Source organism: Amphiprion ocellaris, chromosome 10 (genome assembly GCF_022539595.1).
Source record: "Amphiprion ocellaris isolate individual 3 ecotype Okinawa chromosome 10, ASM2253959v1, whole genome shotgun sequence".
Lineage (NCBI taxonomy): Eukaryota > Metazoa > Chordata > Actinopteri > Pomacentridae > Amphiprion > Amphiprion ocellaris.
The window spans coordinates 27,232,723-27,485,169 of NC_072775.1; the positions used below are offsets into that span (position 1 = coordinate 27,232,723).

Consider the following 252,447-nt stretch of genomic DNA (forward strand, 5'->3'; position numbering starts at 1 on the left):
ACATCATTTGCCTTCACATTTATCACATTTGGAATCATTCTGAAGAAGAAATTTGTTTGAAAACATGAAGTTCACGTCACTGTGGCTTTCATGATTTTTATGCGCTTAAAATGCTGTTCTTGAGCTGAAATGCACTATTTGGTAAAATATGTTGTTCCCGCAATTCCTTCCAAACAAACCAATTTAAACATCATTCGCCTTCATATTTATCACATTTCAAATCATTCTGAATAAGAAATTTGTTTGAAAACGTGACGTCCACGTCACTGCATCCTTTTTATGTGCTTAAAGTGCTGTTCTTGAGCTGAAATGCACAATTTGGTAAAATATGTTGTTCCCGCAATTTCTTTAAAACAAACCAACTTCAACATCCTTTGCCTTCATATTTATCAAATTTCAAGTCATTCTGAATCAGAAATTTGTTTGAAAACACGAAGTTCAAGTCACTGCAGCGTTCAAGTTTTTTATGCGCTTAAAATGCTGTTCCTGAGCAACAACATGATCAATATGTTAACTTTCAGCCCATCCTAAAATCACAAAATATAACATTTACTTTAAGTTAACTGTATTTGTGAATATAGAAAATAATTACTAACAACTAGTACTTTTTTGGGTGCTTTTATGCAGGAAAAAGGAAGTGGGATGCTGCTGTGGATCTGCTGCATTATCTGGAGAGGTCAGAGGAACAGTTCAGAAGACACCAAGACCTGACCACTGCTATGCTCCAGAACATCCAGACACCAAGACCTGACCACTGCCATGCTCCAGTACATCCAGAGGATGGATGAAAATTCAGACACCTTGGTTGGACTGATGGGACGTACGGTGTCAGTGCTGGAGCGACTGTCACGAAATAAACTGCACTGTCCACTACTTTTTTGTAAATTCTTTTATGTTTTAGTTATTTAACTTCACCTGTTTAGTATTTTTACTCTTTCACTTTGGGTGAATAAACAGAAATTTGTGATGAAAGATGCGTGTTTTGTCTACAGAGACTTTATCCAGTGTTCAGTGCACACTTCAGGTACACACATTTTGACAGATAATTAGTGGTCCTTTTGAACATATCACACCAAGCAAGATAGATAAACTGCACTACTGCAGCAGATATATTATCGAAATGTGCTTACATGACGTGTACACATACACTGCTCACAAATAGTTATTCAATTTTTGGGTGAAATTTATGGAAAATGTAAAAAATTCATGCTATGGTGATACCAAATCATGAAAGTAGGGCAGTTAAGTAGAAACACGCAACAGTGATTTCCTCATCTCAGACAATTTTTATTGAAACAAAAACTAACAACAGTGGTGGGTATACCACAATAAAAATGTCAGTGTCTCATGACAGTTTGGACAGAACAGCAGCCTTCAGCTGATATCCAGGACAATTGTGTCCCACCAGTGGCGTGATCATGGATATCTAGGCAACAGCTGACCTCTGCCTCGCAATTAGCCTTAAAACCTATAAATCTATAAAGATTCACATATATATTATTAGATATTAATTATCAATTTATTGCGTTTGTTTAACTGTTATGTAATGGATGAAAACATAGTCGAAGCTAAGTAACTAAGCTAACGCTAACATGTTCAGGGTTAAGTCAAAACATCTCTGACAATTACCTGCCTTCTCCGTTGCCTGTGACTGCGATGAAGGCAGATTGTTAATCACAGCAGAGCTAATCTGAAGAGCAGATCCACAGTAGCATCCTGCTTAGTTTTTCTTGCATAAAAGCACCCAAAAAGGTATTAGTTGTTAGTAATTACTTCTATATTCATAAACACAGTTAAAGTAAATGTTCTGTTTTGTGATTTTAGGATGGCCCGAAAGTTAACATATTGATCATGTTCATGTTTGCATAGTCTAAACAGATCTTACTTGATTTGGTCTGTTGAGAGGAGGACAGCATGGATGAGCTGCAGGATGGGACCGGTGAGCTGCAGAGTAGCGGTCCTGGTAACTGGACCTCATCCTCCAAGGCCGACAACTAAATAAATGAATAAGAAACATTGGTGATAGCATCTGTAATTTAAAACCATTTGTCCATACGATGTTAGAAAGTGTTACAAAAATACCTGCAATAATTTCCAACAGTGCTAAATGCCTTGCTTTGAGGCACAACTTAAAACCACCCAAAAAAAAAAAATGAGTATAAGAAATCAATGCTTTGAATTTCCACATCTGCAAAGCTGAAACCTCAAGAACAATCAGCATTTTACCTTGAAATGAATAAATAAAAAATAGCTGCACATTACCAGTACTCTTTACTTCATTGTGTAAAATTGATCAATTGAATTAGTTTTCGACTTGCATTAATGATAATGTTAGCAAACAGTTCATTGATTCTTCAAGAGAAAGTTCAATGATTACCATATAGTTCAGTAATATGATTAATGGATCGTTGTGTAACAACGTGGGAGGTTTTGAATACAGGTCTCATTAGGAAATACTGCTGCTCCTTTTCTCAGGTTTTATAACGAATTGTTTCATAGTTTGTTAGCTTAGCGGCGGCTAACTGGTTAGCAAACAACAGTTCAACGCCAACCTCTGATCACTGATGCTGTGTCCCTACCACATTAGCTGGTGTAGCGTTCATAATATTAATGTGGGACTACTGTAGCTGGTGTATTCATAGCGGGCTAACAGCAGGGTGTTGGAGAAATAAACTTACCAGGATCAGGATCGCTGGTCTGCATGGCAGACTCCTTATGCATCGCACTGCTTGAATGTCTTTGTATTTGAGGCTGACTTCAAAATAAAACTCAATAAAACTCTCGTACAGGTACCCAACAGGTACAGGTGTATGAGGTACCCTACATTGTCGTTTCGCCATATACCGACATGTCCCTTCCGGGGCTCGGTAGGAAAAAAGTCGGAATATATGGAATGAAACTCTGAATATATTGAATGAAAATCTGAATATATGGAATGAAAATCTGAATATATATTCCGACTTTCATTCAATATATTCAAACTTTCATTCCATATATTCAAACTTTCACTCCATATAGTCCGACTTTCATTCAATATATTCCGACTTTCATTCCATATATTCCGACTTTCATTCCATATATTCAAACTTTCATTCAATATATTCCGAGTTTCATTCAATATATTCAAACTTTCATTCCATATATTCAGACTTTCATTATATATATTCAGTTTCATTCCACATATTCAGAATTCTAGATTATATATATTATATATATAGATAGATTATATATATAGATAATTTCCTAAACGGCCATATATATATATATATATATATATATATATATATATATATATATATATATATTTAATATATATATAAATAAAACGCGTTAATTGCGATTAATTAAATTCACCAAAAATAACGCGTTAAATAAATAAATTTATGTATTTAATTGCACCTTTCTGAGTTCCCTAACTTCTGGCACACCAGTAACTCTAATGAACCGAAAGTCTGTTTGCCAGCACACTGGTGAACAGTGAAGGAAGACGAGATTGAGCCTGTTGCGCTGAAAGTTTTCATGTAAAAATCTTCCTGATGGCAGCTTGGATAAAGGGTGGTTGTGTGCAAATTATACAACAAAGAGTTTTCTGATCATTGCAGCACTTCAAGCTGACAGTGTCACCTTAGTGCAGTGTTTCTCAAATAGTGGGGCGCGCCCCCCTGGGGGGGCGCAGAGGCATGTCAGGGGGGGCGCGGGCGACTGGGAGGAAAAGGTCCTTCAACGCGGAACTAATTAGCTGAACTATTGTTTTAACGTCGGCCTGTTTTTCGCGGCGTACAACAATACTGAAATTGTGCTGGCCCATAGACTGTATATGCCATAGATATAAAAAAAATATATATATATTAATAATAATAATGATCTTCTATATATATCTATGGTGTATGCACTGGCCATTCAGACTCCGAAGTACAGACTCCTGAGAACGGGAGAACGCATCGTTAATGTGCAGTCGGAACACCAGCGTACTCGATCACGTCACATACTCGGCTCATCTCCTCCGATTATTTTTTACCAGCAATGTCAAACATACGGCCTGTGGGCCAAAACCGGCTCACCAGACGGTCCATTTCGGCCCGCGGGACGACTTTACAAATGATAAAAATCACAACAACATTAACTGTAAATTGTAAATTTGTAAAACTGTAAATTTAAAATAATTTCTAGAACTTGACAAATTGTTCTGATCATGAAGTAAAATACTAGATTGTTCAGTTCCAGATACCTGTGACTGAATGTTTTGTGTTTTTGTAGATAAACTGTTATCTGGCAGTTACAATGCATGTGTAAATGATGAACTGAGGCATAATAGGCTACTGTTGAAATTGAACTTGTTTTCCTTAAGAAATTTCAGATTCATAATATTTTGTAACAAGATAGTTCATTAAATGTGAACATTTTCAGAATGTACTTTTTTTTTAACTAAAACAAAGGGGAAAAGTTGGAGTTTTGGTTATTTATAGGTTATTATGCTGTGATTTTACTCTCGGGGCCCACTGGAGATCAGATTGAGGTTTATGTGGTCCCTGGACTAAAATGAGTTTGACACCCCTGATCTTTACTGTGAAAAACAACAAAATGGAATCAGATAAAATAGCACAGCCCTGCATATTCATGTTTTCACAGTTTTCATATATATATATATATATATATATATATATATATATATATATATATATATATATATACTATATATATACGCACGAAGTTATTGGGGGGGCACAAAGTCCTCTGAAGGGGGGCCGACAGAAAAAATTTGAGAATCACTGCCTTAGTGTAAAACATGTTGCTGTTAGCACCAGACCTAACGTTCAAAAATCACTTTTTTCTATATGTCCCATTTTAAAGTTTTTTTTTATAAATTGTAAATTATAAGCACGTATGTATCTATTCATTGATTCAACTGTCAACCACAATTTTATTTGCATTGAAAAACTTCACTTATAGTGTCAAATATTGCTATTTGACAAAAATGCAATTAATTGCCATTAATTAATTACAAAGCCTGTAATTAATTAGATTAATTTTTTAACTTTCTTTTTAGGACTCGAAAAATGCATTTTTGATGTCCTAAACATACACAAAAACACATGAAAATCGCCACACACATCAGGACCGGCAAAAAATTTGATAATTTATGGGAATGGCATGCGTGCGCACCAAAATGGCTCAACAGCGCCCCTTGGAGTATTAGGAAAATTCAGCCCCTGTACAGCGTTTGACCTAGAGCTATGAAATTCGTTACACATATGTAACTGGTCAAGACGCACAAAAAAGCCTCTTGCATCATTACCCATAATCCAACAGGAAGTCGGCCATTTTGAATTATGTGTCATATTTTGGACAATTTTTTGTCATTTTTGGACATTTTTCAAAATCTATAAACTCAAACAGCGTAACCTCAACAGAGCTGAAATTTGGTCAGGATGTACTCCAGTCATTCATGGGTGATCAAAAGTTATCAAAACGCTCTGCAAAAGTCTGAGGGAGCGTGGAAATGGCAACTCACAGAATGCGGCCATTTGGAAATATGATCCATATTTTGGACGATTTTGTCATTTGTGGACATTTTGAAAAATTATTAACTCAAACAGGCTAAACCCGAGAAAGCTCAAATTTTGTCAGGATGTACACCAGTCATGGGTGATCAAGAGTTATTAATAACTCTGATCACATCTATGCACCACTTGGTGGCCATTTTGGATTTCTCGCCATGAAACAGGAAGTGCTGTGTAAGTCGACTGTACATGGTCCAATCTGCCTGAAACTTTACTCACTGAGTTGCAGCGCCACCTGGTGGACATGCATGGGACAGTCGGGCTGCTCGGATGCGAGGACCTGACCAACGCTGCTTGCAGCTTTAATTTATCTTTTTGGCTGTCCTCCTCTCGTCTGTCCCTCACCTGTTTTCTGAACTCAGCTGCATAGTTTAGTGGCTGAAATGCAGAGACCAATTCATTGGCTGAGTAGCGTTACGTGGGATGGCTGAACTCGTACTTAATTGGTCTGTGTGTTTCCTGAGCTGATAAACTAAAGCCGTAAACACTGGAAAAGCTGCGCCGGTAAAATAGAAGGGACCCATCAAATTTAAAATATCCTAAATGCCTTGTTACAGGGATTTTGAGTCATTCTGTGCTGCAGATGCGTTAATTACGTTAAAATTTTTAATCTGATTAATGATGGTGCTGGATTAATCCATGTTAACGCGCTAATTTTGACAGCCCTAATATATATATATATATATATATATATATATATATATATATATATGTCAGAAAATTATTTCTGTAAGAAAAAGACTGTATTTTCGCTGTTCCATGTTCCATGTTAACGCGCTAATTTTGACAGCCCTAATATATATATATATATATATATATATAGTCAGAAAATTATTTCTGTAAGACAAAGACTGTATTTTCGCTGTTAGTTCGTACCACAAAATTTCCCAACTCGAAATCAAAACTCAGTGAGACTTTAAAGTATTTCTAATTGTTTACTTGAAGCAAGGAGTACAGGTTACACCTGCACTGAGGCAGTCTCAGTGTCTTCACGAGTACATATACTCTTGTATATGTACTCGTGAGGGAGATTTCTTAATCTCCCTCCTCAATGGTTCCCCCCCGTTACACTCGTTTCTCTCCTTTTGATCGCTGGGGAAGCGCAGTCTCGGTCATCTCCGCTTTCACTCCAAGGTCTTCTTTATCTCTGGAATGCTAGCTTAGCCGGATACATCTCAAACACTTCACTCTTTAATCAGCATAAAGGTCACAACAACAATTATCACAAAGTTCAACATATTCAAACTAAAGTAAAATTTCATGTTAATAAAGCATAAATGTATTAATATATATATATATAAACGTGTCTAAATATTTCCTAACTATATACATATATATATATATATATATATATATATATATATATATATACACACACATATAGGTATACATAAAACAGTTTTTTTCTTTTTCTTTTTTTCCTGTTTTTTACAAAATGCAATCCAGCATTAGCTATTCACAGATATAATAATCTACTTTATTTGGACAACAAATCATTGTAAATTCTCACTGGTTTTGATTAACATAAACTTTTAAGTAAACTTAAGTCAGGATATTTATCACTTTAAAGAATTCATTAATTATTTTTTTATAAATGATAAAATTCACAAAACCACAATAGAAATCCCAAATCATCATTTTATATAAAAAACAAAACAAAACAAACAAAAAAAATAAATAAACAGGGTGCAGTGTTTCCTCTAGGATTTTTTTCAGCAGCGGCGGCTCTCTACAGGGGAAGCCGTGGCGATATAAACAAATGACACTTGACTGCAGATTTTACTTGTACAACCTATATATTGAATGACCAGTTGAAAATGGCTTTTCAAAGGCGGAATGTAAAAAAAAAAAATTACAAAAATATTTGAACAAGCTCATCTGAAAACACAGTCAGCAGTTATTTATACATGGTGTGTAGATATTAGCTTAATGCTATCAATTAGTTTACTCACGTTAGCGACACTGAGTTGGCACCAGGCACCTGAGTTATCTTAAGCTTATAACTTTTCTCCGGTAAGTCGCTGCCCTATTTTCCAAGACTCTAACCTGCTGTCTGGTGACATGATGTCACTTTCAAGGACGACTGTTGCTGAGTTCTTAAAACTTAGATTCAGTGAAAAATTATCCTTAACATATTTTTTTTACTAGTAATGAGCTAGACCAATATTCTAAAGTGGCACTTTGCAGAAAAACAAAACATAACAAAACAACATCAAAACTAAAAAAAAAAAAACAAAAAAAAAACCCACTTCATCAGGCAATGTGATACCAGCAGTACACAGTGTCTCCGAGAAGTTTGTCAAGACAGTCCCTGACAGGAGACCAACCAGACTGGCAGTTGATGCAGTATATCACTGGATCTGATTGGATTTTCCAAGAATTCTGTGCAGTTCCGGGGACATGAAGTAAGGTTTGTTTGAACTACCATCATTCCTTTCCAAGTCATCACCTGCTTAGATCAATATATGGATGGGTGGATGGATTAAGGGTCAGCATAGGAGAAAAAGCAAGTATGGATAACAGACAATGGATAAATGAAAAATAGCATATGGAGGGATTGATGAATGGTAAATGAGTGAAAATACAGATACAGACATGGAGGGAGTAAAGGATGGTGTTTAAGGTTGAGACAAAAAGATTAGAAATTTCATCAGTGTTAAGATTAGCCACATGCAAAAGCACAAACATCACAGGATTAAAGACTTACTGAAACACAGCCTTTGTTTGACTAAAACATCCAAAGTATTAAAGAATGATCTATATCAGCATTGTTATTAACTATTTTAACTTACTAACAAATTGTTTCAAGTGGAGTATTGTTTTTATGAACGATGTGCAATGTTGGATATTAGTATCAGTTTATTTTGCATACAGCACATTCCACTCCACAAGCAATCTCAACATTACTATTTTATTTATGCTAAAAAGTCACTGGCACTGTTGTAAAAATAGTGATGATAAAGTTGTACTTACAAAAGCAGAGAAAGAGGGTGTCAACACACATGGCATAGATGCTGAAGAAACTATGAGCAATCAGGTAGGCACCTATCACCACTGTCTAATGTGAGAAACACAGGTTAGAAATTCTACAGCAGCAGTGAGGGGGCTGCTTTGTAAGCATATATAACAGAAGACAAGATAAGAAATTAGAAAAAATAATTCTGGGCTAACATGCTTCTACAGACATAGCCAAAATTACTGGTTCACTTTCAAACTGGAAAAAATATGTGTACAATTTTTCTCTGAAAACAGTTGATTGTAAATTATTTTTAAATTATACGACACGTGGAAATGGCACAGGCAAAAATTTGGGATCCTTAACTTTATATTGTGTATCACGTGTTTGAGACAATTACTGAAACTGATGAGTTTTTAAAGCTTTAAATAAGACTTAGATGCTTCAGTTTAACTCTTCTTCAACAAACTGTCCCAGTTCTCTCAAATTTGACTGGTGTGTTCCAGCGGCCAATTTCAGCTCTTAAATGTTCACTTGGATTAAGACCAGGATTTATAGTAGCCACCTTAGAATTGTTCATTGCTTTCTTCTCCACCATTCCTGGTGCTTTTAGAGATATGTTTTGGATCATTATACCGTTGAAGAAGGTATGACCTGCAGATGAGACAGTGTTCTCTAACAGAGGGCAATAAGTTTTTCTGCAACGGACCCAAAAGCTCTAATCTTGTTTATCCGCTCAAAGGACTTTCTCTCTGATACTTATCTCCATGCTATTTCACAACCTTGAGTCTGGCTTTTTTATATTGCTCTTATTGTTCACAAAGTGGTGTAAGTGCAACCAAATACTGTAATACCTTGATCTTGAAGGTCAATTTGTATCTGTTTTTCTCGATTCTTGTTCCACCACACAAGTAATCCTTCTGTTCATTCTAGGGTCAATGTTCTTTATGCAAACACATCCAGGGAAGTAGATGACAATCCACTGGATATTAAATATTCTAATAAAATTAGCAGCTGTGGTCACAGGAACATCAAGCTGCTTGGAGATGGTCTTGTAGTCTTTACTTGGACCATGCTTTGTAACAATTTTCTTCCTCATCTCCTCAGAATTCTCTTTTTGCTTACTCATGTTGATGCTCAGCATACAATGATATTAAACAGCTCAATTAAGCTTTTTTTCTCCTTTTCAAAAGACTGGGAGAACTTACAAGATTGAAAACGCCTATGATACAAATTTATGGACAACTGCCTGCTGACATCAATTATTTTATCCAAGCCCCTTGTAGCACAAGGTAGAATTCAACTCTTTTCAGTCCTATTTCTGTGTTATGCGAAGGTAAACCAAAGGCTTTACATGTTTGCATGACTAATGAGCTTTCAAATTCAACACTGCTCAAGAGCAACAAAATGTAATATGTTTCAGTTAGGTGTAAAGTTACCAACATTTTTGGCCATGTTGTAAAATCAAAACTCTGACCAGTATGGGGACCCAATAGTAGTTGAGACTGGGCACTTCCTCCTGGATAACTGGGATTTTATTTGTGAAAAAGAAGAATGCAACCACGCCTGAAACAAACACGCAGACACACACAAACCAAGTGAAACGCTGTCTTTATGTCTACATGTGGATTTGTACTCAGTGTTATAGTTTTCTGAAACCATTAATTCTATTCAAAAAATGACTGTGGGTAAAAAATACTATTGGAAATTGCAATGTGAAAGATAAGCATTACAGTGACTTGACCAATGTAAGATTTCAGCCTTGTATTATCACTTACCAACTCCTCCTGCTATCAGCACCTTGCCGAGAAACAGCAGAAAGTCTGTCAATCTGTCCAGAACTGCAACCCTAAAAAAAACAACAACAAACAAAAAACAAAACAAACATCAGATAGATGATCCTCACTATACAAACATAATCAAAACAATATTAAAGAAAAGAGTGAAAACTAGTTTTGGTAGACCAGCAGCTACGACACAGCCTGCCAGCTAAGTCCACAAGTAACTGATACAATGATTACACTTCTGCTGAGTTATTAACTCTGCAGAGAGAACAAAGAAGCAACAAATTTCCTCCAATCTGTAGCATCAAAAACCTCCAAAGAACAACCACAAATCTTCCAAGCCTGATCACCAGTGATCAGATCAACAGACCAAAGAACTCTTGGAACAATGGTAAATGGGAAAATACACCATCAGTCAAAAGTTTGGACACACCTTCTCATTTAATGTGATTTACGTCGACAAGTAGAGTGATGGAGTGCTGCGTCAGATGACCTGGCCTCCACACTCACCTGACTTAAACCCAATCCAGATGGTTTGGGATGAGATGGATTGAGGATTGAAGGCAAAAGGGCCAAGAAGTGCTCAGCACCTCTGGGAACTCCTGCAAGACTGTTGGAAAACCATTTCAGGAGCTCCTCATGAAGCTCATTGAGAGAATGCCAAGAGTGTGCAAAGCAGTATTCAGATCAAAGGGTGGATATTTTGAAGAATCTAAAATATAAAACATGTTTTGACTTATTTTGCACTTTTGTGTTTACTACAAAAGTGTCCTCATTCATAGTTTTGATGCCTTCGGTGAGAATCTACTGAAAATAAAGAAAAAACATTAAATGAGAAGGTGTGTACAAGCATTTGACTGGTAGTGTATATAAAATAAATCCCCTTCTCACACCCTCAGGGGTGGTGTTTTTTTTCCCTTCAGAAATATTACACCACGCTACTATGTGCTGGACTGTCTCAGGAGCATCTGTACACAGCCTGCAACTTGGGTCCTGCCTGGTGTGGTAGACCCCTGCCTCTATTGATCTTTGTGCTGAGGGCTTGTTCTTGCGTAGTCATGATCAGTACTTCTGTGCTGTCCTTCAATCCAGCCCTTTCTAGCCACCGGTAGAATTTCCTGATGTCAGCCACTTCCTCTGTTTGGCAGTAGTACATGTCATAAAGGGCCTTGTCTCGCCATGATGGTTGGGTCTCCTCTTCACTCAGCAGCTTGTCCTTGGGGGCCATCTTCCTCCTAGATCTAGATCATCTAGATCATTTTCCCAATTTACCTTCAGACTGTCAGTATCATTCCTGGTGGCAAGAGTTGCAACTCTATAAAAATGAGAGGCTCTGCGTTTTTTCAGGGGAAGCTTCATATAATTTGATATTTGATTGTCAACAAGACTATAAGGCACTGAACTAATACAACTTCGTATTTGTAAATATTTCCAGAAATTACTTCTATCCATCAAGCCGTATCGTTGGGATAGCTGGTCATAAGACAATAATACTCCATCCTCAAATAAATCACCAATAGTGTTTATGCCTTTTGAAGACCACTGTTCCCAATACAATATTTTTTTTCCAATACGAATATCAATATTATGCCACAATGGGGAATATTCTTGGATTGTATGTTTAAGCTTGAAAATTTTGTATGCCTTTGTCCACACATCTTTTGAATGTAAAATAATTGGGTTTTTGTTATCAGTATGCTTTTGGGACAGTACTTGTAAAGGCATGAACGGGAAACAAATTTCCTCTTCCACAGCTATCCAAGGTACCTGAGACTCATTCTTATGCCAGTGTTTGGCTTGTTTGGTCATTTCAAAAGCCAAATAATATAACCTTAAATTGAGAAGACCTAGCCCACCCTTTTCTTTATGAGCACAGAGTTTACTCATTTTGACCCGTGGTTTTTTCCCACTCCACAAGAAATGTTTTATAATATCATCAAATTGTCTGAATATACTACATGATACTGTGAGTGGTAGCATCATAGTGATATAATTAAATTGTGGGATAGTTACCATTTTTATTACATTAATCTTTCCCCACAAAGACAATTTTAGCTTATCCCATTTCTCAAGATTTGTTTTTGTCTTTGTAAGTAATGGATTGAAATTGAGCCTAATTATATCATTAATATCCTCGGACAATGTGATACCAAGGTATTTCATCCCCTTACGTACCCATCTAAACTTAAACTTTTCCACCATAAATGCAGAGCAAGTTCTAGAAAGAGGCATTGCCTCTGACTTACTCCAGTTAATGGAGTAACCAGAAAAGTTAGAAAAGGTCTGAATTATTTCCATTAAATTTGGCAACGATACCAGGGGATCCGACACTACTGCTAATACATCATCTGCATATAAAAGTAACTTGTGCTCACTTGCCCCACCCTTAACTCCTTTTATACCTGGATGCTTCCTAATAGAAATTGCAAGAACCTCTAAAAAAATTATGAATAGTAAAGGGCTCAAAGAACAACCCTGACGTGTCCCACGTGTCAGACTAAAAAAGGGGGAGACCATTCCATTGGTCATCACTGCAGCTCTAGGTTCTTTATATAGCATTTTTATCCATTTAATAAAATTTGTATTGAAGCCGAAATGAGACAGGGTGGAGAACAGAAACTGCCACTCCACCCTGTCAAAAGCTTTCTCTGCATCTAGAGAAAGAGCAGCAACTGGAACATCTTGTGTCTGACTGAGCCACATCAAATGCAAAAGAAGTCTGACATTGTCTGTTGAAGTTCTGTTCTTTATGAAACCCACTTGACTAGGATGAATGATGTTTGGTAAGACCAACTGAAGCCTTGTAGCTAAGATTTTGGTTAAAATTTTACAATCAAGATTAATCAGACTAATTGGTCTATAATTAGATGGATCTGTCACATCCTTCCCTGCCTTGGGGATCAAAGAGACCAGAGCTTCGTTAAAAGTAGGAGAAAATTGACCTTTATCGAACATTTCTTGAAATACTTTTTGCAATATCGGGGCTAATATGTCTATGAAAGTTTTGTAATACTCAACCGGAAGGCCATCGTAACCAGGTGACTTTCCGTTTGCCATTGTCGAAATTGCCTTTCTTATTTCTACCTCAGTTATTGCAAATTCTAATTTATCCGCATCGTGCTGTTGTAACTTTGGTACTTCAATATTACTCAGAAACTGATCTATTTCATCTTGGGATTTTGACACCGAAGATGTATAAAGCTTTTTATAATGTTGTTGGAAAATATTATTAATGTCTTTGGTCAGAAAGAACTGTTTGTCCCCTTGTTTGATAACAGGAATTATATTAGTATTTAATTTCTCCTTTAGTTGTCTAGCAAGTAATTTTCCTGATTTCTCCCCCGCCTCGTAAAAATTTGTTTTTAATCTGAAAAGTGCATGCTCAGCTTTTTTACTATATAATTCATTTAAGGTAAATTTAAGTTTGCAAAGTTCTTGAAATTTGTCATTACAGAAGTTTTGTAGCAAATCGTTTTCTTTCTTTTTAATTTCTTTTTCTAGATTTATAGTTTTTTCAATATTTTGCTTCTTCTTTTTTGTTGCTTGTGCTATAAATTTGCCCCTAATATAAGCCTTAGATGCTTCCCAAACTGTAGTTAATTCCTCAGTACTACCTATATTAATTTCAAAAAAAAGTTTTTAAGTCTTTCTTTACCATAGTTTTGAGTTGTGAGTCTGATAACAAAGATGTGTTTAACCTCCATCTTCCCCTTTTTTCCGATATTGAATTTATTTGAATAATTAATTCCACTGGAGCGTGGTCCGTCAGAGCTATTACATTGATACTGCAGCTAGCTACTCTATCCACCAGGGACGAGTGTATTAAGAAAAAGTCTATCCTAGAGTAAGTTTTATGGCGATGGGAAAAGAAAGTATAATCTCTAGTAGTTGGGTTGGTCAGTCTCCAAATATCAATTAATCCTATGTCCTTATTAAGCATTTGCAAGGCCTCCCTATCTTTCGTTGTTACTAGCGGTCGTAATAAGCTTCTGTCCAAAGCTGGGTCCAAGACCTCATTGAAGTCTCCAGCCATTATTATTTGACCGACAGTATTCCCAATTATCTTATTAACTTCATGAAAAAAATTACAATTGTTTTGGTTAGGAGCATAAATGTTGCATAACACAACAGGCGTTCCTTCTATGAGTGCTTCAATACAAATGATCCTACCCTCATTATCTTTAATTTCCCTTGATAAAATAAAATGTACATTTTTGTGAATAAGAATTAACACTCCATTACTTTTACTTGAAAAAGAACTGTGAAATATTTGACCAACCCACCCCACTTTGAATTTCTCTGCCTCTGTACCCTGCAGGTGAGTTTCCTGTATAAAAGTTATATCGACTTGTTTATTCTTTAAGTATGTTAATACCTTTCTCCTTTTAACAGGGCTACCACAACCATTTATATTCCATGACATAAATTTAACCAGTCTTCCTGACATTACTTAAGTTTTGAATATGATAAACAAGAAAAGGGTTCACAAGCCACATTTTGAAAATTAAAACCTGCCTAAAACCAGAATTCAGTAAAAAACATTTGTATTTGTTGCCACACATTACCATGTATCTTACAGTGTTCAACATTTTCCTGAAATATTCAACTTTTTTATCATAACAAAAAAAAGTGCAAAGAAACCTGCACCTAAACTTGAAACCAAAAATGTCCGACTGCCACAACACAGCCAGCTCTGAGCACCGCACGGTGCCCTCAACTAAAGAAACAAACAAGCAAAAAGAAAAATAAAATGTCACAATGGTCCGTGAGATTAACAGAGTTTCCTTGACGTCCGCGTTGCCCCCTTGCACACATTTTAGCATCATATAGTTCGCTCGTATATCACAAAAGTTTAGTTATCAGCTCACCTTAAAGCCACCAGTTCTACCTGTAGTGAGACCATTTCCCTAGGATTGATGATCCTCGATAAACTTCTCCGCCGCTGTAGCCGTATTGAAGCTCACACTTTTTCCTCCCCATTTGAAATGCAGCGTCGCAGGAAAGGCCAGGCTGTAGCGTACGTCGAGTTGCCGCAGTTTACGCTTCACCGGTGTAAAAGCTTTCCTCTTCTGAGCTAACTCCCTGGACATGTCGGGAAAGAAAGACAGGTGACATCCATCGCGTATACATCCTCGTTTTTCCTTCGCCATTTTGACCACCTTGTCCCTCGCCGACTGCCTCAGAAAACGAATCAACACCGGTCTCGGTGGTGGTCGGAATTTGGTGTTGGCCCAGGCTGCCTGTGTACTCGCTCAGTCACCATCTCTTCATCCAAATGTACATCAAGCCCCTCCGACAAAACTTTCTGTACATAATCCAAGAGAGTCCCATTTGTGCCAAGTGTCTCTTTCAGTCCCAGTAGTCGTACATTATAACGTCTACTTTGATTCTCCAGTACTTGAAGACGATTCCAAAGAGCGTCCATATCTTTTTCTTTGCTAGCCTTCTCGCTCCGCCATTGCTCCGATGCTTCTTCCAGGTGCATAATACGGGCTTCCGCCTCATCCATCCGTACTTGCATTGTTGTCACAGCGGTAGATAGTTCTGCCGTTGTTAGTTTAATGCTGGCTACATCTGTAGCAACATTTTGCAGAGTTTCGTTCATATGAGAAAGTTCATCAAATAGCCTGTCCAGTTTATCCGGTGGGGCTGTTGTTGCTATGTCCTCTTCATGCGACGGGTTTTTTCGAGTGGGCATGCGGCCTGGGTTTTTCGAAGTCATTTTTTCTCAGTTCTTTTCCTTTTGTCCAAAATTTTTTAAAGAAACTTCAGAGACAAACGTAGATGAGCAGTAACACGAATTCAAACGAGCGTTTACAGAAAAAATTTGACAAATAACTCGTGCGGGCTCAGCCCCTCTCTACTTTGCGTCCATCTTGGTCGCTGCACCCACGTGACGCTACATTCTTAAACATTAATTCTTATAACAATCCTCTAATATGACTCCTAACTGGAACTATGCTTTTATCTAAGAAGAGTAATAATCACCCAGACTATGTAATTTGGAGGGGGAGAGCAGACGGTGTGCGCAAACCGGCTGCTCACCTGAAGACCGACGAGCCACTGGGACCCAGCTCCAGGGGGAAGTGGAGGGGGTTCGGTCCAGATTTAGATGTGCTTGTATGCATTTTTGTTCTTTGGGTCAGCAAAAACTTTGTTATAATCCACTCTGGTGTTGTTCCTCTTGGAAACAGTAGAGTTCAGTAATGTTCCTTCAGTCAGCGTTATTTTTAGATCACAGTCTTTCGTAATCCTTAAACAGTGCAGAAAGAGCACTCCTTCAGTCCATAATTCCAGTAGAACAGTTATTCCTTTGCAGATCATGTTGAATCCCCCGTCTGAGTTACGTGGTAGAATCCCCTTTGCTCAGAGCATTTCTACCCTGGCTTGCAACGAGTGACCACCTCGCAACGACTCCCAACTCGTGTCTCGATCCAGTGCAATTTATACAACAACTGAACCTTTTGCATATGCAATGACTGCAATGACAGCACACTTAATTAACATACATGATGACAGCATTCATCGCCCTCCTCATTCGAGCACTGCTCCCATCCACCGACCTCGTGGCCTCTGCGTGCTCTGGAGGAACCAAAACCATCCACTCTGGACTGTCTCGCCAGCCCCCCCCCAACTCATCCTAAGACCCCTCCATGTTTGAGGAACTAAAACCACCTGTTTGGACTGTTTGGACCCTTCCACTCAGTCTCACTTCTCTATTAATGTATTTGTTCCATCCGCAGCTCAGAGCAGGCCTCCGGTCAGGAAACAGGTGTCAGACTCACAAAAATCCCTGACGTCTATTTCAAGCTTAATAACCTTTACCATGAACACTTGACTCCAGTTCACCTCAGCTCTTGACTTCTCACTTCATTACTAAGTTAAAAACCTCTTAGTTTAACAGTAATCAAAACTCTTTCTAAAGCATCTGTTTCATAGTAATCAAAACTCTTAAAAGCATTTCCATTTAATAAAGCATTAGTTCCTCATATTTGTCATATCTATCAAAAACATCAGTTTCCCTGGTAACCAAAAACATCACTTTTCACAGTGAGTTGCTGTTCTGACTTAGTTACTTCTTAAAGATTATAAAAATAGGTATTTGAGTTAGCTTTAACACATTTATTAGATTATAGCATGAATCAATTATAAATCACAGATTATAATATCACAATGTTCCCTTATTTAGCTGTTATTCTGTCAGTCTCACCCTTGTGGCTGATTCTGGGATCTCATATCTCCATGTTTCTCAACAACAAGCTTGTTAAAGGTAAAGGCTATAAGACCATCTCCAAGCAGCTTGATGTTCCAGTGACTACAGTTGCACATATTATTCAGAAATTTAAGATCCATGGGACTGTAGCCAACCTCCCTGGATGTGGCCACAGGAGGAAAATTGATGACAAATGGAAGAGACGGATAATATAAATGGTAACAAAAGAGCCCAGAACAACCTCTAAAGACATGAAAGGTGAACTCCAAAGTCAAGGTACATCAGTGTCAAATGGCACCATCTGTCGTTGTTTGAGCCAAAGTGGACTTCATGGGAGGCGACCAAGGAGGACACCATTGTTGAAAACAAATCATAAAAAAGCCAGAATGGAATTTGCCAAACTGCATGTTGACAAGCCACAAAGCTTCTGGGAGAGTGTCCTATGCACAGACGAGACAAAAGAACGTTTTGGCAAGGCACATCAGCTCTATGTTCACAGATGCAAAAATGAAGCATATCAAGAAAAGAACACTGTCCCTACTGTGAAACATGGAGGAGGCTCTGTTATGTTCTGGGGCTGCTTTGCTGCATCTGGCACAGGGTGTCTAGAATCTGTGCAGAGTACAATGAAATCTCATGACTGTCAAGGTATTCTAGAGAGAAATACCGTTTAAATTTTTTCTATATGCCTCATTTTTTCTATATGCCTCATTTTACTTTTTTTTAAAACAAATTTTAAATTCTAAACACATATATGTCTATTAACTGATTCAACTGTCAACCACAATTTTATTTGAATTGAAAAACTTCACTTATTGTGTCAAATATTGCTATTTGACAAAAATATTTGGCAATTAATTGTGATTAATTAATTACAAAGTCTGTAATTAATTAGATTAATTTTTAATTTTTAATCTTTATAGGTATATATCTATGTTTATATATATCTATCTGTATATATATATATATATATATATATATATATATATATATATATATATATATATATACTATATTGCCAAAAGTATTCGCTCACCTGCCTTGACTCGCATATGAATGTAAGTGACATCCCATTCCTAATCCATAGGGTTCAATATGACGTCGGTCCACCCTTTGCAGCTATAACAGCTTCAACTCTTCTGGGAAGGCTGTCCACAAGGTTTAGGAGTGTGCTTATGGGAATTTTTGACCATTCTTCCAGAAGCGCATTTGTGAGGTCACACACTGATGTTGGACGAGAAGGCCTGGCTCTCAGTCTCCCCTCTAATTCATCCCAAAGGTGTTCCATCAGGTTGAGGTCAGGACTCTGTGCAGGCCAGTCAAGTTCATCCACACCAGAATGTGTCATCCATCTTTATGGACCTTGCTTTGTGCACTGGTGCACAGTCATGTTGGAAGAGGAAGAGGCCAGCTCCAAACTGTTCCCACAAAATTGGGAGCATGGAATTGTCCAAAATGTCTTGGTATGCTGAAGCATTCAGAGTTCCTTTCACTGGAACTAAGGGGCCAAGCCCAGCTCCTGAAAAACAACCCCACACCATAATCCCCCCTCCACCAAACTTTACACTTGGCACAATGTAGTCCGACAAGTATCGTTCTCCTGGCAACCACCAAACCCAGACTCGTCCATCAGATTGCCAGATGGAGAAGCGCGATTCGTCACTCCAGAGAACGCATCTCCACTGCTCTAGAGTCCAGTGGCAGCGTGCTTTACACCACTGCATCCCACGCTTTGTATGGCTGCTCGGCCATGGAAATCCATTCCATGAAGCTCTCTGCTGAAGCACTGTTCTTGAGCTAATCTGAAGGCCACATGAAGTTTGAAGGTTTGTAGTGATTGACTCTGCAGAAAGTTGGCGACCTCTTCGCACTATGCACCTCAGCATCCGCTGACCCCGCTCCGTCAGTTCACGTGGCCTACCACTTCGTGGCTGAGTTGCTGTCGTTCCCACACACTTCCACTTTCTTACAATACAGCTGACAGTTGACTGTGGTATATTTAGGAGCGAAGAAATGTCATGACTGGATTTGTTGCACAGTTGGCATCCTATCCCAGTTCCACGCTGGAATTCACTGAGCTCCTGAGAGCGACTCATTCTTTCACAAACGTTTGTAAAACCAGTCTGCATGCCTAGGTGCTTGATTTTATACACCTGTGGCCATGGAAGTGATTGGAACACCTGATTGTGATTATTTGGATGGGTGAGTGAATACTTTTGGCAATGTAGTATATATATATATATATATATATATATATATATATATATATATATATATATATATATATATATATATATAGATAGATAGATAGATAGATATATAGAGATATATAGATAGATAGATAGATACATACATACATACATACATACTTACATATATAGATATCATCTATATATCTATATCCATCTATCCACCATTTTTTAGTTTTCTTCAATTTCTTGTTCATGCTTGTTCAAATATAATGATAACAATAAAAATAGGTCATAAGAGTTTAATTTAAGAGCCTTGGGAAGAATTGTATTTTTCAAATATACGCCAGTATGAACTGTGAATTTAAGCTAGTATGAACTCAGCATTGTGAAGGCAGTCATTAACAAAATACCACAAACTTGTGTGAGCCACACAGTCTTGCTCAATAGGTTTTCAAACAGCAATTTTGAATCGAACCACCTGCATCCTAGAATGGTACTTCAGAGAAAATGTAACCACTCAGTGATCTCTAACCAGACACATTACAGATAATGGCTCCACATTTAGTTGACGATTAAGTCTGTTTACAATAAAACTACAGTGTTTCAGTTGGAATTTGGCATTTTTCATTAGCAACTGAGCATAGTGATATACAGCATGTTTCAATGCTCCAAACATACAAAAAGATACTGCAAGTTGAATAATTGAGAGGTTCGATGAAAAGCCTGCCTGCAGTTTCTCGTGAATACGTGTTAAAAAACAACTTTCCTATAAATTAAGCTTTAAATCAAAAATCTGAAAGCACATTCGAGTTAGATTTTCACATTGTGAAAAAGAAAATTCTTGTGGCTACTGTACTTATGGAGACAATCTGAGCATTTTAGAGCAGTTTAGAATTTTCTTCTGATCTCCAAAAAACACTGCTCTCCACTCTAGCAACTCACATGAGAAATACATATGTTTACATTAAGAATCCAGTTATTATGCTGTAATTCTGGTATTGTCAGTTAGAGCTTGAGCTGCTGGGCATGATGATGTATAGCATGTTTCAATACGACATCTTGCTCTACAATCAAACTAATAAGCCCAAGCAATAATAACAAGTGTGCTTCAATGCACAATGAGCATGCTCACAAAAAAAACAACAACTGACAGTTAAAGCATTCAAACTGTTTAGCAAGGACCAGTGAACCACTAACTAGTCTGAAAAGCATGGACTTACCTCACTGCATTTCTCATCAGTAGGAAGAATGCTTCTCTGGCAGAGGTACAAAAGTTTTTGCCATAAATCGCAACCTAGTGGGGAAGAGACAAAAAACCCCCCAGCACTGTAAGAATATAAGGTTACTGCTGACATAAAGAGCAATAATAATATTTGTCAACAGTAGGCATTTAACCAACTCACTCACCATGATATAAGCATTACAGTTCATGTAGCGAAGGAATTTCTCTAAACACCAGAAACAGCATTTCAGACAGCACAAAAGGAACCTGGACAGGGTGTTATCAACACCTAAATGGACAAAGATCAACATGGTGATTATAGTACTAATGAAGTAACGAGAAATGTATGTGAGTGTGTGTGTGTGTGTGTGTGTGTGTGTGTGTGTGTGTGTGTGTGTGTGTGTGTGTGTGTGTGTGTGTGTGTGTGTGTGTGTGTGTGTGTGTGTGTGTGTGTGTGTGCACATTTTAATCTCTGTTCCAAGTATTCCAGTATGATCCTGAATAGCTGGGCAACTGAAAGAATTAGAGCTCCAAATGCCAAAGACCCTGTGTGATACCTGGAGAGAGAGAGAGAGGAAAAGCTCACCACATTGTTACTGCATTTAGTTTTGCTGTCGTTATGCATTAGCTATTCAATAATCTACTTTAATAAAAGATGAAACAGAACCAATATAGATGTTTGTACCACATTTAGCAAATAATGATCGTGAGGCTTAATAATTGGACTGTGTACTAACCTGATAGCCCTGTTAAATGATAAAAAGAGTGGACATGGTGGGATATCCTGAGGCTTCCTCTTGGCCCAGTAGTAGCTAGCAAACGTTCCAGCCAGAGTGCACTGCTCCAGGGCCAAGCTGAAGTTGACGAGCCAGAGGAAGACGAATAGGTTGGACAATTGTAACAGAAACAGGCAGCGGTGGTAGGATGTCTCCCCGCCATAAAAGGCAAATAAACACTTAGAACCCAGACACAATGCTGAGTTGGAGATGTTGGTTCTGTAGAAGGTCTGACAGAGACATGATGGAGATAAACAGAAGGTCATTTACAATGCAGTAGAATAGGTTTGTACAATATGAATTTCATTTATTTATTTTATATTGTGTGGTATGTTAATGTGAAGGGACATAAATTCTGTACTTTTTGTAAAGAATGTGAAAACGCGTACAGTATTTTCACAGGTACACAACAGTACACATCTGTTGTTCTGCTATGTGTGTGATATTGTATTAAAGTACCAAGTCTAAACTCAATTTATATACCACATCTTTATTTTGCAAGAACTGTGCAGAGATATAACTCCTAAAACAGAGTGCTATTCTTTGCCATCAGTGATTGCAGGTTAGATGGAATAACTGACACATTCTTATAAAAGCACATATGGAGATGTAAACCGTTTCATAAATGAAATGCTTTACTTATTTATTTATTTATTAAATTTTTCATTCCAGTTGACTTTGCAATAAATACCATGGTCAAATACAGGATATTGAATGAAAAACATATGTAGTTGGAAAACTGTTGCTCACTAGGATCTAACCTCACTGCCGACAAATCAATGGCCTAATTATAAACAGAGAAGTGCAGCTGGGAAAGCGCAGCAGCTGACTGCTGACAGGTTCAAAATCTTTTGGCTTCATGTACCTGTCCATTTGAAATCTGCTCAGCTGAGCCGGTGCTGTGATCCACTGGTTTCCATAGCTTTGATAGCTCCAATGTGATAATGTCATCCAATCTATATTTTTAAGTACAGAGCCTCTGTAGTATTTGTTTGACTGTGAGGATAAAATGTGAAAGGAAGCCCTTGCAGGTCATAGATGGAGCAGACAATGGAAAGGGCTGTCCATCTTGTAGATGCTCTGCTATTAAAAACTTTGAAGTACAATATCTTTTGATATTCCACTAGCACTCTTTCAAGAAGTACTTTCAAGCTGCTTCAACAGTTTGGCTCTGTGACTTGCAAAAACAGTTGAGTACTCCATGACTACTGCTCACCTGCTTGCTTAAAACAAAACCACCTTCAGGGACTGTGCCTCTGAGGTTTTTTGCCAGCTTGATTGCTTGACATACAGAAGCCACAGACTTGAGGTTATGCTTAATTGTGTTAAGTGTCAAATGTCAAGTTATGCTTAATTGTGTCAGGTGGACCCACCTGGAGCAGCCGGATATCAACGTTAGGATGCTCTTTGTGGATTTTAGCAGTGCCTTCAATATTGTAATCCCCCATAAACTGGTACATAAACTCACCAACCTTGGACTCTCCACCACACTATATTCATGGATTATGGACTTTCTGATCAACAGGCCTCAGAATGTCAGGATGGGGAACCTGACATCCAGCAACATAATCATGAACACAGGCACACCACAGGGGTATATTCTTAGTCCAGCACTCTTCACCCTCTTAACCATGGACTGTGCCCCACCCACTCCTCCAACACCCTGATAAAGTTTGCCAACGATACCACGGTGGTAGGCAACAGGGGCAACAACGAGACCTGGTACAGGCAGGAGGCCCAACATCTAGCAGGGTGACACCACCCTCCTTTTGCCACCACCCTCCTGGTGGATAAATATCTGGTACTCCCCACCAGGCTTTCAGAACTGAAGAAGCCTCTTGGATGAGAGGTGAAACATTTTCGACTCACACGAGGTTAGTCCAGTTGCCATAACTTATGCTTGCTTGAGACTTATCATGACCTGGATGACTGAGAACATCCACAGATTTATTCATACTCATTTTGGGGCGGACACCCTGCGGAGGGTGCGGGAGTATGAGAGACTGGCGAGGAAAGTGGCGGATTACAGGAACCACCTGCGGTTCAACCTGTGTTGCAGGCAAAAAAGGATCTTTCCCAAAAGCTTATGGCTCACCTCCACGGTGAAAGGCCACAAAGCAGAAAGCATCCTAAAGAGGGCACAGAACCAACTCCTCAATGAGAGAGTTAGACAGGTTCATTTTACGCTCGATGTCCTACGATCAAAAATTGATGCGTTGGAGGAAGGGCTGGAGGCAGTCCTTCCTGGGCATGTTTGGGAAGCCGTTTCCAAGCACACGGAGACAGCACAGATGGCGCAGCATGCTAAGGGCAAAGAAAGGCAAACACGGAAATTTCAGAACCTTGAGTCCGGGTTCTATAGTTCCAGGGGGGAACAAGAATGGGCCAAAATACAGAGCTCTGAAGGAAGGACTGGCGGCAGTCCTTCCCAGGCGGCCACACAGAGCAAAACAGCGGAACTGGACACCTATGACAAATGGGTTAAGAATTTGTCAGACAGAGAGCTCACTCCAGCCGAGCGGGGGGTCCTTGCCAAAGGACTGAACTTTGCAGTCACACCAGATGAGTTACCGGTGGTGGACTTGGTGACGGCCACAGAATCGGCCATTAGGAACAATAGGTTGTCAGAGACAGAGGCGGAACAGATCAGGCTTAAGGTGTCGGCAGCACTCTCCAGTGCCAAGTTACCCCCGTCCAACATCTCCGCACAGGAGAAACGGGCACTGATAACTCTGCAGAAGGATCCCAACATCACAATCCTACCTGCAGATAAGGGGAGATGTACTGTTATCCTTAACACAGCTGACTATCACTCAAAGGTCAGCAGCCTCCTATGTGACTCAGCAACTTATGAGACCCTAAAACGAGACCCCACCAACACCTACAAACTCAAAGTGGTTAACTGCCTGCAAAAACTGGAGAAAGGTCAGATCATCGACCGGGCCCTGTACTACAAACTCTATCCAGGCGATGCTATCCCTTGCATATACGGGCTGCCAAAAATTCACAAAGAGGGCGCCCCTCTGAGACCAATTGTAAGCAGCATCAACTCTGTGACATACAACATTGCTAAGTATCTTGCCACCATCCTTTCCCCATTGGTGGGGGACACCCCCCACCACATAAGGAACTCGATGGACTTTACAAACAAGGTCAGAAAAATCAGCTTAGACCCTGAGGAAACTATGGTTTCAAATGATGTGACTTCGCTTTTTACTTGCATTCCCACTGGAGATGCAATACAGACAGTAAAGAGAAAACTGTTGCTTGACAACTCTCTGTCTGAGAGGACCAACCTCTCCCCCGAACAGGTGTGTGACCTCCTTAACCTTTGCCTCAGCACCACTTATTTCCAGTACAACAACGGTTTCTACAGGCAAAAACACGGCTGTGCCATGGGATCCCCTGTATCCCCCATTGTAGCTAACCTGTACATGGAAGAAATGGAGATTGTGGCACTGAGAACATTCAGTGGCCACTCCCCGAGGCACTGGTTCAGATATGTGGATGACACATGGGTCACCATCAGAAAGGGTGAGGTCGAACCTTTCACAGAACACCTCAACTCGGTGGATAAAAACATCAAGTTCACAAGAGAGGATGTCCAAGACAACTGTCTGGCATTTCTAGATTGCGTGGTACGCATTGAAACCAATGGGGAACTCAACATTGGGGTCTACAGAAAACCCACTCACACAGACCAGTACCTCCTGTTTGATTCACACCACCCACTAGAACACAAGTTGGGGGTGATCCGTACCTTAAAGCACAGAGCACAGAACATCCCATCAGAAGCGGATGGAAAAAGAAGGGAACACAAACATATTCACTCTGCTCTTCAAACTTGTGGCTATCCAAACTGGGCTTTTATCAAAACAGCAAAAAAGCGCAGGGAGGATAAGAAAGACGAGGACCACAAAAAGAGAAACAACATTGTCATCCCCTATGTGGCAGGAATTTCAGAGAAACTCAGGAGGATCTTTAACACCCACCAGATCCCAGTACACTTCAAGCCCAGCAACACTCTGAGGCAAAAGCTGGTCCATCCCAAGGACAAAATTTCAAGGGAGAAACAGAGCAATGTGGTGTACGCAGTGCAGTGCAATGAGGAATGCTCTGACCTGTACATTGGAGAGACTAAGCAGCCATTACACAAGCGCATGGCACAACACAGGAGGGCCACGACCACAGGCCAGGACTCAGCAGTCCACCTCCACCTCAAGGAGAAGGGGCACTCCTTTGATGACCACAAGGTGCGCATTCTAGCCAGAGAGGACAGATGGTTTGAGAGAGGGGTAAAAGAAGCCATTCATGTCAAACTAGAACGGCCATCTTTGAACAGAGGAGGGGGCCTCAGACACCACTTGTCTCCCACTTACAACGCCGTTCTTAGAGCCTCCCAAGGAGGTGCAGCCATCTGTCCCACTTGCAGTCAGGTGACCCCCAACCACCCTCCTAGAGGGCTGGGAGGGGTAACGACCGCCCATCAAAGGCTAACGACTCACATTAACACCTAACGAGTCTGTTGGTTTCGGGTCTTTGTCCACTTGTTTTTGCCACCACCCTCCTGGTGGATAAATATCTGGTACTCCCCACCAGGCTTTCAGAACTGAAGAAGCCTCTTGGATGAGAGGTGAAACGTTTTCGACTCACACGAGGTTAGTCCAGTTGCCATAACTTATGCTTGATTGAGACTGATCATGACCTGGATGACTGAGAACATCCACAGGCATAAAATGAATGTTTCCATCTGATGACAATGACCACTCACAGCCCTCTTCAAGAAAACAGGACATAATTCTGATGATGGATGATGATGATAGGAGGAGATTGCTTCCCTTACTCTGATATCCTGACCTGTCTCACTCCTGACCACCCAGAACTTTCTATACAGGAATGAACTGAACGGTTTTAAATTTGAAAATTAAGGAAATCCAAACAGAGTGATGATCCCAATATCTGAACTCAGTCTATAATATCAGCTCATCAGGGCACTGGTCCTAACTGAAGAAAATCTCACATCTAAAGGGTTTGTGGAGGACACACACACACGAGACATAAACAACCCCATTATCTTTGTCACTGCCATACAAAACACAGAGAGACTCTTATCCTAAGCATATAGAATTTTAAAATGTTATTGTCCTTATTGTTCAGTGTATATGCTTGTGTTCAGTTATATTAGAAGGTTACTATAATGTATCCTGAAATTCCAGATTTGTATGCATGTTTACACTTTTTTGATTATCTCAAGAACCATGTGAGATAAACCTATTGTGTTTGATGTAATTTTAATCACATGTTCAGTGGTATTTCAGATTCGTAGTCATAGTAGATATTTAACCATCGGGTTTTATGTCTAAGTAATGAACTCAAATGAAGTCCTAAAGGTATTTGGCATTTGACCTCTCCTGAGCAGTGAAGCTCAACACCACCCCTTGGGAGGAACACATCCACGATTGGTCAGATGCTGATTTGAATATGGCTCCAAAGAACTTTCTGTATAAAAGAAAGTTAATGGAATGCAAGTATGGCATTTACACATTTTTGTTTCTAACTTAATTTGGGCTTTTGTGGATTTTTTGTTGTTTCACGATGGCTTTATAGGTTCTTATCTACAACTCAGTATACCTTTGTAACACAACTATGCAAAACACCATTCTGTCTCTGTGTTCTTGAACCAACTCATCCACCAGATCTTGACAAAGACACGTCTGGCTGCAGTTTTTTCCCTTGTACTGATGCCAGTATGCAAGTATCAGTTTCTCTCTGCTAAACAGTTGAATTTAGAAATTCATCCACACACTGTCTGTTGCTTGTGAAGTCATTGTTGTCTGTTTGTTTGCAGTATTAATTAATAAATGTTTATGTATCATTATTGTCCTGAGGACTTTGTATTTCTTTGTTTGGGAACTGGAGGTCAATAAAATTCGAGTTCACAACTTCTGATAATAAGACTGATCAATACAAGTAGATTTGATGATTTATTAATACTTAATCTGGAATATTTGCAATTCATTTCTGAATTTTATATTTGGTGGTGCCCCAGATAGTAAATGAGTACAAACTTCAATTTTAAATTGTTATTTAGAATTGAAACAGCATAGTTATGTAGTTATGCTACATCTACATGTGCATATCAAAGAATTCACTTCATCTTCTTAAATGTTTATACGGAAAAATATTTACCTAAATCCTTGAGGGTGTTCTCTTTTTTCTTGTCAACATAAAAGGTTTTTCTTTAGCCACTCTCTTGAAAATTTAACAATTATGCAGCAGTTGGCCAGGTGTGTGAAGGCAAGAAGGTTGGCAGCATTATTTTTTCTTTTAAGCTAAAACACTCCTTTCACATTCTTCGTGCATTTAACCATGCTGAGCGTGAGACTAAAATGCCTCGAAAGAGCATAATTTTCCCATTTGAATATTTACCAGACATGTTGTTTAGCAGACCCTTCAGAGCTTGATTGAAGTATTGACACAGGGTGAAATTTACAGTCCCTTTTACAGATTCAACTGTTTTACAGTTCTAAGATTATGTCTGTATCATTATGCTTTGAGAGATATTTATGAAGCACACCACCATCAAGGAAAGTTTCATGACATGGTCTAAAACTTTGTATTTAATGAACTGAAAACAAAAATAGGCCATGTGTCGATCAAACATACATATAACGTGCAGAAACATACCGTTTTTAGTTGCTATTGTGTAATTTTCTCAGAACAAATCCTCCACAGATCTTCCTCTACAGTTTGACTATAGCGTTTTGAGATGTAAAGCCTTACATAATTCTTAAGATCACATTTGACTTTGTCATGACATTAGACAGCACAATGATGACAAAATTAAACAGCAGTTAATGTACCTCAGGGTTGCACGTACTGTTGACATAAGGGCAGCTCACATCAGGAGACATCACTTTGTAGACGGCTTCACCTGAGGATGCTAGGTATCTGGTTTCACAGGACCTGTTAAAGACCCATCTAATGAGCTGGTTATAATGTCAGTGGGTTATTTCATCTCAAATCATCAGGGGCCTTCTGCTCCAAATTCTGATTATCTTGAAACTTTTTTTTTTAACTATTCATGTTTAAAATGATACCTGTGAAATTTTAGACACATGTACCAAGTACTTTCCAAGATATTTAGAAACATAATATTTTTTAATTTATATTGTATATTATGACATAAATTTGATGATTTGATGATTTGGTGTAATTATCCCGATGAAAAAAACTTTTGTATCACAATGTTGCTTTTCTCTGGAAGAGCTTTACAAATGCAATTAAAGCCAGACGTTTATATATACACTTGCCAAGTATACTTAAAGGTGCAGTAGGAAAAGGGGAAAAACAGCCGGAATTTGAAAATATAGTGGCCTCCTCTCCCCTCTGTGGTTTAAGCCCATTCCAGCAAACAAACACAGGCAAAAACACTCCAGCTAAAAGTTAACATTTGCTAATGGTTTCATGTCCCTGCATTCTCAAGTGAAAATTCTCCTTGTAAACCGTTTTACCACTAAATCTTACTCTCACTATCCTAACTCTGAAGACCCGTAAGTCAGCTGACGTCTCCCACCAGGGGATAGATTTTCTGAAGCCTACAATGGACACAGACGGAGTTTAGAAGTATAGTTTCCTCTCAGACTATTTGAATTACAATATGGTGAATGGTTATTAGGACATGTATTAGCTGCCCTTGCTTTCAACTCACTTCTAAACATTTCCTAATTTGTAATTCAAGTAAGCATTTCCCATCTTAGATCAGTTAGAATCACTATTGTATGAATGTAAAATGTCAATATAACAAGAGGGAGGATGCTTTAAAAGAGCTATTATTTCTTCCATCACACTGGGTAAGAAGTTTACATTTACTTAGTAATTAAAAGTATTGTCTTTAAAGTCATATTTTTCTTTAAAATCACTTTTGTGTATCAAAATTACCTATTTCGAAAACTTCTTTAGAGGAAATAATCCTTGCTTGTCATGAAATGTCATAGAGTAAATCTGCTTCCTTTAGAATTTGCATGTCTATCTTTTTCTATCTTCATCCACTCTTCCACTACTCACACGCTACTTGAGCACACCAGCTCCCTATGACTCTGCATAAACCCTGGAAAACTACTCTACGCTACACAGCAAGTTGGTAAAATGGTGTAATTCAGACATACAAGCTGACATTAAGTCCTGCAAGTCTGCATCCATGTATTTATGAGAGTGTCGTGGACATGCTTTTCAAAATCCCCAACTATGGCACAGACTATTCATTCTGTGAATGATATGTCCAGCATGTAGGAAATATCAAATGGATATGCAAACAGGGTCTTTAAATTGTTTAACTTGGGAAGATGTTTGGAGTACCCTTCCACAAGCTTCTCACAAGTTGGTACATTTTTGGCCTTGTCCTTTTGACAGAACTGGTGTCAGTGAGTCAGGTTTGTAGGTCTCTTTGGTTATACATGCTTCAGTTCTGCTACCAATCTTCAATTAGATAGAGGTCAGGTCTTTGCAATGACCATTCCGATATTTTGCTTTGTTGCCCTTAATGGTTGAGCAAGCCAATGTTATCCCAAAAAAGTCCTTGTGAAATTCTGTGAATATCTCCTCATAGTTTGCGGTCTTCTCCATGTGAGCGCAAAAAAAATCTGACATTTGTTTTCTTTCTATCATTTACAGAGCCAGGGCTGTGTACAAAGTGTCTCGCACACAACAGTATTCTGTCAAGCCAGCAGCAGGGGGTGTTCACACTCATGCACAGGCATAGACTGCAATTTTTTAAACACAACTTCCCCCTTAATGTCAGGGTTTCTGCCCAGCCCCCCTTTCTGTCTTCTTCCCTCTCTTTCTTTCCTTCTTTCTCCTCCTTGTTTCACCCTGTATCTCTGTCCTTTCTGCTCCTCTGTTGCTCATCCTCCCACCCTCCTCTCTCCTTCTCTCCCTCATTTCAACCTGCTTGTCTCCTCCTCGGCCTTGGTACCTCCTCCCTCTTGCTGCACTCCTGGCTACTGTGAATCAGGGCACATTGGATGCAACAGCAGTTGCATCCAATGTTTGAGGACGCAGCTGCGTCTTGTTACGGCGCCCATAAATCCTGGCTCTGCTCCCCAAGGACCATAAAACACACAATTTGACACATGATACATGCAAAGTACAACTAACATGGAAACTGATTATAGTTTACTGCTATGGTGTACGGCTCTGGCATTAAATCCATCCATCCATCCATTATCTATACACCGCTTAATCCTCACTAGGGTCGCGGGGGGGGGGCTGGAGCCTATCCCAGCTGACTCGGGCGAAGGCAGGGGATACCCTAGACAGGTCGCCAGTCTGTCGCAGGGCTACATATAGAGACAAACAATCACTCTCACATTCACACCTATGGGCAATTTACAATGATCAATTAACCTCAGCATATTTTTGGACTGTGGGAGGAAGCCGGAGTACCCGGAGAAAACCCACGCATGCACAAGGAGAACATGCAAACTCCATGCAGAAAGATCCCGGGAAAGCCGGGACGCGAACCAGGGATCTTCTCGCTGCAAGGCAAAAGTGCTAACCACTACGCCACTGTGCAGCCCTCTGGCATTAAATATGCTATATATATAGCTGCTGGTAAATTCAAAAATATGTAGATGAGCAAATCAAGTATAGTAAGGGCAATGCAGAGTAGATTGGTGGAAATGGGCAGCTGGAAGCAGTGGGCCTGAGGAAAGTCCACAGCAGCATCCCACAGATGGAGATTAGGCCAGTTGGTGGGAGAACAACCACAGATCTGAAGCATCCAGCTCTGGGACCAGGGACACTCTGAGAATGTTCTGCCTGTGTTGGTTCTCACCGGGTGCTCCAGCTTCCTCCTACAGTCCAAAGACTTGCTGAGGTTAAATGGTGATTACATTGTCCACAGATGTGAGTGCTTGTCTAGGGTGAACCCTGCCTTCACCCTAAGTCAGCTGAGATAAGCTCCAGCCCCCTAACCCCTTGCGACCTTACAGAGGATAAACTTGTGTATAGGTAATGGATGACTGTGTGCTAGCATGTCATTTGTTTGAGAATGTCTAATATTACATTTGTTTTGCTTCAGCAATGAGAAAGGTACACCTTCAATTGAAACTTCTAAAGTCCTTGGCACAATTTTCTAGAATTTTTCAGGCTGCTTAAAAGCACAGTCAGCAAAGTGGCTGTACACGTCTGACTCACCCAAGTGAAATAATCTGTTCATAACAATTGCTGGAAAAATCACATCAAAGTAGATGCTCAACAAAACTATAGTTTGCTTTCGACTTCAACAGTACATATTAAATCAGAATATCATCAAATTAATTAATCCCTTACTTTTGAAATACAAAGCAAGTGTAAAATTTAAGTGTAAGTTTTTTTTTCAACTCTTGCTATTATTGCTGTTGACCACTCTGAAGGATACATTGCTATAAACCCCCAGTAGGAGATACATATAGTCAACAAGATAAAGGTGATGACTGGAAAGAATAGTGTAGACATGATGTAACTGATGGCCCTGCAAGAAAGTAAAAACCATAAAGTCAGGAAAACAACAATTCTACATTTATATACTATATTTCTTCAAATAATCACATTTTGAAAGATATTCACACGTTAAATATCTTCAAGTTTTATGATATTCCTTCAGTCATGAGATTTCATACTTGCTAGCTTCTCTGAGCAAGGTGACAGCCATTAGGACTCTTCTTCTTAAGAAGATCAACATCAGGAAAATGGAAGCTTCAATCACTCCCAGAGTTACCACTGAAAAGGAAAGTTTTCATTATTTATATTTTACAGTCAAGCCTCACAAACATCTGAATTACTACAGATCCTTTAAAAAGTTATCAATCAAGAATGAAACAGAGATTTATGACAACTAGCTGAAATGGATGCAAATACTCAATATTTTACCAGAATTAAAAATGTGAATCCAAATGGAAGGTAATTTGCCCATCAAATGACAAATAAGGCTGTGATTCAGGTTTTAAGCAGGCTGCCCAACAGCTGTCGGACGACACAAAGTGCTTCATCAAGGTTTTGTTGGTTTCCATGTGCTTTGCATTAGTTTTATTTGAATGTTAACTAGACAGTCACATTACAATAAAAACACAGCTTTCCTGACAGATGCATTTGTCATGATGGAAGAAAACTGCCAAAACATCATTTGTGCAATTTTTGTATTTTGTGGGTACTTCTGAGCAGTCCTATCCAATATTTCATATAAAATTAAAATGTTTTGGAAGGTAGGATGTTAAGTTATGAAAATGTCATTTCTAGGGCTGGACTATCAGAACATTCGGTCATTGTAGTGGTATCCGAAAATTAAGTTTGAGATCTGAATACACAGATCACCCCCCCTCGCTGTAGCTGAAGCATTTGTAAACAGAAGACAAACTGCTGAAGACAAACATATCCATGCTAATCCTGTCAGACTCAAGACGATGAACACCCTGAGGAGCAGAATCATAGTGCCAAGCGAGAGATGGAGCAGTATTTGGCGGATTCTACTAGAGTCCAGTCTGGCCCACTTGGATGGTGGAAACAAAACTGTAACTGCTACCCTAAACTGGCATTAGCAGCCAAGGACTGCCTGTGCATTTCGGCCCCTTCCACCCCATCGGAGCGCATTTTCTTGAAGGCTGGCTACATTGTGAGCAAAACCAGGAGTTCACCCTTGCCTGAAAATGCAGAAATGCTCATCTTCCTGGCACATAACATGAAGGGATAGTAGGTAGGCTACTGAAATGTCCGTTCATGTAAATATATACCGCTTTTTTGCACTAGCTGTCATATATATATACACACACACACACACACACACACACATATATATTTATACACATACATATACACATATATATATACATATACACACACATATATATATATATATATATATATATATATATATACATACATATATATACACACACACACATACATACATACACATATATATATATACACGCATACACATGCACGCACGCACACACACACACAATATTGTTAATACAATTTAATTCATTAGGTAAATGTGTAATTGTCTCAATTGGTATTTAATTTGTAAATACACATGACAACTTTGCACACCCTTGGCATTCTCTCCGTCAGCTTCATTAGGTAGTCTCCTCAACAAGGGCTCAGAACTTCTGGGAAGTCCTTCAAGACTGTTGGAAAACCATTTCAGGAGACTACCTCATGAAGCTGATTGAGAGAATGCCATAAGTGTATAAAGCCCTCTTCAAAGCAAAAGGGGACTACTTTGAAGAATCTAAAATATAAAACATTCTGATTTGCTTAACACTTTTTTGTTCACAACATAATTCCATATGTGTTGCTTCATAGTTTTGATGTCTTTAGTATTAATCTACAATGTTGAAAATCATTAAATATAAATCATTGAATGAGAAGGTGTGCCCAAACTTTTGACTGGTATTTATTTAAGAATGCAGTGATTTTTAATGACAGTCACCCACTGATCTGAAAAAAAAAAAAAAACAGACTTACAAAATATGATCCATGTCTGTCTGAGCTGTAGATAGATCTGCAGGTCTGTCTGCAGGCCAACCTCTAAAATGGCAACTTCAGAGCCTTGTCTGTATCTGAGCTGGGACCAGACTGTGGAGCAGTACCACATACCTGCGCAGTCACATATTGAGAAATTAGAAAAATGCTGGTTAGAGATTTCAGAAACATGTCACTTTCATTAGTTGTTTGATTATTTCATGGCATAATTGAAGCATGGTTTGAAGAGTTGTTCTTTCTGGCCTCCCTCGGAAAAAAGATTTTTAATCTCAAGGGACTTCCTGGTAAAATAAAGGTTAAATAAATAAAATAAAAATAAATTCTTTTCAGATCTCAGATGTCACCTTCACATAATATTTGACAGCATAAGCTGTTGAAGCTTCTCCCTACATTAGAATCGCCATGTTCTATAAAAAAAAATCCTTTCTGAACAATATAAAGTCCTGAGTACCCACCATATGCCAAAAGCAGTAGAGCGGCCATGATGGTAGTCCACAACAGCAACCCAGCTGTAAACCTCAGTAGCAGGATGAAGACCAGACTAACAGCCAAAGATATCAGCAGACCACTGCCACAGTGTACAGAAAAGTACAGTTAAAAAAAGTACACAAATATCATGCTTTAACAAAAAACAAAAACAAAAAAAGGACAAGTAAGTTTTGCTGAAGTAAATTCTATGGGTGTATAAATGCTCAAACATGGCAGAATAATAACCTAGTCATAAAGTTAGTGAATCTGTTCAAAGTTTCTGAACATGGGTCACAGTTTTTCCTGCAATAGCCAGATAATGTATTAAAATTCTGTTTGTCTGGCATCATTGCTGCAATGAATTCATATTGACTTTAAATGCACAGTAAGCTAGTGGAAAAACAATGCGGCATGTTCCACAGTTTGACCTCACTGATATCAGCAGAACTCCTCATTTAATCAGTTTTCACCTTGTCCTGCAGTTGTGTGTATTACTTGTTTCATATTTATGTATTTGAATCAAGATTGGGTTGGAATTATTTTCTATCAATTTCCTAATCAAAATTACACAAATTTGTTTTGCTGCACTATAAACAAATACCACAGTTACTGTTTGCTGCTACTCCTACTCATACTAGTTTTGCTGCAGACAAGTGCTGATGAACATTTCTTGCAAAAATTGGGGTAATATAGACTGCCCGACCAAACAAAAAGTCGCATACTCTAATATTTTGTTGGACTGCCTTCAGCAGGCAATGACTATGGCACTCATTCGCTATGGCAGTGTTTTGATAAGCTTCTGGAATGTCACAGCATTTATTTCTGTCCAGATGTTACCATTCATTTTTTGTCAAGATCTTATAGTGATGATGGGAGAGTTGGACCGCTGCGCAGTCTTCTCCAGCACATCCCAAAGATTCTCAAATGGGCTGAGGTCTGGACTCTGTGGAAGCCGATCCATATGTGAAAATGATGTCTCAGGGTGCTTTCACACCTGTTAGTCCGCTAGAGTGGTTCGTTTGGACCCAAAAGTTGTTACAATGTTGCTATTTTCAACTGGTTCGGTTCGCATTCACACCAGTGTTTTCGCAGTTGAACCCACTCCAATTAATGTTATATCTCCCCCCAGTCGTTTGGCGGCGCTGTTTACAAAACAAGGCGTTTACGATGACGTAGGTGTACGCTGATTGGCGCAGCATGTGAAGAGGGAAAAATCCCGGAAGCTACGGAAGCTCCCGTAGACCAAAAAGTCTGCTGCACCATCAAGCCGGTCCGAATGGAGACAGGTTTGTGTTCTCACCAGGAGCGAACCGAACTGGAGTTCACATAGAAGCGGACCGAGACCACCTCCCGAAAGTGGTCTCGGTGCGGTTCGTTAGTCCGAACCAAAAAAATCTGGTATGCTTTCACATCAGCCCAAACAAACCGTACTTGCAGGTGTTGCGGACTAAAAGACGTAGGTGTGAAAACACCCTCATGCTCACTGACCCACTCGTTCATCATGAATGAATCCTGGCATTGTCATCTCGGAATATGCCCGTGCCATCAGGGAAGAAAAACTATTGATGGAAAGATCTAGTCATTCAGTATATTCAGTTAGTCAGCTGACCTCATTCTTTGGGAACATAATGTTGTTGAACCTGACCAACCCCAGATCATAACCCTAACCCCCACAGGCTGGTAGGCACGAGGCATGTGATGAGTGCATCACTTTATCTGCCTCTCTTCTTACTCTGATGCACCCATCACTTTGGAACAGGGTAAATCTGGACTCATCAGATCACATGACCGACCACATTTGTTCCTTGAAGGTGATGGTTCACCACTATCCTTTGAGGTTTTAATGATGCATTGGATGGTTCTTAAATGGATTTTAGTAGTTTCAGAAATCTCCTTAGTTGTTTTCTTTGCTTGATGCAGGCCAATAATTTGACCCTTTGGAGACAGATTAGCATCCTTTCCATGACCACAGGATTTGTCTTCTGACATGGTTGTTTAAGAAATGAGAAGTTCCTCACTGCATCAGCTAGGGTTAAATAAATTGTTGCCAGCTGAAACGTATTCATCACTGCAGTAATTATCCAATGGAAGGCTCTTACCTATTTGCTTAGTTAAATCCAGGTGGCGACTTTTTTTTTGTCCAGGCAGTGTATCTCTAACACAAAATTAGATGTTGCAGTTTTACACATATGCTAATCACCTATGTGTGTGTTGTCTGTGTAATTACATGAGTATCCATGCCCATGACTTGGCATAATCTTCCACTATGTTCATGACCACCTCCTTAGTGTCCACTAGTCCTGTTATACCCCTGAAAATTGGGAGAGAGATGTATTGGGACACGTACAAAGGCGGATATTCTACCACAAATTAAAAGACTCATGGACCCATCAGGATTACTTAATTAAAGACAAATATATTAAAGGTGCCACATCATAAGAATGTGTTTGTATTGAGTTTTGTCTGTTTGAAAAACTTACAGTAAAATGAAAGTTGTGATTAAATTAAGTCGCTACTACTGCAATTTCTCTAGCTCTCCCTCAACTACACATGGTCTGGGCTTTACATGCCAGAAATAATTTTATCCACGTTCTACATAGAAGCTGTAACCAATAGTCATCAAGTTAAATATTTGCATAATCCTTTCCCGTTGCTGCCCTCTTCTTCAGTGGAGAGCCATTCTGATTTTACCAGCTGCCGTATGTTCCCCCAGGTTTATTTTCTAGAGCTGCTTCTGCTAAAGCTAAAATATCTCAGCCAAAGTACACCAAATGTTGGCAGCAAGAACAAATTTCATGAGTTTTCATGCACTCCAAGGATTCATACACACAATAACCAGCAGTCACTTCAGAGCCACTCCCAAGCTGCACCTGTGAACAAATAATTGCCCCCCTGAACCTAATAACTGGCACTGCAACTAAATGTTTGAGATAGCTTGTGATCAGCCTTTTATATCACCATGGGGGAATGCTGGCCCACTCGTTTCTGCAGAATAGTTTTAATTTGGCCACATTATATGGTTTTTGATCATGAGGTGCAAGACTGGACTTTGAGTCGGTCACTCCAAAACCTTAATTTTGCTCTTTTTAAGCCATTCAGAGGTGGATTTGCTTGTGTGCTCTGGATCATTGTCATGCTGTGATGGCCCTGCCCAGTAAACTGTTGGGGCACATTGGTTGTCCATATGTTATGGATTGTTTCCTCAGGTGGCTAAACTGCTGGCAACACAGTAGGTGGTCTTCCTTGCTTGGTGCACTTTGGCCCAATACCTTCAGGCTACAAAAGGTCGAACCCCTTAGCTGTCTTTCATTGGTCATTTGGTTTGTGCTGCTACACCAGACAATATTATTATTAGTAGTAGTATTTCATAAAACAGAAACTTTAGCTGGAAATACCTGTGTCATCTCCCATTTTTATCATAGCCTTTTTGCTGGGTTATGACAGAAACCCATATAAACCCATTTGGGCTTGAGTTTTAGACACTGCTGGGAAGGCTCACCACTGTTCCATATTTTCTCTATTTGTGGATAATGGCTCTCACTGTGGTTTGCTGGAGTCCCAGAGCATTAGCAATGGCTTTTGTAACCCTTTTCAGACTGACAGATGTCAATTACTTTGTTTCGCATCTGTTGTTGAAATTCTGTAGAATGTGGATTATGTGCTGCTTTTTGAGACCCTTTAGCCTTCTTCACAATGTCAGACAGGTTCTATTTCAATGATATTTAGATTCAACAAGCTTGGCAGTAATCATACATGAATGTGGCTGGTGAAATTGAATCCAATTGCCAAATGAGTTTGAACATTTAGTCGATTGACAGCTAAATTACTTTTTTCAGCATTTACAGCATTTTTCCTTCAAAAAATGAAATCATCCTTTAAAAACAGCATTTTGTGTTTTCCTGTGTTATCTTTGTCTTACATTAAAATTTGTTTGATGATCTGAAACATTTTTGTGTGACAAATATGCAAAAATAGAAGATATCTGTAGGGGTGCAAACTTTTTCACAGCACTGTAAAGTGCAGTGAGTTTGTTACAGCTGTTAAGTAACCTTTGTCATAAAACAAAGACAGAAATTCCAAAAGTATGTAAGAGAAGAAATTCTGGTACTTAGCAGCATGCTGGAGTTCAGTAACACTGCGTGGCATTTCCAGAGCATCTTTAAACCTGGTTCTGTTCGCTACAGTCACAGTCCCATTCAAAGTGATGAAGTCTGGTAGACATCTCCGGAGAACTGACATACATGTGCATACATTGACAGATTCTTAGAATGTTCAATTTGAGGGCATTATAATTGAAAACAATGTCAAGGTAAGACTGAGGTAACATTTTAGGGGAATTAGATGCTTACATGGTCTACTTGGTACAATCATGGAGGGACAGTCCTCATCTCGCAGAACCTGAGATGCTGGCTGGAAGAAAAAGGAGAGAGAAGAGTTAGGTTAAAGTTTGACTTATATTGTTGCTTTGAATCTAACCAGAGCATAAGCCATACCCTTAAAATTGTTATAGGCACTGGTGTGTCTTTGCTGTTCTATAACTGCACAATCAAAACACTTGTTAGTGGTGAGGTTTCTGTTCTACTGTGTACTGAGTTTGTTCACATACTTCAAACAAGCATAGAGCGGATCATTTGGAAGTTGGAGCTAACAAAAGTTGAAGAATTACTTCTTTAACTGAAATACTGGAATGCAGAAAAGGGAGTGGACATCAAACCTGACATTCTTGCAAATATCAACAGGTGGAGGCCCTTAAATGGCACAGTTGGCCATTTGGGTGCACAAACTCTCCCCTTACATCATGCTCCTCATCGTCATTGTCAGTAGTGAATCCCAGTCACCCCTTGCCATCTTACACACAGGCTGCATTGTTTCAATGTCTTCCATCTGATTATATCTGTTGGGTGCCAATAGTGCACATTCTGTCACCCATACCTGTTTCAACTACACTAAGAAGAAGCCAAAAAAACTTGACATTAAGACCAACAGAGACATCAAAGGGCTTTTGAGTAGTATCCTGTTTCACTTTAGTTGTTGTTATAGCACATGCCATTATGTTTTCCAAAAAAAATCTACTTTGAGTTGGATTACTCTTTTTCCCGGCAGTGAATGGACAGTTGTAAGGTACTTCCTTGTTTAGATTTTTTTCCGTTGGATTGCTGGAAACCCTGGAGTGGGTTATTTAAGTTGACTGTTTGAACTGTATACAAAAGTTAGTTAAGAAAGCCCGGACTGGACTGTATTTCGTTTTATGGTTTCGTTTTGTGTTGATTATAGAAAGGTTTTGTTCCTTTTCCTATTTGTTGTGGTGGTATTTACCCTTGTGGTATTTTCACTGAATTCTATGTGATCTATAACCAGGTTTATGTGTTAACATTGAACCTTTGTGGGGTATAAACACTGTACATGTAATTTCTGCGGTCCCAATACCAAACTAATTTAAAAAATTTGCATTGTTTTCAAATTTTAACTTTAACCATTTTTCTATTCATGGTAATATTTCTGGAGATATTTAACACCCACACAACACACTTTTTGAGGATGACAATACAAAATTTCCACTTCTGAAAACATGAAATTCTCAAAATTTTACCAAATTATTTTACAAAGGTTAGTTTTGGCTCCCAATTAACAAACACGTAAACTCTAAACAAAATCTGAGATGGTGATACAATGTGCTATCTGAAAATATACAGTCTGATACTACTGTATATAACTTGTTGATAATGCAAGCACCAATATCTTGTATTCCACCAAGTAGCCATACGCCATTTCCTAATTTTCTCCATTTTACTAATCTGTGTACAGACTCAGTTGGTTCCATTGTCTTTGCAGTTTCCTGTATTGCAATCATTTCAATGAAATAAACTATTGCTTCAATAGTTATTAGCTTTAACTCAATCAGGATCTGTTCTGTTTCTATCACAATTGCTTGAAGTACACAAAGAAACCCTGCCACTAACTAGCATCTTTGGATGTAATTGCAGTATGACACAGAAACACCACAAATGATCACAATGTCATAGACCATTTTCATAGGCTTAGGGCATAATTTAAAGCTGCAGCTTTAAGGGCATGGGCAAGATCGAAGCTGAGGCCTTCTGGGAAGCTCATAGGTAACAGATTGCTAAATTACTGAGAGCCCTGAAGCAACTGAAGACAACAAAAAGAACCACTTATTTGCTATACCCAGTATTATATGCAATTTTATCATCAGCACTTTAATGGATTTTGAGTATATTTGTGAAAAATGGACAGTAATTCAATAGATTTTTCCTTTTCCATAGACATGTCATTAATTGCCAGAAGAGCTAAAGATGAAAGTATAAGACCACAGTGAGTAGTGATGAAGAAAAGCGCACATCCTGTTGCTATATGTGATTCTGATAATTGTCTAGAGACATCCCTTAGTGTCACTAATTGACTGTGTCATTTTTTGTTATTGATTACTTTCTGCCAGACATCTTGCTGTCTTACCTTGTGTTGTCGGCCAGACAACTTGACACCATAGCCTTTTGTTACCCTTTGTTCACTTACTTTTGTCATTGATTAGCACCAATTTGTTCATCAACCCCTGTTCACTTCAGTGTTTACATACTGTCCCCTCCCTATCCTTTGATCATCTGTATAAAATATTGTGTTCTGCCAGTGTACTGGGTCAGCTTACCTTCACAGACTCACACTTTGTTGGTAAGCCCACCAAATGCTGAAAGACTAATAAAACACCTCACTACAGCAAACTTTGGATGAAGACTATGAGTGAATTTCTTCAACAGAAGAAACCAAGGCTTAAGCTCCAGTAGGCAATTGGAAGGGGGATAATGGGGGGTTAAACCCCCTTTGTTAGCAAAATGACCAAAATCCAGACAAAATGCAGAAATTGTTATTAACCAAACATCCTCCTTCTCCATCCCACAGCCTAACTGCACTGTGGAATATCTAGTTACAGGTAAAAGTCTGCATTTAAAGCTTTAGTAAAGCAAAAATACAAAAGCATTAGCACACTTTAAGCAACAAAAGTAAAAGCAATCCTTATGCACAGTGGCTTTATCAGAATATATAATAATAAAATAGTGCAGAATTCGATATGTGCATATTATGTTATTGGTGCAGCTGGTAAAGTTGGGACTAATTTGAATTGCTTATACTGTTTTGTTATTTCATCTGTAATAATAATAATAATAATAATAATAATAATATCACATCTTATGTTGTCTTTTTTAGTAATCTGAATTTTTAAAGCAAATCAACACTCAGTTAATCAAATAAATGTAGTGAAGTTTAAATTACAGTATTTCCCTCTGACATGTACCTTAGTAGAAGTTTTAGGTAACAAAAATGTAATTACCTAAGTAACATAGAGGTAACTCAAAAGTGTACATAAGTACAGTACTTAAGCAAATGTTACTTAGCACTCAAGGCTAATCTTAACACTTAACAAGAAAAGTGGCTAAACAATGCAATAGGTTGAAGCCTGGTTAATCACGGCAGTTGCCAAGATGTATCTGAAGCTCCTGGAGTGAACAGAAGGGCAATGTTATTCTTGTTTCAGAAATTCTAGTGTCAGGGCATTTCAGGTACAAGAATGGAAATTTTGACAAGGGATCTAGTGATCTACCTGATCTACTATTGCAAATGCCTTCAATAGTTCACTGGAATTTCAATTTAAAGTTTCTGATAGGTCTGTGTGGGAGAGGTTTGACATGATCCAGGATGAATTTAAGAAACATAGCAAAGATGGGTAGAGAAGAATTAGATCAGTTAATGAGGGCAATAACAGAAAAGGAGATGGCAGCAGAAGAAATGAGAGGATTTTACAATAAGTGGGCCAGACCAAATGGGGACTGAGTAAGAATGGAGAGAAGGACAGCAACAATAGGAGATGTGACAAAAACACAATAAAATCGTTTTGATGCACAAAAGCCAAGCTAATAGAAAGCTGAGAAGGAAAGTGTTAAGAGTTGAGAAAACTAGAGATGAAGGGTGAGGAGTGAGGACAGCAAAGCAACAGAGGGGATGGTGGGAATAATGCATCTGCAGAGGGGCTGAAAGGGAGGCTGAGAGAGAGTATGGAGACATGGCAAGAGTTTGAGACCAAGCTCTTGCACAACGGCAAGGGAGAGATATGACTGGGAGGGAAGAAGGTTACAGGCTAAAAGCTGGAGGGTGGCGAAGGGGCCTGAAGGGGGATCACTATGCCGGAGTCACGAAGGCCTGTGCAGACCAGCAATGTGGGATTATAGAGGAGCTGTTTAACTGTAATCAGATGTTTGTCTAAACAGGGGGCTGTAGCCCACAGTCATTTACACAATGTCAGCTGTAGGCTGTCAGAGTGGCAAGAAAAAAAGATGGGAATTCCCGAACAATATCAGAATAGAATACAATAGAATATGTTTAATGTCATTGCAATTTGCAATCAAACCGGTTACTCTTTTAGTGCATAACAAATATCAATGAAATCAAATCAAATCAAATCAAATGCCTTTATTGTCATTGGACAGATGTAGAATGAAATTCTGAATGCCTCTCCTTCGTGAGATAAAACGATAACAACAGGTAAGACAAAATATATATATAAGAAAAATAATTAGATAAAATAACATAAATAAATAAATATTGCACAAACCCACCCAAAACGGCACCGCCCATGCTCGATGTACTGGATTAGGAGTTGTTGCACCGGTTTAGCTGCTTCATGGCACAGGGGTAAAAACTGTTTAATAGTCTTGAGGTGCGCGTCTTGATGGACCTGTAGCACCTTCCTGAGTGCAGCAGAGTAAACAGGTGGTTCCCTTCCCACCCTGGGGTGGGAAGAGTCCCAGGTTATGTTTGTGGCCCAACGCAGGCAAGCGGGTGTTGTGTGTTCATGAGTTTCTGTGCTGTTTTGATGACTGTGTGCAGTGCTTTCTTGTCTGCCTGAGTGCAGCCTGTGAACCACACCAGAATGTCATGGCTGAGGATGCTCTCCATGGAGCACCTGTAGAAGGTCAGCAGCAGCTGCTGCGACACATTTTCCCTCTTCAATGTTCTTAAAAAGTACAGCCGCTGCTGTGCCTTTTTCACAAGAGAGGTGGTATTCACTGTCCATGTGAGGTCCTGTGAGATGTGTGTGCCCAGGAATTTGAAGCTGCTCACTCTTTCCACCATGTCTCCATTGATGTAGAGAGGAGCAGGCTCCACTCTCTTCTTCCTGAAGTCCACAAGCAGTTCTTTTGTTTTGGTGGAGTTCAGTGCCAGGTTGTTGATAGAACACCATGCAGTCAGTCTTTGAACTTCGTCCCTGTAGACGGTCTTGTCATTGTTCTGGATCAACCCTACTACAGTTGTGTCGTCAGCGAACTTGATGATGGTGTTCGATGAGTGGGATGCTGTGCAGTCGTGAGTGTACACAGTAAAGAGTAAGAGCGCCCAACACACGTCCCTGTGGGGCTCCAGTGCTGAGCGTCGGGCTCGGGGAGTGATAGGACCCCATCCTAACTGACTGTCTGACTGTTGGCAGTCTATTAAAGAGTCCATAATCCATTTGCAAGTGGGCTGTTTGATGCCTTGGTCCAAGAGTTTAGACACCGGTCTGCTGGGGATGCTGGTGTCAAAGGCAGAGCTAAAATCAACAAACAGCATCCTCACATAGGAACCAGGGTGCTCCAGATGGGACAGTGCAGCGTGAAGAGCTGTGTTGATGGAGTCACCTGTTCACCTATTGGCTCTATATGCAAACTGATGCTGGTCTAGGGTCAAGGGGGAGAGATGACCGTATGTGGTTTTGTACTAACCTTTCAAAACACTTCATTACTGTGGAGGTAAGGGCAATGGGTCTGTAATCCTTTGGGCTGGTGATGGGTAATTTTTTGGGTATCGGAATAATGGTGGCAGATTTAAAGTGTTTGGGGACGGTGTATGATGACAGAGAGAGATTGAAGATGTTGCAGAATACCTCAGCCAGCTGGTCTGCACAGGTCTTAAGACTCTCCCTGGTATGCCGTCGGGTCAAGCAGCCTTCCTGGGGTTCATACCACGGAACACTCTCCTGACATCCTCCGTACTCACAGTAAGCAGCTGGTCATCAGCGGATGGTAGTGGGGGTGTTGGTCTGGCCTCTGCCTCAGTGATCTCAAAGCAGGTGAAGAAGAGATTGAGTTCCTCAAATAAATGTGAGGCGCTGCTGATACTGGGAGAAGGATCCTCCCTGCCCTTGTAGTTGGTGAGATGTTGGATGCCCTGCCAGACGTGGCGGGGGTCTCTCTCATCGAAGTGCCCCTTGATCTTCCTCCCGAAGGCTGCTTTAGCTGCTTTAATGCCTTTCTTGAGGTTGGATCTGGCAGCACTGTAGAGATCCTTGTTGCCAGATCTGAAAGCTATGTTGCAGTCTCTCAGCAGCAGCTTAACGTCATTGTTCATCCAAGGTTTGTTGTTCCGATAACATATGTAAATAAATAACATTCCCAATTTTTTTTCTATAAATGTGGTTTTTCCCGACTTACAGATGCTCGGTAATGGCGGTTTGTATAGTTGTTTCTTGAGACTTGCGATTAGACTGGACTGGCATCTCGCTTCAGCTTTCTGTGTCGCCTCCACCTTCGGCAATCGCAGGCACCGATAATCAACAGAAAGCCTGGTGATCTGGCTATGTATAGGGGCGGCTGTGGCTCAGGTGGTAGAGCGGGTCGTCCAATGATCGAAGGGTCGGCGGTTCGATTCCCGCTCTGTCCTAGTCATGTGCTGTTGTGTCCTTGGGCAAGACACTTTACCCACCTTGCCTCCAGTGCTGCTACTCACACTGGTGTATGAATGCGTGTGAATGTTGGTGGTGGTCGGAGGGGCCGTAGGCGCACATTGGCAGCCACGCTTCCGTCAGTCTGCCCCAGGGCAGCTGTGGCTACAAATGTAGTTTACCACCACCGAGTGAGAATGTGTGAGTGAATGAATAACGGATTCATTGTGAAGCGCTTTGAGTGCCTTGAAAAGCGCTATATAAATCTAATCCATTATTATTATTATTATGTCTTCTGGTATATTGTGCGAGTGCAGAAATTCGCTCGTAACAGGTGATTACACTGTAGACCTATAGTCAAAAGATTGTGGGATTTGACTGTCTAAAAATACAAAGCCAAATTCCTTCTATGTGAACATTGTCAATAATACTGTTCTGATTCTAGCTGGATTATTTATTTTCTCCACTGACCAACGTTCTCAACTAAAGCTGATGGATAGCCATGAAAGTGCTCCTATCATCCCTGTTAAAGCCGCAGTGCGATCAGAAGACCTCACAGCGGTAGACAGGTCGCAAGGAAGAGGAGATGGAAGAAAAATGTGCTGACAACCTAGTGTCAATTAAGGAGTGTGGCTCTCTGGATCTACTGATCATAACTGACATTGTGGTTAATGTAGCTTTCCTGGTTACCTTGTCAAATACATTGATTTTGTTTTACTGAAACCTGTTTGTAGCAGGAAGAATATGTCAGCCTAAATGAGTGCATTTACCGCAACTGATCACAACCACTTTGTAACAGACACTGTGACTGAGACAGAGACTCAGAATAGCTAACGATACAGTTACTCTGAATGTCATTGTCTTGGCTTTCAGCATCACGGCAAGGAACTTGCATGATATCATCTTTATATCATGTTCAGCTACATTTTGAGACTTTGTCAATTAAAATTTGAAACTAGATCCACTTAGATATGTTACACAATTGTAATACAATATTGTGTTACTTTTCTGTGTACTCCTTTTATTTAACCCCAGATTACCAAATTAGTAATTCTTGGTCAATGTGGTCATGTTTCAAAGTAATAAATGTACATCATGTGTTACTGTAGTGATACCTTGTTGGGGTTATTAAAACCCGGCTTACAGAACTGTCTGTAATATTCCCAGTAACTTTTGTTGAATTTGTGTTGGAGCTGCATCTCAGTGTAGGTTGCAAACTTGTCTGGGCACTGTGACACGCACATCTGGAAAAACATAAACACAGGCAATATGTTTGTTAATTACTTACATAAAGATATTTGCTGCTATTAGAGACATCTAGATCACACTGACACTTTATCAATGCCAAGCCAAATCACATTCAGCTACTAAATCAAGCTGCTAATAGTAATAAGTACTTTTTACTGGCGACAATTTTTTGAGCATTGAACAGTTTGTTACACTCTTTGTTTGAATAGATTGTGGTGCATTTATTACGTTTCAGTAAAAAAAAAAAACAACACTACTGTTCTGCAGTATTTGAAAGAAAGAGTAGATTAGTAATCTCTGTCCTAATATACACACGTGGACAAAATTGTTGGTACCCCTCGGTTAATGAAAGAAAAACCCACAATGGCCACAGAAATAATTTGAATCTGACAAAAGTGATAATAAATAAAAATTCTATGAAAATTAATCAATGAAAATCAGACAATGCTTTTGAACCGTGGTTCAACAGAATTATTTTAAAAAATAAACTCATGAAAGAGGCCTGGACAAAAATGATGGTACCCTTCACTTAATATTTTGTTGCACAACCTTTTGAGGCAATCACTGCAATCAAATGATTTCTGTAACTGTCAATGAGACTTCTGCACCTCTCAGCAGGTATTTTGGCCCACTCCTCATGAGCAGACTGCTCCAGTTGTTTCAGGTTTGAAGGGTGCCTTCTCCAGACGGCATGTTTCAGCTCCTTCCACAGATGTTCAATAGGATTTATATCAGTCTCATAAAGGCCACTTCAGAATAGTCCAATGTTTTCCTCTTAACCATTCTTGGGTGTTTTTAGCTGTGTGTCTTGGGTCATTACTCTGTTGCAAGACCCATGACCTGCGACTGAGCCCAAGCTTTCTGACACTGGGCAGCACATTTCTCTCTAGAATACCTTGATAGTCATGAGATTGCATTGTACCCTGCACAGATTCAAGACACCCTGTGTCAGATGCTGCAATGCAGCCCTAGAACATAACAGAGCCTCCTCCATGTTTCATAGTAGGGACAGTGTTCTTTTCTTGATATGCTTCATTTTTGTGCCTGTGAACATAGAGTGCCTTGCAAAAAAGTTCCAGTTTTGTCTCGTCTGTCCATAGGACATTCTCCCAGAAGCTTTGTGGCTTGTCAACATTGCAGTTTGGCAAATTCCAGTCTGGCTTTTTTATGATTTGTTTTCAACAATGGTGTCCTCCTTGGTCGTCTCCCATGAAGTCCATTTTGGCTCAAACAACGACGGATGGTGCCATCTGACACTGATGCACTAATGTACCTTGACCTTGGAGTTCACCTTTAATGTCTTTAGAGGTTGTTCTGGGCTCTTTTGTTACCATTCGTATTATCCATCTCTTCCATTTTGTCATCAATTTTCCTCCTGTGGCCACGTCCAGGGAGGTTGGCTACAGTCCCATGGATCTTAAATTTCTGAATAATATGTGCAACTGTAGTCACAGGAACATCAAGCTGCTTGGAGATGGTCTTATAGCCTTTATCTTTAACATGCTTGTATATAATTTTCTTTCTAATCTCCTGAGACAACTCTCTCCTTCGCTTCCTCTGGTCCATGTTTAGTGTGGTACATAAAATGTCACCAAACAGCACAGTGACTACTTGTAACCCTATAAATAGGCCGACTGACTGATTACAAGTTTGTAGACACCTGTTATGCTAATTAGAGGACACACCTTGATTGAAAATGTCCCTATGGTCACATTATTTTCAGTCACCATCATTTTTGTCGAGGCCTGTTTCATGAGTTTATTTTTTAAAATAATTCTGTTGAACCACGGTTCAAAAGCAATGTCTGATTTTCATTGGTTAATTTTCATAGATTTTTTATTCATTATTACTTTTGTCAGATTCAAATTATTTCTGTGACTATTGTGGGTTTTTCTTTCATTAACCGAGGGGTACCAACAATTTTGTCCATGTGTGTATATTAAAGAGAGTAATAGAATACCTGTGTTGTGGGACACTGTAGGTTGATGAGTACTGCCGGGTTGGTACATTTTAAGATGTTGAAATAAAACAAGATGGGTTTTCTCCTGAAAAAAAGTGCCAATGTTAATCTCAATTTATAATTTGAAACAAGTCAGGAATCATTTTGTGGTGAAATACTGTAATAATACATTTATCTATCCTGCAACAGCTCTTTTTAGGTTTGTGATTTCAAACATCTTTCAGAATCAATGCCCCAGAGCATATTGTTGGTATTCCCTAAATGTAAAATGTGAATACGGACAGCAATTGATTCGTGTGAACGGCACAGAGAGCAAAACAGTTTTCAACCATGAGTGGAACATAGAAATCATATTAAAAACAAGATGAATTTTAAATAATTTTCTCTGCTACTCTTAAATGTTTTGAGTCATTTTGAAAGTAGATCTTATTTTGATCAAACCAACAGAGCCATTATCATCAAGAAAAACAAAATAATTCACCAGTGAATTGTGAATCAAGTGAAGAAGCTAGGATTGAAGTTCACTGCTGCATTGGTTGCATAAATGAGGAAATGAAATGTCATGTCAGACAGCTTCTTGAGGTTCGGCAGGAGGCCACAGTGTTTGATGAGGACAACTTGCCAGCAAACAGGTTACCAGTGTAACTGATCTAGAGGTAAAGTGATCTCAGGGTTAACTCAGAGTTTTTGATACCTCCAGCAAACACCAAGACCTACTTACAGACAGTTTTGAGTATTAGCAACAAAATCTCAGCTTTTTAAAAATACTGAAGCAAAAGTGAAACATTGTCAATTTGAAATTTAATAGATCATTGCATTGAATTCACCAAGTATTTGGGCCCTTGTTATATACCTTATTGTTTTGTTAATTTCATTTTAAAAGTAAATGTAGAAATGTCGAAAGGTAATGGCAAAATGACAAGTATTTGTGAGTTTAAATCACAACTAAGCTAAATTCTAGTATTTACAAAAGTATTCAGTGTCTTTGCCACCCTAAATTGTGTGGTTCTGCATCTTGGTTGTCAAAATTATCCTTGAGATAGTCTACAACCTGACTGAAGTCCACCTGTGAGAAATTATATTAAAAGAAACACACCTGTCTATGTAAAGTCCTACAATTTTTATGTATGTTGGGTTTAAATTAAAAGATTAAAAATACTAGTGGAACTCCAAAAATTAGAACATTGTAAAAAATTTCTTGTTTTTCGGAAATTAATTTAAAAATGTAAACTTTCATATATTCTATATTCATTACACGTAAAATTAAATATTTCAAGGCTTTTTTTAATGATTGTGACGTATACCTCATTAAAAAATTGGACATAAATTATTACAATATCTCTTGAGATTAATCTAAAAAAAAACACAATACAGAACTGTTTAACCTGTGGAAAGTATATACACTCAATACTTGTTTGGGACTCCTTTACCACAAATTATTTATCAATACAGTGTGGCATTGAGGTGACTAACCTGTGGCACTGCTGAGGTGTTATTAAACCCCAGGTTGCTTTGGTGACTGCCTTCAGCTTGTCTGTTTTTTAGTCTGGTGTTTCTCAAATCCCATAATATCCCACATAGGGTTTTGTGGAGTTCAGGTCAGGTGTGCTAGCTGGACGATCAAGCATAGTAATATCATCATCAGCAAACCATTTGGTAGTAGTTTTGGCACTATGGGCAGCTGCAAAGTCCCGCTGGAAATGAAAATCAGCATCTCCATAAAGCTTGTCAGCATATTGAAGCATGAAGTGCTCTAAAATCTACTTCCAAATGGTTGCGTTGACTTTGGACTTTATAAAACACAGTGATCAACGACAGCAGATGACATGGCACCACATATCATCACAAACTGTTTGAACTTCCCACTGGACTTAAAACGCCTTGGATTCTGTGTCTCTCCACTCCGTCTCCAGACTCTAGGATGTTGATTTCCAAATGAAATGCATAATTTACTTTCATCTGAGAAAGGAGGACTTGAGAGCACTGAACAACAGTCCAGTTTTTTTCTCCTTAACCCAGGTAAGAGGCTTCTGATGCTGTTTCTGGTTCAGGAGAGTGTTGATTTTAGACATGTGACAGTTGTAGCCTCTTTCCAGAAGACATCTGTGCTTGGTGGCTCTTGATACACTGACACCAGCCTCAACCTACTCCTTCTGAAGTTCCCCAAAGTTCTGCTCTCAAGACTGCGGTCATCCCTCTTGATTGTACACCTTTTACTACCTCACTTTTCCCTTGAAGTCAACTTTCCATTAATATGCTACAACATTCTAAAAATTTTAATTTTATAAATTATTTTTTTGCATTGAGTGAAACATCTTTCACTTTATGTTTCTATCTCATGCTGTCTAATACATTCATCTAAATATACTATAATTTTGGTGTGGTCTTACGCCTAAATGTTATGACCTATAAATAATGCATGAATGCACACCTAACTGCAAGATAGAAATATAGGCAGTTCAATGTCATTTTGGAACAGAGCCTGTTTGTAGGAGAAGAGAGTACAATGTTCAGGCACCTTCTCAGCCCCTGATTGCTACAGTTTCTCCTCCTCCTTTTTCTCTCTCCCTCTGTCTGTGTCCATGTTCGACTGAGCTGCTGCCTAATCAGCAGCAAGTGGAAACGCCTGCAGAGGGGCTGCTCTCCTGCCACCAATCAGCACTCCTCCCCATAAAACTCTGGCTCAGAGAGACATTAGTGCCAGATCGTCATCTCTACTACATTCCTTGACCAGATCCCCAGCAGTGTCTCTAGATCGGGATTCTCCTGCATTTTCTTCATCTGCTCTGTCAAGACCTCCGGGCATGAACAAAGTCATCGGGTTTACGTGCTTGCCTTGACTTTGCAATACGCTACTAAATTCCAAATTCCACGCACACACTGTTTGCCACCACACAGACTCCTACCTGCCTCGTCCCAACCCCATTTTGCCAGTTAAATTCCCTAGCCTATACTTGTAGTATATTTTGTGTTTCATGTATAGCTCTTATGTACTTAGAATTTTTCATGCTCTGCCTCCTAGCTTCTCAATCTACAGTGTTATCCCAGTTTTGACTCCTGTACCCATTTTTTACCGAGTACACTCATTATTTTTCAATTTTTACTAATCCTCTGGTCTCATTGGTCTCGCAATTAGTGACAGTAGCATTTATGCTTGACTACCATGTACCCCCTCCACCATCAAATACCACATCAGAACATCCTGCTCAGTTCTCCCACACATGCATAATATGGTGGCTTTTTTTAAAAAAAGAGAAACCTAGAGTAATACAATCCCTCCAGCAAAGATGGGTTGTAAATCTTGCATTTAGACATGGCCCTTCTGTAGCTGGTCAGTCTATTAATTCAAATAACACAATAGAATTTTGTGTTGTGAACACCTGCATGCTGTTTCAAATGCTCTGGGACGCCACACGGACTTTTTTGTAGAGATCTGGTGTGTTGTGTATATGAACAATGACTTACGCATTGGAAGTTCCTTTCTGACCACAGAACTGGCCATAACTGTCTGTTGGATGAATCATTTTCCTGGGGTCCCCATGCAACCAGGCTGAGCAGACAGACAGGTAGGGAGGCAAATAAACAGAAAGCAAGTAGACTGCATCATATAAGCAATGTGAAGATGACAGGCAGTACATTTTCCATTTTGTGTGGTGAATGAATAATGACTTTTACTGGTTTCCAACCATACAATAATATTTGTGTGTGTGTGTGTGTGTGTGTGTGTGTGTGTGTGTGTGTGTACAGACTCACCCACTATCCCAAGGGCAACATATGAGAGGATGACAAGAGTGAAGATCAAACAATGTAAGATATCGGTGCAGCTTCTAAAGAGACAGATAAGAAACAGGTAACAGATGTTATAAAAATGTAAGCACTTGTCTTTTGGCTCCATGATTACTATTCTGTCTTGTTGCAAGTTGTTTATAGCATATTGTATGGATACAGATTAGGGCTGTACAAAGAACTTCTTGATCACATGAAATTGCACCTACTTTTCAATGAATGGAGGATCAACTGAATGGAGGATCAATTGAACCTTGTTATGTTAACATAAAATCATAACAACAGCCTCGAAGGGGAACAGCGTGCACATGCCCATATTCAAGTGATATCTGAAAACAGACCGGTATCATTGGTGATCCCAGTCTTCGCTCCTCACGGGCATCAGTGAGTCCTGTGATGAGATCGGGAACACCCCACAAGAGCTGCAGTTTTGGAGATGCTCTGACCCAGTCCTCTAACCATGACAATTTGGCCCTTGTCAAAATCCTTATGCTTTCCCATTTTTCTGCTTCTAACACATCAACTATGAGGGCAATATGTCCACTTGCTGCCTAATATATCCAGCCCAGTAACAGGTGCCATAATGAAGAGATAATCAATGTTACTCACTTAACCTGGCAGTGGTCTTAATGTTATGCATGATCAGTGTATATAAGCAGTAACAATCCAAAGTATGAACACACCTTCTTATTCAATGGTTTTCATTTATTATAATTATTTTCTGCATTGTAGATTAATACTGAAGATGTCAAAACTATGAAACAACACATATGGAATTATGTTGTAAACAAATCAATCAGTCAATCACAGTTTAGAGAATAGCTTAAAAACAATACAGTGACTTAAAACAGGAAAATTACACTTGCATATATATATATATATATATATATATATGTATGTGTGTCTATATATATATATATATATATATATATATATATATATATATACATACACACACACATATATACATATACATACATATATATATATATTATTGCTGCTCTGAGCTCTCGTAGGAAGGGGTCGCACTTTTCCTTGCTTTGTTTCTATCTCTGTTCTCCCCACTTCCCTCATGTCTTCTGCTTGCTGCACTTTTTTGTCTTTTTGTCTCATCTCGTCTGTTTGACTTGGAGCGATCGCTTGGCACTGGACTTTTGAAACACCGCACAGGCCTATAGGGAGCCTACCTGCCCGGATGGGAGTTTCGGAAGGGAATCATGTGCCTGGCACCCCTATCCGTTGAGGATGTGGCGCCCCTGGAACAATAACAAACTCCTCTGGAAGTTTCATGGCCAAGAGATAGCTCTCCTACACCCCCCCCCACTTTCCCAAGGACAGTTGTTGACTTTTGGACCAGGCCAACCGAGGACGTCTCCATAGCAACCTGCTGTGTTATTGCACTCCCACCCTCGCGAACTGAGACACTGGGGGTCTGAGATGGAAGTAGATGGGCTACACGCATACACACACATCAGACTCATTGAGGACTGAGCTAAACATTCGCACACATGCCCATATCCCTCCCCCCCCCCCCGCCTCCACAAGCTTCTCTCGCTATACACAGGGGTCAGGAATCTGTGCACTGCTGCACAGGAACCGACTAACAGTGCGGTGCTCCCCCCTCCACCACCCCACATCCTTATCCCAACTATCCTTGTGTTATGTCATGCTTTGCCTGTTGCGGGTTTTTTTTTTTTTTTTTTTTTTTTTTTTTAGGTTCCGTCTCAAATTGAATTTCCCAACATTGGAGGTTTCATTTGGTACAACAAGCCTTTTTTTTCATTTACCCTTTGCTATCCCTACCCAGATCCCAACATGTCTTTTTTCCTCAAGAAAGGTGCGCACAGCACTGCGCAGCAGCCGGAGCTGTCATTGGCATGGCAGCTCAAATGAAATTTCATTGTATATGAAAGTGTGCAATGACTAATAAAGGTTTGATTGATTGATAGACATATATATATATATATATATATATATATATATATATATATATATATATATATATATATATATATATATATAGTGGGGATCGAAAGTTTGGGCACCCCAGGTAAAAACTTGTATTAATGTGCATAAAGAAGCCAAGGAAAGATGGAAAAATCTCCAAAAGGCATCAAATTACAGATGAGACATTTTTATAACATGTCAAAAAAAAGTTAGATTTTATTTCCATCATTTACACTTTCAAAATAACAGAAAACACAATAATGGCGTCTGCAAAAGTTTGGGCACCCTGCAGAGTTAATACCTTGTACTGCCCCCTTTGGCAAGTATCACAGCTTGTAAACGCTTTTTGTAGCCAGCTAAGAGTCTTTCAATTCTTGTTTGAGGTATCTTCGCCCATTCTTCCTTACAAAAGTCTTCCAGTTCTTTGAGATTTCTGGGCTGTCTGTCACGCACTGCTCTTTTAAGGTCTATCCATAGATTTTCGATGATCAGGTCAGGAGATTGTGAAGGCCATGGCAAAACCTTCAGTTCACGCCTCTTGATGTAATCTACCGTAGATTTTGAGGTGTGTTTAGGATCATTATCCATTTGTAGAAGCCATCCTCTCTTTAACTTCAGCTTTTTCACAGATGGCATCAAGTTAGCATCCAAAATTTGCTGAAATTTTATTGAATCCATTTTTCCTTCTATTGTTCTATTCATTCCTGTGTAGAAAGTTCTATGTGTTAGGTATTGAGAGATTAGAAGGTCAGGATGCCAATCCTGCAGAGGTGTGGTTTTCCTTACAGTTGACACTTTATGACCCTTATCAGTTTCTAGTCGAGGTAGGAGGCATCCTGTTGTCTGCAAGAGTGCCATGAGCGGTCCTTTAGTAGTAAACATCCGATCAGCAGATGTTCCATTTGGAGGTGAATTTTGGGTTAGAGGTCTCCTGAAATGGGGTCTTACCAAATTTACTGCTTTGGGAGAGGATCTTTGGATCTTTGTGTGTTGCTCTGGAATGTTCTGCTCCTTAGTACGCTACACTAGACTGTACAAGCCCTGCACCTAAAGTTAATAGCTCAGCAATCTTTTGTAAGCACATACTGAACACATGTATTACAGTTTTTCTTAACTGATAAGACACCAAATTCCATTCACTGCACACAGCCATCAACTGACTGCACACATTTCTCAAAAACAGGACAGTGCTGCCCAAATTTTGGATACTATTCATGGTTTGCACACAGTTTCCAAAATTCTTGCACTCTTTTTGCAAAAGACTGAACATGTTTTTTGCTCATTTGAACACACTTTTTCACTCATAGCACACATTTTTCAAAAAGTGAACACTACGAAGAAGAATTGGGACACTGTTCCAACACTGCTGTCACAATTAAGACACAACAGGTCAAAACTGAAAACACTTTCACCAATGAACTGCACACTATAAAACCTGCTGGGAAGCAGAATTAGCTGTTCAGAATGCAATCTGTTGTTGAGGTCAGCAGATGGTAAAGATGGCGCATAAAGTAAATGGTTTCAGGTTTACTGTGGTTTACTTTACATGTATGTAAATGTTGTTTGTCACTTCAGTGACATGTCTATACTGGAACAATACAAGCAGTCAGAAATGTTCTGAGAATACTGTAAAAATCTTATGTATAATTCTGGTTCACAAGTGTCGGTAAAATTACAGAAAGTGTACATGACTGACTTTTTCTCTGTTTGGTGTGCGTTTGTTCCAGAGAGTTTTTCAGTTGGATTCTGATGATACACATGAATACATCTGGGACAACGTTAGTGTTCATAGAGGACTATTGATATGGGAATAGTTCGATATGAACCCTCAAGTTATTGTGGTTTTTCTGCCACCATATTCTCCTTCTCTGAATCCTATAGAAGAATTATTCTCTCCATGGAGGTGGAAGGTATATGAGCGGCAGCCATACTTTGGGAAAATCTATTGCAATCAGTGGTTTTGGCATGTGTTGATGTTTCTGTTGATGCATGTCAGGCTGGATCAGACACACTAGGTCTTTCTTTCCACGTTGCCTGGCCAGAGAAAACATAGCTTGTGATGTTGATGAGGTCCTGTGGCCTGAGCAAACTGAAAGAATTGATGCAGATGTGGTGTAAATATCTGCATACTGTACTGTGTGCAATACAGTGCTGTATTTTTTTTGTCTAACATTATTTTTATTTTATAATGTACAGTCAGGCACTGCAATGGCCCCATCTGAGTAATTTATAGGATGCATTTGTGTTTAAGTTGTAATTTTTGAGGACTGTATCATTTTTTTACACTTCATGTGAAAACACAGTGAGAGAAGAGTGTTTTATATTTAGCAGTGCAGTGTCCTACTTTTGCTTCGTGTATTAATTTTGAAAATAAAGTTCAGATTTTGAGAATAAAGTGCGATTTTGACACAGTGTGCAGTGCTTTGTGAACTGTGGTCAAATAAAAACTGTGCAGTGTGTTGGGAAATGTGTGCTATTTTTCAGGAACAGTGTCTTATCAATTGAGAAAAACTGTAAACACATGGATGAACTGAAACAAAAATTGATGACAATGTGATCAATGTGATCAGATTTTCTAGCAGTTCGGACGCCTGAAGAAAAAGATAAATACACAAATGAGATCAGTTATTTTGTTGGTCTGTAGTAGAACACAAAATACAGATGACAGAGAGCAGGAGCATACTTTTAATGAGATGGGACGTAGCTGAAAACAGACTGAACAACTGCAAACGTATTGATGGCAACCCAAAATTGATTTATTTTTCATTAATGAAAAGAGAACCAGGAAGAAGGGATTTTATAGTTGTTTGTTGTATTTTTTTTTAAAAATTATTTTTTCATGACAAACAAACAGAACATCATACAGACAGAATAATAGCCTTCACAGTATAATACAGTAAGGGCCAAGCCAAGGTTACAAGTATCCAAGATTGTCAATATAAAACGTTGATCCTCCAGGTCTTCCTTGAGTAAGCACCTTCCATGTATTTATGGGTTAAAGTTTGTTTGGCGTTTGCTTATTCCAAGACATATGGCCTTGCATTCTCATACAGTAAAAAAAAAAAAACTCATTAAACAGCTCAGTGACAATAAAAACTGTGATTACATTATATTCAGATGAGATTTCCATTTTTCCTGAACCAGATACCTTTCACATTTTTGAATTGCATGTTTCAGAGCAAAAGTCAGTCGTTCCATAACGTACATTTTCTGAATTTTTTCACATTCTGTGACTTCTGGGATATCTTTACTCAAGTGTTTGTTGTTATTGCTTTTTTTGTCCCTTGCTAGCAGTATTTGTAGTAAATATCTATCATGCTTTGTCAGTGAAGAAATCAAATTTCTGCGGTAAATTACATCAAAGTTGAAGTCTAATTCTCGGTGCATTATTGATCTAATCTGTCAATACATCTGTCTAGTACTGTGAAATGTTCGTGTATTTCCAAAATATGTGAAAATGGCCGGCAGATGTCTTTCCACAAAACCTCCAACATTGACCGTATTCAGGCTTGTCACTTTGGAATTGTTTGATTTTGGGGTGTTACGTCAGGCATGTGCAGGGGCCAGGGGCGGAGGGGGCTGAAGCACCTGCCCTTTTGCCCCTTCATGCCCAATGTGCCCTTTTGTCAAAATTGTTTTTTTAAATTTTATTCAATTTTGTTTTTTAATTTGTAAGTGAGTGTGTGTGTGTGCGTGTGTGTGTGTGTAGGTGTGTGTAGGTGTGTGTGTGTGTGTGTGTGTGTGTGTGTGTGTGTGTGTGTGTGTGTGTGTGTGTGTGTGTGTGTGTGTGTGAGACTAAAAAGTCTTTGAGGCCCAAAACAATAAATAAAACTAAAATAAAATGAATAATAATTCAGATCTACCCTTGGTCGGTCACATGATCCACGTAGACATCCCTCACTGCTCTGAGGTGTCCAGATGTGCCCTGTAGCTCAGCGCTAGTGTCGCTAGTCTGCAAACCGAAGACCCAAGGGAGGACTTCAACAACTGATGTTTCGGTGAGGAGGTTTTGCAGCGGTATTCGTTTGTGCACGGTGTATTTTTGCAAGATGACTGACAAAGTGAAGTGAGCATCCTGTGTGTGCGTCTGACGCTGCACACACCTCTCATAAGTTGTAGCCGCTAGTTAACAACACACAGCATGCTGAGAGGATAAAGTATGCCAGGCTTCTTTTTGTTTCTGTATGTTTCTTTTGTCATGGGCAAATTGTATCAGAGAGATGCATTATTTTACTGTCAGTGAGTTGCAGTGCATTTCCTGTGTTTCTAGAGGCAATGAGGCACAGGCTATGTTATTTCACTAAAACTATGTACATACATTTTCACATAATTTTGGACTATTGCAGTATAAATACAGTAACAACAATAATCAGAAGAATTTTAATTGTGATTTTCTCAACCTCTCATTTAAAGATAGTACTTGTTTATAACATTTGTATATATAGACAAATTAAATATAATATGCATAAATATAAAATATATAACTTTTATAACTTTGTTGTCTTGTCTTGTGCAAAGTGGATAGTCAAACTGAATAAAAGCATAAATACATTTAAATACATGATTTCTATATCATTTAATTTTTTTTTACTTTATTATTAGCACTATGAATAATAAAGGGCAGATTATGAATCAGTACAGCATATGTCTTGAAAAGGTATGAAATTTAAAAGCAAGGACTCCAGAAAGAGTAGCCACAGTTAAACAGTCCAGTGTCTAATGGTGATCTAAATTCAACTTTAAAATAATAATAATTTGTCACAAATACATTACAGCAATGTGAAATGTTGCTTTTTGCTAATCCCAGTCGGGGTCAGAGCGCAGGGTCAGCCATTACACAGTGCCCCTGGAGCAGGAAAAGTTAAGGGTGTTGCTCAAGAGCTCGACAGTGGCCACATCAAGGTTTGAACCACTGACCTTCTGATCAGTAGTCCTGAGACTTAACCATTGGGCCACTGCTTTTTAGTGCTCTTTTTAGTATCTACACTCTCAGATCAATACACTCCAGCGATATCAGCAGCAGTCTCCTCACCAACCCCCTCAACATAAGCTGTTCAATGGAAAATTTCCCCCCTCCCAGTAATGATTGTAGATGTATATTTGTATGGTTTAATTCCAAGTTTTTCCATTTTGCTTCATATTTTGAATCACACAGATCAGTGAGTACAATTGTGCAGCCCTATAGTAATCTTCCATGCATGGTAAAGCCATCCCTCCTTTATCTTTAGGCAGTTGTAGTGTCTAAATCAGATTCTGTCTCCCCAGATGAAAGTGGAGATCATTCTGTTCCAATCATTAAATTGTTTGAGAAGTACGCGAACTGGTAACAATTGGAAGAGAGAGCATTCCAGGTAGTACATTCATCTGTATAACGTCTATTTGGTCATACAGGTTAATTGGAAATAAGGACCAGTGATTTAAATCTTTAATGTCAGCTGAGAGTGGGTTATAACTATGTTCATATACGACGGATAGATCTCCAGGTATTTCTACTCCTAGGTATTTAATTACATTGTCCTTCCATTTAAATTTTCACATTCTATAAATATTTTCCTCCAGTTCATAGTTAACAGTAAGGGTTTGTGTTTGATGTAGGTTTAGTTTATACGATGAATACAGGCCAGATTGTTTGACTAAAGTTAGTAATTTAGGTAGACTCACACTGGGGGTTGTGAGTGTCAATAGAATGTTGTCTGCATCCAGTCAGATCTTGTGTTCCGTATCTCCAGGTAGAACGACTGATATATGTTTCTCGTCTTTAATTGCCTGAGCCAGTGGCTTGATAAAGACAGGCATGGCAATTTTCCGCCGTTCGGCGGAAATCCGCCGTTTTAATTTTCAAATTGATCATTTCTGTGAATCGTCCAAATCCGTTGAGAAAATTTTAGGGGGGAGTGAGGTATGTTTTTGTTACTCTTGCTCCCGGTTTTTGAGAAGCGCTCGGCGTTTCTCCCGCAGCGTAACAGACGAAGAGAACCAGTCTAGCTCCTGCTGCATTGTAAAAGGCCTTGCGATTGGTCGAAATTGGTTAGCTGCCAACGATTGGACCAATCAAATTGCTCGATGCATTCTTTTGTTACAATTCATGGCGGTATGTTCGTGTTGGAATTTTGAGCTATTGGGATCGTTTTTGGTGGAATCATGAGGTTTTTAATCGAAAGATCAAGAGTCATCGGTGCTAGAAATAGATAAAAGTGTCAAAAACAAGTTCCGATGGAATTGGCTTGAGAGAAAAGTCAGAGTCATTTAACAAAACACTGGGTATTTGACTCATGACTCAGGGCAAAATGAATCACTGATAGTGTTTAAAGAGTGTTCTGGAAATGTAAAGAAAACTGACACAGCTGACTCCATAGAGCAGGGGTCACTAACTGGCAGACCGCGGTCCGGATCCGGACCCAGATGCCGTCTTATATGGACCAGACCTGTAATGAGTAAATTGTAATGGGATTTTAAATTTGACCGGTCACTTCTGTTTTACCGGCACAGCTTTCCCAGTGTTTACGGCATTAGTTAGCAGCTCAGGAAACACACAGACCAATTACGTACGAGTTCAGCCATCCCATATGACGCTACTCAGCCAATGAAGTTTCTGCATTGCAGCTGCTAAACATCACAGCTCTGCATTCAGAAAACAGTTGAGAGGTGAGAGACAGACAAAAAAGGAAATGAATAAAGCGACACCGAGAGGGAAATAGTCCTGCACATGCTGACCATGTTTGGCTCAACATACAGCTGGAGGCACCTTTCTCAACTATGAACATAACAAACATGACAAAACTGAATATCGTTCCAGACTGACCAATGAGCTCCAAATGTGTTTGAGAATGACCCTGACACCATTCAGACCACAATACACAATTCAAAAAGTAGTGGCAGGGCAAACTGCAGCTCAGTTCTCCCATTAAGCAGCATGGGATATAAGGGGAGTAACAAGACAGGGAAAAAAAATGTAAAAGTGTACAATTGTTTACATTTTTTGAGATTTAGGTATTGTTAAAGATGTATATAAGCTGGTTTGGGTTGTTCAGTCATTATTTTTTCAAGTTCTGCACTTAATTTTAAGATGTACAGTTATATCAAAAGTCATTTGTTAGTAAATGTCAAAATGTTTTTGAACCGAACTGAATTTATTTGATTTGATGGTCAGTTATTGATTACATGCACAGGCTAATAAAACTTCTAGGTTACATCAACAAATATCGCACTAATTGAAGGCAGACTTTATGATGTTTGGACCTTTGCTTTAATACATTTTCTCTGTCTGGACCACTTTGAATTTTTGTTGAATACCCCTGCCATAGAGGAAACTGTGACATTAGAAGTGACTTTGTGACCAGTGTAGAACTCCAGTGTAAATAGTGTTAAAAGACCTGTAGAACTGTAAAAATTGTAGGACTAAATGCAGTGAGACATTGAAGAAAAAGTAAGTTAACTTTTCATTAAATTAACTTATTCATTACAATCTAGTCTTCTGTAATTCTATGCATGTTTTTCATTCTAAATCACCTCTATTTTAGTGAAAACCTCTCGGCTCAAGGGGGGGCTGCGCCCCCCTGGAACCCCCCCTGAAGATTGTATACCGAACATTTTCAGCTGAAATCAAAATTTGCTGTTGCCATGCCTGTAAAGAGAGCAAAGAGTGTAGGGCTAAGGGGACATCCTTGTCGACAACCTCTTTCCAGAGATACCATTTTTGATAAGCTCTCATTTATTTGAATTCTTGCTGTAGGAAAGTAGTATAGAGATTTTATACATCCAACTAATTGATCACTGAAACCAAATCGTTTTAAGTACTAAATATAGATATTCCCAGCGAACTGAGTCGAAGGCTTTTGCAGCATCTAGACTAATTATTACTTATTATTATTACTACATCATTTTTAATAATATGCTCAATTAGGTGGAGAGATCACCATACATTGTCCTGTGTTTGCCTGATTTTTACAAAATCTGTTTGTATTAATCGAGCCTGGGATTATATTTCCCAATCTTTGTGCCCAAATTGATGCAAATTATCTGTAGTCAACATTTAACACAGATATAGGTCTGTAAGAGCTGCATTCTGTCTTTTCCAGTTTTGGGAATTACTGAGGTAATTGCTTGTGTACAGGACACTCAGGTCTCCTCACCCTCCAGAACATAGAAACATTCCTTGAGTATTGGTATTACATTGTCTCTAAAGGTCTTATACTACTCTGCTGGAAAACCATCAGAACCAGGAATCTTGCTTGTTTTCAGTCCTGATATAGCTTATTTTATCTTTCTTTCAGTTATTACATGGGTTATCTTTTATTCTGTTCTGTTCCTATAGATGGCAGGTCCAATAATGCTAAAGAGTTGGATACCGTTGATAACTCGGCAGCTTGAGGTTGGGCGTACAAGTTCATATAGTACTTTTCAAAGGATTTCGGTAGGTCTTCCGATTGGTGATTCATTTTGTTAGTTTGTGGTTCTTTTACTTTATGTGTAAACCTTTCAGCTTGCTGTTTACGTATTCTCCATGCAACAAATTTTTTAGATGTGGGGCCATTCTCATAAAAATTTAGTTTAATCAGTTTGGCTATATAGTGTTACGTTCCAATCCCCACCACATATCAACGTGCCTGATGCTTCCGCCCTAGTCAAATGAAAGATCTTTTTAATAAGCCAAGTATCGTTTCCTGGTGGTCTGTAAACATTAAGTAGTGTAACTTCTTTGTGGTCTATTAGGCATTTACCAGTATAAAACACCCATCTTTGTCTGTAACCTGTGAGGAGAACCGAAAATTAACTTTGTTTGGTATCAATATTACTACTCCCCTTGCATTTCCTCTGTCATGGGAGGAGTAATATGAGTTTCTGAATTCCCTTTTCCGCAACTTTTCATGCTCTTTGAGTAACAAGTGTGTCTATTGCTAGAAAGTGATATCTTGCTTTTCTCTTTTCATTTTAACTATGACCATACTCCTCTTTGTGGCAATACGTAACCCATTCACATTGAGAGTGATGACTCTGTATTCTTGGAGGAGCATGTCAATAAGTAAGGAAAGAGTATGTATATAGGATTATTGAGAACCTCAGATGGCTTGAACAATGAAACTTTTATGAAACATGATAGAACATAACAAACACATATCTAACATAAGTGACTACCATTTTGAAGTATTAAAGGAAAAAAACTCACCAAAAATCTTACAGTGTTGCAGTTCAGTCCAGATGAATATTACAGTGTAATCGTATCAGCCATCTTATTAGACATGCAGGCATTGTTACTGCAGAAAACTTTCTCATTTTGTGTCCTTGGCACGGCAGAACTGTTTGAGCCTGTTCTGGATGTATTTCAAAACATGCTCTGTGGTTCTTACGTGGACCCGCTGCTTCCTATGCAGGTTGTCTCCGCTTTGTCGGGGGTGGATGATCAGTGGGAGCTTCAGGTCCAGACTCCAGTAAGCCCCTTTTCTTCATGTTGTCCTCTGCCTCTGGTGCATCATTGTAAATTACTGTGCTAGAGTCATAAAACACCCTCAGTTTAGCTGAGTAGAGCATCTGTAAATGGACCCCTTTTTCTTTAAGCATCTTTCTGTATAAAGAGTAGGCCTGTCTCTTTACCAGTAGTTCAGTCGGATAGTTCTGCTCAGAAACAGTCGTTTTCCCTTGTGATGTACCTCCTTCTTTTTCCGTGTTGAGCGAAGCACCAGCTCTTTAGTTTTATACTCCAAAAAAGTGAAGGATGATGGATCTCGGGCTTGAGCCTTGGGAGGGTTTTGTTGGTCGGGAGCAGTGACAGCGTTGTATACCAAACGAAGCGTCAGGGAGGGGCAAGTCTGATTTAATGAAGTTTTCCAGAAATGCTTTCATGTTGTCCCCTTCGGTTTGTGAATATAGATGTTGTGTCTTCATGAATGTGCTTCCAAGTCAGTTAGCCAGGCTTGAAATAGGTCTTGAACATCCAGTGAATGTGAAATCACCTCCCTGGCTTTGGTGCAAAACTCCTCCACTTCAACCATTCTCTGCTTGGTCTCCTCAATTCTATACATTATTTCCTTTAGGTCAGTTGCCATGGTGTTTATCTTCTGCTTTATATCAGTAAGGTCTTTCTTTATGTCCTTTTGTACCGCCTGTATCTCTGAGACAATGCTAGCTTGCATCATTTCTACAGCGTCGCGCTCCACTAAGTTGCTAGCGCTGTCGCTCATGTCCTCACTTTCATTCGGGTTTTTGTTCAATTTGTTTGGTGATTTTTCTTTAGTCTTCCTTCTATTTCCTCCTTTCATACTATGCAATAACTGTTCAGTCGTATAAACTTATGTTTATTTAGGGGAAAGTAAGAGCTGTGGGGAGCTCAAAAGTTATGCTACTACCTGTCTCTCCAACATGCTGGAAGTCTAATTTTATAGATTTTATTTATTTTCTTGGTTCACGCTGTTAAAAATTAGCTTGCTTAGTGTGGATAAAATATTTAGGACAGAAAACATAAACTAAAACACATCATTGCAAAGGAGAAAGTATGAAGTTACCTTCTGCAGACAGGACCACTGAAGGAAGGGTCAAACTTGTATGGTTCTCCTGGAAAAGACAAAACAAGCATAACCAAAATGTTTTAATGAAGTTCACCAAATCAAATTAACGGAACAGAAGACAAGAGTAAAGTAGTTAAAAGCGGCTGAGGTTTGAAGCAGATGGCTGGTCAAAGTCAACTGCACAGTCAAGAACAGATAATCTGAAGTTCAAATACTGTCTATAGGAAAAACTAAATATCTAAGGATCATTATCAGCAGCTAAGAGCAATTGAAAACTTGTGTCTTGAGACATTTCTTGAAACTATCAACGGAGGACGAACATTTAATTAAAAGTGTAAGATTGTAAGTAAAGCTTTGGGGCTTCTACCACAAAGACCCAATCTCCCTCACCCATCAGCCTCAAATGGAGAAAAAGCAGCTGGTCTGATGATCTCAGAGGCTTTAAGGTGGAGGAGGGGAAAAGAAGTTACGAAACAACAATAAAGAAATAATCTCACTTTGATACATAGAAAATAAAGAAACTAAGCAAAACCCAAGGCACACAGAGGATGATCAGTGTAAAAGCACTGCACTCCAGAGAGGTTAAGGTTCCAAGAGGCTAGCCTGGAATCACTGGACAGGGATCCACACCAGCCACCACATACATTCTAACATATCGCCCCTCAGCCCTCAAAACAGGCCACCGGGTCTGCCTAGTTCAGGTGGAGGTGGTGTGGTCATCCTTGCTGAAATGAGCAGACCTCTGGTAGTTACCTGTATGTAAATGTATTTATTTTAGGGTGTCTGGCTTAAAGTTGTACTTCAAAGTATTTTTCTGACAGTCTTTATAATAATGCAACAATATTTATATAGCTCTTTTCAAGACACTCAAATAATAAGAAATAATAAATTTGTCTTAATAGATTACTTGAACACGGTAAGAGAGGAAGTCTCTGGTGCTTTTTTGGAAGTGAATTGCAGATAGTGGTAGCGGCAATGAAGAAAGTCCCATCAACCCAGGTCCAGCACTTGGTCCAGTTATGATGACTGCTGATTTGTCACAGTTTAGTTTTAGGAAGTTGGTTTAGAGCCAGAACTTTTTCAATGTAATGTAGTTCGCAAAGTTTGCAGGAGTGGCAGTGGTAATTGTTTTGGTGGACCTAGAGCTGGATGTCTTTGGCCGAACACTGGAACTGGAGTCCATGGTGGTGGATTAAATGGTCAAGGAAAAGCAAGTAGAGGATAAAGAAAAGGCGGTGGGGGGGAATTATCCTTGGGGGGAAAGGGCAGCAGTTTATGCAGATGAACTGGTGTCTATCATAATAATGACTAGGGTTGTCACGATTTCAATTTTTTGAGCCACGATTATTGTGGAAGGAAATATTGCGATTTTACGATTATTCACGATTATCGACATTATGAAAGAAAAAAACCCAGTGTTTGTATTTAAATAAACTCTTTAATAATACTTAAACTTTTAAACATTTACTGTTCTTATAAAATAAAATAAATTGTTCCAACACGTCTTTGTAGTAAATAAAAGTGCAAATTGCATTACAAAACAGTCATTAACTTGAGGAACTTAAAGGCTTCTTTAGCTGCCATCATTAAAACAAAAGTTAGTGAGTAAATTCTAGTAAATTCTAGTGAAGTGCCTCTTTGAGACTTTTATGTATTATGGAATGTTGCAATTTAATGTATGGTTGATAACGTAGTGTTTACTTTGTAAATCAAACAAAACAAAAAGATATAAAAAGAATAAATTTAAAGATTCTAAAAACACTTCATTTTAAGCTTTAAATATCCTCCACAATTTTAGACAATATAACTACAGAAAAAAGGATAAATGGGAGTCTTATTTATTTTTACTAAAACGTTTATATAAACAATTCACCACTAATTTTACAACAATTAATCCAAACACCCGGATCATTTCCCAGGGAAAACTCTAGAGTCTGACAGGAGGTCCAGGCAGACAGACAGCCTCCCTGTCCTGGAGGTTACTGTCTCCTCCACTACCACTGTCAGCGGGCAGCGGGGCTTCCCGGACCACACTCCCTGCTGAGGGGACCGGGCCGACAGCATCTTCGGAGGAGGGCACGGGCTTCCGGAGCCAAAACAACCGGCGGGTCGGGAGCTCCGGTTCCCTCCTGCGCTCCCGTTCCCCGCCCGTCGCAGCCGGGCTGCTTTCCTGCGTCCGCAGGCGAGGGGAAGGCGGCGGGCCGCGGCGGGTGGGGAACGGGAGCGCAGGAGGGAACCGGAGCTCCCGACCCGCCGGTTGTTTTGGCTCCGGGAGGAAACTCGGGGCGCGGGGGGTCCTCGGGGCGGCCCGGCCGCCGGACCGCTGACTTCGGAACCGACAGTTACCGCGCGTGCGGCGAACAGTCCCATCTTGGCAACCTCATTGCGCACAGCGGCCACAATATTAGGGACACTTCGAGTAAAGAATCTGTCATAACTGATCATATAATTCTCTCTCTCTCTCTCTGTGTGTGTGTGTGTGCGCGCGCGCGCGCGCGCGGCGGGCGGAAACCCAGAAATTATATTTTGTTTATGTGCGACCCGGTACGGGCCGCAGACCGGTGGTTGGGGATCACTGCTGTAGTGTTGCCTACACACGTGCATTAGGCCTACGTCATCCCCCCCCCCCCCCCCTTATTTTTGAAACTTGTGGAAAAAGTTGTTAGAAGCGCTGCAGTGGTTGGCACTAACGCGGTGTTTGCTTTACTTTTTTATTGGGAAATGATGATTTTACCTTGACTTGGACATACAGCGATGGATGATTGTCACGAAGATGCTGTATCATGTTGGTTGTATTCGCGCCTTTAGCTGCAACTTTGCGACGACAGGCTTTGCACGTGGGGTGCCCATCCACGAAAACCTCACCTTTAGCATCTTTTGGATACCCAAAGTGATCCCATACTGCTGATTTGAGTCGCTTTTTGGGAGGATGCAAGTCCGGAGGAGCACCCCCGTCAGCCATCCTCAATTTAGCGGTGAGTGAATTCAGTGATGCCGATTAGACAGGAGCGCGCGCACAGGCCAAGGAGCCACTCTCTCTCCACTCTCCACTCAGCGCAGCTCACGCTTCTTGCATTGCACCTCTCGCGAGGCTTTTCTACGGATAATCGTGGTTGTGAAAAATGTGACGAATATCTATTTATAATCGTGGTTATTGTAAAACCGGTTAACCTTGACAACCCTAATAATGACTGTTCCAGAAGTGGGTGATAAAGTTCTAATGATTGATTGTGTGGAAAGCAGCACTAAGGTGAAGAGGATGAGAATGTTTAAGGTACTGGCATCAGAGGAGAGAGGCTGTTTTAGTATTGTGGTTTGAGCGGAATCCGGATTGGAAAACTGTATACAGGTTATTGGCAATGAGGTGAGCTTTGAGTTGTGAAGCAACAAAGTAAGCTTGTTAAAACATAGTCTGATTGCAACTGCATTGTTGTAGAAACATATCTATCAATATGCGGTGCAAATTAGTTTGATATAAGTCTAATAGAAGACAGGATAGCAAGCACACACACATGCACACAGGTTGGTTGCAAGCTGTCTTCACACTGTTATCAACAGAACTACTTGCAGCATCCTTGCAGAAATGTGCATGCCTAAGGTCAGCTGATGGCATTAGTGAACAGTAATGCTCAGCTAATCTTTATCCTACTGCTGACCTTAATAGCCAGTCTGCTCAGTGCACAGCACATCTATCTTGTGCTGTCATTTACAATTTCTATACTACTTATTAGTCATTCTGTGAGCTAAGACCAAAAAGCTGCACATCTTCAAGTGAAGAACAAAGATTGCATCATCCTCAATCACTGTTGTCTACAATAGAAATTACAGCAATCAAGACTAAAACAACTTTTACAAAAAGTTAGTTTTACATGTAAAATTTTCAACATGTACAGGAGACATGGGACTGTGTTTACACAGCCAGAGGGAAAAATTATCTTCCTGTCAAATGTCTTGCTTGTTTTCAGCATCTACACTTGGCCAAGACATTACTTTTTTCAAAGACCAAATTATACTTTTATATTTTTTCTTTCCAAATGAAATAGGACACATGTTGATTGCATCCACAAACACAAAACTAAAAAATCTGCTCCATGAGTGTCTTGGTTTAGTCAACTTGGAAGTGTTAGCTTGCTGCTAAGCTGATGTGTTGGGTATGTTAGTCTGTAATACCAGCCTCTTCATGTAACAAAAATGTTTATTTAGGTATGAAACAATAATGCCAGAACAAAAAACCCCAAAACAAAACAAAAAAATAAACCAACCAAACACAACAACAAACAAACTAAAAAGAGGACAAATACTCAGTTCTGTATAGAAATTAAATCTGGTAAAGACAACAATGAGAAACGTTGTATGAGCAAGAGAAAGGATCCACATACAGTTACAAGTATCACACACCAGACGCTAACCAAGATTCTTTATGGTTGCTGAAGTTTATTTTACGACTTTAAGTGGTTGATTTAACAAATTCAAATAGAGAATAAAATAAAAGCAAGTTATAAAATATAACCCAAGATTTGAAACCATATTACTGGTTTTGTTTTGGTTTAAATCAATTAATCAGCTATTCCGGATCATAATATCCTCCTCCTGGCCTTATTAAAGTACTAATTATAATCGTAGGCTATTGTACATAATATACTAACACCGTGTTGTGAACTGACATAAAATAATCCTGTCCTGTACTAGAAAAGCTGTTAATTTTGTGAACTGTCCACTCAAACGATCTCAAAACTCTTCCCGTATTTACCGTGTGCTCCAGGGGTTGTCTCGCTCTGAACACTCGCTGAGCTGCTTGGTGTGTAGCGGTGAGGCGCCATGCGCCCGGGCTGACGGTGGAAACAAAATGAGTTAAAAGACAGCTGCCTGTAGTTATTCATCAGCGCCTCTCCTTCTCTCCCTCCATGTTCTCTTCAGCGCTGTCAGAATCTAACTCACTGATTAATGGTGGCCATGCTAAACCTTAAATGAAAGTAAAATGATTTTACTGATGGGAGGAAATATAAAGAAATGGTTGATGCAATATTCCGAAAGTACAAAACACTACTGCTTTTAGTCCATTTACTATGTATCTTCACAATCAGCTCAGCTGAAGCTACACCATCGCTGCAGCACTGCCCTCTGCAGGTGAGACCAGTAATACAATGAGTATGTTCATCCTCTCTGGCAGGCGGCATATTGAACAGGAAATTCAATATGCTGCGATGTATGAGTACCACATTTTCCATATACAGTACAAGTAGGTGACTTATTCCCAAACCCTGAATATTTATTTGCCAATTCTGCCTTCACAAACTGTAGACATGGAGCAGATTTTAATTTAATCTCACAAAGAGTCATTATTTTTAAATGGAATGTTTTAATTGATTGAAATGTCTAAAAAAAATAAGACTTATTACCAAAATGTGTGACATTTACAATTACAATACATTTCCTCACTAAGGCTAATGTTATACTATGTGCAAAGTATGCGAGGGTCCGTGCACTTAAAATGTCATATTTTTCTTTTTCCTTTCAGTGCACGCTATAGAAGCCCTTACAGAGTACATAAAACTGCTTCATCCAATTATTATGCCTTAAGCATTGATGGTCTTGCTCATATACAGTAGCTAGCACAGTGATTGGTGCGCTTAACTGTTTACAAGGCTTTTCATATAATATGATATAGATCATACTGATTAGGGTATATGACCATAAGAAAGACAAAGGGAAGGTACAAATGTGGAATGTAGGTTAATTCATTTAATCTAAAGAATTTATTTCTTCAGTCATACTACTAATAAAAAGATTATTATATTAGTATATTAGTCCCTATAGGCCCCCATGTTAAAATGACAAATTTTAAAGCAGAAATAAAAATGTTTATGGCCTTTTTACAAAACAGTTTTGGTCTCTGTAACTAATATCACTTTTCATGACAATTGTGAGGGGAATTTTGAAATAACTCACACTTTTAAATCGTCTTAAGGCTAATAGTTATATATAATCAAGGGCTTGACCGATTTGAGTAATATATGGGTACCATCAGACTACAGTCCATTGATCAGAGGCATTTGCATGGCCTCCCTCAGTTCAACTCACAAGCTACACGTCGAGCTAAAGATGGTCTTACTTTTTGATTAAGGGTTTTTTATACCAAGAGCTTCCACAAGATGGCACTGGAAGTATAGACAGCAGTGATAACTATTGGATTGGTAGGAATACATATCTCTATTTTCCAAACTATCGTCTCCCCAAAGTTCAGTACAGTTTTAAACATAAATGGAAAAGTTTTAAGAGCAAAAACTACAAAGTTTTTAGTGTGGTGAAAAACAATTTATGACATTTAACTGAATGCAGTTTTTGTCAGTGTGATTAAGCTTAGTCAGTGCTAACTGCTGTCACGCTTTGCAGATTTTTCAAAAAATTAACACAGCATTGACAAATGTATAAAATAAACTGGTATACATGAAAATAAATTTTGGTAATGAGAGACATATTGACCTAGATTAACATAATTTTTGTTGCTTTTGACAGGTAATAATAATTCAGCTGGAAAAAGTCTGATGAAGACAAATGTTTTGCTTAAAAGTTAGCCAAAAAAAAAAAAAAAAAAAACAATCCTTAAGAGGGCAGTAGCAGCCTAGCTACAAGAAAATTCAGCTATGCTGAAAACTCTTGAACCTCCCTACTCCTCTTCTTCATCTGTTGTCGGATAGCAGGGATCACAGTATGGTTTACAGACCACTTGATAAGGAAAACCTCACCTCTAAAATATAACTTTATAATTTCATCACTGTGAATATGCAATGCTTAACAAATTCATCAGACTATCACCCAGTGTAAGATGTTTTCCTGTGCTGCCCTAAATTACAGTATTGCTGATTATCAAAAAAAATTTTTATGTTTCTATAGTATCTGCCAGTATGTGAAAGCTCTTTAATCAAAATTATATCTTTAATGTGAAAATTAAAATTATTGTTGTTATTCATGAATTTTCAAATTTTCTGGTTTACAATTTGTATAAATATATTTTTTGACTGGGATGCCAAATTACAGTTATTTGCTTGCATTCCTGAACAGAAAAAAAAATTGTTTCAGTGGTTGTATGTTATTCTTGATTCATTTCTGACTTCTCAGAGAATTCCAGTGTGCTGGCTCAAATTTGGGCATAAAAACATGAATTCAGTTTGAAATTCCTCACTCCTGTTCAAAATGGTGAAGGGTAGGGAACTCACTGAGAAAGACAGAAAGTCTCTAAATTAAAGCACTTCATGATGCTGGATGGTCTTTGAGACAAATAGGGCAAGACATAAAGCGTTCTCACAGTGTGGTCAAGTATGCCTTGGACTCGATTGGAGAGACTGGTACTTACAAAATGGGCCAAGAAGGAGGCCAAAAATGAACACTAACTGAAGCAGATGTCAAGCATGTCAAGATTTAAAGTACTAGTGACAGAAGGAAGACCACTGCTGATCTTCAGGCAGAGATTAATGCTTCTAGGTCAGAATCTGAAAAAGTCTCTAGAATGACCATAAGCAGACAACTGAAGGAACACGGCTTAAAGGAAAGAATAGCTGCTAAGAAGCCATTATTGAGGCCTGCAAACATTCAAAAACGCTTAAAATTTACCAGAGAGCACAAACACTGGACCTGTAGATAACCGGAGGAAGATACTCTGGATGGAGGAGTCCAAGTTTGAACTCTTCGGTCATATACCAAGAAAACAATGACCCTAAGCATACTTCAAAGCTGTGCAGAGACTGCTGGACCAAGAAAATGAAATCTGCAGTAATGGAACTGATGGACTGGCCAAGTCAAAGTCCAGACTTTAATCCTATTGAACAGATCTGGGATTTATTGAATTCAAAAATAGATGACACAAAAGTTTCATCCAAAGCAAGTCTCTGGAAACAGATAGAAACTATTTGGAACTCAATAACAACAGAGACTGTCGAAAAGTACATAAAAACAATGGCAGCAAGAATGCAAGCTGTTATCAGGGCCAAAGGAGTTCATACAAAATATTAAGATTTTTGGTTAATATATGTGAAAAAGGACTATTTAGTTGTTGTAGTTTGTAACTTGCCTAATCGATAACAGTACAGTTTTTAGTTTGAGACAAGCTTTTGACAGATTTCAAAAATATTTGTGCTTTCTCATTTTTATGACAGGTGGTCTAATAAATTTGTTAAGCACTGTACCTACTACAGAGACATATTACTAAAAATTTATTACTCTACCAAGGAACGTGGCGGAATTATGTGATGATTGGCGTATGTTTATCTGTTTAGCGGTGCACAACATGACTGAAAAACGGAATAACGGATTTGGATGAAATTTTCAGGGAAGGTCAGAAATGAAGCAAGGACCACCTCATTAGATTTTGGCAGTGATGTGGCTAATAGTCTGGATCCACAGATTTGTTAAGGGTTTACGGATCATTGTGAGATAGAGGCACGGTGTCACTCTGACTACAAGTGAACGCTACATCAGCTGCCTGCTGATGATCACATGATTGCGATCCTACTACAAATCCACTACTGCGGACTTACCGGAAATGATACAAGGAACACTTGATTAAATTGTGGGGGTGTTTCTGAGTACCATCAATTCCTGCCACCTGCTACATATGTAGGTCACGCGATTCGGTATCTGTACAAAACGTACACATGCATGACACATGCCTGTGCTCAGCGCAAGGTCATTTTGTTTGTGGGTACATCTATATTAAATGGCCACATTCTATGTGATTTCTGGTCCTCAGTAACAAATTTAAAAAATGCTGCATTTCTACAAAAATATGCTGCATTTCTGACAATGCCATAAGCACTCAGAGTACTGCGGTCTCTGAGTGCTTATATGATATTTGGTTGCTTTAGAGTTGTTGAAACATTTTGGATAAGCAACTTTGATTTTGGATCACCGACGTAACTGGTGGGGCTTGTGGGGAGTGGGGTGACGTCCTGTATAGGTCCAGTATCGGTGGTCTTGGCTAGTTCTCTCTTCCAGCTACACTAGTTGTAGAATAAATTTTATTTTAAAAAGAGCACTAAGCCAACATTGGCGGTTGTAGAGATGGTGAGACTGCACCTGGGTCGGGATGGGATGGTGATGGAGGAAATGGGGAAGGGTGGAACATTGTAAATAAGAGTAGACCAAAAAGGAAAAATCAGGAAAGAACAGGAGAGATGCCTCAAGATAGTGACATTGATATTGTCCAGACAAAATTAATGAGAGTAAGCCAACACTCAGAAGATAGTTATAGAGTCATGATAATAGCTAAGACAGGGTATGGATTTTCCTCTGTTAGTCCCCTGAAACTGACAAAAGCAATCAAAATGGCATAGGTGAGGTAATGTTTGCTGCAATTTTAGGAAATGTAATGATCTCTGTCATAACTCAGACAAGCAACTAAACAAAGCATTGAAAGCCAGAAACTTGCTGGGAACTGGGGTGGATGTGCTCAGGCCGCATTCAAATTCTGAAACAAAGGGAGTCTTACACAACGTACGAAATTATATTTCTGATCAAGAACTTTTGAGGTGTCTGAAAGGAAGAAATATTATCAGTAATAAGCATACTGTTATATAGTTTATTTTTTATGCTGCTATTCGGAGAGTACTAAACCGATTTTCATTGTTTTCTGTAACAGTGACAATAAAGATCTATTCTATTCTTCTGTTCTATTTTATTCATATAGGGAAAAGTGGAAACGGCAGAGAAGCTACTCCAGTTCTCATCACTTTTAGAGAAGAGGAATTGCCTAAATAGTTATGCTCAGACTTTTGTGCTATTCAGTGAAATGATACGAGAAACTGCTTTTAAGGTGATATTGCCAAAGGTATGGGCATATGATAGGTGTATTCAAGGAAAAGCGAAGGTGAAGACGGTGTGGCAAATTTCTTGATGGCAGTCAGTGCAATGATAGAATGAAATGTTGTAGCTGTGGAGGTGACCATCCAGCCTCTTTCAGACGATGTACCTTTTATGTCAAAGCTGAAATGGTAGAGCGAGTTTAAAGAGAGAACAAAATATCCTATGCTGAAGTGGTGAGAAGGCTGGAAGGGCCAAATGAGGCAAGGCAGGTACATTCTGATCATGATATTAGAGGACATCTAAGAATGTTTGCTAATCCCAGTAGTGATGATACAGTGGTGGTAAGTAAGAAGTTGCTCCTAGCATTTATGGTAGAAACAATGTGGAAAGTTAAGCTTGTTGCAAATAGAAAGTCTGATGCTGCTTGAGAAATTGCCATTGCTGCTGAGAATTTGCTTGGCTTTAAGGGGTAAAGGCCCAGGAGATTTGGGAATATACTTATTCTCAAGGAAGTGAAGATAGTAAGATAACTGAGAGACAAGAATTCTTAGGGATTGGTGAGGAATTAGAACTGATCAGCAGAGACGGAGATTATGATGATGATTAATAACCTCTACTTAATGTTTCACATTTTGCAGTGGAATGCCCAAAGTTTTATTGCCAACGAACATGAGTTTAAAAGAGTAACAGATGATTTACGAGTGAAACCAGAAATAATATGTCGAGGAAACATGTTTAAAACCAAGATTGGATTTTGTAATGCCAGGATACAAAGGTGAAAGATAAGATAGACATCAGCGGGAGGGGGATGTGTGACCTTCATTAGAAATGGAATTCAACACCGAAGAGTGAAAATTAAAACTGATTTAGAATGTGGTGTGATTGAAGTAGCCTATGGACTAACATGGGGAAAAAAAAACTATTATCTAGTATAATCTGTGTAATAATTTTGAAGAAAATGACTTGCAGGACATTATGGATAAGGTAACCGTTCCAGCAATTTGTGACTTTAATGCCCATAATGAACTGCGGGGGATTTGAAGGAGAGACCGAAATGGGAAAATTCTGGAAGAGTTTATAGATAAAAAAATAATCTGATAGTGTTAAATGATGGCAGACCAACATGATTCAAACTAGTAAGACTATTACACCTTCCATAGATATCACATTTACTTCAGCAGAATTGGCATCAATTATGCTTAATTGAGGAACAAGATAATATTAACATATGACTGAATTTTGAAATGGCTAATTGAGCAGAGTCTGAGAAAAGTGTGAATTTAGAATTTTCAAAAGTTGAAAGTGAGAATAGGGTGATTGAATGGAACAAATTTTTGTGAAATATAATATGGTCAGAATATCCCCAAGAAAAATATTCTACTAAGGAAAGTAATGGTTCCATGGTGGAATGAAAAATAAAACACTGCAGTTCAAATCAGAAATAAGGCATCTAAAAGGTTAAAAAAAAAAACACCCACTAGAAAGATATGCAATATCAGTACAAGAGGCTAAGAGCCAAAGCAAAACATATTATAAAGGAAGCAAAGAAAAGCAATTGGAGAGATTTCTGCAGTAAATTGGGACCAGAAACACCAATAAAAAAGATCTGGAACTTAGTTCATAGAATGACTGGGACATTTCAGCAGACTTCAATCCCTGCCCTCCACCTCAGTAGTGTTGAGAATTTTGATAATTCCGGTGTGATCAGTGTCTTTTTCTCTTTAGGGGAATTAAAAGCGGGCCATATGTCAGAGAAAAGATACTTCTCCAGGCAGAAACGGATTAGGCTATCAGCTGTTTAAGCATTGTGGAGATCTGGCATTAGAGGAATTACTTGCCTTGATCAACAATGTGTGGGAGTTCAGCTGCCTGCCTAAGGAGTGGAAGCATGCTGCATGAATCCCAATCCTTAAACCAGGAAAACATCCAAGTAGCCCTGGATCTTACAGACTTACAGCCTTGACTCCAGTGGTTTGTAAAATAATGTAACGTATGACAATTAGTGGATTAACTCAAATGCTGGGAAAAAACGGTTATTTTGTCCCTTATCAGAGTGGATTTAAACGGGGACAGTCTACAGTCCGTTCTTAGTCTTGAGATAGAGGATTAAAAAAAACCAAACAGCAAATAAGGAAGCAGTGGTGGCAGTCTTTCTTCACATTGAAAAGGCTTATGACATAATTTGTAGAGAGGGATTGTTAATTGCTCTGTATGAATATGATTATGATTAGAGGAAGAATGTTCAATTAGATTAAGGACTTTCTAAGTCGAAGATCAATTCAAGTGGCGGTTGGAAGTGAGTTATCTGAAGAGTTTGAAGTGGAGAATGGAACCTCCCAGGGGAGTGTCACACAAAAAAAAATCAAGAGAAGAGAAACAGGCTGACAGATGAAATTATTCCAGCTCATGCAAATTGGAAACACAAAAATTAACACTGACATTCAGAATATTGTTCAGCAGCAGGGAAGGCTACAGGTATCTCATTAGGACAAATGTTTCTGAGCCAGGTGTAGGTGAGGCTGGGTCTTTTCAGGACCTTACTTGCAACATCATGTGGAATAGGAGGGTTGTGTAAAAATAGTTACAATTAAGCCATTGCAAACAGAAATGTCAGTTGTTGCACTTTGTGTTGGAGTTCTGCACTTTACTCTTTATGATCATCATGACCTGGCACAATGCGAGCACTTGAAATTTTAACTCACAGTCTCAAAGTCGCAAATGCACCATTTTAGTCGCAGTCTGGAGCCCTGCTGTAGACACTGCAACAGCAGCAACAGCTGCAGTAGACAAACTGACACTTTTATTAGTAACAGGTTCACTTGCTTGTCTTTTTTCTTCCAATTGCACTGATGGATGGACAAGTGTAATATGCGTCTGTGCAGGTTTCTTGTAGAGCCTGCTAGATATGAGACTTTACCCTGCATACTCTACACTTTACCTTTGTATTATCAATGTAATTGAAATGCAGCCGAACTTTACTGGTCACTCATGTTCTCACCTTTCCAGCATGTTGTATCTAGCATTCTCTCTCTCTCAGAGAACACACCTTCAGGGACCTTCTACACTCCCGTAAACTGGCTCCAAGTTTATTGGCCCATGTGAGATTGACAAAGTGATTAATCCCAGTTGTTTCACACTCAAACTCCCTCTTGCTCTAAATGTACACCCTTTCCACGTGTCTCTCCTCAAGCCCATCTTCCACTATTCTTCTCAGCATTTCACTTTCTTACCCTTCAGGTCTCCCATGTGACTCCACACCATTCTCCAGCGATCCATCTCTGAGCCAGCAAGCCTTTAGCCTGCATTAATGAGTTTTGTAAAAATACGTCCCTAGATACATACATGTATAGACACATAAATATGTAGATACATAACAATTTAGACATTTCTGACATTGTTTTAACAGTATGCATGATTATGCAACAAAATTGAATCTTAGATGCAAGATGTATTTGTAATTTACAGAACTGCACGTGATATGGAAACATCATCTTTTACAAATGATATAAACGCATATGCATAAATTTACAAAGTAAAATGTATGAAATGTACCCAGGTACATACATTATAATCTTTCTAACTATTATAGAGTTAAATGTCACATGGTAGTAAATAGGGTTAAAAACTATTAGATTAGAATATAACTATATTTACATTGCAACTATCAATGAAAGTTCAGACAGCATTTTGGGTGCAAATTCAGGATGCTCATAACGCTGCACAACAAAGAGAACCATTCACACAGAGGCCAAATCCATCAGAACAGCAAATCTGGGTGACATGCAAAGCAGCATGCACTCAGAAACATTTTGCTTTTCTTCAGCATGCTCAACAGTTATCATGTGGCAACCCATTGATATATCAACGGATAAAGTCAGTAAATCAAATAGAACACAGACTTTGCTTATTCAGTGTGAAATCAACACAAAACACAGATGTAAAGAGGTAATTTCTAAATTACGTGAAGTAACCAGTTCCATGTGAATATTTCTTTAGAAATCCCCTTTATCCCCGTTATTCCAAAGTATGAGTTCTAGGCTCTGGCGCTTGTTATTTTGATGATTTTTATGAATTAGACTTAAACACTACAATATTAAAAACCTTTGGGGTAAGGAGTAACCAATAAATACAATCATTGGATACTATTAACTGATTATTATATTTATATTCTTATTGTTATTAATATCATTAATATTACTGTCATTATTATTATTATGAACAATACGCCAGGTCTTAGGAGGCTAAAATTGCCTGGCATACCATCAAAATCAAATCAAATCAAATGAAGCTTTATAGTCATCATATCAGATGAGAGTGTTTCTCCACGATCCAAAAACCAGGTCACCAGTTTAATTTTTAAATGAGACTGAAAGTGAAATGACTGAATTCACCCTCCACACTTCATTACCAAAATCTTTTTTCTAATTACTTAGTTTTTTTTTCTTTAAATAATTTGTCTTTTTTGTGCATAGCATAAATTAATAGATCTGTAATTTCATTATCCCATCTTGTGATTCAAAATTATAATTATAAGGAATCTTGAATAGGAAACTTATTTTTGAGCAACGTACACACAGTTGTAGTTACAATCAAAACAGCTTACACCTTAAAAATGGTGCAGTGATATCAATAAGCCTATCAACATGCATATTGATGCAATCTGCAGTTTGTTTTGTTGCCAGCTTTCAGGTAGCAGCTTGGTGCAGAAACCTTGGGTTGATTTAACAAATTGATAAGCAGCTTTGTGCAACTGCAGTTGTTGGGCCTTGTTATCACCTGGTGCAACAATGCTTGTCTCCAGCTGAACCCAACCAAGACCAAAGAAGTGATTGTGACATTCGCTAGCTAGCAAGCAGAGACAACTGGCAGAGGCCATCACTACCACCAATCAGGGGGGAGCCCATGGAGGTGGTAGTGGAGTAAAGATACTTGGGCACCATATTTGACAGCCTTCTGAGGTTTTCCTCCAACACAGAGGAGATCCTCAAGAAGTGTCACCGGAGACAGTATCTTCTTAGAAAGCTGAGTTCGATCGGGGTGAACAGAAAACTGCTGACTTTTTACCACTCCTTCATTGAGAGCGTGTTAACATTCTCATTCATCTCGTGGTTTAATTCAATTAATTGGCAGGAACCGCACGCGCTTACTCAGCATCACCAGAGTTTGCTCTGCCCTGCTAGAGACCTTTCTGTATATTGCAACCAGAAAATAACCCGCACTGCTCACAGGATCCTACATGACCAGTCACACGCACTACACTTAGTGTTTGAGTGGCTTCCATCAGGTCGTAGGTCAAGATGTCCACGTTGCAGAACACAAAGGAGGAAGGCCACCTTTGTCTCAACAGCAGTCCAGCTTCTGAATTCTGACCCCTCCCTGTCCAGATGTTGCACAAACCCCACTACTAAGTGTACATAGCACGTTAGAGTGAAGCACAGAGCACTTTACTGACATGGACAATCGCTGCAATTTTTAAAATGTCTAAATTTTAAATTATAAAACTTTGTGTCAGTTTTACTGTCTGATTTTCTGTTTTTACTTGACCTGTTCTTTGTTGAGGTTGCTCTTTGTGCCTTTTAATTGCCCCTCGGGGATAAATAAAGTTTTTGAATTGAATTGAATAGTAAAGGCAGACAACGAAAACATATCCTTGGTATGCTGAACTTGCTTTGTTATGGAGTCACAGGAGTGCCACAATAAAATATAAATCTGTTAAAAAAAAAAAAATAAGGAAATAAATGTGTAAATATAAAGAGGAATAAATAAAAGAATAAATAAAAAGGTAAATTTTGTCTTTGCTTTTCCCTTTTCTCTTTTTTTCCTTTTATTTATCCATTTTGTCATTGTCTTTTCCTTTTGTCATTGCTTTTTCCTTTTGTCATTGCCTTTTCCGTTTTGCCTTTGCTTTTACTTGATGGACTGAGCTGTCAATCAAATGGCTCTGGGCGGGGCTTTCTGTCCAGGGTGAGTAGTCAATACCTGATCACAGGATTCCTGCCTAACGCCAGCTTAGGCACGGCTAAAGTGAAGTGATGTCACTGTGACGCTTCGGCTGATTCTACCAGCAGACACGGAAAGGACTCTGATAGTTCAGTGAGTTAATGTTTATTTTCTTACTGGCACCGGTTTTAATGCACTTTATATACACCTGGAGACGTGAATCAGTCATTAAACAATGTTAACGACTAGAGAGTAGATTTACTGTTTTCTCCAGTTTAACTTCAGAGACTCAGCAGATATTCAGGACTACTGACAACACAGAACCTTAACCTTACTGTTTTTATCACTTTTAGGCTTTCTAAACATGGCATTAATGTGAACCAGTGCCTCAACTGACTGTTTTATTAACTAAATGTACCACATTACACTAACACAACACACTTCAGCTGTTTACATGAAACTCAACACAAACATCATTAGCTTAATGCTACATTAGCTTTGATCAGGCTACGACTTAGCAGCTAGCTCGGTTAGTATCGCTAATTCACATTAAAGCTAATATTTACTGGATGCTAACTCTCTTCTCTAGTCAACACACACACAAATAAACTCCATCGACATCTGGAGTGCATGGCACGCATTATATCTGACACTACAGGTGTATATAAAGTGCATTAAAACCGGCACCAATAACTTACTGAACTATCAGAGTCCTTTCAGTGTCTGCTGGTAGAATCAGCCGAAGCACCACGGTGACATCACTTCACTTTAGCTGTGCTAGGAGCTGGTGTCAGGCAGGAATCCTGTGATCAGGTATTGACTACTCACCCTGGACAGAAAGCCCCGCCCACAGCCATTTGATTGACAGCTCGGTCTGTCAAATAAAAGCAAAGGCAAAACGGAAAAGGCAATGACAAAAGGAAAAGGCAATGACAAAATGGAAAAATAAAAGGAAAAAAGAGAAAAGGGAAAAGCAAAGACAAAATTTAACTTTTTATTTATATATTTATTTATTCTTTTATTTATTCCTCTTTATATTTACACATTTATTTCCTTATTTTTTAACAGATTTATTGATTTATTCCTCTTTATATTTACACATTTATTTCCTTATTTTTTAACAGATTTATTTATTTATTTCTCTTTATATTTGCACATGTATTTCCTTATTTTTAGCAGATTTATATTTTATTGTGGCACTCCTGTGACTCCATACTTTGCAGTACATACCTCAGTTTTCTTAATGTCTGCAGTGCCAAAATCATTTTAATTTTTTATAGATCTTAAGAATGTGCAGCTTTTATAATAAGTTTACTATAATCCAGAAAAAAAGAGAAGGGTTTGTCCTTGAAAACAAAGGGAGTCGTCCCTCTCCTTAAAGTAGAAAAAACATATGTGTGGTTCAGTTCAATTCTTTTAAATCATCAGTTTCCACATAGTATTTTGAGACTAACTACTACCTGGTTTTGGAGCAATGGCAGTTGTGGCTTCAGTGAGCTTCTTTGGTTTATTGATGTTTAATATTTCTTACACACCACAAAGCATGAAGTTATTATTACAATAATTATTGCAAATATTCAAATTGAACTAGGGAATGTCAGGAATCATTAAAATGCAAGAGCACTGGCTGTCTGAAATTAAGCATCCTTCATGACCAGTAGTGTACATTTATTATACCATCATTAAAATCCGTAAGTGGTGCTACTATTGATTATTAAAACATATTTTTGTAATAAATTACAAATTATTATCAATAACATGTTTCACTCATGATAATGTAATTCAAAAACAAGGTCACCATGGATATAAATTCTTCAATTACAGCTTACACATGCAGACATTATACAGAGAGAAATTGAAGTATAAACCACTAAAATTAGGGATGTATTAAGGTGTTGAAACCCATTCTGCTCTGCTCTGTAAGTATCATACCACCATATTGAAATTAATATTAAGATTAACATCAAAATAAAAGCTGATGTGGATGGATTTAATACTTGTCCATTCCAGTCATCCTTCACTTCAGATTGTCCTCTCCGTCTCTTACTCCTGTTTCTTGGAGTGCCCCCTGAATGTGTCCATGAGGCTAAAGGCTCCCAGGTACTGGCCCAGCAGAATGCCTTGCTTCATGGGAAGGATGCTGTTAAGAGAAATAAAGCGAAGAGATCAGTTGCCAATAAGACTGCTCCTTGAGGATCTAGGGGCAGTTCATTGGGAGATGATAGTGGTCCACCTACTTCCAAAGGTCTGGAGCACGACCACTTCTGGGCAACCCTGCATTACTCAGCTCAACAAAGAATGTATCTAGTTGTTAATTTATCACTTTGCCACTACAGATGCATTGAAATCTAGGGTAGAGAAGGTATTTTTTGTAATCACTGAGCAAAAATTCCATAATAACCTTTCATAACTGAGTGTCCACAAAATAAAATTTCTACACAACTAAACTGTCTTCTCAATTATGTTTTGCGGGTAACATATTTTCCAGCAGTTTACATATGTTTCTAATCAACATACCTTTGACACATATGTTATGGCTTTACTGTGACCAAAAGTGAAAATGCAGGGCACCAAGATAGCTCAGTTGGCTGAGTGGGTGAACCATAAACAGGGGCTATAGTCCCAGACGCAGTGGTCATGGGTTTGCATGACCATTTACTGCATGTCATTTCCTCACTTTTCTACCCATGTTTCCTGTCTATCTCTCCACTGTCCTATATGATAAAGACAAAAAGGCCAACAAAATTACTTAAAATAAAAAAAGTGAAAATGCAGACTTTAGGGGCCTTTCACACAGGAAGCCTTTCCTAAGAAAATGTGTTTCTTACAAAACATGAATGTGAATGCAGAGAATGTAATTTTGTGGATACATGGTGGCCTTTCAACATATTGAAATTCCACTTGTCTGGGTGGAAACTAGCTGTCTGCATTTCATCTTGACTCCATTTTCAGGATTTAGAAAATCTGGCCTGCAACGTGATACTTCAGCAAGTCTCAGGACCTTTCACCCGGAACAAATGATATAGCAGTAGGACGTGCTGGTGGAATAGACAGAAAACTTTCCCTCTGGAAAGTGAGGTATAAATTCTGGGTAACGTCACAAATTACTGTCAACTTTTAACTTGATTAGCTTTGCACGTATAAAAGCGTGTGCCACTCTGAGAGGAGGGGCTTAGCTCAGACGGGGTAGAGAAAAGGTTTGCAGGAGGAGGGCTGTATTTTTTATTTTTTTTTAAATTCTGACTCATTTTGTAGCCTTTTCCAGATTTCTCTCTAGTGCAGAATACAGAAAAGAACAATAAACTTATTTAGGCATTGAGTAGTGGTAGTTTGGATGTCACCAAACAAACGTAAGACACCTGACACATGAACGTGAGTGACAACTTTAATCATAATCATTATCTGGAGGTCCAAATTGCTGGATTGAAAGGTTAAACCATCCAAGATTTTATTGGGATGAAGAGAATAATCCTGGGAAAACAAACAAGGTGTGAAAACTAAGTGATTTATCCATCAAAATGGAGGATGGTGTGTGTGGATCCTTTAATGTCAGATCACTCACATGTCGCTTAATGTCAGAAAATAACTGTGTTTTGGGAAACTGCATATGAAGTGTTACAATGAACACTAGGTGAGAAGTCACAGACAAAACTACACAGGCAGGAAGAAGCAACAAAATTAACTTTGGGAGAGCAGAAGAAAGACGGGGAACACAAAGGTAGCTGAAGAATCCAGGAAAAACACGTTGAGTCCAACAAAGAATAACATTGTCGTATTCAGCTGTGAATAAGTCCAAGAAGAACTGACATGGAAACACAGGCAGAGCAGAGAACAAGGAAACAAGCAAATACACAATGGAAGAGTAATTGGGAGCAAGTGAAGAAGAGCAAACAATCAAATGCAGGCAATAAAACAAAGCATGAAACACCAGTGATCTTTCAAAATAAAAAGTAAAACTGTAAAGAAAACCCAGGAAAATGACAACTAGATCATAGATCCCTATGAGCTGCAAGTACAGCTGGGCGATACAGCTGAAAATGGATTACAATCAGTTTTTTTTAAAAATATCAGTTGATATTAATATGGATTTTTTTTATCACCTATTTTTAATAAAGACCTGGAGAAAAAAAGGCTTAATTTGACTTTACTCACATTTTTTTTAATTGAACAACTTTAGCCTTGATGTCAAGGCACACGTAATAATTTCAATATTACACAGGAATGAAAAACACACACAAATAAATACATTTTCACTGAAATAAAAATAAATAAGGATAAAGGAATGATCTATACTTCTAGACATTCTGCTTCCATAGAGGTGTGGGACTTTATATTGCAGTAAAAATGAACTCACATCGAGGAAATATCTTACATGCCCAAAAAAGGGCCACAGACTGCTTAGGGTTTAGAGGGTAAACTGTAAAATGATTAAGTTATATACAAGTGATATAACATTACTGTATTATATTTTGTATTTAATGAATTTTGGGTCTCTATCCAGTGGCCAGTCCAGGCCACCCATGCAAAATCTTAACCCTGGCTTCATCCTGGTCGTCTTTTGTGTGTCTGGTTTTCTAGCTTTCTATATTTTATATGTATAAAGGTGACATCATTTATTTATTCTTAACTATGTTAATGTGGATTTTCTTTATATGTGTTTTTCATTGTTATGTTAACATTAAAATTATTCGTTCTATACTTTGATAAATAGGTTTGGCAGTTACTCTTAAATTAAAATGGTTTAATATAAAATATTACTTAGCTGACCTTTATTAAAAATACGTTATTAAAAAAGTTGCAATAATTATTGATATCGACTGTAACTAAACATTTTGTAGCAATCGACTTTTCATCTTTATTACTTAGCCCTACTGCAACTACTTCACAGAAAGACAGTTTTATCAGCAATATATGATTTAAGGATTTAGAAGTGTTAACAATAAACAACACAAAAATTGAAGATATGTTGGCCTTTGTATTAACTGAGAGACTGCTGTGCTGTGTTGACGCAGATGGCACAACATGAACAGCAAATTAGCAGAGCATCCTTTGTACACAGGTTGTGTTCCAAGCACAGCACAGTTGTAAGTCACCTGCATTTTTGGAGGCATTAGAGCCCAATACACAATCACTGTAATTACATGAGTAAAACAAAGGAAAACCGAATTAAAGTGAAAAAAATGCACCCTGTTAACCGGAAAAAGAAGAAAATCTTAAAACATGTTGTGAAGGCGTTGCATTTTAACATAAACCATGATATATATTTGGTGGCTGGTAAAAAGCAAATAAAAAGTGAAAATGAAGCTTTAGTCTAATGTAGCGGACACGGCTTGGTTTCTTTGGAATGCCAAGAGAAGAGGCCAAATCAGATAAGAAATCCTGTCTTTTTCGATGTTTATTTCGAACCCACATCAAACTGTCATCTTGGACGATGGACAGAACCAGAGTCCTCCCTGTCCCAGGAAAGGGACTCCATTAGTGTCACAAGGTGAATTATGGCAGGACAGCCGTGATTTGCCTCACAATTAGTGTTGCTTTCGTCAATGAAAATTATGACGAAATATCGTCGTCAACAGACCTTTATCAGTTGACGAAAACGAGATGAGACGAAATAATTTCGAAATAATTGATATGGGGGCGAAGTTAATGTTTTAATGAAATAATCAATTTTCTTGCATGGACCCACAGTGCCCCCCAGCGACGTCGGAGGCCACGACGATGTTAGGACGAATTTCATAATAACCATTGTATTATCTCCAATTAAGAGTGTAAAATGTGAAATTGGTATCATTCGTAACTGTACACATGAAATGTAACACATATCCTCACAATGACATATATTTTTAGTATCTAAAGCCCATTTGATATATTGTTTGAATGTATAAGGTAACTCATGTATTTGTTAAAATGTATAACCTCGATTGCTGCGTATGTTCTATTGATGGATCATGGTGAGAGACAGACAGATCGCGTTTGCGCACATAATATCATATATTTTAATTCGTTTTAATAAATGTAGTTTTCCCCTCCTTCTGAGAACAAAGAGGGAGTAATCACATTACCAAAAGTCGGGGAAAAGTTCCTTTCGCCGCCCAGGGCTATCTGACATGATAAAAGGCCAGACACCTTTCATCACTCTCTTACTCTCTTGCATTCTTAGTCGCTCTCTGAACTTTTTCATCCTCCTCCTGAACGCGCATCCTTACACTGCAGCTCTCCATTCTTTTAGACACGTGTCATTTTCTTTAATTTTTATTCTCTGAAATTCTACCTTGCCTCGGCGTTCTTTTCTTTAGCTCATTTTTGTCGCCTTTTTGTTTTGCGACATATTGTAGACACTGCTCAACTTCAATACAAGCCTGAGCTTACATGTTTTAATCTGTTTTGCTAATAAGAAATAATTGGAATCAAATTTTTCCTTTTTCTAAATTTCACCGCGGCTCGGCTCTCAAGTTTCACCATTCTTTTTATTAGGCGGCTCAGGTGTCGGCAGAGTCCCCCGACGGCGCTGAAAAAAAGCTCCGGCGGCAGGACTCGTTGCCTAGCGACCACACGACGCTGGAGACAGATCGCTCGAGCTTCGTGAGGACGTCATCAGCTTTCTACTACGTCCCAGCCAAACAGAGACTTCAAACAGCGCTGTAAACGTAGGAAACTTCTTTCTGTTCCTGATTTTCGGGTTGATGTCAGTAATAACTTGATAATTTAAATTTAGTCACCCTTTAGCTTAGCGATCGTAGTCCAAATTACCGGCTCAGTGTGTTAGATCGTCCGCTAACTATCCTCTTTCACCATAACCCTCCTCCTTAATATGTTGATCTAATTCACAGACACACGCATTCACGCACGCACGTACACACACACATTATATTTTTCACTGTAAATAGCTCACCTGTATTGTCTTAGTAGAATAGTTAATAAACATTTTCATTTAGACCAATTCACGGTTTCGTGCGTCTCTGTGTGTGGGAACTGAAACAAACTGAGGTGGTGCCCCTTTTGTTAACGAGTGCAAACGTAACTACTTTAGTGGTAACGCTACACTAATCAATGGTAACCCATGGGGTTGAACCCTGATCGTCTAGGTAAAAGTTCAGTTATTTTCAATTGTGTTTCACTCAAAATACAAATGCAGTTTAGTTGTATATAATTTTGTGGAGACAAGGTTGTTGCAGACACAGTGCACCAACAGTAACAACTATTACTGTATTCTAATTTGCTGGAGCAGCCCCTTTCAAAGAAGCAAAGATTCCATGGGGTGATGCTTTTGTTAGTGTCAACAATGAAAACGATTTTCACAAATAGTTTCTAATGGAACATCCCATTTGTGCCAATGTAAATAGGCTTTGTTAAAAATTGTTTGAGCCAAAATGATGTCTCATGCATCTCTTCCTAAACCACCGATGTTAGCAGTTTTTGGATGACTGACAATTCTCAAAACAATGAGGGTCTTTAAAGGGGGAGCAGAGACAAGGCTAGATAATACAACACATTATTAAAAACTTGAATACAATGGCTTTTATGTAAAATGAACAGAGGCAAGGCACTAACTCGGTTGTGTGAGCTGTGTTCCAGCTTTTCAACAAGTGATAATAGCACCATCCTCAGATAAATGGACCAGAGAAAGAAAAAGGAACAAGAAAAGGAGATGTCTCCCAAACATTCCCTTATGAAATGAAATTAAAGGACAAAATAAGTCAGCCGAAGCAGAAAGACCTTTAGCTATCGGAGGATCTATTTGTCAATCTTACTGCAAAGATATTACACATTTCCTTCATTTGGTCAAGTGATGGGAACCGTCTGTGATTCACAAACCCTCCTACTGGAGTGTGAAGTGTTGATTTCTATTATCAATGTGAGATTGTTAGGCAGTAACATGGATTCACTTGCAGCCCTGGTAAGGCATCAAAAGGGCTTCCATGAATGTAATGTTTACCTGATACACGGCTACAAGAAAACACTCCAGATCCCACCTTTTTCTGCTTTTAGACAGTTTGGGGACGGCCCTACCAGAGGAGACAGGCGTCAGGGCTCCCTCCTCAGTCCCTGTCTCAGCTCCCTCCTGATCACCTCTTCCTCCTCAACCATCCTCCACTCACTCTCTGCAGCAGCTGGCTGCAATAACCCATCATCACCGTCATCAGAACTGTGGGCAGCCGTGATGCAGCACACCTGTTCTTCATCTCCCTCCATAAAAGCCGGCTCCACACTCCACACCCTGCCAGATAGTTGCTTCAGCTCCAAGCTGTTAGTTTGGCCTCAGCACATCCTTTAATAAATACTGAGAGGCTCTCCTGACAACAGGAGTGAGGATTTCCAAAGCTGAGGCAGCTGAGGGACACTCTGACAAGACTTTAAAAACATCAGCAAAGTTTTCTGCAGGAGGTATTTCTGCAGAGTTACAAAGAGCAGGTCCATTTCCAGGTGGACCAAGGGCACTGTCTTTTGCCTCACTGGATTCAGAGGGTCTCTGAGTGGAGTACATTTGAGAGACATGTTCTGAATGCTGCTGCACTTCCCCAGGTGTAGAACTCTCTGCCAAAGCTGATTTGTTCACCTGCAAACTGTGAACTAATCCTTGTCTCCTGTTACCGCAGTCTCCGCTGGTCACGCTGCCCGGGCTCCCAGTCACTCCTGTCCGCCAAGAACCTCAGAACCTGCACTCACCTCTGGAGGAGGAGGTGTCTCCTCCCTGCCTGCCTCAGCCTGTCCCTGCTGCCCCAGCCTCTGGATCTCCAGGACTGCCACAACCACTCTCCGTTGCTCGCCCACCCCAGCGGAGAACAAACCTGGACCGCCGGTCTCCAGTAGCCTGTCTGCCCCCCCCTCCCAGCCCGTAGTGAGTTCCTTAGTTAGAGTTTTTCCTGGCTTTAGTTTCACTTTGATTTTGTCTTTAGTTTTAGTCATTCACTCCCCCTTAGTTCTTTTGATAGACATAATTTGTATCAAAAGAAAATTCATTTTTTGCCTGATCCAGCCGTGAGTCTGTGTGTGCTCTGCCTGGGTTCACCACTGCACCGTGACAATAGGACCCGTGGCCTGAACATCAACAGAGCCAATAAGCTTAACAATATCCTCAACAGGGGGGATTTATCCAATGCTTTTCAGACAATTCAGCCAGCCCTGCTGAGGAAGAAAATGACTGTCAGACAGGCTGATGCAACTCTGGTACCTTGGATCATGGTCTTAGACATGGTCTTACCAGATGTCCTCAGCATGTGTCTTTAGAACTGTCAGACACAGAGGTTGGCATCTGTTGTAGTAGAACCTAAATGTTCTTTAAACACTTGAAACTTCCAAAGACTTTGTAACAGAACTATTAAACAGGAAAACCTGAAACGTCTCTATTGTTGTAGTGAAGGCCAGCCATCTTTGATTAGATGAATTGATATTTCTGGATCAGAATTCACAGTAGACATAGGCAGGTGAGATCACGAGATGCTGTGAGATCGTGAGATTCAGTGAGAGTGACGAAATTCAACATGGCGGCTCCCAGCTGCTAGACGAGAACTAAACAAATCGCTCGACGTATTTATATTAAAAAAAAAAAAAAAAAAAAACCTAACTAAATAGCCTGCTCAAGATCGGACATGGTAGTGCTCACAGTGGAGGACCTTGAGAACTTTACTGATGACTACTTCGTCCGGTGCACCATAGAAGACGCCAACTCCACCAACCCGAACAAGAGGAAGAAACCAGACTCCTCGACAGACACACAAGACTTGGAGATCACGGATATCCAGGTAAGTGTTCTCGAGTCTATTAATAAAAAGCTCGATATCCTTTGTTTGCTTCACCAGGAGATAAAGGACCTGAAAGCAAGCCTGGAGTTCACCCACCAGCAGATAGAGGACAACACCGAACTCTGGTCCACGCTGACAGTTGTCACTTCAGAGGTGAGTACACTTAAAAAAGAAAACAAAACCCCGAGGGAGACCGTCCTGGACATCCAGTTGAGGAGCATGCAGGACAACCAGATCTTTTCTGGTATCCCTGAGTCCACACCGGATAACCCAGAGACCCTTGTTAAAAACTTTAGGGTGTCGGAGCTTAAAATCCCTGCGCAAACTGTTAAAAACATCACTTTCCACCGCGTCCACCGGCTCGGACCCCGAGGAGGAAACCGACACCGTCCTATCATTGCAAAGTTCGAGCACTTCCAGCAGAAAGTGCTGGTAAGAAGCAAAGGACGGGAGCTGAAAGGCACGTCGTTCGGGATGAATGACCAATTTCCCAGGGAAATCAACGAGAGGCGCAAAGTATTATACCCCATCATGAAAGAACACAAGCAGAAAGATAAACGGACTGCACTGGTTGTGGACAAACTGTACATAGATGGGCAGCTGTTTCGGGAACCCTCCATTACCCCCTGGCTCTTCTAATAAAAAAAAAAAAAAAAAAAAGACAAAAAAACTGGCTTAAACGCTTAATCTATCACTTAGTAATTTATGCTAGAAAATGTAATCAAAAAAAATAATCTTACAGGTGTAAATGTCTCACTCTCCTAATCTACACTCCCCACTGGAGAACCCCCTCCTCCTTCTACTTTTCTCTCTCTCCCTCTCTATATGTCTCCCTTTAGCCCTCTCCCCCTCTCACACACACACCCCCACACTCTCACTCACACTCCATGTACCCCCCACGTTTATTGTGCTTGTATGTTTTATAATGTGTTTGTTGACAGTTTTTCAGGCAACGATGTGCTATTATATAATGTAAACATAGATCCTGACCTGCTGTATACATCTCTCTCAACACTCACAGCTCACAGACGGCAACAGACAGCTCACAAGGACACACACAGGCGTTATATTACATTGCTACATACTCTGACAGAACATCTCTCTCTATGTTCAAGTTTAATATCGTAGCCTGGAATGTTCATGGCATACGCTCACCAACAAAAAGAGTTAAAATCATGGATTATGTCTCTAAATTAAAAACAGATATTTGGTTCTCCAAGAAATGCATTTAATACAATTGGAAGAAAAATCTCTACCAGATTTGAATTATAGTATCATCTTTTCATCTTGTTATAACAGCAGACAAAGAGGGGTCTCCATTCTAGTCCATAAGAGAGTACCATTCACTTTAAACAGTACAGTAACGGACTCAGAGGGCAGATGGATTATTATCCAGGCAACTATCTTTAATAAATTATATTCTATTGCAAACCTCTATGCTCCGAATAATGACGATCCAGCCTTCTTTCACACTGTTTTTTTTCTCACTTAGTAGACTTATCTGCTAACTCAACAACTATTATCAGTGGTGACTTCAACATAGTTTTAAACCCTTCAGTGGATCAATCCAATAGTCCAATACATGCAAAACAATCACGATCAGTTAAAGTCATACATGATTATATGAAAGCTTTTGGATTAGATGACGCCTGGAGACTCAAAAACCCTACAAAGTGGGACTATAAGTTTTTCTCTCTGGAGCACCAAACATTTTCAATAATTGACTTTTTCCTCTCAAATAACTCTATCGCACAGAAAGTTTTTAAAAATACTGGTTATATCAGTCCGCACATGAATACAGCTGCAATTAAATTATATTATTGAAACCACACAAAGATCCTACGCTTCCCTCTAGCTATCGACCTCTGTCTCTAATCAACACCGACATCAAAATTATCTCAAAAACTCTCGCCTCCAGGCTGGAGAAAATCATCCCGTCAATAATTCACTGCGATCAAACAGGATTCATAAATGGCCGACACTCCACCAACAATATCAGAAGACTTCTAAATCTAATCTGTTTGACGCAAAGCCACAACAAAGAAGCTATTGTTATGTCACTGGATGCAGAAAAAGCCTTTGACAAAGTTAACTGGTCCTTTCTTTTCGCAGTGCTCCACAAATTTGGCTTCGGAGAATCGTTTATCCAGTGGGTATCAGCTCTGTACACCTCACCCAAGGCTACAGTCACCACCAATGGGATCACTTCACACAGCTTCAGTCTGCAAAGGGGAACAAGACATGGATGCCCACTCTCTCCCTTATTGTTTGCGATCTTTATCGAACCATTAGCAACAGCTGTACGTCAGAACACTGATATCAAAGGTATCTGCGATCTGGAGTCTGAACACAAAATTAACTTATACGCAGATGACATTTTACTTCTACAAGAACCCAAAACTTCAGTAAAGGAAGTATTTAACCTCATCACAACCTTCTCGCGTCTTTCAGACTACTCCGTCAACCGGTCAAAATCAATTATATTACCTTTAACAGAAAACTCGTGGAATCCCGCAGTCCAAAACTCGCATTATTCTTTTCCTACTGGCAACATCAGATATCTGGGCATAAATATTTCCTCCAAACTCTCAGAACTAGTTCACCTGAACTTCACGCCACTTTTGGACAAAGTCTGTGATGATCTGAGACGTTGGAACAACCTCCCCATCTCCCTTTTGGGACAAATAGCTACAGTCAAAATGAAAATATTACCTAAAATCAACTATCTCTTCTCCATGATTCCATTTAAACCCACATCAAAGTGGTTCCAATCGTTAGACTCTGCTATTGGTAAATTCTACTCAAAGAATAAAAAGGCTAAAATCAGTTTGACTACCCTCGAGAAGAATAAACCCAAAGGGGGCCTGGAGGCTCCCAACTTCATGCATTATTATTTAGCCAACCAACTACAATATCTCACCAAATGGATACATCCACATGAAGAATACAACTCCTGGCTGGAACTAGAACATTTAGATTGTAACCAGATTAAAATCTCTGACCTTCCCTTTATCACTTCTGCCCTTAAACATCACTCCTGCTTCAAGAACCTTATGATCGCTTCCACCTTGTCTGCTTGGTGGAAAACACTGGAAATCACAGGCTCCCAATTAAAACCCAGTATACTCTGCCCAATCTGGCACAACCCTGATTTTACAAACAGCAAAATAGCTCTTTATTTCAGCACATGGGCAGAGAGAGGAGTCACCCACCTCCATCACCTTCTTGATGATAACATATTTAGGACATATATAAACTTATTCCAAACATTTGAAATAACAAATGGAAATTTTCTTCAGTCCCTACAGGTAAAGAAGACGATTACAAGTAGAATCCCATCGCTACAGACTACTTTACAGCCAACAGATTTACAGCCACCTGAATTTGTCAAATACATTGTGAAACTGTCTCCAAGAAATAAGAAGAATGTCTCAAAAATTTGTAGTTTACTTTCAAAGACAGACTCTATACACCTACCAACTCAAAAATGGGAAAAAGACGTATCCAAATCTTTTGACTCTGATTTTTGGACCCAGATCTTTGAAAACACATTTAAAATGACAAAAACACCAACTTACAATTGATCCAATTTAAGGTGCTTCACAGAACACATATAACGAAATATAAATTGTATAAAATTGTATAAAATGGGCAACCTCCTAAATTAATTAAATTCATCAATTAACTATCAGAGAATTACTGGACCAGCTCTCCATCTAACGTGTCCGGTTCCTGCAGCCCAGAGGGTCTAACCCAGATGGGATCTGAGGAACATTTAAGCTGGTTAACGAGAACATTTGCCTAGCTTCTAACTGCCTCCATCCGGACGCCTATCCTGCTACCTCTGATAACTAACTCAACTGAGTAGCCACTTTAGAATGGTCAAAGTAAATACCAGTCATGTCCGTTAACGGCAGCTTTTCTCTTAACGGATTTTGCACTTGGTAAGTTGCTAGGTTTAAATTTAGAGGTTAAGGAATGGATAACCCCAAGGATAAGTTTAAAAAAGGCCACCCACGGCCCTAACGACTAGGTAACCTGCTAGAACCTTTGTTTTGATGTAATGCACACATTAACCTGACTTTTTACAACCTGAGAAGATATATATAATTAACTCATCAACGTGATAGGAATAAATAGAATTTCCGGTCTGTTAACTTTAATTGCAGGATGAATATTTTATTATAATATTTCAGCAAGGGCGTAGCATAAGCTCTTAAATCATCAGACAATTAATCTAACATCAATATTATTCCAATTGCTTAACCTGACTCATAAGTGGAACTATGCTTTCATATAAGAGAATTAATAATCACCCAGACTACGTAATTTAGAGCTGGAGAGCAGTCGGTGTGGCCCCACTGGCTGCTCACCTGAGCCTCCAAGGCTCACCGGCCCCAGGGAGAAGTGGAGGGGGTTCGGTCCAGATTTAGACCTGCTTGTATCCATTTTTGTTGTTTGGGCCAGTAAAAACCTTGTTAATCCATTCTGGTGTTGTTCCTCATGGAAATAGTAGAGTTCAGTAATGTTCCTTCAGTCAGCGTTATTTTTAGATCACAGTCTTCGTAATCCTCAAACAGTGCAGAAAGAGCAGTCCTTTAATCCATAATCACAGAAGAACAGATATTCCTTTGCAGATCATGTTGAATCCCCCGTCCGAGCTACGTGGTAAAATCCCCTTTGCTCAGAGCATTTCTACCCTGGCTTGCAACGAGTGACCACCTCGCAACAACTCCCAACTTGCCTCTTGATCAGGTGTAATTTATACAACAACTGAACCTTTTGCATATGCAGTGACAGCACACTTAATTAACATACGCAATGATCTCATACTAAATTAACTTGAGCAATGACTTCATTCTCTCCGCATGTTTGAGGAACTAAAACCATCTATTCTAGACTGTCTCGCCAGCACCCCCCAACACATCCTAAGACCCCTCCATGTTTGAGGAACTCAAACTATCTATTTTGGACTGTTTAGGCTCTTCCACTCAGTCTCACTTCTCTATTAATGTACTTTTTCCATCTGCAACTCAAAACAGGCTCCTGATCAGGAAATGGAGAAGCAGATGTTAGACTCACAAAAATCCCTGAAGTCTATTTCGGGCTTAATAACCTTTACCGTGAACACTTGACCCCAGTTCACCTTAGCTCTTGATTTCTCACCTCATTACTAAGTTAAAAACCTCTTAGTTTAACCGTAATCAAAACTCTTTCTAAAACATCTGTTTCAGAGTAATCAAAACTCTTAAAAGCATTTCTATTTCATAACGCATCAGTTCCTCATATTTGTCAAATCAAAAACATCAGTTTCCCCTGGTAACCAAAAACAACACTTTTCACAGTGAGTTGCTGTTCTGACTTAGTTACTTCTTACAAAAAGATCATAAAAATAGCCATTTGAGTTAGCTTTAACACATTCATTGGGTTAAGGCATAACTTGATCATAAATCACAGGTTATAATATCACAATGTGTCATTGCCTCTCCCTCCTCTGTGCTTCACCCCGGACCAGCTGACGATCTCAGCAATTGGACACAGCTGCAGAAAGAGTGCAGCTGTGTCCAATCTCATCAGTGGCAGTTAAAGCCTGGCTCACCCCACCAGTCGCCGCTGGTTCATTGCCCCTGCTGGCTCCCTGCCAGCCACTCCGCCCAGGTCTGCTTCAGCTCCGGACTTCCTCCGCCTGCTCTGTCCTGCCTGGCTGCTGGCTGGAGCCCTGGAACTCTCCAGCGTGAGCCCGGTATGATTCTGGAGCTTCCCCCCTCTGTCCCTGTCTCGGCTCCCCGCCGCCTTTTCTCCGCTGCACGTCGGCAGCCCCAGCGCGCGCCGCCTCTGACTGTTGGTTTCTGAACCGGGACAGAGGCCAGTCAGAAACTGCTGAAAATCCCCCCAGTCAAGAGATAGGGCTAGAATCAGCAGACGCCGCCCCAGCACCGAGGGGTCCCCCTGCAGTGGCCGCCCCAGCACCGAGGGGTCCCACTGCAGTGGCCGCCCCAGCACCGAGGGGTCCCCCTGCAGTGGCCGCCCAGCACTGAGGGGTCCCCCTGCCCTGTCCCCAGTCCGGCCTCCAGAGGGGTCCCCAGCCCTGTCCCCAGTCCGGTTCCCAGTCCAGCCTCCAGGGGGGTCCCGCCACCGCCAGTTCCCAGTCCGGCGTCCAGGGGGGTCCCGCCACTGCCAGTTCCCAGTCCACCCTCCAGGGGGGTCCCGCCGCCGCCGGTTCCCAGTCTGGCCTCCAGAGGGGTCCCGCCGCCGCCGGTTCCCAGTCCGGCCTCCAGAGGGGTCCCGCCGCCGCCGGTTCCCAGTCCGGCCTCCAGAGGGGTCCCGCCCCCGCCGGTTCCCAGTCCGGTCTCCAGAGGGGTCCCCAGCCCGGTTCCCAGGCCGGTTCCCAGTCCGGCCTCCAGAGGTGTCCCGCCGCCGCCGGCCCTTATTTTTGCTGTTATTCTGCCAGAGTCTCACCCTTGTGGCTGATTCTGGGATCTCATACCTCCATGTTTCTTGACACAATGCACCCAAAACATGGCTGACACTTACTTCCACAGCTCTTTGGCTATGTACACCCGTCTATCAATTCTGGGTAACAATCACACAGAAACTCTCCAATATTTTGGACTGCGAAATTCCGCATTCCCCGAACGTTTGCCTAATTGGCGATCTAACGCAAACAGCCCTACCAGACATTCATATCCAACCCACACTCGCAGCTATCGCCATTGCCAAAAAAACTATTTTAGTTAACTGGAAAGACAAGAAAGCCATCAACATCCTCCATTGGCTGAACCTCCTCACAGAACGTATCTCACTTGAGAGAATATCTGCTACCAGAAAAAAACAATTGGACTCCTATAAAGAAAAATGGTCTCCATTTATTAAATCAATAAATATTAATCTATAGCCTCCACTTGTATGTGGGCGTATGCCACTCTCCTCATAAAATTGTGATACTTATTCTTCTGTCTGTGCGTATGGTCTGACTTTCCTCTGCTTTATTTCAGTTTATTAACCCTCTACCTTTTTAAGAAGGATGGCACCATAGACTTCAAGGCCATGTGCATGCACTGGTGGTGTCCTTTCCCTATTGCTCCTGGGGCTGCTCTCTGGCTCTGCGGGGCCTGCGTGGCTCGGGCCCCCTCTGCCTGGGGGTGGGTGTCTCTGGTGTCTCTCCCTTTGAGCCCTGGGTCTGCTGGGTGTGCCCTGGCTGGCCCTGGGGTTTTGGGGTGGGTCGGCCCTTCCGTCGCTCCCCTGTCCCTTCCCACTCCGCTTCCCTCTGATGCGAGTCAAGGCAGGTGAGCGAATACTTTTGGCAATATAGTGTATGTTCTCTGGAGTGAAGAAACACTTCTCTGTCTGGCAATCCAATAGATAAGTCTGGCTTTAGCGGTTGCCTTGACAACAATACTTGCCTGACTGCATTGTGACAAGTGTAAAGTTTGGTGGAGTATGGTATGGGGTTGTTTTTCAGGGGTTGGGCTTGGCCCCTTAGTTCCAGTGAAAAGAACTCTTAATGCTTCAGCATACCAAGACATTTTGGACAATTTCATGCTCCCATCAGTCCACCCTTTGCAGCTACAACAGCTTCAACTCTTCTGGGAAGGCTGTCCACAAGGTTTAGGAGTGTGTTTATGGGAATTTTTGACTATTCTTCCAGAAGCGCATTTGTGAGGACACACACTGATGTTGGACCAGAAGGTCTGGCTCTCAGCCTCCCTCTAATTCATCCCAAAGGTGTTCCATCAGGTTGAGGTCAGGACTCTGTGCAGGCCAGTCAAGTTCATCCACACCAGACTCTGTCATCCATGTCTTTATGGACCTTGCTTTGTGCACTGGTGCACAGTCATGTTGGAAGAGGAAGGGGGCAGCTCCAAACTGTTCCCACAAAGTTGGGAGCATGGAATTGTCCAAAATGTCTTGGTATGCTGAAGCATTCAGAGTTCCTTTCACTGGAACTAAGGGGCCCAGCTCCTGAAAAACAACCCCACACCATAATCCCCCCTCCACCAAACTTTACACTTGGCACATTGCAGTCCGACAAGTATGGTTCTCCTGGCAACTGCCAAACCCAGACTCGTCCATCAGATTGCCAGATGGAGAAGCGCGATTCGTCACTCCAGAGAACGCGTCTAACACTAACTGCTCTAGAGTCCAGTGGCGGCGTGCTTTACACCACTGCATCCGACGCTTTGCATTGCACTTGGTGATGTATGGCTTGGATGCAGCTGCTCAGCCATGGAAACCCATTCCATCAAGCTCTCTGCGCACTGTTCTTGAGCATTAGCTCAAGAACAGTGCGCAGAGAGCTCAAGAAGTTTGAGCTTGATGAAGGCCACATGAAGTTTGAAGGTCTGTAGTGATTGACTCTGCAGAAAGATGGCGACCTCTTCGCACTATGCGCCTCAGCATCCGCTGACCCCGCTCCGTCAGTTTACGTGGCCTACCACTTCGTGGCTGAGTTGCTGTCGTTCCCACACACTTCCACTTTCTTATAATACAGCTGACAGTTGACTGTGGAATATTTAGGAGCTAGGAAATGTCACGACTGGATTTGTTGCACAAGTGGCATCCTATCACAGTTCCATGCTTGAATTCACTGAGCTCCTGAGAACGACCCATTCTTTCACAAATGTTTGTAAAAGCAGTCTGCATGCCTAGGTGCTTGATTTTATACACCGGTGGCCATGGAAGTGATTGGAACACCTGATTCTGATTATTTGGATGGGTGAGCAAATACTTTTGGCAATATAGTGTATTTTCATTGCTCTAGAGTCCAGTGGTGGCTGCTTTACACCACTGCATCCCATGCTTTGTATTGCACTTGGTGATATAAGGCTTGGATGCAGCTGCTCAGCTATGGAAACCCATTCCATGAGGCTCCCTATGCACTGTTCTTGAGCTAATCTGTAGGCCACATGAAGCTTGGAGGTTTGTAGCTGTTGATTTTGCAGAAGGTTGGTGATTTGTGTGCACTGTGCACCTCAGCATCTGCTGACCCCACTGTGATTTTACATGGCCTACCACTTTGTGGCTTAGTTGCTTTTGTTCCCAATTGCTTCCACTTTGTCATAATACCACTAACAGTTGACTGTGGAGTATTTAGTATCGAGGAAATTTCACAAATGGAATTATTGCACAGGTGGCAACCTATCACGGCACCATGCTTGAATTCACTGAGCTCCTGAGAGCGACCCATTCTTTCACAAATGTTTGTAGAAGTAGTCTGCATGCCTAGGTGCTTGATTTTATACACCTGTGGCCATGGGAGTGATTGGAATACCTGAATTCAATTATTTGGATGGGTGTCCCAATACATTTGTATAATATATATATATATATATATATATATATATATATATATATATATATATATATATATATATATATATATATATATATATATATATATATATAGAGTGTATGCTATCTTTTGGTAAGTTATTATAAGATAAATTTATCACATTAAAATCTTTCTGAAGTGAATATACAGAGTAGTGAGAAAAATGCAGTCTTTAGAGGTTACAAAATTGAAAAGAGTAAGAGTAATACTATAGTATGTAGAGCTGCCATTTCCTCCAGTATTGGTAATACCTTTGAGAACATTTTTTGTAAAATAAATAATGAAGGAAATTTCACTTTCTTTATTTTCTATATCATCATTAAGGGCTTCATCACTGTGCCACATTGCACATATATGTCTAAGTGTTCACAGAGGTGCAGGACTTGATATTGCAGAAAAAAATAAGTTTGACAGAAGCAACAAAATAAATAAAACTGCCAGAAAACTACTTTGAGGTCAGTGTTTTGTTTAAAAAAAAATGAAATCAAGATTAAATAGAATGGACTTCCGGGAATGAGCCAGCCCAATATGGCAGCATAAACAATTAGCTCCCGATCAACACTCAATAAAATTCCCCAAATTCAAAGCTAAAACGCAAATAATGGATTCGAATTAGAGATGCAAAGGGGAGGGAGAACAAGAAGGACAAAAACTACTAAAAACCTGGCAGAACAACTCCAACTGACGAAGAAACACGGAGGGCCATGTCTGAAACAGACATGAGTGAGCAGGAACATGTGGAAGCTGAAGCTACAGATATGATACGAGCAGGTCTGAAAGACATTGTCAGGGAAATTCAAGACTTTAAAAGTGAGCTAAAAACGGAGTTGACTACATTCAAAGAAGAAATAAAAAAAGAAATGAAGGAAGAACTCGAGGACTTTATGAAAAATGTTAACCAAAAGCTCATGGCAACGGCACGCGAGCTAGCAAAACAAACAACCAGACTGGATGGAGCCGAACACAGAGTGGCCGACGTGGAAAGCTGGAACATGGAGGTAAAAGACACCCTACTTCAGGCGCTGAAACAACAGAGGATACTGCAGGAGAGACTGACAGACCAAGAGGGGAGAAACCGGCGGAACAATATCCACATCTTCGGCCTGAAAGAAGGGGTAGAGGGCAACTCTGCCCCACAATTTATTGAACAACTTCTGAAAACGGAGTTATCCTTACCAGCAGAAATAGACCTGCAAATACAGTGGGCCCATCGGGCTTTAATACAAAGACCGGACCCTGACAAACCCCCGAGATCATTGGTTGTGAACTTTTTACAGTACACAACAAAGGAGAAGATTCTGAAGGAAGCCTGGAAAAAGAAAATCGAATACCAAAATCGTCCGCTGTTTTTTGATCACGATTACGCCACGGAGATAATTCAGAAAAGGAAAGAATATGTCGGCATTAAAAGGGCACTTAAAGAGAAGGGAATCCACTTCCAGACACCCCTGGCGAAAATTCGAATCCACTGGGAAAGCGGTCCGCGGACCTACAGCAGTGCACAGGAGGCAGCAGAGGAACTGAACAGACGAGGACTACAGGTAGAGATACCGGGGAGAGGCGCAGTCCGGACCGGGATGGAAGAGCGGCTCCAGAGAGCGTTGCCATGGCAGCGGGGCCGACACACTGAGGACACCGCGGAATGGGCCAAACTAAGACTACAGGAATTTCAAAGGAGATAAAGGACATGCTAGGTATGTGAGTGCATTAAGATGAAAAGACAAGATTCTAAAAATGAACAATCTAGTCTAAGACTAATTGCACTCCTCAAAATTGCTCATATTTGATGGTCCTATTTGTGATGGACGATCGGCAGCTACATACGTAAGTTCTCTTAAGATGTTGATGTGTAAGAGTCATTGTCCAGACCTTACTACAGAGGGGCCCTATTTTACGGGACAGTCCCCTCAACCCACAACTGTGCTGTGGGAGGTGAACACCTGCTTTTGGAAGTCTAACAGTTCTTCAGGTGAAGTTATTTTGCTCAAGTTCCTAGAGCGGTTATTGGTTGTTATGTGTACAGTATGGTTTCAGGGGAAGTATGGCAGATCTGCTTGTAAACTGAGGGGATACAGTGAAAATACTTTAATGAAACTAAATGACTCAAAGTCAAGGACTTAGGCTGATGTCTTTGAATGTGAATGGTCTAGGTAATCCAATTAAAAGAGCCAAAATAATTACAAAATTGAAAAAAGAAAAGATGCATATTACATTTTTACAAGAAACACATTTAACAAAACAAGAACATGAGAAATTAAAGGGATTTGGTTACAAACATACGTACTATAGTTCATACAAGGGCAACCGCAAAAGAGGAGTAGCAATCTTGATTTCAAACTCTGTTAAATTTGAAAGATCTGAAAAATCTGAAAGAAATACAAGACAAAGATGGGAGATATGTCATAGTAAAGGGGAAAGTGGAAAATAATCCAGTGACACTAGTAAATATCTATGCCCTCCCTGATAGTAGTAAGCATTTTTTCAAGTCCCTATTTGATATCATGGCAATGGAAAGTGAGGGAATCTGTATATGTGGAGGGGATCTGAATGTAGTACTAAATCACAATCTGGATACAACAAGTAAAAAGAAGACTAAAAGCCATTTAACAAAACTACTCAATACTTTTTTTTGAAGATTTAGGAATGGTAGACATTTGGAGAAACTTGCACCCTCTCGAAAGAGATTATACACATTACTCAGTGCCGCATTCTGTCCACTCTAGGATAGACTACTTTTTCATGCAGAAAGGAGATTACTATAGAGTAACAGATTCTAAAATTGGAGTGGCAGATGTATCAGATCACAATGCAGTATATTTAACGATTCAAATCGATAGTAGAAAGAAGGACACAGTGTGGAGGTTAAACGTGGGGATACTGAATGATAAAACAACCGTTAATGACATTAAATCAGCAATTAAGAGATTTCTAGAAGAAAACGATAATGGAGAGGTCGATCCATCTATATTGTGGGACTCCTTGAAGGCTGTAATAAGAGGCAGGTTAACTGCAAGGACGGCATATTTGAAGAAAGTCAAAATGGAAACATATAATAAGTTGATCTTAGATTTGAAAGAATCAGAACAGATTTATAAAAATAATAAGGAACAGAAGATCTATGAACAAATACAGGATTTGAAGAGACATATGGATGAGATATTGGGTCAAGAGGTAGAGAAAAAAGCAAGATTCACAAAACAGACATACTATGAATTGGGCCCTAAATCCACTAGACTACTAGCTCGGAGGTTACGAAAACAGCAGGCTGACAATACAATTCATAAAATAAAAGACCCTATTACAAAAAAATTGATGACTGAACCAAAAGAAATAGAACATATCTTCAAGGAGTACTATAAAGAGTTATATACACAAACATCAATGGTGGACAGTAAATTAATGGGAGAATTTTTAAACACACTCGATCTACCTAGTATTGGAGAGAAACAAAATAAGACAGTTACAGCAAAAATATCACTAGAAGAGATAGGGAAGGCAATAGGCAGGTTAAAAACAAACAAGGCCCCAGGGAGTGATGGCTTTCCTATAGAGTGGTATAAAATATTTCATAATGAGCTAAGTCCACTCCTCTATAGGACCTTTAACTATATTATGAAAGAAGGAAAGACACCCCATCATGGAAAGAAGCAATTATAACACTAATCCCTAAAGAAAACAAAGATAAGGAAAATTGTAATAACTATAGACCCATATCAATTTTAAACGTGGACTATAAAATATACACTTCAGTTATCTGTAAACGATTTGAAAAGTTCATGCCAGATTTAATTGATGAAGATCAAACTGGATTTATATCAGGCCGACAAACAAGATAACATTAGAAGAACGTTACACATCATACATGAAATTCAAAAAGAAGGATATAACGCAGCTATGATAAGCCTAGATGCAGAAAAGGCATAGGGTATATTGGGAATTTTTATACCAAACATTGGAAAAATTTGACTTTACTGAAGATTCAATCAAATGTGTCAAGGCAATTTATCAACAACCTACTGCAAGGGTAAAGGTGAACGGTTCGTTATCTGAAAGATTTGCATTAGGGAGGGGAACAAGACAGGGATGTTGTCTTAGCCCAACATTGTTCGCCATTTATATAGAACCATTGGCACAAGCGATCCGTCAGGATATGAAATTAAAGGGTATAACTGTTGGAAGTAGGGAACACAAAATTGGCCTTTTTGCAGATGACGTGGTAATATATTTGACAGATGTAGAAGCGTCCTTCGTACGAATGATGGAAATTATAGAAAAATTCAATTACTATGCAGGATATAAACTAAATCTTTCAAAAGCTCAGATTCTCTCATTTAATCACATTCCCTCAGTAGAAATCAAGCATAAATATGGTGTCAGGTGGGACTTGAAACAAATGAGATACTTAGGGGTACATATAACATATATATATATCAAATCTGTATAAGGCCAACTACAACAATATCAATCAAACTATAAGAAAGGACATAGAAAGATGGTCCACATACCCAATGGATTTTAGTAGTAAGATAAGTGCAGTGAAAATGAACATCTTGCCAAGGCTGTTATATTTATTTCAATCCCTGCCAATAGAAATTCCACCAAAACAGTTTATAGAATGGGATAAATTAGTTTCTAGGTTTATTTGGGGAGGGAGGAAAGCCAGAATCAAATACACTACACTCCAATTGCCAAAGAATAGAGGTGGAATGGCACTGCCTAATTTTAAGGTATACTTTTACGCAGCTCAACTTCGACCACTTGTCAATTGGTGTGATGAAAATTATATAGCAAGATGGAAAGATGTTGAGACGTGTATCCCTGGCTATCACATCCAAACGCTCTTGGGAGAAAATACAATCCCTGGATATATCAGGAATTTGATTGATCCAATAACAATATTTACACTAGAAACATGGTTTGCTCTTACCAGACAACTTAAATTGAAAAAGGAACAAAAAATATTAAAATGGATAGCACTGGATAGTGAATTTGGGCCTGGATTACATGACTCAACATTTAAACAGTGGAAGAAAAATGGAATGACTGCATTTTGTACTGCTACAGAAAATGGAGAAATAAGAAGTTTTGAAGACTTAAAGAAAATATTTGCACTTAAGAACCAGGACCTGTTTAGATATTTCCAGTTGAGGGAATATTACAATAAAGAGATGAAGAGGGCTACATCAGAAGAAATTAATCCAGTGATGGAAGTGATGGTTAAAGCATACAACCAAAAAATATCAAGGGTCATATCAAGACTTTACCACAGTATAATGGAATGTCAGAATAAATCAACACTGTACATAAAACATAAGTGGGAAAAAGAGTTGAATGTCATAATCTCTGAAGAAGAATGGTACCACATGTGTGAAACTCAACAGACATCCACAAATTCACTTACATGGAGAGAATTTAATTGGAAGAATTTAACACATTTTTTTATTACGCCAAATTTAAAAAGCAAACAATTACTAAAACAGGAAACATGCTGGAGACAATGTGGTGAAATAAATGCTAACCATACACATATCTTCTGGTGTTGCCCCAAAATAGAGACATTTTGGGATGAAGTCAACTCTGTGATGAACAAGGTACTTGGATATACGATTATTAAGAAGTGCTCCACTCTATACCTGGGAAATATAGGTAAAGTTGTACTGAAGGAAGATAGCTATCTGGTTAAAATTCTTCTCACGGCTGGCAGGAAGGCCATAACAAGAAACTGGCTTGCTTCAGACCCACCTAGACATCAACAATGGTTAGATATAGTACAGGAAATATATGTGATGGAAAAAATGACATATTGTTTAAGAATTTAAAAAGATGATTTTGATCGAAAATGGAGTAAATGGAATAGGTTTGCAGGCAAGGACACCAGCATTTGAATGACATTTTTGTTTTATAATGGAATACTGTAAAGTCGACTGTAACTGCCCCCCATTGGTGATGAGCTGATCCCATACTTGTTTGTTTTGTTCATGTATATGTGTGAAAAGGAAATAAAAAACTAAAGTGAAAAAAAAAGATTAAATAGAATGATGGTGAGATCAAGTGGCTGTAAATGCTATATCACCAAAAGGTGTTTTCATTTTTTGAGATTTTTAAAACACTAAGCTGCTTTAACAAAGGTATAGAATGTAGAGATCTTGTAGAAAGCAAGAAACCAGAATGTTATTGTTGATAAAGAAACATATTTCTTGGAATCTGTGAATACAGGCAAATGCTGAACCTCTTATTCACACCGGTAATAGATGCAGCTGTTACATTTACAACCACTGGCACCAGTCAAAGTTCAATGTCAAATCGAGATATTGTTTCAAGTCCCATAAACTGTCCCCGATTGCCTCAATCACATTAGAATAACAGAACTGTTGTGATCTGCTCAGCACCCACTGTGTCAGTCAGCATTAGAGTCCTCTCTTTTACTTAAAACATCTCAATTTATGTATGAGATAATTTATCTTATACAGGGAGTTTCTGGTCTGTTACTATAATTTGTCCTGTCGGTATGTCGTCCATTTGATCTCGGTATGGTGCTTTTTATCTCCTGTTTTTGTCTCTTTTCTTAGTTTATTTCCTCTCGTTAAAGTCTATGTCCATGATAAAAGGTTGTATAAACAAATGAACTTGGACCTAAAATTGATAACAGCAGATAATCAGTAGACACACAAAATGTGCATAAAGATAATGATACGAACAAATGAAGGGCAGTTAGAGAGGAAAAATAAAGGGAAACACTCTTAAAAGTGAAAATTTTTAAAAGTCCACGCACTTGTCAGTGAATCACCACACACTGATCAAGCTATGAAAATGTCCAGAAAATTGCATCAATTTTCATTTAGTTTTTTATGAAAACTGCCTACACAGTTGTCTAATTGCGGTGCTTGCCTGTTTCAAAGCAGAATGTGGGATTTTTCAGTTTGCAGTGGGGTCACTCCATGCCACTTGACCCAGATTTCAGAACTTTTCCCAAGAGAAAGAGGCCTCCGATTGGCTCTGACGAGTTCTTAGTGAACACTTTTTGGAAGATGACTGCATTGCAGAGAAAGACATCGAGTCCAGCAAGCTAGTTGTTCACTAGACCAACAGTACTAAAAAGTCTGACGTTGTCCCACTGGTGCTCAACTTCACCGCCTATAATGCCTATCTACTGATCGTACAACATACTCTGAAAACAGCAGTACAGTGGCATAAATCTGTCTCAAGGAAATAGCACTAGAACACCCCAGTCAGGCAAGGGAGAGACAGGCAGGGAACAACCCACAGAAGTCAGCAGGTACTAAGACATTAACAATGTCCATACTTAAAAGAGCTGTATTCACTGACATCTGTCACAGACATGTAGCTGTTTGATACAGCAATCAAGTTTAACACAATGCCTGTCTGAATGTCTCTCACTAAACACGTTTCAGTCTGAACACCCATTGTCTGCTCCATGCACTGTTCCCACAGTCTCAAGATTTCCATTGTATATGTGCAGCATCAGAGTTATCTGATGAGAGCTTGGCTATACAATATCGCAGCCAAAAGGACTGTCTTAAATTAAAAAAATAAATAATCTATGAACATTCTAAATACCAGGTCATCAAAATATTGTAAACTCAAAGAACGGCCAGACTGGCAAAAATCCTAACATCAAGCAGTGAATTAAAACAACAAAAAAAACAGCTATAGTCATCAAGGACCAATATAAGGCACAATAATTTAGTTATTGAATAAAATCTAATTGTTTCAACTAAAAATGCTGACATTCTGTCCAGGAAACCAGTGGAGGCCTGACTTGTTCGTGTTCTTTTTAAATTATTTTTACCAACTCAGAATTGTCTCAAAAAATTAAGCATTATTGATTCCCTGTTGTAAGTCCAGCTGCTCACCTTGCACAGGTTTCCTTCATGACCAACATGTCTACTACTGGTGTGGTTTAAAATTGAACAAAAGATAAAATTAGACAAAGTGGAATGTGTGAATCAAATTTAAGAGCTAACAAAGATAAGATGGGGAGACCCAGCAGATCAACTGAAGTTATGAGTGCACTAAATAATCCTGTGGAAAGTGGCAACCCAGCAAAACTCTATGGAAGCCCGTGGGTGCCCATATTAGGCATGAGACAGGAAGTTCATGTCCTCTCTACGTCAACGCTCGTGAGTTGAAACTCAGGGCACACTGAGCTAAGCAGAAATAATGCCAACCTAGCAGAAATAAAAGAGAGGATGGGGTCCAACTTTGGATACGATTACTTCATGGGCATCCTAATTGGGTCTTGAGACAATGGGTTGTGGCTTTCCAGGGCGGAAGGGGTGTGTTTAGAAGGAATTTGCATAGATATAAAAGTTGACGCAATGCTTTGTTTCGGCAGTTAAAATCTCGAGATTTTGCTCATGTTTGTTCTTACAACCACTGTATTGAATAAACATTACTCACATCAGACTCTCAAGACTGCTTGAAGACTCTTTTTTGAAAACTTTTTGAAGACTTCAAGTTTGATCCAGAATTGATATTTGACTACATGTTGGACGAAGCTGTCTGATCATCACTGCCCTTAGGAGGCGGACTGAGTCACAACACTACACTAATAAATCAAATATATTAACCTGCAGTAGTAATGGGACTGTGCTGCCTGCAGCAATTTTTCAGTATTTCCAAATAGTCTAGCATTTGCCTTTTACAGGACACTGTCATGATCCCCGCTCCAGCCCCCGCCTTTCTCCCCCACTTTTCTTCCCTCTCATCCTCTCTCCCTTTCTCTGTGCCTCTCTGTCTCTCCTCTCTTTCTCTCACCCTCTCTCTCCCTCTCCTGTCAGACCTGTTCTCTCTGTTCCCCGCTGATTGCAAAGATTGGAGACAGCTGAACTGCTCTCAATCACACCTCTTGCAATAAAAGCCCAATTCATGCATTCACTCTCTGCCAGATCATAGACAGTCATTCTCTGGATTCCTGCTGGTCCCCGAGCCGCTGCTTCTTGACTGACCTGCATCGGCGAAACCCTTGCCATTCAGACCCTGACCTGCCTGCTATTGGTCCCGCTCCAGCATTTCTCTGGCCCTGCTACGGCAACACACTCGCCGGCCCTAACCTACCTTGCCTGACACCAGCTCTGCTCCGGCTCCCGGATTCCCTGAGCCTGCCTGCACTCGTTCAGTTTAGTTTTCCCTTTTTGTGAGTATCCCGTTTTCTCAGCCTAGTTCAGTTTATTTCTGCTGTAGTTTTTGTAGATGATCATTTTAGTTAGAGTTTTTGTAGGGTTTTGTAGATTGGCTTATATTTTTGTATTAGGTTTGGTTTATTTTTCCCCCAAGCTTGATTTTCCATTCTGTAAGTTTCCCGTTTAGTTTAGTCCTGCAACTTGCCTTTTTTTGAATGGACGTTGGTTTTGAAATAAAGTAATTTTTTGTATAATCTGGCTGTCTGCCCATTCTCTGTGTCTGTGCCTGGGTTCTTTTCAGGGTTAGTTTTAACAGCAGCTACTCACATATATCAATATTACCTAGACTACTAAATAGAACAAATAGAACAGAGACTTAACTATGATGCATTTTTTGCTGAGTATAACCAATTCAATCATGTTAATGTTTCAAAACACGCATTAGCAATGTCCACCTGACTTGCACTTTCGTGTAAGTCAGGTGGAGATTGCTTATGCAGTAAAGTGTGATGGAAATCTTCATTATATTATCAAATCTTTTGACAATAAAACAACAAAATAATAACTGTAAGAATAAAAACCAAACAGAAAGTGTTCAGGTACTGTATTAGGCTTTAAACCAATTGTCAGATTGTAAGTGCAAAGTCTGTCAACATCATTCTGGTACCTAAAAACAGCAGTTTTGTGTTTGCAGGTTAGGCAGGCATGCATGCAATTGATGGCCAGCAGTAAATTCTCAGAGGCTGGCATTAGTAAAGAGGCAGCAGGAGACAGGCAGCATTCACACCTGAAAGTATCAGCACCCAGACTGATGAATTTGAACAGAGTACAGAAAAGGGAGGCAGTAAGCAGTAAAGTTGCACAGGATCTTTGACAGATAACATACTTACCAACAAATATCCAAAAACCATTAATAATGTACACCTATGGAAGGTCCTTCTCCAGCTATCACACTATCTTAAGACGTAAACCTTAACAGGGAGGACTGTGAACAGTCTGAGGAAGAAAGCTTCATGGAAGAGAGATCGATGATGAGTTGTAGTTGAGTGATCAGGGAAGCATCAGTGATGACCAAAAGTTTTGTCCACATAATTGTTTGAAGCTGTTTGATGTGTGCTATTGGAATGGTTGTGGCAAATGTTTGTTGTGGCCACCAAGAGTCTCAAAATGTGGTTTGGGCTTAGGGCTAATATTGAATCTGTTGACGGCCATGATTACATGCTGCATTCAAAACCTTTAGTCAGAGGAACAATGGAAAGGAACGAAATGTCTCTCTCACTGCTGCTGAATTTGTCACAGGACATGAGTGTGCTTCATTAATAGAGGTGTGTGAGACCATTGGTCTGGAAGCCATCTCTAAAAGACAATGGTTTAACATACAGAAGACACACAGTCAGGTCCATGAGAATTTGAACATTGACACAATTTTTAGCATTTCGGCTCTGTACACCACAATGTATTTGAAATTAAACAATCAAAATGAGTTTTGAGTGCAGATTTTCATCTTTAATTTGAGGGTATTTACATCCAAATCAGGTGAACAGCATAGGAATTACAACACATGTATGTGCCCTCCAACATTTTAAGGGACCAAAAGTAATTGGAAAAACTAACATAATCATAAATCAAATTGTTACTTTTAAAACATGGTTACAAATCCTTTGCAGTCAATGACGGCCTGAAGTCTGGAACCCCTAGACATCACCAGACACTGGGTTTCATCCCTGTTGATGCTCTGCCAGGCCTCTACTGTTGCCATCTACAGTTCCTGCTTGTTCTTGGGGCATTTTCCCTTCAGTTTTGTCTTCAGCAAGTGAAATGCGTGCTTAGTTGGATTCAGTTCAGGTGACTGACAAGGGCATTGTAGAACATTCCACTTCTTTGCCTTTGGTTGCTTTCGCAGTATGCTTCGGGTCTGTGTCCATCTGCACCGTGAAGCACTCTCCAATGAGTTCTGAAGCATTTGGCTGAATATGAGCAGATAATGTTGCCTGAAACACTTAGGAATTCATCTTGCTGCTATTGTCAGCAGTCACATCTCTAGTAAATATAAGAGAACTGGTTCCATTGGCAGCCCAACATGCCCACGCCATTACCACCATCATGTTTCACTGACGAGGTGGTATGCTTTGGATCTTGAGCAGTTCCTTCCCTTCTCCATACTCTTCTCATCATTCTGGGAAGTTCACCTTTGTCTCATCTTTCCACAGGATGTTGTTCCAGAACTGCACAGGCTTTTTTAGATGTTTTTTTTGGCAAACTCTAATCTGGTCTTAATGTTTTTGAGGATCATTAGTGGTTTACACCTTGTGGTGAACCCACTGTATTCATTCTGGGGAAGTCTTCTCTTAATTGTTAACTTTGACACAGATACACCCACCTCCTTGAGAGTGTTCTTGATCTGGCCAATTGTTACAAACGGGGTTTTCTTGACCAGGGAAAGGATTCTTCTGTCATCCACCACACTTGTTTTTCGTGGTCTCTGGCGCTGGTAAGCTCACCGGTGGATTCTTTTTAGGAATGTACCAAACAGTTGATTTAGCCACACCGAATGTTTCTGCCATCTATTGGTTTTGTTTTGATTTTTGGCTTGCTTCACTAGTAGTGACAGCTCTTTGGATATCAGATTGAGAGTTGACTTCACTGGATTCCAAATGCAAATACCACACTTGAAATGAACTCTAGACCTTTCATCGGTTCCTTGTTAACAAAATAAGGGAATAACACACGTGGCCATGGAACAGCTGAGCAGCCAATTGTCCAATTGCCTTTGGTCCCTTAAAAAGGTGGAGAGTACATAAAAATGCATTGTAATTCCTACAAAGCACATCTTACTCGTTTCATTAAAAATCCATTGTGGTGCTGTGCAGAGCCTAAAACCTAAAAAAATTGTGTCAATGTCCAAATATTAGATAGGCCAAAAAAAAGCCACCTAACACAACCACAACAGGGTGGTGAAGCTAGACTCTTCCCGCACTTCCTGTAAGCACCAAGGTCTTGTCACACTTGAGCTTGTTTTATGGCACTTATCCATGTTATTTTCTCCTGACTAGATCCTTGATTTTGTTCCATCTACTCTCAGATGTACGTCGCATTAGATAAAAGTGTAAATGACAGTCGAATTGTAGACTGACAGCCCAGGTCACAGTGCTTCCTATGGGACAAACTCACTAATGGGCATCAACTCAAAACTAGGGGTTTCACAGGAAACTGTAAATGTGACAGAGGTAAAGAATGGTTATTGGCTTGAGGAGGACAGCTTAGAGAGGCGCCTTTTCAAGTCATAATAGTTTAATGTGATCATATCCGTTTTGGCAACCAACTGCCACCCATCAGTTCAAAAAGCCATGTTTCAATCAGAGAACCCAAGTGCAGGCACAGAAAATGGCAGACATGAGGGAAATAGGTAAAGTGGGTTTTATTACACAAACAAGAACTAAACCAATGCAGATAAGGAAAAACTGAGCTTAGGGGAAAACAAAACTAAACCAGCTATCTAACAATCTTAATTCAACATATTTTTTTCTAATCAACAAAAATGACAAAAAAAAAAAATCATTAAAGGGAAATTACAGACACAAGCGGGGGTAACAAGGGGAAGGACTGAACTGAGGCAAAGTGAGCTAATTAGGAATGAGAAGAAATTACTAAACCTGCTAAGTACGAAAATAAACTTAACAGGATGAGAACAACGGAAAACAATCTGAATACATTAAAGATATACTAACAAAACAGGTAATACTCACAAATGGGGAAACTAAATCTGACTTGGCAAACAGGGTAGGGGAGTCCAGAAACAGATGAAAACTGACTGAACTGATGGTAGACAAAGCTGGGAGAGGCAAGAATACAGGGAAAGAACTGAGTCCAAGTGTGGGGAACAGAAGAGAATCCAATGAAGGGATCTGAGTCTATGGTTCGGCGAGGAGTGACTGAATGAACTGAGTTTAAATAGCTGGAGGTGAGGTAGTGGGCAGGTGTCCTCAGTGAGCTGGTTACTGCAGCTGACACACTGCAGTAATCAGCAGGTGGCAGAGTGCAGGCAGGTGAAGCTGGGAGAGCAAGAGGGCGAGTGAACAGGGAGAGACAGATGACACAGGAAGGAGGAGGGACAAGGAGGGAGAAGGAAAGAGAGGGCTGGAGCAGGGATCTGCTGCAGTGCCACAATGAGGAGTTGTTTGAAAGGATCATAATGTTCACCAATCACCTTTGGTCCTATGTCACAACATGTGAGGGAAATGTGACAAAGTTAAAAGAAAAGTGGATGTCAATCTGGCACCACATTCCCAATGTGCACCTCTAGGTGTCTGGCGAGTTCATAACCACGTGTGAGCACCCTCCCTACGCTCCTGAAGAAGAGAATCAGCTACAAAGGTTCCTCCCTCACTATGTGGCCTTTCACCACCTGCAGAAGATAGCGCTTGACAAACAGCTCCTGAAGAAAATAGAGAAAACCACACTGGGCATTCATGCAAGACAGCTTTAGAGGCTATACAGACTGTACACAAAATATGCCACAAAGCAAGCAAATTTCGAAAGGAAAGTTTGGAGGCTCATCTACGTGTTGCTGCATTGGACCACAGCACTAGTGTGAATAAGGAGACAGCTAAAACAGGAACATGAGGAGCAGCACAAACACCACTACTCCACAGCTGCTCAGCAGTATGTGGCGAATCCAATGAAGGTAGAAAAGCACTACAATTTCAGGAAGGACATTGTGGCAGGAATGATCAAAAGATGTCAGTTGACATCATACGAGCAACACTACAGCAGCTACAAAGTGAGGCTGTCATCACTGGCCAAGGCCAAAGATGTGGCAAAACCAGCCAAAGATCTATCATTTGTCACTGAGGAGAAGCAGAACAGAAATCGCAATACATGACAGGTTCTGTAATAGGTTAAAGTTATTAATTAAATCATTCAATATTCATTTACATTCAAAGAATGAAAAAAGTATTCTGAGTTCATAGTTATATGGATTTCCATTATGTCAGAAATCCTGCAGAATGTTCTTTTGATATAATATATATTTTTTGCTTTGTGTGGGGTTTTTTTTGCAATTTGAAGTAGTTTTTTTTTCCCCAAGTTATTTTTTTGGCCTTTTTCAGCTTTATTTACATAGGCGCAGTGGGAGAGAGACAGGAAACAGGGGAGAAGAGTTGGGGGAAGACATGCAGCAAAGGGCAGCGAGCGGGAGTCGAACCCGGGCCGCTGCGTCGGTGACCAGCTCCTGTGTCGGGGACCAGCCCCTGTACATGGGTCGCCCACTTAGCGCGTTGAGCTATACGGGCGCCCTTTGAAATTGTTTTGAGATAAAAATCCTCCATTCTGTGTTTACCGTTACTCTACCTTATGTATGTATGTTACAGATTATATTATGTAGATAGTTCAGTCACTGAATCCACCTGGATTGAGTTTTTTTTTTGGAGCAGCATTGATGAATATAAATAATTTTTCAATTGTTGGTGAACATTCAAATATGTATTGACACAAAACTACTAAAAAGCATCTATATGCACACTTCATCACTTCATGAAATGTTACAAGAAATCTTATTTAATAGAAAATCCACAAAACACTTTATAATTCATCACAAATGCAAGCATACTCAAATTCTTGATATTCCAGGGAAGTGCTGACTACACAAGATGAAATTGGGATCCAGCTCCTCCTCCTCAAATGCCCCCTGGCGTCGTCTCCACCATCCACCGACTCCATGACTATTTCTGCCTTTGACGGCACCATTGCATGGTTTTCACATTGTAGCAGTTCAAATGCATATGCCTGTGGGTTTACAGTGGGTCTACACGGGTCTGTCAAACCTCGATGAGCTGTAGGACCAGCCTCTGAAAGCATTTTATAATGACCGGTGTGAGAGCTACCAGACGGTAGTCGTTCAGCCCGCTGATGACGGAGTTTTTTGACAGTGGAATAATAGTTGAAGACTTCAGGCCAGATGGGATGATAGATGTGGACAAGGACAGGCTAGCCTTAAGTGAATACCATAGTAAGCTGGTCTGCACATTTTGTTAATACTCTTCCTGCCATACCATTAAGGCCAGCAGCTTCACTGCGCTCAGCACACATCTCAACTCATGCCTCTGCACAGTGAAACTGAGCCTCCTTTAAGGTTAGTGAATGTGTGGTGTCTGTGCTTGCTGTTTTCATCCCAAAGCGGGCAAAGAAGCAGTTAAGCTCCTATGCAGATAGGGAGTCATGAGGTTGCTCGTCTTGTAGTTGGTGAGGTGCTGGATGCCCTGCCTCACCCGTCGGTGGTCGTTGTTCTTAAAGTAGTCATAAATCTTCCTCCTGTAGGCGGCTTTAGCATTCCTGACGCCCCTCTTCAAGCTGACTCTTGCAATGTTGTATAGAGCCCTGTTACCAGACCTGAAGGCAGTATTACAGTCCTTGAGGAGGGATTTGACTTCCTTTGTTATCCAGGACTTCTGACTGGGGTACACCCAGATGTGTTTGTTGACTGTGACATTGTCAACACAGTTCTGTATGTAGTAGAGCACAGTTGATGTATATTCCTCTAAGTCCTGATTCTCAAAGATGTCCCACTTTGTCCTTTCAAAACAGTCCTACAGGTGCCAGGAAGCTCTCTCAGGCTGTGTTTATTCAGTTCTTATGGTGGATTGAGCATTTTTCTGAGGAGGGTGTATGCTTGGGTTAATAGTATGGACAACTGATCCGACTGGCCTAAGTGTGGAAGAGGTGTTGATTTACAGCCTTTCTTCATATAGGAATAAGCTTTATTGAGTGTTTTTCCCCTCTAGTGGAACAACCGATGTGTTGTTAAAATTTAGGGAAGACTTTCTTAAATCTGGCAGTTCTCAGCCTAAATTTGCATGGTTAAAATCTGAGCTTTGATATGAACTGCCTCTGGATATGTGCTCTGGTGAGAGGTTATGGCACTGCGTAAGTATTCTAGGGCTATGTTAGTATTAGCATTCGGTGAAATGTAATCAGCTCTGACGATAACAGTAAACTCATGTGAAAGGTAAACAAGCCTGCTTGTACCTTTCAGGTACTCAAAACTATGAGAACAGTGGCCGTCTACGATTTTGGCATTAGTGCACCAGTTGTTTTGAATATAAATGCACAGCCCTTTTCCATTTATTTTACCATATCCATGTCTGTGTCCCAGGAAATGCTGTGTGTTTTATTTCTATGGCAAAACTGGAAATGAGTGGGTGTAGTCAAGTCTCTGTTGTATGCAGAATGCAACAGAGTATGAGTTGTGTTCATAGAGACTTGAAGTGGATCTGCTGTATGTGAGAAAGATGCTGGGTAGCAGTAATTTTTGTCCCTCTGTCCTTAGACTTGCAAGTGTGCCAGATCAGACCAGCATCCTCACTTCTGCTTTCTATGCCACCTCTGTCTTCGGTACCTGCTTGGGCCAATAACAATCCAAGGAGAGCCTAGTCACCTGGCCATGTCCTCTGGTGTATTATTTGAGTGGAGAAATTCACTCGTAATGACTTTATTACATTGTAGACCTGTGGATGTAGGTGGGATTCACATGGCTAAAATTAAAATTTGGCACTATAAAAGAGAGCACTGAGTCATCATCTGGCTGATTATTTTAGCTTTTGCTTAAGAATATGAAGGTGATCTTAATTCATTATTTTATTTACTTTGTATAAAGCACCAGTTCCTCAGGCAACAAAACACCCCAAGAGCACAATACCCCTACCATGCTTAAGGATAGGTATGGTGTTTTTGGCGTTAAAAGATTCAGGCTTTTCTCCTCCAAACATATTTCTGATCACTGTGAGCAAATAGGTCAATTTGTGTTTCATTCATCCACAGAACTTTTACACAGATGGCCTTTTATTTGTCCACATGATCAGCAGCAAACTTCAGTCGAGCCTTAAGGGGCTGCTTCTATTGAAAGAGCTTCCTTTTTTGCATGGCAGCCTCTTGGCCCATGGCAGCATAACACACTGTAATGTTCGTGGGTGAGTCTAATTAGTGGAGAGGAGTCACCCGCTGTTGTCAATTGTAATCACTCACAAGTTTAAGAGGTCAAGCCACTTAGAAAATTTGACTAAAACAGTTCTCGACATCACCAAAACTGATAATTCAAATTGTTGTATGTATATTTTAACCCTGCACATTTTGTCTTATTTCTTGACATATAATAAATATATGAAGGAACCAAAATGCACAACTGATAACCATGGATTTCAATAATTTCATCACTGAAACTAAAGTGTTATATGTGTCATTGGAAACTTTAGACCGCTATGATATGCACGGTTTTCACTAGTGTATGTGAACATATCCTGGGACTTTTTGGCTGAACTGGGCAGAACTGCAGGTTACATTAACACACTTTGTTTTTTCTTTTCTTCAGTAATTTATATGTGGTTACATTGGTCGCACAGTCACAACACAACAACAGTCCAAAAGACTAAGGGATAGAAGTGGTACACCCTAATTGGGGCCCAATGAGAACTGCTTTTTTAAAATTTTCTTAAATTTTTTTAAATGAACTGACATATTTCTGACTTACGACAAAAACACGAATCATATTGCAATTGAAAAACAAGGCATAATAATAGTAAAATGCATAAGTGCTCGACTCTTAACTTATACTTAAGGTAAGATTCAAGTAATGGACAAAACACCATGCAAAACTGCATCTTTAGTTTTGATAACAATCAAAACCTGTACAAGCACTGGAATGCACAGCCTACTCCACTTCGACTAACTGACAACTTTTATTTTGGACAAATTGGACAAGTCATTTTTTCCCCAAAATGTGAATGGTAATTCCAAAGACAGACGGTACTCAGGTAGGAAGTGATGAACTGTGCAATCAACGATTACTAATGGTATTTTTTTGGTGCACTCACTGTTATTTTTACCATCATATAAAAAAAAGAAAAAGACTTTGATCATGTTGATAAACTATAGAAACTTTCTTGACCCAGCAAAAATGCATTATAGGAATGTTGTGCTATTTCCCCACATCTCAGCAAGTACTTTGATGAGCACAATGACATTGTAAATGCATGGAAATTAAACTAAAATACGAGTTGAGACAGGTCAGAATGTTTTATTAAAGCACATTCAAAAATAGGGTTTTGCATATTGTCAGGGAAATTTCCTTCATAGGCAATATATTTTGTTACAGTATCTTGCATGTATAGTGTTCAATTTGATCATTCGCCAGATGTAAATACACTGCCAGGTGTGAGAGTGGAATGTGCTTGACTGCACATGTCTCTGCAATGCATTTTTGCTTTATCTGTACTTGTAGAATTTTCAGTTCTTGGAAATGTTCATCTTAGGTTACTCTATCTGGCATGGACAGCATCAAACAAGGAAAAGAGACTTGGGGTTGTAATCGGGATACTGTAAGGTGGCCAGTAGTCTGCTAACAAGCCAGCATCAGTTTGTTTCGATTACACATCAGATTGACATCCCAGTCCTAGCTGTATATGTTGTTACAGTAGAGTAGAACATTCTCACACACTCCCAGATCATCCTCAGGTTGAATATGTATTACTGTAATTTGAAGTGCAGACTGAGGTTAGTGTGACAGTCTACTTTGATTGTCAATCCCAGGTATGAACCAAGAAGAGGGGTCAGCTTCCATGGTAGAACACTGAAGAAGATGGAGGGACATTATGAGAGCAGAGAAAAAAATGAATCCAACATCAAACTGTCACTTTGTTTTTTCCAATCTGCAGGCAATGGATGTAATGGAATGTGTCTTCATTCCAAACCCCTTTGCACGTAACATATGGTCTAGATTGAGATTTCCATGGTTTATTCTGCCATGTTAGCCAAGTAAATACTGTCATACATCTATTTCTTTCTACAAACTTGTGCTCCACAGATGAAAAATGTAGATTGTGAACTCCAACTAAAAAGGTTTGGCAGATAAATAGTTTAGTTTGTCAGCTGCAGAATTCTAGCTAGATTGTTGTTGAAAGCTTAATATTGGGATATTTTATCAAAATCACTTTTTTCTTCATGTTTCATTTTAAAACTTATCAAAAACAAACTTCCAGTAGTAACCAATTGTGCAAAAAATAAATTCATTTTTCTGTTCCTCTTCGTGACAGAAAATCTTTTTTTTTTTCTATGCAGTCAGAAATGAACCCACAAAGAATAAAAAAGCAACAGGAGCTACTTGGGGTTCAGAGTTCATTAATAATGATTTCGTTGATTTTGTCTTGAAAGACTTTTTTGATGTCATGCTTGAGAATACACAGCTTAGTCTTTTCCTATTGACAGTAGACAGCAGTTGAGTGCCTTTACTGTAATAGTAAGAATTACAGCCATTTTAATTTGTTAATAATAAATGATAAAAAAATTTATGCATTTTCTTTTTTCTTTGCTGCACCAAAAACAATGAAGACACCTGATATTAGATGTTAGTTTTTCATTAAAATTAAAACCATATTTCTCATTCAAAATAGAAATTTTAATGGTAGGTTTTCGCCCCTTCTTTCTGGTATGACTAAAAATTCTTAATATATTACCTGGTTTTGCACTCAGAAGTGCACAGAGCTTGCCACACTGTGGATTAACAGCACATACAGTCAATATTAATGTAAAAATCACCTTTACCATATTTAAAATGGAAGAATTAGAGAGATGTTCCTAGAATTGGGAGAATGAATTACAGACAACTGTAGTGTGTACTTTAACATCACAAGTTCATCAAAACAACCCAAGTATAGGAGTAAGTGAGTAAGAGACTTTGAATGTCAAATATTTAAAAGCTAAGCTGAAAATCTGTAATGGAGAAATTACTGAGAATGTTCCACTTGGTTGATAAGTTAAAATGGGTAACTGGATCCACCAACCGATGAACGAAGCTTGACTTTAAAAGCTGTGTAAAAGTTCTTCAGAAATTGTGTCCCTTTTCAGCAATTGAAAGTATCAAATCCCCAGCATGTGCCTTTTAAAATTTCAGCTCAAAATACTGCAAAGGTGTTTTTTTTCCACAATGACTGTACAACCTCTGGTTTTAGACTTGTTGTAAACAATCTGTTTTAGTGTCTATAGCTTTAAATACAGCTGAGCTGTTGCTGCCCCCGCCCGCTTCAGGAAGAAGGCTCTCTCGGTATCAATGATTGACAGCAGGAGGGCCTTTGAACTGGTTGCACTGAAGCACAAGAGGTGACATATAAACACAGATACCCACCCAATCCTTGCTTATTGGTTAGAAATACCATCTGCAACAAAAACAACCTCATGTATTTGTCCATTTGTGTTACAAGCTTCTGTTTAACTGCCACAGAGGTACAGCCTGATGATTACTACAGCACTGAAGTACACCTTTGTGACTCACCTCGAATAAAATTGTATATCTTAAGCAGCAAATTGGTATTTATTTATGTAGGGACGCCTCTATGAGACCAGTTGTAATCAAGGGTAAAGCATAATTACACACCCTGGTGTAACAGGCAAAAAATCTGGACCCCTGAGGGCTGTACTACAGAGTCAGTTCAACATAGCCGGGCTTTCTTTGTGTAAGTTGGCTAGACTAAAGCCTAAAAAAACCTAAAAACTAAAGCCTTAGACATAAACGATCATCATGAAGGTGGTTATCAACTTTCTTTGTCAATTCAGGTTTTCTGCTTTAGACTCTGTGTGTTCACATAAAAGTGGGCGTTTAATGCGTCATGTGACTCTTTTTCTGCACAAACTGAACCAATCGTGTGCAGCTGCTTCAGTCCACAGGCTATTTTAATGGAGAACAATGAAGAATCTAAAAATGCATGATGGTAAAAAGCGCTGCAACTGGAAATGATACGAGACAGGAATGCTGCTAGAAAAACTGCTAAATGTGCATAATGCATATATCTTACCAATCAATCCAGTTGTTTATTTTGAACAGAGAGCTGCACAGCAAAGTTATTAACCTTTAAACTTCATGTATGTCAACATGATATTGTATTAAACTGCATCTAGGTCTGACGCTGTCCTGTAATGCAGGAAATCATTTTAATTTGTGGCCAAATCAAAATTAAATTAATGTTACTCATTCAATATTCTCTGCAATAAATACCAAAAGAATAATCAGTGCTTTAATCAGTGTTCTATCAGTTGCATTACCAGCATGTTAATGGACTTGGCAGCAGATCTAGATCAAACTTTACATATTTATACAATTTCTGTAGCACCAGCTAAATACATTTTGGGTTCCCATGGTGACACGATGCATACACTGTGGCCACGTTTACATGAAGTTTTTTAATTCGGAATTATTAATTCGAAATTTATTCATTCGGAATTAAAGTTTTGTGCTTCGCATTTACATGGAAATATCAATTCCGAATTAAGGTGTACATGAACCGCACGTTTATCCCCTTCCTTAATTCTGCTTTAACGCTTGGGCGCTGGAAAGGATTCTGATTGGACAGGGAGTGGACGTGACGTATCCCTGTTTACCGGAAGAAAACAAACTCCATTTGCTGCAGCATTTCTTTTCCCCAACAACATGGAGGAACAACTAATAAGCACGCTTTTCGCTTTGCTTTTTATTGTCGTTTTGAAACAGCAACTCGACAATGGCGTACTACTTCTGTTGCGTCACTTGAGAAGGAGAAGAGAGATAGAATACTGGAGAAGGGAGGCAGACAACCAAGCTGTGTACGTCGCTACGTCATCGCTACGTGACGAGCCAGGCGTGAGCAGAATGACCGGAATTAACTAAAGCGGAATTAACTGTATAAATGAATGGACCGTACACAGGAATTAGTTTATTCGGAATTAACATCGGAATAAACCAGGTAGTTTATTCAGAATTAAGTTTATTCGGAATTAACTATTTAATTCGGAATTAAGTGTTTACAAGGAGATTTTAAAGTGGAATTAACTTTAATTCCGAATTAAAGAGGAATTAAAGGTCTCATGTAAACGTGGCATGTGTAATACTGTAACTACACAGTTTCATTCAGCAGTTTTAGTAATATACCGCTGAAGGTGTTGGTAGATGCAATATTTTCCTTCAGCTGAAAATCTGTATTGTTCGTAATGATTCGTCTGGAAACGATTTCTTGAAAGGAAGACGATTCTTTCAGCTGATTTAAATCCGAAACTCTGAAGAAAAAAACATAATTCTGACCAAGTTAGCTTCACTGCATGAGTTGCCATGGAGATCTAACCAGATAAAAAGAGAGCCACCTGCATGATACTGAAAACTCAACATCAACATACCTCACTAACCCACGAGTCTCACTTCGTAGTACAGCCCTGAGGTCAATGGAAAATGTTTGGATGGGTCACTCTCTGCCTCATTTGCCACACAGGCCTTCATTTGTAAAGAGCTGAAGGATGACATCAACCTGGCATGCATGTTGCCAAAAGACTGTATTGGTTGTCATTGGGTCTAATGTTTCTTATGGATGGGTATAATGGTAAAGTAACATAATGATCACTTAAGATGCACTCATTATAGGAAGATTGTTACATGGCACTACTGCCCAATGTATGCAGACAGTTTTCAGAATTTTCAATTCATAAACTTTCATCATTACCGCCAGAAAACCAAGCATAGACATCAATACGGAAATGTGAAGGTCTTTTCCTGCACTTTCCTTTTATTTAATTGGCTTTTGTATTAATACAGTGACACTGTGGGTGCCCCTGTAGCTCAACTGGTGGAATAGGCGACCCGTGAACAGGAGCTATAGTCCCCGACTCAGTGGCCATGGTTCGAGTCTGACCCCTGGCCGTTTGCCACAGGTCCTTCCCCCCACTCTTCTCCCCATATTTCCTGTCTCTCTCTCCACTGTCCTCTACAAAAAAGGCCAAAAAAATCTGTGACACTGTGAGCACCACTGAATATCAAGCTAAAATTATTTTGGACATATCATTATTCTCATATCAGAATAGTAACTGGAAATTTTAGCAGGGAAATAAACAGTGGAGTACACACAATATTATTAATTGTATCCCACATTGGCCAATTTCAAAAAATCATTTACACACTCCTATGGATATTGTATATTCCAGGCTATGAGCAATGAAGATGATTTACAACCTCAAGTCTAAATGAATGGATGGATGGATGAATGAACATTTAGGCTACCTTATCTAATCTGGCTGATTTCTTACGATTAATTTTTCCTCAAGCTTTAGGATCATGTCCAGGACAAGAGTGTGGGAATATGTATGCAACAGCTACGAAGAGTGTAAAACAAATACTCTTATGTACTATCATATTACTATCTATCATGTACGTAGTGAAGCCTTTGTGAAGTGAGTAAACTTCATCCATTATCCATACAGACTTATCCTGCAGAGGGTCACATGAGTTGATGGGGCCTATCTCAACTGACATAAGGTAAAAGGAAGGCTCCACCATGGAAAACCTGCCAGTCCATCACATTGCTAACACAAAGAGAAAGAGACACACAACCATGCACTCTCATGGTCATGGTGAATTTGGAATCACCAGTTACTCTACATTGCATATTTTTGAACTGTGAGAGGAAGCCCAAATATCTACAGAAAACCCACAAAGGCACAGGGAGAACATTCAAATTCCACATAGAAAGGCCCCAGCTGACCAGCACATTTGAAAGCAGACAATGCAAATAAGGAATAAGGATGTTGCTGTCAAGAAGTTCCAAATAATAAAACATGGATACTTCTCACACATCCTCAACCTGGCAGCCCAGAAAACCTGTACAATCAATACAGGCCCAAAGCAGCCCCTCAAAAGTAAGTGTAACCAATTCAGTGTTCAACTCAATGTGAAATATGGTCAAAATCTCCACTTCTGTTCCTGAGGTCTGACATTGAACAATGTCCAGAAAAGTGTGTATTACAATCATTTAAATGTCACAGTTAAATTGGGTCAGTCTGTCTCAATGACAGAATTAAGGAAAGGTGTTGGTCTACTGCCTAGCTATTTGCTCAGTTGTTTGTTATTTGGGAACCAAAGCTACGTTCTGCAAATTTGATCAGTGAATTTGTCATGTCACTGTCAAAAAATTGTCTTCTCTGGGAAGCCGCTTTACAGGTTCAATATCTCCAGAAATATAAGTCCCAAGGCAATGAAATGAAAATTGTTTCCAAGCAGATCCAAAATGATTTGAAGACTCCAGCATAGATCAACTCATTAATTATGGAAAAAGCACTACATTTTCAAGTGAGAGTGGTATCGATGCTCCAGAAAGTTCTTCTAAGTTTATAAATATGGATGTATCATAATACACAAACTACAGTCATTGGTCAACATTTTACGAACTTTTACAGCATCCAGCATCAATAGAAATTGATGTATGGGATGAATATCAAGTCAACTTTTTAAAAATAGTACAGAGATGAGCCTGAAAAATTCTGGGACAAAGTTTTATGGACTGATGAGATGAAGATGAACCTTTACCAAAGTGAGCAAGACAATGACCCAAAACACACTGCCAAAACAACAAAAGAGTTCATTAGGAGCAAGAAATGAAAGGTTTTAGATTGGCCAAGTCAATTTCCAGATTTCAACCCTATAGAGCTATTTTACTAGCTAAGAAGAGACTGGAGGGAGTAACCTCCTCAAAACAAAAAAAAAAACAAAACAACTGAAAGAGGCTGCTGTGAAAGCCTGGAAAAGCATCACAAAAGAAGAATGCAAAAGTTTGGTGATGTCAGTGGGTTACAGGTTGGATGTAGTTATTGCAAGCAAAAGATCTGCAACTAAACATTAAGTCTTATTCACGTTAATTTATTTTAAGGCTGTCTATTCCAATACTTTGCTCACCTAAAAATTTTATGTTCTGTTACAAATAATGTTATCTTCTAAGTTGTGTATCAGATCCAGATGTAAACACCTGGAAATAAAAGCTGAAATGTTGATCTCTTGTCTCATATTTATCTTTTTATGTCAAACCTAAATGTTTTCAGTCTACAGCAAAAATAAAGGAATTGTGCTCACTGTTACAATATTTTTGGCGGAGAATGCAGTCAGAAGCTCAAAAGAGCGCAACACAAGCTAGAGGGAAGTTTAAAGCAGGCAAAGGTGGACTACAAAAAAAAAGTGGAGAGGGAGCTGGAGCACCGTAACAGCAGAGAGGTGTGGAGGGTCATCACTAGCATCAAAAATAAAGACCAACCAGACAACAGTAGGTGATGTGGACAAGGCCAGTGAGTTCAACCAGTTCTATAACAGATTTGTTCTAGTGGCTGACGGAAAATGAGGGGAGACATTTGATCTCCATATTCACCATTTCTCAGTCTAATTAAGCATCTATGGAACTGCAAGAAAAACAAGTTAGATCAATGGAAGGTCCTCCTCACAACTTTCAGGACAACTTTCACTGTTAACATCTTATTGCTCTATACCACAGGATACTTACAGAGGGTTTATGAAATCCAGGCCACAACAGCCGTTTTGATACCACAAAGCGAACCTGAACAATATTAGGCAGATGGTTTTAAGGTCATGGCTCAATGGTGTATGCACCCATACCACCATTGTAGTTTCAAGTCTACCTTAAAATAATACTGATAACAGTACTGACAAGTAGTACTGTGACTTGGAATCAATACACTAATATTTTTACTCATGCAGTTTTCTGACAATGTAGAGAGATTTGTCTATTATGATGATAATCTATATTTCACTATTTTTAATTATTTTATTTATTTGTTTTAATTTTTGGTATTACTTGTACTATGCACCACAAGAGTTATCTTTAATTTCGTTGTACATTGTGTGTGTATAATGAGAATTTGAAGCATTCAATAGAATTCTATTATATTCTATAGCATTCTATAAAATCTCATATAAAGTAAGCATGCATAGAATTATTACTGACCAAGCAAAGTATTTGGCCAAGTCTGCGAACATATCCTGTCCCACGTTTTAAATTAAATACCTATCAATCGGTAGTTGTCATACTTGTTGCTTGCCAATATAACGTAAAAGAAGAAAAAGGTAATTTACCAGTGTTCTTGTTCTCACTGTGTTTCTTTAAAGTTATTAGAATTTTATACCGTAACTAGACAATAGTAGTGAGCCTGAACTCCGTCCGACATGTTGGCAGCATGGTCGAATTTATCTATATTATGGTGTGTGGCCTAGAATCAATTTCTAATTTAAAAAAAAGACATTTGACTTCAAGGTCTGACACAGAATTTAGGAAAATAAAAGAGCAGAAGTAATGAACACATTTTTGATGTCAAATCATTGCACAGTATGAGGAAGAAAATTAAAAAAGACTGGTACTAACTTCTTTAGAGCAGCTATGAGGTACATGCTCTTCGGCAGCAGCAGGAAGACCTGGTCAGTGAGTACAGCATGGATGATCTTCTTGGCTACGTAGTCTGGATTCAGGATTGGAAGCAGTGTTGGCCACCTGATGAAGACCAAAAAAGGATTAAGAAAAAAATGTACTGCTAGCAACACTGAACACTAACAAGGTCTATTGCGTTTCCTTGTTCCCCTTCAAAGGTGACCTGTGGCTTGGTAGAGCTTTGTAATTGAAAAATAAATAAAATTTTAAATGTCTGCAATAATACAACAATAAATTCTTGTGAGTTATCTAAAATCTGTTGAATGTTAGGATAATTAATCATATACTAAACAAAAATGTTAACTTTTTGCCCAGAAAAGGAAAAATGCTTTTGATGAAGAGGTAGTCATAGAGTTTATAGTGATGAGCAAAACTGTGCAAAAGGGGAAGAGGTCTAAATACTATCTAAATCTGAATACATAATCATTGTACTTGGGCCCACTTATCAACACAGTCAGCAAACATGACTCAAGCATAGGTCAATCAGGCAATTAAAGTACCTTTAAGATCCTAGCACACCATACAAGTTGCATCAAATTGTACTGATTCTTGGATTCATAACTCACATTGCTGAACAGTGCCACGGTATGCACATAATATTAGTCATTCACACAAGACAATACACAAGTGATATATAATGCATAATTAAGCAATATCTAAGTGTCCAAATAACAAACAGTCCAGTTTATCTAATTTTTAAAAAGTGAGACTTGAAGGTTCACAACTCAATCTGAGGACGACTGGTCAAAACTAAGTATTTTTTTTTGTAGTTGACAGTGACTCTTCATGCAGCAGCTCACTTGTCTGAGGTGAAGAAAAGTACCTAGTGAGACCTGCTTTTCTGATCTGATGTGATCCCGATCGGTCCTTTCTCTATGTCAGGGATAGTAACCAATTAGGATAGTTACTACTGTTCCTCCATGCATAAATCAGGGATGAGAATGACAAATGGAAAAAAACTCGGAAAATGTCTGCCGAAGCCGCCCCCTCCGCTCCCAATGCGCGTTGCAAAGCGCGTTGGAATGCGCGTTGCAAAGCGCGTTGCAATGAGCGTTGCCGAAAGATGTCGGCGGCGGGATGGCCATCACGGCGGGCGGCCATCACAAGCCTCGGCTCGCGACGCGTCGGCCGGCCGGCCGCTTGCCCACCCCTGCCCCCCTACAATTTTCTCAACGGATTTACACGATTCACAAAAACTATACTTTCGGCGGAAAAAAACTCGTAATTCCGCGGATCCGCGGAAAATTCTCATCCCTGACAAATGCGTCTTACTTTGGAGATAGTTGTGGATTGTACCACTGTGTAGCAAATCAAGCAGAACGACAATTTATTGCTGGCTGCATTCCGGAGCAGAACAAAGAAAATCCAAAGACCCTTTCTCACAGCTGCAAATCTGGCAGGATACCAAAACTGTTAACCCAAAACTTTCATCCAAATGGAACATCTGCATCAGACAAGAGGTAAGGACTCAAGTCAAATGTTTACAATAAAATTACCATGTAAGGCCTTCTTCGAAACAATGAGACCTTTCAAAAGAACTGATTATGGTGACAGACTGTTCATTCCAAGGTAACCACATCTCTGCAGAAGAGGAGATTGCATTCTGTACTGTGACTGAACAGTTGTAAATCCGAGAATTAAGCAATTTCATCATCACCAGAGTGATGATCCCAACATCTTGACTCAATATGTGATACCGTGTCATCAGCACCAGTATCGAAGAACATCTCACATGTGAAGTGTTTGTCGAGTGCACACACACGAGACACAAACACCCTCCTCTCTATCACTGCCATACAAGACACAGAGACTTAATTGTAAGTATATACATCAATCTGGCATAACATTATGACAACCTGTCTAATATTGGTCCCCTTTATGCTGCTCTGACCCAGTGGGGAATGGACACAGGACCTCTGGAGATGTCCTGTGGCACCGGGATGGTGGCAGTGAATTCTGTGGTTCCTGTGGGTTGTAGGGTGGGACCTACCTAGACCAGGCTAATCCTGGCACATCCCACAGACGCTCAATAAGATTTGGATCTGGGAAGTGTGGGACCCCAGAGAAACACCTTAGCTCTGTCGTGTTCCCCAAACTACTCCTGAGCAGTTTTTGCAGTGCGTTGGGGTACATTGTCCTGCTGAGGGTGGCAACTGGCATCAAAGACTGATGTTGCCATAGGGGGGTGGAGAGTTGCTTGACCTGCAGTGTTTAGGTGGGTGGTACATGTCAAACATCCACATGAATGTCAGGACTCAAGGTTTCCCAGCAGAACACTGCATTATAACAAGTTGTTTGATGTTATTCACTTCACCTGTCAGTGGTCATAATGTTGTGGCTGATCGGTGTAAAATTCTAAAGTCTTAATTTCATTGTTGTTGAATGAATACGCTTGTATTCTTAGTTATACAGAAAGTAATCTAGTTGTGTCCAATGTCATTTCACAATTTATATTCATGTTTACACTTTTCTTATCTCAGGAACTGTACAAGATAAGCATCATGTTTGATCTGATTTTAATTACCAGTTTGTTAAATAGCTGCAAAATTTACACATACGGGATGATAACAACTAGATTAACATGTTTAGGAATTAATTCAGTGTAAGTTCTAAAGGTATCTGGCGTCTGACCTCTCATGGACAATGAAGCATAACACCATCCCTAAGGATGAACACATCCATGATTAGTTTGATGATAATTCAGATGAAACTTCAAAACATTCTGTTTTAAATAAAGGCACTGGGATGCAATTTTTGTTGTTAACTATTGGGGTTTTACTTTGAAGGGGGGGTTTACTTTTATAATGGCTTTCCTTTCTGTAACATTGCTTTTTTGGGAAACTGTCAGTACTGTTTTCTTAAATTGAGGTTTGTCTTTAAGTATTGGGTTACTTATGTTGACTATTTCAATGTCATATGAGTTTGGACACTTGGTATTTTTTACTTTGGCAACTATGCAAAAATGCAGCTCTTCCTCTGTGTTACTGAAACAACTCATCCAACAGATCTACATTACCACACCCTGCTGAGGCCCTTTCGCTTTCCTCCTTCTGGCATCGCATACTGATCATGCAGCCTTTTCCAAATGTCAGAGTTCACCACTTCAGATTGTAGACTGATTAACATAATTAGATTTGATAAATTTTATTACCATTCAATCTGAAATATTCTGGATAAAGGTCAATCAGATGACCTGAAAATATTTAAGCGGTGACATGACAAACAAATGCAATTCTAATTTTAAAGTGTAGTTAACACTATTAAATTATTATAAATATTAGTTTGTTTGTTATACTATGTTGTTTTTGTTTTTTTAGAATTGCCAACAAAATTTCGATGCAAAAATCAGTGACAATAAATATCCTTGAATCCTTGAATTATTAATTATTATACATTATTAGCTGTTTATTGCTCTAGGTGTGCATTAAATTAAAAATGGTCTGAAACAGCTGGAAACTAGAGAGTGACAGCTGACCTATCTGATGTGAAGACAAGTCGGCCTACACAGTGTGATTTGCTGTTGGATCCTGGACTGGACACATTCGCTCTCCATGCTCAAGGATAATTTATAATCTTGAGAATTTAATGAAATTTCCAACTCTGTTGTTCCATTTGAGCATATGGACGTAATATTCTCTTTTTGAGATGCACATATGGAAAATACTGCTGTCTGATGCTGTAGGTATTTTAGAAACTCAGAGGGAATAGTTCTAAACTTCAGAAAGCAACAAATTCCTGCTCTTGCAATTGTGTTGTGAAGGAAAGAAAATAAACTGGATTGCATTCATTAATGGCATCAATCACTTTAAACATGTTTGTTAAATGTTTTTGTTTTTTTTAATCACAGTAACTTTGTATTTTTCTGGGCATACTATTTTGTAGCCCAATAGATTTGCAATTGTAAAGCAAAAATAGTAAGGAAAGGTGTGTTGTGATTTGGGCATATCAGTTGTGTATTCAGCACTTTCTGTGGTATTTATGGACAAATACTGATGCTGAAAAACAGAAAAATTCTTCCTAGATCACTTCGCTCAACTCGAAGTACCCTCACTTGTGCATGTCCGGTATATGACGGTTCAATTCAGACTTGTACCATGTTGAACACAACACGGAAAGGTTATTACATCCAAGCTAGAAAGATTGTCAGTGTGATTTTTACAGAAACTGACCAGACTGCCCATTCAGACATGAAACCAGCATGTTATTGTCGTCAGATTAATGGATTGGGGTGCATGTCTGAAAGGGGCTTCATTATGAGATGGAGTTACAAGTATGTTTGCTGATTGAGTGTCACGGGTCCATAAAACAAACTTTCCCAACAGCATTAAAACTAAAGTCATGAAGTGTACTGGCAATGCTCTGCTCTGAGTAAAATTACATTTGAGAGGTGGCAGTAAATACTGACAAATTTTCGGGACTGGCTTTTTTTCTCTTGACTTTCATGTTTCATTTAATGTCAAACATGTAGGTCTAGCATACAACCAGGAATACTTTGTTGAAATTTTGTGGGGGGCACTATGGAGTCATTTTGCCACAGTCATGACCAAGACCCATAAAATATATAATTTTTCACGACTTCTGATGCCTTTGTCAAGTTTCAAGAGATTTTCAAGCACGGCTAGCCTATTTCTGTTTCTTGGTGAATATTCTGTTGCAATGGCAACAGTGTTCAATGAAAAATCAGATGTCTTTCTATTTAGCACAATCAACATCTGACAACTCAGCTAACCAAATTTTAGTAGGGTTTGGTTAATCTGCCATGAGCAGTTTTTAAAAGTACAGTGCCTTTAACTTTCTGCTGCATGCTAGGTGCACTATGACTGTAATCTAATAATGGTGTGTATAGCATGTCTTCAGAACAGGACTCTTGTCAAACAAATGAAATCTGGAAATCTGACAATGTAGCATTGACTCACAACCGTTTCTTTTTTCATGATGAAACATTAAAATTCACTGCCTTACAGTCAATAAAAAATCACAAGTTTCACAAAGGTGTTAAGGTATTTTCATCTAAATTTGAGGTTGATCTGTTTAAGCTGCTAGGCAGAGAAAACTACAGCACCTGTAACTACCTGCTGCCAGTAGGTGGTGCTATGACTCAATATTGAAAAGCAGATGTGTGGTGGAAGCTTTTATCAAGCATGAGAAATTTGGGGCAAATTGGACATGTGCATACAAGTTACAACAACTTCTGCAATTCTGATTACTTTGCATCGCAAAGGTCTTTAAATGACACTGACAAAATAGAAGTTGTTGTGAATAATTCTCTAGGAGGAGTTTGTTACAGAAAAAATGCTGCAAATGGCAAAAACTGCAGCAAAATGACAGTAAATCCAAATGTCTGACTAGCTGTGAGACATAAGGCTGTTCTGAAAGTTAGACAAGATATGTTTGTCTACAAAATGTCGTAGATGTCAAATAATGTCATAATTGCAATTCTGAAGCTTTGTAAGGGGGTACTACGGAGCCATATTATTAAAATCATAATTAAAGTAAACTGGTGTTTATTAGTTCTTTAAATTGCTAATGAAACCGAATTTGCAGTAAGCAGTAAATTTCAGTGGTTAAAACAATATATGGAAAGATGTCCACTGTACAATTTATTGGATTACTGAATCAATAATGTGGCTGACAATAAAGAGATTGGGTCTCTCCTGGCAGAAAAAAAAAAAACTTAGTGTACTAACTAAAATTGGAGAAATCTGGAGAAACTGCAAGTGTGATTGCAGCGCAGTTCGCACTTTGTACAGTTCTGCACATATACAGGATAAAGATTGTACTGAAACTGTGACTTGACTGATTTGGAAGAACCCGCACTACCAACTGAGCCACAGCCATCGCAAGATGCCTACTGTGTTTTATAATGTCATGAAATGCAACAAATGCCTCAACTGAGAAAATGACATAAGGTGGCAAGTCAAGAAAATAAAAACAGCATTCGACTACTCTTGAGAAAGTACAATATTAATGTTATGATTGCATAATACTGCCTACATTAGGTGACTTATGATTTATATATCTCACCTTAATCATACTCAACCTATGATCTAAAAAATTTTGATGTTAAAGATCACATTATACAGCAATGTATCATTTATCTATGGAAGCCGACTGGTCTACACTATTCAAAAAAATACACTTTAAATTTAAATAACAAGGAGAAAGATCAGTGAAGCAACTTAGGGTGTGTATGACGAGATTAATGATTAGGTTAAATATATGTGAATATATTATGATATTATTATATGTTATTCCTGTGGTGTGTGTAAGTTTGGAAGTGTAGGTTATTTGTGGCATTACATGGCACATAATGACAAGCAACATTTTAATCAATTTTAAGCAAGTCATTTTTTGGGATGTTTTGTGATCACTTAAAAGAAGCTCAGCAGAGCTGTACAGATGTGAGAAGTGAAAGTGACAGGCCGGATTTATGGTGACGGCATAAAGCATGTGTTCAGCTGGCTTCAGGGGCTGTTGGATGGATGATGGTAGGGTAGGGAAATAAAATGGACACAGGTCTCCAAACACCTTTAAAACTTGACCCCAGGACATCTGCCAGCATACCACAATGGTCCTACAACAGTGTACGTATTTATGGGTCAACGAAGAAAACAAAGATGTTGTCAGTCTGATGTCGACCAGTTCAACATTTTTTGTTGAATAGTTAGCAGTTAATAGTTACTCTTTGACGAATATTCAGTTCGTTCCGTATATTCGGATACCACCATAACGGCCGAATATTCGGATATATGGATATTCGGTTCCAGCCCTAAAGAATTATATTTCATTTTAGTAAATTATCACACAAAAACAGACTTTTCAGTAGTGAATGCATAACTAAATTTTGAATGTGTATAATTTATGGATATTTGTAAGTATTCCCAAGTATAAGATGCATGAAGTATCTCTTCCTCTGGCCTATTTTGAACAGCTGTCACCCAAATAGCCAAAATGTTAACTTTACCAGTATTAGTATATACTTAGTATACATATATTTAGCAACATTAACTGTAAAATAAGAAACCAAGGTATAACAGCATTAGATTTTTTTTAACTCTCATACTTTTCAGCTAGCATCTACACTACAACAGCATAGCACAAATACTGAAATCCAACTACTGGTTTTGGAGCGTCAAGATTTCCATTAACCCCATCTTTGTCTAACGTTTCTTTCCGAACCTCAACTTTGATATTCTGTTTTATTTTTTTAATTCCCCAAAATGTCCTTAACTTTTCAGTTGGCACCACTGGTAATTTTTTATAGGTAATTTTACCAACAGTATATGATTCCTGATTTTGGCCCTGGTCTATGTTCATGCTGCTTCATTGTCTGTAACTTTAAATACAGCTTTACTGCTGCTGTCCATGCTCCCTTCTAGAAGAAAATTCTCAGCGTATGTGACACCATGGAGCAAAACAGTTGACTACATGGCAACTGACAGATGCGAATGTGTGTGTGAAATCAGGAATTCACAGTACTTCAAACTTTCTCTTTGAATGATAATTTTACACGGAAATATTGCAGCATTCACAGTATAGATGTTGTTTTAACTTGTGTAAATGGTGAGTCTGGCAGACAATGCTGTAGTGATTGAATCAGTATATTAGAGGTACGGAGCAGCATTAGTATGCTTGTAGTCTAAGTGTGCTGTGTTTCTGTCAAAATGTCATCCGCGTTCAATTGTCTGGCAACTTTACAGAACTAATCTGGGTATAGTTCCTTTCTATTTGTCTTCTCTTTTAACAGGGAAACATGGAAGCTCTGCAATTTGTGATCCCCAAAGTACAATCTGAACTGGGCAAGAAATCCTTTAGGTTTTCGGCACCAAATGTTTGGAATAAATTACAATCTCAATTTCAAATTCAAGCCTTTGTCACATTGAATGAGTTTAAAGCTCTGGTGAAATCATTACAGTGTACCTCGTCTGTGTGCAAGTGTTATATGTGAACAAGTTTTAATGTTGTTCATTTTATCTGTTGTTTACTGTTTTTACTGTGACTATGCTGCTGTCCTTTTGGCCAGGTTTCCCTTGTAAACGAAACCTCTGATCTCAGTGGGACTAACCTGGTTAAATAAATGCTAAATTAAAAAAAAACAGAAACATAAAAATAAAAAAAAACTGAGCACAGTGGTTTTAGAAAATCAGCTATATTAGGTCACCAATTTCTTAGCTATTAGCAATAATGTCGGTGATGCCATTAACTGTAGTCTGGACAGCAGCAGACTAACAGATGTTAACAGTGGCTGAAACTGAAGTGGCACATTAAAACACATTAACTCACACCCAGTCCTTGTTTATTGGTTTCAAATCAATCTTGTTGTCCCTATAAACTCTCTAAATCAAACATGTCAAGCTCAAGGCCTACAGTCCAGATGCAATTATATCCAGCCTGCGAGATGATTTTATAATTATTGATAACCCTTTTATGGCCTCCATTCCGCTCATAGTACAAGTCCCATAATGCAGCGCAACAGCTTTCGCACCAATTAAGCCCTGTGAGCCCCAACCCCTGATCCCTTCTCCTCGAGTGACACAACAATTAGTTATCAGTGGATGAATACAGAAGGTCAGACAGTGACATTTACGCTAACCCCAAAAGAAATGGCCAAATGAAAAGGATTTTTTCGTTGCCTGTGACGAGGTGGGAGCTGGGACCAACTGAGAAAGTTGGTCGCACCAGAGAAAAAGCTAGTCTGGAGCCCTGCCGCAGACTAGCTGCTATGAGACAAAGCATCAGGACAAGTACAAAAACCTGGACATGCAGCAGAAACTACAGAACATAGAGGAATTGAAAAAGAGTCTGTTGTCACAACAGGCAATGTCCACAAAAGCAAAGTCCTAAAGTACAGCTACCGTAAAAGCCAGTTTTATAGTGGCAGAGGAGATTGCCAAATCAGCCTGGGTATTTACCGAGGGAAAGTTTTTGAAACGCTGCATGATTAACGTGTGCAACGTCCAAACCAAAAGCAAGAGTTTTTAAATGTCAGGTTGAGCAGAAATGCTGTTGCTGACCTAATGCGTGTTTTGAATTTCAGCCCCGTCTGTGATTGAGCTTGACACCCCTGACCGAGAACCCTAAATATTTCTTAAATTACTTTATTTATTACAATATTATTTATACATTTCAGTCTGATTTAAACTTGATTTATCTATATTTTACCACTTTAATTACCACTTTTATTTTGCTATTCTGAATTTTGACTACTGCCTCTGCTGTTTCCTTATTGCATTTATTTAAAAAAAAAAAATTCTAGGAATCTATAAACACAGGCCAAGTGATTGCTAAAGCCAAGAAGGGAAAACAATTATTTAAAAGACTACTGAAGAATGACAAAAAAAAAAAGAGCTGGAGACATCTATTTTTATTGAACAGTATGATTCCCTGGCATTGGTTAAATTTTTTTTTTTTTTTTTTTTTTTTTTACAAAAAATAGGAGGAAAACTGAATTTAGACATGAAAAAAATGATATGAAAAAAGATGGAGATAACTTAGGCAGTTTGTTTAATCGTCACAAGCTAAGCCGAGATAATAGCTAGTCATTTCAAGCTATCAGAGCAATCGAAAACATCATTGACTTGAAGTCAAGAATCATCACTACAGTTAATGGCATCGGTGACATTATTGCTAATAGCTAAGAAATTGGTGCCCTAATGCCTACAGGTCTCTACAGAAATATTGCTACATGTTACCTGGGTCTTCCTTACCAATATGGGTGCAGTGCCTATCGATTTTTGAGTAATGCCTAAGCTGAAAAAACACATTAAGCACTCCTCACTACCACTCTGAAAGAGAAATGATTGTCCTGAATATAAATGATTGTAGTCTCATATTGTGTAACTACACAACTGCATGTTCAGGTATTCTTTTCAAATGGATCAATAGATTAGAAATATGTAATCTTCTACATTGCATTTTCAGTCTTTTTACAGCTAGTCTTTCAGAGTTAGTAAGCCTTGAAAGTGTTGGTTAATGTGGTTTAAATTGCAGGACTTACCGAAGGCTCCTTGTAAGTTATATACTGGCCCAGAGGAAATATTTTCACAAGTGAGTGCAAGTTCATAACAAGCTGTGAGAGTAAATAATAATAATAATAATAATAATAATAATAATAATAATAATAATAATAATAATAATAATAATAATAACAACAATACTACTAATTATAAGATGGACGAGGATTGCTATTACTGTAATGACAATTATTAGAATTATGTGAGAATGTGCAGTTTTTATATTTTTTTTGGAAAAAAGACAAGAAAACGAAACATTATGATTTAAAGCTTTGATTTGGTTATATTTTCTGAGGGAATAGCATATCAAAGATGATAAGTTAAAGGACAGCAAAAAGATTAAAAGTCCGATGATTCTTTCTATACAATGTCTGCCTCTAAAAATTGTGTCATTTGGTTTTGTGTTTTGGTTTTTTGAAAAAGAAAAGACGCCTTCCAAACTCACAGGTAGGTCTTGGGGTTCAGGGGTTAACATTGCTGGAGGAAACATGGAAGAATATGTGCATGATCTTTTGGAAATCAACTAAATCCACTAAGTAGAGCAAATTCGGTTGGAAGGGTGTAATCATTTTTGGAATTTTTCAATTATTATTTTTAAAATATATGATTAGAAAAATTATTTAGATTATTCAACTTACTGGAGACAATGTGGCCCCATGAATCTGTTATCATATTAAGACAAAATAATTCATGTTTTTGGCAGAACTTATATAAATTATGAAAGGCTTCTGAGATTGAATCTTCAAGATTCAAAAAGTCCTGTAGCTTTAAACTAAAGCTCTTAGGATTACCATGACCTGGACAACTGAGAATCTACAGAGAGAAATTATTGACTGTGATCTTTGTCCTATCCATTGTTTTAATTGCAACATGGTCCCTACAATTCCTTATATGTATAATTGTTTGTCTATATGTTTATTTTGGTTTTGCATTTTTCTTTTTGTTATTTTAGTTTGTTTATATATTTGTAAAAATATTAGTCATGATGAGAAAGTTGTATGATGTAAAAATTGAAGAATTTTTGAAATGCTCGAATAAAAACTATCAAAAGAGCAACACATGCTGTTATGACATATTAAATGCAGTGCTCTTGAGCTTGTTGAAGTTGCACGTTATTTGCTTGTAATTTAAAGTGTCAGTTTCTGTCATGTAAGAAAGAAATGGAAAGGCAATGACCCAGCTGACAATAAGGTTCAAGACAGTGGTTATCCAAGCTCGTCAGTGTTAAGACTAATGAGGTCAGCTAACCCAAGGAGAGCAAAACTAAATTTAACATGCATCATGATACAATTTCCTGGATCTAAGGTTTCAATGTATATGTCTTCAAATGTCCATTCTCATTTCAGTCATTACCAGTTACCTAAATTAAATAAAAATACACACAGTTAAAGTTAAAGCAACCTACTTGGTTTGACATCCATCGAACATTCCAGTGTTGATAAAATAGGGGCACACAATGGTGGTCTTCACTCCATCTTTACCAGTTGCCAGCAGCTCCAGACCCACTGACTCTGCAAAACCTACAGCTGCAAACTTACTGGCACAATAATCTGCAGGGAGAGAAGTTGTAGATGTAAGAAAATGATTTGTGAACAGGAGATTGTTACGACCTCTGGTGGCCGTGTGGTTTGTGGTGGACTGTATGTGGGAAGATAGTTGCATAAAATTGAATCCAGACCCCATCTGACTGACATCAGATGATTGGCCATGCTCTCCAGCCTTCGTCCTTCTCCCCACCCACTGACTGGCTGATTGTTCCACAACCTGGTCAGGTCAGGGCAGCTGGGATTTAATGTGAAGTGTTCGTCCAGAGGGCTGTACTACGAAACCCTAAGTTTGACATAGCCAGGCTTTCTTTGTGTTAATCGGCTGGACAGTAACTTAACTCTCAGTCAGAGATAATGGGTATCACAAAGTTCGTTATCAACTTTCTTTGTTAACTCAGGTTTTCTGCCTCAAACTCACATAAAAATGGGCGATTAACTTGTCATGTGACTTTCCTTTTGCACAAACTGAAACAATTGTGTGCAGCTGCTTCAGTCAATAGGTTGTTTAGGTTATGATGGTTAAAAAGTACTACTACTGCAAATGATGCAAGACAAGAATCCTGGTATAAACAAGTGTAAATATGTTTATTTTACCAATCAATGCAGCTGCTTATTTCTAACTGACAGCTACATATTAAAGCTGTTAAATTTTGTCCTTATATTGTCATAAAGTGCATTTAGGTCTGACACAGTCCCATAATGCAGGATATCACTTAAATTTTTGGCCAAATAAAAGTGAAATTAATGTTACTGATTATATATTTTCTGTAATAACTGCCAGTAGGGCTGGACCCAAATATCCAAATATTTGGTCATGACGGTGGTACCCAAATATTTATTTTGAGATCTGAATATTCGGACTGCATGAAACATATTCCCTCAGCTGACAATCTGCATCCCTCATAAAGAACTGTCAGTAAACGATTTAGTTAAATTGATTTCAATCCAAAACTCTGAACATAGCCTGCTCCAGATCAAGTTAGCTCCACAGCATAACTTACCATGAAGAGCTCGCCAGGTTAAAAGAGAGCCACCTTCCTGATACTGAAAACTCTGTCTTTCGGCTCAACATACCTCCCGAAGTCACTAATCTCACTTAGTAGTACAGTGGTGGAAAAAAGTTTTCGGACAATCCATGCATTTGTGAAATACAGCATTAAGAATCACTCTTAGGTCTTCAAGTGCTATTTCTTTTAGTACAGTCACAGCCAAAATACTACACAAATCCTTAAAAAGCCATTAAAAACTTAAAATTGACTGGCTCCATAAAAACACATAAGAAATTTGGAGTATTGGGTCTCTTTGAAATCTGTAAAGAAGTCTAGCTCATGAATATATTTTTTTCCAAGAAACACTCACATCGGACATTACTGACAACAATTTGCCCGTTAATTTAATGGCTTAATCCAGACATACCCTAGGCTGTAACAGAGGGAGCCACAGTATGTGCAATATTTGTCATTCACACAACAATGGACAGTCCATCAAGTGATATGCGGGATGTGCTGGAACAGTCTCATCCACAGTGGCCCAGCCATACAACCCCCAAGACCCAAAGGATTTGGTGCCTGCTTCCTGGTATCAGAAACCAGTGGACACTCCAGGTGGTCCTGAGATCATGCCCCAATGTGTCAGAGTGGTTTTGACAGCATGAGAGGGACCTTCACAATAATGCAGTGGTTTTAATGTTGTAGCTGATCAGTGTATCCACACCCACAATAATGCTACTACTGCAAATATCCTGCGGTAAGACAGTGAAAAATCTTCACAGCAACAAAAGTTGATATCACAGAAAAACATTTTTGCCTTCAGTAAACAGACCTTTACAGTAGATAGTAAAATAAAAATATATCAACACTTGTGATGGAACTTCAATATCAGCCCCAATGTGACAACTGATTAAACCATAAATTGCATATGACTATGATTCTTTGTGTGACAGCTCCCTTGTCTGAAGTGAAGAAAAGTACAGTATCATCTGCTGTTAGATCCTGATTTATTATTGTCTCCATATGACAATAATAATGATTATTGAAGTTCCTGCTGTTGTGTCACATGAGTATCAGCATGCAACCCTCTCACTTTGCAGACACTTGTATGGATCCTGCTGCTGTGGGATGCTACAAGCTGGGGATTGACCAATAAGGCTTTTTTTTTTAGGGCTGATGATCAATAATTCATTGATTGGTAACTGAGATAGGTCAATAACCATATTTGGAAAAAATGCACATTAAAAGTTATTTATTTATTTATTTATTTATTTATTTATTTATTTATTTTTATATATTTTTTTTTTGTCTGCATTTTTTCTCATTGTTTAACTCCACAAAAGGGGAGTCAACATTATATGAGATTGATGCATATTTTAGTCTTGCAGCCAAATATTTTAATATTTAGTGCATGTGTGTGACCATCACCGGCCCTCCCTGAAAGCTAAGCAGATATTCTTTATTAGAATTCCCTATTATGAGCCAGGGAGGGCAGTGCTACACCTCAGTGATGTGTGGGGGAAACAAAGACTGGACAGGACGAACAGGACGAACAGGATGAACAGGGATAGAAAATAACAGGCATTGCTATTGCAATTAAAGATTGTAAGGTGGTGTGTTATGCCCAACTACTAACTGCCCATCAATAAAAAAAAAATAAATAAAAATTTGAAAAAAGAAAAGAAAACCAAACCAACACAAAAGAAAAAGAGATTCAATAATAAATGAACAAATGGTACTGAGCACCATAATTGTGGGTGTCTTGATAGTATAGAATAGAATAGAATAGGCCAGAAAAGGATACTAGTGCGAGAGAGAATGAGTTTAGGGTAGAGACTGGAGAAATTCTCAGCACATTCTGGCGGGACCCATCAATCGCTGAAATGGGACTCGGCAGTAGCTGGCAAGACCTGATCAAACATGCAAGTGTGAAGAACCCGGAAGCCCAGAACAGCAGTCACGGCAAGGCAGGGCCAAGTCAACAGGGCATCCCTCCCCCCGGGCCGTAGGAGCCACAGGGCGGCACCCCCAGAGAGCCACCGGGGCCACCGTGAACGACGCGAACCCGGAGAACAAGAGGGAGCAGCTACTGACACCCCCTGCGCGCCCAGACCGACCCAGGTGGCCCGGGGCACGAGGACCCACCCGCCACCCAAACCCCAACCCCGCCCACCCCAGTCCCCACCAAACCCCCCACCCCACCACCCGACCCGCCCACCCCCACCCCCCCTCACCCCCACCCCCACCCCCCCCACCCCCAAAATTCATTAATCCACATGGAGTATTATGATACAAGTAGGGTTGTCACGATTTCAATTTTTTGAGCCACGATTATTGTGGAAGGAAATATTGCGATTTTACGATTATTCACGATTATCGACATTATGAAAGAAAAAAACCCAGTGTTTGTATTTAAATAAACTCTTTAATAATACTTAAACTTTTAAACATTTACTGTTCTTATAAAATAAAATAAATTGTTCCAACACGTCTTTGTAGTAAATAAAAGTGCAAATTGCATTACAAAACAGTCATTAACTTGAGGAACTTAAAGGCTTCTTTAGCTGCCATCATTAAAACAAAAGTTAGTGAGTAAATTCTAGTAAGTTCTAGTGAAGTGCCTCTTTGAGACTTTTATGTATTATGGAATGTTGCAATTTAATGTATGGTTGATAACGTAGTGTTTACTTTGTAAATCAAACAAGACAAAAAGATATAAAAAGAATACATTTAAAGATTCTAAAAACACTTAATTTTAAGCTTTAAATATCCTCCACAATTTTAGACAATATAACTACAGAAAAAAGGATAAATGGGAGTCTTATTTATTTTTACTAAAACGTTTATATAAACAATTCACCATTAATTTTACAACAATTAATCCAAACACCCGGATCATTTCCCAGGGAAAACTCTAGAGTCTGACAGGAGGTCCAGGCAGACAGACAGCCTCCCTGTCCTGGAGGTTACGGTCTCCTCCACTACCACTGTCAGCGGGCAGCGGGGCTTCCCGGACCACGCTCCCTGCTGAGGGGACCGGGCCGACAGCATCTTCGGAGGAGGGCACGGGCTTCCGGAGCCAAAACAACCGGCGGGTCGGGAGCTCCGGTTCCCTCCTGCGCTCCCGTTCCCCGCCCGTCGCAGCCGGGCTGCTTTCCTGCGTCCGCAGGCGAGGGGAAGGCGGCGGGCCGCGACGGGCGGGGAACGGGAGCGCAGGAGGGAACCGGAGCTCCCGACCCGCCGGTTGTTTTGGCTCCGGGAGGAAACTCGGGGCGCGGGGGGTCCTCGGGGCGGCCCGGCCGCCGGACCGCTGACTTCGGAACCGACAGTTACCGCGCGTGCGGCGAACAGTCCCATCTTGGCAACCTCATTGCGCACAGCGGCCACAATATTAGGGACACTTCGAGTAAAGAATCTGTCATAACTGATCATATAATTCTCTCTCTCTCTCTCTCTCTCTCTCTGTGTGTGTGCGCGCGCGCGCGCGCGCGGCGGGCGGAAACCCAGAAATTATATTTTGTTTCTGTGCGACCCGGTACGGGCCGCAGACCGGTGGTTGGGGATCACTGCTGTAGTGTTGCCTACACACGTGCATTAGGCCTACGTCATCCCCCCACCCCCCCCACCCCCCCCCACCCCCTATTTTTGAAACTTGTGGAAAAAGTTGTTAGAAGCGCTGCAGTGGTTGGCACTAACGCGGTGTTTGCTTTACTTTTTTATTGGGAAATGATGATTTTACCTTGACTTGGACATACAGCGATGGATGATTGTCACGAAGATGCTGTATCATGTTGGTTGTATTCGCGCCTTTAGCTGCAACTTTGCGACGACAAGCTTTGCACGTGGGGTGCCCATCCACGAAAACCTCACCTTTAGCATCTTTTGGATACCCAAAGTGATCCCATACTGCTGATTTGAGTCGCTTTTTGGGAGGATGCAAGTCCGGAGGAGCACCCCCGTCAGCCATCCTCAATTTAGCGGTGAGTGAATTCAGTGATGCCGATTAGACAGGAGCGCGCGCACAGGCCAAGGAGCCACTCTCTCTCCACTCTCCACTCAGCGCAGCTCACGCTTCTTGCATTGCACCTCTCGCGAGGCTTTTCTACGGATAATCGTGGTTGTGAAAAATGTGACGAATATCTATTTATAATCGTGGTTATTGTAAAACCGGTTAACCTTGACAACCCTAGATACAAGTATGTAGTTTCTACTATGTAATGTTCTTGAATTACATGTGAAGATAAAGGTGTTTATCCTTTGCATTTTACTTTAGAATGTTACATGAATCATATGAATAGGGGAAGAAAACACACACCTGCCAATCCATTGACTGCTATGAGTCCAGCAGTGCTGGCAATGCTTACAAGATGGCCATGATTGTTGGCAATCATGGCAGGAAGGAAGGCCTTGTAGGTCTGAGAAAAGAGAGAAAAAAAAAAGTAAAGCATCAACAAAATGCAAAAACATAAGCAGGGAGACAGTATTTGTACAGTAAGTTAGTTCAAATACAACTTCTATCATTCTGAACAACAATTATTTGTCAAGCTTAATATGACATTTTCTAAATGTATTCAGTATTTCCCCTATATATACATGTACATAGTAAACAATCATGAAAGTTATATGAATCTGGAATGAAAGTATGTTCAGTTTGGTCTGGTTTCCCGGCACCAGAAACTGTTGCTGACTTACTGAACATGAGTAATATAACAGGGCTAAAAATGTTAATGTGTGTTCAAATTGTTTAGAGCGCACAAGGTAAATTTCAGATATTAGAAATAGTTGTGCATCCTTGTAACACTGTAAATCCATCTATTTTGTTTTGGTATCATAGATGATCTACATAGGTACTTCAGACACTGGACAAAAACAATATGTAGAAGGGTAGCAGAGTGAGCAGTTGCAATGACAAATCCTGTGCAACTTGTGGGGAAAAACTAATGCAACAGTTGTGTATGTAGATACAGATGAAGTGACATGGTCATTGACTGATATTGATAATCTAATAAAGTCTGTATTAGAATGAACATTCTCCAGCCCAGTGCTTTGGGTTCTGATGACTCCCAGTTTATGTTCCAGTGGATAGTAGGAATCAAACAACAGATATTGGTCTGTGTGTATAGGTTTCCTGTAAACTTCAATGTTGAAGTTTTCAACCTCCTCAACGTGCACAGTGCAGTCCAAAAAAGGCAGCTGGTCCTCTTTATATCTTCCCAAGTGAACCTGGTGTTGCTGTCCATCGAGCTGATATGCTCTGTGAAGGTTTCTACTTCTGGGCTTTGATTGTCACCCAGGTGTTGGTCCACATATCCGAACCAGTGGCTAGGAGTTGTTCAATAAATGAGCCCAGTTTAAACCTCAATGTAAAGATTGGCCACAGTGGGCGACAATGGAGAGCCCATGGCGCAGCCGAGCTTCTGTCTGGAAAAACCTTTATGTTTGAAGTAAGTGGTGGTCAGAAATCTAGCAGGGTGCATATGTGGTTGCTGACCCTGCAGGAAGTGGGGATCAAAATCTGACAATCGCATCTAAAGGATTTCACTTCATGAACAATGCTGCAAGGAACACTGAACTCACTTTAGGACAAAGAGACAATTATTCCATCATCCTGGATTTAACCAGTCTTTATATGTACACTCATGTAACAGAACTGCTGAATTTTTCAATGACCTCCTTATCATCAGTTTATATTTTGCTTTCTTAAAATCTTTTATTTTACTGTACTTGTTTATGTGTCAACTTAGAAATGAACAGGTCTAACGTCACATAAGTGCATTCAGTCTCGTTTTGATTGTCTGCCAGAAGCACAAATATATAAATAATGGGTCACAATATTATACTATTTTGAAATTATAGAAACCAAGGAAATATCTTAAAAGTGTAACTCTGTGAGGGACATCTGGACATCAGGCCTCCCCAGCGGAGGATGTGCCAGACTTCCTCCTGAGTTAATGACATAAAAAAGTCCTCTTTAAAAGACCATGCCTAAAAGCACCAGTCTGTGTCTCTTTTCGAAAAGTCCTTCCTAAGAGTCTGACCTAAGTACTTTCTAAATTCTTCAAGAGCAACTCAAAGACCCCACTCTGTCCATTGCTGTTTTAACCCACATCCTCAGGCCGACCGGATCATCTGTCAGCAGAAGCACCACTGCACCATCACATGTCTACAAGTAACTTTAAGCCACTGAAACTTGCTCAATTCTTTTTGCTGTTTACAGATGCTGGTTACTTCAAATGTTTTTTTGTTTTTTCTTGGCAAACTTTTATACAAGACATGTAGAGTAAATTTTGGACGACTTCTTTTACTAGTTCTCGACAAAACTGACACAAGATTAGTTCAAAAGAAATTAAAACTGCCAGTAACTTAGATTTTTTTTTTTTTTTTTTTTAAACATGGTTTTTAAACCCACAGGTGAGTTCTAGGGTTTAGAGGGGTTCCTCACTGCTGCATGGTCAAAGATGTGCATACAACAGGATGGCTTCTGGAAAGGAATGCTAAGGGAAACACTGTATTTAATAGTCAATTAGTATTGATAATCACGAAAAAAATTAATAATTCCAGTAGAGCACGCTAGTCTACATATTTGGGGAGTAGCCATTTGGTTAGTGACATTCAGTTCAGGGTTAGTCTTTCAGAATCAGAATCCGAAAAAAATTTATTTTTCCCCGAGGGGCAGTTAGGTTTGGACATGAATACACATATATAGACACAAATAAACAAAAGGTAATTTATGTCTATGTACTCACTCTTCAAATGAATAGTGTGAGTTCTTCCAATAATATTTGCTGTTCTATTTTTTTGGATATAATGACAAAAATGTTAACTTATGCATCTCTTTTGTTTTCTCTGTTCTTCTCACTGTACCAAAAATATAATGAATCATGACTCCAAAACCAAGGTACAAAAGTAAGCGTGAGCTTTGTGTAATGTTACACCCCTACTCCATAAACAAACTTTTTACAAAAAATAGAGGCATGATACATAGTGAGACAACTGGAAGGCTCATTGTCAGAAAAATGCACTGTCATCTAATGGCCTCTAAATTTGCATGATGCTGACACTTCTACATGTCTGTTGTCTGACTTACCCAGAAGTGAGCCATAGAGTTGACCTCCAAGGTCTTCTCCATAAGGGAATCGGGAGCATCCATGAACTTCTTTCCAGTCACAATGCCAGCGTTGTTTACCAGAATGTCGACGTCCCCTACTTCTCTCTTCACCTGCATGGAGCAAAGAAAAATGTCGGTCATGTATAATACCAGTCTGTAAAAGAAAAAGGGCAGATAATACTCAGAAAAAAAGATTTTTGCTCAAAATGTTATCAAGTAGAAGATACTCTTAATAAAGTTGCCATTCCTGGAATTGTTTGTTGACACTGGATAAGACATTTCCGTATCCCTGAGTCCTGAATCCCTTCCTAGATTAATCATACTGATCCTTAACAGTAGAAAGCATCTGGACTTTTCTTTTTTGCTAAAAGAGAATTTAACGTGAATCTCCTAGGATTACCATGACCTGAATGACTGAGAATCTACACAGACATATTCCTAGATTAAGTAGACTGATCTGCTCATGGTTGTTTGGAATAGTGAAGAACATGTCCACTGTATTAACATCAAGTGCAATTTCTTTAAAAAGATGAGAGATGAGTACAGTTTGAAATTCCTCACTCCTGTTCAAAATCAGGAAGCGTAGGGAACTCACTCAGAAAGACAAAGTCCGATATAAAGCTCTTCATGATGCTGGATGGTTTTAGAAACACAGCGCAAGGCATAAAGTGTTCTCACAATGTGGTCAAGTATGCCTTGAACTCGATTGCAGAGACTGATACTTACAAAATACTCCAAGGAAGAGGGTGAAAACGAAAGCTAATTGAAACAGATGTCATGCACCTCAAGATTTAAAGTACAAGAGACAGAAGGAAGACCACTGCTGATCTTTAGGCAGAGATTAATACTTCAAGATCAGAATCTGAGAAAGTGGACGGACGAGTCCAAGTTTGAACTCTTCGGTCAGCATCGTCATTTTTATGTCAGTAGAAAAGCTGGAGAATGTCTTGATGTTAGATGCACTGACCCACAGTGAAACACGATAGGGATTTCATGATGGTATGGGGTTCCATTTGTGGAAACGGTGTGGGCAAATTAGTTAAAATGGATGGCACCATGAACAAGAAGGTCTACCACAACATCTTGGTGCATCATGGAATCCCTTCTGGATTGAACCTGATTGGTTGTGGATTCATTTACCAAGAAGACAATGACCCCAAGCATACGTCAAAGCTGTGCAGAGACTGCTGGACTAAGAAAAAGGAATCTGGAGTACTGGAACTGATGGACTAGCAAAGTAAAAGTCCAGACTTTAATCCTATTGAACAGATCTGGGATTTATTGAATTCAAAAATAGATGGCTTAAAAGTTTCATCCAAAGTCTCTGGGAACAGCTGAAACTATTTGGAACTCAATAACAAAAGAGACTGTCAAAAGTACATAAAAACAATGGCAGCAAGAATTCAAGCTATTACCAAGGCCAAAAGAGGTTATACAAAATATTAAGATTTTTGGTTAATACATGTGAATAAGGACTATTTAGTTGATCCAGTTTGTTAGTTGTATAATAAATAACTCTACATTTTTTTTTTTACTTTGAAACAAGCTTTTGACAGATTTCTAAAATATTTGTGTTTTCTTGTTTTTAGGACAGGTGCTCTAATATGTTTGTTAAGCACTGTATATGTAGCATTAGACAGTGGTAGGATCCACGAGTTCTCCAGAGAGAGAGAAAAAGCTGCGAGCATTTACCCACAGAGCAACATAAGGAACTTAATTCAGTTTAACGATAAAATATGCCAGAACAGAGAAATGATCTATCAGGATATAACAGCAGGAAACACCGCATACTTTTGTTGACCTCAAACATGTGAGCTGTGACACAGGGTCAGTTTATCAGCTGCAGTTAAATATTTTTGTTACATCGCAGCCATTCAGTTTCACTGTTTATGAAATTAGAAATAAACTGGACAGTTAGTTTTTTGGACACTTTGATCAATTGTTATTAGTATAGTTTTAGTCTGTTACTGCATTATTATGCACTATTCATCACTTGGTATATTGTCTAGCCTCGCATGAACCACAAATATTAGGTGTGTATTGCGACTCTCTCTGCCACTGTTGGGGGTATGTGAATGCAGCTGCAAGGAAAAGTCACTTCAGCAATGTTTCATGTCCCACATCTGAAAGGGGCTTACTTCTGCTTTTCATGCTGTAACACGCATGCCAAGCACAGACCACAAAATGGAGACAATGCCATTTTAATCGCCAGAATAATCAACAGAATACTCGATTATTAAAATAATAGCCACAGCCCCAGTGAAGACAATACAGTATTAAAAAGAGAAATCCAACAAAACCAAAGTTTTCTTTAGAATTTCTTTGAGTAAACTCCTGTTTACAGCTTAGAAAACACCTGCAGAACCAGGCTCAGGGAGAGCAGTCATTATACCTGTTGTGGTGTTCCGAAGTCTCTACAAATACATTTTATATACTCAGTGTTATTGCAACTTATAGAAATGAATGCTAAAATTACCTTTTGAAAGCTGACAATGGATTACAATAAGCCAAGGTCAACAGGGGGAAGCTACTGATTTCAGCAAGCCAAGACTGACATGTGGTCAAAGAGCATAGTTGTGGGTTTGAGTGTGGTGTGCACCTAGTCTTTAAGCTTTTTCTCAGCAGCCTTACCTGGTCAGCCACTCTGTAAACCTCATTCTTGTCGCTGCAATCACACAGATAGTAGTGGACTCTGCTGGCTCCGCTTTGTTTGGCCAGTCTAGCTGTTTCCTTCATCCCCTCCTGGTTAATATCCCACAACACTAGCACTGTGCCAAGAGCTGCAAACTCCTGAGCCATGAGGCGACCGATCCCACTACCTGCTCCTGTGATTAGCACCACCTCCCCAGCTATGTTCTTCTTCTTCATTGGCACAAAGAGGTGCAAGAAAGCTTCCACATTGTACCAGATGGACAGAAGGATGACTTGGATCGTTTCCAGGAAGAAATTCATGATGGGTCTAGGACGAATGGAAAAAAAGAAATATTAACAACTCGGAGAGAAACTTAATGGAAAAATATTTTGTATATAGATTTGCATAATTTTTTCCTTTTCAGTAATTGTTTGAAAAGCAGCGAAGTAGTGTGAAATGATTTATAGATGGATTCTTCCACATTTTAGATGCAATATTTGTCCAAAAATGTGACAGTTTGTGTGCCAAAATCACAGTACATCTTTTTCATTTTTTATTCTTTAATTTCAAATGTTACGCTTTAAAATTAAATGCCCATAATAATAAAACCTTACTGTGATGAAAACAGACACTAACAGCTGAACAACAATTCTCCCCACGTATGTTGAATATCTGTAGCATCTGACAGCAACAGGATCCATACGTCATTCTCCAAAGAAATAGAGCTGCACACAGTTGTACACAGACTATGTCTTCATAATTTATTACATATATGTAGCATTAGACAGTGATAGGATCCATAAGTGTCTCCAGAGAGAGAGAAAGAACTACACTTACACACAGAGCAACATCAGGAACTTAATTAATTCAGTTTAACTATGACTTATGCCAAAACAGAGAAATGATCAATCAGAATGTAAGAGTAATGGAGCAGTGATGCGCACATCATTTCTGACAACCGAATGCTCCTGCACATGTAAGTAATCCACCCGCATGTACTGTAATTAATTTCTCCAATTTAGAGACCCCTCCCCAATCCCACATTACCATTATTTCTCATTGGGATATGCGTAAGCATGGTGATATAGTAACATTACACTGACACCCGAGTTACCATGGGTAACAGTTAACAACTGAACTTGTTGTGCTACACCCCTCCTACTGTCTTGAAAGCAGTCTTAGCCTACCTTAGTGGGCAATGGGCTGACCTGTGACAGTGTCCCAGTTGTCCTTCTTTTTTCTTTGGTTGTTGTTTATAATTTTCCATTTTTATTCTCTCAGATCTTTTTCTCCCTACTGGCATTTGACCTCAAAACCTACTGGCAGGTCTGAAAGCTATGTTATCTTTTAAAAGACATGACATAATGTAAAGGGTTCTCTATTATCAGATCCAGAAATTATAAAAACAAAAACAATTGTCAGATTTGAACTCTCTGATAATTCTTCTACTTTTCATTTCTGTAAACAAAATATTCAAAGATATTTCATGTTTTTTTTCTGTTTTATATGATTTAGGGCATTATACTGCTGCCATCCTATATTAAGTGATTACACAAAAGACTGTAGGTGTATTGTAGAGATTTCTTTTGTAATGAAGAGGCTAAAAGCTCAATTAGACTACATTTCCTGGAGAAAATGCCAGCAAAAGCTGGCACAGCTTGCTTGCAGCAGTTGAAGTATGCAACTACAGAAACTTTCCTGCAGTTCCAGTAACTTGCTCAAAACTGCAGCAGCAGACTTTTAGTTTTCAGTATCTTCGCAAATGTTGAAGCTGGACTTCAACAAGCCATTTACAAGCTAGGACAGCACTGTCAAACTTGAAGTTTAAAAAGCTCACCAGTGTTTCAAGCCCCTAATATGTGGGCACAGTAGTAGTGATTTGTATTGAGAAATTTTTGTTGTTGTACTATATTGCCTCCAAGGGGACATTGTATTGCCCTTACTATACTTCATATGCTCATATACACACTGTTTGTATCTTACTGCCAGCTATATATGTAGTATATTTAATGCTATAGCCTTACACTGTAACAGTAAACTTATGAATCAGTTTCAATCTTCCTGTGTATGTACTGTAGTGTTTGTATGTGTGGTAGGTTATAATAAAACAATGGACAGGTGATGCAGCTGTGCCGCACGCCATAATTATTTGACATTGCTTTAAACTGACAACTTCAAGGTGATATATCTCATTTTGTGAAATATCTGCTGCCCTCTCTCTTCGCATCTCCTAACTGCCTCCTTTGATCGAATCTCTGGTGGGAGGGGCTAAGACGCAAGGAGAGGAGTCGAGGAAAGGAATCAAATATGTGCAATTGCTGAAATGGGATAAGGGTTAGGGTCATGTCTCACCGCTTGGTGTAATTGTTACCAGTTTGAGATTTGCGAAGCACTGGCCACTCATTTTGAAGTACTGATGCTTTGACAGTTGTTGAGATATTCATCACTTTCAACATGAATCAAAAATTCCCATACACTGCCATATAACAAGAAAAATCCTTAAAAAAAACAAAAAAAAGGAAAATCATACAATCAACTGTTGTGCATATCTGCACTAAAACTCTTTGCTCAGTTTTGCTAAATAGGATTTACATTTTAGCTTTGGAATCATGTTTCTATCAACTAGCGTTTAGGAGGAGTAACAACTGAAAAACCTAAGAAATACGGAAAACAAGGTGATTGCTGAACTAATTACCCTCTTTTTTCCTAACTAATCTCCTGCAGAAAATGCAGTGAGAATACCACTGTCACTGTAGGTCTCACAGTGTGTGTGCAGCTGTTGAACCTGTCCTGCAGTGCATCTCTCAGTTAGAGGAGTGTCTACATCTGAAAATGCATAGGGGAAAAAAGCCTTTGACAGTAATGGTGTAGCTTAGTAGTGTTGTAGCTGGCTGCACTGTGGTGTTATTTTGACTGAATTTGATGTCATGTCAAGCATTTCATCATGGATCTCCTGTCTACCAAGTTTTAATTCTTAAGACTTTCCAGTTTTGTTTTGTTTTTTTTTTTTAAATATTGATTTTATCCATTCCTCATTGAAAACAGAATTATTTGTTAATTATAACAGACGAGGTGTTTACAAGAGGACACGGCCAAGACATACATGAAGACCTAAGCAATGTTTTAAGCCACTACTATGTGTGAGTAGTAGCGATTAGTAATGAGCATTTTTTGATCTTTTATACTGCAGAGTCTCCTAGTCCCTTAGTAGCTGGTTTAACTGCCATCTTCAGACTTAACTGGTCACAAGACAAGAAGCATATTTGGAGTTCCTTTACGATAAATAACTTAGGAGTCATTGACTGACAAAACCACTGACAATTCATTTTCTGCTAATCAACCAACAAGTGAACTAATAATTTCAGCAAGAGACATGAATGTAAAACGCATGACAGATGACTCATTCACTTAAAAATGTTTACAAACTCGAAATTCAAAAATTGTATCTTATCAATAATTTCATGCTGTGACTATTTTATGCAATAAAACCAATAAGTGTGTTGAAACTAAGAAAACTCCTATTTGGTCCACTACAACTTCAACGCCATAAACGGCATGAACAGCAGTAATACACCACGTCGTGGACACAGGGGTTCACGTTTCATACTCGTTTGTTCCTTGGGATTAACTGAGTAAATTCTTTCTGAAGTTTAGCTCCGCTTTAATACCATCAACCCCATGTTGCCAATGACATCCCGGTCATTCTTTTATGACCCAGATCACTATGTGATAAGCAGAACAGAAATAGTTTTTTGAGGAAGAAAGCGTTAAACTGGCAAAGACATACAGAATTCACACAGATAATATCTGTTTCTTAAAAATGCACTTCAGTTAACTTACCAAGGTACGACTTCTATACAGCTACCGATTGTGTTCCACAGTGATCCCGTTGTGTGTCCTTGTTGGCACCCAGTATATCAGCTTCCGGCGCGACCTTTACTCTCCACATAGGCTAAATCTACGACACTGGCAGTGTTCTTATCAAGCTGGAGCTGATAAAACCACAATGAAGTGTGTGGTGGCAGTGTCCGTGAGCCCCAAACGTACTATGGTGGATGGTATATCACGATGCACTTTTAACCGTTTCAGTAGCCTGCGGGGAGAAAAAAAGCACACCGCCTCTTCAAACTCAAGAGGAACCACTGCAGTCACGTGATAGGTAATCAACCATTCCCAACCTCGCGCGTCTGCTCTGCGGCGCGTGGCATTGTGGGACTTGGAGTTCATGTACTTTTTGTTCTTTTGTTAATTTATATATTTAGTCCTTGAGCCAGGACCCAAAATTTCAGGTATCGGTACCACTCGAGGTGACCAATTCTTTTTGGTATTTTTAACTTGCTGTATGTCTCTAGTTTGCATTTTGATATGATAGCCCTTGCAGATTCACAGCTTAATATATGTTATCACTCGTTTAATGGACATGCCCCACAATGAAATGCATGGGGCCTGAGCAAAAAGTCCTAACAACATGACAGGACAGAATTTGATAGGATTTTTCCTCATTACGAAAAAATAAGAAACGCCACACGCTACACATCATCATCTGTATAAATAACTTTACACCACAAAACAATATTATAACAAACTTGAGACTGAGAGAGATTTCGTTGCTATGGTAACAAGATATTCTATAAGCGGGACAGAACAATAGAACAGTGAAAGTTTGACAAACAGATTCAAAGTAAAATTCTATTGAAGATAAAAACCAAAGACTAACCATATCTTGTGATTTTTGTTAAGTGTGATACAGCGTACTATAATTTACACTTAAATGTAATTGTTTTGTATTGTTACACATACAAAATAGCTATTTAAATGGTGTCAAAACAGCCAAAATTGTGATGAAAAGTTCAAAATGTAACCCAATTATAACAGACTGCTACCAGAACTGATCATATGCCAAAAACACTATTACAAAGACTATTTCCATAATTAAGCTGAATTTTCAAATGCTTTTGCAGTTTCTATTCTAATTACATTTTTAATCAATTCTGTCCTGTTGCGCTGTGCAGGAGCTTTTTCCAAATTCAAAGGTAAGTTTCTGAAAACGGTACAGGGTCATAATGAGACAAAAACATAAAATACAGATAGGAGTAATTTCTTCCATGTACAGTATCATATAAAATGAAGGCATCATTCAAGTTCATTCAAAGTTAATCCTAGAAAAGGAAAGGATATTACCATAGTTAACTAATCTAATGGAGCTTAAGTAACCTTAATTAGAACTGTAAAAGACAACATAACTAGACATCTCAGCAGTTTCTTCAAAAGACCTGAAAATAAACTTTCACCTACCCACCAATAACTCTTTCTATAGGTAAAAACAAGGGAAGGTGAATACATAATTATCAAATATGCATGAAAAGATGCATTCATTTGGATCTGATGTTTAATTATTGTAATATATATATATATATATATATATATATATATATATATATATATATATATATATATATATATATATATATATATATATATATATTATATTTCTCACATAGTTTTATTTGATTGTTGACTTATATTAGATGTGATATTTGCTTACTGTAAGATTTAACCCTCTGAAACCCAAGCATTGATGATATTTAGATTTTTTTTCGCTTTTTAAACTATTTTTTAGCACGCATCTAATCAAGAAAACAATGAGACTTTTTCATTTTTGGGATTTTTCAGGATTTTGTGAAAACATTGCAAAATTGCAACAGTCTTAGTGTAGGCAAATATTAGCACTTTATTTTTAAGAAAGTCCACTGATGATTAGGCATTGATGATCAATAGTATCAAAATATATATCTTAAAATGAATTGTATTGATATGAAATTGTTGAATATGGCACAATAAAATGCAAATTAATTTAACAAGTCAAAACTGTAATAGCCATCCATGCTAGAATGCACTTCCACACAATAAAAGACTATAAGAAAATGATGTTATTACAACTTTCTTTTCCTTTTTTGAACTTGCAAAAGTGGGATTGTACTACATCAGTCCTCTAAAATTTGTTCATTCTGGACTTTGCTTGAACATCATAATGATTTCTGGTGTCTGAGGATTCTTAATTGGTGGATGTCATTCTCCTTAGTGACTCCTTATATGTGAAACTAAAGGCAGCAGTTTTTTGATCTGTGAAGCACAAACGAACATTACACTTGTTGCATGCAGTTGATGTACAGTACCTGTTAATATACTGTTAATCCTATACTAAATTAATCAGGTAAACATTTAACATAAACCCCATAACCTATATATATACAGTATGGACACTGTATATATATAATTCCAGTCAGGGCTTTGTGCTTTGTCAGTAACATTCACTTTGGTGTTCTGGAGGTAGATCTTCACCAAGAGCGACATATGTTTTACGTCGTTGTCATGTTGGAAGACAAAGCAATGACCCAGACCCAGTTTAGCAGCTGACTGGTGGAGGTTTTTCTCTCAAAATCTCACGTCCCTCTTGATGAGTCACTCACCCACATTGTTAAATGCACAGCGCATCTCTTTGACTGGAGCTGTCAGTCCTGTCTGATGAAGACTGTTTGACCCTCATAAGTGAACAGAGCCTGTTTCCTGGCAGTGGTGAGGATCCTGGACTTGTCTCTCCAGTTATGCAGCTTAATCAATGCTGCAACGAGAGTACTGACGGGAGTTAGCAAGAGAGATCATATTTCTCCTATGCTGGCTTCTCTTCATTGGCTTCCTGTGAAATCTAGAATAGGATTTCAAATTCTTCTCCTAACATACAAAGCTCTTAATGACCAATCTCCATTGTATCTTAAAGACCTTATAGTACCATATTATTTTAGATATTTTTAGATATTAATAATAAACTTTGATATTATCCTAGCAGAACTGTTTGTGCTCAGACTGCAGGCTTACTTGTAGTTCCCAGAATTTCTAAAAGTAGAATGGTAGGCAGAGCTTTCAGTTATCAGGTGCCTCTCCTGTGGAAACAGCTCCCAAATTGGGTTCGGGAGGTGGACACCCTCTCTATTTTTAAGACCACTATTTTTTGACAAAGCTTATAGTTAGGGCTAAGTTGGGTGACCCTGAGGGGGTCAGTTAGAGTCCACATGTATGGGGTACAACTGACTTCTTCTTCGACGTCCCTTTGTTATGACCCTAGTTATGCTGCTATAGGCCTAGGCTGCTGGGGTACTTCTCTCGATGCACTGAGCCGTTCTCTCATTACCTATGTATTTACTATATATACCATTATTGTATTGCATTCACCTTGTTTCCCCCCTGTATCCTTTCTCCGAGTGTCCCTGGTCACAGAGCTGGATGTTTCTGATCTGTGGTTGCTGTCCCACCACCTGGCTTAGTCTCCATCATGTCTACTGTGGGATGCTACTGTTGTCTTTCCTCCAGCCCACTGCTTCCAGCTGCCCGTTTCCACCAATCTACTCTGTATCGCCCTTACTATACTTGATATGCACATGTACACACTGTTTGCATCTTACTACCAGCTATATATGTAATGTATTTAATGCCAGAGCCTTGCACCATAACAGTAAACTTATGAATCGGTTGGCTTGTACTTTGTATTATCTATGTTACTCTTCTCATACATGTATGCCAATGTGTGTTATGTGTTTCCCTGTCCCCCCCTCTTCTCCCGTCCCTCTCCCTCCCCCTCCCCCTCCCTCACCTCTCTACCTCTTCTGTCCCTCTCAATCCAGCTGGCCAGCGGCAGATAGGTCCCCTCCAAATGAGCCGGGTTCTGCTCAAGGTTTCTTCCCATTAAAAGGGAGTTTGTTCTTGCGACTGTTGCCTTAGGGCTTGTTCTGGGAGATTAGGCATATGGGTTCTGTAAAACGTCTTGAGACAATTTGAATTGTAATTGGTGCTGTGTAAATAAAATTGAATTGAATTGAATTAATAATCACAACGCATGGCCAGTCAGGTCTTGGTACACCGAGGCTCCGGTGAGCTCGGTCAATCTTAATCTAAATGCCCTGCTTGGTCTCCAAGTTGAGTAGAGTTGGGAGCCAGCTCTCAAAAAACAGAAACTGGTTGTTGCACCTTTGGTTGTATATAAAGATATTGTCCCTGTGGCTCCGTTCCTGCATATCAGTACACTTCTCTGTCAGAATGCACACTTTTGCCTCCAGCTCGGCCAGCCTGGGTGCCACAGCTGACAATGCTATCCTTCGCTGCTGAGATATGGTGCTCTGCTTCTGTGATGCGCTCAGTGTTAGATTCCACTTCAGTAGCAATGTTGTTCAATGTAGTGGATAACTCCTCAAAATTCCTGTTCATCAGAGTTGATATCTTCTCAATAACAGCCGATAACACGTGGCACATGAAGCCAAGTTTCTTGGTTAGCTTCTTTGCTAGTTAGCATACTCTTCCTCGTATTTTGCTCCTCAGCCGGCTTATTAGTGGTAGATTTAGCTGTCTTGGAGTTGGGCATGCTGTCGGGATGTTATAAGGTAGATTTACGGTTTTCATTTTCGTAAAAGTAAGAAAAACTAAATTTGGCTGGGGAAAAGTGGGAGCTCAACAACAAACGTCCGCTCAGGGTGGCTGTACAGTGTTGCCAACTCCTCAGTAAGGAAAGTAGCTATTGGCTGTCCTAGAAGTCGCTACGAGTCGCTAAATGACATCATCCCCTAATTTGCATAATTTCCATTTGCATGTAGTTGTAATCAACGTTGTAGGAGACAGGAATAACATTGTGGGAGAGACAAAAAGTGAATATAAAACACCCAAAATATGTTTTTGTACTAGAGGCTAAATGCAGGGATTTATTTTAGTATGACAGTGAATAAACATTTTCATTTACATCCCGCTCTGTAAGCCAGGATGGGATCTGCAACGACTTTGCGCATACACGATTCATCTGCTGTCTGGCCGCGGAGTGATTTTGTGTGTGTGTGTGTGTGTGTGTGTGTGTGTGTGTGTGTGTGTGTGTGTGTGTGTGTGTGTGTGTGTGTGTGTGTGTGTGTGTGTGTGTGTGTGTGTGTGTGTATGTGTACAGACAGATAGACAAACAGACAGCCTCATCATGGACATAACATTGTTTTTTCGAAAAAAAAGCCAGGTTCAGCTAAGAGTGTAAGATCAAATGGTCTATCTATCAAGAGTAATGTCGTAAGTTGGATCAATGTATCAATGCTATCTCTTATTAGATATAAAACGCATTGTTTGGTTATTTGCCTTCAGGTTGACAGTACAAAGAGAGAGAGAGAACGTTATTCATTCGTATTCTTATTGGTATTTTTTCATATTTATGTAATTTTTCATCTAGTTGAATACAATCTATTTGTGTATGATTGTCAGTCCAAAGAGGGAGAGATGAAAAAGGGGAAGGAGAGAAGAGAGTGCAAGGTCAGGAAGAACCAGGTAAGAAAACAAACAGAGAATAGTGGCACGCAAAACAACAACTGTTAAGGTGACAAAGAAAAACATTCCATTCGCAGTATAATTATATATATATACATGTCATGGAAGTTTTGTGCTCTCCGCACATTAAATGCTTTCCAGAAGCACACTTAACAGATATCAGTGGATTTCATTCTAAACAGGACATCTTCATTACATTTTCCTAATTATCTATATGCTTTACTACTTGCTTAATTTCACTATACAAGGAGGAGAAGAACAGGGAGAGACTCTGGGAGATGAGAGAGAGCAGACCAAGGATATAGATGAAGAGACGCAGAGAGAGCAGCATACCAGCCACCAAGCCAAAGGATCTCAAGATATTTCTTTTGATTTAGGGGATAAGACTACTGGTCCTAAACTGTTAAAACTGTCCCACTACCCACTCACTCCATTTGGCACACAAAAAAGAGCCTTTCAAGAAAACTGGTTCAAAAGCTTTAAATGGTTAGAATATTCTTCTTGAAAATGCTGCTTTCTGCTTTGCTTGTCCGGTATTTGGTAAAAGTCTCAGATATGACGCATTAGTGAATGATGGAGTCAGTAACTGGCAAAAGGCATTGAGCAAGTTTCAAAAACATGAAATCACTCAGTCACAAAAGGACAGTGTAGTTTGCTGGAACAGCTACAAAGCAAGTCTGTCACAAGGCAATGTTTTAGAGCAGATAGAGGCGGTGAGTGTGACTGAAATTAGTGAAAGAAGGGAGTACCTGGAATGTATTGTGGTAGTGACCTGGGGCCTCATTTATAAAACATTGCGTAGGATCCACACTAAAAGTTTGACTACGCCGAAAATCTGAAATAGGCGTACGCCAAAAAATATTCTGATTTATAAAACTGTGCCTGCACAACTGCACGCAATTTCCCATTTATAACTCACACTCCAGCTGGAAGATTGCGCAGGTGGATCCACCTCACATCCCGCCCATGACACACCCACATTTTACCATGAATGGTCAATGCAAAGTAACTCATGAATGTATTTGCATATAAACAAGCTGCTGATCCACGGCATTTTACGCTCAGTCATGGCAGAAAAAAGAAAACGAAATGTTTCAGAGACCGAGATAGAGGTGCTTGTGGATGAGGTGGAGGCCAGGAAGAGTATCTTGTACCAAACATAGTCATAGTAGTGGCATCACTAACATGGTCATAGTAGTGGCATCACTAACAAAAGAAAATGCACTGAGTGGCAGCACGTTGTCACCTCTGTCAACAGTGTGAGTGCCACAGAGAGAACTGTGGCAGAGGTGAAAAAGAAGTGGTCTGATTTGAAGGTGGAGTCCAAGAAGAGAGTGACATGCCATCACCAAAGCATGTCTGCTACAGGTGGGGGTAGAGGCAAACCCGAGCCCACACCGCTGGACAGCAGGATAGCATCCATCCTCAGGACGGCCAGCGTGTGTGGAATCGTGTTAGAGAAGGAAGGAGACACCGATTTGGCAGAGCCCACAGAGGAGACCGGTAAAGTACAGTTTTATCTGTTTATTAAATGTATTAAATATTTAAATGGACTTGTAAAAAGGCAGTGGACTTATGCTTTTTGTCCTCCGTCACTCTAGAGTTGGAAACACTAGCTGACGAGGAGGTTCTGACCACAGCATGTCCTGTCAGCGTGGATGAAGCCTGGCTGTCCCCAGTACAAGTACATCCTGAGACCATGGCACACCTAGAAGTGGTCGGGTCCTGACAGACAGAGTCCTACAATCACAAAGGGACACCATCGGTGCCATAAATGAAGTGCGGGATGAGCTCCAGCAAATACGCAGTAATGAACAACATGTGTGAGGTCCTGTCTGACATTGCCGCCTCTATTAAAGATCTTGTTTAAAAAAAAATGAAACGTACTTTCGGTCTTATTGTAAACGCTGCATAACACCCCGGCTCTACAAGTCTAATATGTGATGACAATAAAGGTTTGAATTTCAATTCACCACCTCACCGTCTGGCACTGCCGTTCCTTTTGTCTCCAAAATGTCCGTAAGCAAGCATCAATGTTGGCGCACCGGTGCGCATATTCTCACACCAAGTTTATTTTTATAAATCACAACCTTTGCGTTGGAAGTGGCGTACGTAACTTTCTAGCCCTGTTTTGTGCGTAAGCAAGCTTTATAAATGAGGCCCCTGCTTCTTGGGGAAGCAGGAATATCATTTCGAGGTCATTATGAAACAGAAGAGTGCAACAATAAAGGGAATTTCTGAGAGTGCATAACACTGTTGGGAAAGTTTGATCCATTCTTGCAGAGGTATACACCCCCATCAAACACCACATACCTCCCTTGCAGCAGTCAGAATGAGATGATTCAATGTTGTTCACAAGAGGTAACTGAAACTATTGTTAATGATATGAGGGAATCTCAGATGTATGCCATTATGGCTGATGAGGCCAGAGATGGAAAGACAGAACAGTTGGCACTCTGTGTGAGGTATGTGTCTGTGGAAGGTGTAGTTAAAGAGAGGTTCCTAGCCCTGACAGAAATGCCACAGTTTGATGCTGCAACAATAACCACTGCTATTGAGAATCAGTTGCAAGAGAAGGGAATTGAGCAGTTGAAATGTGTGGCACAGACCTATGATGGAGCAGCTGTCATGAGCGGGGCAGTTGGGGGTATGCAAGCCCATTTTCAACAGCAGCACCCTGAGGCGATATATGTGCATTGCTACGCACATGAGTTGAATTTCATCCTATGTCACACATGCAGAGCTGTTTCTGAAGCCAACGAGCTCTTCAATATGCTTGAAAGTGCCCATTCCTTCTTAAGTGTTTCACTTGTGAACCATCATAAGTTTGTGGACACTCAGAAGAAATTAGGATTGGAGCAAAGTGAACTTGTGCAGCTGTCAAACACATGCTGTGCATGTCAGGTTTGTTCAGTGACTGCAGTGCTTGACAATTTCCCTGCAATCATTGAGTTCCTCACCACTATCAACACACCTTTGGCAGTGGGACTGAAAGCAAAATTCAGTAAATTCTCCTCAGTGTATTTGCTGATTGTTTTCAAGGATCTACTGTCTGTAACATGAGGTTTACACAGATACCTACAGAAGGAGACCATAGATATTGCCCAAGCACAGACATACAAAGATGCAGTGACTGACACTCTGAAGCAGAAATGCAGTGATACCACTGCTACAGATCTTCATGCAAGAGCAAAGGCTATATGTGAGGCAAACCAGATAGCAGTCTTGGAGCTGTCTTCTGGACAGAGGCGGAAGACAAAGCGAATGGATGGATTTGTTGTTGAGTCAGCTTGTGGGGCAGGTAGTGAAGTCTGTGGTTCTTCTGAGTCAGAAGAGCTCAAAAGGAAATTGTTTTTTCCTTGCCTGGACAGAATGATCTCTGAACTTCAGAAGCATTTTTCTGGTGTTAATCAGGACTTGCTTAACGGAATTCAGGCGTGCAGTCCAACCTCAAACCACTTCTTGTCTGAGCCTCATTTGTCAGCACTGGCACTGCATTACCATATTGAACTTAAGTCAGAGGAAGCGATGGTTACCAAAAACTATTTGAAGCGCAAGAGTGAGGCTTGTGCCATTCAAGATACAGTCTTCTGGATTATGAGATGTTCCCTTCACTGAAAGCTGTTATTCAGGTTGCCTTAACAATACCAGTTAGCAGCTGTAGCTGTGAGAGGTCTTTTAGTGCCTTGCGTCGGCTCCATACCTGGCTGAGGAGGATCATGGGTCAAAGCAGACTCCAGGTGGCTGTGATGTCAATTGAGAAAGAGATGCTTGAGAGAGTTGAACACCAAAAGTTAATCAACAGATTTGCCAACCTCAAGGTGAGGCGACATAGGTTAAAGTACAAGGAATAATCTGCAGTGTCCACACAAAGATCATTACATATATTGCATACATTGTACTATAGGCAGGGTTGCCTCTCTTTTCTAATTTTATTATTATTTTGTAGATTTCAAGCACTTTTCTTTTTTGAAGTGTATTTTTATTTATGTATTTGTATCATATAATACATACATTGAAAAAGTCAATTTCTGTGAATCTGTTTTACATGCTGTGCATCGCATTTCAAATAAAAGTCAAAAAATAAGTCCAAGGTCCATTTTTGGTGTTTTTGGTACTCAGTATAGGGGGCTGGTTTACTCCAGAAACATACATGCTGTTTATGTGTATGTTGAGCAGCTGTTGTATCTAAATGAGTTGTCTTTTCCCAGAAATTAGGGTTACGATATGTTTCTTTTATGATTCCAGTGCATTCCTCCTTTGCTGTGACTCAGCATTTAAATAACCTTTATCAGATTGGATGGTTTAGTCACAGACTTTTTCAAAAAGTGCTATGCTTTTCTTTCACATGTGGGAATGAAATTGCGTTAAAAGGTACAAAGCAATGAAATTTATCTTGCCTGGCTGGGCACCTCTGAGTGCTCAGCACCCCTAAACCTCTGATCCTAGAATCATGGTAAAGACACAGTGATGACAGAGTTGGAAGATAGCTTGAACAATAGCAGTGAGAAATCTGAAACTCGAGAACCGATTGCTGAAAAGACTGAGATACACACGTTGACAAAATTGTTGGTACCCCTCAGTTAATGAAAGAAAAACCCACAATGGACACAGAAATAATTTGAATCTGACAAAAGTAATAATAAATAAAAATTTTAGGAAAATTAACCAATGTAAATCAGACATTGCTTGAACAGTGGTTCAACAGAATTATTTTAAAAAATACACTCTTGAAACAGGCCTGGACAAAAATGATGGTACACTTAATATTTTGTTGCACAACCTTTTGAGGCAATCACCGCAGTCAAACTATTTCTGTAACTGTCAATGAGACTTCTGCACCTCTCAGCAGGTATTTTGGCCCACTCCTCATGAGCAGACTGCTCATGTTTCAGCTCCTTCCACAGATGTTCAATAGGATTTAGATCAGGGCTCATAGAAGGCCACTTCAGAATAGTCCAATGTTTTCCTCTTAGCCATTCTTGGGTGTTTTTAGCTGTGTGTTTTGGGTCAATTTCCTGTTGCAAGACCCATGACCTGCGACTGAGACCAAGCTTTCTGACACTGGGCAGCACATTTCTCTCTAGAATACCTTGCTAGTTGTGAGATTTCATTGTACCCTGCACAGATTCAAGACACCCTGTGCCAGATGCAGCAAAGCAGCCCCAGAACATAACAGAGCCTCCTCCATGTTTCACAGTAGGGACAGCGTTCTTTTTTTGATATGCTTCATTTTTGCATCTATGAACACAGAGCTGATGTGCCTTGCCAAAAAGTTCCAGTTTTGTCTGGTCTGTCCATAGGACATTCTCCCAGAAGCTTTATGGCTTGTCAGCATGCAGTTTGGCAAATTCCAGTCTGGCTTTTTTATGATTTGTTTTCATCAATGGTGTCCTCCTTGGTCATCTCCCATGATTGTCCACTTTGGCCCAAACAATGACGGATGGTGCAATCTGACACTGATGTACCTTGACCTTGAAGTTGACTTTTAATGTCTTTAGAGGTTTTTCTGGGCTCTTTTGTTACCATTCATACTAACCGTCTCTTCAATTTGTCATCAATTTTCCTCCTGCGGCCACATCCAGGGAGGTTGACTACAGTCCCATGGATCTTAAATTTCTGAATAATATGTGCAACTGCAGTCACAGGAACATCAAGCTGCTTGGAGATGGTCTTATAGCCTTTAACTTTAACATGCTTGTCAATAATTTTCTTTCTAATCTCCCGAGACAACGCTCTCCTTCACTTCCTCTGGTCCATATTTAGTGTGGTACACACCATGTCACCAAACAGCACAGGGACTACTTGTAACCCTATAAATTGGCTGACTGATTGATTGCAAGTTTGTAGACACCTGTGATGCTAATTAGAGGACACACCTTGATTGAGCATGTCCCTGTGGTCACATTATTTTCAGTCTTTTCTAGAGGTACCGTCATTTTTGTCCAGGCCTGTTTCATGAGTTTATTTTCTAAAATAATTCTGTTTAACCACGGTTCAAGCAATGTCTGATTTTCATTGGTTAATTTTCATAGACTTTCTTATTTATTATTACTTTTGTCAGATTCAAATTATTTCTGTGACCATTGTGGGTTTTTCTTTCATTAACTGAGGGGTACCAACAATTTTGTCCATGTGTGTAGATTCATCTGTGACAGTGCAGCTGACTATGTGGACAATGAATTTTTTTGACTTTGACTGGATACCAGAAGACATGACATTTTCACGCACTACAGAAGTGAGACACTAAGTGGAAGGCATATGGTTGTGACACTTCAGTGTTGCAAATTGCAGAACTGTGGGCCAGTAGGAATTTGTGATTCCAGCAGTTAACTCACTTTGTAAGATTGATTTGTCATATGCATTGTCCGTTTGTGGTGAAAGTTCCAACTACGGGCACATGGCCTTCAATTTTAGAGATGGTACCAGAACCGCAGACTCCCGAAAATTATGCATTTTATTGGCTACTGTATAATCAACAAGCAGCAAAAGACGGTTGGATGGGTGTATCAGTGCATTTTTTTTACTTGATCAGCATGAAGATGTCACAAGAGCAGTCCCTGATGCTATGGAAATGACATCTCTGAAGGCCAGAGCCTGTTTTTATTCAAATGTTACCCACGATGGGGCTGGTATGTTTATGGAAATATCAGAATGTGACAGCCACATGACACAGTTTGGAAGATATGATCAACAGGTTGCTAACGAGATGTATAAAGTGACCTTTCATGCACCACATCACCGACAGAGTAAAACATAAAGTATAAAGAAGCCAACTTCACCGGGAAATGTGACCATAAGAAATTTTAAAGATATCTGGTGGATTTGCGGTAATAAGGCATACATGTTTCTACCTTATAGGCGGACTGAAAGTTGTTACCTGGCAAAATTGACACTTCCCTATAATGTATTTTTTGTCCAGAAGGGACAGGGACCTCATGAGGTCCAATCTGATGAGATTCCTGAAAGTAGAAGAAAAAGAGAATTGGCACAGTTTCTTAATTTGGAGTCCCACCATTGGAGGATACGTTTAAGAGAGAAATGGGGTATAGGATTATTTCTATTTGGTTTGGTATAACATTCTTGGCTGATCATATGGATAATATTACCTACACCCTACAGGGTTTTGCAAATGAGATCATAAGAGATTTCGAATACTTGTCAAATGCTCTGAGGAGATACAGATTGATGTTGCTGAAACATGACATGGCACTGACACTGATGTCAGCGTCAGGCCTTGATTATATTTTAGCCACCTTGTTTGGCCAAAGAAACCTAACTGGATAGGCCTGTTACATTTTGACTCCTGACAGCTCTGACAACATACCTCGTGTCATAGATGCGTTGAAACTCTTTAGCTCTCAAGGAGCTGGATAGTCTGCTAATGCTTGATTACAAGAATAATTAAAACTGCAAGCAGTGTTGAATGGGTCCTTGCACACCCACGCACGTAGGGAAGTGGCGCACGTCGATGCGTGGCGTACATCAGGTTGTGACACAAAAGTGAAGGTGTTGAGACATAGCTGACCAACTTCAGAGATTTTTTTTACAAAGTTTGGTATGTGCGAAAATAGAGCATTTGTCAGACTTACAGTGTGCTTTATAAGGAGGTAATGTGACAGAGAAGAGTTCGAGAAATAGTAACTCTCAAACTGATGTTTAAAACGGAAGAGAAAATATACTGAAGCCAGTGTAAAGAGACTGAAACATATTGGGAGCCAATATTATAACACTAAAACATACTGGGAGTCAGTTTAAATAGGCTGAAACATATTGCTAGCCAATAGAAAGAGGACAAAACATACCAGGAAGCAGTTTGTCAAGGTTGAAACATACTGGGAAACAGTACAAAGTAAAACTGGAAGCCGGTATGAAGAGGATGAAAGAATAATGAACATGAATATGGGCAATTGACTAACAATAGTACACCAAAGTGGAAAACAAGTAATTTCCTCTCCAGCAGGTGGCGCTATCAGTGTGAGTGGATATTGGCATATGGATGTCATCAGGGCAGGACTGTGGTTAAACATGTAAAGTTTGTGGCAGATTGCAGCATGTACAGGGGATTTACACAGCACTCTTTCATGGTGAAGCATCAAAGTTCAGTCAGCCGCTATGGCCATGCTCTTTGACTGTTGTGTGCGATTTTGACAAAATCTCATCCTAATGCCGTGTTGTATATACTGTCCAAATCTGAGGTCTTTTAGAGTTACAACCTGTGAGGAATAAATCACTGAAAATGGAAAAAAAAAAAAAACAGGCAAAATCTGACATTTAATTCAAAATGGCAGACTTCCTGCTGAGTTTAGAGTATGGGTTTAAAGAGGCTTTTTAATTTATTCTAATGTGCTACATATGCATACCAAATTTCGTAGACATCGGTGAAAGTTGCTGTGGGGGCAGGCGGTAGTTGATGTTTCATGGTGAAGCATCAAAGTTCAGGTGGTCGCCATGGCCACGCCCTTTGACTGATGCAGATGATTGGGAGCAGTTGTCATCATTATGACCTGTTATATGAACTGGTCAAACTTGAGGTCTCTTGGAGTTATCCCTGTGAGTAGTTAACCACTGAAAATGGCAAAAAATTACCAAAAATCTCACAATTAATCCAAGATGGCGGACTTCCTTTTGGGTTTAGGTTTTGGGCCCCCTGGACTTTTTTGTTCACCCTGATGTACTACACATGCCCACCAAATATTGTGCATGTAGGTGAAACGGGCTGGGGGGAAATTTTTTAATAATGCTACAGGGGGTGCTATAGCACATGCAGTGCCGAGATGCATACAGTGTCCTTCCTTTATCTAACTGTGATGTGTGTGGTCATTTTGGTGAATTTCCAAGCATTTCTAATGTGTCAAAAAATATTTCCTGTTTCATGGCGAATAATCAAATTTCCAGGGGCCGCCATGGCCACACCTTTCTGCTTTTGAGGAACCTTTTGATAACTTTTGATCATGATGTTGTATTTTCTATACTGGCCAAATTTGAGGTCTCTAGGACTAACTCCCTAGGAGGAGTTCGCTGTCGAAAATGAAAAAAAATCGGCAAAAATTGTCCAATTAATTTAAAATGGCAGACTTCCTGTTGGGTTTAGGGTATGGCTCCAAGAGGCTTTTTTGTGCATCCTGACATGCTACATATGCCCCCCAAATTTTGTGGACATAGGTGAAACGTGCTGCGGGGGCTGTTTATTAAAGTTACTGAGGGAGTGGGAGGGGGTGGGAGGGGGTGGGAGGGGGTGGGCGGGCGGGGTAGTGGGGGGTTTGATGGGGGCAGGGGGGGGCGGGGTTGGGGGGTTTTGATGGTGGGTGGGTCCTAATGCACCGGGCCGCCTGGGTCGGTCTTGGCGCACTGGGGGTGTCGGTAGCTGCTCCCTCTCGTTCTCTGGGTCCACGTGGTTCACGGTGGCCCCGGTGGCTCTCTGGGGGTGCTGCCCTGTGGCTCCTGTGGCCTGGGGGGAAGGGGTGCCCTGTTGGCTTGGCCCTGCCTTGCTGTGATTGCTGTTCTGGGCTTCGGGGTCCTTCACACTTGCATGTTCGATCAGGTTTCGCCAGCTCCTGCCAGGTCCCATTGTCAACGAATGATGGGACCCGCCAGAATGTGCTGAGAATCTTTCCAGAGTCTCTACCCTAAACTCATTCTCTCTTTCACTAGTATCCTCTTCCGGCCTATTCTATTCTATACTGTCAAGACATCCACAATTATGGTGCTCAGTACCGTTTGTTTAATTATTTATTTATTGAATCTCTTTTTCTTTTGTGCTGTTTTTTTTGTTTTTTTGTTGTTGTTTTTTTGTGTTTTATTGATGGGCAGTTAGTAGTTGGGAATAACACACCACCTCACACTCTTTAATTGTAATAGTACCGCCTGTTAGTTTCTATCCCTGTTCGTCCTGTCCAGTCTTTGTTTCCCCTGCACATCACTGAGGTGTAGCACTGCCCTCCCTGGCTCATAATATGGAATTCTAATAAAGAATGTCTGCTTAGCTTTTTGCCAGTTCTGATGTGTGTGCAAATTTCGATGAGTTTTTGAGCACGTTTAGGCCCTCAAAAATGTAGTCGTTCCGGCACAAAAAAAAACCTCTAGCATTCCAATAGGGTCTTTGCACCGTTGGTGCTCGGACCATAATTAGGGTCAATGGGAACTTTATTGGTTCAGATTCTGGTGGCTGTCCTTCTACCACTGTGTGATGTTTTGTTTTTGTATATATATGTATTTTGTATATATATATATACAATTAGGTACCACATCCACTGGCTTGAGGGGGGGGCACCATCTAAAATCAGTGCAGATGTCCTTTGTTTTAGTAACATTGATCTGAATGAAAGCTTCTTCACACCATAATATAAAATCATCAAGAACCTGCCTATGTCCAACTTCATCATTACCAAGCAGGCTGGTGATTACCGAATCATCAGCATACTTGATGATGAATCTGTCATCATAGCAGTTGACACAATAATTTGTGTATTAAATACATATAAGAGAAAATAACACACCACCTTGAGGCAATTCTGAGTAGGCTGGACAGTGCTCCGTTGACCCTGACTTGTGATCAATTTGGAAGAATATAAAAAATCCGACCCACAAGACATGCATCAACACCAAAGACATTAACAAGCTCCTCTGCTAAAACGTGAGGCTATATTGTGTTGAAAGCTGATGAGAAATCAACAGATAGCAGCCTGACATGATTCCTACTACCTTCTAAGTGCTTAAATACATAGTTAAGTAAAGTAGCAGTAGCATCTTGGATGCCCCTCTTACCTCTATAAGCAAATTGAATAGGGGCTAGCAGGTACTCAGTTTTTGAGAGTAACTCATCTTTGACTAGTTTTTCAAGGAACCTAGAGGTTGGAGGGGAATGGATTTATACGCACCTTTCACATTGCCGTAACAGAGATCAAAGATTTTGTCACATCTTGTGGGGCATGTGATGTACTGATGAAAGTCTCTCAACGTGTGTCTTAGTGTGCAGTTGTCGCCCAGAATGATGTTAGGTGCATCCAGGGAGATGGACTGAAGTCTCTGGATGACCTGATGGATAAGCTCACAGGCATTTTTTTCACTGGCCTTTGGATGGATGTAAACAAGAGTCACAAATGTCTGGGGAAATTCTTGAGGCAGTCTCCTGGACAGTGACAGATTTACAAAAGCGCTGGTTGATGTACAGACAAATTCTCATCAAAATGCAGTCATACATAGAGAAAGAAAGAGAGAGAGAGAGAAGTGAGAGAAACTGCACACCCATCAATCAGCCAGTCAATCCGCTAATCCTATATGTATAATCACAATTTGTTTTCCAGTTCTGATAGACTTTATCAGAAGATTTTCTTTTCCCTTTTTGTTTTTCTTAAATTTTTATCAGTGCATGTATTAACAGAATGTCCTCGCTGGCCAATCCACTTCTCCTCAGACTCAGTAAAAGGCTATCAGATGTATAAACATCCTCTGTGAGGCTCATATGTGTTCTCAAATTTATAAACATCCCTCTGAAGAAGGGCTCATAGTTTTTCAACATTGCAGAGGCAAAAATGGCTCTCCTTGTGAATTACAAAATCTCCTATAACCAATCACAACCTGTATAAGCCTATTTAATAAGAACTCTATTATACACTGCCTGGCCAAAAAAAGGATTTAACTAAGCAAATAGGTAAGAGCCTTCCATTGGATAATTATTGCAGTGATGAACACGTTTCAGCTGGCAACAACTTATTTAACCCTAGCTGATGCAGTGAGGAGCTTCTCATTTCTTCAACAACCATATCCTGTGGTCATGGAAAGGATGTTAATCTGTCTCCGAAGAGTCAAATTGTTGGCCTGCATCAAGCAAAGAAAACAACTAAAGACATTTCTGAAACTAAAATCAGTTGAAGTCCAGATTTACCCTGTTCCAAAGTGACTGGCACATCAGGGTAAGAAGAGAGGCAGATGAAGTGACACACTCATCATGGCTAGTTCCTACAAGCCTGTGGGTTAGGGTTATAATCTTGGATTGATCAGGTTCAGCGACATTATATTCCCAAAGAATGAGATCAGCTGACTGCCTGAATATACTGAAAGACCAGGGGCCTCATTTATAAAACATTGCGTAGGATCCACACTAAAAGTTTGACTACGCCGAAAACCTGAAATAGGCGTACGCCAAAAAATATCCTGATTTATAAAACCGTGCGTACGCACAACTGCACGCAATTTCCCATTTATAAATCACACTCCAGCTGGAAGATTGCGTAGGTGGATCCACCTCACATCCCGCCCACGACACACCCACATTTTACCATGAATGGTCAATGCAAAGTAACTCACGAATGTATTTCCATATAAACAAGCTGCTGATCCACGGCATTTTACGCTCAGTCATGGCAGAAAAAAGAAAAAGAAAATTTTCGGAGACCGAGATGGAGGTGCTTGTGGATGAGATGGAGGCCAGGAAGAGTATCTTGTTTGGTGGTCATAGTAGTGGCATCACTAACAAAAGAAAAGGCACTGAGTGGCAGCACGTTGTCACCTCTGTCAACAGTGTGAGTGCCACAGAGAGAACTGTGGCAGAGGTGAAAAAGAAGTGGTCTGATTTGAAGGTGGAGACCAAGAAGAGAGTGACATGCTATCACCAAAGCGTGTCTGCTACAGGTGGAGGTAGAGGCAAACCCGAGCCCACACCGCTGGACAGCAGGATAGCATCCATGCTCGGGACGGCCAGCGGGTGTGGAATCATGTCAGAGAAGGAAGGAGACACCGATTTGGCAGAGCCCACAGAGGAGACCGGTAAAGTACAGTTTTATCTGTTTATTAAATGTATTAAATATTTAAATGGACTTGTAAAAAGGCAGTGAACTTATGCTTTTTGTCCTCAGTCACTCTAGAGTTGGAAACGCTGGCTGACGAGGAGGTTCTGACCACAGCGTGTCCTGTCAGCGTGGATGAAGCCTGGCTGTCCCCAGTACATCCCGAGACCATGGCACACCTAGAAGTGGTCGGATCCTGACAGACAGAGTCCTACAATCACAAAGGGACACCATCGGTGCCATAAATGAAATACGGGATGAGCTCCAGCAAATACAGTAATGAACAACGTGTGAGGTCCTGTCTGACATTGCCGCCTCTATTAAAGAGCTTGTTAAAAAAAAAAAAAAAGAAACGTACTTTCGGTCTTTTTGCAAACGCTGCATAACACCCCGGCTATACAAGTGTAATATGTGATGACAATAAAGGTTTGGGATAAATCTGGCTTCAATTCACCACCTCACCGTCTGGCACTGCCGTTCCCTCTGTCTCCAAAATGTCCGTAAGCAAGCATCAATTTTGGCGCAGCGGTGCGCAAATTCTCACGCCAAGTTTATTTTTATAAATCACAACCTTTGCGTTGGAAGTGGCGTACGTAACTTTCTAGCCCCGTTTTGTGCGTACGCAAGCTTTATAAATGAGGCCCCAGGTCTTCCATCAGTGGAGTTTTTCTTCCCTGACAACACGAGTATGTTCCAAGATGGCGATGCCAGGATTCATGGGGCTCACATTGTGAATGAGTGCTTCAGGGAGCATGAGACATATTTTCACACATGGATTGGCCTCCACAGTGTCCAGAACTCAGCCACACTGAGAAACTTTGGGGTGTGCTGGAGAAGACTTTGCACCACGGGCCAACTCTCCCATCATCAGTATAGGAGCTTGGTGAAAAATTTATGTATCTCTGGACAGAAATAAATGCTGTGACATTGCAGAAGCTTATCTAAACGATGCCACAGCGAATGAATGCCATACTCAAAGCTAAAGGCAGTCCAATAAAATATTAGAGTGTGTGACTTTTTTATTGGCCGGGTAGTGTATATATTAATTACACATAAACAAAAACATTCCACAGTTTTCTACACACAGCTAAACCACTACACAGCACACACACAGAGACAGGATGTCCAACAAACAAAAACCGCCAAGCAAACAAGCATCACCCCCCAAAAACCAACAACAGCACTTAATGCTAAATTTTAAAGTCGACTCACTCATAATTTTTCTCTATCATCATCAAAGCTTCTCACTTTGGCCAAACTTCTTCAAAAACAAATCGTCATTTAACAAATTACTTCACAATGCGTGCTCAATGCACACTATTTACTCCCAGACTCACTCAGCCCTCCCTATTTTCACTTTCCTCAAACTTAATGTTCTGTCTTTTCCTTTAGGCCTATGGTTTTTTTTTTATAATTATCTTCTCATATTTCACCTGTTCTTTTCTTTTTCTCTTGTCTTTATTTCGCTTTGCCAATTCAAATGGGCCCAGGGTTATTATTTACCCTTATATTCTACACAAATTCTACAACTTCTTACAGCCAACTTTCACATAGCGGTTAATTTACATGTCTTACCTTTAAGAAGATGTAGGCTCTGTCTTCATTATTCTTGCAAGGTTATTCAGCTCACTTGATCGTTACTCGTTCCACTATTCTACACTTTTTTTTAACTTCAACTTCTTTTTCTCTTTTTACTTCAACTTCTTTTTCTTTTTTTACTTCGACTTTAATTTCTCTTATTTCTTTTCTCTATGATACTCCCCCATCTTTTTTTGCATCCTTGACAATACAATAAACCCAATTTAGAAGGAATATCACTCCAAACCTCAACACATCATAGCATGTCCATACAAATAATTCTGCACAGTGCAGCCCATCAGCAAAAACACAACACCCTCAACGAACAAACCAGCGCTCCAATTTTGTGAGAAAACACTCACCTGACGAGTCAATGTGATGCGGGAGTAGGTGCACTGAAGTTGTCGGCGACTACAGGAAGCTACAACTGATCTTGTTTGTGAAGCAAAAAAATCTTGTTTCTTAGACATTGATGATGTGCAGATGATGAAGGAAATTTCACTGACCCTGGCTTGTTTGTATAATAATAGGTTTGTTACAAAGAAGACCAGCATCGATCAGGCATCATGGTCTGCCCGGGAGGGATGCTACTCCAAAAATGAATCTCTATCAGACTCACAGTTCAAAACTCACTTATATAGGTTTGTGTATGTAAACTTCTCTTAACATATTTCTATCTGTAACGGGTTCCCACTTATCCATACAAGGTGTGCAAGTTCCATCAAGTCCCAGACACAGGGGCCTCTCCTACATAAACATTTCCAGAACTTGCATAATCATCCCAAAACTATTGTGTAAGTAACATACACATATCTCATATCAGATACTACAACTACTAGAGAGTTTAATGAAACAAACTGCATAATTTATTATATTGTGAATAAAACCTCTGATGCTTTTCGCAGTGCTTTGATCATTGAATCAACATAAGTGTCTATAAATCGATATGCTAAAATGATTGTTTTCTTTTGCTGTAAATAAATATATTTATTTTAAATTTAAATTATCACGTTATAGTATATATAAAAGTGATTGGTTAAAAACTATGACCTTGCAGTGTGCTACTGAAGAATTTTAATTTATATACAGCACGCATAAAGACACACATTTCTAATACAGCCAAAGAAAAATTGTGATAGACAGGACGTGTAAGGAACCAAAGTGACAGGCATCCGCAGTCACAAGTGGATTTAGAAGAAAGGGTTTTATGTATCCAGAAAGGAAAACACATGCAGCAAAATAACCAACAAAAACTCTTGGCCTATCGAAAGGACAGCAATTACAGAATTAAAGATAGGCTATAATAACCTAACCTGTATTGAAAAGAAGTAATCAGACTTAAGAAAACATAAACTCTCCTAACAAACCAAGCACAAATGGGTTTCATCATTTTTGAGATGAAAAAAAAGTTTTTCAGAGCCACAAAGCTAAAACATGCTGCACTCTTGTCCTTTCCATGTAGAGAACTTTTGAGTTGTCTTCCTGGATAAAATGAGTTTTTGATGAATTGCTAATAATTATAAACTCTCTGAGCACTGACTGTCCACAAAATTCCAGATAGGGAAGGATCTGAGTTGATAAATATGTTGATATCCTCATCAGCTTCTGTTATCACAGTGATTCTTAATTAAGCTTTGCAGGCAGCAGGGAGAACTTTGAAAGTGGTTTGGCCCTGGATGTACCTTTCAGGTTGCATATGCACAGCACTAACCATCTGATTTGTTGACTACTTTTATCATAACAAAATGCTACATGGGAACATCAATCATAGACAGACAGTAAACATACGTGCATGTCTCAGTAGATACAAAATGATATATTAATATTGGGTGTCATGTTAGGTCAGTTGTAAAAGTTTGGGGGAAATTCTAATAAGTGCATTAACTATACATGAATTTACATGAAATAGCTGTATTTATCTAACTTTTTAAAAATCAAAGTAGTAGTTTTGTGGAAAGCACAAAAGTGTTAAATTTTGTCATATTATTTGCTGTATTGATAAACAAACAGCAAATGCTTACATATTTTAATGTCTAAAGGCCTTGTGATTAGATTGTCTGTCACTTCTAAACCTCGACTTTGCACACACACACACACACGCACACACACACACACACACAGACACACACACACACACAAAGTCAAAGATGATAAATTTAATGAAATCATACTCTCAACAAACACACCTCGATCAACAGATTGTTTTAATAAATAACATCATCATGGAAACCAATAAGACCAAAAATGATTTGTGTATATCTGAACAACAAACGCTTATATATATATATATATATATATATATATATATATATATATATATATATATATATATATATTTTATCATTACAGGACTAGCTGAACCAATGAAATAGACAGCAGCACATTATACAAAGGCAGATGATGCAATGTAACTAGCATAGGGATTGGGAAGTTGACTGAAACACCAACAAGTTTTGACTACAAGGTGACCGGCTGATAAAAGGGTGCTGACGAGATCGAGGGATCTAAAGATCGTAACTGAGGCATCCTAGTCCATGAATCCTCCATATCTCTTCTGTAGCTCACTGCCATTCTCCCAGGCACGTTTCAACACTCCTCCATTCTTTGTGCTGTCTACCAGCCACTCAGGCCTACCCACACGCCTCATAAACCCGCCATAGCGCTTCTTGAGCCCACGGCCTAACACAGCCTCCAGCAGGTCACCTGGTGCCACACTCCCTTCAGACCGACGCATGAAGCCCCCATACCTTTTCACTATCTCACCTCCCTGACCATCCCCTTCACTGCTATGCTTGGTTGCTGCATTAAGGATCTTTAGGATCTCTAGATCAATGTTTTCTTGCTCATCCTGGACTCCAGGATCCACTAGTGCCCCATCTGGAGAGGAGGAGCGGCGAGACATGAAACCACCATAGCGTTTCATGAAGCCACCATACTTCTTGGCCATCTGGTGTTCCGTTGATGTTTTGTCCTCATAATCAGTTGCAATGGTGCCCACTGCCTCCTGTTCCTGCTGTTCATGGGGGTCAGCGTCCAGAGGAATGACGTTTTCCTCTTCCAATAGAAAGTCCTGGCACAGGCGCAGCTTCTGGCTATCCAACCCACCCTTGCACTCAAGAGAGCATGTCTGGAAAAATCAAAATTTATATGATAATTTTCATCAACAATGTGCATTTTATCCAGTTAGTTATTGTAGTTTTATCAGGTCACCGAACCCTTTCATTTTCATTTCAAAAGGAGCTGGACATCTGACACTGAAAATCCCTTTGGTGAGTGAAATCATGTCATTCAGTTTAAATGTATGTATGTATGTATGTATGTATGTATGTATGTATGTATGTATGTATGTATGTATGTATGTATGTATGTATGTATGTATGTATGTATGTATTTATGTATTTATTTATCCCTGAAGATTCACCATAGTTTTAGCAATCCACACTCAAATCTCTTGAAATGCATAGGAGTATGTAAGCTAGTGAGTGATCATGTTGTGGCCATAATGCAGTGTTGTTGTGGTTCTTACATGTAGAAGTTACATACAGTTGGTATAGTGTTTATATGGTTTATATCTCAGAAGTCAACAAATTGCAAAATATGTGTTGCATCAGGCTGTGGCTTTTCCGGTCTTTTGCAAAACTTTTAAGTAATGTCATTGGTGAACACAGTTTTTCATGTTGGTCTGTACAAACGCCATGGTACAAAACCTCTTCTAGACTCCAGAAAGAGTATGTTACTTATGGAGTTTAAAACATCTGGCTATTACCAGGAAAAAAGGTCAAATGATGAGATATTGTGTTGCCATATAGTAAATGTAGGATCCCTTAAAAAAAAAAAAAAAAAAAAAATCTGGTCCTCATTGAGGATTGAAAATTAGGATGTGGTTTCATATTCTGTTTAGTTTCTGATATTATTTTTAATGGTCTCCGAGTATTCGAAAAAATAAAAAATCCCTATTGGGGATAAAATTTGTTTCCATATCCCTTTAAAAATGATAGAGGAGCTTTTCAGATTTAAAGCTAATGGTAATTTTTACATCAATGCACAATGAAGTGACACTGAAGTAACTCTACAAATGTATTATTTGTGATGGTAAATACCTGAGAGCATGAGCTGTTTGAGTCATCTGTGTAGTCCTCCAATAACATTTAAAGCATTTAATCAGAGTAGCCCATCCTCCACCATTGTTTCATTTCCCTACTGAAGTCATATTAAACCATTATTATTATTTTAGCTACAATGAATTGTAACTAAAATTGAAAAAGAGACCAAAACACAATGTTCAAAAACAATGCAATCTATCTTGCATGCATTGCACTCCACGATTGTATGAAGGACAGAAACAGTCAGCTGGGTGTCAATAGACAGATGAGGTGATCCATAATATGCCTCACCTACTGCCTTAACAACTTACAAAAAACACAATTCCCCCTAAACAGTATGTCTTAGTCTGTTCCTCACTAGATGCCTCCCATTAAACTAAAAAAAAAAAAAAAAAGCTGTGCAAACCCACCCTTCCATCCACTTATCCCAGTTATCCTTTAATTTTGAAAATCCATATAACGCTTGTAGCAGGACCATAAACAGACTAAAGGTATCTGCAGGGCCCTGAGGGGTGCACAATGTTTGGATTACCTGCTCCCGACACTCATATGTGTCATTGGATTTGATTTATTTGAGCCATCGCAAATTATTATTTGACAGCATGGAGGAGGGATTCTTGCTGAGCTTTCAGTGCTGCTGGCTTATGAACACAGAATTAATGAACAGGAAAATTGAATTGAGGACATATTGACAGCTGGAGGGCTCAGAGAGAGGGTTAAGGTAGTAGCACCCTCTGGTGGCTAAAATGGCATGCAAGCAACAAGAAATAATTGTAAAGAGGTCAGTCGACTGAAGGAGGAAACCCAGATCGAATTCCAAATTTCTGGGCTAAAGAAAAATTTTTGGTGTGTGTTCTTAGTGTTAGAGAATGTTAAGGAATTTTTGGAATCCTAAACTAGAGCAATCTATTTAATACATTATCGGATGGTGGACCCACTCTCCATTATTGAGGTTCTGCAATTATGACTGCTCTGTGTGCCCGTGTCTGATGCTGATATGTTTATTGCTGTAATTTTAGAGAATGAAGCTAAATGAGTTAAAATATTAAATTCATTAATTCTGTAAATAAAACTTTTTTAAAAAAAAATTACAGGTAAGTTTAGAATAAATATAGAGTAGTTGTATCTAAATAGGATATCAAGTTAAACTTCAGTTCCACATAAGGAGATTCTATTTTTGGCTGCTCATTATATGAATTTGCATCAGTTAAGAAAAGATGTCCATATAACAGAAACACAAACGAGAGCATTTTACCATCACCATATCCTTAGAATGGAATCTAATTTAACATATTGCTTGCTCAATACATTTGACACGTCAACACCTGAGTTAATCTAAATTTGAGAAAACATTACCCTGGTTTTAAAAAAATGAGGGGCGCAAGATGACAGTAAAAGAAAGAAAAACAGAGAAAGGGAAAGGGGACATGGAAAGATGATAAAATGCACTACTAGTTTTGAGTACTGACATAAAATTTAAGAACCATATTACCACAATGACAGTCATCAAAAGATGAGAGGGGAGGATAGGAGGGGTCAGGAGGACAGGGGAAGAGATTAATTCAAAGCAAAGAGGGAAAAAACAACGAAGGAAAAATACCTACCAATGACAAGAATACAGTGAAATGCAGTATGTAAACCTTAATTTATCTATAATAAAAAAAATGATCATGGGTGAGACACCACACTGTTAACGTACTGATCACAACCTATCAAGTATTAGTTTGTCCACTGATGTGTTTGAAAAATTAAGATATTTTATAGTAATAAAATAGAAATATAGTGATACTACCAGAGATGAGAATGCAGACTGTTGTCCCAGCAGATGGTACACACAAAGTGCACACTCCTTCCCGCAGTCTGTTCCAGCCACCAGACACACACAGGTGCCCAGAACCAGCATCCACATGCAGCCGCTGTGTGTGGGGGTAGCCATGGACTAAGAACAAAGCATGAGCAAGATCAACATTTAATGCAGACATTTTACTTTTTTGACAAACCATTAGTCTACTATAACAACTAATAATACCAAATACTTTACTTCTTTCTGTAGATAGAAAAAAGATAGAAAAAATCTTCAGTTTTAATACATTTCTAAATACGAATGTAAAGCATGCGATGAAAGTTTCTCTTTGTGTAAATAACTATCCTAGGTGACGTTGTGCGTTAATCTTAGGGTATCGACAGTAGCAACCTAATAGTACTTGCAGAAATTGCAGTATAAGTCGCAGTAGTGGTCGTAATAGTAGCGGGTGATTATTATAATTCAAGTACTTGTTATCTAACCTCACCTTTAATTGAAATGATACTGAAGCCGTCAGGCGCTTTCCTCGTCCGCACGTGCCTTTGGGAATAGCAGCGGAGTTGGACACAACTGACTGGCACGAGCCTGTACAGGATATTTAAGTGCGTTCACTGTGCGTGCGGCACGCGCTTCAACCAATCAGCAAACAATCTCCTTTTTCTTCTCTCTCTCTGAGTGTCCGCGCTATCTCTGTAGTTTTCTGTAACCAGAGAACTTCAGGGTGAAAACAAGCCTGTTCGTTGTATTCCCGCAACCGGCTACTTGCTTAAGTAGTTTGTGGTGTCTACGTCACTGGGGACAATACTATAGGGTTGGAGGGTTTAATAAGCAATGACGTGACAGCCCCTACACCCCACCCCCAACACCATATTTCCTTCGCGTATTTACACTGCCCTGTCAAGTCATCTGTATTATTGCTTCCCAGGAAGTCTTACATAGACAAGTGTAGGCTACAACGCATTTCCTGTGTAAGAACAGTCTCTCACGTTAGCATTTCTGTCTCTGGGTGCATACCTTTTTGCTTTTGTAGGTTAATTAAGATATTACCCAGCTTCTCAAGGTTTGATATGACATGTTGCTTAATTTCATGCCTCCCCTTGTCATAATGATTTCATCATTATGATTTTCTATTTGGTGTCTGTTTGAAGATAAGAAGTTTCATAGACAGTGCAATTTCACCCCACCATCCATGAAACCAATGAAACCTACTGTTTTGTGCAATGCATAAATCTTGTCTGAGAATTTTTACTTGGCTGGTGCATTATTGTAATGAGACAAAAAGTTCCAACAACAGTTGCACCTCTGTGTTATGACTGCGTTCGTTTGTGTAGTTTCCTGTGCTGCGTGTCCTTTTTATGTCCCTATCATGTATGCAAATAGGGCTGCGCCGCACCACGGCCACGGCTGGATGCCAGGATGATGGGTCGGCACTGGATTGGTTGACTATACCAGGAAGACTGCGATATAAAGGCGGAACCGTGACGTCATTTCCGGGTCAGAGGGTCAGAGGGCGTGGCAACATCCTACCCTGCTTCCAACCTACAGGTCAGCACGCTTGAGTGATCGGCTGGGATTTAGTGATGTAATATTGAGTAATTGCAGTGAGCAGTCACCTTTTGTTTAACCGTTTTTTTCTCATGTTTAAGTTAGGATAGGGAGGTTAGACTTTGTTGTTTATTTTACTTTTTGATTTGGCAGATCAGTTTTGGGTTAATAGCTTAGTGGCGTTCTGTTTGTTGTTTTTGGTTTTGCTCACTGTCGCTTTCAGTTACCAATCCCCATTGTTTCAATTCATAAATTTGTTGTAAATAAATACCTAAACTATATGAGAAAACGTGTGTTGGAGATGCTTGGGACCAGGGGAAGGATGCCTCTTCGTGTTACGCACAGTGACCCCTAGACTTGGCCGTAACACTCTGACAAAAAATTTTGGTGGTCAGTGTTTCATACGGTCAGTAAAGGTTTCATTTTTACTGAACAACAATCAGAAAAAGAAATGCAAGGAAATGTGGGTTTGGAAACCACAATCCTAATCTACAGCTGCAGCCCAAATGACTGTGGGTTGAAAATGTCATAAAAAGCTTAGAAATTTGATATGCGTATAAAATCACAGCCTTATTGTCACTGCACTGCCAGGTACTTTAGCCTGCCATAACAATAACATGTTCTCTTTTGTTCATCTTTATTGAAATGTAAAATACCGAAATATTTGTCATATAACAATGTCATGCAGAAGCAGTACATAACAAGATTTTTTTTTTTTTTAAAAAGAAACAAAATTGTACCACAATTTTAGTTGAACAGTGACACAAATTTGTATTTTTATGTCCAGGATGAATTATATGATAACAAAACTCTACCCACATCAAAGCCAGCAGTGCATTACTGAAAGCTTTGCCAGTTTTTCACTCCTCAGCCTGAGAGGACAGCAGACATGAACTTGTACCTCAATTTGTGTGCAGCAACTATCATATACTACAGAAAGCTAAAGTTAGAAATTAGAATTCACATTCATATCAATTTTAACATGACAATATAATTGTAGACACCATGTGCAGAGAATTGTATGGCCAGTCCTACTCTGACCCCAGCATCCGTAACCCAAGTAATTTACGATGATATGAAACAGTTTGGAATTGTTGAAAAGAAGGTGCTAAAACCAGGCATTTGCTTGTTTCATTACATGAAAACTGATGCAAATGTCATCCACAGTGAAACAGTTGTTTCAGCAGTAATGGCATCGAACTCCCCAAGTTTAACTCAAGCTAAATATGACTGCCCATATTACTACAGAAGGGCAGCATGGTGGAGCAGTGGTTAGCACTATGTCAAAGGTCCTTGGTTTGAATCCTAGCCTTGGGTATTTCTGTGTGGATTTTGCATGTTCTTCCTGTGCCTGCATAAGTTCTCACCGGGTGCTCAAGCTTCCTTCCACAGTCCAAAAACATGCTGAGGTTAAATGGCGATTCGAAATTGTCCGTAGGTGTTAATGTGGGTGCTTGGTTGTCTGTCTCTCAGTATGGCTGTGCAATAGGCTGACAACCTGTCCAAGTCCAAGTCAGCTGGGATAGGCTCTAGTCCCACCCTATGAAGGATAATGCAGTATATAGAAAATGGATAGATGGATGGATATTACTACAGAGTATGAAAGGCCACTCCCTTTCACAGCTCAAAAACCAGCCCCTCAGTTACTTCTGCATCTCAAGGTCAAGTCACGTTGTTGTTATAGCTAGAGGCCATAGATCAAGAAGGTTTGTCTACATTCTCCAGAAATTAATAGAAGTACTTTATTAATCCCCAAGGGGAAATTTGGTTGTTGCAGCAGAAAGAGTACCATTCCCACCATCATAAATACAGATGAATAAGCAAAAAATGTGCAGTGAAGAAGATAATAAGAAAAATATAAAATGCAAAATGTCCTATGTAAAGAATGTACAAATGTTATTTTTTTTTAAATGTAGTGCAAATAGTGCAAAGAGTGCAAGAGTAAACAAAAAAGTGTTCAATTTAAAATTACAGTACCGGAAATAGATGCTACAAGGCAGAGAGGACTGAGAGCTCTCTATCAGCCAGGGTTGATGTACTGAACAGAGTTATTGCTTGTGGCAGGAAAGATTTCCTGTATTTGTCCTTGTGGCAGCTGAGCTGGACTGTCCTCCTTTCCACCACAAGCTTCAAAATAGTCCAATTTGCAGCCAATCACAAAGCTGGCTTTCCTGATCACTTTGTTTAGTCTGCTCTTAATACCAGTTGTGATGCTGCTCCCCCAGCAGACCACTTCAAAGTATAGGCATTGGCCACAGCTGACTGATGAAATAACTCCAACATTCTGCTGCACACACTGAAGGATCTCAGCTTCCTCAGAAAGTAGAGGCGACTCATCCCCTTCTTGTATACAGCGTCAGTATTGGTTCTCCAGTTCAGTCCACTGTCAAGGTAAACTCCCAGGTACTTATACTCCTCCACCATGGCGATGTCTGCACCCAGGATGTACAGTGGCTGTGTAGCTGTCGTCTTCTTCCAGAAGTAGATCACCATCTCCCTGGTCTTAGCCACATTGAGATGCAGTTGATTTCTACCGGACCATTCTACAAAATTACCCACAAGAGCCTGGTACTCATCCTCCCGTCTATCTCTTATACATCCAACAACTGTCAAATCACCAGACAACTTCTGCAAGTGGCATGACCAAGATTCAAGATTCAAGACCTTTATTTATCACAAACACAATTATCATAGTATAATGCATTGTGCACCTATTCCAGACCGATCAATCAGGAAAAAAAAAATATATATATGTGTGTGTGTGTGTGTGTGTGTGTGTGTGTGTGTGTGTGTGTGTGTGTGTGTGTGTGTGTGTATATATATATATACACATATATGTATATATAGGGGCTGCACAGTGGCGTAGTGGTTAGCACTTTCGCCTTGCAGCAAGAAGGTCCCTGGTTCGCGTCCCGGCTTTCCCGGGATCTTTCTGCATGGAATTTGCATGTTCTCCCTGTGCATGCGTGGGTTTTCTCCGGGTACTCCGGCTTCCTCCCACAGTCCAAAAATATGCTGAGGTTAATTGATTATTCTAAATTGCCCGTAGGTGTGAATGTGTGAGTGCTTGTTCGTCTTTGTATGTAGCCCTGCGACAGACTGGCGACCTGTCTAGGGTGTCCCCTGCCTTCGCCCGAGTCAGCTGGGATAGGCTCCAGCCCCCCTCGCGACCCTAGTGAGGATTAAGCGGTGTACAGATAATGGATGGATGGATGTATATATATATATATATATATATATTTTTTTTTTTTTCTGATTGATACACATACAGTGGATAGGATTTGCAGGTTGATTGCATGTTTCTTGAGTCTAATATTTCAGGTTCAGCAGGCGGACAGCCTGTGGGACAAAGCTCCTTCTTATTTTCTCTGTGTTTGCGTTCAGGCAGTGGTAACGTCATTGTGATGGCTGCAGAGAGAACAGTCTGTGGTTGCACTGTTTGTTGTTAATGTCCTGCAGGTTGGGGAGGGTGGTTCTGATGGTGTGCTCAGTCAAGCAGACCACCCAGAGTTTTACTGAAAATCAGAGGTATATAAAGTGAACACAAAAGGATACAGCATAGTTCCCTGTGGAGCACCTGTACCACCAACCACCACATGAGACATCGCCCTGCCCAGACAGACAAACTGTGGTCTGTTTGTCAGGTAATCCGTGATCCAGGAGATGGCAGGCGTGTCTAAACTCATCACCCGCAGCTTCTCTCTCAGCAGAAATGGCTGGATGGTGTTGAATGCACTAGAGAAATCAAGAATGTGATTGTCACAGTGCACTTGACACCATCCAGATGTGAGACAGCATGCTGCAGAAGGTAGATGCATCATCCACACCATCACATGAGAGGCAAGGGCAACTGGTCAGTAGTCATTCAGATTCCATGGAGAAATGGTCCTTCATTCACCAAGATGCTGCAGTCCTGGCTCCTCCAAATTAGACTTACCACAGGGGTCCTTGTCCAGTGCCACACATTCCTTGATTGTATCTTGAGCAGTGTCAATAGAACATTCTGTGACTTTTCCGCAGACTCTCCACTTTGCTGCAAAATAGTAAAAACATTTTCAACAACCCATCTTGCTCAGGAGTGGTACAGCTGTTACATAGTTTCTACATAGGGGATTGTCAAAAGTCAAAAGTCAAAAGTCAGCTTTATTGTCAATTCTTCAATATGTACATGACATACCAAGAATCGAAATTTCGTTACTCTCTTCGTGCAACAGTAGACATTAAATAAAGACTTAGAAAATAAGATATTAAAGGGCAAAAAAGAACAAAGGAAGCAAAATTAGAGCCGAGCAACAACTAAGAACTAAGAAAAGCAGAACTGAGTGAAATGTAAACATGACCATGAGATAAAGTGATGGATTTAGTGCAGAATATTCAGAACAGTGCAAATAAGTAACAGTCCAAGAAGTGCAAATATGTTTGACGGTTGAATGTGCTATTTCAGTGCAGATCAGAGGTTACTGACCAGAGTTTGTGTATGTGGGGGAAGGGGGTGGTAGAGAGGGCAGAGAGGGGAGAGAATTCAGCTTCCTGACAGCCTGGTGGATGAAACTGTTGCTCAGTCGGCTGGTCCTGGCCCTCAGACTTTTCAGTCTCCTCCCTGATGGCAGTAGGCTGAAGAGGTTGTGGGACGGGTGTGTGGGGTCACCTGCAATGCTTAGTGCTTTGCAAGTGAGGCGGGTGCTGTAGATGTCCTGGAGGGAGGGGAGAGAGACACCGACAATCCTTTCTGCTGCTTTCACAACGCGCTGGAGGGTCCTGCGGCAGGAGGAGGTGCAGGAGCCGTACCACGCTGTGATGCTGCTGGACAGGATGCTCTCGATGGTGCCTCTATAGAAGGTTGACATGATGGGGGCCGGGGCACTGGCTCTTCTCAGTTTACGCAGGAAGTAGAGACGTCGTCGTGCCTTCCTGACCAGTGATGTTGTGTTTCTGGTCCAGGAGAGATTTTCTGAGATGTACACACCCAGGAACTTGGTGCTGCTCACCCTCTCCACAGCCGCACCGTTGATGTTGAGAGGAGCAGCTGGGTGTGTCCTCTCCTGAAGTCAACAACGATCTCTTTTGTCTTCTCCACGTTCAGAGAGAGGTTGTTGGTGCTGCACCACCTGGCCAGGTTGCTCACCTCACTCCTGTATTGTGTCTCATCGCTGTTACTGATGAGACCCACCACAGTTGTGTCATCCGCAAACTTTACAAAAAGATTGGAGCTGTGAGCTGGAGTGCAGTCATGGGTGAGCAGGGTGAAGAGTAGGGGCTCAGCACACATCCTTGGGGGGCCCCCGTGTTCAGGATGATGGTGCTCGATGTCTTGCTGCCTACCTATACTGCCTGTGGTCTCCCTGTCAGGAAGTCCAGTAGCCAGTTGCACAGTGAGGTGTTGAGTCCAAGTTGGTCTAGTTTGTGGATGAGCTGCTGGTGGATGATGGTGTTAAATGCTGAAATAAAGTCTATGAACAGCATTCTAACATAAGAGTCCTTGTTTTCGAGGTGTGTGAGGGCTGAGTGGAGTGCAGTGGAGATCGCATCATCGGTTGAGCGGTTTGTCCGATATGCAAACTGGTAGGGGTCCAGGGTGGGTGGGAGGAGGGATTTGATGTGGTGCATGACTAGCCGTTCAAAGCACTTCATCAGGATGGGGGTGAGTGCAACTGGGCGGTAGTCGTTGAAGGAGGAGGGGGATGACTTCTTCGGTACCGGGATGATGGTGGCTGTTTTGAGGCACGTGGGGACAACAGCCTGCCTCAGAGAGATATTAAAAATGTCTGTGAAGACATCCGTGAGTTCCCCAGCACAGTCTCTCAATACACGACCAAGAATGTTGTCAGGACCCGGAGCTTTGCGTGCGTTGATCCTGCTGAGGGCTCTCCGCACACTCTCTGGGGACAGTGACAGCACCTGGGGTCCGTTTCACGAAGCAGGTTCAACAAACTCTGAGTTTAACCCTGAACTCTGAGTTGATCTACTCTGAGATAGAAAACTCTGAGTTTTCGGTTTCACAACGGCTGATTTGAGTTGGTTAAATCAACTCAGAGTAGTTTCACCCGGAGTTAAGCGCGTGCACCACAACTCTGAAAAGCCAGTATCAATGGAGCGCCGATTTGACGAGTCACCATGGCAACGGGGAAGCAGAGAACTACACCGCTTGAATTGGAAATCTTAATGCGCTTATATAGCGAGTTTGAACACGTTTTTAGAAAGAAGTGCAACACCTGCAGCTGCAAAAGAGAGGGAGACGCCGTGGGAGAACATTGCTGCCCGGGTCAATGTGTAAGTTTAAATCACGATAATATTACAGGGGAAGACTATTAAGTTCATTCATTTAGGTGCAATCCCGCGGGGGTGAAGCGCACGTGGCAGCAGCTGAAGATGAAATATAAGAACATTGTTCAAACAGGTAAGAAGTCGGCATAATCTCATGGAGCTACCTCATTTTGATCATGTTTTACATTGTAAAGTAGCCTAAATATTAGGTGGCTATTTGTCTGTGTAGTGGTTTTACCCCGCACATAGCCTAAATGTCTGCATCCATATCATGTTCTGTTAAACAATTAAGCCTATTTAAACTAACACAGACTTCTACTCAGCCAACAGAAAGAAAGGAGATGCCTATAAAAAGGGAGGTGGCCCAGCACCACCACCTGTAACGGAGGCAGAGGAGCTGGTCCTAAGCCAGAATTTGGGAAGGCCAGTGGCTGAGGGAATCCCTGGAGGGAGCTCATCCTCTGAGACCACATCCCAAGACACAAGTGCTTTTATAAAATGTAATGTCTCTGTGTGTGTAGCCCATGTATATGTATATATGGAATGTTTTCAAGCATATTCATACAAATATTAATTTCTCTTTTGGGTCTTTTTTTCTTTTGGCCCAACAGATTCTGATGGTACTATCTGCCTGGTGGAGCCCCTTCACACCACAACAGACCTTGTAACTGTAAGTAGGCAATACTCCAAAGATTTTGCCAAATGGTAGTTTAAGTCCACTGAAACATATCACTCATCTAGGATGAACAGGATGAAACTGTGTCTGCTGCCTTTACAGAGTGGGATCCAGAAAGGCATATGGAGGTATGTTACTGATAGTTCTCTTCCCATTCACATTTCTTAACATTCTGGTGGAATATAGAGTGTGGCATTTAGCCTACACTGAAGTATTGCACATTCTCATCCTTTTTAACAGAACATGGCTGGACAGCAGCAGGATACTCCCTCAACTTCCACTGCATAGATTGACACAGTGAGATGGATGTTCAATAAACACCAGAGGTTCATTCCATGGAATTCATGTGCAACTGTATAATTTAATGTCCTTTATGTATTCCCAGTTACCAGTAAAACAAATATACAAAATCCACTTGCTGAGAAAAATACAAAAAACAGATAAAGAAATGCAGTACTTGGACCACCAGATTAAGAAGGCAGATCTGGAAATTGAAATACTGGAGCACAAGTTAGAGGTGGGTGCAGGTCACAGGTGAATTATGTGAACTACTGGAACATTAACTAAACTAGCTCTTTTATTTGTAGGAAATAAAGAAGACCAAATGAAATGTGTATCATGTCTTTATTTGGTGTGGTGGTGATGATGGTGACTTAAACTCTGCAGTGATTATTGCATATGGTGTCTCTGACTGCTCTGCCATCCTGGATAGCTGGCAGGTGGATGAGCTCATCATCTGGGTCTTCAGTTTGTAGGGCAGAGTGTTGCTCTCCTCTAATAGTGGTAATATTATGAAGAACAACACATGCCACAATAATATCACAGGCCTCTCAGGAGTCACCCTGAGGTGACGTAGACACTGGAAACAGGCTTTCAGCAGGTCTATGGTCATCTCCACCCCGGCTCTCATCCTGCAGTGAGCCCGGTTGAAGTTCTGTTGGGGGTCTGGTTCAGGGTCAGGGTATGGGGTCATCAGACTAGGTTGGCATGGTAACCCCTGTCACCCAGCAGAAGGCCATCAAACTCTCCTGTAATGTATAGTGGATACATTAGAGTATATTAAAGGAGGGAGACAAGTGAATTATATTGTGAAAATCTTTAGGATGCCTACCACGCTGCAGTCTGTTGCTCAGGTTAGACTCATGATAAATCCTCGAGTCATGAACAGACCCAGGCCACTTGGCCTCCACATTAGAAATGATGTATGCAGCATCACATATGATCTTGACAGTGCAGAGAATGACAGATGTTGAACTATGATGCAGTCTTTAACATTTTGAAACCATAGTCAATCTACATCTAACCTACCTGCACATTAATGCTGTAAATAGACTTCCTATTCACATAATCAGCTTCATTATATTTGGGAGCTTTGATGGGGATGTGTGTGCCATCAATGCAGCCAATCACACTGAGAAATCCTAAAAGAAATTAAATTTACTAATCACAGTCTGAGGTTGCAGCACAATGTCATTAACTGGATATGATTTAAAATTAATTTAACAGATCTCTACATCATTCACCTGCAATCCTGTGGAACTCCTCCTTAATGGCTCTGACAGGTTCATGTCCAGGGAAAACCACAAAGATGGTAAAAGTCGTTTCAGGGCCAGACACACTTTTCTGACCATCCTGCATACAGTTGCTTTACTGAAGTGCTCTGCATCTCCGACATTATATAAAAAACTCCCATTTGCAAAGAACCGCAGCACAACACACAACATCTGCTGGAACGTTAGAGCATGACTGCGGTTGGTAAAGTTGTAAATGTAAGGACGGAGTAGGTTGTGGATGTAGGTTATGGATTGTGAGGTGAAACGGTACCGTTCAAGAAGATAACTGTCCGGAAATGCCAAAACATCTATGCGCGGTCTGATAACAATCTCCCGACGAATATTTAATTCTCTGTGCAGTAATGCTGCTCCTTCATCCACTGGATTGTTCATAAAAGGACGTCATTTTGACACACGGCAGAACTAGACTTCGCCAAAACTCGCCAGCTGACTGAATGAATGAGGAAATGAAATGGCGTGTGTGGCTGAAAGAGGGCGGAGACTGAGAGAAACTCGAGGTTTACTGAGAAAAACCTGGTCCCGACCAGGTTAGAGTCAGAGAGTCTGTTACTATGGTAACTGACCGAGAGTTTAAGTTACCTCTCTTTGTGAAACAGGCTAGAGTTACCCCTCTGTCTCTGGTTTGAGTTGCCTCCCTTTGTGAAACGGAAAACTCTGAGTTTCCCTCATTTCAGGGTTAACAAACTCAGAGTTTTCACTAAACCTGCTTCGTGAAACGGGCCCCAGGTCACTGGGAGGAGGTGTGGTCTTCTGTGCAGGGGTGCTGTTGTTTGCTTCAAAACGGCCGAAGAAGTCATTCATCTCATTCAGCAAAGAGATGGTGCAGTCAGGGGTCTGCTGTGGAGGCTTGTGGTCCGTTATGAACTGTATCCCCCGCCACAGGCTCTGAGTGTCTTTGTTGTTGCTAAAGTGATGAGCTACTCTCCTGGAATACTGCCTCTTGGCCTCTCTGATGCCGCGAGACAGGTTGGCCCTAGCTATCCTCAGGACTGCCTCGTCTCCAGCTCTGAAGGCATTGTTTCGTACCTTCAGGAGCCTGTAAACCTCCCCTGTCAGCCACGGCTTCTGATTAGCCCGAACAGTGACGGTCTTGGTGGCTGTCACATCATCAATGCACTTGGTGATGTAGGCAGTGACAGTCTCTGTGTACTCCTGGAGGTCTGTAGTGTTATTGTAGGTGGCAGCTTGTGTAGAGAAAGACACAACCATCATAATACTGTAAGGCTGTGCAAAGATTTCTTTGACATAGTCCAGTGATGAGTTGCAGATCATAAAATTCTGAATGGGAGAGTGCATCTTACCTCAGTGAGCCAAATCTCACAGATAGATATTATTGCATATTTACTATAAATATTTATCAAGTTGTTTTAAACAGTGTTGGATCTTTGAAAAGTTTGAGACTCTAGAGTCCTATACTGATATTGCTTCAGTCATTTTTGCATTCTTATTGAACTGTTCTTCAGTATAGTACTGGCAACAACCAGGCATGTTTAAATTTTTTTTAACATCAACATTTTCTTTTTACATATCTTGGAATTTATACTCTGTGTGGTGCAATGCTATCAGTCCTGTGTTTTATATTTTGTTTGTTGGTTGTTGATCATTATCTCTAGATGAAAATCAAAGGCATATGTCAAAACTTGTCATAAGTCATTTTTAATGTCCATTATTAAAATATCATCATATTTCATTTTAAGTCATTGTCAGTGTGCTAATTTAGTTCCATTCAGTGTGCCTTCCATACATGTCCTTGGCCAGATTATTATAGATTTTTCCAAATCCATACCATACCATTACTTTTGCTTCCTCAGGTGATCCCTTCAACTTTTCACACACCTTGCATTTTCTCATCCACTTTGCTTGGGTCTTGTTTTGCCATTTCAGTAACTCTATTAGGTTCTTTGTTGTTTGTTTTAGTTAAATGTTTATTCAGAAGCAACTCTGTCACCTAATGCTTTTTAGCCTGTCTATGTTTGTGATTTGTTTTTCTGTTGACATTATCTTTTGGCTAATCCTAAAATCTCAAATTACAACAATTATGTTAAATTAACTGTGTTCTTGAATATAGAAAATAATTACTGACAACTACTACCTTTTTGGGTGCTTTTATGCAGGAAAAAGGAAGTGGGATGCTACTGTGGATCTGCTGCAGTATCTGGAGAGGTCAGAGGAACGGTTCTTGGAACAGATCTGAAGACACCAAGACCTGGCCACTGCCATGCTCCAAAACATCCAGAGGACGGACGGAAATTCAAACACCTTGGTTGTGTGAAGGAAAAATTACTCACTTTCTCACGACTGAGGTGTTCCCTCAGTCATTAGTTTTAGGACATCCTAAATGCCGGTGTGTCTGCCAACTGCAGTCACCCTAAAATCAAGTGTAGGTACCAAGTCACCCCACATTACTATACAAGATGTCACCCTTGACCCATGATTCTCCTAAATTGAGGATGCAAACATGTTTATGGTCTCTCTGTCCCTAATACGACCCTGAGATAGACAGACGCTTGCTAAGATAATGTAGGGGTGAAAGACAATTGTTTGTAAGGAAAGCAAGGTTGTATCGCGGTATTGGCTGGATGGAGCCTGAGTTTACAGTCCTGTCTCCATATTTGGAAGTGTAACATAAACATGGCATGCCTTCTAAACAGTATAAGTACCCAAGGCCTGACAGACTCCTTAGAACTGATGCAGCCAGTGCTCACATCACTGTGTTGTTCGCTGATATCAGTCAACCTTATTCTCAACATAAGCAATCTGAGTCTCCAGAGTGTCTCTGAGTTTGCCTCCTGATTCTTCTTTCGACATCGCAGAATTCCCTAACAGGTTGGACTGATGGGATGTACGGTGTCGGTGCTGGAAGGACTGTCCCAGAAATAAACTGCATTGTCCACTACTTCTGCCTTTTCTAGAAAAAAAAATCTTTTTTTGTAAATTCTTTTTCTTCCCAGCTATTTAAGTTCACTTGTATTTTACTCTTGCACTTTGGGTGAATAAAAATATATGTGACGAAAGATGCAAGTTTTCTCTATAATCTACAGAGATTTTATTCAGTGTTCAGTGCACACTTCTGTTACACACATTTTGACAGATAATCAGTTGTGCTTTTCAAGTCGATTTCAGTCTGAAACATATCAGCAACATATGTTGTTTTTTTTGCTATCACACCAAGCTAGATAGATAAACAGCACTACTGCAGCAGATTGAAGCGTGCTTACGTGTCTACATACACTACTCAAAAAGTTATTCATCTTTCAGGTGAAATTTATGGAAAATGTAAAAAGTTTATAATATTATATCATGAAAGTAGGGCATTTAAGTAGAAGCCTGCAATAGGGATTTCCTCATCTCAAACAATTTATTGAAACAAAAGCTAATGACAGTGGAGGGATTATCACAATAAAAATGTCAATGTCTCATGACAGTTTGGATAGCACAGCAGCCTTCAGCTGAAATCTGGTACAATTGTGTCCCACCAGTGGTGTGATCGTGGATGTGCCCAGACAACAGCTGACCTCTGCCTCGTAATTAGCCTTAAAACCATCTATAAAGATAAACATAGATATTATCATCAACTTATTGCATTTGTTTAACCGCGATGTAATAGATGCAAATGTAGTTGAGGCTAAGTAGCAAATAAAGCTAACGCTAACACCACTGTTAAGAATCAAAACATCTCTGACAATTACCTGTCTTCTCAAACGAATTCTCCAGAACACGCTGGGCAAAATAACTCTTGCCACTACCAGAACAGCAGCCAAAATAAATGAGAAGGGAAAAATGAACCAATGTTCAAAATCAGTTTCCTCTGCAACAGCAAGATGTGACTTTTTTTTTCAAGAAATCAGTTTTAATAGCCAAAAGGCAGCGATGTTCTGTCAGCGAGGAGGCATCGTTTATCATACACCACTCGAAACTTTTCTGAAATGTCAAGTTCTTTAACACAAATCCACCTTTATTACGAACAATGTTGTGCTGCGGTGTGTTAATGACCCTCTGCTGTGAATTGTGTTGGAAACCCTCCACCAGCTCTCTGATGCTGTCAAAGTTGACGTGCTCGCAGCATTCATGCGTTTGAGTTATACCCTTGACGCGCATGACTGTTTTTTTTTTAAAATTTTTTGTTTGGTACGCATAACTTTTGGGGCCGGCGGCCACAAACTCCTGAATGCTGTCACCCTCCAACTCTCCGTTAAGTCCCCCAGATAATTTCCCAACTCCAGAGGGGTCTCGCCCTTCTAGACCACATAAATCAGTGTAGAGAACCCTCTCTTGCAGCTTTTCGAGATAGCTGTACAATTTGAGTCGTGCGTGTGCTGTGGTGAATGCAGCTATAAAAACATTACTCTGTTTACCCAGAGGTTGAATGCAGCGCTCAGTGTATTTCCACTGAAGTAAAGCTCTCTCACTGTCAAGGACCTGAAAGTACTCTACTTTGTATTTACCCGAAAACAGGTAGTTGAAAAATTCTTTGGGTTCTGTGACGATGCAGGTCTGAAGCAGATTATGCCTCTGTGCAAATTTTCCCCAGAAGCCATTGAGACGTATGTGGCGAGCGGAGGGGTTGGGGATAAAGTAACGTGCTACAATTACTGAATGTAGACACCGGCCAGACAACGCCACCCTGGGACTTTCACCCAGGGAATTATAACCACCACTAACGAGAAGGCAACTCAGGTTCGTTCCACTGATGAGGCAGGAGACATGATTCCAGTGCAGGCAAAAGAATACAAATTTTATTTAATACCAAAAATACTCAGTTTAAAACCAATTTAAAAAAAAAAAAACACCATTCACACAAGATTGTTAAATGAAGGGTTTGGGGACTAATCAGAGCTGGGGGCTCTCTGGTGGAGGTTTGGGCCAACGGGCATCACAAGGGAGCCCAGGAGAAATCACCCCACTCACACGTGAACATGCACACACACACACACACACACACACACACACACACACACACACACACACACACACACACACACACACCAGAGTGAAGAAATAAAAAAAAAAAAAACAACCAGGGGATGAGCAGCACGCCACACAGGAAGGGGTTCCCACCACCCGAAGATACCAGTCCCCACCACCAGAGGCCCACAGCTTCTGCAAACCACAAACACTGCATGAAAGTAGGGATTTTTGTCTGTAAACAGCACTGAACATTCCCGTGGAATTTCAAGTTAATGGCAGTTTGCAGGCAGCACAAAAAGCTACCGAGAAATGCCAGGAATTAACGTGGACGGCTGATGTCCCAGGGGGGGAGCTTTCCAGTGTCAGTGAAAATGCTGTGAGCTATACAAATGCAAATCAGAGTGGTGGTTGTGGAGGTGTAAAGTAGGGGGGTTGGTGGGTTTGGAGGTGTAAGGTAGGGGGGTTAGGGGTGGGGGTTGACTTTTCACACTTGCATTAGTTTTTTTAAGAGAAAAAGGACACAAACAAAACTATACAGTTTATACTTTATTTGAATCAGGGTTCATACAGCTTTTATAAAAGTAAATAAAAGCACATCACAGGCACTTTTCAACACTGTCAAAATCCTAAATCTCAAACACCATGCAGAGCAGCATGACTACAGTCACCTTTTCTCTTATGTTGCTTTCCTGTACAGTGGATGTGTTTACCACACATCTTCCAGCAATGCCCTCAACAGGTAGAAATGATGATGGACATGAGCTGTCTGTTCCCCTCAAGTTCCAAACTTCTACCGACTTTCCATAAAAATGTCTGTTGGGATGGTGATGAAGCCTGGAAACTCCTGCAATTACGCGTCTATATATAGTACTCTCTGACCTGACATTAATAGCTATGAACTGCTTCATAATGGCTGGTCTTGTTTCTGTCAGAGGTTCAAGGATGGATTCCTTAAAAAACACCATCTAGCAAATACAAACCTGATCAAAATCTTAAGACCAGTTGAAAAATAGCTAGAATTTACCTTTTGCACATTTGGTTCTTAATGAGGTTTTAAGTAGAGCTACAATATGCAAAAGCAAGAAGGGGGAGTGAGACAAAAAGCACTTTGAAAAAGTAATTTATTGAAAACAAGAGGTAAACTGAAATAGGCTGTTTATCAGCTGATCAAAAGTTTAAGACCACAGGCTATAAAAGCCCAAATCTGCTCAAAATTATCATCTTCTGTCAGGCATTCACACGATCATGTCCTCCTGATGGCTAAAGCTAAGAAGCTTTCTCTTCTTGAATGTGGTTGGATCGTCGAGCTGCATAAGCAAGGCCTCTCGCAGCATGCCATTGTTGCTGAGGTTGGACGCAGTAAGACAGTCATTCTAAATTTTTTGAAAGATCCTGAGCATTATGGAACAAAAAAGTCAAGTGGTAGACCCAAAAAAATTACACCTGCGCTGAGCCGGAGGATCCGATTGGCTGTCCGTCAAGACACAGGGTGGTCCTCGACCCAAATTAAGGCCCTTACTGGTGCCGACTGCAGCGCAATAACCATCAGACGGCATCTGCGGGAAAAGGGTTTCAAAAACAAAAAACGAATTCAAAGACCTCGTCTCCTACAACGCCACAAAACTGCCTGTTTAGACTTTGCCAGGGAGCATCAAACATGGGACATTGAAAGGTGGAAAAAAGTTTTATTCTCTGATGAGAAAAAATTTCACCTTGACGGTCCAGATGGCTTCCTACGTTACTGGCATGACAAGGAGATCCCACCTGAGATGTTTTCTACCCGGCACAGTGGAGGGGGGTCCATCATGATCTGGGTGCTTTTTCATTCAGTGGAACACTGGAGCTTCAGGTGGTGCAGGTCGTCAAACGGCGGCTGGTTACGTGCAGATGTTGCAGCAGGCATCCCTCATGACTGAGGGCCCTCGTCTGTGTGGTAACAGCTGGGTTTTTCAACAGGACAACACTGCAGTTCACAATGCTCGCTTGACCAAGGACTTCTTCAGGGAGAATAACATCGCTCTTTTGGACCATCTCGCATGTTCCCCTGATTTAAATCCCATAGAGAACATTTGGGGATGGATGGCAAGGGAAGTTTATAAAAATGGCCATCAGTTCCAGACAGTTGATGCCCTTCGTGAAGCCATCTTCACCACTTGGAGCAATGTTCCCACCAGCCTCCTGGAAACACTCGCATCAAGCATGCCCAAACCAATTTTTGAAGTGATTAACAAGAACAGTGGAGCTACTCATTACTGAGTCCTACTGAGAACATTTTTTGTTCTGGTTTGGAGAGTTTTTTGTAATTTTTTTGAGCGATGGTCTTAAACTTTTGATCAGCTGATGAACAACCTATTTCAGCTTACTTGTTGTTTTCAATAAATTACTTTTTCAAAGTGCTTTTTGTCTCACTCCCCCTTCTTGCTTTTGCATATTGTAGCTCTACTTAAAACCTCATTAAGATCCAAATGTGCAAAAGGTAAATTCTAGCTATTTTTCAACTGGTCTTAAGATTTTGATCAGGTCTGTACATATGCTGACCTTTCTGCTCTAAATCTGTCATTCAAATATGTTACAAGTTTGCATGAAATGGCAAAATGATCAACTGTAGTTACAGTGTTCAGGGTTCATCTGATGATACATTATCAACACTGCATGCACACTACCAGACAAAAGTTTGGACACACCTCATTCAATGGTTTTTATTTATATGTATTATTTATACATTGAGATTAATACTGAATATTAATTCTTTTTGTTTACAACATAATTCCATATGTATGTATGTACTGAATGAGAAGGTGTGTCCAAACTTTTGACTGGTAGTGTAGATCAAGCTCATCTAGGATGATATGACAGAGGCATCACAGTAAAGGGCAAAGCCTTTTCTTCTTTTGATCAAAGAAGTTCATCTTGCAGGCATAGAGAAAATCTGTTGACCTGGAGAAGTCGGCATGTTACTTTAAGGAATGCTGCGTCACTGACGTCATCACGTTAGAGTTGCTCGTCCAATCACACGCGTCGTCTCGCAAGAACCGCGCGATACACGAACAGACAAAGAAGTCGTCTTTGTGAGTTTCTACAATGGCGGCCCGGTATCGCCATTCCGACTCACCACAAACTCCTCGCATAGAACAGCCTGGACATGACCGACTGGTTCCAGTCAGACCCGCGACAGACACTGAGAAGAAACTATTGAGCGTTATCAGCCGGCTGTCTGGTCAGAGAGGACCGCTGGAGGAGAAGCTGGAGGAGAGGATAGCCGCCATGGAAGCCAAATTAAACACTTTCTCCAGCGGCGAGGAAATTCAGCGGAAAAGAGGAGAGCACAGTCCTAAAATTGCGGTAAGAATATATTCCATTTGTAGGATATTTTTAGTGAGTTTTAGCACAATGCTCTGAATTGGTAACGTTAAGCAGTGATAGCATGTAGTCCTCCATCTTTGTTAACAAACGTGACTTTATTTTTGCCTTTTTGTACTTTTAGGAACAAGGGTGAGACTGTTTATTCTTTTTTCTTTTTCGTTTCTTTTTTGTGAGAAAAATGTTTACTGTAAGCATGTATAATAATTCTTTGTCAGCTGAATGCACGCAAATTGTTGTACTGTAGATTGTAAACAATTCATGCATCCATTCAAATTGTCTGCTAATTTAAAACTGTTTTAAATGACTTTACAGTTGACTCTGCAGTTATTCTGCTGTGAGTAGTAAATGAATGTTCTGATTTATTTTCACAGACTGGGCTCACCTCACAATGAGACAGTCAGGACATATTTAGTTAAAACTTTGGCTGAAGTCCAGATGTGGAGGATGTGGAGACAGACGTCCTTCTATGTAAGTATCCTGTTTAAAATTGTTCTAAAGTTTTCGATTTCATCAACAGCAACAAAAGCTAACAATAGCAGAAAATAGCAGGAAATAATAATAATAAAGCTAATAACGGCTTCATTTAACTGTTTTCCAGCTGCTTGTAAAAAGCATTTTGAAACTCTACGGAGGAACTACCGCTACAGTCAACCCAACATGGCGGATCAGGCGGAGGCCATGAAGTCTTCTGCCCCGAGTCGCCAGAGAAGAAAGAGGGTAAGAGATATTAGTTTGATTCATTACATTGTGTGTTTTATACAAAATGTGGTTAGAATAGTATTGCTGGTCACTATGACATTATTTTTCTGTTAAATTATTAAATGTATTGATTTCCTGTACTGATTGTGTTCACAGCTGCTGGATGCCAGGAAGACAGTCCTTGCTCCAGATGAAGAGAACTTCTGGAAGGGCATCACAGCTGACATGATGTCAGATGAGGAGGACGGCAGCGTTGACGGCGTGCGTGGATGGATAGTACGGCCTCCATCCTTCCACAGCCAGGAGCTAGCCAACCTGTGTGCAGCCCTACAGGCTGGAGGCTGATGTAAAGTACACAGCTCTACATCACAGGTGTTTTCACAATGGACAGCGGTCTGATAGACTGAAGCCACTGAAGTACAACACAGCAGCAGCCAGAAAACATTTTAAGCCAGAGCTGATGCTTGAGACCAGCCTGGAGTGAGAGATGAACTTGGTCCCCCCCCCCCCCCCCCGGCGGGGGGTGGGGATTTGACCAGTAGCAACAGATCTTTCAACCAATCATGACACAGTTTTTTTTCTGTTGTCATGTCTTGTTTCATCCAATCGGTGTCCTGAGTCATGCTAGACAGGCAGTCTAGATGCTAATTAGTTTTCACACCTCTGCCATGCCCCAGGTGTGAAGTCTCACTCCCCCCTTGCCCCACACACCCACCCCCCAACTCCACAAACATGATTCATTCAAGGTATTTCTCCTCACCTGCCAACTAGGAGTTCATAGCCTGAGAACAACCAATAACTGTGGGGAACTTAGTAGGTTTTCAGTGATTCACAGGGTCGATAATCTGGCTTTTCATGCAGTGAAAGGGAAGTAAACAGTTATTAACAGGGTTCCATAAATCAGTTGACAAAATAATTACCAGCACTTAAGAAAACTACTTAACATAATAGAAAAAAACAAGTTCATCAAAACTGAAACATTCAATTAACAAACTAATGAATAAACATTAACTTACTTAAACAAAATCCACTGAATACAAAACGACTAATCAAGTGCAGTCACGTGACACAAATCCTAAAATCAGTCAAAGAAAATACCTAACAAACACAAATGGCCACGGGACTGCAGTAAATACTCAAAAAAAACAAGGAGAAAAGAGAGAAAATTAAACCCTATTTTCACACATGCACTCTGGACATTAAAAGAAGCAGCATGTACAACGGTGGGTCAGCAGCCACAGAGACAAGCTGGAAGCAGCCCGACACCCACAGCGCCAACACAAAAGCAGATAACAGACTGAAAGAAGACGAAGCTGACCGGCAAGCGTCGGCAACACAGACCCGCGTCTGCGAGACAAACCCACGGAGGCAAAACAGCAGCGTCTCCTACGGCTGGGACCCCGTGTAGCCAGCACAGCTCCAGACAAATGGCGGCCCGCCAATCAGTAAATTTTGTCCACCACGAGGGAACGGGGAGCAACCGCCAGCCACGGTAACAGCCTAAAATGACAAGCTGTTACACACATGCAACATAAACACATTATGGGATCGCAAGCAAAGGAAACCTACCAGTAACGGCTCACGGCTCGAACTGGACGTACAGCAGCCAGCAAGCGGCTCAGCTCTCTGGCTATGGACACCCAACAGTGACCCTATAAAAATAAATGGCCTCTATAACCACTAGAAATGAACACAGCCTTAAAGAGAGGGCAAACAATGCAGCAACTGCTACCATACCTGTTAGCAACGGTAAACAGGAAGTGAGGCAAACAGAAAGTGAGGCAAACGGGAAGCGGGGCGTGCCCCTGACGTTGCAGCAAGAGAACGATGAGTAACCCTTGCCCAGCTTTATAGTGCATCCTCCTGTCATGATTGGTCAAAACAAGGCACGGTCATTATGTCACAGGAGCATAACACAGCCAACCCAAGGAGAGTGCAGCATTCATCCTGCTACATATAGTTTAGCTACCTGTCTTTTGACAGGGTTTTTCTCAATTTTGGTGGGATCTAATAGGATGTTCTGATGAGCCTGATAGTCTCTGATGTACTTCTCCCTGCTGACCTGATCTGAAGCCTCTGGAGGATAGCCCAAAGCTTCCCGCTTTCCTTTCAGAAATTTGTGTATGTAGTCCACAAACACCCTGTCACTACTGTCTGGAAAGTGCCATCCCTCTGTTATTTTACCGACTCTGTACCCTATCTCCAAAGTCTTGTGAAACTCCACACTCACCCACACCCCTGTCAATGCTCTGGCCTCATCGTCGTGATGACAGGGGCCTCTTGATGGTTATTTTCTGCACAGGTGCTGCAAAGTGTGAAGATGAGTTTACCGTGCGAGGTTTTGTAAGGTAAAACAGGGAAAAAGAGCCCACATGGCGGGTAAATGGTGGCACGAATGAACGAATGAGTAGTCTCTAGGATCCCCAAAATCTTTGTAGATGATGGTCGGGTGACCTAGTGGATAAGAACATGTGCTGTTAACAAAGGGATACAGAGAGGTGACGTCCACGTAGTGAACTGTTTCATCAGGTTCAGCCGTGTGTCTCAATTTTAGGGCACACGTAAAGGGCTTTGCGTGGGGAGAGAGGCTCAGGGGGGTTTAAAACACTGAGAAACTCTTTCACCTCTGCACATGATTTTTTCATCTCATTCTGTGCATGTTCTCTCATGACAACAGTGTGAATGCCGTGTTCAGATTCCAGCCTGCGCACTCTCTCCTCACTGGTCACATGCAGTTCCCTGAAGGAAACACGTCTCTCAAGGTGCAGGTCTCTGTAGGAGAGAAACAACTGGGACACTCGTGGTAAAAGCAACTGTGAAACTCCCAAACACATTTTACACCATCAACCTCTGCGTAACCGTCCACAAAAAAAGAACCAATCTGTTTTTCCCCCAAGTTCAGAGTGTGCTGGATAAAGATTTTCTGTTTGTGCATGACCCACTCTAACCACTGAATGGAGGGCTCTGAGAATCTTTTACACTGACCTCTGTACTCATATGGGAATGGTATAGCAAGAGTATTGGGCTGCAGAAATTTGGTGAGAAATACCCTCATGCAGGCTGAGGTGATGGTGATGGAGCCAAAAGGGTCCACCCCAGTTTCACCAAGAAACTGTTCTCTGAATCGAACACAGGCCCTGGACAGAACGTCAACGTCATTTTTACAGTAACGCACAGCCTGCTCCCTGAAATTGAAGGTGCTGCGACTGACTTGACCGTACCGAAGAAGAAGCTGTTTAACACACTGCAGACCATAAAACATCTTCTCTGTAACTTTCAATGTTTTTGCACAAACTAGAAAGGGGATGTGCTCACCTTTCTCGTTCACAAGTGTTTCAAAATCATCAAAAAACAAATCAGGATGCTCATTTATTTGTGAGAGCGGTTGAATGTGGCACCAGTGATTACCGATGAGTACGTCAGACCCGGTCGGTAATTTCTCTTCACAAATTTAGCATTTGGTGCTGCAGCTATGCGTTGCTTTGCCTGTGAGCATGTTAACGTAGCATAATTTGCACCGTGTACATTTTTTTTTACCCGGTCACAGAGAGCAGACGGTTGTCTGTTCAAACGACTCCGTTTAGTCTCTCTGTGTCTAGCAAAACAGGAGGTTGAACGACACATCCTGTGACAGTCTGAGCATTGCAAAGGTTGGAGCTCTTCTGGAGGACAGACAGGGTCATTACAAACCTGACAGTAACCTCGACAACTGTGCACATAGGAGCAGTCAAAACCCTTGTAACAATGATGGCAGAGAAAGTTTGTACCCATAAAGGCTTTGAGATTCTTTATACCATAGTAATGGTTTTGCAGTAAAAACAAAAACAATGGTCTGGAGCGATCTGGGTAATCTGTCTCAAAATGTGAGAAGGGTTGACTGTGAGATGTTGGATAAAAAAAATCACAATTTTACGTTTGACAATTTCTTCAAATCTGCTCACATCACCAAAGGTTACAGGGGTCTACTCATCCAGAATGGCTTGACGCTGCAACTCATGGGCAAGTGTCTCGCACTGGCTAACTGTGTGATCAGGATGCATCACATGAGCTAGACTGATGGCAAAGCAGAGCTGATCTTCGCGATTCAGGACAATGTACAAGCAGCGTTTTTTCTTCTTGAGAATTTCACAATCTACAGTTCGCTCAAGCTTACGTTTCGCACCACCTCTGGGGTTACGCGCAACCTGAACAACAAATTCCACATTCTCATCTGCGACAATGCTGTTGACTGCACTAACCGGTCAAGCAAACCTTCGAAAGCAGGAAGACCATTTCCACATTGACCATAACGACGGAGACGTGGACTCGCACATTTTCACCTACCACCTCCAGCTGAATGACGTCGTTGCGTCTAGCATGTAATTCAGCCTCTTGAGATAACCCATGAATTATCCCCATCACATCAAAATGAAACTGAGCAAGATTTGGTTCAGCACCGGGTTCGGGCACTGTGAGAGCTTGCCTCATGACCACTATGTTAAAGCGGTCGTGTGAAGTAGATCTGGTCTCATCATCCCCTAAAATGCGACCTCGCTGATGAGCGGGAGGTCTTTGCGACTCTTCTGAAGGAGAGGGTGTAGAAAAAATCTCAATCAAATCATTTTGAAGCGACTCGTTTGGTGATGAGAGTGCAGAATGAGGCTCTGTCAGATCATTTAAATGTTGAAGAGCGAGTTTGATCGGTCTCAGAGGATCGTCAGAGTAACTGTTTTGTTGCTGTGTGTCTGGAGAGGCTGGTGGAGAAAGAATTTCAACCAAATCATTTTGAGGCGACTCATTTGGTGATGAGAGTATGGGTCGTGGCTGTGTGTCTGGAGAGGCTGATGGAGAAAGAATTTCAACCAAATCATTTTGAGGCGACTCATTTGGTGATGAGAGTGCAGAATGAGGCTCTGTCAGAGGTTTGTCTCCTCACTCAGATGCACCTGCTGTCCTGGCTCCCTCTGACATTCTGATGGTGGGTTTGTCTCCTCACTCGGATGCAGCTGTTGTCCAGGCCCCCTCTGACATTCTGGTGGCAGGTTTTCTCCTCACTCAGATTCAACGGTGCCTGGTTTGCTGCGTTTTGATGGACCTCTGTACAAACAAAAACAAAAACAAAAAAAATGTTAGAAATCTTGCGCTTTTCAGCAGCTGCAGGCTCTGGAAAACCATAAAAACATACCATTAAACAACTGCTTGACAGCTGGGTTCTTGGCTCTTGGTATTCCCCCACGGCATTGCACAGGTTTCTGCGGTGCCCAGAGTATGTTGGTTGTAGCAGGAGAGGATGTTTGAGGATGTGATGCAGTGGGTGACTGTGGATCTGCAGAAAGAGGAGGTGCCGGCACAGAAGGAGGCTGGTGTTCTGTTGCTGGGCTGGGTGGTGAGGGTGGAGGTATGTCTGGAATGATGATTGAGTCCACTGAATCTGACACCGCAAGTTGTGGACCTGTTGTATATGAAAAAATAATGTGTAACAAAAGTTAGATGATCATAGTACAGAATATAGGGTTTTGGAAAGACTAATAAGAACTACGCATCGCCCTGTGCACGTGCGTTAGGGGCTGGATCCCGTGCGCATCATGTGTGTAGGTGATGGACAGCAGCGGAGAGGAGGCACGGTTGAGTGTGTGGCGCATAGACTGTGCAGCGGAGGACACGTAGCGGCGGAGTCAGGTGTGCATCGGAGTGGTGTGTGTGCGTTACTGATGACCCGTAAGTAGCTTTCACTGCCAGATTTGTGCTACATGTGTTTTTTTTCTTGCGTTTGATTATTATTGTTTAAGCATTGGACTTAAGCATTAGTTTGGGTATTATGTACCTTTACTTTGGCGGACTTTAAGACGCGCCATTAATGTGTATTTACATTACATCTGCTTGATGGTCGTTTGTGCGTTATTGCATTTATTTGTGTTGTAACCTTCACTTGCTGGTTGTTTAGTTGTATTCAGATAGTATTGTTGGACTTCAGGAATTCGTGATGGATTGAGGCTGATAGATACACTATATTGCCAAAAGTATTCGCTCACCTGCCTTGACTCGCATATGAATGTAAGTGACATCCCATTCCTAATCCATAGGGTTCAATATGACGTCAGTCCACCCTTTGCAGCTATAACAGCTTAACTTCTGGGAAGGCTGTCCACAAGGTTTAGGAGTGTGTTAATGGGAATTTTTGACCATTCTTCCAGAAGCGCATTTGTGAGGTCACACACTGCTGTTGGACGAGAAGGCCTGGCTCTCAGTCTCCGCTCTAATTCATCCCAAAGGTGTTCTGTCGGGTTGAGGTCAGGACTCTGTGCAGGCCAGTCAAGTTCATCCACACCAGATTCTGTCATCCATGTCTTTATGGACCTTGCTGTGTGCACTGGTGCACAGTCATGTTGGAAGAGGAAGGGGCCAGCTCCAAATTGTTCCCACAAAATTGGGAGCATGGAATTGTCCAAAATGTCTTGGTACGCTGAAGCATTCAGAGTTCCTTTCACTGGAACTAAGGGGCCAAGCCCAGCTCCTGAAAAACAACCCCACACCATAATCCCCCCTCCACCAAACTTTACACTTGGCACAATGCAGTCCGACAAATATGGTTCTCCTGGCAACCGCCAAACCCAGACTCGTCCATCAGATTGCCAGATGGAGAAGTGCAATTCGTCACTCCAGCGAACGCATCTCCACTGCTCTAGAGACCAGTGGTGGTGTGCTTTACACCACTGCATCCGACGCTTTGCATTGCACTTGGTGATGTATGGCTTGGATGCAGCTGCTCGGCCATGGAAACCCATTCCATCAAGCTCTCTGCGCACTGTTCTTGAGCTACTCTGAAGGCCACATGAAGGTTGAAGGTCTATACTGATTGACTCTGTAGAAAGTTGGCGACCTCTTCGCACTATGCGCCTCAGCATCCGCTGACCCCGCTCCGTCAGTTTATGTGGCCTACCACTTCATGGCTGAGTTGCTGTCGTTCCCACACACTTCCACTTTCTTATAATACAGCTGACAGTTGACTGTGGAATATTTAGGAGAGAGGAAATGTCACGACTGGATTTGTTGCACAGGTGGCATCCTATCACAGTTCCACAATGGAATTCACTGAGCTCCTGAGAGTGACCCATTTTTTCACAAATGTTTGTAAAAGCAGTCTGCATGCCTAGGTGCTAGATTTTATACACCTGTGGCCATGGAAGTGATTGGAACACCTGATTCTGATTATTTGGATGGGTGAGCGAATACTTTTGGCAATATAGTGTATTTCCTTTTCTCCTTTTAGAACCACACACATACACATTCTCACACACACACACACACACACACACACACACACACACACACACACACACACACACACACACACACACACACACACACACACACGTTTAGATACCTTTGCCAGGCCTCATGCTCCTGTATTGTACTGTGCTGCCAACCTTTATTATTAAAGCATCCAAACTGCAGGTCGACTCCAGAGGTGTTCTTACCAACACAACAAGGCGACACCAACCCACCTGAACCATCACCGATCACCAGTTTTAACAGAGGTCCTTCGAGTCGGATTGGAGGTGCTTCCTTGGATTCCTAGGCCTTCAGTATACAGTACCCTGTACCTAGTGGGGTGCTTCCAGTGGTTCCTACCCATCCTCAGCACCAGTCCTACCCATCTGCTTACCTAAGAGACTATGATGTTCAGCTTGTGGGCCAAAGCCAAACAATGCAGCCACAGGAACCTTATGCAGCACAATACGTACAGGGGCTAGCAGACAGCCACCACATGACAACAGATGAAGCCAGGAGGATGAGACCATATTCATCCCACTCAGCCAGCCCTGTCAGCCAGTATGCAGAGTATGTAACACTGGATGCATGGAGCATCGCTGAGGAACAACAAGTGTCTAAGGAACCTGCTGACAGAGAGCCAAGCAAGTATGCAGTCGGTGCCAGTGCACAGATAGTGAGGATGCTAGACATGGACCAGAGGCCTGCATCACCCTTCCACAGATCCTGGGAGGCTCCTGTACCTACAGAGATGCTAGCACCACATCATACCAGACTATCGGGACGCCACAGTATAAGTAACCTGCTGAGAGTACTTTTGACAGGTTTGCTTCATTTGGACATCTTTCCTCAGCCACCGTCCATGCTCCACCACTGAAGTCTAACCTGCAGCCTCCTTCAAACCCAGTGCCACAACTGCCTCCTCAGAGATCTGGTACACCAATTCATCAACCATATCCAGCACGTCAGCCAGTCATGCCCCATCCTTCTGGTCACCAAGAGGTGGCGTACAGTCAATCTGTGGTCCACACCAAAGGGCCAACAGAGAGAGATCAATCCCTGCTGGACACTGTGGATAGGATGATGAATGAGCTGCAAATCATTAAAAACCAGGTGAAGTTAGCTTCACAGAGGAACCTCAGCCAACCCACATCCCGGTGAACAGCCCTATTACAATCGTTCACCTCCAGTCCAGTATTATGGGAGGGATTATCACCCCTCAGAGAGCCAGTCTTATGCCTGTGCATATCCCCAGCAGCCTGTGATTAATTGGAACCCGACAAGACCTTTAAACCCAATACAGTCAACTACCTTCAAGCCAACATATATGCCATTGACGCCTCAGCCTCAGTACAAGCCACATAATATGGCACACAGTGCACCTGCGCAGCAGTCACTAGCATTTCTCAGAGAGAGAACATACAGAGGTCCCATTCCAACTATTCCAGACTTCTGCAGAAGAGATCCTAGTGAGTTCACACACCTCAAGATTGCCTTGGATAACCTCCTACCCCCTGATGCTACAGAGCTATTCCGCTATCAGGTTCTGTTGGACCATCTCAAGTTAGAGGAGGCTCGTCTTGTAGCCGATGCCTATCTGAACTCACCTACACCTTTTTCAGACACGATAGCGGCATTGTCTAATAAGTTTGGTCAGCCTCAAAAGTTAGGCCAAGGCTTAGAGGACTGGAGAAACGCCTCCTGAAAGATCCAGAGAGTTTAGCTGCCTACGAGACAGAAATAAAGAAGTTAGAAGCGGCTGGTACTGTAACCAGGTTACCTGTGCAAGAGACCCCATCTAGTGGTGAGTGCTGGTACATTCCTCACCATATTGTAGAGCATAATGGAAAAAAAAGGATTGCATTCGACTGCTCCTTCCAGGGCAAAGATTTCAGCCTGAATGAGTCTCTGTTACCTGGTCCAACACTCAGTCCATCACTGCTAGGAGTCCTCCTGCAGTTCAGAGAGCATCGCATTGGCATTAGTGGGGACATTAAAGGTATGTTTCACCAGCTGCTGCTACTGCCTGAAGACAAGCCCCTTCTGCGCTTTCTTTGGCATAACATGCAGAGGGAAGAGACACCTCAAGTCTATGAGTGGCAAGTCCTGCCATTCAGGACCACATGCAGCCCTTGCTGCGCGACATAAGCGCTGCAGCGACACGTCTTTGACCACACCAGTGCTGACAGTGAAGAGCGGTTTTCCGTAGACAGGTGCTTCTACGTTAATAATTGTCTGCAGAGCCTGCCATCTCCCCAAGAAGCTAAACAAGTGATCGACAACCTCAGAAGCCTCCTTGCCTCTGGAGAGTTTGAAATCTACCCGTGGGCCAGTAACATGCCTGTGGTCATAACCCATTTACCTCCCAATGCCAGGTCGGATAAATTGGAGTTGTGGCTTGCGCATGACAAGTCTGGGGCACATGAGTCAATGCTTGGGCTGAGTTGGCAGTGTGATGTGGACACCTTCAGCTACAAGCACAGGTCAGTCACCTACCAAGACACCACCATGTGGAATATTTACCCTGTGTTATTAGCCAGTCAGTATGACCCACTTGGGTTCATACTTCCCTACACTACACGGGCAAAGATATTAGTTCAGCAGCTGTGGGACAAGCAGAGAGACTGGGATAACCCCAATCTTCCTCATGAGCCTCTGACAGCCTGGCACACCTGGGAAAGTGAGCTAGTGTACTTGTCACAGGTACAGCTGCCCAGATGTTACACCCCTGCTGACATGGATCACCCAGACACAAAGAGAGACATACACATCTTCTGTGATGCCTCCGAAAGGGCCTACGGTGTGCTCGCCTACTTACGATTTGAAGATGCCAAAGGAAGAGTTCGCATCACATTCCTCATTGCACGCTCAAGAGTTGCCCCTCGCAAACAGGTTTCAGTGCCCAGATTAGAGCTGTGTGCAGCAGTAACAGGAGCTCAACAAGCAAAGCTACTGAAGAACGAGCTCACCTTCCAAATCCATCACCTCGTGCTGTGGAGTGACTCAACAACAGTCCTCACATGGCTGCATTCAGAGTCGTACCGTTTCAAAGTATTTGTAGGCACCAGGGTGGCGGAGATACAAGGAACTACTAATTCCAAGGCTTGGCATTACGTTGATTCCTCTCAGAACCCAGCGGATGACCTCACTCGAGGAAAGGCCCTGCAGGAGCTCTGGGAACCTAACCGATGGTGCCAAGGACCAGCATTCCTGCAGTTATCTCCTGAACAGTGGCCAAGTCTTCCTTCCCATGCCTACGCTGAGTCAGAGGATACCACTGAGTTCAAGCGTTCTGCTTTCTGTGGACTGAATACACCCTCCATTTTACAGGGAACAGATGGGCCAACTTTAAAGACCTGGAAAGAGCTGGTGAAATCTCTAGCTCAGAAGCTTCACGGGGTGGCTAGTCAGTCTAGTACGTATCCTCCTGCTAGCAGCTATCAGGCTGCTGAGATGCTTGTATTCAGAAAGGTTCAGCAGGAAAGTTTTTCAGAAGACAATGAACTCTTTCAGGCAGGTAAACCAGTGGCTTCCCGGTGTCGTCTTCTTTGTCTTTCACCTGAGTGTGACGCCATTCATCAAGTTATCAGAGTGGGAGGATGACTTTGTAGAGTGGAGGGCCTTGACTCAGAAACAGTATATCCCATCGTACTTGACCCAACTCACATCTTCACCAAGTTGCTCATTCAGGAGTGTGATGCTAAGCTTTGCCACCCAGGACCTAAACACAGGTTTTCACTGAAGTGAGACGCATAGTGTGGATCCTCAGAGGTCGCAAGGCAGTGAAGCGCCACCAGCGTCAATGCATCGAGTGTTGCCGATGGAGATCAAAACCTGCTGTCCAAAGGATGGCTGATTTGCCACCACCTCGACTTAGGCTGTTTAAACCAGCATTCTACTCTTGTGGAATGGACTGCTTTGGACCACTCCTGGTGAAGATAGGCCGAAGGACAGAGAAGAGATGGGGCCTTCTCTTCAAGTGTCTAACAACAAGAGCTATGCACTTAGAAGTGTTTTCTTCACTTGATCTTGACGCCTTCCTGATGGCACTCCGGAGGTTTATTGCTCGACGTGGCAAACCGGCTGAGTTGTACTTGGATCAAGGAACCAACTTCCGAGGGGGCAACAAATAGAATAGAATAGAATAGAATATTCTTTATTGTCATTATACAATGTATAACGAGATTGCAGAGCTTCTCCTTTACAGTGCAAGGAAATCTTAAAGTAGTGCAAAAACAGTCTATTTACATATATACAGTATAAATAGCGGAGATAAATAACGGAGTGAATATAAATAGCAGTGAATGAGACAGTGGTGGATATTGCACAGATGCACTATGTTGTTGGCTTTGTGTGAGACCTGTGAGAGTTCAGGGTGGTGATGGCTCTCGGAAAGAAACTGTTTTTAAGTCTGTTTGTCCTCGCTTTAATGCATCTGTAGCGCCTTCCAGAGGGCAACAGATCAAAAAGCTGAGAACCAGGATGTGAACTGTCCTTGATAATGTTCTGAGCTCTGCTGAGGCACCGGGTGGGGTAGATGTCCATGAGGGAGGGGAGAGGACAGCCAACAATCCTCTATGCTGCTTTGACTGTCCTCTGAAGCCTCACTCTGTCTGCCTCAGTGCAGCTCCCATACCAGGTGGAAACACAGTATGTCAGCAGGCTCTCTATGGATGAGCTGTAGAAGGTCAGCAGCAGCTTCCTGTCCAAGTTGTTTTTTCTGAGGACTCTCAGGAAGTGTAGCCACTGCTGAGCCTTCTTTATGACAGCCGTGATGTTGTCTGTCCAGGAGAGGTCATCGGAGATCTGGACTCCCAGGAACCTGAATGTATGGACTCTCTCCACACACTCGCCATTGATGTAGAGGGGGGGGGGCGGGTCAGTTCTGTTCCTCCTGAAGTCCATGATGATCTCCTTTGTCTTTGAGGTGTTTAGTGTCAGGTTGTTTACTGAACACCAGGTTGTGAGTTTCTGGACCTCCTCTCTGTAGGCTGTCTCGTCACCTTTTGAGATCAGACCGACCACTGTGGTGTCGTCAGCAAATTTGACGATGATGTTGTTTCTGTGGACCGGTCTGCAGTCATAGGTGTAGAGACAATACAGGAGGGGGCTCAGCACACAGCCCTATGGTGTACCGGTGCTCAGTGTGCGGGTGGAGGAAAGGTGGGGGCCAAGTCTCACAGACTGGGGTCTGTTGGTTAAGAAGTCCTTAATCCAGCTGCATGTGAGAGGGGGGAGGCCCAGGGTGTCCAGTTTGTTTATCAGGATGTCTGGTATGATTGTGTTGAAAGCCAAGCTGTAATCCACAAAGAGCATCCTGGCATAGCTCTGCGGTTGTTCCAGGTGGGTCAGCACAGCGTGCAGAGCTATGGCGATGGCGTCCTCTGTGGATCTGTTCGCTCGGTATGCAAACTGGTGGGAGTTGAGTGTGGGGGGGGAGACAGTCTTTGATGTGCTGGAGAACCAGTATCTCAAAGCACTTCATTATAACCGGTGTGAGGGCAACAGGGCGATAGTCACTGAGGCTGGTTGTGGGTGACTTTTTTGGTATAGGGATGATTGTGGAAGATTTCAGGCAGGTGGGGATGACTGCTTGGGCCAGGGAGAGGTTGAAAATCCTGCAGAAGATGCGAGCCAGCTGGTGACCACATGCTCTGAGCACCTTTCCAGGGACTCCGTCTGGACCAGCAGCCTTCCTTGGGTTCACTGCCAGGAGCACACGCCTCACATCATGCTCCTCCACAGTGAGTGGGGGGGTGCTGGAGTCTGGTGGGGGTAGGGCTGGGGCAGATGAGCGTCGCTGCGAAGATTCAAACCGAGCAAAGAAGCAGTTGAGCTCCTCTGACAGCGACTCGCTCAGGTCTCCTGGTGTTGTATCACAGCCTCTGAAGTTTGTGATGCTCTGCAGACCCTGCCACACCTCCCGTGGTCTGTTGCTGGTGAAGTGGGACTCTATCCTCCTCTTACAGTCCGCTTTGGCTTCTTTGATTCCTTTTTTCAGGTCAGCTCGAGCTGCACTGTAGAGAGCTCTGTCACCTGACCTGAAGGCAGCATCGCGGACCTTGAGGAGTGAGCGGACCTGGCTGGTCATCCAGGGTTTCTGGTTTGGAAAAACCCGGATGACTTTGTCCACAGACACAGTTCCCATACAGAACCTAATGTAGTCCAGTACTGTCCCTGTGAATGTGTCCAGATCCTGGTGTTCAAAAAGGTCCCAGTCTGTGTGCTGGAGGCAGTCCTGTAGATTAAGGAGTGCATTCTCAGGCCAAGTTGTTACAGTCTTGAGGGTGGGCCTGGATCTGCGTCTCAGTGGGGTGTATGCAGGGATGAGCAGCAGGGAGAGATGGTCTGACTGGCCGAGGTGGGGGAGGGGTGTCGTTCTGTAGCCGTGCTTGATGTTAGAATAAACATGATCTAGAAGGGTTTCCCCTCTGGTTGGACATTTGACATGCTGATGGAACTTCGGGAGTACAGTCTTTAGATTGGCCTTATTAAAGTCTCCAGCTATAATGTGAACGCCATCGGGGTGGGCCCGCTGCTGTTCATTTATGGCGTTCAGCAGAAGAGAGAGCACCGTGCTAGCATTAGCATCCGGTGGAATGTAAACAGCAGTGACGATCACTACTGTTAGCTCTCTCGGGAGAAAATAAGGCCGGCATCTAACAGACATGTATTCAATGTCAGGGGAGCAGTGTCTCTCTATAATCACGCTGTTGTTACACCAATCATCATGCACGTAGATACAGAGTCCCCCACCTCTGGTTTTGCCGGAGTCCTCGGTCCGATCCCAGCGGTGCAGAGAGCGGCTGGCTAGCTGCACGCTAGCATCGGGGATCTTCACAGGGATGAGAATGACAAATGGAAAAAAACTCTGAAAATGTCTGCCGAAGGCGGCGGCGGCAGCGCCCCCCCCCCCCGCCGAAAATAGGTGGATGTTGTCATTAACATAAATAGCGAGTGATGTTTACAGATAGCAATGCCGATTTCCGTTCTCACAGCTGTATCTGATTTTGCAATGCGCGTTGCCGAATGATGTCGGCGGCGGGATGGCCATCACAAGTCTCGGCTCGCGACGCGTCGGCCGGCCGGCCGCTTGCCTACCCCCCTACAATTTTCTCAACGGATTTACACGATTCACAAAAACTATACTTTCGGCGGAAAAAAACTCTGAATTCCGCGGATCCGCGGAAAATTCTCATCCCTGTCTTCAAAGAGTTAAAGGAAGCCTTTTCAAACCTTAGCCCTCATGTCCAGCAACAGCTTGCTACCCAGCAGATCTCGTTCCACTTTAATCCACCTGCAGCGCCTCACTTTGGTGGTGTGTGAGAACGAGAAATTCGCTCATTGAAAACTGCCCTGTAAACAACTATTGGCTCACAGACAGTGAGTGAAGAGGTACTCAGGACTGTACTCACTGAGATTGAGTTCATACTCAACTCCAAACCCTTGGGCTACGTTTCAGCTAATGTAGCCGATTGTGATCCAGTCACCCTGAATTTCCTGTTGATGGGGCGGCCTGACAGTTCATTGCCTCAGGTAGTTTACCCACAATCAGAGGTCCTTGGACGCCATAGATGGAGACACTCTCAAGTACTAGCAGACAAGTTTTGGACTGCCTTTGTAAAAAATTACTTACCTGGTCTGCAAATAAGAGGAAAGTGGAACACCCCTGCTCCTGACATGACAGTTGGTTGAGTGGTCATGATGGTGGAGCCTCAACTACCCCGGTCCCTCTGGCCAATCGGTAAGATAGTGAAAGTGTTTCCAGGGCCTGATGGCCATATAGGTCAGCAGAGGTTCAGATCAAGGACAAAGTACTCACCAGACCCATTGTTCATCTCATCAGGTTACCTGAGATTCTTGATGATGAAACTGATGCACCTTGACTGTAGACTAACCATTGGTCTTTCCAGGGATCACATCTGACCTCAAATGTGGGGGCGGCTGTGTTGGAAAGACCAATAAGAACTACGCATTGCCCTGTGCACGCACGGTATCGGCTGGATCCTGTGCGCATCCCGTGCGCGGGTGATGGTACAGCAGTACAGCGGAGGAACGCTTGAGTGTGTGCGGCGCATAGACTGAGTCAGTTCTAGGGACTGTGGGCCTCCGGCCGGGGGAGCAGGCTTCAGGGAGAGCGGGGCTCCGGTCGAGTTCTGACCTGCCTTCGGAGGTTCACCGACTGGGCAAAGATTCACGGCGTGACCCGCTGCTTCTTCTTCACCATCCAACCAATCGTCGGCAAAAAGCAACTCCAAATCATTCGGACTCGGTATGTACCTTACAGCTGCCTCGTAATCTGTAAACAGTTTTTTCCCTTGTTACATTACTTTTTTAAAACAAACAAACAAACAAACAAAAAAAAAAACAGACAAGACCTACCAAAATCTGATTGCGGATAGACACACCCATTGTCATCCCTGGGATCACTTTGATGAGACAAGCAAAAAAATGAAACTTTACTTTTTTCTAACAAAAAAGTAAAAAAATAAAATAAAATAAACATACGCCTATACAATGCAGAGAAAAACAATAATACTCACCAGAGTGTCTTGGTGGTGAACGGATCTCGGCTCTAACTTCTAAAATACACAGTGAGTAACAGTTATGTTGATATATATCAAGATACGCCGAAGAAATGCCATAATGAGTTCTTCTTACCGTGCATCATGTCTTTGCTTGTCGATCTTAAAATTGTACTTGTGTGTCTCCTCCAGAGAGTGATTTTATATGCAAACTTTGCACGGTCTTTTTCCTCGTATTCCCAGATATTAAAAACTGCGCAGTCTTTTTCCTCGTATTCCCACATATTAAAAAACACAAAAGCATTCCTTGTGAAATGACACAAGGAAAGTATCATTTTTCCCTTTTCAAACCTTAGAAAGCAGTCTCCAGACTCATGGGGGACGTCTGTGTGAATGTACCAGAGTATTTAATGAGTAATGTGAGACTGACAATGGACAATAAAGTTTTGAGAGGCCCATGTCTGCTCCAGATGTAAAAAAGTCTGACCCTGTGAGAACATGCATCTCTCAAACCATGTATCTCATCATCATCATGGTAGCAAATCAGTGGTTAACACATATATGCAGGTAAACAAATCTGAGAACTAGAGCATAATTAGCAAAGTTGTTGCTATTCCTTGCAGGATTTCTAAATAGTAATGTCCAAAAACACTACTATGTAACACAACATACAGCTATTCCTTGCAGGTTTTGTATGTTTCTGTGTCTGCGTGTGTGTGCGTGTGTGTGCGTGTGTGCGTGTGTGTGCGTGTGTGTGTGTGTGTGTGTGTGTGTGCGTGCGTGCGTGCGTGCGTGCGTGTGTGTGTGTGAGACACTTTAGTTCAGTTGCAAGGGACAGAAAATGCGTGCCCAAAACACTGTGTAACACAACCCAGAGCTATTCCTTGCAGTATTTTTTGTATGTCAGTGTGTATGTTTGTAGCACAGTAGTTTTTTTAAGAGTTGTGAGAGTCAGAAACATGCTGAAAATTGCCATTCCGGTTTGTTGTTCTCACGCTCTCTCTGCTACCCCATGCTGGTTTGCTCCCACACTCTCTCTCTCTGGTACTGAATTTATGCGCTGTGAACATACCAAAAACATACATGTCGCGGTCTGCTGCAACCCCCATTTTGTTGATCTCACACGCATTGTGCATATGGGTGTTGTTCACAGTCCACCTCTGTCTCATTCTCATGCAAAGTGGCTTGTAGCTGCATTGCTGCTGCTGTTGTGAAACGGTGAAACTCAACTCTCACACGCACAAACTTTTTTGCACTCAGTTAATGTGAGTTGTGTATATTCCTCTATATTCCTTGTTGCTGTTTCTTGGTGGCTTTGTAAGTAGTACTGTCCAAAAAACAAAACAAACAAAAAAAAATTACTATGTAACACAACACAGATGCAGTTAGAACAACTCTATCAGACACAGTAGTAGTAGCAGTAGGATGGTGGGAACAAGTAAAGGGTGATGTTGAGCTGTGTATAAGTTTCTCCCTAAAAACACATCTCTGTTGCTATTCCTTGAGGATTTTGTAAGTAGTGATGTCCAAAAACACTACTAACACTACACTACTATGTAACACAACACATGCAGTAGTAGTAGTAGGAGGAGGAGGACTGTGGGAACAAGTTAAGGGTGATGTCATTGCTTAACATATGTTAAATTTATGCTGATGTTACGTCTGGCTTAATTTATGCTGATCTCATTGCTTGGTTAATTTATGTTAATTTTATGCTGACCTCATTTCTTTTGTTCTCACAGAGAGGGGTCATCTATCAAAATTTTGACAGAAAGTATATAGATCCTCTCTCTGGGGTTAAGACAAGTGATCTGATTGGCCTAAGTGTGGAAGTGTTGTTGATCTAAAGCCTTTCTTTATGTTACAATAAATGCTTTATCCAGTGTTTTTCCCCTCTAATGGAACAACTGGTATGTTGCTCAAGTTTAGTTAGAACTGTCTTTAAATCTGCAACGTTAAAGTCCTGAGTTATGATATGAGCTGCCTCTGGATATGTGCTCTGTTGTGAGGTAATGGTGCTGTGCAAGCAACATAGGGCAATGCTAACATTATCATCTGGTGGAATGTAAACAGCTTTGACTCTAACAACAGTATACTCACATGGAAGGGAAATGGACCTGCATTTAACTGTCAGATACTCCAAGTCACAAGAGCAGTGGCTGTCTATAATGTTGGTATTGGTACATCAGTTGCTGTTTAGGTAAATGCATAACCCCCTCCTTTGCTATTACTGGAGTCTTTGTTTCTGTCCCAGGAAATGTTGTGTAGCCTGCTAGCTACTGGGCAACATCAGGGATGAGTGGGTGAAGTCAAGTCTCCGTTATAAGCAGGAATGCAACGGTCATGTGAGAGTTTGTTCATGGAAATTTGTGGGTTTTAGTTCATCCATTTTGTTGGTGATAGATGAAAAAGATGCTGTCCAAAAATTGGAACTACAAAGAAATGCTTGATGAAAGCAAATAATTTGGGACGTAAGAGTATATGAAAGCATGTGTGACCTTGTAAACATTTTAAAAGCAAAGCATTTGACTTAGTTGAAAAAAGCGTCTTTGACTACTGATTTGATCTGCTAGTCAAACTTAAAAGACAATAACAAATAAGTTCTTTATATGATATTTCAATAGGATGTAAGAAAATCTAGATCCATTAAATACTGTTGAAGGGGAGGGCAAAAAGGATGAACTGAAAGAGAAATTAAACAAATTCTTTTAGGCTCAAATTCTTTATGCTGCATCCAGGTTTCAGTGAGACACTAAGACAATAAGTCAATATGAAGGTCTGTTATCAGATCATTAACTAACCTAATATTTAATAATCAACATGTACTTATCCTGTTTTTCAGTTCCGATGAAGTCACAGCAACAGCTATCTGCAACAGTTTGGTTGCTGATGTAGAAACACTGCATTATCTTAAATATATCGTTATTATTACAGGAATAATAGTAATAATAATAATAATAATAATAATAATAATAATAATAATAATAATAATAATGTAGTGTACTGAGGAGCAGAACATTCCAGAGCAACACACAAAGATCCAAAGACCCTTTCCCAAAACTGTAAATTTGATAAGAAACCATTTCAGAAGACAGCTAACCCAAAATTCACCTCCAAATGGAACATCTGCTGATCGGATGTTTACTAATAAAGGGCCACTAACAGCTCTCTTGGACACAACAGGATGTTTTTCTACCTCCACTAGAATCTGACAAGGGTCACAAAGTGTCAATTGTGAGGAAAAAAACACCTCTGCAGAAGAGGATTTTCATTCTTCACAGTGACATTCTGATCACCCTACCAAATGCACGGAACTTAGTATGCAGGAATGAATTGAACAATTTATAAATCAGAACATTAAGGAAATGCAACATCACCGACGTGATGATCTGGAATCAGTCTCTGACACCAGGTTGATCAGGACAAATATGGAAGAAGAACACACAAATCTAAAGTTTTTGTGGAAGATACACACATGATACACAAACACCCCCCTTCTCTTTGCCACAGACCCAGCCATTAAGGCAGAGAGAGACTTTTTTACTCTAAGCATATATATTTCTTAGGTTTTATTTTTCTTATTACTGAATGTATATGCTTGTATTTTAGCTATGTTATAACTTTACAGGTGCCTGTATAGCTCAACGGGTTAAGCAGGTGATTCATGTACAGGGGCTGGTCCCCGACGCAGCAGCCGGGGTTCGATTCCTGCTTGCAGCCCTTTGCTGCATGTCTTCCCCCCACTCTCCTCCCTCCTTTCCTGTCTGTCTCCACTGCACCTATCAATTAAAGCCAAAAAAAAAAATACTTAAAAATTACTTTAATGTAGTCTAAAGTCTGTAATCTTTAAGTTTATTCTTATGTTTACATCTTTTATTATTATCTCAGGAACCATATGAGATAAACATATTGTGTTAGGTATCATTCTAATCACTTCTTTGGTGTTCTTTCAGATCTGTGATCATCATAAATATTGAACAATTGGATTTGTACATTTAAGAAATGAACAAAGAGTAAGTTTTGAAGGTATGTGGCATCTGACCTATCTTGGACTGTGAAGCTCAACACCACCCCTTGGGAGGAATGCATCCACAGCTGGTTTGATGCCGATTTGAATTTGGCTCCAAAACTTTCTATGTAAAGGAAAGTCACTGGAATGCAACAGGGCTTGTAGAACACGGGAGTCTCTGAGAAAAATGCAACTGAGGCATAGAAAAGTGCAACTGGGCTTAAGAATAGAACCGGCCTATTAAGACCAAAGAACAAAAAGAAGATCGGGCTGGAAAATTACATTTTTGAAATAGGCTTTTTCATGAAAGTTAAACTAAAATGAAGGCTTAAAACTAGGTTCTTTTATGATGGCTTAAAGAAACGAATAACTTAACTTTAAACTCGGGTTTTGTTTTTCTATATTTTACTTAAAGTTTCACTTCTTAAGTTAACACGACAACAGCACAAATATTTTCTTGATAACTATGAGCTTCGACTCTTAGTGTTTTTATTTCGGCACACTTTTGCAACACAAACCTGCCAAAGTGCCTCCTTGTCTGTGTTGCTGAACCAACTCATCCAGCAGATCATCACAGCTACACATCCTGCAGCAGACTCCCTCTCCCTCATACAAAGGCTACGCAAGTATCACTTTCATTCTGCTAAATGCGTGAATTTACAAGTTACAATCGGTTTTCCAATTTTGAAGAAATTTTAAATAAATCACCTTTCTACCTACTGCTTCCAGTGACGATCACAGGTAATTAATTTGTGTATAATTATCATTGGTTCTACAGTGTATTTCTTTGTTTTGGGAACTGAAGTTCAATGAAATCAGAGTTTACAACTTTCAGATAACAGACAGATGAACTTAATTTGAATCAGTCTCTTTGAGACTTAGTCCAAATTGATAATTTTCTCAGAAAAGTTGAGAATGGTGCCCCTAAATTGACGAGTGCAATTTTAACCATAACGTGTACATTCTACCACTAGGTGTGTTGCAGCCTACACTTTTATCTATATTGTTTGGTTCCCGCATATAAGGCTAATTTCTGCAATATTTTGCCACAATAATAAAACATAAATTTCATTAAAGTAAATGTGTTGTGTCTCAAAACTTTTTTTAAAATATTTAGCCAAAACCACAATTATACATACGTTTGTGTGACCATTTTCCAACTCAGCAATGTTCATTCAGAAAGTACTTTCTTGTTATTTTGATACACAAAATTATATGGCTTTGTGTTGGCTCAAATGCATTAAGTTTCAAATTGAAAGGAGTATTGCACCTCGGATGTTTAAATGATACATTTATACACAGGATGCGTCTTTTTCAAAGCACTGCATTATTCACAAAATTATCATTCTTTAAAAATCAACACACTTGGAGACACATAAAAACGGTGTCAATCTTTGTTATATAACCCTCACTAACCGTCTTATCTACATCAAACAGATAGCTGCCATCATGGGTGCAGGTATAACAAAGACAAACTTTTTAATTAAGAAAATTTGTTCTGCTAACATCCCCAAGCTGCCTCATTGTTTGCTCTAGCACTTGTTTTTCAGGAACAAGAATCTCAATAAACATTAACCAGCATGAACTATTCACTGGGTGTATGTGTCAATGCACACATTATCGTGTGTGTATATATGCTTACATATGGGAAACTGTGGAACAAAAATTCAAATGCTATTGGCCTGTTGTTGGATATTGCTTCTGGTTTCTAACTGAAATGTACTGTATTTGAACACTAAATGTTTTCACTGTGTTGGGTACAGTGTTCGTGCTGCGGTGTTTTGTCACAGATCATTTTGATGCCAAAATGGTTTGTTCCTATTCAGGAAGCATAAAATACCAGAGACATGGTGTGTTATGAGTTTTCTGCTGCTTAACACAACTTTGTACCCATTAAAATAGTCAATAACTTCAAGTGCCACTTGATAAAATTTGAACAAAATCATTCACATATCCACGCATGTGTGTGTGTGTGTGTGTGTGTGTGTGTGTGTGTGTGTGTGTGTGTGTGTGTGTGTGTGTGTGTGTGTGTGTGTGTGTGTGTGTGTGTGTGTGTGTGTTAATTTTTCTCGTCAATCGCTTATCTAACCAGGTGGGTGGATGGCTGGGGACCCGCAGAAAATTATTATTGTTGAGTGTCAGGTTGGTGGTCAGGCAAAAAAATTTAAACTAACAACAAAAGGGAAACGTTAAAAAAAAACCTTAAAAAGTTGGACTCCAAAAAATCAGCAGGTCCTGATAGTTTTGATGCATTTTTTCCAATACTGGCTGCTGTCTTCATTGCTGAGCCTTTCACTTGTATTTTTAATCTAAGCCTCAGGATAAACAAACTTCCTAAAGTTTGGAAATCAGCCATTGTCCTCCCATTGCTAAGAGGAGGTGATCCCTCAGTCGTGAATAATTACAGGTGTATCTCTAAATTATGTATTCTGGTGAAAGTACTTGAAAAATTGGCCTGTGATCAACTGAAGGAATTTTAAGAAGCAAGCAACCTTCAAGACCCCCTTCAGTCAGGTTTTAGGAAGCAGTACAGCAGTGCAACTGCTGCTCTTAAAGTTTTAAATGATGTGCTTGAGGCATTGGACTCAAAAAAGTTTTGTATTGCTCTGTTCAGTGATCTATCCAAGGCATTTGATGTTGTGGATCACAGTCTTCTGTTAGAAATTCTTCTCAAGATTGACATCTCCAAACAAGCCACCTCTTGGTTTGCTGATTATTTGGCAAGTAGGATGCAATGTGTTCAAATGGCTGGAGTTAGTTCTTGAGGTCACAAAAGGCGTACCTCAAAGATCAGTCTTAGATCCCTTCTATTTACAATTGACATTAATCTGTGTGCAAAGTTGCCAAATGCTGCATATCATCTTTATGCTGATGACTTGTGTAATTTACTGCTGTTCACACTTGATTGCATAGGTATTTGAATTCTTGCAATCCACCTTTGATGCAGTGCAGATTCGTCTGAAAAAATTGAAAATGGTTTTAAATGTAGAAAAATCCAAACTGATGCTTTTTTCAAATTAATTTGTTCGCTTGGAGGATATCCCCTCAATTAGAACTGTCCATGGTAAAACTTTAGGCCTGGTCACCAGTTACAAGTACCTGGGATTAACTATTGATGAGGACCTTTCTCTCAAAGTCCATGTCAAAAACTTGATCTCTAAGTTAAAGTTGAAGTTTGGTTTCTACTATAGAAACAAGTCATGTTTCTCCCTCAGAGATCGGAAGCCTTCAATGTCAGCTACTTTTTTGCCTCTACTTGATTATAGCGATGTTGTGTATATGTGTGCTTCAACCAGCTGCCTACAGTCCTTGATTCCATTCTACCACAGTGCTCTGAGGTTTATCACTAGTTGTAGCCACCTCACCCACCACTGCAAATTGCATGCTAAAGCTGGTATGCCTTCCTTGACTCTGGTTTATAAGGCACTTCTTGGCTTGGGTCCTACTTATTTATGCACTTTTCTTCAGAGAACTGGAAGCTATTATGCCCTACGATCACATGACATTTTGCATCTCTCTGCTCCTCATGTTCAAACTGAAATGGGAAAAAAAAAGCTTTCAGTTACTCTTCCCCCTCTGCATGGAATGGCCCCCAATCTGAACTGAAATTGTCAAAATTTGTTTCATTGGAAGCCTTCCGCTCTGTCTTAAGATATCGACAATGGAAATCCTTTGAACAGTGCCTTTGTTCTTAAATTGTTACTGTAAAAATAACTCCTGTGTTTTATGTATCTAATTGCTTGTATTTAATATTTTTGTGTTTGTTGTTTTTGTTTCCTTTGACATTTGCTGGCACCTATCCTGGCCAGGTCACCCTTGTGAAAGACAAGATACAACAATTAAAACTACATAATTAGTAAACATGTGTGACTAAAATTTAAGAGATCAGTAGACTTGATCAGTGGGGATGATGGAGCACCTTAATAGAAAATCTGCTTGGTTATAATATGAACCTCAATATGTCAAACTAATAGGACTTATTTTGAAATAGCACAGGCACACTTAGCACAAGCAAATAAAAGCATATTCCACAAGAAAAAGTTTGATGAGTTTTAAATGATAAGACAAAAAAATCCTATATAAAGACAAAAACATAGCACGCCAACCAATAGTGACTTGACTAAAGGTCTCAGTGGCAATGGTTCAGTATTTAGTTTACTAATTTTTAGCTGGCAGTACTTGACAACACCTGGACATAGAATCAGTCAGTTTTTTGTTAGCGGGGGTGGCCACTGCGGACGGAGGCTTGTCAGCTGGGTCAGGCAGGAAAGTCTTTATGCTGGGGAATTTACCTGCTGACTCCAGCTGAACAGTCTCTTGGCCGGGGGAATGGTCAGCGTCGACCCGCTCGGGTCGACAAGCGAGCTGGTGTAGAGCAACTCCAGGGCGGGTGAGGCGGTGTAGAGCACCTTGGGAACATGTGAGGCGGCGTAGAGCCCCTACAGCAATGGTTCTCAACCTGGGGTCCGCGCCCCCCAGGAGGGAGCGTCAGAGATCTGAGGGACGCGTGAAGCTTTGTCTGCTCTGAGGCTGTGATTTTATAAAAAACTGATTTTTACATTCTGGACAAAATCAGAGTAACAGACTCACTGTGTCATCACAAGTGTACTTATAAAACATTCTTAAACCACATTTAGTTGGTCATTCTTCAGGTTGGCTCGCTAGTTCATCCCGATTCATTAGTTTGTGTGCAGTTAGAAAATTACTGACAGAAACGGTGTCTGAAAAATGCAAAACGGGTGAAGATTCATCAGTATCTAAAAACTCTGGCAATACCTGGAGAGTTACCTTAAGTTTGGTTTTATTAAAGGACAAGACAGAATTATGTTATTTATGGTGAAATGCTCGCAAATGACAGCATGAAGCCAAGCAAATTACGGCAACGTCAGGAAATAAAACGCAGTTCGATAAATTCTGAAAGATATTCACAAATTCGGACTTCCGGCATCAATGACTCATTAAATATACGTTATCTAAATATAAACGATGCCTCTTTTCCATCATTGTAAGGTAGACAATGTGCTACAAGCCCAGTTTAATCAAAAGTAGCTGCCCTTTAAAGCTGCAGGACTAACATTGGTGTCTATGAGTAGCCGGCTGTGCGACGAGTGAACAGGGACCGTCTACAAAATGCAAAACCGCTGCAAACAGCGAAGAGACACAAACATTCAACAAATTTACTGCAGCCATAAACTCTCTCCTCCTCGTCATAGTACAACTTTTGGTTTGATATAATTTGATATAATTATTATTATTATTATTATTATTTTTTTTTTTTTTAAATAATTTTAGAGGGGGGGCTTATAGGGGGGGCTGCAAGCCAAACAGGTTGGGAACCACTGCCCTACAGGACGGGTGAGCCGACATAGAGCAACTCCAGGACGGGTGAGGCAGAGAACCCAGGGGCAGGCACAGGTAATAGCAGACAAGAGGTAAATAGGGAAAAGGGTTTTATTAAATAAACAAGAAGTAAACCAGTGCAGAAAATGGAAAACCAAACAGAGGGGGAAACCAACTAAACCGGCTATCTAACAATCAACAGAAAACTTTATCTAATTAACAAACAGTGAAAAATCATTGAAGGGAAATTACAGACACAAGCGGTGTAACTGGCAAGGGGACGGACTGAACTGAGACTAACTGAACCTAATATAAAACGAGAAGAAATCATTAAGCACACTGAATATGTAAATTCATTTAACAGGATGAGAACAACAACTGGATCAGGGATCATAACACATAGCTAAAAATGCAAACACATACATTTACTAATAAGAAAAATAAGACCTAGGAAGTATATATGCTTAGACTAAAAAGTCTCTCTCTGCCTTTATAGCTGTGATCTGTGACAGATAGAAGGGGGGTGTTTGTGCACCATGTGTGCTTCTCCACAAACACTTCAGATTTTTGTTTTTCTTCCATACTGGTGCTATTAAACCTGGTATCAGAGACTGAGTCCAGATCGTCACTCTAGTGATGCTGCATTTCCTTAATGTTCTGATTTAAACGGTTCAATTATTGTGTGGAAAGCTCTCTGTGTTAGGTAGGGTGATCAGAAGCTTACCAAGAAGAATGCAATCTCCCCTCCTCCAGAGGTGTGGTTAGTCTCGCAATTGGCACTTTATGACCCTTATCAGATTCTGGTGGAGGTAAGTGGCATCCTGTTGTCTCCAAGAGAGCTTAGTAGTAAACATCTGATCGGCAGATGTTACATTTGAATGTGAATTTTGGGTGAGCTCCACTACATATGAATCCATAAAAACACTACACAATGTAAGCTATAACTCTGTGAGATGCAGATGCAAACTTTAACCCTTTGATGCATAACCTGGGTCAAAAGTGACCCAAATCCAATGGAAAATGGGTATCTCCTGATGTGGTCTACGCATCAAAGGGTTAAAGGGTTTGAAGTGGACCTTTGAGCAGCAGATCATGTAGTAAAATTGTCCTCAATGGTAAGCAATGAATTCACACAACATGCTCAAATTATAGAAAAAGTTTACACATCTTCACCCAGAACAGAGAAACTAATGATATTTTAGTGTCTGTTAGTGTTTGCAGTTGCAAAACCTGCAGGTCAAAATGAAAAGGTTGTTTCTCAAAAAAATTTAAAATAAAACACAAACACAAACAAACATAGCCTAAAACATTGTTTGGTGTTAAAACATTATCACATACATCACCACCAGATTAGTGCATGTAATTATCTCAGACTCCAACACATAGCATCAATTAGAGAATCATGTTAGACATTTGTACTTCAGAGAAAATTATTCTTTACACAGAGTAATCTTCCTCCAGCCCTTATTATCCAGCATGATTGTGATGTTTCTGATAGTCATGGCTAATCAAATATCAATACTACCAGCAGGTACCAGCCTCTTCTGAACAGAGAGCAGAAACATCTTCAATCAGAAGGTCTCAGTGGGGTTCTCCTTAACTGCTGGGGCTCAACTTTATGAACGACTTTCAGGGATTCTGGGTCGTATTTACCGCGTGATTCTCGTTTTTTGCAGAATGTGCACAAACATGTTACGCTGCTCAGCACTTCTTCACCCCACTTCACTTCTAATGAGGCAAACAGAGACGATAAGCATAAAAACTGCTGTTTACAAATTATCTGACAGACATCATAGAGACGGGAGTAAAAAGAGAGCAAGGTAGCTGTAATGATTAGGGCGATGAGCTTCACAGTGAGGCTGAGAGGATGAGCAAAAAGAGGTGGATGGCAGTACCATAGAGCAGGGGGGAAGATAAGAAATGCTTTGTACTTTTGCATCTGGCTGGAGCAAGGAGGTAGTGGCGTATGTAAAATGAAGTAAAGAAAAAAGAGGACAAGGTCAGACAAAGTGGAGAGACAGAGAGAGGGCAGGAAAGAGTGCAGCGAAAACAGATTGGGTAAATGACAAGAAAGAAAGAGGGGGGAAAGAACAGATATGAGAAGCTTAGTAGCAAAGAAGGCTATGAGAACAAAAGCGGGCGCGCGCACACACACACACACACACACACACACACACACACACACACACACACACACACGACCACTCTGACTGGAAACACTGGAAAGCTTCAACTGTCCTAGGGGCTGGGAGATCAGCCATCCACGTCAATTCCCAGCAATTCTCAGTAGTTTTCTGTACTAACTGCGAATTGCCATTTACTGCTGTTAACTTGAAATTCCACGGCAATTTACAGTGCCTTTACTGACAAAAATCCCTCCTTTTGCAGTTTGTGTTACTTGTTCCTATCAGAACTCTGGCTGATTTTCATTTTTTGTATCAGCTGGAGGTTTTTAAGAGAATTATTAGGACATCCTGATAACAGGGAACTGTAACAGTGCAGCTTAGAAGTTAGAAATGCATGGACTAGTTTTTAAGCATCAGTCTGAGACAAGATGTTCCTGATTTTGACCATATTGCATAGGTGAATGAAGGCCGACTTATAGACTTGCTTTACATGTATGTGAAAGGATAAATCCTATTAAAAAATAACTCCAAAGTTCTTTACCCAGGGATCTGTGGGCATGTAGGAGAGGAATCATGGCGTGGGCTTTTTAGGCTGGAATGCTGACAGAAGATCCAGAATGAGAATTAAGATTCAGGGTTGAAATGAGGTCGGGTGGATGGCATGTGCGTCAGATGGTCAAGAGTGAGGGGAAATTCAAACAGGGAGGGGAACGGAGCACTGGTCAAGAGAAGAAAGACAGGTTACAACAAGGCAATCAACAATTTAAAAAGAAAAATTTGGCCTGAGCCCACTGTTGTCTGATAACGATCCAATGTTGGATGGTGAGCAGAGTCCATCTTTTATGGTAGGGTAGGTGATTATTGGCCAACCCATCTTTTTTGGTAGGGTAGGTGATTATTGGCCAACCTATCTTTTATGGTAGGGTAGGTGATTATTGGCAGGTGAGCCACTCCCTTGCACAGATGTCCTCACTCAGGTAGTTATCCAATCTGAATGGTGCACACACATCCCCACACCCACACACACTCAATCACAATCATTGCCCACAGAAAGAGAAAGGAGGGAAAGCTTCCAGCTAAGCAGAGGTGGAGGTGAAGGACATGACACCTTTGCTTTGCAGCGGCATGTGTTATAGTATAATGTCTGTAAATGGTGTTCAGCCTACACATAGCTTTGCCCAGGTGAATAGATCTGGCCTATAATCAATGAGATTGGGTTTGTTTCATGTAGGTGCAGCTAATTGCAAAACGTGAAACCGCTGTGCTAAAAACAGTATGGCGTAATGACTGGTGACAGAAATAGCTGATGATAATCTGAAGAAAGCTTTGGTGAGCCATTTATATGGCTAGATCTATTGCTGTAAATGATCACATCATGTTTCAGCAGCATTTGTACCACAAAACTATTAAGAGAGCTGGAAAGGAGCTCATGATGCATGCCTAGTAAGAAACATATATAAATATAAAATAAAGAGTTGGAACAAGCTAATACTGTCAGTAAGTTGGGAATAATTGCAGTTGAGTCTGTTTCTCTTGCTTTAATGGCAATAGAACAAAAGATTATTTCAGGTGGGAAGCTGCAGTTGCTGTGGGGGAAAGCCATACTTTCTGACTTTGTTACACTTAGGAAGATGAAAGAGTAGGTACAATATTTGTCTTGAAGTGATGAATGAAGTTACATCTTTAAATGTCAGACTGTAATACATATCAATCTAGCAATTTCCTCATTTCATTGCAGCTCATTCTTTTTATATTTTACATAAGAGTGTTACTTTAAAGTTTGTTTGGTTTTTTGCCTTTATTGATAGGTGCATTAGAGACAGACAGGAAAGGAGGGAGAAGAGTGGGGAAAGACGTGAAGCGAAGGGCCGCGAGCGGGAATCGAACCCATGCCGCTGCGTCGGGGAGGTCCCTATACATTTGTCGCCCGCTCAACCCGTTGAGCTATACGGGCACCCCAAGAGTGTTGCTTTAAAAATGTTTTCTGATAGAAATACAACTTATCACTTAGATTCTTTAATGTAGTATGTATTTTAGTTCATTTTTAATAGTCATTTTATTTGATAGTGTCAGGACCCATGCCTCCACCTCTGCTTAGCTAGCAGTCTGTCCTCCTCCCTTTCCCTCTCTGCCTTCTGTGGGTGTGATTGCAGGAGTGTGACTTGGAGTGACGACAACCAAGACAAGTGAGGACATCTGCGTTAGGGGCTAGCCTTACCTGCCTTCAATCAACCACTCTACTAAAGAAACCTGGCTCAGACTATCACTCAGTGCCAGATCATGACCTTGACTGTCACACCATTCACCTCTGACACCAGGTAGTAGCAGGTTTCTCCCTTCCCCCCTCCCTTCGTCTCTCTCTCCAGTAGTGTTGCTTTCGTCAACGAAAATTATGACGAAATATCATCGTCAACGGACCTTTATCACTTGACGAAAACGAGACGAGATGAAAAAATTTCGTCTCATCTCGTTTTGGTCAACGAAAGCAAAGAGATATTTCAGCAGAGTTTTTATTTTGTAAACTGAATTTCGTCTCGTTTTTATTCGTCAATAATATTGTATTATATATTTTATTATAGTTATCATCACATAACCACCATTTATGTTTCGTCTCGTCTCATTTTCGTCAAGTGATAAAGGTTCGTTGACGACGATATTTAGTCATAATTTTCGTTGACTAAAGCAACACTACTCTCCAGGTGGGCGTGACCGTGGTGGGTGATATGCGGGCAGGCGCTGCCTGTCCGCAATTAACTGACAAGATGCATGGGCAGGTGGGAGTGATCAGCTGCAGCTACTTCTCCTCTTCCATAAAAGCCAGATGCAGCTCACTACTCAACACCTGACCATTGAACAACCTCAGTCAGTTTTCTGATTCTTGTTCAGTCTGGCTTCCTTGGGTTTTCTTGTGCTAACTATTGCTTCTTGTGCTTTAGTTCCGGATCTTCCACCTGACCGTAATTCTTCATCTGAATTCTCTGTCTGCTCTAATCCGCCAGTCTAGATCCTCCTGATCACTGCTCGAAAATCATCCCTGGTTTCAGCACCTGTCTCATCTCTGCCATTCCCCTCACCATGCATCACCTCTGCCCGGCTTGTCCTTCTCTGCTTCCCCTCACATCTGTAATCAGCTAAGTTCTCCGCTTACTCTCCAAGTCCAGCAGTAGTTATTAGAGTGATGAGTAGTAACTATTTCTTGTGAGTGTTAATTCTTGTTTCCTGTTAAACCGTTTTGGCTTGTAGTGACTTTCCCAGGAATTATTACGTGTAGCCTAGCTCAGTTATACCTAGTCCTGGTTAGCTCCTTCTTTTGCTAAATCTTAGACTGGAGTTTTGTCTATCAATTATTTCTCCTACAGCCCTATAGAGGTTTCTGTTTGTTTCTTGTGCGGGAACTGCTTCTCAGTTCTGTGGCCGACTTCGAATACGCCCTATTGTAGTTTTTCCTGGAGTGTGTAAATAAATGTTTTACTTCAACTGCCTGTCTGCTATGTTTCTGTTTTCCTTTGCCTGAGTCTCTGTATTGGCATCACAACAGTACAGTCCGGTCAAGATGATGGCAGGGGACACCTTGGACAGGTCACCTGTCTGTCATAGGGCTACACTACACATAGAGACAAACAAACATTCTCACATTCACACCTACGGACAATTTAGAATCACCAGTCAACCTCAGCATGTTTTTGGACTGGGAGGAAGCCAGAGTACCTGGAGAAAACCAACAGCATACGCAGGGAAAACATGCAAACTCCATGCAGAAAGATCCCAGGCTCAGGCCGGGATGCAAGCCAGGGATCTTCTAGCTACAAGGCAACAGTGCTCACCACCGACTCACTGTGCAGCCCAATTTTTCCTAAAATGTTTGATTTGATTGAATTAATTTGTGCTTAAATCAAGATAAAATTCTCTTGATTGATGTAATCTCATATAACATGGGATGTATTTTAGCCTAGAAGGGTATATTCTGGGCTAGGCTATTTCAGCCTAGCCCAGAATATACCCTTTTAATCCTCTACCCTTTTATACCCGGGGTATAAATTGGGGTAAGCTAAAGTATACTTCGGCCGGGTGTTTAGTCTGGCCTGTTATACACAGACGCAGTCAATCTTAGTTTAAGCACAAATCAAAGACAATACAAAGAGATATAGTGAAATCTGTTGTACAGAAACAATTGAAAGCAACACCAGCCAGTGTGGATGTTCTTTCAACAAAACAAACAAAAAATAATCCTAAATAACGTAACAACTTAAGTTTAACATGCTTAATATTTATGTGTCAACAGGTGTAAACTGGCCTGTCAAAGTATACCATGGAGTATACTTTGACCTAGGCCAGTTTATATCCGGGTATACTTTGGCTGGGTGGTTAATCTGGCCTTTACACCGGCACACCTTTAATTGGGGTCTAATGGTGAGCTGCAAAAACACAGCTCACACAATGACTGACAAAGAGAGGAGGTGATTGCATAGAGCCCTTGTTCTCATGAGCATTGTTTTCGCTCTGCCCTGACCCCAGCTGTACTTTCACGTCTGACATCTTCCAAGGCTGTGGAGTTGGATTCAGTTCCCTAGGATTATCATGACCTCGCCTTGGTGTTCAGCAAAGAAAATGCCCTCTCCTTCCGGCTGTCTGTGTGGAAAGCTGTTCATACACATGAAAGCCAAGTGAATATTTGTTGTCCGAGAATATAATGTCGACACATTTATCATTCTTATTAATGTTTAATCTGACTGCTCTTAATCTGAATGGCACAAAGGTGACAGTATATGCACTTTCAGATTCCGGTTACAGCTGTCCTACCAACATGGTCTGGGTATTTGGTAGACACAGCTACCTCTACCTACCTGAAGGTTGGTGTGGTCGCTGTCATATAGGTTACCTGATTTCTGATATCCAAATCTACTTCAATCTGACATTCCGGTCTCATGCTAGTTGTACACAGGTAAAGTGAGACCGAATTTCTTCCAATACTAAGCTCACAACTGTTTTTTTTTATGGCACTGCAAATAATGCTCAACAAATTGGTGACTCATGCTGCATGTGGGTCCCCTATGCAACTCAAAATTTTACTTCCCTCCCCGACCATGTGAAAGAACTTATGGAACGGATGAAAAGGAGAGATTCTCATGGTGGAAAAGGCTGGGACTAGTGGAATTGGTTTAAGTCAGGATTGTGGGTTCAGGTCCTAATGAAATTTGCTACCCCAGTGATAATTACATTGATTCTATTCTGTCTGTTCACCTCATATATCCTTCCATTTCTCAAAGCCATGATATCTAGAATCATCTATTCTACAGTATCACAATATGCTCTACTCCAGGAAGACAGGCATTCTGTGTTCTCATCAGATGAAGGACCATCAGATGGAGAAAACAAAGTGTAAATAGAATGTGAGAGGAACCTTATATGATCGCTCATGAAAATCTAGCGAAGTGTAAGAGGGCGATAATGGCAGGGATGTACACACATCCAAAGTTATATCTGTATTTTCAAGCTAATTCTGCTTCTATCTTACTTTACACTATTTTGCTCGACATATAATCTATGCTTTGTTTTTTTTTATGCTTTCTCTCCCCTCCTGAGATGCTGACACAATCTATGATGAGACGTCGCTAAGGCAGCAGGACGATGGTTTCCCCAGCTGTTTATGTCTGCCTATGTGGTTTTGTGCCAGCATGTGAAAGCATCTGTCGAAGAAAAGAACATATAAATTATAAACAGAAGGGAAATGTTATGAAAATTATCACATTTGATGATTGAATGTTCTTATTCATTGCAATACTGTGTACTATGTGAAAAAAGGAACAGGGACACAAACTGCTCACACAGGAATTTGCAGAATAAGTAACCAGCTCTAACTGCTTGCCTGTAGCGAACAAGCGATAACACATACCAACATGCGTAACTCATGCTTGTATGCCTGTGTAAAGGGACAAGACAGTCTGGTTTGTAGGCTTCTCCAGGCTTTATCCTAATCAGTAAGTTGGCTGGAGTGGGCATCAACTCAAAATTGGATAAATCACTGAAGAGAATCTTATCCCAGTCATCAACAGTCCAATCCTTGTGATTCCCAGCAAAGAGTAACCAGGCTTTCCTCTGCCTTTCGTTGATGAAGGGCTTCTTCCGTGTCCTGTGTGACTTCAGACCAGCTTCAAGAAGTTGGTTTGAACTGTCCTTGCCAAACAAGTCACATTTCTCCACAGCGTCCACTCATTTTTAAGGTACCTGGAGGTCTTATGACGATTTCTGAGACAGGAACGGATGAGTGCGCGGTCATCTCGTGGGGTAGAAAGATGTTTCCTGCCACGACCAGCTAGCAATTTGGTAGGACCATGTTCGGCTTGTTTTTTCTTGGTGTAATGAATGGCTATCTTGGAGATTTTCAGTTTGTTCGCTACCTGTCTCTCACTCATGCCAATTTCCAACAGTGCCAGGATAGCTGCCTTTGTGGCTTCACATAATCCTTTAGTTTTAAGCATTATGTGAGAGCTGACAACTTCTGAGTTGTGCTTCGTATGTGCAGTGCTGCTTGTGACATGAAATGGCCTCTTATATACCCTGGGAATAGAATTAAGCTTAAGCATGTCAAATAGGACATAAAATATTATGTAATCAGCTGCATTTTCTGTTGTGTTTTAGTGGTACCAGGCATTAAAATGAACAAGAAATTGAAGAAACAAGGGTGGTCTAATATTTTTTTCCATAACTGTTTATGCACAAGGTGCTTCCATAATCAACAACTTTTAATCAATTGTTTTAGCAAAACCCATGTTGTGGCACATAGAGACGAAGCCTCATTCTAGCCAGTTGCTTTTCACAATTTTTACTGTCTTTAATGATTTTTTAAAAATTAACCTTGGCATTAATTTTATTTGTATCTTTTAACTGGGCATATAATTTTAGCTTTCAGTCATAGATTTTAAGTTGCTTTTAAGAACTTTAATCTTCTAATGTAATAGTGCCTTGCTATAATACCCTCAAAGAAGAAAAATACTATTTCTGGTCTGGATTCTGAGCAGAAAGGCAAACCTGTCCTTTAGTTGAACTGTCACTATTGCTCAAGCTAAACAACTTTATGCCCTAAGGTTCCACTGGTTGCAATGTCTGAGTCAAGACCAGCATGACTGTACAGCTCCAGTATTGGACCTGCCAACAGGGCTCTGGAAGCTGTTTGAACCTACTTGACAGCTCCAGTTCGAAGAAGTAGTACCTGTCAATGGCACTGTGGATAATGTGTTGATAAGATTCAGTGTACAGGTTCTGGGTTAAAATCCAAGCATAGGCAAGAGTGCTATTCAGAGATAATTTTCACAAAGCTTTGTGTGTCATACCATGACCATATTCTTCAAAAGCATTTACTGTACTGCATGTAGTTATTCACATAAAAGGTGAGTGAGGAAGTAACCAGTACAGAATGAAAAGCATAAACCTTTTCTGCTCTTTGACCCCCATACACCTAGCTAGTCACTGTGGTAGTAGTTATTAACTTGGTGACTACAGTAATAATATTATTGTATAATTTGTCAAAACTACAAAGTAGGACTGAACTTGTAATGAACTGAAATGACCTTTTAACAACACAGTAGTATCACAAGTCTAAAACAAATGGTGTGCATGGGTGCTCTTTGCCATCTCTAGTAGTACATTTGTGATAGTCAAGAATAAGCACAAAGACAGTATAACAACTTGAATGTGTGTGATAGTTATGAATAAGCAAAAAGACATTTATACCAACTTAAATAGGATCTTGTAAGAGAGGTTAAAATATTCCTCTAATATGTTGTTAAAACTGTTAAATATGTTGTTGTTAAAAATGATAAAAGCTTTAAAAACTGTTAAAGAATGTTAAAGATCTGTAAGCTGAGAAGTTATCAGGATCTTTGATCCACTTGTTCAGACTTCTGATCATGATTGATTGCTCATGCCCGCGGAGGCCGGAAGGGGGAGCTCTCCATGGCAGTGCTCCATTCGGACTGGAGCTGCCGAGAAAGCATTGGATGTATTGAGCGTGCCCTTTTTCATCCTCTTCTTCAGGTATGATTTATCATGAAATATAGTTTTCAAGATGTTTATATGAATTGTGTTAATATGTAAAGTTAATTGAGTGTGTGTTTTTGGAGCGTTATTCCGCTGTTTAAAGAGAGAAAAAGTTTGAATGGGCTGTCTGTTAACCGGCTTGCTAAAACTGCTTTGTAGCCACCACCAGCATGTGTGCGTCATGTGGACGACAGTAGTATGTTGCCATTTGAGATTGTGTTTTTATATATTTTTAGTATTTATGTATTGTTTATGAATTTGTTATTTGAATATTCATCTCAAGAAATTGTTGTTTGTATGCACGTTTGTTCTCTGTAATAAATTCGGACTGGAGCTGCCGAGATCTCCAAGATACCCCAAGCATTGCATGTTGTGAGCGTGCTCTTTTTCATCCTCTTCTTCAGGCCGTAACACATTCACACTTGAAGTTCATGAATTTAGAAGGGCTGCCTGAACACAATATTAAACATGTAATTTTCTTGATGGATCAGGAAAGGAAGTCAGAACTCTGCCACATTAAAAGACTAATATCTTATAGCTGTAATGGTTGATTTTCTATGATTTTTTTTAATGGTGGTCTATTTGAATTTAAGATACATGCTGAAAAATGATGAATATCTCATTGCAGATACTACAAGACTGAACACTGGAGAATTGATGGATGGAGCTGATGAGAATATTATGGGTCATACTCATTTAGCTCCCAAAAATATCTTAATATTTTTGAAAAACATTAACAAAAAAAATTTAATATAGGAAATACACAAGAAAAACAGAGGTTCAACAAATGGTAGACCTACCAGAAGAGAGAACTAACACATCCCCTTCCTTTACTTTCTGCTCTTGATGCTACTTTCCTGATCTTGATTGTTTTGGCCTCTTTAAAATAAAATAAAAAATAAATAAAATGAAATAGATTGTTGTTTGCTCATGCCTCACAGCACTACATATAAAAGCAATGATGTGATAGCAGAATGCTTAATGAATACCTTTTGAAAATTTGTAGCTATCAGAGAACCTGTTTATCAAGTTAAATGTAGTCAAGAAACTATAATTCTGTGTGCTAGTAGAAAATGTGAATGAGCAATGAGTCATGAATTTCATATGAATGTTCCATCGACTAGCCATATGGGGGAGTCTTGGAGCACTAAAATCATTCAATCCAAAACATCCTAACTGCCAAGCTCAGCAAGTCAGTTCACAAGCAGACACAGCATCGCCACCCTTAGGCCAGTTTCTTTATGAAACAATTGCCAGAATCAAAAGCAGGCTTCTAAGTGTTGAATATCTTCACATTCCTGATGGTCCAAAACTTACATATACTGACAACAACATATACTGACTGAAATAATAAATCTGTCATAAACAGAAAATTAAATGAAACAACAACACTTGTGCGATGACTTTGGTGATAGTTACGTTCAAAATGATCACTCACACAGAAAATTAGAAGCAATAGAATCAGCAGCCAAAGCTGGTCATTCAGTATGTCCCAACCCCAAGCAACGCTTCTGGGTCTACCCTGGAGTCTCCTCCCAGGCGGACATGCTCAGAAAACCTCCAAAGGAAGCCTCCCTGGAAGCATCTGAATCAGATGTCTAAACCACCTCAACTGGCTCCTTTCGACACAAAAGAGCAGCAGGTCTACTCCGAGCTCCCTCCAGATGTCTGAGCTTCTCACCGTATCATGAAAGCTGGGCCCAGCCATACTGTGGAAGAAGCTTATTTCAGTTGCTTGTACCCATGACCTCCTTCTTTCGATGACTATCCAGAGCTCATCACCATAGGTGAGCTGCAAACTGCTCCAGTGAGTGCTGAAGTTCACAGTCTAATGATGTGGTACCATTGGCTAATGGTACCACATCATCTGCAAAAAGCTGAGGTCCTCAAACCAGACACCCTCCTCACCCCAGCTGCGCCTTGAGAACCTGTTCATGAATACCACAAACAGGATTGGAAACAAGAGGCAGCCATAGCGGAGTCCAACACCTACCTACGGAACATGCCTAACATTGTGCTGATAACTGATGTTACTGATGTAATTGATGTTAATATTTTAATTTTTTCTTTTTACTCAGCCTTTTAAAATTTTATTAAGTGGGCTTCAATGAATAAGCATTGGAGAACACCTATTGTTATCGCTCAGGCTTATTCTTTTTTATTATAGCTTCTTTCAAAACAATATTTCTCATTCATTTGAATGAGAAAGTGTGTCCAGACTCATAGTGTAACTCGTCCCGTAGCTCTAAGAAAATCCATGAAAATTATATATCACAATGTGCAGCTTGATCTGGAAAGGGGTGCTCTGTCTTTCTGTAGCAGTTCATCAACAGGAAGTCAGCCGGACAACTGCCAAAACTCAGCCATCACTGGAACCCTGTAGCTCTGGCATATTTTTATAGTAGGAACTTCATTCAAAAATGTTTTTTATGTTCAGTGACAGTGGGTGACATTACGTGATGTAATCTAAATTTGTAGTTAATTTTGTCTCCTTCTCACAATTTTTACTAAACATTAACAATTCATACTTTAAAAAGTAGGCATTTTTGTCCTCTTTCACTCAGAATGATTGTCATTGCCATAGGATTTTTTTTTTTTTTTACAAAATTCTTTAGAGCACAGAGTGGCCAACTAAACCTCTCACTGACTCTCATTATATCTGAGTTCCAAAATTTCAATATTATTGTTATTTTTATTATTGTTACATGAGTAATTATTATTATAGATGTGTCATTTATTTTCTGATATATTCATTATGTATTTGTATTTTTTTACAAAGTGCTTGATTGTACTAAAACTATTGATAAAAATGGTTGAAATGGTTAAAACTGAATGGTAATTTTCCATGGACTATTGAACTGTTGTGGATAGAAAGAATAACCAGGACATTCACCATGCCAATACAGAAACAAATTAGCGTGGCCTTACTAATATGGTTTAGCTTACAGTCAATAACCAACTGTATAAACTGTGTTAAAACTGCACCGCAAGTTAAGTTTGTAATTGCCTTTGTTTAAATAAGGGCACCACCAAGATGTCTGGGAACTCATTAATTAAAATTTATCACATCTGATTATACTGATCAGCCTCATTATTAGACGTAATTTCTGAATTAAGTGACCACGATTTCTTTTTTTTTTTTTTTTAAAGGACTAGTTAGGATATCACAAACATATTTATTGCCCGCTACTTCTGACAAGCAATGACCCAACAGTACACAAACATCATACAAAGACAATACAAGAGTAAAGGAGTACAGGGCTAAAGTTTGGCAATGAACGTATGCAATAGGAAAGCAAAAAATAAACAGTGACTATATTTGTCACTGGAAGTAGCTGGTTATAATGCTGGAATGAAAAAGTAAATTATAATTTCTAAATTCACTCATTTAGTGGAGATGGAGTCAAAAAGGAGAATGCTGAGAAAACTACTCAGTATTATGGACAATGCTTCTCAGTCCCAGCACACCACACTGATGTCACATCATACCATCTTCAGTTGGAGACTGAGACCATTAAGGTACTGCATAGAATGCCATGGGAGATCTTTTCTATCATTGGCTATCAAATGTAACTCCTTGCCTTTCTGCAGAAACAGTAGCTGAAATATATATTTTTTTTCAATAGTTTGGGGAATATTATTTTCAATGTGTCTTGCAATATTTCCTTTTCATGAACAACATGTAATCTAATGTGCAATATTTTGTTTTTCAGAGAAAGCAACCATGTTGCATTTCAGTGAAGGCAATGCCCCCATAGACTTTTTTAGGATATGTCTTGGAGTGAAGTTCAGATCTGCATCAAACCGCTCACAGATATGCTCATCTTCAGGGGTGATGTTAAAGTTCAATTCCCTCTCTCAAGATGCACTGTCCATGAGACGTCAGAGGCCAAATACTCATAGAACTAACATTAAGATAATTTCTTAAATATAGCTGTCTGGTTATTCAATATCTATGCTGATTAAAGATCTGCGGTTTGGATGCACAGGTGGTTGTAGTGAGTACAAACATGATATGTTTATCCCAAGCAGTTCCTGAAGTATTAAGTAATTTTACATGCTTACCGATCATTTAACTTAGTTTAAAATAGTGGCACACTCTAACATAAATAGGAATGCAAGCATGCACATTAAAGCAATAATTAAAAAAAAATATTTTTTAAATGTTTTTATGGGTCTGAGCAGATGAAAGGGGATAATTGTGTTTGTATGTGCATCGTTCACACACACTTAGGCCCAAGGTGTTTTGTGCATTGCAAGAACTGTTTATTTCATGTTGTTGCTCGTCAATCCAGTGATGCAAGATTTCCTTAATGTTAAGTTCACACTGTGCAGTTCATTCCAAAGCACAGATTTCCTGATGTTAAAAATCTCCTTCTTTACGAGGGGGAATTTAGGTCTCTTAACTCCTCTGTCGTTCAGTTCCCTTCAGTTCAGACAACTTTATTTATCCTAAGGGCTATTCATTTGCAGCTTTCTCAGCCTCCTCTGCAGTGAAGAGCTCTGTGGAGCTCCTTTCACATGCCACTAGCTAAAATTTGTAAAACAGTCCCCAGTGGTGTAGAGTGGATGGTCTGTGATGCATCATACACTAACACTGTTCGTCTGCTCTAAAATATCATGACTGACTGAGAAGACATGGAAAGCAGTTTTTCAATGATTGCATTTTAGTTGAATATGATAGATTTAACATGACAGATACTCAAAATGTATAAAGGAGGAATCTATTAGGGTTTCAAAAACATTACAAGGTTGGTATCTGGATTCAAATGGATGATGTCTTTAGGATATTGCATCCACATTTAGCCTGCACTCTCAACAATTCCTTGATAGGAGGCTAAATGACAGACACACAAATCCGCTCCAATAGTCACTATTCTTCCAGCCTTCCAGCCAGACAACCAGATGCAATCAGAGCAGCCAGTATACCAGCTGGCAGATACAGGAAAACTGATGGTTTGTGTTGGAGACGGAAGTATGAGGATTACGTATTCGACTGGGTGAAATGCTAAGCAAAGAAGATGGATACTGAAAATTTGTTTTCCTCTCAGTATGTTCTTCAGGAAAGCTGTGATTTTCAACTTCATTTGCTTTAGACCAGGGCATCAGAATCAGAATCAGTTTTTTATTGTCAAGTAGGTTTTCACATACAAGAAATTTGACTTTGTGTTTTTGTGCATAACAGTAAATGCTAACATGTAAATTAAAAAGAGCAAGTGTTGCTAGTTACTAAAAAGTAAATGTTACAAGGCAATCAAGGAGCAAGTGTAGCAAATACAAGGGATTACATGTAATAAAATGTAACTGAATAATTTCCAGTGTGCAGAAATATGCTTATTAGTGAGAATATGCAACAGTAGTGTGTAATGTAAACAACCTGAAATATGCAAAAGGATAACAATAATCCTGTGCGTTAAAGCTGTGTGTTTATGCTGCACATTGAGTTAATGACTATGGTGGGGGGAGAGTGTCATTGGGAGTCTCTAGCCTTGTTCTAGAGGCCTGCTGCTGTTGAAAAAAAACATTCCTGTGGCATCAGGTGCCACATGAACAGTTTGTGGGGAGGGATTGTCCACAATCTTCCTGGCACACCTCAGGGTCCTGGACAAGTATGGGTCCTGGAGGGTTGGTAAATTACAGCCCATCACCGTATTGACTGGGTAGATAATACACTGCAGTCTCGCCTTGTCCTTCGGGGTGTGGAGGAGGTTAGGGGTGATGCTCAGCTCCCATGTGAGGTCCTGGGTGATGATAGTCCCCATGGAGTGGCAGTGCGAAGATTCACACTAAGACCACAAAGAGACCAAAAGTATGGAAAGACAATGGTAAGGTGGCTGAGGACAGGAACAAACTAAATACCAACAGACACAAAAATGGGGAAACTGGGATGAAAGGAAATTATTTTCAGTTGGAAAGAGTTGCATGGACAGGTCAGTGGATAACTGATGTCATCCACACAGAAAATGGATTTTATGGCATTTTTGTAAACAGACATAAATGGTGCCTCAGTGTCAGGGTCAGATAATACATTTCAGGGTCCAGGCACGCATCAGGGATCCTGATGGTGTAGTCATTATTACTGGTGATGAAAATAATAGCCATGTTTAGCTAAACAGTGAGAGCCAGACAAAGACATAAAAGAGATTAATGTTATTGTGCTGGAAAGTGATGCTTTTGGAAGGAAGCTATAATCTTTCAGGTATCTCAGGATCTTGTTGATTAGCACCTCATTGATGACTGCCACCTGCTATAAAATGATAAGAAGAAGAAGAAGAGCATTCTTAGTATGAAGGCAGAGACAAAGAGGTTGCAGGACATTGACAAAGGAAGCTGAGAAGAGAAAAAGATAGAGTGACTGACGAAAAGGCAAAGCAGAACTAAAACTCTAACTTTTATCTCTTGGCAGCAACTCTGAAAAATAAAAGGTTGAAAGACAGACACTGATCTTACGTTCTTTTTGTTGTACAAGTAAATAATATTGGCTGGTTTGCTATGTCTTCTGTTGTTGCACTTGCTTTATTTTTAGCCGTGTTTAAGCTGTCGAATCTCTGGTTTTTGATCCTAATGCCCAATTATGTTTTCTTTGTCCATGTGCTTAATACATAATACATAATAATACAATATACCTTATTGTCCCACTTGGGGAAATTTGTCTTTGACTCAGCAACTGTGCCACTAATGCTTCAACAGCCACAATGACAACAAACAATACCATCTCAACAACAATTACATAACAGTATTGTACACATCCCATTCATCACATTACACATACATACACCGATGAAAAAAAAATCACAATAGTCAAAGCATTATAAAAATTATTGCACAATCTTTGGCCTCAAGCAGCATTGTTCAGGAATTTGATGGAAGTTGGAACAAATGAATTCTTAAAATGGTTGAGTTTGCAGTCGGGGACTTGGATGTGTGCACAGCTCTGTTTATACTACAATAGTTACACACTGGTCTGGTATGCAGCCAGTTGCATGTCCCCAATATGGAAACACAGAAAAACCCACTTGGGAACAGCAGTTCATTAACAGGTTATGTTGCAGCACCATGGCAGTGATTTTTGAGGTATGCTGAGCACAGTGTATGAACATTACACATTATATCTTGTGAAATGAGAACTTCCTGCTGTGTTTGGACTTAGTTGATAAAAGCATGTACAAATCATAGCTCATTCAATGTCCGACAGTAACTACTTCAAATATTACTTTTTTATTGATCAATTATAAAGCTGTGAATGATAGAGATGGTACAGTCTCTTATCATCAAGTAATAAAATAATGGGAGGCTGACTTTCCAGTGCCTGTCATGGAAATATGCAATTGCTGAAATGTGGGGATAGACGAAAGGGGAACTGGTATCATCGTGCTGGAAATGGAAGCAAGAGATTGTTGAGATGAGGAGATGGAAAGGAGGCAGGGAAATTGGCATCTTGGCACCAGAATTACCAGCTGTTGATTGTTAAAGAAGAGAACAGAGGTCAAAGAAACTGGCATCCTGGAAGATGTATACATGGTACCTGGTCGCCATCAACCTCTTACTTACTTACAACCCCCTCTGTCTGCATAAAGGTAGTTTTGGAACACACCGTGGCATCATACCCTTGACAGCATTATTGAACAGTATTCCACAAAGAGTAATGTGTTGCTATTAAAATGCCAAGGAAAAGGCAATTAACAATAGAAGAGACACAGACTATTATGACACTTCAAAATGTAGGTCTTTCCTACAGAGAAATTGCGCAGAAAGTCAAGGTATCAGTGAGTACAGTTTTCTTCAAACTGGAGGAAGCTCTGACAGGAAGAGGTCTGGAAGACCCAAAGCCACAACAGAATCAGAAGACAAGTTTCTGAGTCAACAGCTTGTGTGATAGGTGGCTCACAGGACAGCAGCTTCAAGCACAGCTTAATAGTGGTCATAGTAAGCAAGTCTCAGTTTCAACTGTGAAGAGAAGACTTGTAGTTGCAAGTTTGACAGGTCAAGTTGCAACAAGAAAGCCATTGCTAAGACATCAGAATAAGAAAAAGAGGTTTGCCTGGGCCATGAAACACCAATAATGAACTACTGAAGACTGGAAGAAGGTATTATGGACTGATGAATCAAAATTTGAAACCTTTGGTTCATCACGCAGGATTTTTGTACGCCGTCGAGTAGGCGAAAGGATGGTTCCTCAGTGTGTGTCATCAACAGTCAAACATGGGGGAGAAAGCATGATGGGCTGGGGCTGTTTTGTTGGATCCAGGGTTTGTGATTTGTACAGGGTGAGAGGTACCCTGAACCAAAACGGCTACCACAGCATTCTGTACCGCCATGCAGTACCCTCTGGAATTCGCCTAGTTGGTCAGGGGTTCATCCTACAGCAAGATAATGACCCTAAACATAAGCCCAAGCTATGCCAGAACTACCTTAGGAAAAAAAACAAGATGGTAAACTTGAAAACATTGAGTGGCAGCACAGTCTCCAGACTTAAACCCCATGGAGCTGCTTTGGGATGAACTGAACAGGAGAGTGAAAGCAAAGCAACCTACAAGTGCCACACATTTATTGGAACTTCTGAAACAGAGTTGGGAAGAACTTTTTGAAGAATATTTGATTTCCATTGTGGAAAGAGTGCCACAAGTGTGTTCAGCTGTTATATCTGCCAAAGGTGGCTACTTTGATGAATCGAAAGTTTAGAATACATTTTGGTTTCTAAATTCATTTAACTCCAGTTGTCTATTTGTTCTATGCTTTGATTTCAGAGTACAATGAGACATTAACATGCGTTATTTTCCAAAAAAAAAAAAGGAAAAATTGAGATGTTGTAAAACTTTTGACCGGTAGTGTATGTTCAGTCATTTCTGTTTTATATGACAAGATGTAGTATGTGTATATTCATGACTACACAATAGTACTCAGCTGATATGATGTAGTTCAACCCTTCACCAGTCAAACTGAATATATTAGAAGCTTGAATGCAGTTTTAACACGTGTTTGTGTCTAGTCATTCACAAGGTTATAGCAAATATTGTTGAATGCTATGCATTCATATTCTTTCTCCAGACAAACTGAGATTGTTAGGAAACAGTTTTATTGCCTGTGTTATTTGTCTTTTAGTTGATAAATTTGTTATTTTCACGACATTTGGAATGTTAACTTGTATTGTTCTATTAGCAATGTTATAATATAAATTTTAATACTACATTGTCTTAAGTTTCTTACCTTCCCATTTTGTTGCAGTAGAAAGTATTCAATAATTTAAAAAAAAGAAAATAGCATAATTAATTGACAAGGAAATACATGACTTAAATCAATAAATTATTTTATGTAGTCATAACATTGTTTATTATGTATTATGTATGCTTTTAGTTTATTATTTATTATGTATGTTTTAAGTATATTTAACCATGGCCAAGCTCCCCCTCTGCTACAAGAATTTTTAAAGAAAAATTCCATCAGATCAACCAGAGCAGGCTCTAGAGGTAATTGTGTTGTGCCTTTTAGGAAAAGTGCTCTTGGGCAGTCAGTTTTCTTTTTTCGTGCATCACAAACCTGGAATACTATACCAAGTGCCATTCGTGAACAACCACACCTCACCTCATTTACTAAACATCTCAAAGCATGGCTATTGGAAAATCAGATCTGTGATCATAATACTGTGTAAATTTGTTCGCCATTGATTGGGCTCGTCCCTGAAGACTCTATGTAATTTGTTTTAAATGTGTAGACGTGGGCTTCGTGCAATATAGCCATGTGTAATAGTGCTTAAGGATTACGAGCGATGCTGATAATGGGATATGTGCAATAGTGTTAGATGGGACATGTATAGGGTAATTATATGTTATGTAGACGGGGATATGTGCAATAGTGACTAAGAGAAATGTGCATTATTATTATGTGCAATAGCGGCAATGGGAAATGTGCAATACAATTAAATGTAACAGTGTCAGAGGGATATATATAGCGGACCCTTATGGTATAGTGACAGAGGGATAAGTGTAGTATGACAATGTGCAATAATGTAGAGGGATATGTGCAATGGCAACAAAGAGATATTTGCAATATAATCATGTGTAAATGTTAATTAATTAGTGGTTGGTAGCTGCCTCGATATCTCAGCTTTTGTCCGTTATGTCCACTAAGTGTTTTGTCGTTTTATTTTTTTATTTATTTATATATATATATATATATATATGTATATATATATATATATATATATATATATATATATATATATATATATATATATATATATATATATATATATATATATATATATATATATATATATATGTGTGTGTGTGTGTGTGTGTGTGTGTTTTTGTTCAGTTATGGTCTTATGATGTTCTCTAATTTTGATCTGCCGATGGGACTTGAGACTGAAATTAGCCGTATGGCTACAATCTATCGTATTTACATGAAAATGTACATTAATACGAATTGTCCCATTTTAAAAATAAATGAATAAATGAAATGAAAATTGTTAGTTTATTCAACTTAGTTCTATTTTTTGTAAACTTTTTTTGAGTAAAGACTACTAATGTAAACATGTTTTGTCCCCAGCAACAGTGGAGAGAAGAACTCACTCCTTTCCATTGAATTCTCCACTGTTGTCTTTAAGACAACTTGACATGTTTAGTTTTTCCTTGTGAAAACTAAAATGGTTTAAAGCATCAATTTCTATGCAGTTTTGTAGTAATGTGAACTAATTCTGGTTTACAGTGCATCAAATCATTTAATTCAGTTCTTTCCAATGCAAACTGAAAGAAATAGGGTACAGAGAAAAAAGAAAGCAACAATCCAACTACCTGTTGTCACTGTTTCCTAATTATATACTGACTTTTGGATTACTGTTTTGTTTCTTTACTATTCCACTGTCTGTGTAGTGGAAACTGTTACACAGAGTATATAGCATGAAATGAAGTTTCCTTTCATTTCCTTCTGCTGCTCATACAAACCAATTCAGTCTAAGAATCCATTACCTATCACTTTTACAGACTGCTTTGACAGTCAGAATCCATTTGTGAAATAAGACTGTTACATTTATAGTACTTTACAAAATTGCTTTTTCTTTTGTCTTATGTCACAACTTTGATACCTGGCAGTGAGTCCAATGCGTAAGTAATGGTTGAATCAGAGAAAACACAGGGAGTAACAATATGAAATTTAGAAATTTAAGTTCTAAGATTATACTGCATTGCTCTTCAAATGCTGACTTATAGTATAACTCTACCTGAAAAAATACATCTTGTGACATATATCCTTTGAAGCAAATCATTTACCAGCGTCTAAAACAAAGGCGATCCACATTTTTTACATCTTTATATCATGCACATTCTCCCTCTGATGGATAAAACCACGACACAGCGTGATCTTTTTCTGTTAGTCTTCACATCACTGTAGAATGTGAAACTTTCAGGTTGTCTTGAGCGAAAATAGGTCAGAAAATTGCAGCAGGAAGGTGGATACATAAAAGAAAAGCCCAAGAAATACTAAGAAAGAGAGGATATTTAAATCCACAAAAAAACACAATTTCATTTCTGGTGGGGGCTGGGGTTTGGGTGGCGGGGGGGTCCTCGTGCCCCGGGCCGCCTGGGTCGGTCTTGGCGCACTGGGGGTGTCGGTAGCTGCTCCCTCTTGTTCTCTGGGTTTGCGTGGTTCACGGTGGCCCCGGTGGCTCTCTGGGGGTGCCGCCCTGTGGCTCCTATGGCCCAGGGGGAAGGGGTGCCCTGTTGGCTTGGCCCTGCCTTGCCGTGATTGCTGTCCTGGGCTTCGGGGTCCTTCACACTTGCATGTTTGTTCAGCTCTCGCCAGCTCCTGTCGAGTCCCATTGACAGCGAATGATGGGACCCGCCAGAATATGCTGAGACTCGGCCTATTCTATTTTTTACTGCCAAGACTTCCACAATTATGGTGTTCAATACCGTTTGTTTAATTATTTATTTATTGAATCTCTGTTTTTTGTTGTTGTTGTTTTTTTCTGTTTTATTGATGGGCAGTTAGTAGCTGGGAATAACACACCACCTCACACTCTTTAATTGTAATAGCACCGCCTGTTAGTTTCTATCCCTGTTCATCCTGTTTCATCCTGTCCAGTCTTTGTTTCCTCCACACATCACTGAGGTGTAGCACTGCCCTCCCTGGCTCAGAATAGGGAATTCTAATAAAGAATATCTGCTTAGCTTTCAGGGAGGGCTGGTGATGGTCACACACATGCACTAAATATTAAAATATTTGGCTGCAAGACAAAAATATGCATCAATCTCATATAATGTTGACACCTCTTTTGTGGAGTTAAACAATGACAATAAATGCAGACAAAAAAAAAAAAAAGATTAAGCAGCATGCGGATGAATGACCTGAATTTTTATGGAGCGAGGTAATTGAGAGCAGGTGAGTAAATCTCTGCAGCTGTCTCCAGCCTGCAATCAGCAGGCTTGATTTATCTCCTCGAGCACAACGGAACCAGTCAAGGTGCTGGTGAAGCTGCTTATCAAGTCTGATGAGGGTAGTCAAATTGCACAAGTTTAATAATAATATTCCTGATACATGTATTAAGTGTAATGAAGCAAGAGGAACGATGTACCACTGCATATGGTAATGTGAGAAAGTAAAATCCTTCTGGCAAGATATTATTAATATGATTGATCAAATATTAGCTAAAAAGTTACCACTGGACCCCAAGCTTTACCTTCTGGGTATATAGCCAACTATCCCACATTTACAGAGTAAAGAATCTAGATTTGTAGATATGTGTATATTACAAGCTAAACGTATCATTCCCCTTAATTGGAAAAATGTTGATGGACCAAGAATTGGAAGGTGGATTAAAGAGATCGCATCAAACATGACAATGGAAAAGATAACATACATTAGATGGAAACAACATGTTTTTGATGACATCTGGAGACCTTTTATAGGTTTTTTAAGACATGATGCTAATGTTGGAAATTTGTTTCAGCAGGAGGAAGTTGTGAGGGAATAAAATGTCCAGGTGACATGATATAATGTCCTGAGAAAAGCCTTTGAAATTCGTCAGTGTTATAACTGTTTTTTGTTGTTTTGTTTTCTTGTCTGCATTTATTCTCATAGTTTAACTCCACAAAAGGGGTGTCAATATTATATGAGATTGATGCATATTTTAGTCTTGCAGCCAAATATTTTAATATTTAGTGTATGTGTGTGACCATTACCAGCCCTCCCTGAAAGCTAAGCAGACATTCTTTATTAGAATTCCCTATTCTGAGCCAGTGAGGGCAGTGCTACACCTCAGTGATGTGCAGGGGAAACAAAGACTGGACAGGACGAACAGGGATAGAAACTAACAGGCAGTACTATTACAATTAAAGAGTGTAAGGTGGTGTGTTATTTCCAACTACTAACTGCCCATCAATATAACAGAAAAAAAACAACAAAAAAACAATAACAAAAAAAAGAGATTCAATAAATAAATAATTAAACAAATGGTATTGAACACCATAATTGTGGATGTCTTGACAATATAGAATAGAATAGGCCGGAAGAGGATATTAGTGAAAAAGAGAATGAGTTTAGTGTAGAGACTCTGGAGAGAGTCTCAGCACATTCTGGCGGGTCCCATCATTCGCTGAAAATGGGACTCGACAGGAGCTGGCGAGAGCTGATCAAACATGCAAGTGTGAGAGACCCCGAACAGCAATCACGGCAAGACAGGGCCAAGGCAAGAGGGTGCCCCTTCCCTGCCCGGGCCGCAGGAGCCACAGGGCGGCACCCCCAGAGAGCCACCAGGGCCACGGTGAACCACGCAAACCCAGAGAACAAGAGGGAGCAGCTACCGACACCCACAGTGCGCCAAGACCGACCCAGGCGGCCCGGGGCATGAGGACCCCCCTGCCACCCAAACCCCAACCCCGCCCACCCCAGCCCCCACCAGAACCCAGCACCAGAGCAGCGCCCCGGCAGACGCCATAGCCCCACCATGGGCCAGCCGCACGCAGCACCCTGCCCCGGAGGGGGGACCAGGCCGCATCACCAGGAAGCAATGGCCATGAGCCCCCACGCCCACCCCGGAGCCGGCACATCCAGGATGCAGTGCGCCCACCCCGCAGCGCCACCGAGACCCCACCCACTCCACCACACCCCAGGACAGAAGCCCCCAGCCAGCAGAAACTGATCTTCAGTGGCGGCACACAGGCAAGGACCAAGGCCTGTGCCCAGATGAGCCAGAACCACCCCCCCAGTGAGACCACCCGGCCCCCATGCCAGACCCCCAGGCAGCGGAGGGCCCCAGGCCCCCCCAGGGGAGGGAGAGGGGTGAGAATGAGCGGCCAGGCAGGAGAGGAGGGAGGAGGAGGGAAGCGGAGCGGGAAGGGACAGGGGAGCGACGGAAGGGCCGACCCACCCCAAACCCCAGGGCCAGCCAGGGCGCCCCAGAAGAGACCAGCCGCCGCCACCCCCAAGGCCCCAGGAGAGTGCACAGACCCAGCAGACCCAGGGCTCTAAGGGAGAGACACCGGGGACACCCACCCCCAGGCAGAGGGGCCCGAGCCACGCAGGCCCCGCAGAGCCAGAGAGCGACCCCAGGAGCAATAGGGAAAGGACACCACGAGTGCATGCACACGGCCTTGAAGTCCATTGTGCCATCCTTCTTAAAAAGGTAGAGGGTTAATAAACTGAATAAAGCAGAGGAAAGTCAGACCATATGCACAGACAGAATAAGTATCACAATTTTATGAGGGGAGTGGCATACGCCCACATACAAACGGAGGCTATAGATTAATATTTATTGATTAATAAATGGAGACCATTTTTCTTTAAAGGAGTCCAATTGTTTTTTTCTGATAGCAGATATTCTCTCAAGTGAAATATCTTCTGTAAAGATGTTCAGCCAATGGATGATGTTGAGGGCTTTCTTATCTTTCCAGTTAACTAAAATAGTTTTTTTGGCAATGGTGATAGCTGCAAGTGTGGGTTGGATATGAATGTCTGGTAGGGCTGTTTGCGTTAGATCGCCAATTAGGCAAACGTTCGGGGAATGCAGAATACCGCAGTCCAAAACATTGGAGAGTTTCTGTGTGATTGTTACCCAGAATTGATAGACGGGTGTACATAGCCAAAGAGCGTGAAAGTAAGTGTCAGTCATGTTTTGGGTGTATTGAGTACATGTGTCTGAGCACCAGAAGCCCATTTTATACAGTTTATATTGCGTTATATGCGTTCTGTGAAGCACCTTCAATTGGATCAATTGTAAGTTGGTGTTTTTTGTCATCTTAAATGTGTTTTCACAGATCTGGGTCCAAAAATCAGTCAAAAGATTTGGATACGTCTTTTTCCCATTTTTTGAGTTGGTAGGTGTATAGAGTCTGTCTTTGAAAGTAAACTAAATTTTTGAGACATTCTTCTTATTTCTTGGAGACAGTTTCACAATATGGGGCTGCACAGTGGCGTAGTGGTTAGCACTTTCGCCTTGCAGCAAGAAGGTCCCTGGTTCGCGTCCCGGCTTTCCCGGGATCTTTCTGCATGGAGTTTGCATGTTCTCCCTGTGCATGCGTGGGTTTTCTCCGGGTACTCCGGCTTCCTCCCACAGTCCAAAAATATGCTGAGGTTAATTGATTATTCTAAATTGCCCGTAGGTGTGAATGTGTGAGTGCTTGTTTGTCTTTGTATGTGGCCCTGCGACAGACTGGCGACCTGTCTAGGGTGTCCCCTGCCTTCGCCCGAGTCAGCTGGGATAGGCTCCAGCACCCCCCGCGACCCTAGTGAGGATTAAGCGGTGTATAGATAATGGATGGATGGAGAGTTTCACAATGTATTTGACAAATTCAGGTGGCTGTAAATCCGTTGGCTGTAAAGTAGTCTGTAGCGATGGGATTCTACTTGTAATCGTCTTCTTTACCTGTAGGGACTGAAGAAAATTTCCATTTCTTATTTCAAATGTTTGGAATAAGTTTATATATGTCCTAAAGATGTTATCATCAAGAAGGTGATGGAGGTGGGTGACTCCTCTCTCTGCCCATGTGCTGAAATAAAGAGCTAATTTGTTGTTTGCAAAATCAGGGTTGTGCCAGATTGGGGAGAGTATACTGGGTTTAAATTGGGAGCCTATGATTTCCAGTGTTTTCAACCAAGCAGACAAGGTGGAAGCGATCATAGGGTTCTTGAAGCAGGAGTGATGTTTAAGGGCAGAAGTGATAAAGGGAAGGTCAGAGATTTTAATCTGGTTACAATCTAACTGTTCTAGTTCCAGCCAGGAGTTATATTCTTCATGTGATTGTATCCATTTGGTGAGATATTGTAGTTGGTTGGCTAAATAATGCATGAAGTTGGGAGCCTCCAGTCCCCCTTCGGGTTTATTCTTCTCGAGGGTAGTCAAACTGATTTTAGCCTTTTTATTCTTTGAGTAGAATTTACCAATAGCAGAGTCTAACGATTGGAACCACTTTGATGTGGGTTTAAATGGAATCATGGAGAAGAGAAGTTGATTTTAGGTAATATTTTCATTTTGACTGTAGCTATTCGTCCCAAAAGGGAGATGGGGAGCTTGTTCCAACGTCTCAGATCATCACAGACTTTGTCCAAAAGTTGGGTGAAGTTCAGGTGAACTAGTTCTGAGAGTTTGGAGGAAATATTTATGCCCAGATATCTGATGTTGCCAGTAGGAAAAGAATAATGCGAGTTTTGGACTGCAGGATTCCACGAGTTTTCTGTTAAAGGTAATATAATTGATTTTGACTAGTTGACGGAGTAGTCTGAAAGACGCGAGAAGGTTGTGATGAGGTTAAATACTTCCTTTACTGAAGTTTTGGGTTCTTGAAGAAGTAAAATGTCATCTGCGTATAAGTTAATTTTGTGTTCAGACTCCAGATCGCAGATACCTTTGATATCGGTGTTCTGACGTACAGCTGTTGCTAATGGTTCGATAAAGATCGCAAACAATAAGGGAGAGAGTGGGCATCCCTATCTTGTTCCCCTTTGCAGACTGAAGCTTTGTGAAGTGATCCCATTAGTGGTGACTGTAGCCTTGGGTGAGGTGTACAGAGCTGATACTCCCTGGATAAATGAATCTCCGAAGCCAAATTTGTGGAGCACTGCGAAGAGAAAGGACCAATTAACTTTGTCAAAGGCTTTTTCTGTGTCCAGTGACATAACAATAGCTTCTTTGTTGTGGCGTTGCGTCAAAGAGATTAGATTTAGAAGTCTTCTGACATTGTTGGTGGAGTGTCGGCCATTTATGAATCCTGTTTGATCGCAGTGAATTATTGACGGGATGATTTTCTCCAGCCTGGAGGCGAGAGCTTTTGAGATAATTTTGATGTCGGTGTTGATTAGTGCCAGAGGTTGATAGCTAGAGGGAAGCGTAGGATCTTTGTCTGGTTTCAATAATAATTTAATTGCAGTTGTATTCATGTGCGGACTTATATAACCATTATTTTTAATCTCTGTCACTGTCCTGAAGAAAAGGGGTGCTAACATTGACCAGAAATGTTTAAGAAATTCAGCAGGGAAACCATCAGGACCAGGTGCCTTGCCTGCTGGCATACTGTCTAATGCACATTGTAATTCTTTGATAGTCAGTGGAGCATCTAATATGTCTCTGTAATTTTACGTTAATTTGGGCATGTTTAGATTGTCGAGAAAATTATGAATCTCTTCTTTGTTTGGGTTAACTGTTGCTGAGTATAAACTCCTGTAATAATTATAGAAGGTCTGGTTAATTTCCTGAGGTGACTGAGTATATTTTCCTGAGGGATCCTGAATTGCTGTTATGAAGGATTTTTCTTTATTGCGCTGGAGTTGGTTCGCCAGAAATTTTCCAGATTTATTGTTGTGTTCAAAATCATTATATCTTAGTTGTTGTAATAGAAACTCTGTTTTCTTGGATAGGATATTATCGAGGTTTAGTTTTGCATTTTGTAGTTCGGACCATAATTGATCATTTCATAGTTGTGCGCATTTATTAACCTTCAAGCTCCGATGCTAGCATCCGCATGACATTTGCATCCATCTTTGAGGAAAGGAGCAAGCTTTAACGGGTAATACTGGGTATTTTAAGTGCAACTGTCACAGTAACTTAGGGTGTGTAATTTGGTTTAATAAACTTTGAATGAATAAGCCTACAGCTCGGACAGAATGTTGGAAGCCAGGCTGCAGGTCAGCCCAGTGCCATCAGGCTCCACATTGGTTCTAAAGGTGAAAAGGTGTCATCATCCTCAGAGTCATCATCATCCTCAGAATCATCATCCTCATGTTCCTCCATGTCCTCCTCTGTAAGTTGTTTAATTTTTTTCTTCAATTTCTTTCTCTGTTTGTAGATCCTTTTTTTTTCTTGTACGAGGAGTACGATATTATTTTACCTCTGATTACGGCCTTTCCAGTTTCCCAAAGTAAAGATGGAAATGAATCATTAGATTCACTGTTTTTTAGAAAGTCTGCCCACTCACTCCTTATTACTCGATCAAATTCTGGGTCTTTGAGTAGAGAGATGTTGAGGCGCCAAGTCTGGGGAGATTTAGGCATGGAATCTGTTTGCAGGCTGAGAGATATTGGTGCGTGATCGCTGATAATGATTGGGTGAATTTTAGTGGTAACTTTCTGTGCGATAGAGTTATTTGAGAGGAAAAAGTCAGTTCTTGAAAATGTTTGGTGCACTGGAGAGAAAAACGTATAGTTCCTCTTTGTAGGATTTTTGAGTCTCCAGACGTCGTCTAGTCCAAAATCTTTCATATAATCATGTATGATTTTAACTGATTGTGACTGTTTTGCATGTACTGGACTATTGGATCGATCTACTGAAGGGTTTAAAACTATGTTGAAGTCACCACCGATAATAGTTGTTGAGTTAGCAGATAAGTCTGCTAAGTGAGAAAAAACAGTGTGAAAGAAGGCTACATTGTCATTATTCGGAGCATAGAGGTTTGCAATAAAATATAATTTATAAAAGATTGTTGCCTGGATAATGATATATCTGGCCTCTGAGTCCATTACTGTACTGTTTCAAGTGAATGGTACTCTCTTACAGATTAGAATGGAGACCCCTCTTTGTCTGCTGTTATATAAAGATGAAAAGATTATACTATAATTCGAATCTGATAGAGATTTTTCTTCTGATTGTATTAAATGCATTTCTTGGATAATAATATCTGCTTTTAATTTAGAGACATTAGCCATGATTTTAACTCTTTTTGTTTGTGAGCGTATGCCATGAACATTCCAGGCTACGATATAAAACTTGAACATAGAGAAGATGTTCTGTCACTGAGTATGTAGCAATGTAATACAGTGTCTGTGTGCGTCCTTGTTATAACTGTTTTGAATATTTATCTATATAATTAAAGTGTGCATATATATGTGTATCCATGTCCATGCAGGCATGCACATACTGTATACCATACCCAGGGTCTTATTGCTACCAGCATTACTTTTTTTTAAAATTAATTAATCAATTTATTTATTTAATTTTTTTGCTTTATTTTAATCTTACTTTTACCATTTAAATATGTTTTTCTTGTACCTATTTGGTGAGGGGAAGAGGGGATGGGAGGGAGAAGAAGGAGGTAAAGTTTGCTTTGTTGCATGTAATAGTATCTTGCCGTTTAATTTGCTGTAACTTTCAAACAAAAAACTAATAAACACGTTAATAAAAAAAAAGTCTGATGAGGGTAAATCCAAGAACAAACAAACAAAAATAATCCAACGTCACACACAGATGAGAACCCAAGCAGAGAGCACACAGCACAACAGAAACCAGTTACAGTGATAATTTTATTTACAAAAGAACAGGAAGAACCAAATTGAACTGACTAGAAGTAAAGCTAGAACTAGCCAAGATTACTAACTGTATGAGCAGAAGCTACAATCTGAAAGGGAGTGGAGTGTGAAGCCAGTGTCGCGGTGCGACTCTACATGAGCACAATATACATTGTACAAGTTCAAAATTAAGTCAGATGTCCGATAACGCCACCCTGGGAATTTTGCCCAGAGAATTATCCTTCTCCAACACTTAGAGGTACACAAGTTCGTTCACTCATGAGGCTTGAGACGTGTGTCCAAATTAAAAGAATTTATTATAATTTTCTAAAAAAACAGATTAAAACAGATAAACACTATTCACACTAGGGGCCAAAGGAAAAAAAAAACAAAAAAAAAACGAAGGAATGTAATCAGTTGCTGGCCGCCAGGTGGATGGGGCGAGT

General features: G+C 40.3%; 5 protein-coding genes and 1 long non-coding RNA gene across 13 annotated transcripts; 2 read left to right on the forward strand and 4 right to left on the reverse strand.

Annotated features, from left to right (window-relative positions):
• Positions 1 to 6,482: 6,482 nt before the first annotated feature.
• LOC111575768 (choline transporter-like protein 5-A) lies at positions 6,483 to 80,521 on the reverse strand. 7 transcript variants are annotated; one of them, XM_055014384.1, is made up of 23 exons: positions 69,599 to 80,520; positions 65,239 to 65,287; positions 64,846 to 64,894; positions 52,367 to 52,440; positions 52,079 to 52,163; positions 48,614 to 48,698; positions 46,521 to 46,649; positions 39,047 to 39,107; positions 38,806 to 38,929; positions 36,925 to 37,008; positions 34,685 to 34,797; positions 34,212 to 34,343; positions 32,366 to 32,465; positions 32,125 to 32,217; positions 28,568 to 28,655; positions 21,666 to 21,934; positions 21,391 to 21,485; positions 21,114 to 21,217; positions 20,927 to 21,000; positions 10,296 to 10,366; positions 9,995 to 10,083; positions 8,535 to 8,619; positions 6,483 to 8,010 (listed from the first exon to the last, which is right to left on the reverse strand). In XM_055014384.1, exons 2-23 carry the CDS (start codon positions 65,240 to 65,242, stop codon positions 7,913 to 7,915), a joined length of 2,106 nt encoding a protein of 701 aa, XP_054870359.1. In that variant the 5' UTR covers positions 65,243 to 65,287; positions 69,599 to 80,520; the 3' UTR covers positions 6,483 to 7,912. The 7 variants fall into 7 exon arrangements, 5 of the variants coding, with proteins under 5 accessions (XP_054870359.1, XP_023136865.1, XP_035809129.1 ...); XR_002746766.3 differs by lacking the exon at positions 65,239 to 65,287 and having other exon boundaries at positions 9,961 to 10,083; XM_023281097.3 differs by lacking the exon at positions 65,239 to 65,287 and having other exon boundaries at positions 69,599 to 80,519.
• A 1,553-nt stretch (positions 80,522 to 82,074) lies between these two features.
• Positions 82,075 to 152,492, reverse strand: LOC111575778 (epidermal retinol dehydrogenase 2). Of its 2 annotated transcripts, none has more exons than XM_023281112.3 (7): positions 152,197 to 152,489; positions 148,356 to 148,683; positions 145,704 to 145,835; positions 142,932 to 143,031; positions 137,486 to 137,630; positions 126,005 to 126,130; positions 82,075 to 82,726 (listed from the first exon to the last, which is right to left on the reverse strand). In XM_023281112.3, exons 2-7 carry the CDS (start codon positions 148,674 to 148,676, stop codon positions 82,630 to 82,632), a joined length of 921 nt encoding a protein of 306 aa, XP_023136880.1. In that variant the 5' UTR covers positions 148,677 to 148,683; positions 152,197 to 152,489; the 3' UTR covers positions 82,075 to 82,629. The 2 variants fall into 2 exon arrangements, with proteins under 2 accessions (XP_023136880.1, XP_023136879.1); XM_023281111.3 differs by lacking the exon at positions 82,075 to 82,726 and adding an exon at positions 117,851 to 118,422 and having other exon boundaries at positions 152,197 to 152,492.
• Positions 152,493 to 169,769: 17,277 nt separating this feature from the next.
• On the forward strand, positions 169,770 to 170,797 carry LOC118471053 (t-SNARE domain-containing protein 1-like). Its single transcript, XM_035953240.2, has 2 exons — positions 169,770 to 170,469; positions 170,568 to 170,797. The coding sequence occupies exons 1-2, from the start codon at positions 169,995 to 169,997 to the stop codon at positions 170,687 to 170,689; spliced, it is 597 nt and encodes a 198-aa protein (XP_035809133.2). The 5' UTR covers positions 169,770 to 169,994; the 3' UTR covers positions 170,690 to 170,797.
• Positions 170,798 to 174,208: 3,411 nt separating this feature from the next.
• LOC111575776 (proenkephalin-A-like) lies at positions 174,209 to 178,723 on the reverse strand. The gene is made up of 3 exons (XM_023281108.3): positions 178,462 to 178,723; positions 177,963 to 178,109; positions 174,209 to 175,194 (listed from the first exon to the last, which is right to left on the reverse strand). Exons 2-3 carry the CDS (start codon positions 178,104 to 178,106, stop codon positions 174,595 to 174,597), a joined length of 744 nt encoding a protein of 247 aa, XP_023136876.1. The 5' UTR covers positions 178,107 to 178,109; positions 178,462 to 178,723; the 3' UTR covers positions 174,209 to 174,594.
• Positions 178,724 to 186,800: 8,077 nt separating this feature from the next.
• LOC129349885 (uncharacterized) lies at positions 186,801 to 188,673 on the reverse strand. The gene is made up of 3 exons (XR_008603066.1): positions 187,768 to 188,673; positions 187,571 to 187,682; positions 186,801 to 187,487 (listed from the first exon to the last, which is right to left on the reverse strand). It is a non-coding gene; the product is annotated as an uncharacterized LOC129349885 (long non-coding RNA).
• Positions 188,674 to 195,746: 7,073 nt separating this feature from the next.
• On the forward strand, positions 195,747 to 197,488 carry LOC111581140 (uncharacterized protein C14orf93 homolog). The gene is made up of 4 exons (XM_055014595.1): positions 195,747 to 196,283; positions 196,676 to 196,772; positions 196,903 to 197,021; positions 197,160 to 197,488. The coding sequence occupies exons 3-4, from the start codon at positions 196,962 to 196,964 to the stop codon at positions 197,346 to 197,348; spliced, it is 249 nt and encodes an 82-aa protein (XP_054870570.1). The 5' UTR covers positions 195,747 to 196,283; positions 196,676 to 196,772; positions 196,903 to 196,961; the 3' UTR covers positions 197,349 to 197,488.
• The last annotated feature ends 54,959 nt before the right edge of the window (positions 197,489 to 252,447 follow it).

What these genes read in the sequence shown, in the direction of transcription:
- LOC111575778 (XM_023281111.3), bottom strand. Translation starts at nt 148,676, where the DNA reads ATGAATTTCTTCCTGGAAACGATCCAAGTCATCCTTCTGTCCATCTGG. An exon ending in ACTCTATGGCTCACTTCTGG is followed by an intron (nt 143,032 to 145,703) that starts GTAAGTCAGACA and finishes CTCTTTTCTCAG; the next exon opens with ACCTACAAGGCCTTCCTTCC. An exon ending in TTCGATGGATGTCAAACCAA is followed by an intron (nt 126,131 to 137,485) that starts GTAGGTTGCTTT and finishes GGTCTTCATCAG; the next exon opens with GTGGCCAACACTGCTTCCAA.
- LOC111581140 (XM_055014595.1), top strand. Translation starts at nt 196,962, where the DNA reads ATGGCGGATCAGGCGGAGGCCATGAAGTCTTCTGCCCCGAGTCGCCAG. An exon ending in GTCGCCAGAGAAGAAAGAGG is followed by an intron (nt 197,022 to 197,159) that starts GTAAGAGATATT and finishes TTGTGTTCACAG; the next exon opens with CTGCTGGATGCCAGGAAGAC.
- LOC111575768 (XM_023281097.3), bottom strand. Translation starts at nt 69,728, where the DNA reads ATGAATAACTACAGGCAGCTGTCTTTTAACTCATTTTGTTTCCACCGT. An exon ending in AGTGGTCCTGTCTGCAGAAG is followed by an intron (nt 52,441 to 64,845) that starts GTAACTTCATAC and finishes CTGTCTCTTTAG; the next exon opens with AAGCTGCACCGATATCTTAC. An exon ending in CAGAAAGGAACTTCCAATGC is followed by an intron (nt 48,699 to 52,078) that starts GTAAGTCATTGT and finishes ACTTTTTTTCAG; the next exon opens with GAGAAAACCCATCTTGTTTT.
- LOC111575776 (XM_023281108.3), bottom strand. Translation starts at nt 178,106, where the DNA reads ATGGCTACCCCCACACACAGCGGCTGCATGTGGATGCTGGTTCTGGGC. An exon ending in AGTCTGCATTCTCATCTCTG is followed by an intron (nt 175,195 to 177,962) that starts GTAGTATCACTA and finishes TGATTTTTCCAG; the next exon opens with ACATGCTCTCTTGAGTGCAA.
- LOC118471053 (XM_035953240.2), top strand. Translation starts at nt 169,995, where the DNA reads ATGCAAAGTAACTCACGAATGTATTTCCATATAAACAAGCTGCTGATC. An exon ending in AGAGCCCACAGAGGAGACCG is followed by an intron (nt 170,470 to 170,567) that starts GTAAAGTACAGT and finishes CAGTCACTCTAG; the next exon opens with AGTTGGAAACGCTGGCTGAC.